The 250,843-nt window shown below is 45.1% G+C and overlaps 7 protein-coding genes across 16 annotated transcripts in view; 5 read left to right on the top strand and 2 right to left on the bottom strand.

The window, feature by feature from the left end:
• The window catches only part of LOC144608283 (guanine nucleotide exchange factor VAV2-like), a 152,802-nt gene extending 152,418 nt beyond the window's left edge, over positions 1–384 (top strand). The window contains 1 exon segment of the mRNA XM_078425899.1: positions 307–384. Coding sequence (XP_078282025.1) covers positions 307–384 — 78 coding nt within the window.
• Positions 385–1,988: 1,604 nt separating this feature from the next.
• sardh (sarcosine dehydrogenase) lies at positions 1,989–55,413 on the top strand. The gene is given in 25 exon segments (XM_078425900.1): positions 1,989–2,069; positions 12,751–13,075; positions 16,849–17,027; positions 22,527–22,706; positions 27,559–27,628; positions 27,631–27,681; positions 29,264–29,371; positions 30,279–30,378; positions 30,532–30,541; positions 31,387–31,441; positions 31,444–31,512; positions 35,725–35,823; positions 37,884–37,965; positions 39,585–39,726; positions 41,408–41,490; positions 42,238–42,352; positions 43,507–43,564; positions 43,567–43,644; positions 44,424–44,537; positions 46,500–46,647; positions 48,878–48,971; positions 50,418–50,580; positions 51,023–51,191; positions 54,034–54,169; positions 54,988–55,413. Coding segments are annotated over 24 exon segments (2,751 nt in total). The 5' UTR covers positions 1,989–2,069; positions 12,751–12,756; the 3' UTR covers positions 55,117–55,413.
• Positions 55,414–59,582: 4,169 nt separating this feature from the next.
• dbh (dopamine beta-hydroxylase (dopamine beta-monooxygenase)) lies at positions 59,583–81,058 on the bottom strand. The gene is given in 13 exon segments (XM_078426012.1): positions 59,583–59,723; positions 60,836–60,995; positions 61,850–62,008; positions 65,243–65,284; positions 66,502–66,533; positions 68,111–68,254; positions 69,073–69,120; positions 69,122–69,243; positions 71,031–71,133; positions 73,537–73,713; positions 76,788–77,045; positions 78,380–78,526; positions 80,729–81,058. Coding segments are annotated over 13 exon segments (1,863 nt in total).
• Positions 81,059–88,614: 7,556 nt separating this feature from the next.
• Positions 88,615–109,705, top strand: LOC144608330 (protein FAM163B-like). Of its 10 annotated transcripts, none has more exons than XM_078425979.1 (5): positions 88,621–88,825; positions 100,043–100,209; positions 101,520–101,627; positions 104,108–104,223; positions 108,716–109,705. In XM_078425979.1, exons 4-5 carry the CDS (start codon positions 104,131–104,133, stop codon positions 109,070–109,072), a joined length of 450 nt encoding a protein of 149 aa, XP_078282105.1. In that variant the 5' UTR covers positions 88,621–88,825; positions 100,043–100,209; positions 101,520–101,627; positions 104,108–104,130; the 3' UTR covers positions 109,073–109,705. The 10 variants fall into 10 exon arrangements, with proteins under 10 accessions (XP_078282112.1, XP_078282108.1, XP_078282110.1 ...); XM_078425978.1 differs by having other exon boundaries at positions 100,053–100,209; XM_078425980.1 differs by having other exon boundaries at positions 88,626–88,744.
• A 3,102-nt stretch (positions 109,706–112,807) lies between these two features.
• LOC144608316 (ADAMTS-like protein 2) lies at positions 112,808–161,847 on the bottom strand. Its single transcript, XM_078425950.1, has 19 exons — positions 161,728–161,847; positions 156,792–156,909; positions 152,948–153,090; positions 152,001–152,079; positions 148,353–148,455; positions 145,501–145,646; positions 145,285–145,408; positions 141,447–141,527; positions 140,000–140,175; positions 136,110–136,434; positions 135,488–135,866; positions 132,658–132,761; positions 129,683–129,809; positions 125,082–125,295; positions 122,502–122,657; positions 120,699–120,869; positions 118,153–118,329; positions 115,993–116,137; positions 112,808–114,671 (listed from the first exon to the last, which is right to left on the bottom strand). The coding sequence occupies exons 2-19, from the start codon at positions 156,906–156,908 to the stop codon at positions 114,553–114,555; spliced, it is 2,886 nt and encodes a 961-aa protein (XP_078282076.1). The 5' UTR covers position 156,909; positions 161,728–161,847; the 3' UTR covers positions 112,808–114,552.
• An 8,022-nt stretch (positions 161,848–169,869) lies between these two features.
• On the top strand, positions 169,870–179,141 carry mymk (myomaker, myoblast fusion factor). The gene is made up of 5 exons (XM_078426144.1): positions 169,870–170,004; positions 170,294–170,408; positions 173,505–173,653; positions 176,640–176,756; positions 178,998–179,141. Exons 1-5 carry the CDS (start codon positions 169,870–169,872, stop codon positions 179,139–179,141), a joined length of 660 nt encoding a protein of 219 aa, XP_078282270.1.
• Positions 179,142–242,829: 63,688 nt separating this feature from the next.
• Positions 242,830–248,964, top strand: mrps2 (mitochondrial ribosomal protein S2). The gene is made up of 4 exons (XM_078426021.1): positions 242,830–242,922; positions 244,945–245,064; positions 247,428–247,554; positions 248,345–248,964. Exons 1-4 carry the CDS (start codon positions 242,898–242,900, stop codon positions 248,883–248,885), a joined length of 813 nt encoding a protein of 270 aa, XP_078282147.1. The 5' UTR covers positions 242,830–242,897; the 3' UTR covers positions 248,886–248,964.
• The last annotated feature ends 1,879 nt before the right edge of the window (positions 248,965–250,843 follow it).

Consider the following 250,843-nt stretch of genomic DNA (forward strand, 5'->3'; position numbering starts at 1 on the left):
TTCAAAGTGACAGAAAAGTTACAGCAGGAAAGGAGGCCATTCTGCCCGTCGAGGCCTCTCTGGTTCTGCTTCAGAACAACCAACATTTTCCTCAGACCTAGAAATACCTTTCAAGTATTGATAAATCGAGTACCCAGTCTGAAGAAGGGTTTCGACACGAAGCGTCACACATTCCTTCTCTCCAGAGATGCTGCCTGTCCCGCTGAGTTACTCCAGCATTTTTGTGTCTGTCTTAGATTTAAACCAGCATCTGCAGTTCCTTTCTGCACTCATGAATCTACAGTTGAATCCGCCTCTTGTCGGAAGGGACTGCAGAGGCTGGTTTACACCGAGGTTCTCAGGATGCGACCTCTGGTCCTAGACTCTCCCACAAGTGCCGCGTGACACAAGAGACCATTCGTGCTATCGTGTTGATGCTAGCTATACAGGATCGGGGCACCACTCAAGATGTAGCTGCAAAGAGGCTCACATGTTACAGGCAGCATGCAGGAAGACACTTCAATACTCATCAAGTCAGAGTGATATAGTGCGGAAACTCCCAACTTGCCCACACCGGCCAACATATCCCAGCTACATTAGTCCCACCTGCCCGCATTTGGTCCATATCCCTCCAAACCTGTCCTGTCCATGTACCTGTCTGTTTCTTAAATGTTGGGATAGTCCCAGCCTCAACTACCTCCTCTGGCAGCTTGTTCCATACACCCACCACCCTTTTTGTGAAAAAGTTACCCCTCAAGATTCCTATTAAATCTTTTCCCCTTCTCCTTAAACCTACCTATGTGCTCTGGTCCTTGATTCACCTACTCTGGGCAAGAGATTCTATGGATGTACCTGATCTATTCTTCTCATGTTGAGAGACAAAGCTTGGAAACAGGCCCTTTGGCCCACCGAGTCCACGCCAGCCCATCGATCACCCATTCACACTAGGGTCTTGACCTGAAATGTCAGCCATTCCTTTTCTCTAGAGATGCTGCCTGTCCCGCTGAGTTACTCCAGCATTTTGTGTCTATCCTTGGTTTAAACCAGCTCCTGCAGTTCCTTCCTACTCACCTGTTCACTCTAGGTCTATGCTATCCCACTTTCTCATCCACTCCCTGCACGTTGGGGGCAATTCACAAGGGGTGGAGATGGGAAAATCTCCGGCTAGTGGAGATGGTGGAAATTTTGGAGGATTATGTATTGTATGCGATGGCTGATGGGGTGGAAGGTAAGTCAAGTCAAGTCAAGTCAAGTCAATTTTATTTGTATAGCACATTTAAAAACAACCCACGTTGACCAAAGTGCTGTACATCTGATTAGGTACTAAGGAAAAAATGAAACATACAGTGGCACGCAAACACAACAGCACATACAAAACAGTTCACAGCGCCTCCTCAATGAGTCTCAAACGCTAGGGAGTAGAAATAGGGCTAGGGGGACTCTGTCTCTGTTGCGACTCAGGGGAGGGGGAGCAAAGGCAGAGCTGTGGGGTACCAAGGAGACACAAGTGAGGGCCTCATCTACAATGGGAGAGGAAACACCATTCACTGAAGAATGAGGACATCTCGGAAGTTCTAGTATGGAACACCTCATCGTGGGTGCAGATACGGCGTAGATGGAGGAATTGGGAGTAGGGGTAGAGTCTTTGCAGGAAGCAGGGTGGGAAGAAGTGTAGTCGAGATAGTTGTGGGAGTCAGTGGGTTTGTAATAGACGTCAGTCAATAGTCTACTTCTTGTGATGGGGAATGTGAGATCAAGATAGGGGAGGGAGGGAGGTGTCGGAGATGGTCCAAGTAAATTTGAGTGCAGGATGAAAATTGGTGGTGAAGTTGATGAAGTCACGCACCTCATCTACTATATCCGTTGTTCAAGATGTGGACTCTTATACATCGGCGAGACCAAACGCAGATTGGGCGATCGTAGACTCAGCCCACCTGAACCAACCTGATCTCCTGGTTGCTGGACACTTTAATTCTCCTTCCCATTCCTACACAGACCTTTCTGTCCTTGGTCTCCTCCATTGTCAGAAAATTGGAGCAAATTGGAGGAACAGCATCTCATATTTTGCTCGGGCAGCTTCCAGCCCAGTGGTATGAATATTGATTTCTCTCACTTCAGGTAGCCCCCGGCATTCCCTCTCTCTCCATCCCTCCCCCACCCAAGTCGCACCAGCTTCTCATTTTTCAAGATTTTTTTTTTAGATTTAGAGATACAGCGCAGAAACAGGCCCTTCGGTCCACCGGTTCCGCACTGCCCAGCGATCCCCGCACACTAACACTATCCTACACCCACTAGGGACAATTTTTACATTTGCCCAGCCAATTAACCTACATACCTGTACGTCTTTGGAGTGTAGGTGGAAACCGAAGATCTCGGAGAAAACCCACGCAGGTCACGGGGAGAACGTACAAACTCCGTACAGACGGCGCACGTAGTCAGGATCGAACCTGAGTCTCCGGCGCTGCATTCGCTGTAAGGCAGCAACTCTACCGCTGCGCCACCGTGCCGCCACCATTTTCACCCTACAAACATGTAACCTTTACCATTGTTACATTTTTGCATATCTTTCATTCTTTGTTCTTTATCTCTTCACATCACCGTCTATATCTCTCGTTTCCCTTATCCCTAACCAGTCTGAAGAAGGGTCTCGACCCGAAACATCACCCATTCCTTCTCTCCAGAGAGGCTGCCTGTCCCGCTGAGTTACTCCAGCTCTTTGTGTCTATATCCATTGGTGGGTCGGCAGTGGAGAGAGTAAGCAGCTTCAAATTCCAGGGCGATAACCTCTCGGATGACTGTCCTGGGCCCAGCACTGGCATCACAAGAAAGGCACAACGACTCTGCTTTCTTAGACTTGAGTTCAACTTTCCCATAGACACAAAATGCTGGAGTAACTCAGTGAGACAGGCGGCATCTCTGGAAGGCTGATAAATCCCCAGGGCCTGATGGTCTGCATCCCAGGGTATTTAAGGAGGTGGCTCTACAAATAGTGGAAGCATTGGAGATCATTTTTCAATGTTCTATAGATTCAGGATCAGTTCCTGTGGATTGGAGGATAGCAAATGTTATCCCACTTTTTAAGAAAGGAGGGAGAGAGAAAACGGGTAATTATAGACCAGTTAGTCTGACATCAGTGGTGGGGAAGATGCTGGAGTCAATTATAAAAGACGAAATTGCTGAGCATTTGGATAGCAGTAACAGGATCATTCCGAGTCAGCATGGATTTACGAAGGGGAAATCATGCTTGACAAATCTACTGGAATTTTTTGAGGATGTAACTAGGAAAATTGACAGGGGAGAGTCAGTGGATGTGGTGTACCTCGACTTTCAGAAAGCCTTCGACAAGGTCCCACATAGGAGATTAGTGGGCAAAATTAGAGCACATGGTATTGGGGGTAGGGTACTGACATGGATAGAAAATTTGTTGACAGACAGAAAGCAAAGAGTGGGGATAAATGGGTCCCTTTCGGAATGGCAGGCAGTGACCAGTGGGGTACCGCAAGGTTCGGTGCTGGAACCCCAGCTATTTACGATATACATTAATGACTTAGATGAAGGGATTAAAAGTACCATTAGCAAATTTGCAGATGATACTAAGTTGGGGGGTAGTGTGAATTGTGTGGAAGATGCAATAAGGCTGCAGGGTGACTTGGACAGGTTGTGTGAGTGGGCGGATACATGGCAGATGCAGTTTAATGTAGATAAGTGTGAGGTTATTCACTTTGGAAGTAAGAATAGAAAGGCAGATTATTATCTGAATGGTGTCAAGTTAGGAAGAGGGGATGTTCAACGAGATCTGGGTGTCCTAGAGCATCAGTCACTGAAAGGAAGCATGCAGGTACAGCAGGCAGTGAAGAAAGCCAATGGAATGTTGGCCTTCGTAACAAGAGGAGTTGAGTATAGGAGCAAAGATGTACTGTTGTACCGGGCCCTGGTGAGACCGCACCTGGAGTACTGTGTGCAGTTTTGGTCTCCAAATTTGAGGAAGGATATTCTTGCTATTGAGGGCGTGCTGCGTAGGTTCACTAGGTTAATTCCCGGAATGGCGGGACTGTCGTATGTTGAAAGGGTGGAGCAATTACGCTTGTATACACTGGGATTTAGAAGGATGAGGGGGGGATCTTATTGAAACATATAAGATAATTAGGGGATTGGACACATTAGAGGCAGGAAACATGTTCCCAATGTTGGGGGAGTCCAGAACAAGGGGCCACAGTTTAAGAATAAGGGGTAGGCCATTTAGAACGGAGATGAGGAAGAACTTTTTCAGTCAGAGAGTGGTGAAGGTGTGGAATTCTCTGCCTCAGAAGGCAGTGAAGGCCAGTTCGTTGGATGCTTTCAAGAGAGAGCTGGATAGAGCTCTTAAGGATAGCGGAGTGAGGGGGTATGGGGAGAAGGCAGGAACGGGGTACTGATTGAGAGTGATCAGCCATGATCGCATTGAATGGCAGTGCTGGCTCGAAGGGCTGAATGGCCTCCTCCTGCACCTATTGTCTATTGTCTATTTACCCTTCCTCAGACTGAGAGTCGGGTGAGGGGAACGAGAGATATGGAAGGGTTAGGTGTGGAAATGAGAGATCAAAGGGACGAAGTTCAAGAAAAATGTGGAATGGATCATTGTTTGCTCGGGGAAGGTGTTAACGAGACACACAAAAGTAATATTAATCCTCCCGCTCTTCACCTTTCCCACACTGCTGTAGAGTCTTAAAGCCATACAGCGTAGAGGCAGACCATTCGGCCCAACGTTCCTGCTGGCCATAATACTCTAAATGTCCCACCTTAAGGAACAAGTTCCCCTTTCACAGAAAACCATGATTTTGTCCTTGAGTCGGAAAAATACACAAAAATCACCCGATTATGATCTCCACTGCATTATAACGAATGACATCAAAAGCACAAAAGCAAGACTAATGTACAGGGATTGCTGGTTGGTGTGGACTGGATGGGCTGAATAGTCAGTCTCCATGCTGTATCTCTAAACTATCTCCAAACTAAGCTAAACTAACCCCATTAGAATGATAAGAAAGAACACTGAGAAGGGAGTAAGCTAACTGAAGAAGGGTCTCAACCCGAAACGTCAACCATTCCTTTTCTCCAGGGATGCTGCCTGTACCGCTGAGTTACTCCAGCTTTTTGTGTCTGTCTTCGGTTTAAACCAGCATCTGCAGTTCCTTCTTACATGGTAAACTAACTTTGCTGTTTGAAACAAAAACACACGGATCTCTGAATTTAATACTACTATGGAGGCATGCATATATGGGTGGTCATATTTTGAGGTGTTCATAATAGAAACATAGAAAATAGGTGCAGGAGGAGACCATTTGGCCTTTCGAGCCAGCACCACCATTCATTGTGATCATGGCTGATCATCCACAATCAAATGCAGGAACACCCTGTACTGCACAAAGAATAATCGCTCATTAGTGATAGGAGCAGAAATAGGCCATTCAGCCCATCAAGCCTACTCTGCCATTCAATCATGGTCGATCTATCTCTCCCTCCTAACCCCATTCTCCTGCCTTGTCCCCATAACCCCTGATAATCGTGATTCCTATTCCGCCGTTGGTCCTGCATGCTTTTGTTTTACAACCGACTCAACCAACTATTATTTTGAGCTGTAACCCTGCACGGTTCTTGTAACGGCACGGTAGCGCAGCGGTAGAGTTGCTGCTTTACAGCGAATGCACCGCCGGAGACTCAGGTTCGATCCTGACTACGGGTGCTGTACTGTAAGGAGTTTGTACGTTCTCCCCGTGACCTGCGTGGGTTTTCTCCGAGATCTTCGGTTTCCTCCCACACTCCAAAGACGTACAGGTATGTAGGTTAATTGACTGGGTAAATGTAAAAATTGTCCCTAGTGTGTGTAGGATAGTGTTAATGTACGGGGATCACTGGGCGGTGCGGACTTGGTGGGCCGAAAAGGCCTGTTTCCGCGCTGTATCTGAAAAAAAATTAAAATATGAACACTGTTCTTGGGGCGGGTACGGTGGTACAGTGGCAGAGTTGCTGCCTTGCAGCGCTAGAGACCCAGGTTTGATCCTGACCATGAGTGCTTGTCTGTACGGAGTTTGTACATTCTCCCCGTGACCTGCGTGGGTTTTCCCTGGGCTCTCCGGTTTCCTCCCACACTCCAAAGACGTACAGGTTTGTACGTTAATTGGCTTCTGTAACATTATAAATTGTCCCGAGTGTGTGTAGGATATTGTTAGTGTGCGGGGATCGCTGGTCGGCGCGGACTCGGTGGGCCGAAGGGCCTGTTTCCGCGCTGTATCTCTAAAGTAACAAAATTAGACTAAACCCTTTCAGAATTTCTCGTTTGTGTTTTTCACTCCTCGGTTTTGAAAGGCTTTCTGTTCTCTCAGGATTATCAAAACCATCTCCCGTCAATGGATATATTTAAGGCAGAGATGGATAAATTCTTGATTAGTACGGGTGTCCGAGTTTATGGGGAGAAGGCAGGAGAATGGGGTTGGGAGGGAGAGATAGATCGGACATGATTGAATGGTGGGGTAGACTTGATGGGCTGAATGTCCTAATTCTGCTCCTATCACTCATGAACTTATGAACTTATCTCTTCCCACTCCATTATCACTCAGTCCTCCGGTTCCCAGATCATTCCACAGTCTGCAACTTTGCCCCACTCTTTCCTCCATTTCCAGAGTTTCCCCTTTTAGTTCCCTTTCCCTTGAGGCCGAAAGAAAGGATCTCGACCCGAAACGTCTCCCATTCCTTCTCTCCAGAGACGCTGCCTGTCCCGCTGAGTTACTCCAGCGTTTTGTTGTGACCACCTTCGATTTAAACCAGCATCTGCAGTTCCTCCTTGCACATTTTCCCTTTTAGTCAAGTCAAGTCAAGTCAAATTTATTTGTCACATACACATACACGATGTGCAGTGAAATGAAAGTGGCAATGCCTGCGGGTTGTGCACAAAAAGAATTACAGTTACAGCATATAAATAAGGTTAATAAGTTACTATTATTGTCGACAAAAATTTAGTCTCTGGGGTTATAAAAGTTGACAGTCCTGATGGCCTGTGGGAAGAAGCTCCGTCTCATCCTCTCCGTTTTCACAGCGTGACAGCGGAGGCGTTTGCCTGATCGTAGCATCTGGAACAGTCCGTTACTGGGGTGGCAGGGGTCCCTCATGATCTTGCTTGCTCTGGATCTGCACCTCCTGATGTATAGGTCCTGCAGGGGGACGAGTGTAGTTCCCATGGTGCGTTCTGCCGAACGCACTACTCTCTGCAGGGCTATCCTGTCCTGGGCAGAGCTGTTCCCAAACCAGACTGTAATGTTGCCGGACAGGATGCTCTCTACAGCCCCAGAGTAGAAGCAATGAAGGATCCTCTGAGACACTCTGAATTTCCTCAGTTGTCTAAGGTGGTAAAGGCGCTGCTTAGCCTTACCCACCAATGCGGCAATGTGCGTTGCCCACGTCAGATCCACTGCGATGCGGACTCCCAAGTATTTGAAACTGCTCACCCTATCCACAATAGACCCATTCATCTCCAGTGGCGTGTACGTCCTTGGATGTTTAGCCCTTCTGAAGTCCACAATCAGCTCCTTTGTTTTAGTGACATTCAAGAGGAGGCTATTGTCCTGACACCAGAGTGCCAGATCAGCCACCTCCTCCCGGTAGGCCTTCTCATCGTTGTTGGAGATCCGGCCCACCACCACAGTGTCATCAGCAAACTTGATGATGGAGTTTGAGCTGAATCTGGCCCCACAGTCATGTGTGTACAGGGAGTACAGTAGGGGGCTAAGGACGCAGTCCTGGGGGGATCCTATGTTCAGGGTGAGGGAGCTAGATGTGTGTTCCCCCATCCTGACCACTTGGGGCCTGGCAGTGAGAAAGTCCAGGACCCAGGCATACAGAGGGGTGCTAAGCCCCAGTTCCAGCAGCTTCTCAACCATTCTGCTGGGGACTATTGTGTTGAATGCTGAACTAAAGTCAATGAACAGCATCCTCACATAGCCCCCCTGGCTGTCCAGATGAGAGAGAGCGGTGTGTAGAACCTGGGAGACCGCATCATCCGTGGACCTGTTCGGACGGTATGCGAACTGTAGTGGGTCCATGTTGCGAGGAAGGAGGGCGCAAAAGAACAGTCTTTGGTGTCTTTGGTGAACAGTGCCACTTTATTCCCACCCCATTCACTCTGAACACATTGTAGCCAGAATATCAAGTTCCCACACTTGTTCTTGCTCGAGCCTGTTTAGTCGCCGCCTTCCAAATTTACCAGCAGGTCTGGTCCCAGCTCAGCAGATGTTATATTTTAAACTCGTAATTCAATCCATTTATATTTGGCAAGTAATCCTCAAAGCCTCTCGCCCCACGATCTGGGAGATTAACACCCTTTACGCGAGTGTAACAATTTAACAAACCGTTCTGCTCCTTGACTGTAGCCATGCAGACTCTGCGTGTGAATTTGAGAGGATGCCATTCTCTGACAGTGCTGTGAAACAGTGTCTTTGGTGAACAGTGCCACTTTATTCCCACCCCATTCACTCTGAACACATTGTAGCCAGAATATCAAGTTCCCACACTTGTTCTTGCTCGAGCCTGTTTTTTTAAAAAAAACCCCGAAATAATAAAAATGTGCAGATGCTGGAGATTTGAGATAAAAAAGAAACTGCAGATGGCATCTGAGGAAAGAGAAAGGGCCAACTTTTCACTGCATTAACAGCAGCTGCATGAACTGCAGAGAGTTTCCAGCTTGTCAATAGTCAATTTTATTTATTCACAAAATGCTGGAGTAACTCAGCAGGTCAGGCAGCATCTCGGGAGAGAAGGAATGGGTGACGTTTCGTGTCGAGACCCTTCTTCAGACTGAAGAAGGGTCTCGACCCGAAACGTCACCCATTCCTTCTCTCCAGAGATGCTGCCTGACCTGCTGAGTTACTCCAGCATTTTGTGAATAAATCGATTTGTACCAGCATCTGCAGTTATTTTCTTATACTAGTCCATTTTATTTGTCACATACACATAAATGAAAGATTACCCACAGTCCAACAATCAGACCATTAAAAATAAGCAATAACACACACAATCATAAACCAACACCAAACAAAAGGAAACATCCATCACAGTGAGTCTCCTCCAGTCACCTCCTCACTGTGATGGGAGGCCAGAATGTATTTTCTCTTCCCCTGCCGTCTTCTCCCGCGGTCAGGCTGTTGAAGTTGCCACGTTTCTTGTTTCAGGTTTCTATTATTGCTGCAACATCTGAATGCAATATCAGTCTGGAGAAGGGTCTCGACCCAAAATGTCACCCCATTCCTTCTCTCCAGAGATGCTGCCTGTCCCGCTGAGTTACTCCAGCGTTTTGTGTCTACCTTGGATAGCATTCAAGAGAGAGCTAGATAGAGCTCTTAAGGATAGCGGAGTCAGGGGGTATGGGGAGACATGCCCTTTCCCAGCCTCGGGCAAGAGAGGAGAGAGAATGTTTCAGAACTGATGATAGGCCATTGACCTGAAACATGAACTGTAATGGTCTCCAAACAGAGGCTGTCCGGATATCTCCAGCACGGTTTGTTTTTATTGGAGAATTCCCACACCTGCAAATGTTCACAAAGTCACAAAGAAGGTGCATTTACATTCTTAGAAGTTTAAAGAGATTCGGCATGTCAACAAATATTCCTACAATCTTCCTGCAGATGTACAGTAGCAAATATCTTGACTTGTGGCGTAATGGCTTTGTGCAGCAAACTTCTTGCGTATGGCGTGCACAGCCTAAACAATAGATAATAGACAATAGGTGCAGGAGGAGGCCATTCGGCCCTTCGAGCCAGCACTGCCATTCAATGTGATCATGGCTGATCATTCTCAATCAGTACCCCATTCCTGCCTTCTCCCCATACCCCCTGACTCCGCTATCCTTAAGAGCTCTATCTAGCTCTCTCTTGAATGCATTCAGAGAATTGGCCTCCACTGCCTTCTGAGGCAGAGAATTCCACAGATTCACAACTCTCTGACTGAAAAAGTTTTTCCTCATCTCAGTTCTAAATGGCCTACCCCTTATTCTTAAACTGTGGCCCCTGGTTCTGGACTCCCCCAACATTGGGAACATGTTTCCTGCCTCTAACGTGTCCAACCCCTTAATAATCTTATGCGTTTCGATAAGATCTCCCCTCATCCTTCTAAATTCCTAATTGACCTAAATTGATCTAGACATCCAGGCCAGGTCAGCTTCAGTTGCTGGATGCATGGCCTTGATGCCACCAGGGAAAAGCCCCAGTGAGCAGCAAAGATAATAGAGCAGAGCAAGATAGACCACTCGGCCCTAAAAACCGTAGTTTGTCCTGGCGCCATTTTAGTAGGCAGAACATTTTCAAAGAAAAATACCAAAAATCTGTGAATTGATAGATGAGATATATTCTGCATTTTTATGGTATCATCAACACATACTGTTCCCCCAAAACACTGGTTACGAGAGGCATAGCGAACAGCGGGTTTTGCTTACTAAAATGGCGGACGTTACGCTCCTTTGCGTACTGCACTTCAGTATAGGCGATTTCGACGGAGTGGTTGATCTTGCTCCTCTAGTATCTTTGGTGAGCAGTCATTCACGATGTGTGGGATGGTCTGGTCTGGATATCCGCAGTCGCAAGCAGGGCAATTACAATGCACGACAATGCAAGAGGCAAATGCAACGCAATTCGAATGGTGGACTCAGCCCCGTCCGTTGCGCGCACAGCCCCCCATCCATCTAAGGCATCGACATGAGACGTTGCCTCAGGACGGTGGCATCCATTGTCAGCAATCCGCACCTCCTGCCCTCTTCTTGCTGCTACCATCGGGCAGCGGGTACAGAAGCCTGAAGTCCCACACCACCAGCTTCAGGAACAACCACTCCGCTAAGACTATCAGGTTCTTGAACCAACCATCACAACGCTAATCCTTCCCCAGCAACGGGACACTACCATCCACTCCTTTTGTACCACCATGGACTTGTTCTTCTTATTTTTGTGTCTTTGCACTGACGCCTTTTAATTTTGCAGTCTTATGTGTAATTTCTGCATCATTTAGGCTTTCGTGTGTTGTCTGTTGTCTACGTGTCTGCAGTGCTGCTGCAAGCAAGACTTGTATTGTACCTCTATCTCCACCTCACCCTTACATGTGCTTATGGACTTGACTTGTTTTCTGAATGTTACCGTGATCAAGCCAATGATGATTAATTTAGCAGCTTGCAAGTCAGTCCTTGGAAGCTTTTAGATGGTTGAAGTCTTCAGACGAGTGACATTCCTTTATCAGTGTTGACATTGCAACCAGCACTTGCCTAACCTGCAGCGGTTTTAGCAACACCCATAATACCTGCCATCTGCTTGAAAGGACAGGCGGGGTTCGACTGTTCCATGAGTGTAAGACAGAGACAAGTGAAGTGACATGTTTGACATCATCGGAGTTGTAAATAATGCAGGGACTTCGCTGCTGACTGAAAACTTGACATAGTGAAATTTGACTTACTCAAATTCTCCCGTTGACGCTTGGTTAGCCTGTCAAACAGTATTCACGTTCAGTCAAGTTGAGCAGGAAAGAACTGCAGATGCTGGTTTAAATCAAAGACAGACACAAAATGCTGGAGACCCTTCTTCACACTGAGTCAAGTCGAGTTGACCTTGTCACATGCACGAGGAGGGTCGGGTACAGACAATGAAAATCTTGCTTGTCTCAGCATTACTGGCACAGAGACTCTGACAATGCACAAATCGTAAATTATACATCAATTATACAAGGCAGTGAAAAGAAAGAGAGCGTGCAAAAAAAAGAGCAAGATATTAGTGCAAACACAATTAGAAAATAGTAGTGCAAGACCTGGTCCCTGAGTTTAGATACAAGGAATTGCAGATCCTGCAATTCCTCTTTTTTCACAAAAAAAAAGACACAAAATGCTGGATTAACTCAGCGGGTCAAGTAGCAACTCTTGAGAACATAGATAGGTGCCATTTTGGGTCAGGACCCTTCCTCAGACTGATTGTCGTGGGGAGTGAGGCGGTCACGGTGGCGCAGCGGTAGAGTTGATGCCTGACAGCGAATGCAGCGCCGGAGACCCGGGTTGGATCCCGACTACGGGCGCCGTCTGTACGGAGTTTGTACGTTCTCCCCACGACCCGCGTGAGGTTTCCTCCCACACTCCAAAGACGTGCAGGTTTGTAGGTTAATTGAGGGATCTGGAAACATGGCGGCACGGTGGCGCAGCGGTAGAGTTGCTGCCTTGCAGCGCCAGAGACCCGTGTTCAATCCAGACCACGGGTGCTGTCTGTATGGAGTTTTCCATTCTCCCCGTGACTACGTGGGTTTTGTCCGGGTGCTCCGGTTTCCTCCCACACTCCAAAGACGTGCAGGTTTGTAGGTTAGTTGAGTAAGTTAGACAATAGACAATAGACAATAGGTGCAGGAGGAGGCCATTTGGCCCTTCGAGCCAGCACCGCCATTCAATGTGATCATGGCTGATCATTCTCAATCAGTACCCTGTTCCTGCCTTCTCCCCATACCCCCTGACTCCGCTATCCTTAAGAGCTCTATCCAGCCAGCTCCCCTTTGTTATCCCCTTTGTGTCGGATAGAACTAGTGTATGGGATGATCGATGGTCGGCGTGGACTTGGTGGGCCTGTTTCCCTCTCTCCAGAGGTGCTGCCTGTCCCGCTGAGTTACTCCGGCATTTTGTGTCGACCTGTTTCCAAGCAGTATCTCTAAACTCAACTCAACTGAATGGATGAGGATTCTGATCTGCCCCAGGAGTCACCAACCTGGTTTTATTTCTTTGCTTTGCAGGCGACCATGAGCTCCACGGCGTCTACTCTCCGGATCGCCACCTTCTGCAGGACTTCCCGCAATCTCCTGCCAAAATCCGGCCTGCGCTACTTCAGCTCGGCTGGCCAGAACTCGACGCCAGATCCCTACAGTAAAACCCTCAAACAGGAGAGGCCGGGCAGCAAAGGTCCGACCAAACCTCTGCCCAAATGCGCCGACGTGGTGGTGATAGGTGGCGGCAGCATGGGATGCCAAACCCTCTACCATCTGGCCAAAGCGGGCATCACCAACGTGGTCCTGTTGGAACGGGACCAGCTGACGGCTGGGACCACGTGGCACACGGCCGGTAAGGACGAGCGAGGGTGGGGAAAGGCAGCGAGAAAAATAGATAGATGCAGGGAAAAACGCTCCCGATGTTGGGGGAGTCCAGAACCAGGGGCCACACAGTCTAAGAATAAAGGGGAGGCCATTTAAAACTGAGATGTGAAAGAACCTTTTCACCAAATTCAGTTGTGAATTTGTGGAATTATCTGCCACAGAAGGCAGCAGAGGCCAATTCACTGGATGGATTTAAAAGAGAGTTAGATAGAGCTCTAGGTGCTAGTGGAATCAAGGGGTATGGGGAGAAGGCAGGCACGGGTTACTGATTGTGGATGATCAGCAATGATCAAAATGATTGGCGGTGCTGGCTCGAAGGGCCAAATGGCCTCCACTTGCACCTGTTTTCTATTTTTTGTATGTTTCTATAAATCCCTGGAGAAATATTTAAGACTATTGGTGTGATCAAAAGGATGTTGTTGGAGAGCTTCAACCAGCCTGGTGGCCACCTGTAGTATATCATTCCATTCAGAAACCTGGCTAACGGCTAGAATTTTATTATTAGTGGGGAAAGGCATGGGGAAATGAAAGGCCGGAGTGACGGTGCGGCACGGTGGCGCAGCGATAGAGTTGTTGCCTCACAGCGCCAGAGACCCGGGTTCGATCCTGACTACGGGTGCTGTCTGTACGGAGTTTGTACGCTCTTCCCGTGACCTGCGTGGGTTTTCTCCGGGTGCTCTGGGTGTGTTTCCTCCCACACTCCACAGATGTACAGGCTTGTAGCTTGTGTAGGAAGGAACTGCAGATGCTGGTTTAAACCGAAGATGGTCCCAAAATGTTGGAGTAACTCAGCGGGTCAGGCAGCATCTCGGGGGGAGAAGGAGTGGGTGACGTTTCGGGTCGAGACCCTTCTTCAGACTGATGTCAGGGGAAGGGGCGGGACAAAGATAGGATGTAGTCGGAAACAGGAAGACTAGTGGGAGAACTGGGAAGGGGGAGGGGATGGAGAGGGAAAGCAGGGACTATCTGAAGTTAGAAAAGTCAATGTTCATACCGCTGGGGTGTAAACTACCCAAGCGAAATATAAGGTGCTGTTCCTCCAATTTGCGCTGGGCCTCACTCTGACAATGGAGGAGGCCCAGGGGACAGAGAAAGGTCAGATTGGGAATGGGAGGGGGAGTTGAAATGCTGAGCCACCGGGAGATCAGGTAGGTTGAGACGGACTGAGCGGAGTTGTTAAGCGAAACGATCGCCGAGCCTGCGCTTGGGCTCGCCGATGTCGAGAAGTTGACACCTGGAACAGCGGATACAGTAGATGAGGTTGGAGGAGGTGCAGGTGAACCTCTGCCTCACCTGGAAAGACTGTTTGGGTCCTTGGGTAGAGTGGAATCTTTGTCCCGCCCCCCCTCCCCTGACATCAGTCTGAAAAAGGTTCTCGACCTGAAATGTCACCCATTCCTTCTCTCCTGTTAAACTTTTTTTTTTTCTTCTGGAATGCTGGAGGTTGCGGGTAGGCTTGACAGATGAATATTAAATTATGAGAGGGACAGGGTAGGCAGTCAGAACCTTTTCCCCCGGGATGGAAATAGTAAATGCTAGAGGGCAGAGTTGTAAGATGAGAGGGGCAGAATTTAAAGGTGAAACTCGCTGAGCGAGTTTTTTTTATACAGAGGGTGGTGAGTTTATACATTGCTGGAGGTGGTGGTGAAGGCAAATATGAGAATGGTATTTCAGGGACTTTTGCGTAGGTACATGAATATGCAGGGAATTGAAAGATATGGATTATGTGCAAGTAGTCTATAGATGATCTTGGCATCATGTTCGCACAGACATATGCTGTAATATTGAATGTATGTTCCACTCATTTTTAATATACAGCCTTAGAAATAAAACTTTTAAGAAAGGGGTGGCACGGTGGCGCAGCGGTAGAGTTGCTGCCTCACAGCGCCAGAGGCCCGGGTCCGATCTCGACCACGGGTGCTTGTCTGTACGGAGTTTGTACGTTCTCCCCGTGACCTGCGTGGGAAAGACTGGAGCGACTAGGCTTGTATACACTGGAATTTAGAAGGATGAGAGGAGATCTTATCGAAACGTATAAGATTATTAAGGGGTTGGACACGTTAGAGGCAGGAAACATGTTCCCAATGTTGGGGGAGTCCAGAACAAGGGGCCACAGTTTAAGAATAAGGGGTAGGCCATTTAGAACTGAGATGAGGAAAAACTTTTTCAGTCAGAGAGTTGTGAATCTGTGGAATTCTCTGCCTCAGAAGGCAGTGGAGGCCAATTCTCTGAATGCATTCATGAGAGAGCTAGATAGAGCTCTTAAGGATAGCGGAGTCAGGGGGTATGGGGAGAAGGCAGGAACGGGGTACTGATTGAGAATGATCAGCCATTGAATGGCGGTGCTGGCTCGAAGGGCCGCGATGGGTTTCCTCTGGTTTCCCCCACCTCCTGGTAATGTAGAGGATGGCCGGTCGATGGGCTGCTGTGAATTGTCCCGAGTGTATGAAGAAGAGTTATAGAATCTGTACAACTATTGTACGTCTTTGGAATGTGGGAGGAAACCCTCGCAGGTCGCAGGGAGAACGCACAAACTCCGCACAGACAGCACTCTGTAATCAGGATGGAACCCGGGTCTCTGGTGCTGTAAGGCAGCGTCTCGACCACCGCACCACCGTGCCGGCCTGTTGTAAATTGCCAGTGATTAGAATGTCAGGAGAATTAAACGGGCATGGGATTGATTGTTGGGGCTTGGTGGCTAGCATGGACTCGGTGGGATGAAGGGCCTGTCCCTCATGATTGTGATGTCTCATTTGATGACCTGAATGAGACTTTACCGTACAGTTATAGAGTTTCATTTTTGTGGCATTGCACCTTGTCTATGTGGCTTGCTCTTGAACCTTTAACCCTTGATTGTCTGAATCCTGCCAATGTCCATTCTCCAACACTAGTGTATCATGTTGAGACCCTTCTTCAGACTAAGAGTCAGGGGAAGAGGGAACAAGAGATATAGATGGTGATGTTGAGCAGCTTACAACCTAGCTCTATGAATATTGATTGTTCTCACTTCAAGTAACCCTTGCATCCCCTCTCTCTCCATCCCTCCCCACCCGTCGTACTACCTTCAAAGTCGTCTTGTTCTCATTGTCTGTATCTTGTTTTCACCGAGCCTACAGCTAAAAATGGCCCGTTTCCTTTATCATCGTTACCTTTTTTGAATATCTTTCATTCATTTGTTGTACATCTCTCTACATCACGTAGTGGAAGAAAATAACTGCAGATGCTGGTACAAATCGAAGGTATTTATTCACAAAATGCTGGAGTAACTCAGCAGGTCAGGCAGCATCTCAGGAGAGAAGGAATGGGCGACGTTTCGGGTCGAGACCCTTCTTCAGTCTGAAGAAGGAATGGCCGACGTTTCGGGTTGAGACCCTTCTTCAGTCTGAAGAAGGGTCTCGACCCGAAACGTCACCCATTCCTTCTCTCCTGAGATGCTGCCTGACCTGCTGAGTTACTCCAGCATTTTGTGAATAAATACCTTCTCTCTACATCACCGTCTATATCTCTGGTTTCCCTCTCCCCTGACACTAAGTCTGAAGATGGGTCTCGGCCCGAAAACATCACCCATTCCTTTTCTCCAGAGCTGCTGCCTGTCCCTCCAGAGCCGAGTTACTTCGGCTTGTTGTGCCTTAACTTTGGTTGAAGGCCACGTCTGCAGATCAATCCTGCACTCGTATATCATGGATGCTTCTGTGGTGACCTTCCCCCAGTTCAAGCCCATCTCTCTCTCGCTCTCCGCAGGACTCCTGTGGCAGCTAAGGCCCAGTGACATTGAGGTGGAGCTCCTGGGACACACGCGGAAGGTCGTCAGCAAAGACCTAGAGCAGGAGACCGGGCTACACACCGGCTGGATCGAGAACGGCGGCCTCCTCATCGCCTCGAACAAGCAGAGGCTGGACGAGTACAAACGCCTCATGTCAGTAAGTTCCTCGCGGACTTCACGTGTTCAGAAGTGATTTTAGATTAGTTTAGTTGAGAGATTAGTTTAGTTGAGAGTAAACAGGCCCTTCGGCCCACCGAGTCCGTGCCGACCGGCGATCCCCGCACACTAACGCTATCCTACACACACCGGGGACAATTTTATATACATACCAAGCCAATTAGCCTACAAACCTGTACGTCTTTGAAGTGTTGGAGTGTTTCAAGAGAGAGTTATATTTAGCTTTAAGGGATGTGGGGAAAAAGCCAGAACGGGGTACTGATTTTTGGATGATCAGCCATGATCATATAGAATGGCGATGCTGGCTCGAAGGGCCTAATGGCCTACTCCTGCACCTACTTTCTATGGTTCTATGTTTCTATGTTGGAGGAAACTGAAGATCTCAGAGAAAACCCACCTTGGTCACGGGGAGAACGTACAAACTCTGCACAGACAGCACCCGTAGTTGGGATCGAACCTGGGTCGCTGGCACTGTAAGTGCTACAAGGCAGCAACTCTACCGCTGCGCCACTGTGCTGACAGGCCATTTGGCCCATCGAGTCTACCCCGCCTTTCAATCCTGGCAGATTTATCTGTCCAAAGCTTTTGCTGAATATATTCGGCACCCAAAGACGATTTTTTCAAAGATCTCTGGAGAGACCCCAGAAATGTCACCCATTCCCCTCTCTCCAGAGGTGCTGCCTGCCCCGCTGAGCGACTCCAGCACTTTGATCCTATGAAATAAAATAATGGTGATGCACTTGGGTGAGAAGCAACTCACTCAAGATGGAACTTTTAACACTCAACACTAGAGACTGCATGAAGACAGGGTGGGGGCAACATACTGTGGTGAGAGGGAGAGATTGGTGGCTTGTGGAGGAGAGAGGGGAGTGTCAGCTGTTCCAGAGAGTTAAGAGGAGGCAAATAGCCTCGGTCTGCATGGCGCCATTTTCTGATTCTACCTCAATCCCTCTATCTGTTACCTTGCATATATTGAACACGTTGCAAACCCACCATGTGTGACTGCTGACGTCAATAGACTCAGGCCAGCGAGTCTCCTTTAAGGACATTATGTAGGTTAATTGGCTGGGTAAATGTAAAAATTGTCCCTAGTGGGTGTAGGATAGTGTTAGTGTACGGGGATCGCTGGGCGGCACGGACTTGGTGGGCCGAAAAGGCCTGTTTCCGGCTGTATATATATATGATATGATTATGAATTTTTTTCATGTGACTTCGAGGTGACTTTTATCCAAATTTCTAAACAAATGTGCATTCATAGTGTCAAACTCTCCATCTTTTTGCCTGGATCATGAAAACAGTAACAGAGATGTGCAAAATTACCACCCCCCCAAAAAAAACAACTCTTCAGGACAATTGGTGTAGGATAGTGCTAACTTGTGGGGATCGCTGGTCGGCACGGACCCGGTGGGCCGAAGGGCCTGCTTTCCGTGCTGTATCTCTAAACTAAACCAAACTAAACTCTAAACTAAACTAAACATTGGCAGTGAAAACGTTCAAATTTGAGAGAGGGAGTCTTAACTGAGGAGAGAAGCAAATATCCTCACATAAAACAGGGAATGTCTAAAGGGTGGGGATGGGACAGAGAGAAAATTAGGCAAATTGGAATATGTCTCAGTACCTGTTGTTACCATGAGGGCAATGCAAGGCGTGCAGATGGTAGAAGTACATGGATAAAGTTTAATTTGGTTTAGTTTATTGTCACGTGTGTCGAGGTACAGTGAAAAGAATCTTTGTTTTGTGCTATCTAGTCAGTGGAAAGATTGTACATGATTGCAATCAAGCCGTCCAGAGTGTGCAGGTACAGGATAAAGTGAATAACGTTTAGTGCAATATCTTCAACATTTTGTGTCTAATCGGTTTAAACCAGCATCTGCAGTCTGACGAAGGGTCTCGACCCGAAACGTCACCCATTCCTTCTCGTTTGAGATGCTGCCTGACCCGCTGAGTTACTCCAGCATTTTGTGTCTACCTTTGAATTAAACCAGCATCTGCAGTTTTTTTTCTCCCTACGCATCTGCAGTTCCACCCGACACATTTTATTTCATACTTTGCTTATGAAGGTTTTGAGTTATTGTACACGAGGGCAGGCGAGCGCAGTACGTTAGTCCTGGCCACATAGTAGCTGAAAGTAATAATTAATCACTTTTCATATTTGCAGGAGTGCTGACGTCAGCCAGTGTTTAAATCAATGGCTAAATAAACTCTTGCACAAGCTGCAAGGTCAATGCAACCAAACAACATCCACGAACCCTGGGTGTTGTGCCTCTAATGGTGTGAGGATTAGGGAGCGCGAGTGAGAGAGTGTGAGGCCCGGGGTGGGCTTTCCAAGTGCTGACTGTGTGGAAACACAAGCTTCAAAGGGTTTTCATTACAGGATGGCAAGTAGTCCTTGCGTCTCCTCTCTCCCCCCCCCCCCCCCCCCCCCACCCGAGTCGTCCTACTAGTTTCGTTGTTGTCCCCTTGAATTTCAGTGTCCGTGTATCTCGTTATCACCAAGCCCAACAGCCAACAATGGACCATTGTGGGCTCCACCTTTCAGTGATCATCATTACTTTTTGCAAATGTTCCATTCACTGGATCAATATCTCTCGATATGGCCGTCTATATCTCTCGTTTTCCCTTTTCTCTGACTTTCAGTCTGAAGAAGGGTCTCGCCTGGAAAATGTCACCTCTTCCATTTTCTCCATGGATGCTGCCTGACCCGCTGGGTTACTCCAGCTCTTTGCGTCTGTCTTTGCTTTAAACCAGCATCTGCGGCTCCTTCCTGCACCTTTTTAAAGTTTCTATGTTTCTGTTTCTGATCATGATCAGCCATGATCACATTGAATGGCGGTGCTGGCTCGAAGGGCCGAATGGCCTCCTCCTGCACCTATTGTCTATTGTCTATTGGTGCGGGGGAAGAAACACAGAGGCAGGTACCTGGCTGTTTAATGTTCTAAATCATTCCCTTTTCTCGCCGGTCTTGCATCGGTTTGTATTACTTTTGGGGGAACTCAGTCAGAAAAGGGCAACTCCCAGAAAAACCCCAGCATGATTCACACCGTAAGCAGGTTTCTGCTCAAAAACTGGGAGGGCAACACACCTATGTTTTGAAGCACGTGCTATTTTACGGCTATTGGATTCGCCAGAAAGACTGATCTCTCTCACCTTGAAAATATTGTCGACGTATCCAAAGTATTGTTGATGACAAATTAGATGAAGTGTAAAGCAAAGACATAGCGTTTTGTTCCCAACAGAACCATCTTTTAGGTTAGTTCAGCGACGCAGAGCGGAAACAGTCCCGCACACTTACACGACCCTGCACGCTGGGGACACCTTACAATTCAACCAAAGCCGATTAGCCTGAAAACCTGCACCTCTTTGGAGCGCGGGAAGAGACCGACCGGAGCTCCCGGAGAAAACCCACGCAGGTCGCAGGGCGAATGTACAAACTCCGTACAGACATGCACTCGTAGTCAGGATCTCTGGCGCTGTGAGGCAGTAACTCTACCGCTACGCCACCATGTCGTGATTGAAATTCAGCATGGCCCACATCGACTATCGATCACCCATTCACCTCATGACACCATCTTGTAGTCTCTGCCGCGTCTGCTCCTCAGATGAGGTGTTCCGTACGAGGACATCCGAGATGTCCTCGTTCTTTAGGGAATGGGGTTTTCCCACTCCCATCATAGATGAGGCCCTCACTGGCGTTTCCTCGGTACCCCGGACTCCTGCTCTTGCTCCCCCCTCCCCCCAAAGTATTGGATTAGCCAGAAAGACTGGACCTTCTGCACCTTGAAATTATTACAGATGTTCCTGTCTTCCCAACTGTACAGAATCACCTCTATGAGATAAACAATATTCCTCAGTCTGAAGACTAAATCGTCTCCTGGCCATTCCCTCCACAGAGGCTGCCTGAACTGCTGAGTTGCTCCAGTACTTTATGCTCTGCTCAGGATTCCAGCATCTGCTGTTTCTTGTATCTCCACAATGTCCTTATACCTCTCCCTTTCTCATGTTTAGTTTTTTTCTTGTGTGGAGGACTGTACACGTACCTCAGTGAGGGTCTGTGTGTGTGTGTGTGTGGGGGGTCCTGTACCCCAGTGAGGGTCTGTGTGTGTGTGTGTGTGTGTGTGTGTGTGTGTGTGTGTGTGTGTGTGTGTGTGTGTGTGTGTGTGTGTGTGTGTGTGTGCGCGCGCGTGCGTGCGTGCGTGCGTGCGTGCGTGTCCTCTCTCTCCTCTCTTCCCCCCCCCCCCCCCCCCCCCCACCACTGAACATAGAACAGTGCAGATAGACATAAAATGCTGGAGTAACTCAGTGGGTCAGGCAGCATCTCTGGAGAGAAGGAATGGGTGACGTTTCGGGCTGAGACCCTTCTTCAGACTGAAGGGTCTCGACCCAAAAATTCACCCACTCCTTCTCTCCAGAGATGCTGACTGTCCCACTGAGTTACTCCAGTATTTTGTGTCTATCTTTGATTTAAACCAGCAACTGCAGTTCCTTCCTACACATAGAACAGCACAGGAACAGGGCCCTTAACCTGCAATGTCTGTGCTGAACATGATGCCCAAGACAAACTAATCTCCTCTGCCTGCACATGGCCCATATCCCTCCATTCTCTGCATATCCATGTGCCTATCAAAAAGCCCTTTAAACACCACTGTCCCATAGGCCTCCACCCCCACCCCTGGCAACATGTCCCAGGCACCCACCACCCGCTGTGAAATAAAGATTGCCCCGCACTTTAAACTCTCCCTCTCTCAGCTTAAGTTATGACCTCTAGTCTTTCACATTTCTAACCGGCAAAGCTTTCCCATTTCACCGAACACTAGCTCCAGGGCATGCTGGATCTCTCTGTTGCTAACCGTTTCTTCTCCTCGGATTCCCATGCTGACCTTTCTGTCCTGGTCTCCTCCATTGCCACAGTGAAGACGTGCGCAAACGGGAGAAACAGCACCTCGTAGAAACATAGAAAATGCGGCACGGTGGCGCAGCGGTAGAGTTGCTGCCTTACAGCAAATGCAGCGCCGGAGACTCAGGTTCGATCCTGACTACGGGCACCGTCTGTACGGAGTTTGTACTTTCTCCCCGTGACCTGCGTGGGTTTTCTCCGAGATCTTCGGTTTCCTCCCACACTCCAAAGACGTACAGGTATGTAGGTTAATTGACTGGGTAAATGTAAAAATTGTCCCTAGTGTGTGTAGGATAGTGTTAATGTGTGCGGGGATCGTTGGGCGGCGTGGACTCGGTGGGCCGAAGGGCCTGTTTCCGCGCTGTATCTCTAAATCTAAAAATCTAAAAAAAATAGGTGCAGGAGGAGGCCATTTGGCCCTTCGAGCCAGCAATCAGTAACTTGTGCCTGCCTGCCCTCTCTCCATATCCCTTGATTCTGAGCGCCCCTAGAGCTCTATCCAACTCATAATTTTAGGTAAGAACAGGTAAGTTATTTTTCTTAACCAATGCATCTTTTTTTTTTCTCTCTCTCCCTCTCATTTAGTTGGGGAAAGCCTATGGGATTGAGTCCCATGTGTTGTCCCCTTCGGAGACAAAGGATCTTTACCCTCTGATGAACGTGACTGACCTGTATGGCACCCTCTACGTCCCCACTGATGGCACCATGGACCCAGCAGGGACCTGCAGCACCCTGGCGCGGGCGGCAACCATGCGTGGGGCAATGGTAGGTCACCCACTCCTCCCTGCCATCAACCATCCTGGGGCTCAACGCCAGAGATCCAGGTTCGATCCCCACCTCGGTTGCTCTGTGTGTGTGTGTGTGTATGTGTGTGTGTGTGTGTGTGTGCGTGTGTGTGCGTGTGTGTGCGTGTGTGTGTGTGTATGTGTGCGTGTGTGTGCGTGTGTGTGCGTGTGTGTGCGTGTGTGCGTGTGTGTGTGCGTGTGTGGAGTTTGCACATCCTCCCTCTAATCACGCGGGTTTCCTCCCACATCACAAAGACTTAAGGGGCCCGTAGGTTAATTGTCCCCTGGAAATTATCCCCAAGTGTGGCAGGGAGTAGATGCGAGAGTGAGATCACATACGACTCACATCGACTTTATTTCGAGTACATGGACAGGACTGGTTTGGAGGGATATGGGCCAAACGCAGGCAGGTGGGACCGGTGTAGCTGGGACATGTTGGCTGGTGTGGGTAGGGGTGGCAACTATCTCACTGCCGGGGGACAAGGTGATGGCACCGTCGCTCGCCCCACGTGTCCTCACCCAGCCAGCGGCCACGTGCTCCCGCTCCACTAATGGCGGCTGCCCGGGCCGGGAGGCGGGTTGCTATGCAGCCTCCATTAGGCGGCGCCCGGGCCTCCGGGCCTACAGTGTCCGGGCCTACGATGTCAGGGCCTACAGTGTCCAGGCCTACAATGTTCCGGGCCTACAATGTTCCGGGCCTACAGTGTCCGGGCCTACGGTGTATGAAGACAGATGCGGGGAGCACGGTGGCGCAGCGGTAGAGTTGCTGCCTTACAGCGAATGCAGTGCCGGAGACCTTGGTTCGATCCTGACTACGGGTGCTGTACTGTACGGAGTTTGTACGTTCTCCCCGTGACCTGCGTGGGTTTTCTCCGAGATCTTCGGTCTCCTCCCACACTCCAAAGACGTACAGGTTTGTAGGTTAATCGGCTTGGTAAATGTAAAAGTTGCCCCTAGTGGATATAGGATAGTGTTAGTGTGTGTGGATCGCTGGTCGGCGCGGACCCGGTGGGCCGAAAGGGCCTGTTTCCGCGCTGTATCTCCAAGCAAAGAGAGATGGGTCTATGATGGTACGGCTGTAACTTGTAATCTGGGCCATGTGAACTAGGGGTTGATTGAACGAATTCAGAGTAAATCAAGGAGACATCTCCCATCTGGTCCCATCTGTACCCCTGCCCCGTACCCATTGCACTTCATACTCCTTGTTCTTTTTACCCTGTTTGCAAGAACGTGCCCAGAAATCACTTGAACTCGTTCAGCTTCACTTGACCCCCTAAATGGTGATTGTGTGCAGGTAAACATCGGTTTTGCTTGCTGCAACCCTTAAGATCTCAACAGCTAATGTCATGGCAATCAACTTGCATTAATGCGGCTGCCTTAATGTGGATTGAAGGCCGGGGGTTAAGGCACTGAAGCGTAAGGACTCTGAGGAGTACGTTTCTGTTTCAGTGCACCTGTCTCTGAAGGCATTCACTGAGTTGTCTCATCGAACAGCTTGTTAAAATTGCTCGGGCGTTTTAGCCGACAAGGAAACGTGGCAGCTTCTGCGGAAAGTTGGTTAATGGACGAGTGTTCCTTGGGCCGTGGAAAGGGGTCAAAGCTGGCTCTGTCTGTACTTTCCCATCTGTGGAACTTTGGGGAGCAGGAAGGTGGGCTGGGGGAGTTCAGAGTCTAACCAAGGTCTCTTAACATGACGGTAGACACACAATGCTGGAGTAACTCAGCGGGTCAGGCAGCATCTCAGGAGAGAGGGAGTGGGTGACGTTTCGGGTCGAGACCTTCCTTCAGACTGATGTCTGGGAGGGGGCGGGACAAAGATAGGATGCAGACGGAGACAGGAAAACTAGTGGGAGAACTGGGATGGGGGAGAGGATAGAGAGGGAAAGCAGGGACTATCTGAAGTTAGAGAAGTCAATGTTCAAACCGCTGGGGTGGAAACTCTTAACACGATGAAGGGATTCAACATGGTCACTTAGAGTCATGCAGCGCGGAAACAGGCCCTTCGGCCCAGCTTGCGCATGCTGACCAAAGTGCCCCATCTAAACTAATCCCACCTGCCTCAGTTTAGCCCATATCCCTCTAAACCTGTCCTATCCATGTACCTGTAAAAGTGTCGTTTCAATGTTCCTGTAGTACCTGTTTCAACTACCTGCTCTGGCAGTCCGGTCCATAAACCCACCATGGAATTTAGAAAAAGTTGGCTCTCAGGTTCCAAGTTGGCTCTCAGGTTCCTATTAAATGTTTCCCCTCGCCTTTAACCTATGTCCTCTGGTTCTTGATTCCCTCACTCCGAGCAAAAGACTCTGGGCATTCACCGTCTCTATTCCCCTCATGATGTTTTACACCTCAATAAGATCACCCCTCATCCTCCTGCGATCCAAAGAATAAAGTCCCAGCCTGTCCAATCTCTCACTTAAGCAAAACTATTTCCTCGAACAGGGAAATAAAGTGGTCTGAGGAAGAGATTTTTTCTGAATAAGATTGTTGAGGGGTATCAGGCAAGAAGCAGTAATTGGAAATGGGCGCAGCGGTAGAGTTGCTGCTTTGCAGCGAATGCAGCGCTGGAGACCCGGGTTCTATCCCGACTATGGGTGCTGTCTGTACGGAGTTTGTACGTTCTCCCCGTGACCTGCGTGGGTTTTCTCCGAGATCTTCGGTTTCCTCCCACACTCCTAAGACGTACGGGTATGTAGGTTAATTGGATCGGTAAATGTAAAAAAAATTGTTCCTCGTGGGTATAGGATAGTGTTAATGTGCGGGGATCGCTGGTCGGCGCGGACCCGGTGAGCCAAAAAGGCCTGTTTCCGCGCTGTAGCTCAAAGCTGAACGGCCTCTTTCTATGCCATGAAGCTTCATAGTTCTGATGGGGTCATGGTCAGGAGAGTGCCCCTCAGCCCAACTTAAGATGATCAGCAAATGCCCATTTTAATTGTTGCCAGCTTCCCATCAGCTTCAGATTGGACCATTGATCCACACACGAGGGGCTGTTTACAAGGGCCAACTAACCTGCTGGTCAGCAAGTCTGGGACGTGGAAGGAAACTGGTGTTGCTGGAGGAAAGGACGGAGGCAGGAAACATGTTCCCAATGTTGGGGGAGTCCAGAACCAGGGGCCACAGTTTAAGAATAAGGGGTAGGCCATTTAGAACGGAGATGAGGAAAAACCTTTTCAGTCAGAGAGTTGTGAATCTGTGGAATTCTCTGCCTCAGAAGGCAGTGGAGGCAATTCTCTGAATGCATTCAAGAGAGAGCTAGATAGAGCTCTTAAGGATAGCGGAGTCAGGGGGTATGGGGAGAAGGCAGGAACGGGGTACTGATTGAGATGATCAGCCATGATCACATTGAATGGTGGTGCTGGTTCGAAGGGCCGAATGGCCTACTCCTGCACCTATTGTCTATTGTCTATTGAAAGGCCTGGATAGGGTGGATGTGGAGAGGATGTTTCCACTAGTGGGAGGAGTCTCGGACCAGAGGCTGCAGCCTCAGAATTAAAGGACATAACTTTAGAAAGGAGACGAGGAGGGAATGTCTTTAGACTGTCGTGAATCTGTGGAATTCATTGCCACTGACGGCTGTGGACGATGTCACCGGATGTTATTAAGGTGGCGATTGACAGACTCTCGATTAGTACAGCTGTTAGGGGTTATGGGGAGAAGGCTGGAGAATGGGGTTAAGAGGGAAAGATAGATCAGCCATGATTGAATGGCGGTGTAGAGTTGATGGGTCGAATGGGCTAATTCTGTTCCTGATTGTTGGAAATGCTTTAGAACAGGTAAGCACACTAAATAGATAGCATGGGATGCAATGGGCTGAAGAATGAATGAATTATACTTTATTGTCAATGTCAGAGAGCAGTCTGACTGTTACCAGTGATGTTACCAGTCCCCTTCTGACTGAATAAAAGCTTTTGTTAGTTTATTTTGTGAGACACAGCGCAGAAACAGGCCATTCGGCCCACCGAGTCCGCGCCGACTAGTACTATCCTACACACACGAGGGACAATTTTACAACTTTTTTAACCAAAGCCAATTAACCAACAAACCTGTAGGGCTTTGGACTGTGGGAGGAAACCGGAGCACCCCTGAAAAATCTACGTAGGTCACGGTGAGAACGTACAAACTCCGTGCAGACAGCACCCGTAGTCAGGATCGAACCGGGTCTCTGGCGCTGTGAGGCAGCAACTCTACCGCTGCGCCACCGCGCTGCCCTACAGATTTGTGATGTCGAATCTTGGGTCAGGGTTCTTGGTGCAGGGATAAGTGTTGCACTCTGTGACATCTTTGTGCTTGCTTCATATCTCTCTCTCTCTCTTTCTCTCGCTCTCGCTCTCTCTCTATCTCCATTTCCATCTCCATCTCCATCTCCATCTCCATCTCTCTCTATCTCTCGCTCTCTCTATCTCTCTCTCTCTCTCTCTCTCTCTCTCTCTCTCTCTCTCTCTCTCTCTCTCTCTCTCTCTCTCTCTCTCTCTCTCTCTCTCTCTCTCTCTCTCTCTCTATCTCTATCTATATCTATATCTCTATCTCTATTATCTCTCCCTCTCCATCTTTCATCTCCCTCTCTCCCTCTCTCCCTCTCTCTCTCCCTCCCTCCCTCCCCCTCTCCCCTCTCTCCCCTCTCTCTCTCTCTCTCTCTCTCTCTCTCTCTCTCTCTCTCTCTCTCTCTCTCTCTCTTCTCTCTCTCTCTCTCTCTCTCTCTCTCTCTCTCTCTCTCTCTCTCCTCTCTCTCTCCTCTCTCTCTCTCTCTCTCTCTCTCTCTCTCTCTCTCTCTCTCTCTCTCTCTCTCTCTCTCTCTCCCTCTCTATCTCTCTCTCTCCATCTCTCTCTCTCTCAAGGTGATCGAGAACTGTCCAGTGACAGGGATCCAGGTGAAGGTGGATGATTTTGGGATTCGGCGAGTCGCTGGTGTGAGACAGACTATGGGACGATCCAGACCTCATGTGCGATTAACAGTGCAGGTGAGACGCTGAGCGAGGCAGGGAGGCTGCTGGCTTCACTCACCGCGGTGCAGGATGGCCTTTATATTGTTGTATGACCCTTGCTACATTTCTCTCTCCTTCTGCCCCCATTGTTCTCTTTAGCTGCACCAAGCCACTGGTTCACCTCGTAGATCAGGAACAATGGTTGTATCTGCAGTGGTGCAGTGTGGCCAGCAGAGGCAGGGCTGAAACAGCTGGGCACCGCTGCCATTGAGTCCTTGCAGCCTTCGGCCCAACTTGCCCACACTGGCCAACGTCTCATCTACACTAGCCCCACCCTCCTGCATTTGGCCCACATCCCACTAAACCTGTCCTATTCCCTTACATTTCCAAACAATCAGGAACAGAATTAGCCCATTCGACCCATCAACTCTACACCGCCATTCAATCATAGCTGATCTATCTTTCCCTCTTAACCCCAAGAAGTTGCTTCTTAAACGTTGAGATCGTCCTGCCCTCAGCTACCTCCTCCGGCAGCTCGTTCCATACACCCACCACCCTTTGTGTGAAAAGGTTTCCCCTTCAGACTCCTGTAAAATCTTTCCCCCCTCACCTTAAACCTCTGCCCCTCTGCCCTCTGGTACATCTACCAGATCTATTCCTCTCACAAAAATGCTGAGTAACTCAGCAGGTCCAGGCAGCATCTCAGGAGAGAAGGAATGGGTGACGATGGAAGACTGAAGTCTGAAGAAGGGTCTCAACCCGAAACGTCACCCATTCCTTCTCTCCTGAGATGCTGCCTGACCTGCTGAGTTACTCCAGCATTTTGTGAAATAAATACCTCCGATTTGTACCAGCATCTGCAGTTATTTTCGTACACAGATCTATTCTCTCATCGTTTTATACACAAATCAAATACCTCTCTCCATCCCTCCCCCCACCCTAGTTGTCTGCCAGTGCCACTGTGTGCATCCATGTATCCCATCATTGTCACCTCTTCCACAGCCAACATTGGACCATTCTGGGCTCCACCTTTCCTTGGGTCGTCGGTAGGTTGGTGCGTAGCGGTAGAGTTGCTGCCTTACAGCGCCAGAGACCCAGGGTTCGGTCCTGACTACGGGTGCTGTCTGTACGGAGTTTGTACGTTCTCCCCGTGACCTGCGTGGGTTTTCTCAGAGATTTTTTTCCGCCCACACTCCAAAGACGTACAGGTTTGTAGGTTAGTTGGCGTGGTTTAAATGTAAACTTGTCCTAGTGTGCGGAGGATAGTGTTAATGTGCGGGGATCGCTAGTCCGTGCGGACTTGGTGGGCCGAAGGGGCTGTTTCAATAGACAATAGAAAATAGGTGCAGGAGGAGGCCATTCAGCCCTTCGAGCCAGCACCGCCATTCAATGTGATCATGGCTGATCATTCTCAATTTCTGCACTGTATCTCTAAACTAAACTAATCGGTGCTGGCTCTGATTTGTTCTGCACATTTTCATATGTCTAGTTTTCCGCTCCCCCTGACTCTCTCAGTCTGAATAAGAGTCCCGACCCGAAACGTCACCTGTTCCTATTCTCCAGAGATGCTGCCTGACCCGCTGAGTTACTCGGCATTTTGTGCTCTGTTTGGTGACAGGTGTGTGGGCTCGGAAGCTGGGGGCCATGGCAGGGGTTAATGTTCCCCTCCTTATTGCCATGCGGCATGCCTACGTGGTGACCGAGCGGATCGAAGGAATCCAGGTACATTCACAAGATCATAAGTGATAGGAGCTGAATCAGGCCATTCGGCCCATCAAGTCTACTGTGCCATTCAATCACGGCATCTATCTTTCCTCTCAACTCCATTCTTCTGCCTTCTCCCCATAATTCCTAACACTCGTACGAATCAACAAATCTATCTAAAGGGCCTGTCCCACGTAAGCGATTTTAAGGCGACTGCTGGCGACTAGACTGTCGCCGAACGTTTGCCGGGGTTGTCGCGGGCATGATCGTGAGGAGTCTTCAAAGAATCGTAGCGGATCTCGCTGAGAAATTTTCCGGATAGAAATTTCTCGACGACAGCTGGCTTGTCGCCAGGTATCGTAGCTTATTGCTCACCACCCTTTGTGTGAAAAAGTTACCCCTCAGATTCCTATTCTGTGTGGAGATGACTTGTGTTCCAAGCCCACTTTTTGTTTGTGAGGCCCAGCGCAAATTGGAGGAACAGCACCTCATATTTCGCTTGGGCAGCTTACACCCCAGCGGTATGAACATTGACTTCTCGAACTTCAAGTAACTCCTCTACCTCCATCCCCTCCCCCTTCCAAATTATCCGACCTGTCTCACTGTCTCCGACTACATTTTTATCTCTGTTTGCTGTTGTTACCTTCTCCGAATTAACAAATAATCTATTCTGCAGTTTCTTGATCTCCATTCCCTTTGCCTTGTTTTCACACCGTACACTTCCTTATCTATCTATCTCCCACTCCCCTGACATCAGTCTGAAGAAGGGTCTCGCTCGACCTGAAACATCGCCCATTCTTTCTCTCCAGAGATGCTGCCTGTCCGCTGAGTTACTCCAGCATTTTGTGTCAATCTTCGATTTAGGCCAGCATCTGCAGTTCCTTCCCACCCACTCTGTTTGTGTGTGTGTTGTCTCCGTTCCCCAGAACATGCGAATGTTCGGGATCACGACGCCTCGGTGTATCTCCGTCTCCAAGGCGATGCCCTGTCGGTGGGTGGATACGAACCAAATCCAAACTTCTGGAAGAGGTAAGAATCGTCCGCCTGTAATGTCAAAGCTGGACCAGTGTGAGGAAGGAACAAGAGGTCCAAAGTGGGTGGGGAGAGGGGGAGGTGAAATGGAGCAGGAGGACCATAGATCTGGGATATTACAGTGATTAAAAAATGGTCTGTTCCAAACAGTAAATACCTTGTAACGTGGGAGGGCCGAGCTTGGGATAGTAGGGGAGGAGATGACTCATAACCAGGGTACATCAGTCACAAAGTAAGCATGCAGGTACAGCAGGCAGTGAAGAAAGCAAATAGCATGTTGGCCTTCACAGCGAGTTTAGGAGCAAGGAGGTCCTTCTGCAGTTGTACGGGGCCCTGGTGAGACCGCACTTGGAGTATTGTGTGCAGTTTTGGTCTCTTAATTTGAGGAAGGACATTCTTGCAATTGAGGTAATGCAGCGTAGGTTCACCAGGTTAATTCCCGGTTGCCGGGACTGTCATATGGTGAAACAATGGAGCAACTGGGCTTGTATTCACTGGAATTTAGCATGAGAGGGGATCTTATAGAAACATATAAAATTATTAAGGGATTGTGCAGGCTAGATGCAGGAAACATGTTCCCGATGTTGGGGGAGTCCAGAACCGGGGGCCACAGTTTAAGAATAAGGGGTAGGCCATTTAGAACTGAGATGAGGAAAAGCTTTTTCACCCAGAGAGTTGTGAATTTGTGGAATTCTCTGCCTCAGAAGGCAGTGGAGGCCGATTCACTGGATGCATTCAAAAGAGAGTTAGATAGAGCTCTTAGGGCTAATGGAATCAAGGGATATTGGGGAGAAGGCAGGAACAGGGTACTGATTGTGGATGATCAGCCATAATCACATTGAATGGCGGTGCTGGTTCGAAGGGCCGAGTGGCCTCCTCCTGCACTATTGTCTGTGTACCTATAATTAAATGGGTGAGGAGCTGGGACATGAAGTGTCAATGAGAGTCAGCGTACAACAGCATTGCTGCTTTGGACCTGCTGAGTGTTTCCATTTCTTGATGCAGGTCCTGGATAAGTTTGCCTTCAGCCTCTTTGACCTGGATTGGGATGTCTTCACTCAATGATTGAGGGGGCCATTAATCGTATTCCTGTACTGGAGACAACTGGGGTGAAGTCAACTGTGTGTGGGCCCAGGTATGAAGCCGGGCAGGGAGTGGACTGGGCAGGGAGCGGACTGGGCAGGGAGCGGACTGGGGCAGGGCAGTGGACTGGGCAGGGAGCGGACTGGGCAGGGAGCGGACTGGGCAGGGAGCGGACTGGGCAGGGAGCGGACTGGGCAGGGAGCGGACTGGCAGGGAGCGGACTGGGCAGGACAGTGGTCTGGGCAGGGAGTGGACTGGGCAGAGAGTGGACTGGGCAGGACAGTGGTCTGGGCAGGGAGTGGACCTGGGCAGGGAGCGGACTGGGCAGGACAGTGGTCTGGCAGGGAGCGGACTGGGCAGGGAGCGGACTGGGCAGGGAGCGGACTGGGCAGGACAGTGGACTGGGCAGGACAGTGGTCTGGGCAGGGAGTGGACTGGGCAGGGAGTGGACTGGGCAGGACAGTGGTCTGGGCAGGGAGTGGACTGGGCAGGGAGCGGACTGGGCAGGACAGTGGATTGGGCAGGGAGCGGACTGGGCAGGGAGTGGACTGGGCAGGACAATGGTCTCGACCTTTGAGCTTCATCCTCGAGTGCCGACTTATCAACGACAGTGCTTGCTGAGCTTAATTTCCTCTTTTCCATGGGCAATAATAACCCAATCTAATCATTGGCCAAGAGCAGTTAACATAAAATCATAAGATCATAAGTGATTGGAGTCTAATTAGGCCATTTCGGCCCATCAAGTCTACTCCGCCATCCAATCATGGCTGATCTATCCCTCCCTCCTAACCCCATTCTCCTGCCTTCTTCCCATAACCTCTGACACCCACACACTAATCAAGAATCCATCTATATCTGCCTTAAATATATCCACTGACTTGGCCTCCGTGGAGGTTTGGCACATGTATAGATTCACAGGGTAACATAGAACCAGTGCACAATCGATCGTTGGTCAATGCGGACTTAGTGCGTCTGCTACGCCTCTAAACACTCTCTCTAATCTATATAATGCTCTATCTCTAAACACTATCTTTTTATCTACAAAAGGCTATAATTCTAAAAGTTATATTTTTTAGCTTAGTTTAAAGACACGTCATGAAAACAGGCCATTCGGCCCACCAAGTCCGCGCCAAACAGCAATCTGTGCACTAACACTCTCCTACACACACACACACACACACACACAGAGGGACAATTTTACAATTTGTACCAAAGCCAATTCACCTACAAACCTGTACATCTTTGGAGTGTGGGAGGAAACCGGAGCACCCGGAGAAAACCCACGCAGATCACGGTGGATGGAACATACAAACTCCGTACAGACAAGCACCCGTAGTCAGGATTGAGCTCGGATCTTTGGTGCTGTAAGCCAGGAACTCTACCGTTAGGTAACACTACATCTCGAAACACTATCTCTATATCCATGTAACACGGTATCTCTAAATGCTATATCTAAGTGGGTCTTCTATAGCTCTAAACGCTACCTTTCTGTATAACGGTATATTTAGATTTTTTAGATTTTTAGAGATACAGCGCGGAAACAGGCCCTTTGGCCCACCGGGTCCGTGCCGCCCAGCGATCCCCGCACATTAACACTATCCTACACCCACTAGGGACAATTTTTACATTTTATCCAGTCAATTAACCTACATACCTGTACGTCTTTGGAGTGTGGGAGGAAACCGAAAATCTTGGAGAAAACCCACGCAGGTCACGGAGTGAACGTACAAACTCCGTACAGACGGCGCCCGTAGTCAGGATCGAACCTGAGTCTCCGGCGCTGCATTCGCTGTAAGGCAGCAACTCTACCGCTGCGACACCGTGCCGTCCCATATCTCTAAACCAAACTAGAGACACTGGAAGTTGCAGATGCTGGAATGTATCGCAAAACACAAAGTGCTGGAGGAACTCACTGGGTCAGGCAGCATCCATGGAGGGAATTGATAATCGATTTTTCTGGAAGGGACCCTTCTTCAGAGTGTCTGACAAAGAATCCCGACCCCAAACATTGTTTGTCCGTTCCCTTCCACAGATGCTGCCTGACCTGCCGAGTTCCTCCAGCACTTTTTGTATTGCAGCAGATTTCTGATTTCTTTTTCTAGACTGTTGGCACAGCGAGGAGTGGGAGCAAATACGTGGCCTGCTTATCCAGTCTTCATGGGGGGGGGTTTCGCTGGCCTTGTTTACAAGTCAAGTCAAGTTTATTTGTCACATACACATACAAGATGTGCAGTGAAATGAAAGGTCGCCCACAGTCCAGCAGTAGAGCAATAAAAATAAACAATTTCACACACGATCACAACCAACACAAAACAAAAAAAACATCCATCACAGCGAGTCTCCTCCAGTCACCTCCTCGCTGTGATGGAAGGTTAGAATGTCTTTTCTCTTCCCCTGCCGACTTCTCCCGCGGTCAGTTGCCACGTTCCAGCCGCGCCGGACGGTGAAAGGTCCGCAGCGGGCCGACCCAAGCCCCGCGATCCGGGGCGGGACATTATACAGTTTATTATTGTCGTTTATCTCGGCCCATTCCTTCTCTCCAGAGATGCTGCCCGACCCGCTGAGTTACTCTTGGGCCTGTCTTTGGGATTCGAGAAATCATTTCTCTTGCTCTGCAGCGGCTGGCCAGGAGGTGGAGCTATTTCATGACGTTGAGATGAGGAGCAAACATTTAGGATATTTATTCCGAGGTTTCCTCTCCCAACTCTAATTCTCTGTGTGGCCCAACCTCGGTGGCGTTGAATCCTGCCGTCAGGACTGAGGAGCTGTGGAGGTTGAGGACATGAAAACACCGTTAAATATGTGAACAATGGACGGAAATAAAGGCACAAAGTGATGGAGTAACACAGCGGTCAGACAGCATCCCTGGAGAACATGCATAGGTGATAGACAATAGACAATAGGTGCAAGAGTAGGCCATTCGGCCTTCGAGCCAGCACCACCATTCAATGTGATCATGGCTGATCATTCTCAATCTGCCTTCTCCCCATACCCCCTGTTGTTTTGGGTCAGGACCCTACAATGGTTACACTAAGGACTCTGGGCATTTTTGCATGAGCATTGGGATTTTTTTTTTAGTTCATTATATGTTTAGACTTGAAACTTCAGAGATGCAGCATGGAATCAGGCCCTTCGTCCCACCGAATCCATGCTGACCAGTGATCACCCCTACACTGTATGTTTCTTTTTTTCCTAGTCAGATGTGCAGCACTTTGGTCAACGTGGGTTGTTTTTAAATGTGCTATACAAATAAATTGACTTGACTTGACTTGACACTAACACAATCCTGCACACTAGGGGCATTTCACAATTTTATCAAAGCCAATTAACCTGACACACCCATGAGTTATATACGAGTATTGTGTTTACAGGCCGATTTGTTGCAGCATGTGAGAATTTTGTTGTTCCATTGTTGGTACACATGACAATCAAACACTCCAGACTCTCGCGTAGGAAACACATCTTCATCTACTGTCTCCGCTGTTCCAGGTGTCAACTTCTCTACATCGGCGAGACCAAGTGCTGGCTCGGCCATCGTTTCGCTGAACACCTCCGCTCAGTCCGCCTTAACCTACCTGATCTCCCGGTGGCTCAGCATTTCAACTCCCCCTCCCATTCCCAATCTGACCTTTCTGTCCTGGGCCTCCTCCATTGTCAGAGTGAGGCCAGCGCAAATTAGAGGAACAGCACCTCATATTTCGCTTGGGTAGTTTACACCCCAGCGGTATGAACATTGACTTCTCTAACTTCAGATAGTCCCTGCTTCCTCTCTCTCCATCCCCTCCCCCTTCCCAGTTCTCCCACTAGTCTTCCTGTCTCCGACAACATCCTATCTTTGTCCCGCCCCCTCCCCTGACATCAGTCTGAAGAAGGGTCTCGACCCGAAATGTCACCCATTTCTTCTCTCCAGAGATGCTGCCTGACCTGCTGAGTTACTCCAGCATTTTGTGTCTACTCCAGACTCTTGATTCTGTTGCAGTTCCGATGTGTTCTGCATCTCTTGCCCATATACAGGCCTGATGGTGGTGCTAAAGATGGACACAAAATGCTGGAGTTACTCAGCGGGCCAGGCAGCATCTCTGGAGAAAATGGAAAAGTGATGATTCAGGATGGGACCGACCTGGAATGTAACCTACCCATTGTCTCCAGAGTTACTACCGCTGTCCCGCTGAGTTACTCCAGCACTTTGTGTTTATCTTTGGTATAACCCAGCATCTGCAGTTCCTTCTTCTCACTGACGGCGATGCTTTTTGTTGTGTTCAGAATCTTTCAACTGCGACCACAAGCCGCTGATGGGGGAAACTCCGGAGCTCAGAGGCTTCTACCTGGGGTGTGGATTCAACAGCGCTGGTGAGATGTCAAGCCATTCCCCCCGACTCCTTTAGTTTAGTTTAGTTTCGAAACACAGCGCGGAAGCAGGTCCTTCGGCCCACCGAGTCTGTGCCGACCAGCGATCCCTGTGCACTATCACCGGGACAAGTTACAGTTTACCAACGGCAATTAACCCACAAACCCGCAGGGTCTTTGAGAGTGTGGGAGGAAACTGGGGCACCTGGAGAAACCCACACGGGTCACAGGGGGGAGCGTACAGACAGCCACCCGCGGTCAGGATGGAACCCGGGTGTCTGGCGCTGTGAGGCCGGGCACTCTGCCGCTATGCCACCGTGACGCCCACAACGCGCCACCGTGACGCCCACACACGCCACCAGTGACGCCCACACACGCCACCATTCCCCCCCCACCTGCGCATACCGCCCACACGCGCCACCGTACCGCCCACACGCGCCACCGTACCGCCCACACATGCCACCGTGACGCCCACACACGCCACCGTGACGCCCACACACGCCACCATTCCCCCCCCACCTGCGCATACCGCCCACACGCGCCACCGTACCGCCCACACGCGCCACCGTACCGCCCACACACGCCACCGTGACGCCCACACACACCACCGTGACGCCCACACACGCCACCATTCCCCCCCCCCCACCTGTCACAGCCAGGGCTTCAGTGTCGGGCTTCCTGACTGGCTGAGCCCCGGCTTTCTATCCAGCTGCTGGACCAATGGGCCGAGCAGTTGTTCGCAGGTTGACTCCCCCTTCCCGTGCGGACAGGACCCCTGCACTGAGCTAAACCGCCGTGTGTCGGCTGTGAGCTGAGGTGCCACTGTCATGGCAGGTGGAGCCTTCCACAGTGCGGCACTCCCCCAGTACTGCCCCTCTGTGACAGTGTGGCACTGTCTCAGTACTGCCCCCCTCTGTGACAGTGCGGCACTGCGTCAGTACTGCCCCCCTCTGTGACAGTGTGGCACTCCCCCAGTACTGCCCCCCTCTGTGACAGTGCTGCACTCCCCCAGTACTGCCCCTCTGTGACAGTGTGGCACTGTCTCAGTACTGCCCCCCTCTGTGACAGTGCGGCACTGCCTCAGTACTGCCCCCCTCTGTGACAGTGTGGCACTCCCTCAGTACTGCCCCCCTCTGTGACAGTGTGGCACTCCCTCAGTACTGCCCCCCTCTGTGACAGTGTGGCACTGCCTCAGTACTGCCCCCCTCTGTGACAGTGCTGCACTCCCCCAGTACTGCCCCTCTGTGACAGTGTGGCACTGCCTCAGTACTGCCCCTCTGTGACAGTGCGGCACTGCCTCAGTACTGCCCCCCTCTGTGACAGTGTGGCACTGCGTCAGTACTGCCCCCCTCTGTGACAGTGTGGCACTGCGTCAGTACTGCCCCCCTCTGTGACAGTGCGGCACTGCCTCAGTACTTATAACACCCACAGAAAAGCACTGTCTCCGTACTGCTCTTCATTGGGGGGCTCCTGGTCCAGGCGAGGCGCTGGGTTGCCTCTGCTACGTTGGATGGGTTTAAGGCTGGGACCGGCCCGTGATCTTTTGGTTCAGTTCTCTTTGAACCGCACCTTGAGCTGAAAGCCTGCGGCTTCCCCTTTTCCCCAGTGATAGTTCAGCGTGGCTGTGTTGAAGCACACACACACACGCACACACACATACACACACATGCACACACACACATGCACACACACGCACACACACACGCACACACACGCACACACACGCATGTACACACACGCACACACACGCATGCACGCACGCACACATGCACACACACACATGCACACACACATGCACACACACACATGCACACACACACATGCACACACATGCACACACATGCACACACATGCACACACACACATACACACACATGCACACACACACATGCACACACATGCACACACACACGCATGTACACACACGCACACACACACGCATGCACGCACGCACACATGCACACACACACGCGCGCACACACACACACACACGCACACATGATACCAAGGCACATGCTCTGTGGAGTAGCTCGGTAGCGAGGGCAGCTAACTGAACCTCTTGGTTTCTCTGCGCGGGGGTGGCTGTGGGAAGGAGCTCGCTCACTGGGTCATTCATGGCCGACCAGAGATGGACATGTATGGGTATGACATCCGGTGAGTGGAGAGTGGACCATCTGCAGTTGCTGCACCAGCACAAGAGATCATAGGTGATGGGAGCAGAATTAGGCCATTCGGCCCGTCAAGCCTAGACCGCCATTCAATCATGGCTGATCTATCGCTCCCCTCCTCACCCCATTCTCCTGCCTTCTCCCCATAAGCTCTGACTCCTGTTCTGATCCAGCATGTATCCCCACAGTCCTCTCCACCCCAGTAAAAGCCCCTCCATTTCCCATCTCCAAAACTACTTCCCCATCAATTATTCAGCTCCATCATTCAATCAGCTTGGAGTGCATTGAACCCCTACCCCAGTGAGGGTCAGTGTGTGTGGGGCCCATATCCCAGTGAGGGTCAGTGTGTGTGGGGCCCGTACACCATTAAGGGTCAGTGTGTGTGGGGCCCGTACACCATTAAGGCTCAGTGTGTGTGGGGCCCATATCCCAGTGGCCCATATCCCAGTGAGGGGTCAGTGTGTGTGGGGCCCGTACACCATTAAGGCTCAGTGTGTGTGGGGCCCGTACACCATTAAGGTTCAGTGTGTGTGGGGCCCATATCCCAGTGGCCCATATCCCAGTGAGGGTCAGTGTGTGTGGGGCCCGTACACCATTAAGGCTCAGTGTGTGTGGGGCCCATATCCCAGTGAGGGTCAGTGTGGGTGTTGTTGACCCATTCTCCTCTCTGTAACCTCTGACGCCATACTGATCAAGAATCTGTCGTTCCGAGTCAGCATGGATTTACGAAGGGGAAATCATGCTTGACTAATCTTCTGGATAGGGGGTATGGGGAGAAGGCAGGAACGGGGTACTGATTGAGAATGATCAGCCATGATCACATTGAATGGCGGTGCTGGCTCGAAGGGCCGAATGGCCTCCTCCTGCACCTATTGTCTATTGTCAATCTCTGCCTTAAAAATATCCATTGACTTGGCCTCCACAGCCATCTGTAATCCTCCACTCCTGCTTCATCCCCGCATGTTCACTCTCTCTTACCTGTGCTCCAGGTATGTACATAGTGGGGTTGCCAACTATAGCACTCCCAAATACGGGACAAGGTGACGTCACCGCCCCACGCCCCACGTGACCTCACCCAGCCAGCGGCCACGTGCTCCTGCTCCACCGAGGGGCGGCCGCCCTGGCCGGGAGGCGGGTTGCTATGCAACCTCCATTAGGCTGCGCCCGGGCCTACACTGTCCCAACCTCCGGAAGGTGGGCATAGATTTTAACCAGCATCTGTAGTATTTTTCCTACCTACACTGTCCGAGCCTGCAGCGTCCGGGCCTACAGCATCCGGGCCTACAGCATCCGGGCCTACAGCATCCGGGCCTACAGCATCCAGGCCTACAGCGTCCGGGCCTACAGCGTCCGGGCCTACAGCGTCCCGGCCTACAGTGTCCGGGCCGACAGCCACCCCCCCCCCGGGCCTAATACGGGACAAGGGCGGACCCGTACGGGACAAGCCAATTTAGCTCAAAATACGGGATGTCCCAGCTAACACGGGACAGTTGGCAACCCTGGTACGCAGTGTGCGTTTCTTCAAGGGCAGAAGGTGCCTTTGGCTGGAGGGGTCTCCTTAGGATGGAGAAGTGCCAACGCCTCTTTCCTTGGCCGTTTCCACAGGCGTTTCCATCACTCAATGACCAATGACAATCGCTGGATCCGGGAGCGAAGCCACGAATCCTACGCCAAGAACTACTCGGTGGTCTTCCCACACGACGAGCCCCTCGCCGGGAGGAACATGAGGCAGGACCCTCTGTACCAGGTCAGTGTGGTGGCCATCACGGGAATGACGTACATGTGGAGAGGCTGGGTGGCAAGGGTGTGCTCATAGAGTCATAGAGTGATACTGCGTGGAAACAGGCCCTTCAGCCCAACTTGCCCATGCTGACCAAGATGCCCCATCTACATTGTGTTCACCAGCCCGCATTGCAAAGATGATATTTCCAGTGCCTTACAAATGAATAGTTGGCCTTGCGTGACGGAGATGTGGTGAAATATCTTGGCAAGAGGGCAGTAAACATAGAAACATAGAAAATAGGTGCAGGAGTAGGCCTTTTAGCCCTTTGAGCCATCACCGCCATTGAATATGATCATGGCTGATCATCCAAATTCAGTACCCCCGTTCCTGCTTTCCCCCCACATCCCTTGATTCCGTTTGGAATTCACTCACCAAGAGAGCTGTGGAAGTTCAGTTGTTGAGCGAGCTCACTACGGTTGTGAATATTGAGGGATATGGGTTAGAAACATAGAAAACAGAAACGTAGAAAATAGGTGCAGGAGGAGGCCATATGACCCTTCGAGCCAGCACCGCCATTCATTGTGATCATAGCTGATCAACTACAATCAGTAACCCATGCCTGCCTTCTCCCCTTATCCCTGGATTCCACTGGCCCCTGGAGCTCTATCGAACTCTCTTTTAAATTCATCCAGTGAATTGGCCTCCACTGCCCTCTGTGGCAGAGAATTCCACAAATTCACAATGCTCTGAGTGAAAAAGTTTCTTCTCACCTCAGTTTTAAATGGCCTCCCCCTTTATTCTTAGACTGTGTGGCCCCTGGTTCTGGACTCCCCCAACATTGGGAACATTTTTCCTGCATCTAGCTTGTCCAGTCCTTTTATAATTTTACGCGTGGGTATTTGGTGCCGAGGTGGAAGATCAGCCGTGATTTAATGCAGAGCCATGGTTTTGTGGATAAGTGTGAGGTTACCCACTTTGGTGGTAAGAATAGGAAGGCAGATTATTATCTGAATGGTGTCAAGTTAGGAAAAGGGGACGTACAACAAGATCTGGGTGTCTTAGTGCATCAGTCACTGAAAGTAAGCATGCAGGTACAGCAGGCAGTGAAGAAAGCCAATGGAATGTTGGCCTTCATAACAAGAGGAGTTGAGTATAGGAGCAAAGAGGTCCTTCTGCAGTTGTACAGGGCCCTGGTGAGACCGCATCTGGAGTACTGTGCGCAGTTTTGGTCTCCAAATTTGAGGAAGGATATTATTGCTATTGAGGGCGTGCAGCATAGGTTTACTAGGTTAATTCCCGGAATGGCGGGACTGTCGTATGTTGAAAGATTGGAGCGACTAGGCTTGCATACACTGGAATTTAGAAGGATGAGAGGGGATCTTATCGAAACGTATAAGATTATTAAGGGGTTGGACACGTTAGAGGCAGGAAACATGTTCCCAATGTTGGGGGAATCCAGAACAAGGGGCCACAGTTTAAGAATAAGGGGTAGGCATTCAAGAGAGAGCTAGATAGAGCTCTTAAGGATAGCGGAGTCAGGGGGTATGGGGAGAAGGCAGGAACGGGGTACTGATTGAGAATGATCAGCCATGATCACATTGAATGGCGGTGCTGGCTCGAAGGGCCGAATGGCCTCCTCCTGCACCTATTGTCTATTGTCTATTTCCCCATTGCAACTTGGTGCTGACCATTGGTCCGTTGGCAGGAACTCCTCCAGCAAGGCTGCGTGTTCCAGGAGAGGCACGGGTGGGAGCGGCCAGGCTGGTTCAACCGGACGGGACCGGCCCCCGGTGAGTACCTCCTGCCCCACGGGGTCGTGGCCAACGTCCGTTGCAGATAACTGGACGAGGAGCAAGAGGGGGGGGGGGACAGAGTGGGGACCGGACTTTGTGTGAACATTTACCACCGAACGGTACAGTACAGGAACAGGCCCTTCGGCCCACAATGACCAACGTGATGTGCAGGGAGGACATTGGATTTATTAGGATGTTGGTTCACACTGAAGATAGACACTAAAATGCTGGAGTAACTCAGCGAGTCAGGCGGTATCTTTAGTTTAGAGATACAGCGTGGAAACAGGCTCTTCGGCCCACCGAGTCCGTGCCGCCCAGCGATCCCCGCTCACTAACACTACCCTGCACACACTAGGGTCAATTTTACATTTATACCAAGCCAATTAACTACAAACATGTACGCCTCTGGACTGCGGGAGGAAACCGAAGATCTTGGAGAAAACCCGCCGGGGGAGAACGTACAAACTCAGTGCAGACAGCACCCGTAGTCGGGATCGAACCCGAGTCTCTGGCGCTGTAAGCGCTCTAAGGCAGCAACTCTACCGCTGCGCCACCGTGCTGCACGAGGAATGATGCTAAGGTACAGGGGGACAGTACTGATCGACCCATTGGTGATCGCTCTATTCCTAACATACACCGGCAGTCTCCGTCCATCTCGACCTTCACCAGCACCAGCTGAAGCGATCTTGCTCGGTGCCATCACTTATCTCCCGGCCTTCTCGTCACTTTTCTCTTTCCTCCAGGTTCTGGATTATGATTATTACGGCATGTACGATAACAAGCAGCATGAAGATTACAGGTACAATCAGCTACTGCGGGAGGATTACACCTTCGATTTTCCTTCGCACCACGATCAGGTAGGAACCTGCTTCCTCTTCACCTACGCCCACTCCCAGAGACGGTTGCTATTTTTACAGCAGCAGAAATGTGTGCCCACAGTCAGCAGCTAAATGAACAGAGGCTGCAGAATCAGCTATCGATCACAGCCTCCTGTGCAGTGATTGCCAAAGAATAAATGTCTATTCACCAGAGAGAGAGAGAGAATGTGTGCATTCACACATGTCTGTGAATGTGTGTTTGCATGCACAAGTATGTGTGTGCATGCACATGTGTGTGTGTATGCACGTGTGTGTGCATGCACATGTGTGTTTGTATGCACATGTGTGTGCGTGCACATGTGGGGTTTTATGTGCATGCACATGTGTGTGTGTACATGCATAAATGTGTATCTGCACACACGGGTGTGTGCACAAGTGTGTGTCTGCACAACTGCATGGCTGCACATGCACAAGGGTCTGCTTGTACACAACTGTGTTTGCACATGTGTGTATGTGTGCACAAGCGAGTGTATGCACAAGCGAGTGTATGCACAAGTGTGTAAGTGTGTGCACAAGTGTGTGTGAGTGCACAATGCTGTGTGCGTGTGTGTGCGCGTGTGCGCGTGTGTGTGTGTGTGTCTGTGCGCGTGTGTATGTGTGTGAGCAGGTGTGTTCATTTCAGGAGGTATCGTCACAGCGGGGGGTTTTGGAGCAGCCTGCGGCATGAGGGAGGGGGTGGAGAAGACCCACTCCGCTGTAAGCCATTCACATGTCCCCCTCACCACACGTTGATGCATAATGTTCTGTGGTGCATCCAGTACATGTTTGCTCGGTGCCTGCTGGTCACCTGTGCAGCATCGAAGGTGCTAACATCTTCACAAAATGGTGATCATTCCAGGGAATCGTCACATCCTCCCCAACATCACTAGGGAATGTCGGCTGCAGCAGAGCAATTTGGAGATGGGTAAATCTCACCGTCAGTGCGGGTGTCAGGGGTTACGGGGAGAGGGCAGGAGAATGGGGGTTGGGAGGGAAAGATAGCTCAGCCATGATTGAACGGCGGAGTGGACCTGATGGGCTGAATGGCCTCATTCTGCTCCTCTAACATAGGAACCGCTGAGCAGCAAGCATGGGGAGTGGTCTGGGTGGTTGTACATCAGAGGTTGGCTGATAATCGTTCTGTGTTGGTGCAGATTAAGGCGGAGTGCCTGACTTGCCGGAATGCTGCCGCCGCATTTGACATGTCCTACTTTGCAAGTTTTACCTGGTGGGTCCAGACGCTAAAGAGGCAGCAGATTGGTTGTTTACTGCTGATGTCAGCAAATCGATAGGTAATGACAGCACACTGTCTTCTTTACATTGTTTAATCTCATCGCGCCTTCTCCCGTGCGCGCGCGCGCTCGCGCTCTCTCTCTCTCTCTCTCTCTCTCTCTCTCTCTCTCTCTCTCTCTCTCTCTCTCTCTCTCTCTCTCTCTCTCTCTCTCTCTCTCTCTCTCTCTCTCTCTCTCTCTCTCTCTCTCTCTCTCTCTCTCTCTCTCTCTCTCTCTCTCTCTCTCTCTCTCTCTCTCTCTCTCTCTCTCTCTCTCTCTCTCTCTCTCTCTCTCTCTCTCTCTCTCTCTCTCTCTCTCTATCTCTCTCTATCTCTCTCTATCTCTCTCTATCTCTCTCTCTCTCTATCTCTCTCTGTCGTAGAGCGATACAGCATGGAAACAGGCCCAACCTGCCCACACCGGCCAACATGTCCCAGCTACACTAGTCCCCACCTGCCCATATCCCTCCAAACCTGTCCGATGTACCTGCCTAACTGTTTCTTACTCGTTGGGATAGTCCCCAGCCTCAACTACCTCCTCTGGCAGCTCGTTCCATACACCCACCACCTTTTGGGTGGAAAATGTTACCCCTCAGAATCCTGTTAAATCTTTCCCCCCCCTTCACTTTAAACCTATGTCCTCTGGTCATCGATTCCCCTACTCTGGGCAAGAGACTCCAGCCCATCCTCCAGCCTTCTCTCCATAACCCCTGTCACACGCTGGTCTGGAGCTCCTCTGACAATGTTTTGTCCCTGGCTTGTTGAGGTGTTTCTGACGGCGAGGTGCTGGTGTATTTCCAGGTAAGACGGTCTACACCTGTATGCTGAACAGTCGGGGCGGGGCCGAGAGTGACCTCACTGTGAGTCGCATCGAGTCCTCCTCACACGGATCATCTCTCACTCCGACCTTCGAAGGTAATCAGCTGAAGCCCATCAAGCCAGCCAGAATAAAGTGTAGCTTCGTTCAGTTCGGAGTCAGGAGAAGGAAGCACCATTGACGGGTGGCGCAAGGATACAGCAAGGTAGTTCTGCTGCCACAGGAGTCCAAAGACAGGGTCAACACTGATTTCAGGCGTCACAAAATGCTGGAGTAACTCAGCGGGGTCAGGCAGCATCTCTGGAGAGAAGGAATGGGTGACGTTTCGGGTCGAGACCCTTTAGACTGATGTGGCACATCAGTTAAGAGCTCTATCTAGCTCTCTCTTGAATGCATTCAGAGAATTGGCCTCCACTGCCTTCTGAGGCAGAGAATTCCACAGATTCACAACTCTCTGACTGAAAAAGTTTTTCCTCATCTCCGTTCTAAATGGCCTACCCCTTATTCTTAAACTGTGGCCCCTGGTTCTGGACTCCCCCAACATTTGGGAACATGTTTCCAGCCTCTAACGTGTCCAACCCCTTAATAATCTTATACGTTTCGATAAGATCTCAAGCGATATGCAGAGTAAAGCTTCCTGTACCAAACCTTTGTGGGGCAGTGCTCGGGTAGATGGGGTACGGACTGTACGAGTTAGTTATTACCCCACAAGGCTGATGTAGGATTCTGGTCCCAGACACGGCCTGGGGCCTGGTCATTAATATTGAGTCAATGAGACTGTGTCCTGCAGATCAGACAATTGTACAAATGATATTTTCTCGTCTTGGCGCATCTGGTTCATCAGTGGAATTAAATTTTCTTTCACGGTGAGTAGTCTGTTTGCGCTGTGCTAACTCAATTTCCTGGTTGCAGCCTCGAGGGCTGCACCTTTCCTTGTGCACCTCGTGATATTTTAACTTTTTTAAAGAGCCGGCAGCGAGAGTAATTCGATTGCAGTGACATTGCAGTTGAAGTGTGTTGAATCTGAGCACCGGCGTAATTCGATTGCAGCACAGTCTGGCTGCGGGCCTTGTCTCAGCCGGAGTGCCGATCACCGCCTGCTTTCTGCCTACACTGGGCAATGGGTGACAGACGCACGATGCTGCCGTAACTCAGCGGCTCAGGCAGTGTCTCTGGAGAAAAGGAGTGGGTGACGTTTAGAGTCGAGAGCCTCCGTCTTCAGACTGAAGAAGGGGCTCGACCCGAAGCGTCACCCATTCCTTCTCTCCCAGAAATGCTGGAGTTACTCAGAGCTCTTAATGAAAGCGGAGTCAGAGGGTACGGGGAGAGGGCAGGAACGGGGTACTGATTGTGGATGATCAGCCTTGATCCAGATCAAGGGGCCACAGTTAAAGAATAAGGGGTAGGCCATTTAGAACTGAGATGAGGAAAAACTTTTTCTGTCAGAGAGTTGTGAATCTGTGGAATTCTCTGCCTGAGAAGGCAGTGGAGGCCAATTCTCTGAATGCATTCAAGGGAGAGCTGGATAGAGCTCTTAAGGATAGCGGAGTCAGGGGGGTATGGGGAGAAGGCAGGAACGGGGTCCTGATTGAGAATGATCAGCCATGATCACATTGAATGGCGGTGCTGGCTCGAAGGGCCGAATGGCCTCCTCCTGCACCTATTGTCTATTGTCCGCTGCAGCTTTTTGCGTCTATCTTTGGTTTAAACCAGCATCTGCAGTTTGTTCCTTCCTACACAGTGCCCTGACCCTATTCCTTTATTCATGACAAGGAAACATTTCATTCCAGAATTTCACGCAGAAGATCCAGATCCTGGGGGATTTTCTTCCCAGCTGCTACCAGGCAACTGGAGTCCTGCCACAACTAGAGAGCGGTCCTGAGCTACAACCTTCCTCACTGGGGACTCTCAGACTATCTTTAATCGGACTTTATCTTGCACTATGTAGGGTGGTGAATCTGTGGAATTCGTTGCCATGGACGATTGTGGAGGCCAGTTCCTCCTGCACTGGGCGTAGGGTGGGTGGCTGGGTTGGTGACCACTGCCTTGTTCCACTGCAGGTGATGGGTACTACCTGGCGGTCGGAGGAGGGGTGGCACAGCACAACCTGTCCCACATCACCTCCGTGCTCCAGGACCGCCGGCTCAACTGCCGGCTGCTCGACTGCTCGGCGGAGCTGGGGATGATCAGCGTGCAGGGACCGCTGAGGTGAGGGCCTCTCCACGCTGGGCCGCCGTCGGGGGGCGGGGCAGGGTGGCGCGGGTGGCGGGCAGAGGGCAGACGCTGGGTGAGTGCAGGACGCGGGGAAAGAGCTGTGCGAGGTTGAGAGGGTGAGCAGAGTCCAGGATCATCTGAACCCAGAGACCCCAGAGACGAGACACAAAGGCAAGGGGGCACTTGGTAGGACATAGCATATAGGACATAGAACATAGGACATAGGATATAGGACATAGAACATAGGACATAGGACATAGGATATAGGACATAGAACATAGGACATAGGATATAGGACATAGGACATAGGATATAGGACATAGAACATAGGACATAGGACATAGGACATAGGATATAGGACATAGAACATAGGACATAGGATATAGGATATAGAACATAGGATATAGGATATAGGACATAGGACATAGGATATAGGACATAGAACATAGGACATAGGATATAGGATATAGAACATAGGATATAGGATATAGGACATAGGATATAGGACATAGAACATAGGACATAGGACATAGGACATAGAACATAGGACATAGGATATAGGATATAGAACATAGGATATAGGACATAGGATATAGGACATAGGGATTAGAACATAGGACATAGGACATAGAACATAGGACATAAAACATAGGACATAGGATATAGGATATAGAACATAGGATATAGGACATAGGACATAGAACATAGAACATAGGATATAGGACATAGAACATAGGATATAGGATATAGAACATAGGATATAGAACATAGGATATAGAACATAGGATATAGAACATAGGACATAGGGATTAGGACATAGGACATAGAACATAGGATATAGAACATAGGATATAGAACATAGGATATAGAACATAGGACATAGGGATTGGGACATAGGACATAGAACATAGGATATAGAACATAGGATATAGAACATAGGATATAGGACATAGGACATAGGGATTAGGACATAGGATATAGAACATAGGATATAGGACATAGGATATAGAACATAGGACATAGGGATTGGGACATAGGACATAGAACATAGGATATAGAACATAGGATATAGAACATAGGATATAGAACATAGGACATAGGGATTGGGACATAGGACATAGAACATAGGATATAGAACATAGGATATAGAACATAGGATATAGGACATAGGACATAGGGATTAGGACATAGGATATAGAACATAGGATATAGGACATTGAACAGGACAGCACAGGGACGAACCTTTCAGCCCACTATATTGGTGCTGCCCACTTTGCCACGTTAAACTGCCTATTTAAAAGCCTCAAACACCACTATCATATTTGCCACCACCACCACTGCATTGACAGCAATGCGTTCCAGACCCCCACCACTCGCTATGTCAAAAAGATTGCCCCGGCACTTCTCCATGGCATTTCATGCCCTCATTGAGCATTTCCACCCAGTCAACTGTTGGGGTTGGTAGAGAGGTAGCTAGAGTGGAAGGGAGGAGGGGGGGGGGGGGGGTAGTTCAGGGAAGTGCAGTGCAAGGGTCTGGAATTTGTAGTTAATGGGAGGTCACGTGGGGAAAGTGGGGGACTGGCTGGGACCTCCAGGAGGACAACAGTTGCGATGATGAACAAGGTCTTGTTGGAAGAGTGGGCGGGGGGGGGGTGGACGTAGAGTGGGCGGGGGGGGTGGACGTAGAGTGGGCGGGGGGGGGGTGGACGTAGAGTGGGCCGGGGGGGGTGGACGTAGAGTGGGCGGGGGTTTGGTGGACGTAGAGTGGGCGGGGGGGGGGTGGACGTAGAGTGGGCGGGGGGGGGTGGACGTAGAGTGGGCAGGGGGGGGGGTGGACGTAGAGTGGGCGGGGGTGTGGACGTAGAGTGGGCGGGGGGGGTGGACGTAGAGTGTGCGGGGGGGGGGTGGACGTAGAGTGGGCGGGGGGGTGGACGTAGAGTGGGCGGGGGGGGGGTGGACGTAGAGTGGGCGGGGGGGGTGGACGTAGAGTGGGCGGGGGGGGGTGGACGTAGAGTGGGCGGGGGGGGGTGGACGTAGAGTGGGCGGGGGGGCTGGTGCACGTAGAGTGGGTGGGCGGGACGTGCTGGGGGTTTCCACCCTGTCTACTTGCTTGGGGTGGCGGGTGAATGGGAGGACAGGTGTTGGGGCGGGAGGTGAGTCTGGGTTGGAGATGGTCTCTCTCTGCGTCAGGCCGTGCCGTGACCTTTCCACCGTTGCTCCACAGTCGTGCGGTGCTGCAGGACGTTCTTGACGTGGACCTGAGTAATGAGGCTTTCCCCTTCTCCACCCACCAGGTGGTGAAGGCCGCTGGACATTTGGTAAGTCACCCCTGTACTAGTGGGGTAGGGGCAGTAACATTCCTATCATAGACCATGCAGTGCGCAAAGAGCCACCTTGTCCATGCCGACCAACGTGCATCTACATTAGTCCAATGTATTTATTCACAAAATGCTGGAGTAACTCAGCAGGTCAGGCAGCATCTCGGGAGAGAAGGAATGGGTGACGTTTCGGGTCGAGACCCTTCTTCAGACTGATGTCAGGTGGGCGGGACAAAGGAAGGATATAGGTGGAGACAGGTAGAGGGAGATCTGGGAAGGAGGAGGGGAAGAGAGGGACAGAGGAGCTATCTAAAGTTGGAGAAGTCGATGTTCATACCACTGGGCTGCAAACTGCCCAGGTGAAATATGAGGTGCTGTTCCTCCAATTTCCGGTGGGTGGGCCTCACTATGGCACTGGAAGAGGCCCATGACAGAAAGGTCAGACTGGGAATGGGAGGGGGAGTTGAAGTGCTCGGCCACCTGATCAGTTTGGTCAATGCGGACCGAGCGCAGGTGTTCAGCGAAGCGATCGCCGAGCCTGCGCTTGGTTTCGCCGATGTAAATAAGTTGACATCCAGAGCAGCGGATGCAATAGATGAGGTTGTAGGAGGTGCAGGTGAACCTTTGTCTCACCTGGAAAGACTGTTTGGGTCCTTGGATGGAGTTGAGGCCCACCTGCCCGCGTCTAGCTCATATCCCTCCAAACCCCTTGTATCCATGTACGTGTGCAAAGGTCTCTTAAACATTATGATAGTTATAGAGTCATCCACCATGGAAACAGGCCCTTCGGCCCAACTTTCCCATGCCAACCATCATGCCCCATCAACACTAGTCCCACCTGCCTGTGTTTGGCCCAAATCCTTTAAACCTGTCCTCTGCATGTACCTGTCCAAATGTTTTTTAAACATTGTGATGATACCTGCTTCAACTACCTCCTCCGGCAGCTCGTTCCATACACCCACAATCCCTCTGTGTGATAAAGTTGCTCCTTAGGTTCCTATTATATCTTTCCTCCCTCACCTTAAAGTGCGGAAACAGGCCCTTTTGCCCACCGGGTCCACGCCAACCAGCGAGCCCATTTACATTTGTTCTGTCCGACACACTGGGGACAATTTACAGAACCCAATTAACGTACAGACCTGCATGTCTTTGCAAATTCGAGAAAAATGGAGCACCTGGAGAACACCCACGCGGTTACAGGGAGAACGTGCAAACTCCACACAGGCAGCACCTGCAGTCAGGATGGAACCGGGGCCTCTGGCAGCTGCTCTGCCTCCACGCCACCCCGAGATCACACAGGTTGAATTCCTCTCTTTCAAAGGGCTGACGCGGGCGTTGACACCAAATGTCCGTGAGGACCCATCAATCCATCAACCTCCTGCTAACCCTTTATTCAGCCGGGCGCTGCCCAGAATGCCTATTGATGCAACCCCCCTGTTTTGGAAGGTGCGGGCGATGAGACTGTCGTTTGTCGGCGAGATGGGCTGGGAGCTGCACGTGCCGAGGGAAGCCTGTGTGCCCGTCCACCGTGCCGTCATGCGGTCTGGCGCCAAGTATGGAATCGTCAACGCTGGTTACAGGGCCATCGATTCGCTCAGCATCGAGAAAGGTAAAAGCATGGGGGCGGTGTGATGCAGTCCTCACTAGGCCAGCCACATCTAGTTTAGCTTAAAGATACAGCGCAGAAACAGGCCCTTCGGCCCACTGCCGGCCGACCAGCGACCTGTGGAGGCCAAGTCAATGGGTATCTTAAAGGCGGAGATTGACAGATTCTTGATTAGTCCGGGTGTCAGGGGTTATGGGAGAAGGCAGGAGAATGGGGTTGAGAGGGAAAGATAGACCAGCCATGACTGAATGGCAGAGTAGACTTGATGGGCTGAATGGCCTAATTCTGCTCCGATAACCAATGAGCTTATGAGGAGGAGTGAGTAGCGTTTCTGGTTTAGGGGGAACATTAGATGTGGTCTGTTACGATGGTTACTTTCCCCCTCCCAAGGTGTTGGAGTGTGATATGCAGCCAGTTGAAGCTGTTTGTCGTGTTCCTGTTGCAGGGTACAGACACTGGCACGCTGACCTGCGGTCCGACGACACCCCTCTGGAGGCCGGCCTCGCCTTCACTTGCAAACTCAAGTCCAAGATCCCGTTCCTTGGCCGAGAGGCTCTGGAAGTGCAGAAGGCACAGGGACTGTTCAAACGCCTGATGTGCTTCACCATCGACCAGTGAGTGTCTGATTCATTGTTGACCCACACGTAGAAACTGAGCTAAAGCACAGAGTGCTGGAGTAACTCAGCGGGTCAGGCAGCATCTCTGGAGAACGTGGATCGGCGAGAGAAGATGGAGAGGTGATAGAAGGTGTATCTGTGATAGAACGTGAATAGGTGATGGAGATGGAACATGAATAGGTGATGGAGATGGAACATGGATAGGCAATAGAAGATGGAGAGGTGATAGAAGGTGTATAGAAAATAGGTGCAGGAGGAGGCCATTTGGCCCTTCGAGCCAGTATCCGTGACAGAACATGAATAGGTGATGGAGATAGAACATGGATAGGTGATGGAGATAGAACATAAATAGGTGATAGAAGTTGGATAGCGTGTGTTTCTGGTCCTTGCCCCATGTCTTCCCCAGTAACAACTCCTACACCAGTCCCTGTTCTTCTGTACTCACCTCTTATTAGCCGAATCCCTGCCACTGGCCTCCACTTTGAATTGGTCATTTTGGGCTGGGGCTGGACCTTAAGGGTGACCCAGAGGTGCTGGAACAACCACAGCTGGCCAGGTAGCATCTGTGGAAACATAGACACATAGAAAATAGGTGCAGGAGTAGGCCATTTGGCCCTTCGAGCCTGCACCGCCATTCAATATGATCATGGCTGATCATCCAACTCAGTATCCCGTACCTGCCTTCTCTCCATACCCCCTGATTCCTTTAGCCACAAGGGCCACATCTAACTCCCTCTTAAATATAGCCAATGAACTGGCCTCAACTACCTTCTGTGGCAGAGAATTCCACAGATTCACCACTCTCTGTGTGAAAAAAAACTTTCTCATCTCGGTCCTAAAAGACTTCCCCCTTATCCTTAAACTGTGACCCCTTGTTCTGGACTTCCCCAACATCAGGAACAATCTTCCTGCATCTAGCCTGTCCAACCCCTTAAGAATTTTGTAAGTTTCTATAAGATCCCCCCTCAATCTTCTAAATTCCAGCGAGTACAAGCCGAGTCTATCCAGTCTTTCTTCATATGAAAGTCCTGCCACCCCAGGGATCAATCTGGTGAACCTTCTCTGTACTCCCTCTATGGCAAGAATGTCTTTCCTCAGATTAGGAGACCAAAACTGTACGCAATACTCCAGGTGTGGTCTCACCAATGCCCTGTACAACTGCAGCATTGGACAGGTGTCCAATACTCCAGGTGTGGTCTCACCAATGCCCTGTACAACTGCAGCATTGGACAGGTGTCCAATACTCCAGGTGTGGTCTCACCAATGCCCTGTACAACTGCAGCATTGGACAGGTGTCCAATACTCCAGGTGTGGTCTCACCAATGCCCTGTACAACTGCAGCATTGGACAGGTGTCCAATACTCCAGGTGTGGTCTCACCAATGCCCTGTACAACTGCAGCATTGGACAGGTGTCCAATACTCCAGGTGTGGTCTCACCAATGCCCTGTACAACTGCAGCATTGGACAGGTGGGTTTCAGGTTGGGACGCATCTTCGGACTAGTCTGAAGAATGGTCGCAAACCAACACATCGCCTAACATCTGAAGGAAGGTCCCGATCCGAAACGTCATCCGTCCAATCCCTCCCGAGATCCTGCCTGACCTGCTGAGGTACTCCAGCACTTTGTGTTTTGCTCAAGATCCCAGCATCTGCACTTCTTTGCGTCTCAACCTGGATTTAATGTTTATAGTGTCTACAGCAAGCTGTGATGAATAGGTGATGGAGATAGAACATCTCTAAGATGAGAGGCAGATTTCTGCTGGTGCCCAGGTGATATTCCCGGCATGTTAATGGGTGTATAACACAGGATGTTTTTCTTTATGCAATTTCTGACGATTGGAGTTTCTTTTAGGAAGGAGATGAGGAGGAATTTCTTCAGTCAGAGGGTGGTGAATCTGTGGCATTCTTTGCCACGCAAGGCTGTAGAGGCCAAGTCAGTGAATATTTTTACGGCAGAGATAGGTGTTGTTGTTGTTGTTCGTCCGTCGGGTTCGGAGATGACCACGACTTCACTTTCAATCTTATTATTTCGGCCGCTGATTGGGATCGCTGCCAGCCGCGGTGTGCACGCTGGCCGAGGTTGAAGTCACGACTTGCGCTTGACTTGGATTTAAGTGAGGGGGAGTTGCGCAGATGGCCGGCCTCGCTCTCTCGTCCCCGCCTATCGGGTTCCAGCAGCAAGACATAGTGGGGACAGCTGGGGACAGGTCAGGATGCAGTGGATGGTCAGAAGTGCTCTACGTATCTCACTCTGCCCTGTTTGCGCTCCACCGCGCTTTGCTGGGGTCGTCTTTCTGCCCGTTGAACCTTCTGGTGGTTTCCCCCGCGCAATCCGCCGAACCCAGGCTTCGCGTTCTAGGTAGACAAGGCCCAAGCCGCTGGAACCAACGACTTGCCGACTGTACATGTGGCATGCACACAAGACAGTGGAGGCTTCGTGGGGGTGGGGGTAGGCCTGTGGCTGATCCCACGGCTTGGGGGGACGGTCGAGACCGGGGTAGTTCTGTCCGGGCGGTGGTTGGCAGCCCCACGGGCGGGGAGAGCCGTCCGCCGGCTGCTGTTGCTCCTCAGGCCCCAGGCCCCAGGCCGAGTCTCCCCGGGGCGCCGGTGAGGCTTCTGTCCCGGCCTCCAGTCGCCTCCAACCCGACCTTGCTGCCCCCCCAGGAGATAGATAGACTCTTGATTACTACGGGTGTCAGAGGTTATGGAGAGAAGGCAGGAGAACGGGGTTAGGAGGGAGAGACAGATCAGCCATGATTGAATGGCGGAGTAGACTTGATGGGCCGAAAGGCCTAATTCTGCTCCTATCACTTCTGATCTTATGATTGTTGCCCATCAGGAAGGTGCCCTTGTTTGGCCTGGAAGCTATCTGGAGGAACGGCAAGGTGGTCGGACTGGTCCGGAGGGCAGATTTTGCGTTCACGCTCAATAAGTCCATGGCTTATGGTTACATCAGGGACCCAGAAGGGGCAGTGGTGAGTACAAGTAAAATGGACTCCTGACCATAGTCAACGGGGCTGTGGTGTGGGCCGGTTTGAAAGGGGACCCTTCTCCTAAACTTTGTGCACATTTTAATTTCCATAGAACAAAATAATTTGTCTTATCTTTCCAGTGTTGGACTCTTTAAAAAAAACTTTTCAATTAGATTAATTGGACATTCCAAATAGCCCTGGTAATTTTTGAGCAGTATTTATTCAATTCCCTTTGTCTTTCTTTCCCATTGCTCTCTCTGGGAACCGTCCCTCCTGGTTTATTGCCACTCTGCCTCCCTTAACGTCAACCCCCGATGACTAATATTGGATTAGCAGATCTTCCCACAGTATTATAGTCTCACACCACTGACTTCAATGCTGGCTAGAAAACATAGGTGCAGGAGGAGGCCATTTGGCCCTTCGAGCCAACACTGCCACATATTGTCAACTTTAGTTTAGTTTAGAGATACAGCGCGGATACAGGCCTTTCGGCCCACCGAGTCCGCGCCGACCAGCGATCCCCGCACATGGACACTATCCCACACACACTGGGGACAATTTACACACGCACCAAGCCAATTAACCTACAAAACCTGTACGTCTTTGGAGTGTGGGAGGAAACCGAAGATCTCGGAGAAAACCAACCCACGCAGGTCACGGGGAGAACGTACAAACTCCATTCAGACAAGCGCCCGTAGTCGGGATCAAATCCGGCGCTGCATTCGCTGGAAGGCAGCAACTCTACCGCTGCGCCACCGTGCCGCTCGGTTCATGGTTTCCCCACAAGGTTCCCGAATCTCCGTGTCTCTCTCTCTCTCTAGGTGACCACGGACTTTGTGAAGCAGGGTGAGTACTCGCTGGAGAGGATGGGTGTCTCCTACCCGGCCAAGGTCCACCTCAAATCACCCTTCGATCCGAGCAACAAGCGAGTGAAGGGGATCTACGAGTGAAGATCTGGGAAAACAGAAGCTGCAATGAAAGATCCCAGTGCCTGGGAAAGGTGCCACCAGGGATATGCTGGAATTCCCATTGACTTTCAATCGAGGGTCATTCCATGCAACTCTGCAATATTTAGTGAAGAATTCAAATCCCGTGTTTACAGGTTCCAGAGTTGCCTGGTGCTTTTAATATTTTATTAAATCAAGGGAGATTTTACAGCCTTTATAACCAGGTTTTAAAAGATTTAAATTTTGCACAAATACAGAAAATGTTGTATAACCTTAGCCAGCATGCAATGATGTTTTGGGGAGGGGGTGGGGGGGGGGGGGGTGAATGGGGAAGGAGAGGGGGATTTATGAGGCATTTGATAGGGGTTGGAAATAAGCCGTAGAGCATCTAGTACGGAAACAGGCCCTTCGGCCCAACTCGTCTGTGCTGACCAAGCTAGTCCCATAGGCCAGCCTGTTGGCCCCACACAGATCCTCCTCCAGATAGACACCAAGTGCTGGAGTAACTCAGCGGGTCAGGCAGCGTCTCTGGAGCGAAAGGATGGGTGACGTTTCAGGTCGGGTGGCGCAGCGGTAGAGTTGCTGCCCTGCAGCGCCAGAGACCCGGGCTCGGACCTGACTACGGGTGCTGTCTGTACGGAGTTTGTACCTTCTCTTCGTGATCAGGATCTCCGGCTTCCTCTCACACTCCGAACACATACAGGCATGTAGGTTAATTGGCAATCGGCTTGCTATTATTGTAAATTGTCCCTGGTGTGGAGTGTGGAAGGATACCAAAGATCTTGGAGAAAACCCACGCGGGTCACGGGGAGAACGTACAAACTCCGTGCGGACAAGCGCCCCTGTCGGGATCGAACCCGGGTCCCTGGGGCTGCAGGCGCTGTAAGGCAGCAACTCTACCGCTGCGCCACCGTGGCAGGCAGGCACATGAACCTGCAGGTGATGGAGGGTTATAGACTGTGTGCATGCAGATGGTATTGGATTAAATTGGCCTCCATGGCTAGCACAGACGTGGTGGGCCGAAGGGGCTGTTCGTGCACTGTCCTGCTCTGTGTTCTATTGTGGCCGTGTTGATCAGTGATGCTAAATCAATCTGCCTGTGAATGGAAGGAGCTTATTCCTCCCGTGATCGTGTTCAAGGGGGCAACATGCAACGATCGACGTTCCTTTTCAGACTCCCAGAGGGCGTGACTCATGCCCGTTTACGTCTACCGGTTCAGCATAACCAGTGTCCCCAGTGTTGTGACAAAGTCGTTCTAAATTCAGCACCAGATAATTACCTGTGCGTGTACAACCATGAATAATGGATTAACAGATAAAACCCCTGTGTTCTTTAACAAGTAATAAATGGAGAAATGGAAACCAGGAACTGGATTGCAGGCTTGATATCACACGAGCACCAACTTTATTGGTAGAACAGAGGCTCGGCGATTATGCCTTTCCTTGTTTTCGGTCGCTTCCACGGCCATAGGTTGTGATCGTGCATCGGGAATGGAAGTCTGGTATTTGAACCCCACAACATGGTCCAAGGCAAGAACTAGAAGGCGGATCTTTACCTGAACGGTGTCCGATTAGGAAAAGGGGAGGTGCAACGAGACCTGGGTGTCCTTGCACATCAGACACAAAGTAAGCATGCAGGTACAGCAGGCAGTGAAAAAAGCAGATGGCATGTTGGCCTTCATAAAATCCGGCACGCTGGCACAGCGGTAGAGTTGCTGCCTTACAGCGAATGCAGCGCCGGAGACTCAGGTTCGATCCTGACTACGGGCGCCGTCTGTACGGAGTTTGTACGTTCTCCCCGTGACCTGCGTGGGTTGGTTTTCTCCGAGGTCTTCGGTTTCCTCCCACACTCCAAAGACGTACAGGTATGTAGGTTAATTGGCTGGGCAAATGTTAAAAAAAAAAAAAACTGTCCCTAGAGGGTGTAGGATAGTGTAGTGTGTGGGGATCGCTGGGCGGCGTGGACCCGGTGGGCCGAAGGGCCTGTTTCTGTGCAGTATCTCTAAATCTAAAAAATCATAACGAAATGATTTGAGTTCAGGAGCAAGGAAGTCCTACTGCAGTTGTACAGGGCCCTGTACAGGACCGCACCTGGAGTACTGTGTGCAGTTTTGGTCTCCTAATTTGAGGAAGGACATTCTTGCTATTGAGGGAGTGCAGCGTAGGTTCACCAGGTTAATTCCCGGGATGGCGGGACTGACATATGATGAAAGAGTGGATCGACTGGGCTTATATTCACTGGAATTTAGAAGGATGAAAGGGGATTTTATAGAAACATATAAAAGTGTTAAGGGATTGGACAGGCTAGATGCAGGAAAAATGTTCCTGATGTTGGGGGAGTCCAAAACCTGGGGTCACAGTTCAAGAACAAGGGGTAGGCCATTTAGGACTGAGGTGAGGAAAGACTTTTCACCCAGAGAGTTGTGAATCTGTGGAACTTTTTGCCACAGAAGTCAGTGGAGGCCAATTCACTGGAGTTAGATACAGCTCTTGGGGCTAATTGAATCAAGGGATATGGGGAGAAAGCAAATACGGGGTACTTATTTAGGATGATCAGCCATGATCACATTGAATGGCGGTGATGGCTCAAGGGGCCGAATGGCCTCCTCCTGCACCTATTTTCTATGTTTCTATGTCCTGCCTAACATTCACACTGAGGTACTTACTGTAGGAGTGCCGCACTGTCACAGAGGGGCAGTGCTGAGGGAGTGCCGCACTGCCAGAGGGGGGCAGTGCTGAGGGAGTGCCGCACTGTAACAGAGGGGCAGTACTGAGGGAGTGCCGCACTGCCAGAGGAGGGCAGTACTGAGGCAGTGCCGCACTGTCACAGAGGGGCAGTAGTGAGGCAGTGCCGCACTGTCACAGAGGGGCAGTAGTGAGGCAGTGCTGCACTGTCACAGAGGGGCTGTACTGATCTTCGGTTTCCTCACACACTCCAAAGACGTACCATTGGCCTGGTAAAAATAGTAAAATTGTCCCTGGTGTGTGTAGGATAGTTTTAGTGTACGTGGATCACTGGTCGGTGCCGACTCGATGGGCCGAAGGGCTTGTATCCGCGCTGTATTTCTAAAACGAAAAAACTAAATACTATTTCCTAGCGATGGGGATTGTTACATGCTGCTTAAAACTGGACTGCAACTGTTGGCTTCAGGATATTTGCAGTCTCCTTCACCGTGAAGACTGATGTAGAGCTTTGCTTTAACTGCCCTGCTAACTCCTCCTTTCCTGTGATTCATCCCCCAGTTTCATCCTCTGAAGATCCAACACTCACCTTAGCTTCCTTCTTCTTATATATCCATGGAGGTCTTGCTGTCTGTTTTAACATTACTCGGGGCGGCACAGTGGCGCAGCGGCTGCTGCCTTACAGCGCCAGAGACCCAGGTTCAATCCTGACTACGGGTGCTGTCCGTACGGAGTTTGTACGTTCTCCCCGTGACCGCCTAGGTTTTCCGTGGGCGCTCCGGTTTCCTCCCACATCCCAAAGACGTACAGGTTTGTAGGTTAATGGAGGTTGGATTGGTTTGGAGATCTTACGGACGTACACAAAAACATGAGAGGAATAGATCGAGTAGATGCACAGAGTCTCTTGCCCAGAGTAGGGGAATCGAGAACCAGAGGACATGGGTTTAAGGTGAGGGGGGAAAGATTTAATAGGAAACTGAGGGGTATCTTCTTCACGCAATGGATGCTGGGTGTATGGAATAAGCTACCGGAGGACGTAGTTGAGGCAGGGGCTATCGCAACGTTTAAGAAGCAATTAGATGTGTACATGGATATGACAGAGAAAGAGGGATATCAGAGGTTTCAGAGGCTATGGGGAGAAGGCAGGAGAATGGGGTTAGAAGGGAGAGATAGATCAGCCATGATTGGATGACGGAGTGGACTTGATGCGCCGAATGGCCTAATCCTGCTCCAGTCTCTTATGATCTTGTGGGACTATCGGTGGGAGATGTTGGTCGGCACGGGCAAGTTGGGTCGAAGGGCTTGTTTCCACACTGACTATGACTCCAAGAAGGGGAAGGGGGGGTGGAGGTTGGTTATTTAAAGGTGAGTGGGTAACCTACAGAGATGTTTCTGTGTGGACTCTGAGCTGGACGATGTGAATGAATGAATGAATGATACTTTATTATCACATGTGACAAGCCACAGTGATAGTTTTTGCTTCGCATAAAAGGTATGCAAAGAGTCGCCACATAAAGGGCGCCGACAAAGCGATCTAATCCGTCATCAGGCACAGACACCAATGCTGATTGAAAAGACGTTACAGTTTAATTGGAAGTGAATGATGATCTGGTTCAGCCAACAGCCGGCGTACAGTGGTGATGGGGGACGGTTACATACGAGCCCCTTGCAGGTGAGACACGAGGGGAGGAATTCTCAGCGTAGTGTTGCCGTGCCAGCCCCTCGGGTTCTGACACCAGGCCCGGATACGAGGGCCGGGCTGGGCTGGGCCTGGCCGTGTCCTCCAGTCACTGCTTCGGCACTTTGCTGGCGGAGAAGTCAACAATGGTCGGTGCTCCTGGTTCCGGACGACTCACTCCCTCACAACGATCTGGGGGCTCCCTCAGCACTCTGCTCACTTGCGGGAGAGGCTGCTTGTCCCAGTTACCCTGCGGTTAGAAAGCATCTCTGGTGAAGAAGCCATCGCTCAAACTGTCCCCCAAACCCCAATGTGGAGCAGTCCCGATGGGCCGAACGGCCTAATTCTGCTCCTATGTCTTATGAACCCTTCGGTGACTGATAAACCTCCATATCACACACTATCCTGCGTTGTAACTATAATCACTCCTCTGTGCCGGTACACATGAAACTCTCTAACCCAGCCTTACTGTAGAAATAACTTTGGGCGGCACAGTGGTAGAGTTGATGCCTTACAGCACTTACAGCGCCAGAGACCCGGCTTCGATCAGGGTTCACTACGGGTGCTGTCTGTACGGAGTTTGTACGCTATATTTAAGAGGGAGTTAGATGTGGCCCTTGTGGCTAAAGGGATCAGGGGGTATGGAGAGAAGGCAGGTACGGGATACTGAGTTGGATGATCAGCCATGATCACATTGAATGGCGGTGCAGGCTCGAAGGGCCGAATGGCCTACTCCTACACCTATTTTCTATGTTTCTATGTTCTCCCTATAACAGCATAAATTTTCTCCAAATTCTACGGTTTCCTCCCACACTCCAAAGATGTACAGGTTTGTAGGTTAATTGGCTTGGTATAAGTGTAAACCGTCCCTCGCGTGTGTAGGGTAGTGTTTGTGTGCGGGGATCGCTGGTCGGTGTGGACTCAGTGGGCCGAAGGGCCTGTTTCCGCGCTGTGTCTCTAAACTGATCTTTGCCTGAAAGACTACAATGGTTCACGTTTGTGACTTTGCCAGCGACAAGCATAAATGTCAGCATAGTTTAACAGTACCTAGGGACATAGTCCAGCACTGTAACTGGAAGTGTGTACGATGGAACTGCAGACGCTGGTTTACACTGAAGATAGACACAAAATGCTGGAGTAACTCAGCGGGACAGGCAGCGTCTCCGGAGGGAAGGAATGGGTGACTGAAAAAGGGTCTCGACCCGCAATGCCACCCTTTCCTTCTCTCCGGAGATGCTGCCTGCCCCGCTGAGTTACTCCGGTGTTTTGCGACTCATCTCAGAAGCACAGTCGTGCAGGCATTTGGAACGTTTGATCCCTCACCCGGTCAGAACTCAGCCCTGCCGTCGTCTCTCTACTCACCGGGACTCTCACACCAGAAGAGTCAGTGCAGTGCATTGAGATGGGAGCAGAATCATACAAAGCCCTCAGGACTCGGCGACTCAGGGGGTCCCAGGTGACAGCGTTGTACTGTTGTGTCACGGGCACCTGGGGACAGGTGCAGATACTGCCATCGTCCACACTTGAAGGAAAACAAAAATCAGCAGTCAGATCTCACTGGTCGTTTGCCCTGGGTAGAGTGGACGTGGAGAGGACGTTTCCACTGGTGGGAGAGTCTAGGACCAGAGGTCACAGCCTCAGAACTAAAGGACGTTCCTTTCGGACGGAGACGAGGAGGAATTTCTTTAGTCAGAGGGTGGTGAATCTGTGGAATTCATTTCCACAGAAGGCTGTGGAGGCCAAGTCGATGGATATTTTGTAAGGCAGACATAGATAGATTCTTGTAGTGGAAGAAAATAACTGCAGATGCTGGTACAAATCGAAGGTATTTATTCGCAAAATGCTGGAGTAACTCAGCAGGTCAGGCAGCATCTCAGGAGAGAAGGAATGGGCGACGTTTCGGGTCGAGACCATTCCTTCTCTCCTGAGATGCTGCCTGACCTGCTGAGTTACTCCAGCATTTTGTGAATAGATAGATTCTTGATTAGTACGGGTGTCAGGGATTTTGGGGAGAATGGGGTTAGGAGGGAGAGATAGATCAGCCATGATTGAATGGCGGAGTAGACTTGATGGGCCGAATGGCCTAATTCTGCTTCTATCACTTATTTACATGAACTGTACACAATATTCCAGCTGTGACCTAAGCAATATTTTCTAAATCCGTACTGGTCTCTCATCCAAAAAAGTACGACATGCTTGGTCTCCTGAAAAAGTATGGGCCACCTCTCGTTGTGTTGAGGATGGGTTACGTCTCGCCATATTTCTCCTAATATTTTTTTGCTGACTGTCAGGTTTGGTCAGGTTCTGATCCCGGACCATGTGCTTCGAAGATTCTGCTAAAAGCAACCATTCGGTGAGAACGAGGATTACTGTTACCTGTTGACGAAGGCGAAATACTTCTGCAGGTAACCGAGGTCCATTGTGCTCTTGCACAACTCCAGTTGTGTCAGGGGGTAGTAGTGCACGTAGTTCACGCACATTTCATCGCTGATCTGGAGTCCTCCCTGTGTGCACAGAATCCGGTCACGGTCAAGTCTTTAATGAAGAGCAGCCGACTCTTAATCCAACACACCATACCTGAGAAAGGACGTGCTGGCTCTGGAGAGAGTCCAGAAGAGGTAGGCAATAGACAATAGACAATAGGTGCAGGAGTAGGCCATTCGGCCCTTCAAGCCAGCACCGCCATTCAATGTGATCATGGCTGATCATTCTCAATCAGTACCCCTTTTCTGCCTTCTCCCCATACCCCCTGACTCCACTATCATTAAGAGCTCTATCTAGCTCTCTCTTGAATGTATTCAGAGAATTGGCCTCCACTGCCTTCTGAGGCAAAGAATTCCACAGATTCACAACTGAAAAGGTTTTTCCTCATCTCCGTTCTAAATGGCCTACCCCTTATTCTTAAACTGGGGCCCCTGGTGGACTCCCCCAACATTGGGAACATGTTTCCTGCCTCTAACGTGTCCAACCCCTTAATAATCTTATACGTTTCGATATGATCTCCTCTCATCCTTCTAAATTCCAGTGTATACAAGCCTAGTCGCTCCAGCTTTTCAACATATGACAGTCCCACCATTCCGGGAATTAACCTAGTAAACCTACGCTGCACGCCCTCAATAGCAAGAATATGCTTCCTCAAATTTGGAGACCAAAACTGCACACAGTACTCCAGGTGCGGTCTCACTAGGGGCCTGTACAACTGCAGAAGGACCTCTTTGCTCCTATACTCAACTCCTCTTGTTATGAAGGCCAACATTCCATTGGCTTTCTGTCGGGACTGTCGTGGGGCTGGGGAGAGAAGGGTAAGGTTGGCTTGTGCAAAACAACACTCAGAAAGAAAGTATTTTGGTTAAAAAAAATCTTCAGTCTGAAGAAGCATTCAGTGCGGGGCCCTCGAGAATGTGGGGCCCGTAGCAGACGCTACTTTTGCTGCGAGGTTAATCCGGCACTGTCGCCGAGCCTGCGCTTGGTCTATATCTTGTTTAGTAAAACTGAGGGGTTGCTAGCAACATGGAACAAATAAATGAAAATTGGGACAAGCTAGGGAGAGGGAGTCACCTATGCCAGATATTTATTCTGGATTATTGAGAAGGAATAGATGGAGTAGACGCACAGAGTCTTTTACCCAAATTAGGGAATTGAGAACCACAGGACATAGGTTTACGGTGAGGGGGGGGAAGATTTAATAGGAACCTGAAGGGTAACCTTTTCACACAAAGGGTGGTGGGGGCAAGGAACGAGCTGCTGGAGGAGGTAGTTGGGGCAGGTACTATCACAACGTTTAGAGGGATTTGGGCCAAAAGCAGGCAGGCGGGACTAGGGTTGCCAACTGTCCCGTATTAGCTGGGACATCCCATATTTTAGGCTAAATTGGGTTGTCCCATACGGGACCGCCCTTGTCCCGTATTAGGCCCGGGGGCCGCTGTAGGCCTGGATGCTGTAGGCCTGGATGCTGCAGGCCCGGACGCTGTAGGCCCAGATGCTGTAGGGCCAGATGCTGTAGGCCCAGACGCTGTAGGCCCAGACGCTGTTAGCCCAGACGCTGTAGGTCTGGACATTGTAGGTGCGGACACTGTAGGCACGGAGCCCCAGGAGCCGCCTAACGGAGGTTGCGTAGCAACCCGCCTCCCGGCCCGGGCGGCTGCCATTGGTGGAGAGGGAGCATGTGGCCGCTAGCTGGGTGAGGTCACATAGGTCGCGGGGTGGTGATGTCACATTGTCCCGTACTTGGAAGTGAGATTGTTGGCGCCCCTAGGTGGGACCTATGCAGATGGGACATGTAGGTCGGTGTGGGCAAGTTGGGTCGAAGGGCCTGTTTCCACACTGTATCACTCTCTGACTCTATGATTAACGAGAGTGAGGAGTGGGAATGGAGAAGGGAATTTACATTAAAGATTCGTAAAACAGATGGAGGAAGTCTGGTGTTGGGGACAGGTTGGCAAAGAAATGTGGATCAGGATATGGCCAGCAAGTGATCTTGATCTTGTGTTAGTTACAAATCCCCCAATCACTGAGTACAACTGGCAGCACGGTGGCGCAGCGGTAGAGTTGCTGCCTTACAGCGAATGCAGCGCCGTCAGAGACTCAGGTTCGATCCTGACTACGGGCGCCGTCTGTACGGAGTTTGTACGTTCTCCCCGTGACCTGCGTGGGTGTTCTCCGAGATCTTCGGTTTCCTCCCACACTCCTAAGACGTGCAGGTATGTAGGTTAATTGACTGGGTAAATGTAAAAATTGTCCCTAGTGTGTGTAGGATAGTGTTAATGTGCGGGGATCGCTGGGCGGCGCGGACTCAGTGGGCCGAAGGTGGGCCTGTTTCCGCGCTGTATCTCTAAATCTAAATCTAAACTGTGGTTTCACAACAGATTGCCAATATCAGGGGCAGAAGGGGTTGATCTCAGTATTCATTCATCTGTGACATAGCTTGACTTTCAAGGAATGAGGCACAGGAGGTGGTTATTCCACCCTTGGTGCCCATGGTGTTTCATTCAAGGCATTTTCTTTCCTCAGCCCTTTATCCATTTTATCATTTAATTATCCTATCAAAGCCCCCTGAGATGTTGAACACTTCCATTAAATGTCTCCACCCTTCCGTGCTGTCAGAAGAATGTTTCTGGCTTCTCCATATAGCTGCACTCCCTTGTTCTATTATTCATCTCTGTATAGTTTTATGGGGCTGCAAATGCAAGATATAAGAAGCACTGAGCGTGCAGTCAGTTCAGCAAGACTTACCATCTTGTGGCTTGGAAGGAAGCAGCAGATGCTGGTTAAATCGAAGAGAAGACACAAAATGCTGGAGTAACTCAGCGTCAGGCGTCAAAATGCTGGAGTCACTCCCCCCAACACACCAACACAAAAACACACACCCTGCCTGTCCCCTCCAGCTACCTCCCAGCCTACCATTTATGTTCTTGGACTCAAGTACCTACCACAGTTGCATAGCCGCACCACACCAAAACAATCAACCCCCTTCAAAATAAAACACACGGAATGAGTCAATTTTGTAAACAAAAGACAGTCGTAGTTAGTTTCGTTTGGGAGAAACAGGCCCTTCGGCCCATCGGTCTGCGCCAACCAGCGATCCCCGATTACTGACGCCACCCAACACACTACAGGGACAATTTAATTTTTTGTACCAAAGCCAATTAACCCTACAAACCCGTACATCTTTGGAGTGTGGGAGAAAACCCGGCCCCCCCCCCCCCCCCCGAGCCCCCCCCCCCCCCCCCCCCCCCCCCCCCCCCCGCTGTCCGGTAGTGGAATATAAACTCCGTACAGACAGCGCTCGTAGTCAGGATCGAACCCGGGTCTCTGACACTGTGAGGTGGCAGCTGAGCCACCGTGCTGTGCTGAAGTCCAAAGTTTAGTCAAAACTAAACATTAGTTGACTAAAATTATTAGTCAAAGGAATTCTTTGAAATGTTAGACTGGGAGAGGCTTGTGTTTGTGTGAAGCGCTATGCTTAGTTTAGTTAATCATTGTCACGTGTACTGAGGTACAGTGAAAAGCTTTTTTTTACATGCTATCCAGTCAGGGGAAAGACTACGTGATTACAATCAAGCTGTCCACAGTGTACAGACACAGAATAATGTTTAGTGCAATATAAAGTCCAGTGAAGTCCGATTAAAGGTAGTTTGAGGGTCTCCAATAAGGAGATGATAGGTCAGGACAGCTCCCTAGTTGGTGCCAGGATGGTTCAGTGGCCTGGTAACAGCTGGGGAGAAACTGTCCACGAATCTGGAGGTGTGTGCTTTCAAACTTCTGTACCTCTTGCCTGCTGGGAGAGGGGAGAAGAGGGAGTGACCGGAGTGAGAATCGTCCTTGGTTTTGCTGCTGGCCTTGCCCGAGCAATGTGAAGTGTAGATGGATCGATGGTTGGTGTGTAAAGGACGGGTTTGCTGATGGTGAACTCACTAAGCCAGTGTGTGAAGCTCGGCTGATGGTCACGTAAAGTACAAGACTGGTGTTTGTTAAAGAGCAGGTTCGTGACGGCATGAAATAAAGAGGAGGCTTGTTCTGTCCACTGTAAATGGCTCGATTTTAATCATGTACAGATGCCTTACGATGCTTCGACTTACGATATTTCGACTTTGCGATGGTGTGAACGGCAGCGGCCCTTCGCCAGCCGCAGCTCGCTTCCGGCCACGTCATCACGTGTATTCCATGCATTTCGACGTACGATATTGTCGGTTTGTGATGGGTTTCTCGGAACGGAACCCCATCGTAAGTTGAGGAGCACCTGCATTGCCTTTCCGATGACTGGTTAGCACGTGACAAAAGCTTTTCACTGTACCTCAGTACACGTGAGAATAAACTAAACTAAACTAAACTAATCTAAACTAAACTAGACTAAACTAGACTAAACTAAGGACAGCACAGGAACAGGCCCTTCGGCCCAATGTCTGTGCCAAACATCTTGGCGGGTTAGACTAACAACCTGCATGTGATCTATACCCCTCCAGTCTCTGCACTAAACACTAGGCTCCCACACTGTAGCCCACACACTCGATGGGATACTCACAGGTAACACAGTGACCTCCTTCTGCAACATACGGATTTCCTATAAAAAGCAAAAAAAAACACCTCAATATTTGTTCTTTTCGTGATGTGAGAAATGTCGCAGGAATTACTACATTTACATGAATGCATCACCCGAAGATAGACACAAAATGCTGGAGTAACTCAGCGGGACAGGCAGCATCTCCGGAGAGAAGGAATGGGTAACGTTTCGGGTCGAGGCCCTTCTTCAGACTGGACAGAGTTACTCCAGCATTTTGTGTCTATCTTTGGTGTAAACCAGCGTCTGCAGTTCCTTCCCCACACAATACATTACCAGAGGTGAGTATTTGAGTGCCACACTCTGTACCCCAATTGTCTTTCTGATTCATGTGGGGGTGCATGTCAAGGTGGGTCTGGGCGGATTAACTTGTTTTATTTACGTTGTAGCCGTGGACAATAACAAACGTGTCCTTTCTCCAGTTCCTACTGACCTGGGGACCTGTTTAAACAAAGTCCGTGACAGACAACAGGATAACCTATCCCGCCATTTTCCAAGCTAGGACGTATTCGATATGGTTCTTTAGTTGTTTATAAACCGGCACGTCTTTGGAGTGCGGGAGGAAACCGGAGCTCCTGGAGAAATCCCACGTGTCCCAGGGAGAGAGAACTATTGATCGATGGTTGGCATGGACTGGCTGAAGGACCTGTCTCCACGCCAGCCATCGATCACCAGTTCACACAAGTTCTATGTTATTCCACTTTCTCATCCACTCCCTGCACACTGGTGGCAACGTTGTTTTAACACAAGCCAATTAACCTACAAACCCGCACGTCTTTGGGATGTGGGAGGAAGCAGAGAGAACCAGCAAACTCCACACAGACAGCAGCCGAGGTCAGCATCGAACTTGGGTCTCTGGCGCTGTGAGGCAGCAGCTCTACCAGCTGCATCGCTGTGGCCGCACAGACTGAAGAAGGGTCTCGACCCGAGACGTCGTCTACCCATGTTCTCCAGAGATGCTGCCTGACCCGTTGAGTTACTCCAGCACTTTGTTTCTATTTTTATGGTATTAACCAGCGTCTGCAGTTCCTTTTTATTACATTTGATTTTTAAAAAAATTGGTTAGGGAGGGTATTAAAGGTTATGAGAATAAAAGATCTTGAGATTGGAAATGATTTCATTGAAGAAAAGAGAGGGAGGGGAGAGGGGGAGGGAGAGGGGGAGGGAGAGGGGGAGGGGAGAGGGGGAGGGGAAAGGGGGAGGGGAGAGGGGGGGGGAAAGGGGGAGAGGGGGAGGGGAGAGGGGGAGGAGGGGGAGGGGAGAGGGGAGGGGGGAGGAGAGGGAAGGGGAGAGGAGAGGAGAGGAGAGGAGAGGAGAGGGGAGAGGGGAGGGGAGGGGAGAGGGGAGGGGAGAGGGGGGGGAGAGGGGAGGGGGAGAGGGGAGGGGAAAGGGGGAGAGGGGGGAGGGGAGAGGGGAGAGGGGGAGGGGAGAGGGGGAGGGGAGAGGGAGATTTGATTGAAGAAAAGAGAGATTCAATGGGATGAATGGCCTCCTATTGGCTTTGTGTTCAGTCGGTAAAGAAGTAAGATTGATGTGAGGTTGTTTGTGAGAATGGGTTCCGGCTGAACAGCAAACAGTACCTGAAAGTGAGTGCTGAAATGTTCATCAGCATTGACCATGGTCACCTCCACCCCATCCTTGACAAGGACAGTCTTCACCTTCAGGCCTGCAAGGTGAGTGTGGAGCTGTGAGGCAAAGATCTTGATCCCAGACCGAGGCAGCATCTAGAATCAAACACAGCGCTGAGACCCCCCACTCATTCCTCACCCATGTACAGTCTACCAACACCTTACAGCACAAAAACAGGCCATTCGGCCCGCAATGTCCCGGGTCCCAACATGATGCCAAGACCTTCACTTATCTACTGGCGCATATTCCATATCATAGAGTCATAGAGTCTTACAGCGTGGAAACAGGTCCTTCGGCACATCTTTCCCATGCCGGTCAACATGTCCCACCTGCCGCGTTTGGCCCATATCCCTCCATTCCTTGCGTGTCCATACACTTATCCAAAGGTTTTTAAATGCCACTAATGTATATTGCAGCATCTTCTCCCCCCCCCCCCTATCTTCCCCCCTCTTCCCCCCTCCATTTTCCCAAACCTCTTGCCCTTCCTGCCCTGCTACGTACCCTGGTCCTTTATGAATGATACTTCATTGTCACACGTGACAAGTCTCAGTGACATTCTTTGCTTTGTACACCCAAGGTGTGCAAATAGTCTCCATGTAAAGTGCGCTGACAAACGTTTCAAGTATCCCATTTTAACACAGACCCTTTTTCATGAACACATTCCATTTGTGCTCCCCCTTAGTTCTCAGCGGCCCCCCCCCCCCCCCCCCCCCCCCCCACGCCAGGTCCTCCTTTGTTCTCCCTCTCGGCGGTCCCCCCCCATGCCCGACTTACAGCATCTTCCCTGCAACCCCTTCTTGCCCCTCCATTCCCCCACCATTCCTCTACCCCTTGCTCGCTCCCCTCGTCCTCCAGGGCCTGGCGGCATGCATCTGTCTTGGACCGGTTTCTTTTTGCCAGTGCGTTTGCTCACGTGCTGGGTACACTTTGCTGTGCAATATCCGGTGAGCACGAAGCCTGGGCTCGGCCGGTGGGATGGCCATGATGGGAGTGTACACCAGACCCAACTCCATGATGCCTGCATTGAATTCTTCCTTAAGGTGGGTGTGGTACAACATACGAATCCCTGAGTGATCCAAGTGTCCTGCAGATGGGAAAAGCTTGAGTTAACAACAGCATGACGTCCACATTATATTACACTGGACTTAAACCAGATAACACTGCAGCTAAAGGAGCTTTAGTAAGGTAAGTAGGGTTGTGCTTGGACTAAATCAGCCTCCATAGGGTTATGTGTAGGAAGAAACTACACACACACAAGAGAGAACTAGATAGAGCTCTTAAGATAGCGGAGTCAGGGGGTATGGGGGGAAGGCAGGAACGGGGTACTGATGGAGAATGATCAGCCATGATCACATTGAATGGTGGTGCTGGCTTGAAGGGCCGAATGGCCTACTCCTGCACCTATTGTCTAAACTGTACATGCTGGTTTATAGCGAAGATAGGCACAAAATGTTGGAGTAACTCAGTGGGTCAGGCAGCACCTCTGGAGAAAAAGAATAGATGATTCCTATTCCTTTTCTCCAGAGATGCTGCCTGACCCACTGAGTTACTCCAGCATTTTGTGTCTACCCACAGAGTTGTACTGTACAGGATACAGTTAGATAGAGCTTTTGGGACCTAGTGGAATCAAGGGATATGGGGAGACGGGTTACTGATTGTGGATGATCAGCCATGATCATATTGAATGGCGGTGCTGGCTCGAAGGGCCAAATGGCCTCCTCCTGCACCTATTTTCTATGTTTTCTATGATTATACTGATCTTGTAACTGACTGGACAGAATTACACTTAGACTATACCAGATTATACATGATTTTGATTAGCCTAGTTAAGCTCTACCATGTTACATTTGGTTTAACCCATGCCATTGAGGTTTACACTGGTGTTCAATCAGATTGTACGCGGTAGGACTGTAGGTTCATGGGCATCCAGGTTGATCTCCAAGATGGCCGACAACACCGAGTCATCTACAAAATCCGATGATCTGCAAAACTGCGACCATCCGTACTGGAGGCCATCCTTCCCACCCTGCGCTACAATGGAGCATCTCCGTTGGCTTCTGTGCTCACAGAACAAGGCACGATCCCACTAACAGTGTTGCCTGTCGAGACCCCAAACGGGTTGCCTCCTGTAAGTCATTATTTAACTGTGGTAGTGAGCTGGGTTCGTGAGGTTGAGTGAGTTTGTGACCCTTCTCTTGCTGGTTCCCTCTGGCTGAATGTGCTCCATGGGAAATGGCAAATCACACTTGGGACCTGTCCAACCCAATGAATCATTGGTCCACAATTATCTCCGTTAATATGGCACTTCAAATATCATGACTTTAAGATGTTGTTTATCCGTTTATTTTAAAGGCTGGTAAACTCCATGAATTATTGCTGCTGTGTCTCAAAAATGCTCACTCATAATTACACTCCACACACACACGCACGCACACGCAAACACATACACGCAAACACATACACACAGCCATATGTGTTTGCACGGTGGCGCAGCGGTAGACTATTGCCTAGCAGCGCAAGAGACCCGGGTTCAATCCTAACCACAGGTGCTCTGTCTGTACGGAGTTTGTACGTTCTCCCCGTGACCTGAGTGGGTTTTCTCCGAGATATTTGGTTTCCTCCCACACTCCAAAGACGTGCAGGTTTGCAGGTTAATAGGCTTTGTGTGAATGTAAAATTGTTCCGAGTGTGTGTAGGGCGGTGTTAATGCGCGGGGATCGCTGGTCGGTGCGGACCCGATGGGCCGAAGGGCCTGTTTCCGCGCTGTATCTCTAAACACATTTGCACACCCACACATACAGAATGGTACCCATGCTCGGATTCACTGGTGTGACTTGTGAGGTACGGTTAGTTGATGACTTCAAAACGCACCAGAGAGTTTCATTGGATTATGATAATGCACTTCCAGCCGCAAGTATTCTGAGGAATTTGCTCCACCGATTAGAATTCCTGCATCTTTTGGATAATAAAATGCCTGTAATGACAGAGACCTGGTTGTCACAGCTTGAAAGATCATCCCATTTCTAAAATTGCTAAAATAACCTAAAACACTCAGCTTTGTACTGAACATCTCTGAACCAGGGCGGCACGGTGGCGCAGCGGTAGAGTTGCTGCCTTACAGCGAATGCAGCGCCGGAGACTCAGGTTCGATCCTGACTACGGGCGCCGTCTGTACGGAGTTTGTACGTTCTCCCCGTGACCTGCGTGGGTTTTCTCCGAGATCTTCGGTTTCCTCCCGCACTCCAAAGACGTTCAGGTATGTAGGTTAATTGGCTGGGCAAATGTAAAAATTGTCCCTAGTGGGGTGTAGGATAGTGTTACGGGGATCGCTGGGCGGCGCGGACCTGGTGGGCCGAAGGGCCTGTTTCTGCGCTGTATCTCTAAATCTAAATCTAAAAACAACAGATCAGTCTGAGGAAGGGTCTCGACCCGAAACATCACCCATTCCTTCTCTCCAGAGATGCTGCCTGTCCCGCTGAGTTACTCCAGCATTTTGTGTCTAGCTTCGATTTAAACCAACATTCTTTCCTACTTAATCTTTGAACAACATCTCTCAGCACTTCAATGATTTATTTATTGGAGGCACAAGAGGCAGAAACTTTGCAGTTATAGGGTATTGAGACGTTCTAGATTCTGAGAAGTGTTTACCTCTGCTTGTGTAGTTTAGAACAAGCACATGTCCCCCCTCTAGCCTACATTTTTCACGATCCCTCTAACAACAAGAAATCTATCAGTCCCAGTTTTGAATGCAATTAATATCTGAGCCTCCACACCCTTCTGTGGTAGAGAATACGAAAGACTCCCTACCCTCAGAGGAAAGAAAAACTTCTCTCTCTCATCTTAGAAGTAAATACCTATGTGGGGGTACCGCAGTAGCGTGGCGGTAGAGCTGCTGCCTTACGAAGGCAGAGACACAGGTTCGATCCTGACCTCGGCTGCTGTCTGTACGGAGTTTGTATGTTCTCCCCGTGTCCACGTGGGTTTTCTCCGGGTGCTCTGGTTTCCACCCACACTCCAAAGATGTACAGGTTTGTAGGTTAATTGGCTTCAGTAAAAAATCGTACACTGTCCCTAGTGTTAGTGTGTGGGGTTCGCTGGTCTGCGCGGACTCGCTAGGCCGAAGGGGCCTGCTTCCAGGCTGTATCTCTAAACTAAACTAAACTCAAGGCTCCTGCAAGTAGATGTTTGATCCTTGGAGAGGTTAAATGTAGGGTGTGGGAGTGAACGAGGTGGGCCTGTTTCCATGCAGTATGACTCAATAACTCTATTGCCCCCACAACATGGTTCACATCCCATTCCCTCTCACGTTCTCAGCCACACTGTGCACCTTCCCTCACTCAATACTCTAACGTCCACACAGCGACAGGACTCCAACTCAATGCCACGCTGTGTATGGATTTGAGTACAGGAGTAAAGAGGTCCTTTTGCAGTTGTACAGGGCCCTGGTGAGACCACATCTGGAGTACTGTGTGCCGTTTTGGTCTCCTAATTTGAGGAAGGACGTCCTTGCTATTGAGGCAGTGCAGAGTAGGTTCACCAGGTTAATCCCCGGGATGGCGGGACTGTCATATGAGGAAAGATTGGAAAGACTAGGCTTGTATTCACTGGAGTTTAGAAGGATGAGAGAGGATCTTACAGAAACATATAAAATTATAAAAGGGCTGGACAAGCTTGATGCAGGAAACATGTTCCCAATGTTGGGGGAGTCCAGAACCAGGGGGCCACAGTCTAAGAATAAAGGGGAGACCATTTTAAAACTGAGATGAGGAAAAACTTTTTCACCCAGAGAGTTGTGAATTTGCGGAATTCTCTGCCACAGAAGGCAGTGGAGGCCAATTCACTGGATGAATTTAGAAAATAGGTGCAGGAGGAGGCCATTCGGCCCTTTGAGCCAGCACCGCCACTTTAAAAGAGAGTTAGATAGAGCTCTAGGGGCTAGTGGAATCAAGGGGTATGGGGAGAAGGCAGGCATGGGTTACTGATTGTGAATGATCAGCCATGATCACAATGTGTAAGAAAATAACTGCAGATGCTGGTACAAATCGAAGGTCTGAAGAAGGGTCTCGACCCGAAACGTCGCCCATTCCTTCCCTCCTGAAATGCTGCCTGACCTGCTGAGTTACTCCAGTATTTTGTGAATAAATAGCCATGATCACAATGAATGGCGGTGCTGGCTCGAAGGGTCAAAATGGCCTCCTCCTGCACCTATTTTCTATGTCTATGTTTCTATTTGTGGGACCCTCATTTCTTCCACTCCAAACCTGTGGCACATGAGAACCATTTTCCCCTCTCTGTACAGGAGCCTCATTCATCTCCCCGGCTCCCCGACCCCCTCTCCCCCATCCCCCCCCCCACTCCGTGTTGGACACCCACTCACCTGAGCGCCCATCGCCCACGCCGCCAGTACATGTCTGCAGTTATTCAGCTTTGCAGGTTTCATCTTGGAGTCGCATGGACCGTTGTAAGCCGGGATGCGGCCAAACTGTGCTGCACACTGGAACACCTCCATGTGGTGTACAATGGCTTCATTCCCCTTTGTAATCACTGGCTCGTACTGATCAGGGACGAAGATTAAAACATTGGTTATGTAGGAGCCATTTGTGTTTGTGCTCGCCATTTAGCATATTATATTATTTTGTACATTGCTGTATCGTTTTTGGACACTTGGGGCTTGTCGTAAGATGAATACATATATGGGCATTATGGACTGGGAGGAGCCGGGACAAGGTGCTATAATAATAATAATAATAATAATAATGCATTACATTTATATAACGCTTTTCATATACTCAAAGACGCTTTACAGAGATTTAGAGAACATAGGGAAATGAATAAATAGATAAATAAGTAAATAAGTAAATGAACAGAGAAAGGAGACAGAAGGTGAGGTGACCTTCAGTGGTTGAAGGCAGTACTGAACAGGTGAGACTTCAGCGATGTTTTGAATGTGGTGAGTGTGGAGGAGTCTCTAACGTTTTTGGGGTAGTGAGTTCCATAGGGTGGGAGCAGCGATGGAGAAAGCCCTGTCCCCCCAGGATCTGAGTTTGGTCCGGATGTGGGGGGATAGGAGATTGGCAGCAGAGATGCAGAGATGGGAGGGGGAAGACACGGAGGAGCTTGGTGAGATATCGTTCTTACCAGACCTGCAGTGAGAGAAAGATTTGGAGAGATACAGATCGGTTTGTATTACTACTTCAATAAACGACTAATTAAACTGAAAGGTTTTGAAGATCTCTCTGTTGGGGCTCTGCGTCAAGATCGATCACTCCACTCCCTGTGAAGTAAGGCAATCGGAAAGGACTTTATTGGAAAAGGACTGAAGTTGCCATTACAGGTTATTTAGATTTCAAGAACCCAAGGGCCTGAGCTATGGGGAGAGGCTGGGACTCTATTCCTTGGAGCGCAGGAGGATGAGGGGTGATCTCATCGAGGTGCGCAAAATCACGAGAGGAATAGACCGGGAAGACGCACAGAGTCTCTTGCCCAGGGTAGAGGAACCAAGATCCTGAGGATTAGAGGGGGTTTAATGCGAAGGGGGAAAGATTTAATAGGACCTATTGTTTTTCACACAAAGGGCGGTGGGTGTATGGAACGCGCTGCTGGAGGAGATGGTTGAGACAAGTGTTATCACAATGTTTAAGAAACACTTAGACAGGCACATGGACAGGACGGGTTCAGAGGGATATGGGCCAAATGAAGGCAGGTGGGACTAGTAGATGGGGCATGTTGGTTGGCATGGCTAGGCTGTTCCATCCTTGTCCTTTTGCTTTCTGGTCTCAGCAACAGCCCTGGCCACGTTTTGTGCATGTCCTTATGTTTACTTTCTCCCCCCTATAACTCCTTCGTTAACTTATAAACCAGACAGATCTGTAAGCAATGGAAACAACTTGGCTAACTGCCCTCTCCCTATCTACCCTATGACTGTGTATAAATTGCACTGTCGTTTGCATCTGTACATGAGTGAGCATAAGCCTTTCTAACCCGAGACATTAAGTCTAACTGCGAAGCAGGTGCCCAGCGACTGTACATGTCCACTTTGTTCTATACACCCCCACCCTCTGGCCTCTCTGCTCATTAAAACTACCTTGTTTTCTCACTGAAACACCCCTTTACACCTTTACATGTCAAGGTGTGTAGGAAAATAACTGCAGATGCTGGTTCAAATCGAATGTATCACAAAATGCTGGAGTAAGTCAGCGGGTCAGGCAGCATCTCAGGAGAGAAGGAATGGGTGACGTTTCGGGTCTATACACTTCCTTATCTATCTATCTCCCACTCCCCTGACATCAGTCTGAAGAAGGGTCTCGACCCGAAATGTCACCCATTCCTTCTCTCCTGAGATGCTGCCTGAACCGCTGAGTTACTCCAGAATTTTGTGATACCTTCCATTTACATTCAATGTGTTTGACTCAAGCTTCCTCTGCAGTGGCAACATGTTTCAGTTCAACAAGGAATGGAAGTAGAAGTCAGATATATTGCCTAAGTTAAAGCAATAAGACCATTGTGTGGCTAGAGTTTCTGCAGCCTAGGTCATCTGCCAACTCATCAGACTACTGTTCAATTGGAATTTAGGTCAGTACAACACAGGAACAGGCCCTTCGGCCCACAATGTCTGTGTCATACATTAATCCAAGTTCAACTAATCTGTTCTGTTCTGCTCCCACCATTCATTGCATAACCATGTGCCTTTCTAAAAGCCTCTTAACCACCACTAACAAATCTGCCTCCACCACCACCCCAGGTAATGCCAAAGGGTTAAACGGAGGTACAGGTTCCATCAAGCAACTTTTAAATTTCATTTTCATCAATCCGACTTTTTCCAAATTTCATCAACCCGACTTTTAAATTTAATTTACCGTCATTCTGTTCCTGCACATTATGCGGCTTTATTTACTATCCCTCGGTTAGTTTAACCAACCTTCCACCATTAACCCAGACCACTTTCACCCCCTTGCTAGATATTATTCAACTCTTGCTCCATGCACCAACCCTCAGGCCCAGTGGTAGAGCTGCTGCCTCACAGCACCAGAGACCCGGGTTCCATCCTGACTACGGGCGCTGTCTGTACGGAGTTTGTACGTTCTCCCCGTGACGTGTGCGGGTTTTCTCCGAGATCTTCGGTTTCCTCCCACACTCCAAAGACGTACAGGTTTGTAGGGCGATTGGCTTGGTGTAATGTAAATGGTCCTTGTGTAGGAAGGAACTGCAGATGCTGGTTTTACACCGAAGATTGGCACAAAATGCAGGAGTAACTCAATAGGACAGGCAGCATCTCTGGACAGATATCTCAGGTCAAGACACTTCTTCCGTCCCTAATGTGTGTCGATAGTGTGAATTTAGTTTAGTTTAGTTTAGTTTAATTTATTGTCACGTGTACCGAGGTACAGTGAAAAGCTTTTGTTGCTTGCTGGCTAGTCGGCAGTAAGACAATACGTGATTACAATCGAGCCGTTTACAGTGTGCAGATGCGTGATAAGGGAAAAACATTTAGTGCAAGGTGAAGCCAGTAATGTGCGATCAAGGATAGTCCTTGTGAATGTATAGGGATCGCTGGTCGGCACGGACTCGGTGGGATGAAGGGCCTGTTTCCGTGCTGTATCTCAAAACTAAACTAAACACAGTACCTACCATGACAATGTGATGGGGCGGAAGGTTGCGGGGCAGATGGCTGATGTAGCACCAGTAGGTTGTTTCTTGGTCAGGGATCGTCACGTTGGGGGCAAGGATTTCCAGCACTTTGACATCTGGGGGCAGCGTAGGCGGGTGAAGGTCGGGCTTCAGGAGCTGCACCCTCTGGACGCCCCTTGGCACCGACCGCAGGTCAATGGCCTCCACCGATGCCGCTGGTCGCTCCAGGAACCCGTACAGGAGGTGAACTGTTCCACTCTAGAAGCAAGAGAGGATGATCGAAGATAGGCACAAAATGCCGGAGTAACTCAGCGGGACAGGCAGCATCTCCGGAGAAAAGGTACAGGTGACGTTATGCATCGAAACCCTTCTTTAGACTGAGAGTCGGGAGGGTGGGGGGGGGGGGGGGGGGGGGTGGGGGGAGGATGGAGGGGGGGGAGGAAAACTAGAGATAAAGTAAAGGTTTAGAACAATTCAGAGCCGGCAACGATGACCAAGGGAAGGTGGAGCTCACAATGCTCCATTGTTGGCTGTGGAAGAGTTGATAAGGAAAGGATGCCAACAGTAGAACTGGCAGGATGACCAGGGTGGGGGAGGGATGGAGAGAGAAGGGATGCAGGGGTTACTTGAAATTAGAGAAATCAATATTCATACTGTACTCATGGTTGTAAGCTGCCCAAGCGAAATATGAGGTGCTGTTCCTGCAATTTGCGTGTGGCCTCTCTCTGTCAGTGGAGGAGGCCCAGGACAGAAAGGTCAGTGTGGGACAGTGTAGACTGGACACGTGTATACACAGTGTTCACAACTACATCAGGTGTACATATACAAAGGGCACTCTCTCAAATGATTGTTTGAAGAGGGGACATATTTCTGTGTTGATTTCTTCCCAGTGTGTTACACGACCAGGGGGGGGCAGTGTAGTCGGAGTTCAGCGGAGGGCCACTCCGACACCTCTGTAAATAAAACCCCAAAATAAACAGCGGGGAATTTGAACCAGCGGGGAATTTAACAGCGGCCGCTCTGGCACAAGTGACAGCTCCGGCACCTAAAACATTAGCGCTGCAACACGGTGCATGACCTCTTTGCAAAGCACGTTGGGATCACTTGAGGTGGCACGGTGGCGCAGTGGTGGAGTTGCAGCCTCACAGCGCCAAAGACCCGGGTTCGATCCCGACTACGGGCGCCGTCTGCACGGAGTTTGTACGTTCTCCCCGTGACCTGCGTGGGTTTTCTCCGAGTGCTCTGGTTTCCTCCCACATGCCAAAGACGTACAGGTTTGTTGGCTTCTTGCCTTCTATACATTATCCCCAGTGGGCCGGACAGAACTAGTGTACGGACCAGTGATTGCTGGTCAGTGCGGACCCGGCGGGCCGAAGGGCCTGATTCCACACTGTGTCAATAAACTAAGCTAAACTAAACTAAAAGCACATCATCCAACTTACTCAGGGGGTATGGGGAGAAGGCAGGAACGGGGTACTGGTTGAGAATGATCAGCCATGATCACATTGAATGGCGGTGCTGGCTCGAAGGGCCGAATGGCCTCCTCCTGCACCTATTGTCTATTGTCAGCTGAGACCAAAGGCCCCACTTACATCAATGACGTAGTCCCTTTTGTCACAAGTGTTGAAGAGCCTCTTGAAGGTGAGGTGAAATCCTTGCTTAGATTGGTGAGCATCGAGCAGCTGGTAATCCTGCTGTGTGTCTAAGTGGACCTGTGCATGCTGATCAGTCCAGGCGTCCTGATGAAACAGAAACAAAATGAAGATCAAACAAGTAACACAGCCACACCTTCCCACAAAGGGACCTGCCACAGAAGGATACCTTGCCTTGACTCCCATCTATTTTGATAGAATCCAGTTTGTAATGAAGTGTGACTGATCTCTCCATTAAACCTCTCCTCTCCCTATCTGATATAGGACTGTAGACAGTAACACACACAGCACAAAACATAGAAAATAGGTGCAGGAGTAGGCCATTCGGCCCTTCGAGCCTGTACGCACTGCCATTCAATATGATCATGGCTGATCATCCAACTCAATATCCCGTACCTGCCTTCTCTCCATACCCCCTGATCCCTTTAGCCACAAGGGCCACATCTAACTCCCTCTTAAATATAGCCAATGAACTGGCCTCAACTATCTTCTGTGGCAGAGAATTCCACAGATTCACCACTCTCTGTGTGAAAAAAAACTTTCTCATCTCGGTCCTAAAAGACTTCCCCCTTATCCTTAAACTGTGACCCTTTGTTCTGGACTTCCCCAACATCGGGAACAATCTTCCTGCATCTAGCCTGTCCAACCCCCTAAGAATTTGTAAGTTTCTATAAGATCCCCCCTCAATCTTCTCAATTCCAGCGAGTACAAGCCGAGTCTATCCAGTCTTTCTTCATATGAAAGTCCTGCCATTCCACCTCTGTTTGCATGGCTTAGGTGCACTGGATATTTGTGCATAGAGTCATAGAGTCATAGAGTCACACAATAGGAAAACAGGCCCTTTGGCCCAACTTGCCCATGCCGACCAAGGTGCCCCACCTACACTAATCCCACCTACCTGCATTTGGCCCATTTCCCTCCAAACCTTTCCTATCCATGTACCCGCCCAAATGTCTTTTAAATGGTGTGACAGTTTCTGCCCCAACTACCTCCGCTGGCAGCTCATTCCAAAAATCCACCACCCTCTGTGTGGAAAAAGGTGCCCTTCAGATTCCTATTAAATCTTTCCCCTCTCACCTTAAACCTGTGTCCTCTGGTTCTCGATTCCCCTACTCTGGGCAAGAGACGCTGCACGTTTACCCGATCTATTCCTTCTCATAATCTATAATAAATATCTGGCAGAGGTGAATCCCTCTCTCTAGTCTGTGCCAACTTCCATTTATTTGTTCCATGATTCTGCCAACCCCTCAGTGTTCACCCCTCACCTAAAACAATTGTCCTCTGGTTCTTGATTCCCCTACTCTGGCTAAAAGTCTGGTCATCTATTCCAATTATATGTGCACTTTTATGTGTAGGAAGGAACTGCAGATGCTGGTTTACACGGAAGATAGACACAAAGTGCTGGAGTAACTCAGCGGGACAGGCAGCATTCAGACTCAGTCTGAAGAAGGGTGTTGACCCGAAACGTCACCCATTCCTTCTTTCCAGAGATGCTGCCTGTCCCGTTGAGTTACTCCAGCGTTTTGTGTCTATCTGCACTGTCTTATGCATTTATACATGAATGAGTGTAAACCTTTCTAACCAGAGACTGTTTCTTAGTTTAGAGACACAGCGCGGAAACAGGCCCTTCGGCCCACCGGGTCCGCGCCGACCAGCGATCCCCGCACATTAACACTATCCTACACACACTAGGGACATTTTTTTTGTTTACATTTTACCAAGCCAATTAACCTACAAACCTGTACGTCTTTGGAGTGTGGGAGGAAACCGAAGATCTCAGAGAAAACCCACGCAGGTCACGGGAAGAACGTACAAACTCCGTACAGACAGCGCCCGTAGTCAGGATCGAACCCGGGTCTCCAGGGGCTGCATTCACTGTAAGGCAGCAACTCTAGCGCTGCGCCACCGTGCCTCCCAAACGGTGACATTCTAACTGTGAAGCTAGTGACCAGGTGCTGGTGTGAACACAGATATCAAGTGTAGGAAAATAACTACAGATGCTGGTACAAATCGAAGGTATCACAAAATGCTGGAGTAACTCAGCAGGTCAGGCAGCATCTAGGAGAGAGGGAATGGGTGACGTTTCGGGATGAGACATTTCTTCAGTCTGAAGAACGGTCTCGACCCGAAACGTCACCCATTCCCTCTCTCCTAGATGCTGCCTGACCTGCTGAGTTACTCCAGCATTTTGTGATACCACAGATATCGTGGCTCTCTTGAATGTGTGTAAGTGCGATGCGTTAGAGTTGCAGAGGCTGCTGGTTTAGAAGAGGCTCATCTCTGACTTACCCCGAAGTAGGAGTTGCGGCCGTCACTCCACAGAATGGCTAGGTCGGCGTTCTTCACGTCCCCCCGGTCGGACATCCCGAACAACACCCCGAACTTCAGCTCCGTGACCGTCAGGCGGAAGTACACGGCTTCCTGGGAGTAGCTGACGTTCCAGCTGAGCGTGGCCAGCCCCTGGGGGTCCAGGGGCACGTGGTAGGGGAAGGGGCTCGGCCCGGGGGCGACGGGGCTGAAGCACAACACCAGCATCACCACGACGATCAGCAGGGTGGTCATGTAGATGGAGACCATCTCCCGTAGCCTCATGCTGCGACAACACTCTGCCTCTCCCATGGCCCGGCCCATCTCGACTGAAGCAGGGAACCAGGATGGCTGTCGGCTTTAAGGAACATGGCCAGAGTTCAGGGTTCTGATCAAATTATTCCTCAGCCTCTGGGCAAACACATTTGAGCATCGCGTAATCCCATTACATGCGCTCATCATCAGTAAAGCGAAGGAGACGAGCTGCCCTTTGTTTATTTTAACTTTTCATTTATTTGGTTAAGAAGACCAAATGCCCATTCAATGCCCCCACCTGTCATTTCCAAATTAGCTTCAGTGAAATTATTCAATGACGTTGATTCCTTGCTCCTGTTGCATTCCTCCCCTGTCCAAACTCCGTTGTCTCGTTCTCTGCTTTCTTTCCTAATTTTTCATCTCAATCCTTGTACGATTGTGGGACCCATTGTCAACTACTTAAAATTCTTAAGGGATTGGCCAGGCGAGGTGCAGGATAAATGTTCCCCATGTTGGGGGAGTCCAGAACCAGGATTCACAGTTTAACTCCCAGTCCTGATCGCCTTGCAGCCATGTTTCTGTAATGGCCACAATATCATACCTATACATGCTTAATTGTACCGTCAATTCATCTATCTTATTAGGAATACTACGTGCATTCAAATAAAGCACTTTCATGTGTGCTTTACTACACTTAGTTCCTGTTTTTGCCCCTTTTACTACTATACCTTTATCTTCATACATTCTGTGTGATAGTGAACACCTTCTGTGTCCTCCTAGCACACTATGATTTTCAGATGCCCCACTGAAACCCTGCTCTATTTCCTTCTCCCCTGACGTTAACATCTCTCTTGAAACCTCCCCACCGCTACTTAGTTTAAAGACCTCTCTATTGCCCTAGTTATCCGATTCGCCAGGACTCTAGATCCAGCCCTGTTCAGGTGGAGTCCGTCCCCACAGAACAGCTGCCCCCTGTCCCCGTACTGATGCTAGTGTCCCAAGAAACCAAACCTATTTCTCCCACACCAGTCTTTGAGCCACGCATTCAGCTCTCTAATTTTATTTACCCTCGCCAATTTAGCCCGTGGCTCAGGTAGTAATCCTGAGATTATTACCCTTGAGGTTCTGTTTTTTAACCTAATCCCCCTAATAATACTATCCCCTACCACTACAACATTTCCTCTAACTCCTCTCTCCTGAACGACCCCCTGTTCCATTGTGCTGTGGCCAGGTTGCTCATCCGCCCCACAGCCCACGTTCCCTTCCTCACAGTGAGTAAGAACCTTGAACTTGTTTGATAAGTGCAAGGGCCGTGGCTCCTGCAGCACCTCCTCCAGGATCCCCATACCTGCCTCACTCATAGACACACCTTCCTGTCCTTGCTCCCTATCTACTATACTATTTAAACTAGTTGGTGTGTCCATCCCCTGGGTCATAATATCCAGGTACCTCTCCCCCTCCCTGATGTGTCTCAGCGTATGAATCCGGACCTCCAGCTCCTCTATATGGAGCAAGAGTTCCTGTATCCTCAAACACTTAGATTTAGATTTTTTAGATTTAGAGATACAGCACGGAAACAGGCCCTTCGGCCCACCGAGTCAGCGCCGCCCAGCGATCCCCGCATATTAACACTATCCTACACACACTGGGGACAATTTTAAAAAAAACATTTTACCCAGTCAATTAACCTACATACCTGTACGTCTTTAGAGTGTGGAAGATCTCGGAGAAAACCCACGCAGGTCACGGGGAGAACGTACAAACTCCGTACAGACAGCGCCCGTAGTCAGGATCGAACCTGAGTCTCAGGCACTGCATTTGCTGTAAGGCAGCAACTCTACCGCTGCGCCACCGTGCCGCCCACTTACTACATGTGTGGGAATCGTTAACATCAATGGTGTCCACGAATTCCCACATCTCGCAGTATTGGCACATCATTTGCTCACCCATCCTAGTTGGATATTTAATTATTGAAATGACTTTACGTTGAAAAATCGCACAAGGACAGGGCCCTGGAAGTCGTGGCGGCGGCAGCAGAGGTAGCAGCAATCAGCAGCAGCAACAGCAATCAGCAGCAATCAGCAGCAGCAATCAACCAGCAGCAGCAATCAGCAGCAGCAATCAGCAGCAGCCAACACCTACAGGCTGAAGAAGGGACCCAGCCCAAACCGTCACCTATCCACGTTCTCCAAAGATGATGCCTGCCCCGCTGAGTTACTCCAGCACTTGTGTCTTTCTTATGGTTGTGTAGGTTGGTTGAGGAACCTTATCAGAAAGTCACAGTCACACAGTGTGGAAATAGGCCCTTTGGCCCAACTTACCCACATCAACCAACACGCCCCAGCTACACTATCCCCACACGCCTGCGTTTGGCTCATATCTCGCGAAACCTGTTCTGTCCACGTACCTGTATGGCGAGTCTGGAGGCTTGTACTTTGTTAAAGAAGTTTATTGCGGCAGCAATATTCAATTACAAAGGATAACAAACGAGATAACAGACAACCATTAACTCAAACTGTTCACATCGAAGTTCTCTTCCCACTGACTGGTTTTGGGCTCCAAAACCACTACTGGCCAATCAGCGGGTTCGACTCTCAGGACCAATCCCTATGGTCGCACCACCATGTGACCTTGCTGGCCAATCCGAGGGTTCGACTCTCAGGACCAATCCCTATGGTCGCTACATGACCCCCCCCCCCCCCCCCAGAACCCGAGGTACGGAACGTAGCAGGGAGCCGGATTTTGCGACCAGAACGAGTAAGGAGAGAGGCTGCAGGAACCACAGGAGCAGGGGGTCCCGGATCAGGTGGAATTGCAGGAGGACGGCTGACCAGGACAGGGCGGTCCTGATCCAAGTGTGCAGGTTTGAGCCCGGACACAGAGACGAGCTCACTCCTGCCCCCAACATCCAAGGTGAAGGTGACTGTCCCTTAACGCAACACGCGGAACGGTCCTTCATAGACCCTCTGCAATGGGGAACGATGGGCATCTCCACGCAGAAACACAAATTCACAGTCCTTCAAGGCAGGCGGTTCGTGCACCATGGGACACCCGTGACGTGAAGTAGGAACCGGAGCCAGGGAACCCACTCGCGCCCGGAGGGATGCTAAAACCGACGGAACCGAGGGCTGCTGACCAGAGGACTCCGGAAGGAAATCTCCGGGCACTGTGAGTGGCGAGCCATATACCAGTTCCACGGACGAAGTTCCGAGATCCTGCTTAGGAGCAGTACGGATGCCCAAAAGGACCTAGGGGAGCTAGTCTACCCAGTCAGGGCCGTCCAGCCACGCACTGAGGGCCGCCTTAAGGTGCCTGTGAAACCTCTCCACGAGCCCATTAGCCTGTGGGTGGTACGCCGTGGTCTGCTGCAACCAGGAACCGTACAGCTCCACAAGCGTAGCCCAAAGGGCAGAGGTGAACTGGGACTCCCGGTCGGTGGTAATGACGGACGGAACACCGAAACGAGCAACCCAATGGAGGGCCAGGGCCCGGGCACAAGAGGCGGCGGAGGTGTCGGACAATGGGAAAGCCTCCGGCCAACGGGTAAATCGGTCAACCACCGTGAGTAGGTGAGTGTAGCCCCTGGAGGAAGGCAAGGGCCCAACTAAATCAACGTGAATATGGAAAAAACGGACCGCAGGGACTGCAAACTCCTGCACCGGAGGTTGGACATGCTGGTGAACTTTAGCGGTCTGGCAGGGAACACAGGAACGGGCCCAAGTGGCTACTTGTTTCCGCAGGCCATGCCACACAAACCGAGCGGCCACTAAGGCAGAGGTGGAGCGGGTGCGCCAGCCCATGAATGGCATCAAACACCCGGCGCTGAAGGGCGGCCGGCACCACCGGCCTAGGGCGGGGAAGGGAAACATCACACCAGACTTTTGTACCCGCAGGCCCGCAAGCCACTTGGCCCAACTTCAACCCCGAAGCGGTGGACTGGTATGCTGAGGCAGTGTCTGCCAGGCGCTGTGCCTCCGCAAGCTCCTGGAAATCCACCTCGCATTCCACCGCTGAAATTGGGGAAATGGCTGGCCGGGACTGGGCATCAGCAACGGCATTAAGCTTACCCGCGACAGGGCGGCACGGTAGCGCAGCGATAGAGTTGCTGCTTTACAGCGAATGCAGCGCCGGAGACTCAGGTTCGATCCTGACTACGGGTGCTGCACTGTAAGGAGTTTGTACGTTCTCCCCGTGACCTGCATGGGTTTTCTCCGAGATCTTCGGTTTCCTCCTACACTCCAAAGACGTACAGGTATGTAGGTTAATTGGCTGGGTAAATGTAAAAATTGTCCCTAGTGGGTGTAGGATAGTGTTAATGTACGGGGATCACTGGGCGGCACGGACTTGGAGGGCCGAAAAGGCCTGTTTCCGGCTGTATATATATGATATATGATATGATATGATATGTGTCGGACATCGGTAGTAAACTCTGAGATGGCAGTCAGGTGCTGCTGCTGGCGGGCCGACCATGGGTCGGACACTTTCGAAAAAGCAAAAGTCAATGGTTTGTGGTCCGTAAAGGCCACAAATGGGCGGCCTTCTAGAAAATACCTAAAGTGGCGGACAGCTAAATAGAGAGCCAGAAGCTCTCGGTCAAAGGCGCTATACTTCAGCTCAGCCGGATTAAGCTGTCGGCTGAAAAACGCCCAGGGCTGCCAACTGCCACCCACCTGCTGTTCCAAAACCCCTCCCACCGCCACGTTCGACGCATCGACCGTCAGGGCCGTGGGGGCGGAGGCGCTTGGGTGGACGAGCATGGTGGCATCTGCCAGAGCCACTTTAGCTGCCTCAAAGGCCGTCTCAGCGGCCGCGGACCACTCCAACTCGACAGGTTTGCCCGCGAGATACTGGAAGAGCGGACGCATGACCCGTGCCGCTGCCGGTACGAACCTATGGTAGAAATTCACCATGCCTACGAACTCCTGCAACCCCTTTACTGTGGTGGGTCGCGGGAAGGCACGGACAGCCTCCACTTTTTCGGGCAAAGGAGTGGCGCCGGCAGAGGTGATCCGGTGTCCTAAGAAATCAATAGAGGGGAGGCCAAATTGACACTTGGAGGGTTGGATGATGAGCCCGTGGTCTTGAAGCCGCCGGAACACGGTCCGCAAATGGACCAGGTGTTCCTGCTCCAAGCGACTGGCGACCAGGATATCATCCAAATAAATGAAAACAAAAGACAAATCCCGACCAACATGGTCCATAAGCCGCTAGAAAGCCTGTGCCGCGTTCTTCAAACCGAAAGGCATACGCAACCATTCGAACAACCCGAACGGAGTGATCGTGGCAGTCTTTGGTATGTCTTCCGGACGCACAGGAATCTGGTGGTAGCCCCGCACCAAATCAATTTTGGAGAATACCATGGCACCTTCCAGCCCAGACGAGAAGTCCTGGATGTGCGGTATGGGGTAGCGGTCTGCCGTGGTGATGGCGTTAAGGCGTCGGTAATCTCCACATGGTCTCCACCCCCCAGATGCTTTGGAGACCATATGCAACGGAGAGACCCACGGGCTGTCGGACCGACGGACAATGCCCATTCGTTCCATCTTCTGGAATTCTGCACGCACCACCACCAGTTTGTCCGGTGGCAACCTCCGGGCCCGAGCGAAAACGGGGGGCCCCTCGGTGGGAATGTGATGGACAACGCCGTGCCGGGCAGAAGGGGCGTCGAAACGCTGAACGAGCAGCTCCGGAAACTCAGCCAGGACCGCAGCATACGGGTCGGAGGCCGCGACAACGGCCTGGACAGTCGGGCTGGGCGGGGTGGCCGGCGGTGGAACAGCGGGCTCATCACTGCTAGCGGAGGGACGAAGGCCTTAACCTCGGACATCGGGAACTAGCGAGGAAATCTGCGCCCAGGATCGCCTGACCGACTTCCGCGACGATAAACGACCATTCGTACGTGCGGGTGCCTAAAGCCAGAGACATTGCCCGCGTACCATACGTGCGGATGGGGCTACCGTTAACCGCGATGAGGGTAGGCCCTCTCTTACCCGATCGGGTTTCGAGGTCGGTCGGCGGTACGATGCTGACTATGGCTCTCGTGTCGACCAAGAATTCTGTGTCCGTGAATCGATCTTGGACGTAGAGGCGTCGGTTCTGGCCAATCGCAACTGCCTCTATGTACGATCGGCCGAGGCATTTCCCGAGAAGGTGCAAGGTGAGCGGCAGTTGCGGGCTTTTCCACCCCATTGCAGATGATAATAACACCAGCCGCGCTTGTGCGGATCTTTTTGGCGGGGTCTTGAAGAAATGGCGGGAGTCGCGGCGCCATCTTGGTGCCGCTGCGGGCTGCCTAATGGTGCCGAGACCCTGTTGATCGAACTGTGTTTTTTCGATTTGGACGCCATGAGCGCATCGGCTTTTTCCGCATATGCCACGGGGTCCTTAAAAGAACAATCCGTGAGCATAAGCCTAACATCATCTGGAAGTTGCTCTCGGAATGCCTGCTCGAACATGAGGCAATCCTTGTGCTCACCTGCCAGCGCCAACATTTCGGCCATGAGGGCGGACGGCAGCCGATCTCCGAGATCCGGCAGGTGCATAAGCCTCTCAGCTCGATCATGCCTACTGAATCCGAAGGTTCGAAGCATGAGTACCTTCAGCGCCTCGTACTTGCCGTCTGCAGGAGGGGAGGTGATGAACTGCATCACCCGCGCGGACGTCTCAGGCGGTAGAGCGCTGACCAGGTAATAATACTTTGTCTCGTCCACCGAGATGTTTCTCAGGTGGAACTGAGCTTCAGCATGGGCAAACGAAAGGTGTGGCTGATGCGCCCAAAACGGAGGAAGATGAACGCTGACCGCATTTAGCTGCGGTACGCCGGGCGTTAGAACCAAAGAAGGGGTGTCTTGTTCCTCCATGGTAGATGATCGGCTAGATCACGTCGGGGTCACCAATATGGCGGGTCTGGAGGCTTGTACTTTGTTAAAGTTTATTGTGGCAGCAATATTCAACTACAAAGGATAACAAACGAGATTACAGACAACCATTAACTCAAACTGTTCACATCGAAGTTCTCTTCCCACTGACTGGTTTTGGGCTCCAAAACCACCACGTGACCTTGCTGGCCAATCAGCGGGTTCGACTCTCAGGACCAATCCCTATGGTCGTACCACCATGTGACCTTGCTGGCCAATCCGAGGGTTCGACTCTCAGGACCAATCCCTATGGTCGCTACACCTGTCTAATTGCTTCTTAAGCATTGCGGTAGTCCCTCTGCCTCTACTACCTCCTCCGGCAGCTCGTTCATTACGCCCACCACCCGTTGTGCGAAAAAGTTACCCCTCAGATTCCTACTAAATCTTTCCCCCTTCACCTTAAACCTATACGCCCTCTGGTTCTCGATTCCCTTACCCTGGGCAAGAGACTGTACGCGTCTACATGATCTATCCCTGTAGTTGCAGGAAAGCAGTTGTCCCTAAACCACTGCCAGTTGGTGAAGCTTGGCTTATTAGCAGACAATGAGACTTGCTCCCATTCATAGATGGTGAGACAGGACCCACAGCAAACCAGTGGGAAGATTGTCACTGCCAGATTGTAGGATTTGACTCATTGCTCGACATGAAGCGAGCTCTAATACGAGGCCAGTATGGAGGGACAAAAGTCTGAGTCTCTGAGCCATCAGATTGAGTCTTTTTAGCATTTCACAAACACCCACCTTATCCCCATCACCTAGCAACAGAAGCCTGATCCTCAATCAAACCGAATTATATACAATCCAAGAAGATCAGAGCTGCCGCGGTGGTGAGCCCATCAAAAACTGGCCAAAACATTCTGTATGTGTGTTAATGAATGTTTAACGTGTAAAATATGTGGATTCAAACGGTAATCTATACAAAATATGTGCGCGATCTCTAATGTTTATGTCAGCTTCATGTCAGCTTACTTTGTAACGTATGTAGGTTTAATCTCCACGGTAACCATGGGTTAATGCATATTATGAGTGCAATGTATATGATGCGAGTATGTTTGCTGTGTAATGTATACATTTTTTCCGTGTAAGTATTGTGAGTTAACAATGTGTAATGTTTGTATGTGGTGTATGTGTTTTATCCACGCTATGCGTTCTTGAGACATGTAATGCGAGTATATATAAAGTATGTTTAATGGTTATATATATATCCACTTTACTGACTGGGAGAGAGAGAAAAATGATCCAGCTTGTTATAAACCAGTTAGTCCAGCCTGATGGGAACAAACTTTTCGAGTCCATCATCTGATTTACATTAATTGAATCATTTAATCAAGGCTGAGATCAAATTTACTAAAGGCAGGCTATATTTGACAAGTTTAATAGAGCTTATTGAAGATGTGACTTGTTTGGCTATTCTGAGATTTTACTGCAAGTCATGCACAGAGTGGCTAGTCCAGTCCGGACCAATTACTGCCTTAAGGCACTCCCTTGATCGCATATCCATTAGGTCTTTCCGGTCCCACGTAAATGCTGTCTATATTTAATTAGGAGACACGTCGGACAAATGATTAATGTGTGGTCTTTATTCACAAAATGCTGGAGTAACTCAGCAGGTCAGGCAGCATCTCTGGAGAGAAGGAATGGGTGACGTTTCGGGTCGAGACCCTTCTTCAGACTGATGTCACGGGGGTGGGACAAAGGAAGGATATAGGTGGAAACAGGAAGATAGAGGGAGATCTGGTAAGGGGGAGGGGAAGAGAGGGACAGAGGAACTATCTAAAGTTGGAGAAGTCGATGTTCATACCACTGGGCTGCAAGCTGCCCAGGCGAAATATGAGGTGCTGTTCCTTCAATTTCCGGTGGGCCTCACTATGGCACTGGAGGAGGCCCATGACAGAAAGGTCAGACTGGGAATGGGAGGGGGAGTTGAAGTGCTCGGCCACCGGGAGATCAGTTTGGCCAATGCGGACCGAGCGCAGGTGTTGAGTGAAGCGATCGCCGAGCCTGCGCTTGGTTTCGCTGATGTAAATGTGTGGTCTAATGACATTGGAGCAAGAAATCGCATTATCTTAGTAAATGTATAAAATTGAAAGGAAGGGAACAATCTCATATTATTCGCCCACCCCCTCCACCCACCTCCCACCACCCTCAATCATTTTCTCCATGCCCAATAGACCAATAATTTCCTTGGAGAGGCAAAAAATCTTTGTTAGACGCTCCGTCCATCTCACCCTGTTGATGGAAACCAATGGGTGTGATCATCAGGACTGGGTGTGGTCTACACCTACTGTTAGGACATATCTTTTTTCTTCAGGATGTTCAGAGTCCAGTGGTGAGTTCAAAGATTCTTTCTTTTGGGGCGGCACGCACGGTGGCGCCAGAGACCCGGGTTCGATCCTGATCACGGGCGCTACCTGGACGGAGATTGTACGTTGTTCTCCCCGCGACCACGCGGGTTTTCTCCGGGTGCTCCGGTTTCCTCCCACGTTCCGAAGACGTACAGGTTTGTAGGTTAATTGGCTTCGGTGAAATTGTAAATTGTCCCTCCTGTGTGGGATGGTGTTAGTGTACGGGGAACGCTGGTCGGTGCGGACTCGGTGGGCTGAAGAACCTGTTTCCGTGCTGTATCTCTAAACTAAACAAACCTAAACTATACCAGAATTTAACTATCTCTGCTGAATCCCTCTTTTACTGACCTGAGTCACTAACCTGAGTCATGTCCCTTTCTCATTGGTCCTGTTCGAAGGAAGCCAATTGGCATTGCCTCATTACCTTTGCTCCAATAATCACCTTAGTATCTCAATACCTTTGTTTACAGCTCTGACTTAGTTTTTGCCAATTCTAACTGGTTCATGCTACTGGATGGACTTGGGATCTTGGCCTTGGGCTCAGGTTACTTCAGTTTAGTTTAGTTTAGATGTACAGTACAGAAACAGGCCCTTCAGCCCACCAAGTCCGTGCCGACCAGCGATTCCCACACATTAACATTATCCTACACACACTTGGGACAATTTACAATTTTACCGAAGCCAAAAGTGTCCAAACCTATACGTCTTTAGAATGTGGGAGGAAACCGGAGATCCCGGAGCAAACTCATGCAGAGCACAGGGAGAAGGTAAAACTCCGTACAGACAGCGCCCGTAGTCAGGATCGAACCTGGGTCTCTGGCGTTGTAAAGCAGCAACTCTACCGCTGCGCCACCGTGCCGCCCAGTTGATAGACTATTCCTTTCAAGGAGTCGGCAGCTTCTAACAAACTCACTCCAGCAATTCTCTGCCAACTCTACACCTTCCCATACGATGCAGTCTCTGTCTCGGCAGCTCGGTCCTGAAGTTCGCTTCGAGCATTAAGAATTGATCTCAGTTTTCTTGCGAAATTAAGATCAAACTTTTTCAGTCAGAGAGTGGTGAAGGTGTGGAATTCTCTGCCTCAGAAGGCAGTGGAGGCCAGTTCGTTGGATGCTTTCAAGAGAGAGCTGGATAGAGCTCTTAAGGATAGCGGAGTGAGGGGGTATGGGGAGAAGGCAGGAACGGGGTACTGATTGAGAGTGATCAGCCATGATCGCATTGAATGGCGGTGCTGGCTCGAAGGGCTGAATGGCCTACTCCTGCACCTATTGTCTATTGTCTATTGTCTATTGTCTATCACATTGAATGGCTGTGTTGGCTCAAAGGGCCGAATGGCCTCCTCCTGCACCTATTGTCTATTGTCTATTGTTATGGGGAAATAGCAGGAGAATGGGGTTAGGAGGGATATATAGATCAGCCATGATTGAATGGCGGAGTAGACTTGATGGGCCAAATAGCGTAATTCTACTCCTATCACTTATGAACCAATACCCATCCATTAATCTTATGCTATTTCAGGTCTTTCCCTGTCCGTTACTTGAGTAATCTCTCACTGGTAGAACCATCGGACAGAGTGCGTGATCCTCCCTCCCCTCTACTTTCAGTCTGAAGAAGGGTCTTCACCCGAAACGTCACCCATCCTTTTTCTCCAGAGAAGCTGCCTGACCCGCTGAGTTACTCCAGGACTTTGTGTCTACCTTCGGTATAAATCAGCACCTGCAGTTCCTTTCTACACATGCATGATTTTAAATTTGAGGCTGCAGTATATGACATTTACACACTACCTCTTGTTACAATAGACAATAGGTGCGGGAGGAGGCCATTCGGCCTTTCGAGCCAGCACCGCCATTCAATGTGATCATGGCTGATCATTCTCAATCAGTACCCCGTTCCTGCCTTCTCCCCATACCCCCTGACTCCACTATCCTTAAGAGCTCTATCTAGCTCTCTCTTGAATGCATTCAGAGAATTGGCCTCCACTGCCTTCTGAGGCAGAGAATTCCACAGATTCATAACTCTCTGACTGAAATTCTTTTTCCTCATCTCAGTTCTAAATGGCCTACCCCTTATTCTTAAACTGTGGCCCCTTGTTCTGGACTCCCCCAACATTGGGAACATGTTTCCTGCCTCTAACGTGTCCAACCCCTTAATAATCTTATACGTTTCGATAAGATCTCTTCTCATCCTTCTAAATTCCAGTGTATACAAGCCTAGTCGCTCCAGTCTTTCAACATATGACAGTCCCGCCATTCCGGGAATTAACCTAGTAAACCCACGCTGCATGCCCTCAATAGCAAGAATATCCTTCCTCAAATTTGGAGACCAAAACTGCACACAGTACTCCAGGTGCAGTCTCACTAGGGGCCTGTTACTCCCTGGACTTCAAACCCTGGAGCCTAACTTGGGGTTGACTCCAATACCCTGAAGATGTGGGGAGGAAGAACATTTGTCTGAAGAAGGGTCTCGACCCGAAACGTCACCCATTCCTTCTCTCCTGAGATGCTGTCTGACCCACTGAGTTACTCCAGCATTTTGTGTCTACCTTCGATTTAAACCAGCCTCAGCAGGTTTTTTTATCCTGCCAGATTGTCACAACAGGTGGTATTGGAATTGGAGAGAATAAGAACTACAGATGCTGGCTAATACACAGAAGGACACAAAGTGCTGGAGAAATTCAGCAGGCCAGGTGGCCTCCCTGCAGAACAAGGATAGGTGACGTGTCCGGTCGAGACCCTTCTTCTATTGGAATTGATGTTGGTTTATTGTACCCACGTACGCAGAGATACAGTTATAAACTTTGTAGCAAATGGATACCCATCCATTTCAACCCCTCTTCAACATCATTATTGCCAAAAGGAATATTGTTTCCCCAGTTTCTCGAGGAAAGAATTTATCTGTTGATGCAGAGATAAGTGAAGTATTATAATAATGGAACATTAAGACAAACTCTAATAGGCAATTTATATTTTCACATCATACGCATTATTTGAATTTGACTGTAAAGTAATGATGTAAGTTTAATGATGAGGCAGAGAAGGTTTGGCTGATGATTAAATTGCTGCTGTTACACTGACTAAGTGTCACAGACATGACCTGATTCTCACCTTCTCTGTTCTGTAGAGTAGGATTCAAGATACCATTGAAAACTGAGAGCTTTATCCTCCACTTGCATCAAATCACACCAGGATCTAATATATCACAGTCTCACTCAGCACGGAACCCAATCACTTGTTAACAGTCCCTCCGCATCCTCCCAGTTCATTCAATGTTCTGCAACTCCCCCAGTAATTTGATTTCCTTCCCTATTCCACTTATTCGTTTTTGATAATTTAATCTATCTCAGACGGCTGGTTATTATAGGAGACGTTTCAACATACAGATAATGGGCTCGGAGATCAGGTGAAACCATGCAGCTTTTATGAAAACAGGGAATAGAAATCGGGAGTCGGTAGAAGGAGGCTCCATTGAAGGGTGGCGCAGTGGTGCAGCAGATAGTTCTGCTGCCACAGGGGTCCAAAGACTGGGTTCAATACTGAGACTGGGATCTTCAGTTTCCTCCCACACTCCAAAGGCGTACAGGTTTGTAGGTTAATTGGCTTGGTATAAATTGTAAATTGTCCCCCGTGTGTGTAAGGGAGTGTTAATGTGCAGGGATCGCTGGTTGGTACGGACTCGGTGGGCCGAAGGGCCTGTTTCTGCACTGTATCTCTAAACTAAACTAAACTAAACAACGGACATTGATGTTTCTGGTTCAAATTTAAATTAAATGCAATTTGTACAGAGGTGGATGTACTGAAGGAGTAAAGCAAATTGTGTATAGGAGCAGGATAGGATCATGACAAAGAGGACATAGGAACATTTAGCCTTTTGAACCAGTTGATCGTTGACACACTGATAAACAACAAACAGAAATGCCATTACCTATGCTCTCAGCGGCCCAGGACACTCGCTACAAGCGAGCTATCCCTGGGATCGGGAGCCCATTACTCTAATGGGGTTTTTTTTAGCATTGAATACATTTTTAATGAGTTTCGAAGGATGAGGGGGATCTCTGAAACCTACCGAATAATGAAAGGCATAGATAGAGTGGATGTGGAGAGGATGTTTCCACCAGTGGGAGAGGCCAGGACCAGAGGGTGGTGTTTGCTTGTAATTCTCTAACCTTGAGAACTGGGGATGCTCCATGTATCCAGTCTTAAACGTCCTGATAGATTTTGTAGTTTCCAATGATATTTCTCTTCATTCTTCTAAACTCTATGCAACTATCTCTCCTCAAATGGCAAACCCACCATCGCTGGAAATAGATGAATGAACCTTTGCTACACTCCACCTCTAGACAGGACAGACCTTGGTCTGACCTGAAATGACAGTGTGGCAAAGACTGGAATTAGATGGAGATAGATATAGACCTGTGGCAAAAGCCATTTTCAATCTGGTGTCTTTGGTGCTGCGGGATTAAGAGTTAAATGTTGTTCTGCAATATTAGTATGGTAAGGAAACTATTTTCCACCGAGGTCACAAGGAATAGGAGTAGAATTGGATCATTCAGCCCATCGTCCACACCGCCATTCAATCATGGCTGATCTATCTCTCCCTCCGAACCCCATCCTCCTGCCTTCACCCCATAACCCCTGACATCCGTACTAATCAAGAATCTATCTATCTCTGCCTTAAAAATATCCACTGACTTGGCCTCCACAATCCTCCGTGGCAAAGAACTCCACAGATTCACCACCCTCTGACTAGTTCGTATTGTAAACCAGTAAGCAACCTGAGACATAAGCAGTCCAGCTGAAAGTATATTTTCCAATGTTATGTGAGTTGAGGGTGAGCTGCAAATTATTTTTGTGCGGTTGCCATGGAAATTGTTGTCATGCACCCTCCTTGGTGTACAGTGCGTCACTGGTGGAGGAAGTGTGAACAATCGTGTTAACATAGTCTGTTTGGTACTTATTCCTCTTGCAAGAATTAATGGGAAGCACCGTCCCATTTTCTGCAAATGCCCGCGTAATGAGCCAGTGATATCCATAAAGTGCTGGAATCCTTGTTTTAAAAGAAGAGTGGATGTGGAGAGGATGTTTCCACTGGTGAGAGAGTCTAGGACCAGAGGCTGCAGCCTCAGAATAAAAGGACGTACCTTTAGAAAGGAGATGGGGAGGAATTTCTTTCGTCAGACGGTAATGAATCCGCGGAATTCATTACCACAGACGGCTGTGGAGGCCAAGTCATTGTGTGTTTTTAAGGCACAGTTTGACTGATTCTTGATTAGTAAGGATGTCAGGGGTCATGTGGAGAATGGGGTTGAGAGGCCAAGGCAGATCAGCCACGATTGAATGGCGGGGTAGACATGAAGGGCCGAATGGCCTAATTTTACTCCGATAACTTATGAGCTTGTAAAAGCCCAAAGAGACCCATATTGAGCAGAATATTAGCTATGACATCACAGCACTTCCTGCCGCCATGTTTCAAGGGGAGTGGAGATGGTGGTGGGTGGGTTTAGATTTTGGTTTGGTATTACCACATGTACCAAGATACATTGAAAAGCTTTGTTTTATATGCTATCCAAACAGATCAGATATCATGATACGACAGATTGTTGGGAATATTAACGCCAAGGCACTTGAAACTCTCACCCATTTCCACATCTGCACCAACGATGTACTCCACCGCGCTTCCTGAAGTCAACAACGAGCTCCCTCATCTTCTTGGCATTGAAGACAACGTTAATGTCTGGACACCATGTCACTACATTCTCTATCTCCTTGCTGTACTCCATCTAGGGATGCCAACTGTCCCGTATTAGCCGGACTAGATAGAGCTCTTAAGGATAGCGGAGTCAGGGGGTATGGGGAGGGGGCAGGAACGGAGTACTGATTGAGAATGATCAGCCATGATCACATTGAATGGCGGTGCTGGCTCGAAGGGCCGAATGGCCTCCTCCCGCACCTATTGTCTATTGTAACAAGAGGTAGTGTGTAAATGTCATATACTGCAGCCTCAAATTTAAAATCATGCATGTGTAGAAAGGAACTGCAGGTGCTGATTTATACCGCAGGTAGACACAAAGTCCTGGAGTAACTCAGCGGGTCAGGCAGCTTCTCTGGAGAAAAAGGATGGGTGACGTTTCGGGTGAAGACCCTTCTTCAGACTGAAAGTAGAGGGGAGGGAGGATCACGCACTCTGTCCGATGGTTCTAACAGTGAAAGATTACTCAAGCAACAGAAAGGGAAAGACCTGAAATAGCATAAGATTAATGGATGGGTATTGGTTCGATCTTAATTTCGCAAGAAAACTGAGATCAATTTTTAATGCTCGAAGCGAACTTCAGGACCGAGCTGCCGAGATAGAGACTGCATCGTACGGGAAGGTGTAGAGTTGGCAGAGAATTGCTGGAGTGAGAGGGCAGGAACGGGGTACTGATTGAGAATGATCAGCCATGATCACATTGAATGGTGGTGCTGGCTCGAAGAGCCGAATGGCCCACTCCTGCACCTATTGTCTGTTGTCTATTGACATCCCGGATTTTGGGCTAAATTAGTTTGTCCCGTACGGGGCCGCCCCCATCCCGTATCAGTAGGGTTGCCAACTTCCTCACTCCCAAATAAGGGATAAAGGGTAACGTCACCGGCCCGCGCCCCACGTGACGTCACCCAGCCAGCGGCCACGCGCTCCCGCTCCACCAATGGCGGCCGCCATTGGTGGAGTGGGAGCACGTGGCCGCTGGCTGGGTGAGGTCACGTGGGCGCGCGGGATGGTGACGTCATCTTGTCCCATATTTGGGAGTGAGGAAGCTGACAACTCTAACTCCGTCTCATCACTGCTCGTGATTCAGCGCTCCAAAGGATTCCATCTGCAAACTTGTAGATGGAATAAGTCACATTTGGACGTACATTTGTGAGTGTATGGGGACTATAGTCGGGGACAGGGACACATCCTTGCGGAGCACCGGTGTTGAGAGGCCTGTGGGTCAGAAAATCGAGGATCCAGAGGTGGGGGGGGGGGGGGGGGGGGGGGGGGGGGAGGGTGGGGGGGGGAGGGTGGGGGGGGGGGGAGCTGGTTCCTAGGTCCCAGCGTTTGAAGATGTTTGAAAGGGATTATGGTGTTGAATGCAGAGGTATAATTGACAAATAGGAGTCTAATGTAGGAGTCCCTGTTGTTGTTGTTGTCTGTGTATTCTAGAGATGAGTTTAGTGCCAGGGAAATAGTGTCTGCAGTCGATCGGTTGTGATGGTAAGCAATCTGCAGTAGATTAAGGTTGGCTGGGAGGCTCGAGTTAATGTGTGGCATCAATAGACAATAGGTGCAGGAGGAGGCCATTCGGCCCTTCGAGCCAGCACCACCATTCAATGTGATCATGGCTGATCGTTCTCAATCAGTACTCCGTTCCTGCCTTCTCCCCATACCCCCTGACTCCGCTATCCTTAAGAGCTCTATCCAGCTCTCTCTTGAATGCATTCAGAGAATTGGCCTCCACTGCCTTCTGAGGCAGAGAATTCCATAGATTCACAACTCTGTGACTGAAAAAGTTTTTCCTCATCTCAGTTCTAAATGGCCTACCCCTTATTCTTAAACTGTGGCCCCTTGTTCTGGACTCCCCCAACATGTTTCCTGCCTCTAACGTGTCCAACCCGTTAATAATCTTATACGTTTCGATAAGATTTCCTCTCATCCTTCTAAATTCCAGTGTATACATCACCAGTCTCTCGAAGCACTTCATGATGATGGATATCAGAGCCACTAAACAGTAGTCATTGAGGCAGGTTACCTTACTTTTCTGCAGCACCGGGAAGATAGTGGTCTTTTTGAAGCAGGTGGGGACCTCAGAATGGAGTAGTGAGTGGCTAAGGATGTTTAGTTTAGTTTAGTTTAGAAATACAGCGCGGGAACAGCCCCATCGGCCCACCAGTTTGCAACGACCAGCGATCCCCGCACACTATCACCACCCTACACACACTGGGGACAATTTACATTTATACCAAGCCAATTCGCCAACAACCTTGTACCTCTTTGGAGTGTGGGAGGAAACCGAAGATCTCGGAGAAAACCCCTCGCAGGTCACGGGGAGAAGGTACAAGCTCCGTACAGTCAAACACCCGTAGTCGGGATCGAACCTGGGTCTCTGGCGCTGTAAGGAAGCAGCTCGACCGCTACTCCTCCCCTGCCAGTTGATCTGCACAGGTCCTGAGGATGTGACCAGAGACTCCATCCAGACCAGTTGCTTTCCTCAGATTCACTCTCAGTGAATGGCATATACGGGATAGATTATAGTGTACAGAGATCTGATTCTCAAGTCAAGTTTATTTGTCACATACATATACAAGATGTGCAGTGAAATGAAAGTGGCAATGCCTGCGGATTGTGCTAAACTACAAAACAGAATAGGAAAAAAAAAAAATTTTAACACAAAAAATAAATTAATACAGTAGATTAAATTAGTCCCTGGTGATATGAGAGTTACCAGTCCTGATGGCCTGTGGGAAGAAACTCCGTCTCATCCTCTCTGTTTTCACAGCGTGACAGCGGAGGCGTTTGCCTGACCCTAGCAGCTGGAACAGACCGTTGCTGGGGTGGTAGGGGTCCCCCATAATGTTGCTGGCTCTGGATCTGCACTTCTTGATGTATAGGTCCTGCAGGGGGGCGAGTGTAGTTCCCATAGTGCATTCAGCCGAACGCACTACTCTCCGCAGAGCCTTCCTGTCCTGGGCAGAGCTGTTCCCAAACCAGATTCTTTGGCTTCAACAGAAGTCCCACTTTTCCCCTGTGGAACAATTGACTCTGTGGGTGAATAATTGGAAAATCAGAGTGAATGGCGTTTTGCAATTGTAAATTGTGAAATGTAGGGTTGGGGGAATCTGACCAAAACAATTGTATTAAAGTTGAAGGTAGAAAGGAACCTCACGTGCTGGTTTATACTTGTGAGATGCAAATGTGAGTGCTCACAATCACGATGCTCGAGACAAATCTAGAGAAACAGGTATATTTTATTTGCAAGTCTGTAGAGTTGGGTGCCTCCCCTATCGAGACACACCGAGGTCGGGAAAATCCCTTCTTTTTATTCACATCAATTTACAATTGTTACACCTTTAATTCCTCCCCTTTCAAGATTCAAGATTCAATATTCAAGATTCAAGATATCTTTATTTGTCATCCTTTTGGACGAAATTTAGTCACCCAGTCCAATAATAAAAGCAATAAAACAAACAAATGACACAACCCCACCCAACGCACAAAAAAAGAAACATCCATCAGTGAGTCTCCTCCAGTCCCCTCCTCACTGTGATGGAAGGCCAGAATGTCTTTTCTCTTCCCCTGCCGTCTTCTCCCGCGGTCAGGCTGGTGTCGTTGCCACGTTCCAGGCCGCGCTGGCCGGATGAAGGTCCGCAGCGGGCCGACCCAAGCCCCGCTTGGGCTCCTTCCAATCGGAGCACTGAGGTGCACAATCTAACCGGCACCGCCCCTGTTACCTCCCACATCATACATCGCATGTGCATTTAAATGAGACATCTTAATGGAGATGCATTTATTCGAGGCAACAACGTGTTGTACATCAACACACTGAAGAGAAGACTTTAGATTGATTTTTGATTTGAAAGGCATAATTTTTTTTAATGTAACAACTTTTCTTTAACTCCTTTGAAAATTTAGTTTTCTACACTATATAACTGGTGGTTTCTCAATAAAGAATGATTGGTTTACCAACCAATCTAAGTTTGGTTTACCAGATAATGGCTGTGATGTATGTGTCAAACGTGATGTCTTATTCTGACTGGTACTGGCCAGGGTGGCGCAGCGGTAGAGTTGCTGCCTTACAGCGAATGCAGCGCCGGAGACTCGGGTTCGATCCTGACTACAGGCGGCATCTGTACGGAGATTGTACGTTCTCCCCGTGACCTGTGTGGGTTTTCTCCGAGATCTTCAGTTTCCTCCCACACTCCAAAGACGTACAGGTATGTAGGTTAATTGACTGGGTAAATGTAAAAATTGTCCCTAGTGTGTGTAGGATAGTTTTAATGTGCGGGGATCGCTGGGCGGCGCGGACTCGGTGGGCCGAAGGGCCTGTTTCCGCGCTGTATCTCTAAATCTAAAAAAATCTAAAAAATCTTGTCATGCTGGGCGTTTTTGTAATATTCATTTATCTTATTAGGCAGGCGCAGTACAGAGTAGTTCATGCCCTTTCCCCTATTTCTGTGGTTATCTTCTAACACTTATCCTTGGAAAGTCACCATTTGTTCTTGCGGTTCTTATCTAGCCGAGCACGGTCGGGTCAGCTATTTCTCAGGGTCCTTAGTCTAAATCAATTATCCCTTTTTACCCCTTCCTCGCAATACTGAAGATAGATGCAAAATACTGGGGTAACTCAGCGGATCAGGCAGCTTCTCTGGAGAAAAAGGAAGGGTGACGTTTTGGGTCGGGACCCAAAATGCTACCCCTCCTTTTTCTCCAGAGATGCTGCCTAACCCGCTGACTTACTCCAGCATTTTGTGACTACCTTCTGCATTAAAGTTGTTGTCTGGATTTAACAAGGCCACTGGGTTTAATTTGAATACTTTGAGGATCTGCTCCCACCTGATCATACAAGAAGGTTAAGACAGCAGATCAATGGCCCAAAATCAGCCATGATCGCATTGAATGGCGGTGCTGGCTCGAAGGGCTGAATGGCCTACTCCTGCACCTATTGTCTATTGTCTATAAAATATCAGCCAGCCACCTGGATGTTGCCAGACAGGGTTAAATCTGAGGGAGAAGCAAGGAATTACAGATGTTGCTTTACACAAAAGGACATAAAATGATGGGGTATCTCAGAGGGTCAGGCAGCATCTCTGGAGAACATGGATAGGTGACATTTTGGGTCGGGACCATCCTTCAGACTGACAGGTAGACTGACCTGATGCGTCACCTGTGCATGTTCCGCAGAGACGCTGCCTGACCCTTCAAGTTACTCCAGCACTTTGTGTCCTTCGGGGTTAAACTAGAGGCTGTATTCTAAAACCGGCTTCTTGACTGTGGGTGGCATCCCAACCACAATGAATCATGCTGTTCAGGAACAAATGTGTGTTGGGGTTTTTGGTTGTGAGAGGATTGCTGCATCACTGTTGTCACGGCAACTGGGGATGCAGAGCCTCCTTCCATAACCAGGGAGACGGGGACGGATTGGCGATTGGACGAAATTGCCATGACAGCGCGGTTGCAATGCGCGGGTAGCCCAGCAGGTGGTGATCTACTCTGTGCTCCATCATGTGCTGTTTATATTTTGCAGACTGTTGATACAGGAATATTTGTGATTTGTGAGCATTTTGTGATGTGACAGGGATTTCTGGAGCCAGTGTGGGGAAACCTGGCCCGAATCTTACCCTGAAAGTGGCAGGTAATTTGCTGTGTTGCTGTCTGTGGTCTGGCCTCACTATGTTTATGGTGTTTGCTGTCCTTTACTTGTCATCTAAGTCATGCACTATGTGTTTATGTCGAGGAGGCTGATGATCTAAGCTCTCTGTCATTCCACCATGATGCCAGTTAGCTTTAAATCGATCATTGCACAAACAAGACCCGTGCAGAAACTGTGAGCAACACACAAAACTTAAAAGCCGCAGAGAGCTCAAGTGAAAGGAAGGTGGAACTGCTTCCACATGGAAGACTATTAGCTTAGTTACGCTTCATGAGGGTGGCTGGCAAGAGATGAGAGATTCATGAGAGATGATAACATTAAAAGGGAATCTGACTGATGGAGGAAATATGTTTAATGTTAGAACTAAGATGGAGATTTACAGATCTACACCACACAGCTTATCGTAGCCAGAGCGCAGTAAGATTGTTTGAAAGTAAAAGAGTATGATGCACATAACAAGCTGAGTTATAATTAGTAAATCCTCCCATACCGCTGCCAGCTCGGATTATAGCTGGTTTATAAAACTTGTCCTTTTATTATCTGATCAGCAACTGACATGGAAAATCTTACCTGGTGATTTGTGCAGGGCACAACACATCAGACAGCGAATAAAGAAACACACCCCTCTTATCAGCTCACCCCAACTTCACCCTTTCCCACCATAGTAACGGATAACCTGAACACCATGAGAGATGCAGCAATATCCAAATGCTTATCCCTCAATGCACTGACTATGCCTGGGAATTAAATCTAAGACTGCAGCTGAGAATCACCTCTGGTGTTGTGGGGACTGTGGATAGGCACAAAATGCTGGAGTAACTCGGCGGGTCAGGCAGCATCTCTGGAGAGAAGGAATGGGTGAAGTTTCGGGTTGAAACCTGTCTTCGGACCCTGGGACTGGGACTGGGGGGATCAGACTGATTGATTATGGATGAGAATGCGATTGATTATGGATGGGAATGCTAATCTAGGCTGGCAAAGGGTGAACTGTGGCTGTTCTTGTGATTGCTTGCAGTAGGAAGTAGAATTAATTAAACACAGTTGGGAGTGGGATTATGTTTGGGAATGGAACGACTAAGACTGTACATGAAATCAACTGAGTTGGCAAGGGGCTCGATTAATGGTGGGCCTAAACTGGACTAGCACTGGGAATGGCAATGGCCTTGCCGAGGATTGACTGATTGTCTACGGCTCGGAATGGGACTGACCATGGCCGGGAATGGGACTGACCATGGCTGGGAATGGGACTGACCATGGGTGGGAATGGGACTGACCATGGGTGGGAATGGGATTGACCATGGGTGGGAATGGGACTGACCATGGCTGGGAATGGGACTGACCATGGGTGGGAATGGGACTGACCATGGGTGGGAATGGGACTGACCATGGGTGGGAATGGGACTGACCATGGCTGGGAATGGTGTGATTGATTATGGCTTTAAATAGGATTTCACACAGCTGAGAATTGGATCAATTATAGCTGTGAATTAAACTGGCTGATTTTGGCTGGAATTAGGACTGAGAATGCTGGAAATAGAATGATTGATCATGATTTTGAATAGGATTGACCATGGCTGGGAAAATAATGTTGGACAGTATCGGGGATTGGGATATTTTGATCATGTATGGCAGTGGGAATTAGCATGGCAGGGATGAGATGATTGACCAAGGAATCTAAGGGGTTGCTTATGGTTTGAAATCGGCCATTGTCTTTGAATGACTGATGGCTCCTGTCTATAGAAACAGTCAAACATTGTTCACACTTAACAATGCACAGTAGTGCAGCTGGTAAAGCTGCTGCCTCGCGGTGCCAGAGACCTGGGTTCAATCCTAACCTCGGGTGCTGTCTGTGTGGAGTTTGCATGTTCTTCCTTTTACCGTGTGGGTTTCCTCCAAGTGTTCCGGTTTCTTCCCACATCCCAAAGATACGCAGGTGTGTAAGTTCACTAGCCTCTGTAAATCACCCCTCGTGTGTAAGGGGTAGAAGAGAAAGTGGGATAATGTAAAACTGGTATGAACGGATGCACGATGGTTGGTGTAGATTCAGTGGGCAAAGGGCCGGCTTCCATGCTGTGTCTCTAAACGAAGCTAAAGTAAACTAAACTAAACTTAACTAAAGAACAAACAATATGTGTAGGAAGGAACTGGTTTATACCAAAGATAGACACAAAATGCTGAAGTAACTTTGCGTGTCAGGCAGCATCTCTAGAGAAGAGGAATCGGAGACGTTTACAGGTCGGAACCCTTCTTCAGATTCAAGAAACTAAAAAAGGGTTCCGTACCGAAGCAACACCTATTCCACTTCTCCAGAGATGCTGCATGACCCGCTGAGTTACTCCAGCATATTGTGTCTATTAACTGAAGAACAGACGGTTTTAGTCTAATATTCTTTGATATCTCTTATGACTAAAGGTCTCCCAATCTCACTTTGGTTCCTGTATTTCCTGCTCATTCCTTTCCAGGTTGTTAATGGAGAGCTGGTCGAATGACAGCCGGGACTGTAGTCATCACTGGAGGAATATTGGCTACGATTATCCTTCTTTGTATAATAATCGTGTTGTGTTATTGCCGCCTGCAGGTCAGTGTCAGAATAACTCGCTGAGCCAAAGTACAACCATTTTAAAGGTGTTGTTCGATTCAGGGTAGATGTCATTTGAGGGTTACACTCCGATAGATGCAGAGTCTGTGCAACTGAAGCACACAGGAGAATCTGAAACTGTATTTTAAAATTATGGTGATGGAAGTAATGCAGCTTGGAAACAGGCCCTGCGGCCCAACTTGCCCACGCTGACTAACATGCTCCATCTACATTAATCCCACCAGCCTGCGTTTGGCCCAACTTGTAGTGCTTCAGGCAACCTTTGTGAACAACACCCTGCACTCATATAGCACCTACAGTATGGTAAAACATCCCAAGGTGATTCACAGCAACGTTGAAAAATAACAGAACTGGATTGCAGCTCACAAAGACATTATCAGGATGAATGACCAAATGTTTGATTGAAGAGATAAGTTCTAAAGACAGTCTTAAAAGCGGGAGGGAAGAAGGGATTACTAAGGGGTGGAGAGAGGGCATTCCAGATCTTTTGTTTAAACAAATACTTCATTCCAAAACAAAACCAAACATACAAAGTAGTAACGCGATCAAGTCAAAAGCTGCCTGTATTGGCAGTTTACAAACAAAACAATTATCAAATTAAAATTCAACCACTTTTGTCAATAATACATTCGACTTCCCGCGGCGACCAGCGTTCACGGAAGGCCTCCAGTGACCCCGTGGACACCGCGTGCTCCCTCTCCAGGGACACGCGGGCACGGACGTAAGCCCAGAAAAGGGGCGGGCAGCCGACCGCTGTGCGGCTGTCGACTACCCGCTGCCTGGACCCGCAAATGGCCATCTTGGCCAGGCCCAGGAGCAGACCGACAGGGAGACCCCCTCCTCCCTCCCGACCCTCCCCCCTCTGTACCGGGTGCCCAAAAATCAGGAGCGGGGAGTCGGTTATTGAGCAGCAAGGCTGTTAAATCAAAGTGTACGCAACAGCCAGGAATCCAGCCATCTCAAAGGCTTGTAGTCAGTGGGGGCTCCAGAAGAAGGGAAGGCCAGTGCCATTACTGGATTTATTGAAAGAGTCATTGGTTTCAGAGTAGGTAATTGAGAACCGAAATGATGTGCCGCCAGAACAATGCAGATTGGGAGCAAAGGTTTGGATAAGATCGGGCTTGAAAAACAGTTGCCACAGTCTGAATGGCAGGAATGAGACTTTCAACAATGATTGAGATGGGGTGGGAGCGGGCATTACTTGTTACTGAGTAGATATTGATTCAGACGCTCACGGTGGAGTTGAAAATAACCACAAGGCAGTATGGTTTAGTTCAAAATTGGGTTATGGCCACTGAGCAGCAAGGGAACATAGTTTGAGAATTAAAATATAGGCACAGATTTTTGAAAGAGGTCAATTTTACATTGAATGGAAACACAGGTAACTGAGCAAGAGAGCTTTAGGAACGAAGGCACGATTTGGGCTTTTGTCTGAAGAGGGATTGTGGCAGGAATGGCAATTTTCCAGATGTGGATGTAGGCAATCTTTATGAAGGGCAGATGTTGTAATGTCATAGAGTGCCGCAGCATGGAAAGAGGCCCTTTGGCCTAACTTGGCCATCTAAGCTCGTTTGCCCACATTTCACCGAGATCCCTCGAAACCTTTCCTATCTATGTACCTGTCCCAAGAGCTGCCCGAGGAGGTAGTTTAGTTTCGTTTAGTTTAGAGACACAGCGTGGAAACAGGCCCTTCAGCTCACCGAGTCCGCACCGACCAGCGATCCCCGCACATCAACACTACCCTACACACACTAGGGACAATTTACATTTATACCAAACCAATTAACCGACAAACCTGTACGTCTTTGGAGTTTGGGAGGAAACCAAAGATCTCGGCAAATACCCACGTGTTCACTGGGTACAAACTCCATACCGACAGCACCCATAGTCAGGAATGAAACCGGATCTCTGGCGCCGCAAGCGCTGTAAAGCAGTAACTCTACCACTGAACGACCGTGCCACCCAGTTGAAGCAGATACCGTCACAATTTTAAAAGACATTTGGACAGGTACATGGATAGGAGTGGTTAAGAGGGATATGGGCCAAACACAGGCAGATGGGATTAGTGTCGATGGGGCACGATGGTCGACATGGGCAAGTTGGGCCGAAGGGCCTGTTTCCATGCTGATGACTCTATGACTAAATGCTATTATATTATCTGCTTCAACTACTTCCTCTGGCAGCTTGTACCATGTACCCAACATTGTCTGAAAATGTTGCCCCTCAGGTTGATATTAAATCTTGCCCTTCTCACCTTAAACATCTGTCCTCTTGTTTTTGATTCCCCTACCCTGGGTAAAAGACTGTGCGTTCACCCTATCCACTGCAAATCAGAGGAAGCAGAAGGGGCGAGAGTGGCTGTGGTGAGATGGAACTGTGCCTGGTTCTATTTCTTTGGATAATTCTGCTGATGTTATATGTTAAATGCTATAATTCTAAGTGCACCATGTAATGTTTGACCTTTTTTTCCACTCATGCCCTTGTGGAGAATTGCAAAATATAGGGCAGACATGCCCATTGGGTGCCAACTCATTGATGCCTAGTTGTGATGTGATTATCAAGAAGGTTTAACGGATGATTAGTGCTTTCCTGTTTGTTTATTTCATGTTTGTAACAGGTTATTTGAACAATAAAACACCGCCCAACATGTTGAAGGGCATTCTTGCAGGCTTGAGTGTAGTGTATGCTCTCGCTTCACATTTAAAGCTGAGATATATTACAACTTAGAACTCGCTGGAATTTAGAAGATTGAGGGGGGATCTTATAGAAACTTACAAAATTCTTAAGGGGCTGGACAGGAAGATTGTTCCCGATGTTGGGGAAGTCCAGAACAAGGGGTCACAGTTTAAGGATAAGGGGGAAGTCTTTTAGGACCGAGATGAGAAAGTTTTTTTTCACACAGAGAGTGGTGAATCTGTGGAATTCTCTGCCACAGAAGGTAGTTGAGGCCAGTTCATTGGCTATATTTAAGAGGGAGTTAAATATGGCCCTTGTGGCTAAATGGATCATGGGGTATGGAGAGAAGGCAGGTACAGGATACTGAGTTGGATGATCAGCCATGATCATATTGAATGGCGGTGCAGGCTCGAAGGGCCGAATGGTCTACTCCTGCACCTATTTTCTATGTTTCTATATCAAAGTACCGTACAGGAACAGGCCCTTTGGCCCACAATATCTATGCCAAATATGATGTCAAGATAAACTGATCTCATCTGCCTGCACATGATCCATATCCTTCCATTCCGTGGATTTCCATGTGCCTATCTAAAAGCCTTGGGTTTCCAACAGCAAACAATAATCATACTTCAAAGACACCGCAGAGGAACAAGCCCTTTTGTTCGTCATGTTTGCATCTACAATTATACCATTCGAATACCAATCCCTGCCTGTAATGGTCTGTGGCCCTCTATTTTATGTTAGGACGGAACTGTAGATGCTGGTTTAATCCGAAGATAGACACAAAAAGCTGGAGTAACTGCTGGTCAGACAGCATCTCTGGAGAAAAGGAATAGGTGCCGTTTCGGGTCGAGACCAATCTTCAGACTGTCAGGGGAAAAGGAATAGCGATATATAGAACAAATAAATGAAAGATATGCAACAAAAAAAAACAATGATAAAGGAAACAGGCCATTGTTAGCTGTGGGCTAGGTGAAAACGAGTTACAGACAACGACACTCAACAAGACAACTTTGAAGCTAGGGTGAGGGAGGGATGGAAAGAGAGGGGATGAAAGGGTTGTTTGAAGTTAGAGAAATCAATAATCATACCACTGTTGTAAGCTGCCCAAGCGAAATAAGAGGTGCTGTTCTGTTTGTTTATGCCTCTTGAACATTATTATTGTATTGTTTTTACCACCTTCTCTGACAGCACATCCCAGGAATTTACTATTCCCAGAATAAACATGCCTCGCAAATCTCCTTTAAACTTACCCCACCTCATCTTAAAACAATGTCCTCTAGTATTTGACACTTTCACTGGGGGAAAGGCTCTGCCTCTCAACCATCCTGTCCACAAATTCCCACTTTCAATCAGCTATGGAATTCCTCCATCAGAGAATTGTGGCTGATCTTCCCATCAAGTCCCCTCAATGATCCAAAGCCCCCCCCCCCCCCCCCTCCCCCATTCACTGTATACTTTCCTCTTGCATTTGACTTCCTCCTCCTTTACTGCTTAGCCAGAAGGTAGGGAAAATTTAAGATAGACACAAAAAGCTGGAGTAACTCAGCATCACAGGTCAGACAGCATCTCTGGAGAAAAGGATAGGTGACTTTTCGGGTCGAGAACCTTCTTCAGACTCTGGGGAAAGGGAAACGAGAGATATAGATGGTGATAAAGAGTGACAGAACAAATGAATGAAAGATATGCAAAAAAAGTAATGATGATAAAGGAAACACTTGTTTTCTTAGCTGCATCCTGTCTTTTGTAATTGCTGTTCTGTAAGTTTAATATTTTGTTGTGTTTTCCCATGCAGTATTATTGCTGTAAGCGAGAGGAATGGGATGGAGATGAGGAGGAGCCGGACTTTGCAGTGCACTCCCGTCTACCGCCTGCTTACTACAACCACAATGCCGGAAATGGACTTCACTTTAATTCTGTAGCCTATCCCCAGGATCACGTCCAGTCCCGAACTCTCTGCTCCAACTGCAAGCCACTCTTCTATGTGCACCAGATAGAAGAAATTCGAAATGGGGGCGGAAAGATGAGCTGCAACTCTGTGAGGGAGGAGGATTTCGAAATGCTGGCTAATCCTCAGGAACTGCCCCTGGGCAGGGCCAGGTTAGCCAGAGACATTTTTAGCAGAAGTCGAAGTATCAGCACTGACGTGTGAAGAGGTTTGTTACGAATGGTTTTCTACCACAGCTGCTTTATCATAACAAAAATTAGACCATTAGTTTACACATTTCGTGGAAAGAGTGGATGGAATGATTGAATGCAATTTCTAAAGCATCATTAAAATTCTTGCAAACCCAAACTACGAAACAATTACTCTTACTATAAAAGGAGTGGCCTGAATATAGGAAACTGTATTTTAAACAAATAGTTATTGATGTATTTATATATTAATTTATCTTCTAATGGATGAGATCTGTTTGATTAAATGAACGTTTTATAACTGCTGCTTTAAATGGGTCAGATACATTCTAGTAATTTTTCTTTGTATAATAATGGCTGCTAATATTGTTTATATGTTCTTTAGTACGTCTGATCTAATTTTGCAAAAGGAGTTAGTACATGGCTGGTGATGTATTCTGTGGCAGTGATGTTGTTCAGGAACATTATTGTTCAACTCACATGAATAAACCAGAGAAATTTATGAATCAAAAATAAATTACCGCTCATCACTTTATCCGCCAGCTACAGATTCACAAAAGCATCTGTGTTTTCTTACTTTATGATCTCTGTGCAAAAGGTTAAATGGAAATCCATGGGGGAATCTGGAAAAATGGGCTGGAATAATAAGAAGGGATAGTGCAACATTAAAAAATTGCCGACTATTGATCTCTAAATTGATCTGAAAGACGTGTACAAAATCATGAGGAATAGATCGCGTAGACACAGAGTCGCTTGCCCAGAATCGAGAAGCAGAGGACATAGGTTTAAGGTGAGGGGGGAGAGATTTAATAGAAACCTGAGGGGCAACGTCTTCACATAGAGGGTTTCAGTTTAGTTTATTGTCATATGTGCCGAGGTACAGTGAAAAGCCTTTGTGTGCTTTCCATGGCGGTGGGTGTGTGAAACGAGCAGCCAGAGGAGATGGTTGAGGCAGGTATTATCGCAACATTTAAGAAACATTTAGACAGGTAGATAGGGCAGGCTTCGAGGGATATGGACCAAAAGTAGCCAGGTGGGACTAGTGCAGATGGGACAAGTTGGTTGGTGTGGGTAAGTGGGGCTGCAGGGCCTGTTTCCACACGGTATAACTCTATGAGTAGTTCAAATATAACTAGTCAAACTAATTATTTTTACTTTTACTTATTTACCTGTGCACATGGAACTATTTGCCCACTCAGAGTCCCTCTACACAAGTGCAAGAAGCTTATGGCCATTCAGCTACCTCTACAAAAGATCTAAGCTTCAGGGTCAGAAGAGGGTACATCCATTGATGATGAGTGTTTCTGCTCCTGCTACAATGGAAGTTGAGATATTGGCAGTCACTGCAACGCGGTGTGTAAAAGCTGGTACTTCTAAGAATGTGCTCCAAGCCAAGCCAAGTAGGAACTGTGCTTCAGGATATTTTATGCAGCATTTTGATGGGCTTGTGAGTGCTGGCCAAGTATCTTGCGAGTGCTGATCACCCCCTCATCTCAGTTTTCAAGCTGAAATCCAGAGTGACACTGGAACTAATACTAGGAACAAAGAGTCATACAGCGTGGAAACAGGCCCTTTGACCCAATTTGCCCATACCGGCCAACATGTCCCAGCTACACGTCCCACCTGCCCGTGTTTGGCCCATATCCCTCTAAAACCTGTACTATCCATGTGCATGTCTAATTGTTTCTTAAACATTGGGATGGTCCCTGCCTCAACTACCTCCTCTGGCAGTTTGTTCCATGCGCCCACCATCTTTTGTGTGAAAAAGTTATCCCTCAGATTCCTATTAAATTTTTTCCCCTTCACCTTAAACCTATGTCCTCTGGTCCTCGATTCACCTACTCTGGGTAAGAAACTCTGTGCATCTTCCCGATCTATTCCTCTCATGATTTTATGGGTGTGGGTATGAGGCTTGTAATGGTATTACAATCATTAAGATCAATTATCTTACCATCTGCAAGCAGGTCCTAATTATGTAGGAAATTCTGACCTGCGCACTCTGGCAATCTCTGCAATGCTACATTTGGGTATATGTAACTTTAGATGATCATAATTGCAAAGTAATTTTAAAATACTTATTTTTTTAGCTTAACAAATTGAACCATTACAAGAAGGATTCATACACAGATCCCCAGAAAATAAAATCTTAGTAATTTACAACAAATAGGGAATAGGAAAGATTGTGGAATTACTAAGTTATGGATTTTAGAAGAGAATTCTAAACATAGGACTGATCTCGATGCATGGCAGATAAATAAACTAATGGGAGCAAGGTTGGTCGTGGTGAATGTACATATAAAAATCAAACCCATGTCATAAAGAAAATTAAACTTACATTTGGTACATTTTATTGCAATCTCAGGGATTCCCAAAAGTACTTGAAAGAGTGTGGTTACTTCAGAAATCAGCTTCAACTCCACTGAATTTTCCCATTAAATTAAAGGTTTTGTATTTTGAACAGACTGTTTCAAAGCTCACAGCAAAGTTTAGTTTGCATGTTCACTTTTCTAGTTTTAATGAAGGACCACACACGAGCAGCAGTAGTTGCTGCCCTACAGCACTAGAGACACGGGTTCGATCTTGACTACGGGTGCTGTCTGTATGGAGTTTATATGTTCTCCCCATGTCTGCATGGGTTTTCCCCGAGTGCTTCTGTTTCCTCCCACATTTCAAAGCCGTGTAGATTTGTAGGTTAATTGGCTTTGGTGAAGATTGTAAATTGTCCCCAGTGTGGAGGATAGTGCTGGTCGATGCGGTCTAGGTAGGTCAAAGGACCTGTTTCTGCGCTGTATCTCTAAACTAAACCTGAAATGTTAACCTTTTCTTGCTTCACAGGCAGTGTCTGATTTACTGAGCAGTTCCAGCATATGCATTTTTTACGCTTTTCAACGAAAGATGCAGTTTTCTGGTTTGATATTCAGAGAATTCTGCACTCACAAAGTTTGTAACGGGCAGAGGTGCAGAGATTGAATGAGGGTCATGTAAACTGACCAGGATGTCTTTATTTTTTTGATGCTGTGCTGCAGGATTTACTGATAAAATCAATTTGGAACCAATGATGGTGGAAAAACAAGTTTGGTGTTGGAGTTTTGTCTGGCTGAATTTGAACTTAACTTCCATCCAAAATGTGTGCCGACCAAAGCCTCATTCCAACTTAACTGTATCCGTTTATCAATTCATTACCCAATTTTCTGAATTCTAGGGAGTTTTAACTCCATTTGAGGGTCATTAGAAGGACAGAAGACTTTCAGTGAGATATTATCATATCATATCATATCATATATATACAGCCGGAAACAGGCCTTTTCGGCCCACCAAGTCCGTGCCGCCCAGCGATCCCCGCACATTAACACTATCCTACACCCACTAGGGACAATTTTTACATTTACCCAGCCAATTAACCTACATACCTGTACGTCTTTGGAGTGTGGGAGGAAACCGAAGATCTCGGAGAAAACCCACGCAGGTCACGGGGAGAACGTACAAACTCCTTACAGTGCAGCACCCGTAGTCAGGATCGAACCTGAGTCTCCGGCGCTGCATTCGCTGTAAAGCAGCAACTCTACCGCTGCGCTACCGTGCCAATTATGGATACCATTACTCAGTTAAAAACAGAGTGATACCTGCAATACTGAAATATGAATTATTGTATGAAATTAACTGCAAAAACACTGGCTTGTGGACAACAAAAATGTTTATTATTTTTTTTCATAATGTAATGGTTTAAAATATATACAAACTGTACATAGAATATTCCAATTTTCTTTTTTTCCCTTTTCCCTAACTCCAAGCAGCCAGGGTAAATACTCTGGACTGAGTTAAAACATAAGACTTCAACAGTATATCTGATTCATAAAATGCCTCTGGGAAAAAACGGAAATCACTTCATCATTAATAATAGAATTATAAAATTACAGGTTACGTTATTAAATATCATAATAAAACATGATTGCCTCAGTCAGCCTGGGTTTTTTTCGCACTTGCTTACATGATTGACAACAGAAAAAGAACAATATTTTCTTTATAAAATCACATCTGCATATTATCATTAACGATCGGAAAAATGAAACAACTGGGATTATCTGTAACAACCGGTAACATTCCAATGATAAATCAGGAATTTAAAGATATTTGTTGCCAATATTCACGAGGAGGAAGAGGATATCATGGAATAATTATTTTCACATGCACTTTGTCAGCAAAATTAAGGGTCTGGTTGGTGTCTTGAGCGCTGCTCGGTCAAATGTTGTATCAAATTTAACATAAATACTGGCAGGTACAGTACAACTAAAATACTGGGAGGTCAAGTTGTTTTCAGGTAGATCAGATGATTCCAATTTCAATACTTAAGCATGATATATGTTAGAATCTGAAATGGGTAAAGTCATTACCAAAGAAAAATCAAAATTCTTTGACTTTGATGTAATAGCCGAATTTATTAATATTTTTTTACGAGGTGAAGCTCTTCACTGTTACAATCTCTGACTGTTATACTATACCTCACAACAGACTCACTGGCTGTTATACGGTGTCCTTTCTAAAGAGAAATTGTAGGGTTTAGAACATTTTATCCGTGGAAAGTAAGAGGAACTAAATATGATTCCTAATGCTCATAAAACAGGTTGATTGCTGGACAAACTCATTTCCTATCCATACTATTTTTTGATGGAGAGTTATGGAAATCACATCTGAGAATACTGTGAAAAGCATCAGCAGTTTCACCAGTTGCTGCCACAATGTAGATATTTACTGTATTGCTTTGAAGGTAAAATTCACTGATAACATAGGACCTAACAAGGTTCAGGAATGTGTCAGAAACCTAAACACGGAACTAACATTAACCCCAAAGGCTTAATGGGTCTCAAGTGCAGACATACAGGTAGCACCAGGACAGACAGATAAAGCGGAGGGACTGGACTGACTGAGGATACGAGTACTTTAGTATGCGGCACCTTTGATACTTGATGCCTTGTCCATCCTTATGGGAGCCAATCACTATGTGAAAAATAGTTGCGTATTAGACGCAAATATGGTATGTAAAACCAAGGTTAAAACATCACCTAATCTATCATTTAGCTTGTAATAAAGAATCACATTAAATTAAGAGGGGAGTAACATTGTGGTAGCCCATTTTGCATGATAGTTTGAGAACTAGTGACCATAGTTCCAAAATGTTCAGTAGCATTAGTTGGAATAGCTTTGTACTGAAATAATTTATCAGCTACTGTGACTGGAGTATGCTAGCTTTACCATATTACTGATAGGTAGATATATATGGTGCCATTTACTGGTGGGAGGGATTAATTGTGCTGAGTATCCAGGGAACCTGACAGCCTCTCAGAATAGGATAATCTTGATGCAGCTTGAATGCATTGTTAAAATCAGGTAAGGTATTCTGACAAAAGAAACCATTAAATCCTTGCAGTAAAACTAATTCCACCACACATTGTTCTTTTGTTCACTTATGGAGAGATACAATTATTCTGCCAGTCTGTACTATGAATTAGCAGCTCTACAAGATCTGCAGCATGCCTTACTGTAATACCAGTGAGAGCATAGATTGACTTTTATTGCCAGCACACAGTTAGTCCCAAGTTGATCTTGACAACTGTCATCTGTGGAACAATAATTGTGATAGTCAGTATCTTAAGAAGCTGTCAACTTGGCTTACGAAAAATAAAAAGCATAGTTTAAATCCTTGTCGTGTTGTCTTGAAATCCAATCTTTTGGTCATCAACCTGAAGATCAAATTCAGAGCCCTGTTCTGAGACTAAGATTGCACAAACTGGCAGTGAAGACGTTGATGGATTCACAATACTGAACAGAAATAAAATAGGAATAGAGGAAACAGCAAGATCACTGAACATGCTCTATCCCAAATATTTTGGAGGCATGCAACAATTCAAAATTATTTTGATGACACGAACCTCTCCCAAACCTTCAAGTATGAGAAGTGCAAGAGCACTGTTACTTTAAAATTCCCCTTTTAGTAACAATGCGTAGTAACTCAGACATGTTTCACTATACCGTAGATAGACACAAGATGCTGGAGCAACTCAGCAGGTCAGGCAGCATCTTTGGAGAAAATGGATAGGTGATGTTTTGGCTCGGGACCTTTCGAAGGGTCCCGACCCGAAACGTCACCTATCCATTTTCTCCAAAGATGCTGCCTGACCTGCTGAGTTATTCCAGCACCTTGTGTTTATCTTTGGTATAAATCAGCATCTGTAGTTCTGTTTTATTACAATTTCACTATACCTTGATCTATTGGATTAATTTCAAACAGTCTACATAACATCAATGAAGAACTATTTTTAAAATCAAGAACAACAGGGCAATCTGCCATCAGCTTCTTGGATGCTAAGGATGTACAATTGAAATGGCCTTACTAATATTTCCTAGAACTTGCAAATAAATTTGGAAAAAGATCAGTTGTGTGGCTGGGAGCACTGCATTGTGATTGTCAATCTGATTTCTGCCATCAGCTGCCCACGTCCTGGTCTGCTGCTGAGGGAAAGCTGCATAACAGTGACATGTATGGGTGGATGAAGAACTTAATCAAGAGGTCCACAGCAGTCCCCACTATGATGCAGAATGCTTGGAATATCACCCTAAAAAATTTCAGAATGTTTCTCAGTACAATGCTGTATCTTACCTTCAACAGACTTTCCACTGGAATGGAGTTAACTTACAGGACAAATAGGGAACTGTTCGACCCATGTCACCTCCACTCCTGAATTAGAGTCGCCCCAATTTTGGTTATTGGCTGCAGTACTCAGACAATGCTCATATGTGCACATGTTCAAAGGCTGACTTTGAAGACTGGGTTCAAATTAAAATGTGTGGAAATACAATAGAAACTAATCTGCAAAAACCAGCTCTCTATGACAAGTGTAAGAAGCACAGCACACTGGAATTTAATGTACACATTATTACCTGGGGGCTGCGTCGGGCAGGCCTGGAGATCACAGGTTTGCTTTGCAACAGGTTTCAAGAGTGGATCACACCCTCGGACAATTTCTTTTCCCTGATAACATTTCACATCTCGCATTCTTATTCCAACACCACAGGTTTTAGTGCACTATATAAAAGCGACAAAAGAATATGTTGTTAAATTGAGTTCAAGAACAAGAAATCAAAACACAATTTAGAATGAGATTGAGAATCTCATAACCTGATGCTAAGACAACAACATTTTCCTCAATGTTAGCAAGCCAAAGGAGATTGTGATCGGCTTCAGGAAGTGAAGCAGTATATATACCCCAGAATATATAGGCGATGCTGAAGTACAGATGGTTGAATACTGCAAGTTAAGAGGAGTAAATATCGCCAACAACTTGCCCTGGAACAGCCATATTGAAGCAATAGCCAAGGCAGCACACCAACAGTTTAGAAGGCTTAGGAAGTTCGGCATGTCCCAAAAAACCCTCACCAACTTCTACAGATGTGCTGTAGAAGCATTTTATTGAGGCGCATCACAGCATGGTTTGGGAAGAGCTCTATCCAAGACCGCTAGAAATTGCAGAGAGCTGCGGATGTAGCCCAGATTATCACAAAAACTAACCTCCTTTCCATTACCTCGGCAAGGCCTCCAGCATAATCAAAGACAAGTCTCATCTCGGTCACTCCCTCTTCTCCCCTCTCCCATCAGGCAAGAGGTACAGAGGTTTGAAAACACATACCTCCAGATTCGGGGACAGTTTCTTCCCAGTTGTTATCAGACAACTAAATCATCCTATCACCAACTAGAGAGTGGTCCTGACCTACCATCTCCTTATTGGAGACCTTTGGATTATCTTTAATCGGACTTTACTGGATTTATCTAAACTTTATTTTCTTTATCCTGCATCTGTATACTGTGGATGGCTTGATTGTAATCACGTATAGTATTTCCGCTGACTAGATTGGATGCAACAAAAAAGCTTTTCACTATACCTCAGTACACTTGACAATAAACTAAACTAAAGGATACCTACATACGTTTAAGTAGCAAGTTATTAAGATTCCCAACATAATTTCCTGTGGCCAGTTTGCTCCAGTGGTTGTCTAAAGCTGAACCTTCATTGTTTCTTATAGAACTGAACATGTACCGCATTCTGTCTCTATTGTCTGTGCTGTTTAGTGGACCTCAGATTGAATGACAAGAAAGCATTTAAATTATCCATTAATGTCTAGTCTCTGATCACTATCCATCATTGGAAAATCCACAGGGCAGATGGTTGGATTAAGATAGATCAGGCTCATCTGTGAGGTCCTAATGGTTACATAATTTGTAAATACACAGTTACTCAAACATAAAGCATTCTCATTTGGACAGGACATCATGCAGCAACAGCCATGGGGCAAGGGAATAAAATTATCACAACAACTAATGAAAATAACATTGTTTTAACATGAAAATACATCATGTAAACTAGTTCCCAAACTTTGTTGGACCAACTTGGCTCCATAAACTCATGCCCAGTGCTCCCTACCCTATAGTATAAAAAGCATTACTCAGTATAGTGGTTTACATGTCCACTAAGGAAGGTAATAACACAATAAAATTCAGAAGAGTAACAGTTAATTACATATTTATTCAAAATCCAATTACAACTTTTTAATTTAATTAATTTAACAAAATTGATGAACTTGACCCAATGATACCAACTTTTCAAAGTCTGAAGTCGTTTAGAAAGTCTTAGATACATTTAGTAACTACTTCACTGTTCAGTAAATTCTCAGTGGGATGGATGGGCTTGATGAAGTGAAACCAGTTCCCCAAATTTGAAAAGTTCCAAGAAATACTATTTTGCGCCCTTTCAGAGAGGTCAGAGGAGCGCACGGCAGAACAACCTAAGTTAAGTGCGTACTGACACCTCTTGCCCATTGCCCCCCCCCCCCCTCCTGTCACCTCCTTGTTTCTTAGTGTCCCCCCTAGGTAATCCCACAGCCCCCCAGAGGTCAATACTGCTCATTTTAGAAACCATTGATATAAACCACTGGCTCCACAACTATTTTGCCAAACATTGTTATTGGTTTGATTATAGCCGATACCTGTTAAAACCTTACGGTAATGCTTTGCTTGTATCAGTTTCTAAGGTTTGCACTAATTACCTCAGACCATGAAGTAGTAAACCATTTGAAACATGGGCGCTCGAAGCACGTTGTTTCTTCAATTAACTTTTGAGCTGGATCACATTCCTCAGAATTGAAAATGTTAACTTTTCCATTTACAATTCCCACACACAAAACAACTCTTTCTTTTGTCCCTCGGCCGCACGTTGTATTACACTGTGGAAGTAGATCAGATTGAAATTTTCAAGTTAATGTTATGAGTAGAATCTTGAATTTAATGCACCTGGCATTTCATTATTATTACCACACAGAGTTACTTTAGCAATATTCTAGACTGATCTCTAGTTAGGGAATCTCCAACAAGGACCACAAACAGAAACATCACTTTCTCAGTTTGATTGGGATTCCAAACAATTCAGTTATGGACCCTTTTCCCCACATTGTCCATGCTGATCCGTTTGCCCAACTACACTTAAATCTATTTGCCCCTATTAGGTTTACATTCTTCAACGCCTTGCCTGTTTGAGTGCCTGTCTAAATGCCTTTGAAAAAATAGTGTTGTATCTGACCATCACTTTCTCAAGCAGCTTATCTAAATATCAAACACTGTGAAGATCTATCGAGCCATCGTGCTATAGAGAAGAGAAACAGGCCCTCCAGCCCAGCTTGTGCACCCCCACCAAGTTGGCATACTGCATTTGGCCTATAGTTCTCTAAACCCTTCCTATTCATAAACCTGATGGTAAAATATTCATAGATCACTTGATTTAGGGAATATATAAACAAATTTTCCCCTCAAATCCCCTATAATAGTCCTTTCTCTTACCTTAAAACTACACCCTCTTATTTTTCAAGAAAAAGGTTCTGATTACCTACCCATTCTATCCCTTCTGCCTCCTTCGCTCAAGAAAATATAAATTAGCCTATCCAATCTCTCGAACTAGTGTTTAGTAAAGTTGCAACATAATGTCCCAACTCTTATATTCTACTGGACCAAGTGGACCCGTTGGACCCAAACCTCTCCTGCATTGGTGCAGCACCCTCCTCCCCCCTCCCCTCCTTCCCCTCCCACCACTCCATCCCTCAACCTCTCTTATGCTCCCTCCTCCCCCCTCCCCCTAGGAGATAGATTTAAACTTTAAAATGTGAATAACTCTAAAAATAACACCTATTTCAATGAAACTTCTTCCATTAGCACCAAAGGGACGACGGTGAGTAAGGTGGGCCTAAAATTGTTGCGCTATCGTGTACCGTTTTGGCTGTAGTTCAGGAACAAACAAACAAACAAACAGAGAGTTTTCGTATATAGATGCTCCAACCTATGAAGTCAGAATGCCACATGCTTTCTTTAAAATCTTATCTATTTGGGTTACCAACTTCAGGGAACAATGGACTTGAACCTCAAGGTCCCTCTTTTAATCTCCTTGCACACTACAATTTACTGCGTATGTTCTATTCTATTTGACCACTTAATGCATCATTTCACACTAGTTGGGATTAAATTCCATCGGCCAAAGTTATTCCCAAATTTCCATCTGATCGATATCCTGCTGTGGCCTTAGATAACCTTTCCTTACTAGCCACAATACTACTAACTTTCAGGTGATAAGTAAATGTCCTAGTCATTCTCCTACATTCACTGCCATGTTGTTAGTATATATCACAAACAACCTGTCCCAGCACTAAACCCTGCTACACATAGAATTACAATCAGAAAAACATCCTTCCAACACTGCCCCTGGGCCTATCATCAAGAAATGTTGGATCTAATTGGCCAGCTTCCCTTGGATCCCATGTACCTTAAACTTCTGGACCAGCCTACCATGCGAGCTCTGCTTTCATCAGTCTTCTTAGTCACCTCTTCAAAAAGTTTAATCAAATTTGTGAAGCAGGATTTTCTCTTGACCTGATCAAGTCTTGCCTTTCCAAACGTACATAAATCCTACCCTCTTGGATTTTCTCCAATAATTTCCCTACCACTGGTATAAGGCTCACCAGCCTGCAGTTTTCCCTGCTGCCCTTCTTAAGTAAAGAGACAAACATTAACCCATTCCTTCTAGCAAGAGATGCTGCCAGACTAAGAGGAATGAGCCTCGAGCATGGGGAAGTCTAACTAAGCTTTAGAATCAGTTTTAACCTGTCACTCAATTTTAACAAGATCAACAATAGTACACAACCGTCTAATAACAACATCAACAAATAATCCCTCTAACCCAGTAACGTTCACAAGTTATAGGAGTAGAATTAGGCCATTTGGCCAATCGAGTCTCCTCCGCCATTCAATCATGGCTGATCTCTACTTCCTAATCCAATTTTCCTGCCTTTGCCCCATAACCCATTCTAATCAAGAATTTGCCTATCTCTGCCATAAAAATATCTGCTGACGGCCTCCACAGCCCTCTGTGGCAATGAGTTCCACAGATTAACTACCCTCTGACTAAAGAAGGTAGTATGAGAAGGTAACATAAGAAGGCTTTGTAGCATGAAGTGAAGATTATATATATTTAAACTATGACACTTATTTATAAGTAAAACACAATGATAGCTTGCACCTAACAAAATGCAATGACAATTTCTTTGCTCACCCGATCCCAATCCTGGGCCAGCCAATGGGGAGAGCAATCTTTGGCTCCACAGGGATGTATTCCATGGGGTTTCGATTGTGGACTGCACTGTGATTCGGGCATTACCCTGCCTTCTGAGTTTCTGCAATATACGTGTCTAATCATTCTTCCCTGCCCACAAGGACCTGAACACTGATTGCAGAGGAAATAAATGATCAAATTAGCATCAACGTACAGACTACAAAAGATAAGAATTACTTCAAAACGAATACAACGGTACTGCTTATAGATTGCTATTCCACAGGGAAGACTAAGTATGGGTACTGAATCAGAAACCCATTAATATACCATTGTTAACAGTAAAGTATCCGGAGACTTTACGTAATTAAATTAAATTGGTAAATAGGCTTAAAGACACGATGGGAGAGATACTGAAGCCTGAACCTGAAAGTTAGTTTGGATGTGTTTACTACAGGGATGCATGTTTGAAAGTAATCTTTTATCCAGAGTGGAACACGATTGTGACAAGTTTCATGTTGAATTGCACCATTCCAGGAATTTGATCAGGTTCAACACTTTATGAATCTGCTGCAATTTCTATGTCAAATGATCGCCATCTCCTATGCAATTCCTGTTTTGGACAACTGCCAGCAAAACCACGTCCCCTTTATCGTCCATCATCGACTCTCCAGGGATAAACGTGCCTTCATAGTTTTGGACTGAGACCCTATCCAGTTGACTCCCATTACTTACCTTTTCTCTTTAAGAACCTGCTGACAAAAATTAATTGAGAAACAAGATATAAATCTTTCTGTTCCCTCTCATAATCCCTAATACTTCCCTATAACTAATTTTCCTAAGTATTTCAAATGAGAAATAAATCATGGCCTCTATGCTGCCTCAAGGGAGCACATGAAAAGAACCAAGGGTACTATTTTGAACACGAGCAGAGAATTCTCTCCATCATCCTGGTTAACATTTATCCTTCAAAATAAGATGCTGTGCTTATTAACATATTGTTGTTTGTGGGAATTTGCAATGCTTAAATTAGCTGCTGTGTTTCTTAGTTTATAAAAAGTCACTACACCTAGTACTTAAATGGCTTTAAAGCATTAATGCATCCCCTGAGGTTGTGAGGTTGTACTAATGCCTTAAATTTTCATTATAATTCTTCACAACAGATGGCAATTTAACGGCTCAAGAAGAAAAGTATAATTACACTACAATTATATCTCTTTATGACAGGAAAATCAAGCTCACTGAAAGATCTGGAAATTTTTGAAGGAAATTGAAAACCCATTTATGAACTTATTTGAGAATTAAAATGGGTTGCTTTAATATGCACATGATATATGAAAATATATAATTGAAATGCAATCTTTAAAATTGAACATTTTAATTCCAACGCACATTAATAAAACTTTTAACACTAACGGAGAAATAGATCATGCTATGTATGTAAAAGTCCTTACAGCAAAATAGCTGCCAACATGAACTTGATTATTACGCTTGTCATCGTTAGGATGATGTAGCCAGTAATGTAGCAGGTACAATGAGTGAACTGTTTTCTGCAGGCATTAAAATGGCAAGTGGAGTCAGTGAGCTGGAGGTCCAGGAGAACTGAATTTGTTTGTTATTTAAAATAAATGGTGCTGCTTAATTATTTGTTTTCCTTTAACAGTCTGAACTATTAATTTCGGCCAGTGAACAGATCATTTATATAAAAAGGTGAAATAAGGAAGTTCTAAGTTGAAAGGAGACAATTCAAAGCTTTTGGATAGAAAGTAAACACTATTGTTCAAAGGGTCCTACAGTTGGACTTACTGGTCCCCAATCTGAAAAAGTCCACTGTCGATCACAAGGGGGTCCAACACAACCTTTCTGAGATGGTGGCTTTGTTTTTTCATCACACATCCATTCTTCATTTGAACATCTCACTTCCCTGATCACAGCAATCCGTTCTGCACACTTTGCTGTACACTGAAAAAGAAATAATATTAGTTGTTTCTACTGAGGATCTACTGAGTTCCTCCAGCAGTTTTTTTTGTAACATATCAAACCTTGGCTGTTTTCATTTGTGTTGCCTTTGAAAATCGAATACCACAATTGGACAGGATTCCATTTGCTGATACCCTTTAGATGAGTTGTATGAAAGCTATCAAATTGATATATTTCCCGCCGGGCTGTGCGGCAGAAGGCTTCCAGCTGGGCCGCGGCTACGGACTTGGAATGCAGCCAGAGACCTTTATCGAGGCGCAGCAGTCTCGATGCCTCCCAGATGGTCGTGGAGAAGCCCAGATCACAGCCTGGCTGGGGCCTCGCGGGTCAGAGGAGCCTCGTCTCGCGTGTCAGAGCGGCTGGGGCCCGGGTCGGCATCACGGAGGCCTCAGGAGAGGACCTGGTAGCGATGTGGAGATGTCAATGCGATGGCCGATGATGGCGCCGACTGTGATGGACATGTGAAGTGGGGCATCGGCAGCAGTGAAGCCTCGCCGCGGCGGCAATGCCTCGCTGGTGGACAAGAGCGTGAGGGGAGGTGGAAGGACAATGGAGGATCCGGCGAGGGGGGACTGCCGTGAAGGGGGGGGGAGAGGAAGAACAATGGAGAGGGAGGGATAACAAAGGATAATGGGGACTCGGCGTGGGGGGAGGAGAACAAAGGAGGAGCCGGCATACTTTGTCTTCACCATAGGTGGCCGCTATTTGTATACATTGGAAATTACACTGTAAATTGTCACATGTGGCAATAAAGTATTCCATTCCATATTTCTCAGCTTATCAAAGCGAGCTAGCCACAGTAAACTTATGCAGCCACAAAGTTATGTTGTGCACACCATAAACAACTGGAGTTTATGATTTTGATTGATAGCAAGTGGCCGTCAAAGAACATGTTCAGCACAAGGCTTGTACTGACAATATACTGCCGAGCCATAAATGGAATATATGCAGTCGTACTCGTTGATCATGAATTGATCTCACATTACACGAAAGAGTAGATGAATGAGATCTGTTGTGACAAAGGCTCAGTTTAATCAGTCAGTGTGAGCATCGTCAACTCTTTCTATCACAGCACTGCAACAGATTTTGCTTATACGTCCAAAGATTTTCATTCTATTCATAAAGGATTAATTTGGTTTTTTTAAAAACCTTTTTTAATACATTATATGATGAGGTATTGTGTTGTCTGCTATATGCATTCAAAAGGCATATTGTCGTCATTTCTGCACCTGAAAAAAAGAACTAAATATCCTCATGGATCAAAAAGATACTGCTGAAAGCACTTAGCAGGTCTGGCACCATCTGTAGAAGGAAGGGTCCGACCCGAACATCACGTCCATTTCTCTCTACGAATGCTGGTTGACCCCACTGAGTTCCTTCAGCAATTAGTTTTTTTGCTCAAGTTTCCAACATCGGTAATCTCTTGTGTCTCCATTGCCTTATGGATGATTCCTTGCCAGTTTATCCTCATAGCAATGGAGGCAGACGTATGCACCCCTGGAACTGTACAACTGGAATTTCTCTAAATTTTCTTATTGAACCTAGCTTGGAATATTCATCAGAATAAATGAGGTGCTCCATTTGTAACTAATTAAATTTTTGACTCCATTCATATTTTAGGGTACTTATTTTACTGCACTTTGATGGCACTAAAACAACAATAAGTCTCATATTAACAGCCCCATCAACAGTGCAATCTTCCATTATGAACTTCCCAGATCTATGTTGTCAGGCTTCCTGTGTGTACTGCTGATTTTATCTATTGAAGGATTTTGCAGCAGCCAGCACTTAGCTGTGAAATCAGCAGCCAGCCCTCAGAGAAACACATCACAACATTAGCAGTAATCTCAGTAATCTTTCAGTTACTATAACATTGTGCCCCTCAATAAATGAATGCTCAAAGGAGACTGGGAATGGGTGTAAGATACTAATACAAAATCCTGCTGAAACGCCAGGAGCCATGTTTCCCAAGGAAACTGGTTCAACCTCTACCTATTTTCACTGACCAGCAGTTTCTTTATTGCAATTGTATTCCTTTTTTTCAAGGCTTTTGTACAAAATTCCTGATGTATTTTGTATCAGAACTCATTCTAGTCCTCTAAAAGGGTTTCTAAATTCTGCCGAAAACACCCGTCTACACCAGTAGTGATGTGACTGCAATGAGGTGAAAATAAATTTGTAGAGAAACTTGCACAAACAAAAAAATAAAAATAACTTGCACTTAGGGTCAACAATATGTGTGCTAAGACTTCTAGAGATCTGCTTTGGTATAAAATTAAAACCTGGATAACTACACAAGGCATTTATGTGCCCATTATCTTTCATGTACGTATGGTAAGTGGAACTTATCAAATAGATAAATTAAGACTGGATAAATTATATGTAAACACTCGAAAATAAACCTACCTCTGACCAATCTGACATCTCCCACTGTGGGCCACAGGCTGGATTTTTGCAGATTTTACGCTCTGAAGGCCTGAAGAGATCAGCAGATTCACACATTTCATTGTACACTGAGCTGTCAAATCCTGCAGAAATAATTTTCCAGCAACGGACTATTCGAAATTGGTATCCTTCTCCACAAGTCCGTGAACATTCACTCCAACTACTTGTCTCCCATCTGCAATGAAAGAGGACAAACCAGATAAATAATCATTCCCAGCCATCTACTCCAGAATAAAAAGGAGCTAAATAAGGGGAACATTTTGTAGTTTTGAGGACTTTAAAAGCTTAGCCATGAAAAACTTTGGATGCCATCACAATCTATGGACAGGGAGGTCAGAATAAGAATAATAAGATGGAATGAAAATCAATAAGTCCGCCATAATTTTTGGAATACTTAGGATTACTCAAGAAAGACAAGCAAGGGCAATAATGTTAATAATTCTAAGACAACTGGACAGACATTTAGATAAGTCCATTGAAAGACAAATGTTTTTTTAAAAATTTGGGCATTGATCAGACTATTCAAAAGGATCCTAAACTTGGACCTCCTGCTTTTACCGCTCACTAGTAACTTTCTGTAATGAAAAAGGCCAATAAACTGAATGTGGCTTTTCATTGATTATTTATGAATTTTCTGCTAAAATCAAAAGATTCTCTTTCTTCCTTCACTAGATATGCCAGCCTAAATGGAATTTTCTTCTCAGGTAAACTGCTTTATTTTTATTAATTCATAATTCTTGTGGTTTCTCGCGTTACATTAGGTCCATGGCCATAAATAGGCCCAGGCACATTTCTACTCTAATGACGTCAATTTTTAAATATAATTGTTGAAACAACAACAAAGGTGGCAATATTTTCCATTATACATGCTGAATTGGATTATGGCGGGGGTCAACTTTACACAGGCTGCCAAAGTGAATTTGAGGCATCAATCATCTTCCATACTAGTTCTTGTTTTAGTGTTCTATCTTAGTGGTAATTTCCACTAGCCCAGTCCCCTCATTGTAATCAACTTCATGTAATCAACTCATGTAATCAACTCTTTCCTGCAATCATTGCCCAACTGACCTTCACTTCTGCAGATGCTGGTTTACAAAAAAAGGCAAACTTGGTGTAACTCAGTCTGAAGAACCGACCACGAACATCGCCAATCCATGTTCTCCAGAGATGCTGCCAGACCCACTGAGATGCTCCAGCACTTTTAATATATTTTTCCACTTCTGAATGGTAGGTGCAATTGAGCGATAAATCTTTGTGAAGTTCAGCATGCAACGATTTTTTTTGTCATGAACAACACTTAAGGCATTGTGCACAATAAAATATTGCTGCCAGAGGACTTAGTGCTTAAATTAGCCCAAGTCCTTCACACAACCCCGCTTTAATCAGGTCACAGCACATTATTATCTCTAAAGTAACTAACTATCTTACTTTAATTTTTTCGCTTTTCTCCCATATTCTAATATAAAATCCTTTTTCTAATCATTGGCATGGGCTTTCCTACTTCAGATCCTCTGCCTACTTTCTCATGAACCTACCTACTTCAACTATGGAAGGCTAGTCTTGTTGGTTGAGGTGGTCCTGGAGCCAAGTGGCAATAGGTACCAACTGACAATCATGTATTATGGGCAGGCCAAAAGTAGTTTCTCATGAAACTCCTCTAGAAAAGTTAGAAGGAAACTCGTCTGGAAAAATTAGACAGCAAAACCATGCCCTCAGATTGTGTTTTTTCCCCAGTAATTCTGGATTTAGGGGTATTCAAAAATCATTGTAAAGTACATAAATTAATTTTTAATAAAAATAAAATCAAACATAAAACCTTAAATGATTAAAGATATTAAACCAAACACCAATAATTAAACATAATATAACTTACCTTATTCATAAGGCCATCATTCAAATGGATGTGCTTGATGAGTCTATGCCAGGTGTAACTGGCGGAGAATCTGAAAGCAGATTCTCCAGGGTAAGTGCTGGAGAATCTCAGCAAGCTCCTGCCACTGGACTTTGTGAAGTTTAGCAGCTGAGCGCAGTTGGGAAATTGCCAATAGAGCTCGATCAAATAATTTCAGGACTTCTGCATTTGCTCAGGCTTTCTGAAATTTGCCAGCACTGAGAAATGCCAGGCAATACTGCCAGCAACAGAAAAAAACAGGGAATAATTGAATCTCTCCATTACTTGCTGAAGCATTTCATGGCCTGTTAAACATCTTGGAGCCAACACTTCTCATTTTCCTTCAGCAAGATTCAGTGCTATCTTCTCTATATCCAAATCAGTTATAAAAGCATCTGGAAAACTGAAAGATTCTAACAAAGACCTCTAAATGGAGGAAATATCCAAGTCTTATCAATCTAAAAACCAATTAGTCTTTTTTGTCTTCCTGCTAACTGCCAATTTACTATATTCTCTTTAATTATAGTGCCACAGCTCTGGATTATGTGAGGTGCAGTGTCCAGCCAGAGGGCCTCAGACCCAGTATTGTGAGTAACATAACACTCAGTGTTAGCTCCAGCAGGATAATATATAATCGATTGAAGGTAAAAACAGATCTAGGACACAAAGCACAGCACAAAGTGCTGGAGAAACCCAGGGGGTCAGGCAGCATCTGCTGACGGAATGGACAGACGACAATTTGGGTCGGGACCCTTCTTTAGATGGCTGAGGAAAAATTGGCAGATGGTGCCAGTGAATGTTTGAATTGAATTGAATCCATTTTATTAGCCAAGTATGTATACATACAAGGAATTTGCCTTGGTGCTTTACTCGCAATGATAACAACAGGATATACAGTAGACAATTAAAAATAAAACATTATAATTTAAACGTGAAGAATAAAATAAAATACCAGAGCAAAAGGAGGCTACAGACTTTTGGCTGTTGAGTAGAGCTACTGCTCGTGGAAAAAAAGCTGTTTTTATGTCTGGCTGTGGCGGCTTTGACAGTCCGGAGTTACCTCCCTGAGGGAAATACTTCAAAGAGTTTGTGGCCAGGGTGAGAGGGGATCAGAGATGATCTTACCCGCTTGCTTCCTGGCCCTTGCAGTGTACAGTTCATCAATGGGGGGAAGGTTGCAGCTAACAACCTTCTCGGCTGATCGAACGATGCGCTGCAGCCTCCTGATGTCATGCTTGGTGGCTGAGCCAAACTAGACCAGGATGGAGAAGGTGATGACAGATTCCATGATGGCAGAAATAAATGGACCATCATTGCCTGTGGCAGATTGTGTATTCTCAGCTGCCGCAGGAAGTACATCCTCTGTTGGGCCTTTTTGAACATGGTGTCGGTGACCTCACATTTAAGGTTCCTAGAGATGATGGTTCCAAGGAACTGAAATGACTACATAGATGTGACTGTAGTGTTGTTGATGGTGAGTGAGGGAGGGGAGGGGGAACTCTCCTAACGTCTACAATCAATTCACTGTCCTAAGAGCATTGAGCTCCAGGTTGTTGCGATGGCACAAGGACGCCAGCAATGTCACTTCCTGCCTGTAGGCAGATTTCTCCCCATCCTGAATTAGTCCTATTAGGGCTGTGTTGTCAGAGGTGTCTGTGGAGGTGCAGTCGTTGGTGTAGAGAGAGTAAAGGAGAGGGAAGAGTACACAGCCTTGCAGTGCTCCTATGCTGAGGGTCAGCAGGTCTGAGATGTACTTTTTCAGCCTCACATGCAATGTGTAGTAAGTGTGTAAGAAGCAACAGCAGATGCTGGTTTAAACCGAAGATAGGCACAAAAAGCTGGAGTAACTCAACGGGACTGGCAGCATCTCTGGAGAGAAGGAGGGTCTCGACCCAAAACGTCACCCGTTCCTTCTCTCCAGAGATGCTGCCTGTCCCACCGAGTTACTCCAGCTTTTTGTGTCTATCTTAGGTTTGAAACAAGGACTGTTCGATGACATTTGAAATAAGGACTATTCTTTATAACTAACAAAAAAGATCAGCTAGGGCCAATGCGAGTGCCTGTGGCTACATATTTGACTTGAAGAAAGCGAGAGGAGTCAAAGAGGCGTTTTAGGTGACATAACATTAGCTGCCAGAGGAGGTAGTTGTGGCAGTTACAATAACAAAATTCAAAAGACATTTGGACAAATACATGGATAAGAAAGGTTTAGAAGAATATTGAGCCATAGAGGAACGTGGGCAAATAGGAGTAGGAAAGAACTGCAGATGCTGGTTTAAATCGAAGTTAGACACAAAATGCTGGAGTAACTCAGCGGGACAGGCAGCATCTCTGGAGAGAAGGAATGGGTGACGTTTCGGGTCGAGATGGGTCTGAAGAAGGGGCTCAACATGAAACATCACCCATTCCTTCTCTCCAGAGATGCTGCCTGTCCTGCTGAGTTACTCCAGCATTTTGTGTCTTCCGTGGGCAAATAGGACTAGCTTAGATGGGGCATCTTGGTCAGCAGTTGAGCCGAAAAGCCTGTTTCCGTGGCTATACGATTCTATTTATGCTGTTAATTTTTGCAAGGCAGCAATATGTGATGCCGTTCGGTTCTAGCCACATTTTGAAAAATATTTCCTTCAATAATACTAGGAGGAATAATATAAAAAGAGAACAGAGTGCTTACCTTGGTTGACATTCTCTTCCTACACAAAACTCGTGAATTGGCTCTGGTCGAGTTGCAGAATCACAATACGAATCTTCAACTTCAATGCCATCATAACGAATACACACTGCAAATGAAGTGGCTACCCCTGCACACAATAAACAGTGTGTAAAGAAAAGAACACGATACACATTTTATTACTGCTCCATGGATAAGTACAGGAGCTAATATTTGCTCTTGAAAATTTATTGTGACGTAATCTCAGTACATTACAATCTGACTGCAAGGTAGTTTTACTTCATCATGTTTAAGCTATTTCTTAGTGCAGAATTAAACAAAGCTAACATTATAAAACTATCCAAAAATGGAGGCTAACAGATACTGTCACATGGCTTCTCCATGTAGCTTGTCTCTGAATGGCACAGGATTAAATATGCTTTCTTAACCCTGCTCTCCCATCTTGAAATAATTAGCTACCAAGAGTCCAAATCTCAGCAGCCTGTGGGAAGTAATTCAACGCTGACAGAAAATCAGTCCAGCAGAAAAACTGAGAAGACAATGGTCAGAAAACTTAGTCTCCAACAAAAAAATTGTTGTTCTGATAACTTCTCTCATTGTCGGTTGTGGGTTGCCATCATGAGGCGATCATTGGTACACCTAACCATCTTGCATTAAAATAAGGAAAATGGTGGATAATCTGAAATGTGAATGCGATGCAAGAAGTTCTGACAATCTACCATACTGTGCACGATTGCTCTTTCTACTGAAAAAAAAGATAAAGTTCTGGGTCAGGCAGCATTTCTGGAGAACATGGATACGGGCAGGCAGCCCGTGGGTCAGGCAGCATTTCTGGAGAACATGGATACGTAATGTCATGGGTTGGGACCCTTCTTTAGATTGATTGTAGGGGGAAAGAAATGTTGTTTCTACTAGTATACATTAATTACTCCAAGATTTGATGAAGTAGCATCAGAAGCATTGAAATGGCTCCCATTATTAAAAAAAAAGAAAATTTTGCTTAATATTAAGAATGGAGAGAACCAAAATACTATCAAAACCAGTTGAGTGTAGGTATACAATACAATGATTCTTTCATATGGCACTGAGAGGTTAGTTCCAAATATTGATTGGGTAAGAATATTATCCAGTCCACAAATTACCCAATTGCTTAACTAACCAACCAGCATACAAACATAAATGCCTACATTGATTTCCAAGTCAAATTTGTCAAAGTTGGGGTCATCTTGGTCTTTGAAATCTTGCCGTGGTATTCCTGCCTACATATTTCTGGTGATATGTGCCAAACATAACACTTTGCTACTTGATGCTGCGGTACAGAAGCCAAAAGAATGTCAACTGTCAAATGTTTAGCATTCACATGTGGAGTGAATATCTGAGGGCATGACAAGGCACCTCAAAGTGCAGGTGTTCATAGGAGCACTTATATCCGCATAGAAAACTTCTTAAATTACTCTGTTTTTAACAAATTTTCTACGCGGATATAAGTGCTCCTATGAATCATTTTTGATCTTATAGACCTAGCTTCTGATCAGTGAACATATTAACACTTAGCTTATTGTAGGATTTCTTCTGCCATTTCTTAATTTTCAAAGGGAGCTTGTAGAAAACATCTCAGCGTCTGCTACCAGACATTCAAGTTTGAGTCAGTATATTTGAGATTTGTTTGATGGAGGGTTGTGTAATGCTCTGCCTTGCCAAGAGTTAATGGCACCTGCCATGATTCATACTAATGCTGTTGAACATCTCTCACCAGAAGTGAATTATGGGCTCTGGACAAATGATGATGTCTCAATCTGAAAACCAGGTAGACACCATTTGGGTACACAGAATTATTACACTACGAAGTATGAACTTTCATAATGATTGATGCTCTCTTACAGAAATATGAATGAATATGATTTTATATGTTCAATAGCACTTTTTTTCTTTGCCAGTATGTCAGAAATTCTAGTTGCAAGCTGATCATAAATATGTGTGCAGTAATTTTGCTGAGAGGCAGTTAATAAATGACAAAAAAGCAGCATTCATGTAAAAATTTAAAATACTTTGGATATACATAATGTGAACTTTGCTTTAGGCGTGTAATGTATATGAAAGCAACTATAATCTGTATAAGCACATAATAATCATGCAGGAGTTTCAGTTCATCCAATATCACAATGACCATGGATGCACAGGTCAGACTAATCCTATTACTTATAAACACATTTTCACTGCAGAGTAAACTTATGCAGAGATTAGTCTTGACAAATCTAAAAAATCCCTTTGATTACAACCCACTGTGAAAACATTTCTTTCATTCTGAAATGGATAGAAGGCAAATATACTGATCAAGCTGTTTGGGAAGTGTATATTGCCACTGTGAAGGAGATGTATTGGAATTTCTTTATTTAGGGTTTCAATGGTTAGATTTCACTGTTTCACCAAAACATCCAAAATCTATGAAACTTTGGTCCATACAAAGAAAATGAATAAAGTCTTCTATTTATTTGGTGTCTATCATGACCTCAGAATATTTCAACCAATTCCCAGCTGCAAATTCCCCGAGGGCTTTTTTGAACCGCCATTGCTATTTTGGTAGAACTCCCACTTATATAATCAACTTTCCTCTGCTCCACTGGGAAAATCTACTGATTCCCAACTATTAATTGTGTTCTGAAATGGGAAATGAACCACGACCACCTGACTTAAGCTAAACATCCCTTGCCAAGCCTGACACCAAGTAGTGAAATGCTGAGAAATGCTTGTGAACAAAAGTCAATGCTCCATATAAGTAAATTATTATACTTTAGCTGCAGGGACTTAAGTAAAAGGGCTAGTCTCGTATACCAGATATATTAATTACAAATTATTTATAATTGTATTATTAAATAATACTAATATATTATATAAATATACAAGGTATACTATATATTTCAATTATACAGTAAGTTGTGGTTCTGAAGCACAACTTTTTTAAAAAGTCTACAGGTTACCTGTTGTGCAAGTAGAACTGCAAGGTTCATGAGACGACAGTTTCCATCGATACATGTCTGCAGGACTCACTCCCAGGCCCTTTCTCAGCAGCTTGAGTCTGTTCCTGAAAGAAAGCAATGGAGAAAGAAATTAGACCTGAAGCAATGTAAAGCGAAGGAAGCACTGCACAAACATGTGAGTTACAAACCTACCTGTCTTGCTGTTCAAGAAGAACTCCAAGACCCGTTACAAGCAGAGCTTCAGCTGGCTAGAAACAGAGAGAATGTAATAAAAATACCCAGCTTTAAAAAAAACAAAAGACCATTTAAATATCAGACAGAGGCACTTTTTTAAATATCATGTGTTATGACTGATATTCCAATATCAATATACCGGCCCAACAGATGACTGATTTAATGGAGATACTTTCACTGTTGAAATTGTTTCTGACTGTAATACTGAAACTTTCAAATTACAATATTTTGGTTAAATATCATATTGCACCTATGATTAAATATGCCTTTACAGATTTCTGCTTCAATTTGATATAGCTGTAAAAGATTTAACTATGTGCATAATATTTAGGCAAATTTGTTACTGCACATATCTCCATATACAATCTCTAGACAGCAGAAGCTCTGATATGAACGACAAACAAGGAAAAGCACTGATTCCAGGAACATCATCACTGATGCACAGCAGCTTGAAATTCACGTCCTCAGGAATGGCTCACTATCTATGCACAGAGCTTCTTGTACAAACTTCTGTGGGCATTGCTCTTATTGAGATTTGTAAAACACTGCGATGTGAAGTTTGGTGCAAGAATAAGAAACGTTCCTGACGTTCTAACTTTGGTCATGCCTTCCCATTACCTTGCTGTGAGCATAACACTGCTGGTAGGCTCTGACAAGACTTTCAATAGAGTGTACAAATCTGACTTCCCTAGATTTAGGGCTACATAAAATTGAATTCACATCAAATTTACATTTAGTCCTTCGCAGGCTTCAGTCAAGTTCGCAACTATTTAAACGATGGAAAACTGCTAATAAAGGCCATGTGAATTGGTTCTTTTAGAATTTGGATTCTCCGTGTTTATTTAGTTAAATTTGCTGGAGACACTGTTTGAAGCAGTGTTAATCTGACGATTTACTATTTTAGTTAAAGGTGGCACTGAATGTGCTTGCAGTAAGTGTCAATATTAGGTTTTGTTAAGACTGCATAATGAAAGTACTAAAAATCTCCATCTATTCAGATTTGGATTCCAAGCAGAGAGCTGCAGATTTTCTGGCAAATCTATATGACAGTGTATCTTCGAAGTTGCACGGGCAGCATCCAGGTGTGCTTAGCTGAAGGGTGGAATATTTTTGGCAGTGACCTCAAACAACATATAATATTTTGCAGGCATATATCTTTGTATAAGGGTAGGAAGGAACTGCAGACAGACACAAAATGCTGGAGTAACTCAGCGTGCAGGCAGCATCTCTGGAGAGAAGGACGTTTCGGGTTGAGACCCTTCCAAAGAACTGCAGATGCTGGTTGACAAAATGTGCAGGAAGGAACTGTAGAGAAGGAATGCCTTCATTCAGTCCGCCTTGGCCTACGTGATCGCCCAGTTGCCAAACACTTTAACTCCCCTTCTCATTTCCATACTGATCTTTCTATCCTGGGCCTCCTCCATTGCCAGGGTGAGGCCAAACGCAAATTGGAGGACCAGCACCTCATAATTTGCTTGAGCAGCTTGCAACCCAGCAGTATGATTTATCTAACTTTAAGTAGCCCTGGCATTCCCTCTCTCTGTTCCTCCACCATCCGAGTCATCATACTAGTTTCACTGTTGTCCTGTTGAGTTTCACTGCCTGTATAACTTGTTATCACCTCGCCCATAGCCAACAGTGGACCATTGTGGGCTCCACCTTTACTTGTTCATCGTTACTTTTTGCATATCTTTCATTCATTTGTTCTATATCTCTCTATATCGCAGTCGATATCTCTTGTTTCCCTTTCCCCTGACTCTGTCTGAGGAAGGGTCTCAACCCGAAACGTCACCTGTTCCTTTTCTCCAGAGATGCTGCCTGATCTGCTGAGTTACTCCAGCTTTTTGTTTCTATCCTTTTATAGGGAATCTAAAAAAGATGGTATTCTTAGGGAATCTACCAATCATCTATCAGTCACTTGGCATGCACCAGCCTTTCTTCAACATTTTCAAAAATATACCCCATCGAGTCCTGCTGGCAGCACTTCCCAGGCAAAGGTAGCAAGAAAATGCTACTAAATGATCTAATATTGCCACTGGTGAGGATACAATAAGGAAATATAAATTTCCAGGATCAATATTTCCAGAGCTTCTTGATTCCCTGTGTGCCCCTTGTTTTGTGGAATTTCACTCATCTATTAATGTACTCACTATCAATGTCATATTTAGCTCCTTGGTTCAATAAAAGACTGAATCTCTCAAGATTTTACAAGTAGGGTTGTTACACCATTTACCAAATAGAGCTTGCTTTTCCAGCTTTTTGATATTGCTGAATGATACCTGACTGCATGACTCAAGCACAAGAGCCCAAGCATTGTAAAGCATTGTACAGTTGTAGGTCAGATACAATTTAGAGCTGACAGCTTTTCACACCATTTCTTGGCAAGAGAGCAGTAATGCAGGTTTCTATTTGATTACTTGAATGTCACTGAACAATAGCAGCCAAAGGATATTTGTGGCCTTCAACAGGAACTAATGCATGTAACATTTGGCAAGAAATGGTGCAATTCTCAATAGATTTTTTTGATAATAAAATTTCAGAGCATCAAGAGATTAAACAATGTAAAATCACAACTCTGTCAATTATTTTAACTTACCGTAATTTGTGTGTTCGGTTTGCATGTTGAATAATGTGCATAATTGTTTCATTGGAGATGAGAATCTCTGCAGATGTGTTAAAAGCTTTGCCAAAAGTCAGTTCCAAAAATGTGTCATTAATTCTGTAGCTCCCCAACTTTTCGTTTCCGTCATAATACATCGGGAAACTAGCAGCAGTGGACTCCGCATTATGAGTCACATTTACACCAAATTCAGTTTGTTCCTTTATATTTGAAGAACGTCCATTAGCATGTGTGTCTGTCAAATGATTCTCCGAGGTAAATATATATTCTTGTGTGGTCAACTTTGAATCTGTGTAATCTATTGCTGTGTAATCATTGTCTTCAACACTGTTAAGTTGGGTGTTATTTTTAATGTCTGTAGCAAAATAGGAAAATAGATTAGGCCAAGTAAATATTATCACCCAAGATTATTTACATAATCTGTCATGAAGCTCCTCACACAGGAAATGTTGCACAATATGGAAGAAGACACTCAGAGATAATTAAAAAAAGCAAGAGAAAAAACAAGTGGGAGAATTAAAAGATTTTTCATATCACACATGAAATGTTCCCTCAAATTTTCTGGAACCCAGTCCTTTGTTTTGATGCAAAATCTCACCTTCTGATTCAGGCTCTGGACCTTCCCCATTATAGATTGTGTTGGTCACATCATAATCAGCCAGATTTTGCTCTGGTCTCAACATCTGGTTTTCCTTTCTTGTAATTCCTTTTAACAGTTTCTCACTATAACTTGCATTGGTATAAACAACACCCGTACTCTCATCTCTGTCTAAGTCGGTCCGTTCATCATTTTCTTTGCCTTCAACATCTGATCCAGGCGTAAGATACGAATCAATTGAAGGTCGAAGTCGTTTGAAGTGTAGAATCCGTGGCATTGTGTACTCGAAGGAAATATAAGGATTCTTGCCACTTTGAATTAACAACTGTGAATGTAATAAAATCTATTAGAATATGGCGAGCACAGAGGGAGCATTGTGGCGGGAACGCGAAGGAGTCCCGCCAAAAACTAATCGGACACGAGTTGCGTGCACTAGACGTGTTTATTCTCTCCAATACAGCTCCCTACTCCACGCCTAGTCACGGCCCCAGTGGATAGGACAATAAATGGTTGTGCAAGATATAACGGACATTTATAAGACATGACCTTAGAGGAAATCAAATATAAATGGAGACATACAAGATAACAAGAGGAGATAATTGTTAAACTGATTAAACTTGGAGAGGATAAAACAGTATGTGCTCTGGATGAAGTGTCGATATTAAAAGAAGCTAAAGAGGCAGCAACATCCTATTGTATGAATGTAGAACCTCATAAAAACACTGGATAGTGAAAATGACTGAAAAATAACAAATGCTGTCCCTGTATCATAAAAAGACTGACCAATTCCAACTGGTAAAAAAGATTCTTTAGGTGAAAGCCCGCTAGAAACTTAAAATGAAGAACAATCAACAAAGTTTTCAGAAAGGAAGAATATTCTTGACCAATCTTTCTCATTATAGGATAATGCTGCAGAAGTAATATAGCTAATTGAGCTGCAACTTCATATCTCAAACGATGTCTACGTGAAATATATACTTTTTCTCTGTGAACACGTGAGTTTCTTCTGGGTGCTTGGGTTTCCTCCCACATGTGTGAGCTGGTAGGTTAATTGGCCATTATCAATTGACCCCAGTAGATAAGTGCTTAATAGAATTTAGAGGCAGTTGAGAGGAAACATTGGGAGAAAAAGGATTAGTCTAAATGAGTCCTTGATGTTAGCACATTCTCAGTGAGCTGATGGACCTGCTTTCATACAGAATGAATTTATGCCTCCTGTTAATACAAAGGATCAACAAAAACCTTTGAAGGCTGAGAGTGTGGTGACCTCCTTTCTGCAAAATGCGCCCAAGCCAAGCAACTCTACGTGCTGGTCCCAGAAGTGGATCTGCAATCATTCATTACAATCGCTCCACTCTTTTAAACCTCTACTCCAATCTATACAATAATTAGTCCAAACTAAATACAAAAACAAGGGAACAGATAGGGACACTATCAGAATTGGGCAGCAGATTAGTAAGGCAATAAAATAGCAAATTAAGCAATGGGGGTCCAATTCTACAGGAATATAATTGAAAAACCACGCTAAAATGAATGCTGATTTGATCATTGAGTTGACAATGCACTGTTCTGCCATCCATATTATGAAAACAGTAGATTGCCATCAGGAAAGAATAAAAAAACATATTACAACCATATTTATAACCATCAGGAAGGGACGAACAGCCTGGGATAAGGAGGAAGAATGATCTTTTTAGGTAAGTAAATTAATTGATGGATTTGAAGATATTTTCACTTGTGGAGGAGACCAAAAGGAAAGACCATAAATACAAGACAGTCACAAGTAAATACAGTAAGGAATTTAGGATTAATGCCTTTTGTCAAAGTGAACTAGAGAAGGCGGCCTTGGCTAATGGACAAGGCAAATAACAAGACAAGGAGATGCTGATAATGTAAGATGAAAAGAACATCTGCTGTTTGTGTGGAACACAAATGCTGGCATTGAAATATTCAGTCAAAGGGTTTAATTCTATGCTGTAGATGAAACATTATAAATTTGCATAATAAACTATTTGCACTTCCGGGATTACGAAGTACAACACACTAATCTGCACAGAAGTTCTCAAAGAATACAATCAATGTGAGAATGTGGCCTACTGAGTTTCTACCTATTCTCCATTTCATGCTAATTGAGACTAGTTTTCAACACATTGGACATTATATCTGGGTCTTAACTCTTAGTGGCCATTGGTCTCAGCCATGCAGTTCGATAGTCATAAATTATAGTATTAAAGTTTTCATGAAACGGTGACATTTATTCTTGACGATACCATCTTATTAAAGTTACCACACCCTTCTATTCATTTGTCTATTAAAATAGTAAAGTCTGAGGCAAATATTGGGCTTCAGTTTTATGTTTTACTGTGAAGCACATTAACAGAGTGATTATTATGACAATGAAAATTTGCATCAGTCGTGTAACTGGGTCAGAATTTGACCAAGTCAGTGGGAACATGCAATGTGGACCAAGGACAATGCAATGCAGGGTTGGGATTAGAGAGCCAAGATCATGGAAGCTGATTAAGTTTGAAAATCCTGTAGGTAAGATAGGGAGGATCAGGGATAAAGAGGACCTAAAGGATTTATTCATAGGCAAGTTACTTATTTTCTTTGTTATGGGTGATCCCCAAGGCTGACTTTCTTAAGTGTTGACAGTTTAGTTATTAGCTATTATATGGGGCAATCCACCACTGGAGAGTATCCGATGCACTTCAGTAAGTTAGGATATAGATGTTAATTCAAGCACAAATCTCATCCCTGGATGGCCAATGCAATGGGCATTTCTGATTTGACCATCCAGATCCTGGCCTGGGAAATTAGGTACGTAGTTTTTCTGGGTTATTCTTAAATATCATTAAACACATGCTTATTAACTGTTTGACAGGAGGTGAATAGGAGTGGTTGAATGGATTTTCATATTTTATGCTCTGCCTAAATATGGCTTGTTTGTTCGGGGGGGGGTGCACATAAAACCAGAAAACAAATAGGATAGTGTGCACGTAAAACCAGAAAACAAATCCTGAAGTATCTGCCATTTTGATTGACGACAATCAGTATAACCAGAAACAATACTTCAGCTATTTCAGAAGGGAAAGAACTAGTTAACATTTTACAAATTACAGCACCACTATTTTGATAGATGTTCACTAAATAATTTGTTACTTAAAATTTGTGACTTTTTATTTGAAACTAGACGGGAGTCAACTAGTTGGGTCCAAATCTCTCCGGCGGGCGCGGCAACCCCCGTTGGGTGCAAACCTCTCCTGCGGGCCCGACAACCCTCCCCCAACTGATCCAAAACTCTCCTGTGGGCCTTGTAACCCTCCGTGCAAACCTGTCCTGCGGGTGCGGCAACCCCCGTTGGGTGCAAGCCTCTCCTGCGGGCCCGGCAACCCTCTCCCAACTGACGTTCCGTGGACCCATTGGCGGCCGGGGAGTGTCCCCCGGGGCCATGGGCGGGCGAAGGAGGACAGGGAGCCACTCACCTTGGCCCTGGGCGGCCACTGCGTTGGCCAGAGCGAGCCGTGGACCCGTTGGGTGGAAAACTCTCCTGCAGCGGCAGCTCGGTGGCCATGGCCATCTTGTTTGACCCTCTGCCGCCGCACTGCACCACGGGAGGAAGGTCAGGCGCGGGGCATGCCGGGACGGGCGCCGGTCCTCCCGGCGGGGAGGGGGGAGTGCATTTATTAAAGTTTATTAAGTTAATTGTTTTTTAAATGTAACGAAACTTGGTATTTGCACGCCCCAGGACAATGGTGACTAAGGTGGGCCTAAATGTTTCGCGCTATCGTGTACCGTTTTGGCTGTATCTCGCGTACAAACCAACAAATATGTATATAAATATACAAGAGGAGAGTTTTAGTAATAGATATAGATTATTGAAGTTATACCAGTATATTAAGTCCCAGATTTGTAGGTCCTTGAGCCACAATATATTCAAGACCAGTTTCAAATATGTCCATTGGCCTTCTATATTTAAAAATTGTGCCAGCAAGTAGGATGTTTCTTGGGCCTTCTACCTTCAGATCACCATTCACAAAGAAGTTTCCAAACTCATCAGCAATAGCTGCACCAAAAATAAAAGCACAGGTAAAACTCATTTTTTCCTGCAGCATGTACCAATTTTGGCTTTCACAGCAAGAGAGAAAAAACAAAAGTTGGAAATAACACTGGACTGCGCACTGTTCCAGGTAGATTTAGATTTAGAGATACAGCGCGGAAACAGGCCCTTCGGCCCACCGAGTCCGTGCCGCCCAGCGATCCCCGCACATTAACACTATCCTACACATACACTAGGGACAATTTTTACATTTACCCAGTCAATTAACCTACATACCTGTACGTCTTTGGGGTGTGGGAGGAAACCGAAGATCACGGAGAAAACCCACGCAGGTCACGGGGAGAACGTACAAACTCCGTACAGACGGCGCCCTTAGTCAGGATCGAACCTGAGTCTCCGGCGCTGCATTCGCTGTAAGGCAGCAACTCTACCGCTGCGCCACCGTGCGATGAATTAGGCCAGACTTCAGAAGGTTTTGATGAACAGTCAGTGACCTTAAACATCACTTCTGTTTCTGTCTATGGAAACCATCTTGCCTGCTAAGCATTTCCAGCATTTTTTGTATTTACATTACGAGTGACAGTTAACTGCACAAGCTTGCAAACCAAATTAATATTGGCGTTGATGTAAGAAGATGGGCTTCCACTGTTTCCTATATTCTACTTTTAAGGTTAAGGAGGAAGCAATAAAGATGACACAAAAAGATTTTTTTCAGTGTTTCTCTCATATGGGAGAAAATGAAAAAAAAATCAAACACAGGTTTCAATAGTGCCTGAAAATTGTGAACTAAATCTCACTATTTTGACTGACTACTTCTGGTTGCTATTCACCCTTGCTGACCTGATATCATGTCTGCAGCTACTGCACGCAGCATGAAATCATAACTTATGCAAAGTTCGTTTGAGCTTGACATCACCTACCCCACCACTGTGAAAAGCTTAACGTGGAACAAAATAATGCTTCATAAGTAATCGATGAAACAGTTAAGTACTTACCTTTTATCAACCAGTCTCGATTGCGAAAATACAAGTATTTCCACATTCCCTATAACTCTTCTCTTTATATATGCATGCTTATTTTCCAAGTTGGAATTATAATACTTAACAAAACATTTCAGATTTAATAAGGAATACATTAGGATTGTCGAAATTAGACTGGTTGATCTTAGCAACGATGAACCGCATAATAAGCAAACTAAAATGAGCCAGTGTTAGCAGACAACTCTAGCATACAATACACTGAAAGAATATAACAAGCACAGCTGTTTCTATACATACCCAGAACATCATCTGATTGTTTTCTTTCAATTATCTGTATATCTGTTGCACCAACTGGGATATGTGTTATGAGGGAATAACCTAGGAAATTTGACACACTTTGAGTTCAAAGTCTATGATAAACTAATCTAGAAATATTTTAAGAAAATATAAACTTATTAAAATGCCCGAGAATAAAATATGATACAAGATATTCAGGGGCTAAGAGTGCAATAATAGGTATCTGATGATCTGCTTCTCCAGATCAAAGTGCATGGAAAGATCTTATATAGGAATATAGAAGCTTGTGCAGATTGAATGCAGTCAATTAATGCACACAAATTACACCACGTTATTAAATATCCTCCACCAAACACCGTAATTGAAGTGGTATAAATGGGAAGGCTTTATAGAAAAAAGCTTTCTTTTTTTGTGGTTTTGAATTCAGTTTGCCCTGCTTTTCCTCACTTCCCCTTCAATTCAACAAGTTTTCAACTTAATTGTCAACTTAATCTGAACATTACCACTAGAACATCAAAAAACAATGTTGATTAGTAGAACGTATTATTAGATAAAATAGTGCATTACACATAAGAGGTAGGAACCAAGAGAGCAGGCTGTCATAGAGTTACAGAGCAGAGAAAACAAAGTGCGAGAACCAAGGTGATCAAGAAAGTCGCACAAATGTACGAATAAGGTTAAAAGAACACATTTGCTGGAAATAAACAGCATATTTTTGTAACATGCACATGTAACTATCTGACAATTTAAATAAAGTTAGTAAGTATTTCACTGGATGTTTGATTAAACTAAAATATGCATATTCATAAGATCTTTCCATTTAAAAACTTGTTGGTTATAATGAACAGAGACCATTTGGTCAGCTATGTTGTGTTTAACACCCACTGCTCCATTCTCATCCTGTAGCCTGCTTTTATCTTGGGTTCAAACATTCATTAAAATTTTGTGTTAGAGGTGCATTCATTTCTTCTGGCAGTCAGTACCCAAGCAAATTTTGAATACATTTCTCCCAATCTCACTCCTCAACTAGTGGTAGTAATTTTAAATTGACGATGCTCCTTGTTACTAATACCAATTTTAAAAATATATAGTTTATGGGGTATGAACATCCCTTGCAAGGACAGCATTTACTGCCCATCCTTAATGACCCATGTAAAGGTGGTTGTGAGCTGCTGCCTTGACCCACTGTAAATACTGCTGGCAGAGCTGTTAGATAAGATCATGGATTACTTCCACATCAGGAAGATATGCACGTTAGAGAAAAGTGGCAAGTGGAACCTAATGCAGATAAGTATGAGGCAATGTATTTAGGGAGGTGCTATGAGGTGAGGGAATGCACAACAAAATGCATGATATTGACTGGTATGAACAGAAGCTTTAGGTGCTTGTCAACAGATCTTTAAGAGTAGCAGGAGTTGAAAAGGCATACAAGAGGTTTCTCTTTCTAAATAGAGACATGGAATACAGGAGCTCAAGTGATGTGTTTAATTATAGTTCATAGTAAAAATGTGATTGTATTAGAGAAGGGTGACATGAGATTTACAAGGATGTTGTCAGGATTGGAACATTTTAGTTCAAGACTGGAAAGATGGGATTGCTTTCTTTGAAAAAGAGGTGGCTGAGGAGAGACTTAATTGGTTATATTATATTATGAGCAGCCTAGATAAACAGGAAGGATTTTTTTCCCTTGGCGCGTTGGTAAAACCCGGGACATAAATTTACAATATTTGGTGGATGAAGGGAAATGAGGAAAATCCTTTTCCTCTTGTAGGTCGTTGACGATTGTAATGGTGATAGATATAAAAACCTATCAACAGCTTGCATATGTATTTGAAGGCCAATTGCTGGAACGTTCAATTTAATTGGGCTCTTTTATGAGTAGAAAGTAATAAATGCCTTCTTTCTGTGCTGTATATTTTAAAAATTGTCTAATTTAATAAACTCTTCTAACAGCAACAACATATTTCTTGTCAATGACCATCAGAAATCCACCAGTCAGGTAAATGTATTATATTCATAAGACTGCCGTGATAGATTATGAGACAGTCATCCATTCCCAAGATCTGAGCCCTAACACAATTTTCATGGCTGATTAAAGAGTGACAAGGGATACTTTCCATTAGCATGACTTCTGAAAACCACTGTTAAACCACTAGATAACAATTCATCCAGTAGAATGTTTCTGACTGCACCACATAACCATGGGCTATGGGTCACCATATGGTGTTTGGGATAAAGGGAGGAGGAAGGGCTGGTGGGGACCACAAAAGCTGGCTTCTGGCAATCTTTTCTTGCTAATGATTGCCAATGCACTCCCTTAGAAATATGGCTGAGCGTACTCATTCTTCTTTTGAGAAATGGACCCAAGAGCATCGAGACACTTAACAAATTCCTTTCAGCTGAGGAGCCAAAAATCAGCATGATATCTGCATATGCTTCAGCTGGAGCAGTTTCCCATTCCATGAAAGCTGCAATAATTTGAATATAAAGTGTTGTTTTTAGCCATCAGACACCACAAGATCCCATAGATTGCTGGCTAGAATTTACAAATTTCTGCACATTTGAGAAGATGGGCTCCAGGTAGAAGGTGGATTTTATCTCTCCCTATAATAATTTCTCTCCTACCAATAATTTTCCTCGGGCTATTGTGTCAAATATTTGACTTGTCACGCCTATTGTCTTTTTCTCACTCATTTAATTCTTATGCAGCAATGCCAATATGTGACTTTGTAATGCCTGCTGTGATCTTTTGCCATGCGTGGCTGCTGCCCCCTGGTGTCCCATTGTGAGGTACTTTCATCTAACTTGCAGCTCATACCCGAATCTTGTCTCTCGGCTGATTCCTGATGTGGTACTACGGTTGCGATGCACTTTTAAATTTTTCCTCTCCTCTTTGGGGGTGAGGTGTCTGTCTTGAAACTGAACTTGCTACAGTGTGCGGGAAGGTTTGAAGAATGTGAGAGAGATGGAGCTTACTCCTAACAGCTTGCGATGTTAAATTTGTAAAAGTTAGGGGTAGGACACGTAGCTAACACACAAATGTCTGTGTGATGAAACTACCAGAAGCTTAGAAATTAGGATAGGTTTCAACGATTCATGAGACAAGAACAGTTAAGCATCTGTGGTGAAACCGCAGATAACATATATCTTACATGTTCCTTGCTCTGTTTCTGACCAAAGATCCTTCCCTTCCCCTCTCAGTCAAGAGGTCGGCGAGTAATAACGGGAAGAATTATTATTCTACTGTGTACCATGTAAAATAAATAAATTAAATATATATTTGAGTATTAATTGCAATAACATCCAATTGTCTGGAAAAAAATTGCAACTCCAACATTCCCAAAATCCTGAAGGTGTGAGATTAATGTAATTTTACTATATACTTAGACAATGGATGAAGCTTGTTGATGTTGTAATGTTGTCGTTCGCAGTGCAGTTATTGGGAATCTGAGTTAGATTCAACCAAGTTCCTCTTAATCTTTAATTTATTAATGCACCGTGCACTTGAAATTGCACAGGTGAGGGAACATGATCAACCTTTGATGTTATGTTTTTTGTGGTAGTTGTTGTAACAGTACGTTGTCACATGATGAACAGAACGATCACACAGCAAAAGACCTCACGTAAGACTAACGAAGAAAGCAAAATGGAGGAAAAATACATTTTTAAATCACCGTCACTGGATCAGTAAGAGTAGTCTCTATCCTTTGCAGTGCATCAAGTTTAAACTCTTGTCACATAGCTAAACGGCACCTTTGCTATTGGTTATATCCAAAATGTCATAATTCCAATAAATTAACTTTGATCAAGAATAGCACATTTGCAGCTGAGCTCTTACCCGTTTGAGCCGCTCTTTTCCTATAGTTTCCAGTAACTCGTATACAACTGCTTCCATTGCCCTGACAAATACCACATTTGTCTAAGGTCAGGGTGGAAAAAAGAACTCCATCACATCCTATGGGCTGCAGAATACAAAGTGGTTTTGAAAAATTGAGTCACAAAGGTTATAACTTTCTGAATTCTAACATTTATCGCTTCATGTTACATTAACAACCTCACACCCTCCAGCTACACAGACTCCTCTGTATTCCCCGTATTTACAAGATGTTCCATCCCGTGCTGGGACCATCAGCTGTCTCTGTCCATCTGTTGTAGTACACTGAAGATCACAAGGCTTGCTTGAGATGTGCACATAATCATCTACAAGAAATGAATAAGAACAATTTATTACATGTCTCATATTACATGAAGCACATAACAAAAATAAATCACTACCGCCCCCTCCCCTGACATCAGTCTGAAGAAGGGGCTCGACCCAAAACGTCACCTCCCGCGACCCCTGCCCTGACATCAGTCTGAAGAAGGGGCTCGACCCAAAACGTCACCTCCCGCGACCCCTCCCCTGACATCAGTCTGAAGAAGGGTCTTGACCCGAAAAGTCACCCTTTCCTTCTCTCCTGAGATGCTGCCTATCCCGCTGAGTTACTCCAGCATTTTGTGTCTACAAAAATAAATCAATTGGAAATGCAGTCACAATTTTGTATGCAAGGTATGGCTCAGAAGGTTAAGGACACCTGCAGAACAGAGCTATGCGATTTTGAATGCCACATGAAATAGTGAACTTAGCATGTTAGTTAAACATCTCAACGAGTAGAAATCCTGAATAAAGTCATGGATATCTTAACCTATCCTTGGATATATTATACAGATATAAACCTAGAAAAATTCTTAATTAATTCAATTTAATTGGAAGATGAAACTTAGGCCTTTGTAAATATACAAAATAACAATGTGAACTGTTGTAAGAGTTGCAGACCTCTTGTAAGATTTTTTTTTTAGGACCAAGTAAAGGTCCAAACATCCACCTGCTCTGTCACAGTACTTTACCGACAGCTTGGGTTGAAAAGGAGCAGCCCTCCCCCCACCCCTTCCGTCTGTACACTCATCATTTTCATCCACTTTTATCACATTTTCTGTCAAACCATATTAATTAGCACTGCCTCACATTTCAGCTTGCACTATTAAGGGGCGTTTCCATGGTGTGACTGAAAAGTTATTGTTTAATTGTTTATTTATTTGTTTTGTTGTTGCATTAATATTGTGCTTGTAAACCTTTAACAAGTAAGAATGTCATTGTTGCATTCCTGACATGTAACAATTAAAAACTCTTACTGGTCTGTGGAAACTAGACAGCTACAAATAAAAGGAATAATTTTCAAATGATTACAATAAAACATCTTCTCCCTGAATTTTCCAGGAACTTCTCAGCAATAAAAAATTAAAGAGGTCATGAAAAGAAAAACTGATAACAAAAGGCAACTCTTTCAAACAAGCATCAATAGACACACGAAGATGGACACAAAATGCTGGAGTAACACAGCGGGACAGGCAGCATCACTGGATAGAAGGAATGCGTGACGTTTGGAAGGGTCTTGACCCGAAGCATCACCCATTCCTTCCATCCAGAGATGTTGCCTGTCCCACTGAGTTACTCTCCATCTTCAGTGTGAACCAGCATATGCAGTTCCTTCCTCCACACATCAATAGACACACAATGCTGCCTTTTTTTTAAACTGCAATTCTATCTAAAAATTAGGCAGTACAGTGGCAAAGAATAGTATTTTGTTGACCCATATTTTCTTGAAACCCATTTTCCAAATGCAAATGCTGGCAACAATGATTTTCAGCTTTCTGTATCATTTTCCTCTTGTCCGGTCCCTTTATCACAACCCCTGGAACCCCACAGAGAGAGATGATGGCAGATTTAGGACATTGAGGACAAAGCCCAAGGAAGTCCACTTCTCCTTACAACAAATGAAATGGGCCCCTACTTTAGAAATCCTCAGGTTGTGTTAACATTTTAAATGATGTTGAATGTATTTTCCAGAATCTAAATCGGAAACCCTGCCATTCCAAATGTCAGACAAATCATGCTATGCGGCTGAAGGTATAAGTTGGACTAAAAGTAATCTAAGAGCAGCCCAAACATAGACTGTAGAGAAGACCAGATAAAAGATGCACATTTACCTATGTGTTTGAATTGATTTCCAGTATCAAGGATTGTTTTTAAATTGTCAGATGTGTAAACAGAAAAAAAATCCCATACTGCATACTGAGAGAGTGCAGCATAGGTTCACGAGGTTAATCCCCGGGATGGCGGGACTGTCATATGAGGAAAGATTGGGTTTGAGTTCACTGGAATTTAGAAGGATGAGAGGGGATCTTATAGAAACGTATAAAATTATAAAAGGACTGGGCAAGCCAGATGCAGGGAAAAATGTTCCCATTGTTGGGGGAGTCCAGACCATGGGGCACAGTCTAAGAATAAAGGGGAGGCCATTTGAAACTGAGATGAGAAAAAACTTTTTCACCCAGAGAGTTTTTAATTTGTTGAATTATCTGCCACAGAAGGCAGTGGAGGCCAATTCACTGGATGAATTTAAAAGAGAGTTAGAAAGAGCTCTTGGGGCTAGCGGAAGCAAGGGGTATGGGGAGAAGGCAGGCACAGGTTACTGATTGTGGATGATCAGCCGTGATCACAATGAATGACGGTGCTGGCTCGAAGGGCCGAATGGCTTCTTCCTGCACCTATTTTCTATGTTTCTACACATTGTTATAGTTATTAGAATGGGAGGTGACAAAACAGATTTGCAAATTGTTTCCCCGATATGTATGCAAAGCATTATTTATTGAGCACAGGCGGCAGAGAAATAAATTTGCATTGGTACATTTTTTTTCTTTAAAGTTTCCAACCATTTTAATTATATTATAAATAATATAGTAATAAATTTACATTTTTCAACTAAAGTTAATTTGCTTGAAGCAGATCACAAGTACATTCTCCTGTTCATTATTGTTTAAACAAAGGGGCTGATTAAACAAAATAAGTGTAACAAGCTTTCTCACCAGGGTACAGTGGTTTCCATTTGTAAGTCCTTCCACTATAAGTACGAGAGTTAAAAGATGAACATTGCTCATCGCGGAAGCTCCACCCATTAGCTGCGCAATCCTGCAACAGTTAATGAAATGCTTGCTTAAAGTACACATCTGAATAATCATGTTAAATCTGTTTTACGTAGTTAAATCACCAATTCATGTTGGTGTGGTTCAGACACAGCATTTGATAGGAATTGGTGTGAAAATGTCAAAGTGATTTTTAATTGCTATCTTTAAACTCAATGCATAGAATTTGATCACAATCGCTTCAATACTCCCAGGTGAACTGACTTTGGAGCACCAGTTTCAAAGGGCACTCTCCATTACGCTGCAGGCTAAGCCAATTTGAAAAGGCTAACATAGTTGCAAGGGAGGCTCTGCATGAGAAGGAATGTGCTGCTTACTGTACAAATTATGACCCAAGCACCTTGGTTGATGAGGCAATTCTCAGAGGAGAGATTGTCTACGCCAAGACTTCCAGGCTGACACCATGAACTGGAATGACTCGTATTGAACATTAATGGCATTCTGTGTATAAGCTGTATGTTCTAACGTGCTTGGCTAAGTGCCTTTTGAATACAATTGTACCTGCCTCTCCCACTTTCTATGACAGCTCGTTCCATGTGCACAACACCCTATGTATGAAAATGTTGTCCATCGGATCCCTTTTAAATCCTTCCCTTCTAATCTTAAACCCATGCTCCCAATTTTTAGTCTCCTGCACTCTGGGGAAAAGGCTGTGGCTATTCATCTTATCTATGCCCTTCATGATTTCATATACCTTTATGTCATCCCTCAGTCTCCTACAGTCCTAGCTAATCCAGTCTCTCCTTATAACCCAATCCATTGACAATAGGTGCAGGAGTAGGCCATTCAGCCCTTCGAGCCAGCACCGCCATTCAATGCGATCATGGCTGATCACTCTCAATCAGTACCCCGTTCCTGCCTTCTCCCCATACCCCCTCACTCCGCTATCCTTAAGAGCTCTATCCAGCTCTCTCTTGAAAGCATCCAACGAACTGGCCTCCACTGCCTTCTGAGGCAGAGAATTCCACACCTTCACCACTCTCTGACTGAAAAAGTTCTTCCTCATCTCCGTTCTAAATGGCCTACCCCTTATTCTTAAACTGTGGCCCCTTGTTCTGGACTCCCCCAACATTGGGAACATGTTTCCTGCCTCTAATGTGTCCAATACCCTAATTATCTTATATGTTTCAATAAGATCCCCCCTCATCCTTCTAAATTCCAGTGTATACAAGCCCAATCGCTCCAGCCTTTCAACATACGACAGTCCCGCCATTCCGGGAATTAACCTAGTGAACCTACGCTGCACGCCCTCCATAGCAAGAATATCCTTCCTCAAATTTGGAGACCAAAACTGCACACAGTACTCCAGGTGCGGTCTCACCAGGGCCCAGTACAACTGTAGAAGGACCTCTTTGCTCCTATACTCAACTCCTCTTGTTATGAAGGCCAACATTCCATTGGCTTTCTTCACTGCCTGCTGTACCTGCATGCTTCCTTTCATTGACTGATGCACTAGGACACCCAGATCTCGTTGAACTCCCCCTCCTCCTAACTTGACACCATTCAGATAATAATCTGCCTTTCTATTCTTACTTCCAAAGTGAATAACCTCACACTTATCTACATTAAACTGCATCTGCCATGTATTCGCCCACTCACACAACCTGTCCAAGTCACCCTGCAGCCTTATTGCATCTTCCTCACAATTCACACTACCCCCAGAAACATTCTCAGAATTTTTTCCCCACCATTTTCATTTTAATGACATCCTTCTTGTGGCAGGGTAAACAGAAATGCACATAATACTCCAAATGTAACCTTATCAACTTCTCGAACAGTTGCCACATGATAACCCAATTCCTGCATTCAATACCGTGACCAACGAAAGCAAGCATCCCAAATGAATTCCTCACCATGCTGTCTACCCATATTGCCACCCTCAAGGAAGTAAATACCTTACCTCCTTGGTCTTTCTTCTATAGCATTCCCCAGGGCCCGATCATTTATTGTGCAAGTCCTGCCCTGCTTACTAAAATGCAACACCTCGCAATTATCAGAATTAAACTCATCTGCCATTTCTCAGCCCATTGACTCATTTGATCAAGATCCCATTGTAATGTTAGAAATACTTCCTCACTGCCTATTGTAGCATCAATTTTATTGTACCAGACGTACAATGTTATACCCATCAGGGAAGGGTGAATGGACTACTTCCTTCAGTCCTAAAAGGAAAAACTAAGTATTTAAAATTCTGAGAGCTTTGGATGGACTAGGCACAAAAATCATGTTACCACTTAAGGGCAAGAATAATGCCAGTGGCTAAATAAAATGAGAGATCTTCAAGAAATCAAATAAGTAAAATGGAATCTTCAACCAATCCTCTAACAATGCAGACAACGATCATAAACTTGATGAAGCAAATAGTACAAAGGTATAAAAAAAATTAAAATTATGCAAGAGAGAAGTGGATTACTACTTGCACCTTCTCTAACCCAGTTTATTGCATTCCGCTGCCAGAGTGGAACCACACACAAACGAGTAGGAAAAAAACTGCAGATGCTGGTTAAAATCGAAGGTAGACACAAAATACTGGAGTAACTCAGCGGGTCAGGCAGCATCTCGGGAGGGAAGGAATGGGTGACGTTTAGGGTCGAGACCCTTCTTCAGTCCATGTGCACAACACCCTATGTATGAAAATGTTGCCCATCGGGTCCCTTTTAAATCCTTCCCTTCTAATCTTAAACCCATGCTCCCAATTTTTAGTCTCCTATACTCTGGAGAAAAGGCTGTGGCTATTCATCTTATCTATGCCCTTCGTGATTTCATATACCTTTATGTCATCCCTCAGTGTCCTACAGTCCTAGCTAATCCAGTCTCTCCTTATAACCCAATCCATTGAGTCCCAGAAACACTCTCAGAATTTTTTCCCCACCATTTTCATTTTAATGACATCCTTCTTGTGGCAGGGTAAACAGAAATGCACACAATACTCCAAATGTAACCTTATCAACTTCTCGGACAGTATACAACCCAATGGCATGAGCATTGAATTTTACAATTTCAGGTAAATCCACCCCCTTATCTATTCAGTTTCTCGCTCTAGCCCATGCGAGGTTAAGGGAAACTCCTTGTTCTATTTAGAGAGTAGAATAGCAGGAAATGAAGGAGACACGGACGAGAGCTTCATCTATAACTGCGGGGACGGGGAGAACCACGTTTACTAAAGAGGGCATCTCAGATGTCCTGAGGTGGAAAGCCTCACCTTGAGAGCAGATACCGCAGAGACGGAGAAACCACGAGAAAGGGATAGTGTCTCGAGTCTTTAATTGATATTCAGTTTTCCTGAATGCAGAGAATGCACATCAGCAAGAGTGTAATGGACAATGTATTTAATACTGCCAAGATAAATTTTTACTCCTTTCTGTACGTTGCTCTGTGCCACATACTCAAAAATAGTCAGTCCCTTGAGCAGCATATTCCCAGCTCTCAGCTGTTTTCCATGTACTGCATTTCTGTTCAGGAAGTATTTTCCACATATTTTAACTTTATCCTAATTCCGAAGTTTTATTACAAGTGATTGATTCTGCTGACCTGTAAGTTGCATAGCTGATATCTTTTGGAAGTGCCTGTACAGGTCTGGTTATCAGTTGCCATCACTGCTATCCTTCTGCTTAATAAATCAGAGAAATATTTATTATACATTTTGTAGACAAAATGTAATTGTATATTTTGTTGATTTCAGAATATCTATCCAAATAAACTGTAAGAATATACAAATATAAATACAGGTAATTTGCTCTTATACAAAATCATTTGCACAGAAGTTACTGCATTACATGGAATGTATAGCAAAGAACAAGGCCAATCTGCCCAACATTTAAATTTCACTGGAGTCTATAACTAAAGTTTCTCATTCCATTCTCCCTTCTATCCTGATCCTGAAATGCATCTAAACTATAGGCACAGCTCCTTTTTGACCTGTATCAATGATACTGGGGCATAATTTGGGGGAAAGGAAAAGCAATGGGTGCAAAGCATGGATGTGCAGGAAGGAACTGCAGATGCTGGTTTAAACCGAAGATAGACACAAAAAGCTGGAGTAATTCAGCGGGTCAGATAGCATCTCTGGAGAAAAGGAATAGATGACGTTTCGGGTTGAGACCCTTCTTCAGACTATGGATGTGTTTGATATTACAATGTTGCTTGAAAAGCTCTTGTGAAATAGTTAAACTTTCAGTAAGAGGTATAAAGCAAAGGTAATAATTAGTGATTAAGCGACTCTCGAGTACCCTTTTATTTCATTTAGGGGTCAGTTGAATATGGGAGTTGATCACTGAACTACCAATGAGTTGCTGTGGGAGAACTAGCAATAAATCTGAAGTACAGATCAAACAGAAAATCAGATCATTTCTGGGAATTGGTTATAATATTATTGTATGATTTTTTTTGCCGATGCTTATTTCCATTGGGTTATAATAGTAATTGAGCAGCAATACATACTTTACTGAAAAGAAAACACTACACATATGTTTTTTCACCTTTGCTTCAAACAGTGTCTTTCTTTTGTTTTGATGCCTCCTCCACATGTCCGAGTGCATCCTGTCCATTTGGCCCATTCACCCCACCAATATGCAGTATTATCCAGTCCTTCTTCTAAACTATTGTACGTCTGAGCTACTTGCTAGAAGGAAGAAGATAAAATTTATTTATTTTGATAACGTTTTGTTTATGAGAGTTTATCTTAATCATTTGATCCGCAACAAAAGGAGTTTGAAGATTCATATTACTAACTAAATGCTGATAATTTCCACACAGGCAGAATTGTGAGAAAATGAAGATTGGGTTTCCCATGTCAGATTGAATCACATACACCTCTCACAGGGAGCAAGAGAAATCAAATGTGCCCATTTATATAATTACAAACACTGAATAACATTCCTTTTATAATTGCTTTGCCTTCTAACTTTACCGTACCTATCAACAACATGCATGCCCCTTTTCCAGTTTGAAAACCCAGGGTCTAAAGAAAGTCAGAAAAGCCAAAAAAATTGACATGTACCTTACAAAACATTCAAACTTACCTATCAATTAAATATGGTTCTACTTCAGAGAGTGCTTTGTGCCAGGGCCTGATAAATACAACTAATTAAAATGACCAAGAGGAAAAGCAAAAAATGTATCAAAAGTAAATGAACTATTTTTTAACGTAAGAAACCCCCCAAATTAAATTTCCAATTTGCAGAAATCAACACTGTTACGACGTATTTTCTATCTTATAAAATTTGTTTACAATCCAGTAAAACCTGATATAAACAGCTGCGACAAGCTATTTCTTTCCCCACTCGTGTTGGGTTGGTATACGATGACAATGTACTGATTTTTTTTCCATGCAATTACATTTTTATCACAAACTGAAAAAGAAGATAGCTTTTCATCTAGTCATAAAACCTAGTTATTTGTTTGCTAGGCACCCTGAATCACTTGGCCAAAATGTTATTAATTTGCAACGATATATTTTACATCAAAGCTGTTTTCTGATTTTAGTTACAGTGGATGACACTCCACTAAAATATTAGGACCAACCTCTTTACTTTTGGACAAAAATCTTTCAGAATTATTATCAACTCCTTCTACTTTGAGTTCAACTCCAAAACCTAGCCCCTTTATATTTTTCTTCAAGAAACATTTTACACTAAGATTGTTCTTACTTCACTCAGTTCTTACTTCTTCAGAAATACTCTTGATCCAAACAGCCAGGTTGTTTAATTGTGTTTTTTTTGTACTTCATGTAACTCTTTTGGAGAAAAACATTCTTGAAATAATTTCACAACTTTTACCTTAGTGAGAATAGTTACTACAGATGTTTTTGAAAAATGCTTTTGTCACCTGTTTGCCACATTATTTAGCAGACCATACGTGTGAGGATCTGTTTTTTTCTCACTTACAGCAGGAGCTTTTCAGGAATTATCAATGTAACCGCTCTCCATCCTAATTACTGGACCAGGAAGAATTCATACATTATAATTATAGGATATTTAGCATTTTTGGGATATTAATATTTTCAAGCTGATCAGATGAATATTCTGAAAAATACTCTTCCATCATTTCTTCATTCAGCTTTCCCTTTAATATTCATATACGAATGACATTACTGTGGTGTACAAAAACATAATAAATTCATTCACAAAGGTCACCAAGATTACTTGTCTAGACGACTGTGTCTGAATTGCATTAAAATAACTAGTAAAAATTGTTTAAACATTAGCTTGCACAGATCAACAGAAACATCAGTATGCCCTGCCCTGCAAGGCACAGCAGGGTTTAGGCAATTTGCCCAGAGTGGATGTAAAATTGTTTTAATGCCAACAGACATGCAAGTATTTCTTTCTTTCTAATTGTATACAACCCCTAAACAAATGTTTAGTTTAAACCTATTGTTAAAAGTTAATTTACGGGAATTTGTAAAAAGCCTAAAATAGTAACCTGCTGTGACCCTCACAAGCAGAAAGTTAGAGGATCTTGGCAGGTAAGATGTAATATTCTGTCTCCGGGGGACGTGTTCTGGCACTAACGATGCAGCACTCACATCTTCAAAGCTTGTACAAGGGTAACAGAACAATGCTGCACATTCTAAACAGCTACCGTTGAAAATATATGCATATCAATTCCTATATTATTTGTATTTCAAAATACATGGATAGCTTCTTGCTTCCCATAAAGCCTCATATGTCCCAAATCCTAAATTCAAGCAATACTGTTGAAAGAGCTACCTCAGGAATGTGAACACTGGACAGGAAACATTGCTATCCCATTTTAACAACAGTAAAGCAACTACATATTGTTTCAAGGAAAAATAATCAGCATATTACAATTTTAACACATCAGCATATATACTATTGCTGGAGTCAGGAAGTCATGGTGCAGCCTAACAAGGGTTTACTAAGGCCATATTCTAGTACTGTGTGAAGTCCTGGTCTCCTCATTACAGGAGGGACGTGGAGGCTTTAGAAGGGGTTCAGAAACAGCTTACCAGAATGCTGCCACCATTAGAGGATATGTTCCACCGGGTGGCACCACAATGGCAGCCTCGCCTGCAGTCCGTCTGTCTTTCTCGTCATTTTTTTGTTATTTTTAGTGTGTTTTAAAAGTATGTGTTAATGTTCTCTGGTTTGTTTTATGTGGGGGGTGGGCGGGGGAAACATTTTTCAATCTCCTACCTTGCCGGAGATGCGATTGTTTTCCGGATCGTATCTCCGGTCGCTCTGCGGCCTAACATCATGGAGCTGGAGGTCTTGCTCGGGACTGACTTTGAGCCCCATCGTGGGGCCGTGGACTTACCATCGGAGCCTGCGATCCCTTTCCTGGGATCGACGCTCCAACTGCGGCCTGTGGACTTCAACATCGAGGAGTTCGCAGCCTCGGGTAGAGACCGGGAAACGATATTACAAACGACGCAGAAGGTTCGATCAGCTCTGACCCAGGGTCGATCACTCGGCGCGGGGGGAACTATTATTCCCCTCCCGATGCAGGAGCTTGATCGCACCGATGAGGAAGGCCCAACCGCCGGCTACGGGAGTCAAGATCATCCCGTCAAGGGAAGGCTCGAGGCCCCCGACCGCGGGAGGATAAATTAGGGAAGAGATTGAACTTTTTTTCCGCCTTCCATCAGTGAGGAATGTGGAGGAGTCACTGTGGTGGATGTTCATGTTAAAATGTATTTTGTGTGTTCTGTTGCTTTTTATTGGTATGACTGTATGGCAAATGAAATTCCTCGTATGTTGCAAAACATACTTGCCTAATAAAGTATGATTATGATTATAGCTATAAGGAGAGGTTGGACACACTAGGATTGTTTTCCCTAAAATGCCAGAGGTAGAGAGGAAATCTGATTGATAGATATAAAATTATGAAAGGCATAGATAAGACATTCAGAATCTTTTTCCCACAATAGAATTGTCAAAGAGAGGGCATGACTTTAAAGTGCAAGGGGCAAGTTTTTTTTTACACAGTGGGTAGTGTGGCAGGGGTGGTGATAGAGGCAGACATGGTAGTGGGGCTTGAGGTTTTTAGATAGGCACATGGATACATAGGGAACGAAAGGGTATGGTTCATGTGCTGCAGATGAGGTTAATTTATCTTGGCATTATGTTTGGCACAGACATTGTGGGCTTGCTCCTGTGTTGTACTTTTCTAAGTTCTGTGCTACACACTGTAGCCAACAGAAATGCTGGCAACAGCACTGATCACCGATTAGCTGTACTAACTATTTTCAATGAATAACGACTATGAAGTTGGTCACATTAAACAATTTTGCAAGAATTAAAAGGAATCACTTAAACAATAGTGATGATGTAAAGGATGAAAAAATAGATTGATACTCACGTGTAATGCTAAAGTAGCAACATTTTCAATAAATAATGTGGCACCGATCAGGCAGTGCAAAGAGAAAGCTGCATTCCAGCCAGAAGTACGTTTGGAAATACATTTTATGAAGTTCATACTGCAAGAAAGTCGAAATATAGGAATTTTAATTGGATAATTATTTTAAAATTTAATGATTGGCTAACAAGGTGATGGGAAATAGCAAATATTACACAAAAAAACTATAGATATTAGAAGTCATAAAACAAAAGAGAAAATGCTGGAAATAATCAGCTAGCCAGAAAGCATGTGTGGAGACCGGAATAGGGTTAGCATTACAGGTTATCAATACGATGGAAGACCTGAAACTTTAAGTCTGTTTCTTTCTCACCATATGCTGCCTGGCCTACTGAGAATTTCCAGCCATTTCTGTTTTTATAGCAGATATTAGTCAAACATAAATACTTTATAATTATTGATGGCAATTAAATTTGAAACATTCAGTTCAAAGGTGGGATGATAAAAGGCAGTTTCATTCCTCCTGCAAGAAAGAAAGCAACGGAATACCTAGACTGCACCTGACCATTCAAAAGCAGCAATGGAAACTTGAATGGGGAATAGACAGCTCCATAATTCTCATGATTGATGTATGAGTCCACATGATTAATAAATCTATAAAAGGGAGACTGGCATACATACTCCTGGCCTCAATTGTTGCAATCATTTGGTCGAGGTTCAACCTGGTTCATGAGATTATTTCAGGTTAAAAGGGTGCCTGTTCCTGGAAAGGGAGCTTGTGATGTCCATTACTAACAGAGTAGCAGAGGTGGGAGGGATGGGTGAAACTATTGGGACGTGACAGCCATAATCAAGGGTTATAGAGTAGTCATTAATAAAAACAAGAGTCACATCAAGAATGTTTCAATTCAAGAGTCAAGAACGAGCCTCCAAACCATTTTTAAATGTAATGCATAAGCCGTAATCAGTTTTTCATTCGGAAGGACAGCTGCATGAATAAACACTGCTGTATGTCAAGACGGTCGGCTACTACTCATATTTATGGGGAGGATACAAAAAGATTTGGGAAAAATATCATAACATGAGTATGCAATGACCAAATGTACAGACAACAGGGCTGTGTTAATTGGAGTTCAGCAGCAGTTAACATTGATTAAGCTTCTTTGTCATTGGAGAATTCAATGTTCATGCAAATGGGTTGTACGCTACCCAAGTAGAATGACGTGTTGTTCAAGTTTGCGTGTGATCTTGCTTTGACAGTGGCGGAAGCTGACCATGTGAATGGCAAGGAGAATTAAATTGGTAACAATCCAGAGCTCCAACAGACAGTGTGCAAGTGTTCGGCAAAATGATCGCCTAGTCCATGCTTGGTCTGGTTGATGTAGAGGAGGCAACATCGAGAGCACCAAATGAATAAATGAGGTTGTGGGAGGTGCAGTTGCATTCAGATCTTACAATGTAGTCTACTCTGCTTTGGAGAAATTAAATACTGATTGGATGATTGCTTTACAGAGCACTTGTGTTCAATCCCCAGGAGTGACCCTGAGTTTCTAATTACTTGACACTGTAATGCTTTAATTTATCATCCCACTCTCACTCAAACCCCACTCCACATTCAGGACTTTCAATAGAGAATTCGCCAACTTTAGATAAAACTTCCCCTCCACCGATTACACAGAAAAAAGGTAGCTTATTCTGATCTTGGAGGCTACTTAATAGATATTCATTCCCCATTTCTTCCCATCGTTTCTGCTACTGAAAACTTATTTTTTCTCTTTCCTAGTGCTAATGCAGGCTCCCAGATCTAAAACATTGACTGCTTCTCTTCACATAAGTTGGCTCATCTGCTGAGTCTCTCCACTATTTTGAATTTTGTTAGATATTCAAAATCTGCATTTATATCATATCATATCATATATATACAGCCGGAAACAGGCCTTTTCGGCCCACCAAGTCCGTGCCGCCCAGTGATCCCCGTACATTAACACTATCCTACACCCACTAGGGACAATTTTTACATTTACCCAGCCAATTAACCTACATACCTGTACGTCTTTGGAGTGTGGGAGGAAACCGAAGATCTCGGAGAAAACCCACGCAGGTCACGGGGAGAACGTACAAACTCCTTACAGTGCAGTACCCGTAGTCAGGATCGAACCTGAGTCTCCGGCGCTGCATTCGCTGTAAAGCAGCAACTCTACCGCTGCGCTACCGTGCCGCCCAATAAGTCTATATTTAATATACTGAGCTGCTTTTGTGATATAATGTCCTCTTATACTGAGGAGAACAAATAAAGAAGAGGTGACTGCATTGAAGGCGACACCCATTTAGTCCATACACCTAACCTGAGTTTTTGCTCTCTGAGCTCTAATTCTACATTCCACTCCCATAATGACCTTTCTGCCCTTGGCCTTACATACTATTCCAATGAACTAGTTAAGCTCAAGAGATAGCAGTTTTTTTCCAATCACACAACCTTTTCAACTTAACATTCATTTCAGATTTTAGATCAAGGCTTATCAGCATTTTTTGATTTTATTTCCGTTTTCCAAAACTCACAGTATTTTCCTCAAGTACAGATGATTCTGCAGTTTTATAAAACAACCAGACTTTTGTTCTAGTTCCATTCGATTTGCTTTTTGTCATTTAATCTCTGCTGCCTTTCACACTTTCCTTTTTAGTCCTCCTGTGATTATCAACATTTCAGTTTTTGCTTAATTCTTTTCAAATTATCAATCTTGAATGTACCCCCTTTCTCTCTCTACCTTGCCTAACCTCGTGTCTCCAACGTTTTCTGTTTACATTCATCTACAACGTTTACCTGCAATTTTCTTGCATTGTTATGGTCGACCTAAGTGTCATGATTCTATGCATATTAAAAACATATAAAGAATTACTATAGTGCTAATCTGGTTTATTTCACTGCACCACCTCTATACTAATACAAAAGGGTAACTTGTTTGTTCTACATTAATGAATATTACAGCTGATCTTATAACAGTTCTTCAGTTCCAATGGATTAAATGTAATATATTTTACTATACAATTCCATCCTGATGTATCATGATCAATAGATTTTATTACACCATCTCTGTTCTAATGTATTAATGTAATACATCCACCAAGGACATAACTCTATGGAACAATTTTGACATATTGGCACTCAATAGCAGGTGAATGAATGCTACATGATCATCTGGCATTTATTAAATTCGTACATTCTCAGAACAAAATAAAACATAATATCGTCTATAAACTGAATCAAAGACTGCTGTCCAAAATTACTTTATTCTTCAGAAGATTATTTCCAGGGTGTTGAGTACTGCAATTGATGGAGAAATGATCAATGTATAAATACAATGTATAAAGTTTCCAGAACACTTAAAATGAACTAAATAATAGCATGATTGAAAATCATAACGAATCTCAATGTTTTCATTGCATCCTCAATGTGTAATATGTTTTTTTAAAGACATGTTTGAGAAATGTCACTTTCCTGTATTGTGCTCAAATACAATCCCAAATCAAATGCAACTGATATTAAATTCAAAGTAAAACAGAAAATGTTACAATTACTCATCATGTCAGGCATCTGTGGAAGGAGAAAAATAATTAACATTTCAGGTCAATGATCTGTCCATCCGTGCAGAAATAAACGGGGGTGTTTCAGGAACATGAAAGATCACTGATTTGAAATACTGTTTCTCCACAAAATCTGTCTGGTCTGCAAAGTACATCTTGCACAAAGCAAAACATAAAGGAACTCAGCAGGCAGCAACTTGTGGAAGTGAACGGACGTTTCGGGTCGGGATCATTCTTCAGACCCTGTTAATTTCGCTCCACGGATGCTGCCTGGCCCGCTATGTTCATCCAGTACTAAAGTGGAGACACAAGTTACTGCAGATGTTGGAATCTTGAACAAATCACAAAGCGCGGGAGTAACTCGGCGGGTCAGGCAGCATCTCTGGAGGGAATGGATAAGCGAAGTTTCGGTCGGGGCGTTTACCTATCCATTACCCCCAGATAAGCTGTCCGACCCGCTGAGTTACTCCAGCACTTCTGAATTCCTCCAGCACTTTAGTTTTGCGAGTTCCACCGACGGGGTTTTAAAAAAAACATTTGCTCCAGCATCTACGGTCTCGCGTCCCTCCTGCTTCCTGCACTTTATGTTTTACACTAACTCACATCGAAGCTGAACTAAATGCAGCAATTAAGGGGAAAAAATCATTTTGAAGATAGTGTACCATCAGATCACATACACATCGGTCAATCTATGCAACTACTGAGGGTTATCAGTAGTTGCATTGATTGACCGTTGTGTTATGTCCGAATCAATGATGGTAACGCAAGTGTAAAATTACAATTGTGCTGCCATAGCACAATTCATAATGATTATGCCCCATCCCTGCCCTATATTTGTATGGTGCCCTGCACCCGTTTAATTCCCTATTCCCGCGCACTCTCCTCAATGCTCTCCCCAGAGATGCTGCCTGCCTTTAGTTACTCCAGCATTGTTGTGTCTATCTTCGATGTAAACCAGCATCTGCAGTTCCTTCTTACAAACACACACATTCTTTATATGTAGAGACACAGACACCCAGTTGTCTGTGGCCGGTCCCCAATGTCAGTGCCCCGGGAACTGACCGCGCTGCCCCCTGCTCTGTCCTCAGTACTGGTGCCACGCTACCTGTGGCTGGTCCCGATGTCAGTGCCCCATGACTGAGGTAACCGCTCTGCCCCCTGCTCTGCCCTCAGTACTGGGTCCACGGTACCTGTGGCCGCTCCCCGCGATGTCAGTGGCACTGACAGTGCCCCATGAAGTAACCGCGCTGCCCCCTGCTCTGCCCCAGTACTGGCTCCACGCTACCTGTGGCCGTTCCCCGATGTCAGTGCCCCCTGAAGTAACCGCGCTGCCCCCTTTCAACTAGGTCCACGGTACCTGTGCTGTGCCTGTGGACGCTCTCCTGCGCTGCCACCGCGCTCGGCTTCTCCTCACACCGCGTCGACGATCTCGCTGCCTGACAACTTCGCCCGGGCGTTGCCTTCGGCACCGAGACAGACTCACTCCTCTGTTTGCGATAGTTTCCACCGTACATTTGACAGGCTGTTTTATACCTGGCGCAGCGGGCGCACACTCGCATCCTCCTCCCACCCCCATCTTCCTCCCCCAACTCCCTTCCCCTCAACCCGCCTCCCGCCCGACTGTGCCGGGCCCGTCCCCGCCCTCTCTGCGGCTGCGCGGGCCCGTCCCCGCCCTCTCTGCGGCTGCGCGGGCCGGCCGGCAGGCGGGCGGGGGCGCCACGCGCGCGCGTTGCCCTGGCGACTCGCGCTCTTTCCGCGCCGCGTGACGGCCGCGAGGCGCCTCTTTGAACACCAACCGTCGACAAGTGGGCTGACCGTCGACGCAACGCCTTTACATCAGGGACCTGGGGTGGAGGGCACTTTACATCAAAAACCTGGGGTGGAGGGCACTTTACATCAGGGACCTGGGGTGGAGGGCACTTTACATCGGGGACCTGGGGTGGAGGGCACTTTACATCAAAAACCTGGGGTGGAGGGCACTTTACATCAAAGACGTGGGGTGGAGGGCACTTTACATCAGGGACCTGGGTGGAGGGCACTTTATATCGAAGACCTGGGGTGGAGGGCACTTTATACGTGGACCTGGGGTGGAGGGTACTTTATACGTGGACCTGGGGTGGAGGGTACTTAACATCGGGCACCTGGGGTTTAGGGCACTTTACATCAGGGACCTGGGGTGGAGAGCACTTTACATCGGGCACCTGGGGTGGAGGGCACTTTACATCGGGCACCTGGGGTGGAGGGCACTTTACATCGTGGACCTGGGGCGGAGGGCACTTAACATCAAAGACGTGGGGCGGAAGGCACTTTATATCGAAGACCTGGGGTGGAGGGCACTACGCCCAGTAGTCCCCGGCGATTTGGTATCAATGTCAGGTCGAGGGAAAAGAGGGAAGGGGCTGGGCAAGGGTGGTGCAAAGCGGCATCGCAAAGTTCTTTGTGACAACATCCAAAAGGCATCACCAAACCTGCCATACGTCGTTTGGCCTGCCGAGGTGGCGTCAAGCGGATATCTGGCCTAATCTATGAGGAAGTGCGTGGAGTTTTGAAGGTTTTCCTTGAGAATGTCATCCGGGATTCATCCGTGTCATCCTACACGGAGCATGCAAAATGCAAGACAGTGACAGCTGTGGACGTGGTGTATGCACTGAAACGCCAGGCTTCTGAAACGCACATTGTATGGGTTCGGGAGCTGAACGATAAACGATAAATTATTAGGAGTCCCATACAACCTGTATCTGTCTTGGTTCACAGACTCGCCAGCCGCCTGCCACTTTTTTGCAGGCTGGACGAGTCTGTGTTCCACGTGTATATATATTATATATATATATATATATGTGTGTGTCTGAGGTTGCAGCCCCTCTTCCAATATCTGAAGGGGCTGCTCCTTGCCTTCTGGCTCCTTGTCTCGTGGACGCCCAGGAGCGAAGAAGACTGCAAAAAGTGGTGAACAATTCCCCCGTTCATCATGGATTCTGACCTCCCCACCATCATTTACAGGAGTCGCTGTTTCCAAAAGGCGGCCAGCATCATCAGAGACCCAGAAGCTTTATGGAGTTTTGTTGGAATCGTGTTGGACAGCAAATCTAAGAGATCCATTGGATATTTAATTAAAGTGGCAGCCAATTCGAAGCTCACGGTCATACTTGCAAACAGAACAGGTGTATTCTGCAAAATTGCCCCAATCTGTGATTTTATTTCTTCAATGTAGAAGAGACAATTTTGTGAGTATTGAGTGCAGTGCACAGCTTCATTTGAAAGTACAGTAAACCCTCATTATAACAGAGCAAAGGGGGGAGGGGGGGGGGGGGGAGGGGAAGGGGAAGGGGAAGGGGGGAATGGTGTCCGTTATTGCCATTTGTCCGCTATAACCAAGTAAGAGATTACCGAGTAAGAGGGCATCATTGTATAAGTAGTAGAAACAAAGAACTGCAGATGCTGGTTAATACATAGAAGGATACAAAATGCTGGAGTAATTCAGCAGGTCAGGCAGCATCTCTGGAGAACATGGACGAGACCCTTCTGCAGACTTGGTCTGGAACCCAGGTGAGTTGAGACAAGGATTTGCGGAGTCATTGGTGTGGCCCATGGGCGGCTGGAGTGCAGGCAAGGGCCATTGGCAGAGGAAGGCACAGCCCAGAGTCGTGGGCTGGCGGTGGAGGCAGAAGGTCAAGCCTGGAAGCATCCGAGAAGGCGGTGCGGACCAGGTGTGGCGTTGGCAGCTCAGCCTGGAAGCGGCCGGTGAGGATGTTTGGGCAAGGTGTGGCATTGGCAGCCTGGCCTGGCGGTGAATGTCGATAGGTCCCATCCGCTATAACCAAAATCCATTTATTTCTCCATCAACGCTGCCTAGTTTGCAGAATACTTCTGGATTTCTTGTTTCTGTTTCAGTTAACTAGCATCTGCAGATTTTTGCTTAAGCGAATGCTCTGGTGTTGACTTTGCACTGGTGTTTTATTCTCTGCCATCATTGATGATGTAGACGTTCTCAGAGCCTCCTCTCTTTATCTGCTTTGTTGTCCACCACCATTTATGACAATGTGGCTAGACTCTAATGCTTTGATATGATCTATTGTGGGATTGTCTGCTAATATCAATAACATGCTCCCTCTGCACTTTAGCACACATATACGGTAGTCCAGTATTGTAGCTTCTCTTGGTTATGATTGATAATGTTAGTATTTGAGCAGGTAGCTTTAGAAAAGCTGCAATGGAATATATAACATCATGATAGATAATAGAGGAATGGTTAATATTGAAGTGGATGCAGCGTTCATGCCGCAGTGGAGTGAAATGACAGGCAATGCAGTGGTTGAAATTTGAAGGGTTAGTTTAGGTTAGTAGTACAAGAATTGGCCTCCAGGTGTGAAAGAGTTTATAGTTCCCACTTTGGCCTCTTTGGCCATCTCAGAAAACACCAAACTGGACAAAGAACCAGGTCATCTTTGATTCCCAAGGATTGTCTAAGAAGCGGTGGTACCACGATGGCAGCCTCGCCCAAAGATACTAGAGGAGCAAGATGAACCACTCCATCAAAATCACGTATACTGAAGTGTAGTACGCAAAGGAGCGGAACGTCTGCCATTTTAGTAGACAAAACCCACCATTCGCTATGCCTCTCGCAGTGTAATCAGTGTTGTGGGCGAACAGTATGTGTGATGATACCATTAAAATGCAGAATATATCTCATCTATCAACTCACATTTTTTTGTTATTTTTACTTTTAAATGTTATCCCCCTGCTTAATTTCTCTGATTTTATTATTTCTTACTGTTTCTGCCCATTTCCCTCCCATCCTTCCTCCCCAGCCTCCTCATTTGTGCAGTTTCCCTTGTATTGCTCAAACACACACTCTGCACAAATGTAACTTATTATATATATAAATATACAAGGGAAACTGCACAAATTTGAGCATATATATATGATATATATATGAGAGTGTGTTTGTGTGTGTGTTTGTGTGTGTTTGTGTGTGAGAGGCAAGATAGAGATAAATATATCAAAGTTCCTTCTCATGGATCAAGCAGCTTTGATTTGAAGCAACGCTCTATTTCTCTCTTCATCTTATTTTTCACATGATGTACAGATGTACATAAACCATAAAGGCGATTCGACCTTTATGATTTTATGTACATGCATATATATATATAGTTTCTTTCGTGTGATTTCTCTCTCTCTCTCTCTCTCATCCCTCTCTCTCTCTCTCCTCACTCTCTCTCTCTCTCTCTCTCTCTCTCTCCTCTCTCTCTCTCGCTCCCTCCACGCCGACCCTCTCCCTCTCCCCCCTCCCCCCTCCCCCCCTCCCTCCCTCCCTCCCCCCCTCCCTCCTCCCTCCCTCCCTCCCTCCCTCCCTCCCTCCCTCCCGTCCTCCTCCCTCCCTCTCTCCCTCTCTCCCTCTTCTCTCTCTCTCTCTCTCTCCTCTCTCTCTCTCTCTCTCTCTTCTCTCTCTCTCTCTCTCTCTCTCTCTCTCTCTCTCTCTCTCTCTCTCTCTCTCTCTCTCTCTCTCTCTCTCTCTCTCTCTCTCTCTCTCTCTCCTCTCTCTCTCCTCTCTCTCTCTCTCTCTCTCTCTCTCTCTCTCTCTCTCTTATATATTGTAGCGACCATAGGGATTGGTTCTGAGAGTCCAACCCTCGGATTGGGCAGCAAGGGGAGGTGGTGGTTTTGGCGCACAAAACCAGTCAGTGGGAAGAGAACTTCGAAGCAAACAGTTTGAGGTAATGGTTGTCTGTAATCTCCTTTGTTATACTTTGTAATTGAATATTGCTACCCGCAATAAACTTCTTTAACAAAGAACAAGCCTCCAGGCTCGCCATATTGCAGCCCCTCTCCTTACTCGTTCTGGTCGCGAAGTCCGGCTCCCTGCTAGATTCCGTACCTCGGGTTCTGGGGGGGGGGTCATGTAGCGACCATAGGGATTGGTCCTGAGAGTCGAACCCTCGGATTGGCCAGCAAGGTCAGGTGGTGGTTTTGGCGCCCAATACCAGTCAGTGGGAAGAGAACTTCGAAGCGAACAGTTTGAGTTAATGGTTGTCTGTAATCTCGTTTGTTATACTTTGTAATTGAATATTGCTACCCGCAATAAACTTTTTAACAAAGAACAAGCTCCAGACTCGCCATAATATATATATATATATATATATATATATATATATATATATATATATATATATATATAAAATCAGTCATGCACCCACTTCTCAGCACATGGTTCCCCCTATCATGATCATTGTTCTCTCACATACATTTCATTAGGGTCTACCCATACACATTCGCAATCAGTGACATCAAACTTATTTCCAGAAATCCTAATATTGTGAATAAAATAACTATGAACACATGTCAAGATATTTTTTTAATTCTCTTCATTCTATATTAGTGTAATAAAATGTAATGCATACATACCTACAACTGATACAGAAGTGCTAGCTTTAGATGTGAATAATGTACATTACTACCATAGTATAGTTTTGAATTTAACATATAATTGAGGGGTCTGTGCAATATAGTGCTAACCCTCACCTTTGTGAAAAATGAGTTACATGCATTAACCACGATCCTTACCCACTACCCTACAACCTTCAAAAATGTCATATTTAAATTCAACTGATAAGTTGGTCAAATAACATAGGCACCTCTTGTTTTTTTTGTGATTCATGGATTTTTCAAATGTGAATATCTCATAACGACACATTTGTGGGTTAGCAGTATATTGCACCAACCCCCCTTCAATTTTAAATCATTCAAAAATGAACTTCATAAACAGGGATAACACTTTTTATTTCTGTCATTCATGGTAAGATTGACATCATTTTATGTGCGAGATATACAGGGTTGCACTGTTTCGCATATCAGCTAACCAATGAAAAGATCAGGTCCTGATTTATACCAGCTCTTCACCTCCCCCCCCCCCCCCCCCTTATCTGAAGAAGGGTCCCAACCTGAAACATCACCCATCCTTTTTCTTCAGAGATGCTGTCTGACCCGGTGATTTACCCGGTGATTTACTCCACCACTATGTCTGTTTGAATTGGATTCATGCTTCTGTGCCACGTCAGGCAGCATTGGTCATTTTAGTGGCTGTCAAGGGTTTTCAGCTAATCAATTCACCAATTCAAATTTTCTTGACTCTAAGTATAAAGTTAAATGTCTTTTCAATTATATTGTGGATACAGTTGGGTTCTATTGTTTACAAATGCCTAATCTCTGCTTCCATGACTTAAAAAAATAAAACAAAAAGAGATACAGCTCGTGGAGGTGAAATTAAAATTAACTGAGAAAGCAAAGAAGAACAGTTCATTAAATATGATCAATTGTCCTGATACAGACAGAGTGGATCTCTAGTGCAAATATTCAATCAGTAACATCCAAAGTTTAAAGATCACGAAGCAGCAACTCTTCAAGAAATAGTTATAAATGTCAACTATCAACTTATCCAAGAAGTTGAACAAAAATAATTGTTTGCAAACATTTTATATACGAAGAAATCGCAGAAAGTTGTGAACACTGCCCAGTCTAGCACACAGAGTCTGCTTACTAAAAAGGCGCTGAAATGTACCCAAGACCTACTACGGTTTTTAGAGTCGAGTGGTCTATCTTGCTCCTCTAGTATCTTTGGCCTCGCCGTGGAGCGTGGACTTACCATCGGAGCCTGCGATCCCTTGCCTGGGATCGACGCTCTGACCGCGGCCTGCGGACTTTAACATCAAGGAGTCTTGGGTTGATACCAAAGTTGGGAAGCTCTAAAGCCGCACGAGGTTCGATAGCCATGACGCAGGGTAGATTGCCCGGCGCGGGGGAGCTGAGATTCCCCCCCGATGCAGGAGCTTGATCGCCCAGATGAGGAAGGCCCGCCACCGGCTACGGGAGTCAAGATCGTCCTGTCAATGGAAGGTTAGAAGCCCCCGACCGCTGGAGGACAAAGAAGGGAGAGATTGAACTTTTTTTCGCCTTCCATCACAGTGAGGAATGCGGAGGAGTCACTATGGTGGATGTTCATGTTAAAATGTATTTCGTGTGTTCTGTTGCTTTTTATTGGTATAGCTGTATCGCAAATGAAATTCCTCGTATGTTGCAAAACATACTTAGCTAATAAATTATGATTATGATGATTATGATTATGAGACATGGTGGCGCAGCAGAAGAGTTGTTACCTTACAGCATCAGAGACCCGGGTTCGAACCTGACTACAGGTGCTGTCTATATGGAGATTGTACGTTCTTCCCGTGATCTGCGTGTGTTTTTTTCCGGGATCTCCGGTTTTCTCCCACGCTCCAAAGGTATAGGTTTGTAGGTTAATTGCTTGGTTTAATTGTAAAATTGTCCCTAAAGTGTGTAGGATAGTGTTAATGTGGGGGGGATCGCTGATCGGTGTGGACTCAGTGGGCAAAGGGCCTGTTTCCACACTGTGTCTCTAAACTAAACTAAACTAAACTAAACTAAACTAAACTAAACTAAACTAAACTAAACTAAAGATAATTGGAATAATCAATGTTGGAATTCTGCTGGGTAGGAACTGCTATATGAGTATTTGGGGTAGGAAAGTTTAATTTCATTTTTTTAATTGAAAAAGAATAAGGAAAAAAGCCCTGTACATTAAGGAAAATTGAAATAAAACCAGAAAATACCAGAAATACTCAGCAGGATAGACCATATTTGTGGAGAGAGAAACAGAGTTAATATCTTAGATCTTTAATTTTTGAGAAATCTGTACTGTGGTGCTTGGTGTAGAAGCAGTTGGTATGATGAAAGCTTGGGATTGCATTTGGTGGTGTGAGAGTCACTCTAGCTCTTTTTCGTGTGAACTGCTGCTGGATTTGAGTACCAAACAACTGCAACCAGCTGCTCTTCCAGACATATGCTATTCTGAAATACATTGTGTGATCACAGCTCATACCAGCTCTTTTTAATGTGTTACATTATTCTTGATTCTTGTAGAAGTAACCACATCCATGTTAACCTTTAGTGCTAGCTTATTTTCAATATATTTCTACACAAATTGGAAATCTTAGACAAATTTAAGGAATAATTTTTGATATTAAAACAACTTCTAGTCTGCAATCCTGTTTGGAAAGAGGAAGAATTGATTTAATTGTACATTTAATCTAAAACGTCGTTCTTATTATTATCGAAATGTATTGTACTTTAAAAACCATGTTACCATGAAAAACTGTGTTAGCACTGTGTGAGGGACTGAATCTTAATGTAGCAGATGCTAAGTAGGATTAGAAACAATGACAAATGTTCTGATATTTTCCAATAAACAAGCCATTGGTTTTCTGGTCCATTTATGGACTTGGTGAGCACAGCTGCTAGGATCCAATGACGTGTTAGAGTGAACTGCGTGTTGGACTTTTAAACTTTAAAGGTCCCTTGGCAGCTGTGTTATAACATTCAGCAATCAACACGGTAGAGTTCGTCTCAACCTATTTGTGCTCAAGAGACAAGAAACCTTTAATGATGCATACTTGTTTTTAATTCTTGTTCCTCTGTGGATGTTCAGATGGGGGCTGCGATTGCCAAACTTCTCCTTCCAACTATCAGCAGCCTGGTCTTCCTCCCCATCATCACAATTGCAGCGAAGAGGCGATTCCACATGGAGGCAATGGTTTACTTCTTCACAATGTTTTTTATTGCGGTGAGCAGATTTTGTACATTTTTGTTATTTACCCATCAGGCTATATGCTAAGTGCTGAAGTCCTGTTGCCACCATAGGCCACATGGCAACAGTGGACCTTTCTCTGTTTTCTTAATACTGAGCCATGAAGGTGTGACTAAACCACAGTTCACGGCTATTTGAAGTGCAGATGCATCTCTTGAGTGGCATGTGTTTAATTTTGATCTATTCTATTCATGGATTAAATTTTGCTCCTTTCTTTTTTTAAATGCTTGCTATATATTAAATCTGCATTTCTTTCACTGCACAGTTTTTCCATGCTTGCGAAGGTCCTGGCTTGACAATTTTGTGTATCATGCGGCATGATGTTCTGCAGTATTTCAGCATTTATGGCACTGCTCTATCCATGTGGGTCACTTTATTAGGTAAGTGGTGGCCTGATTCACAAACTCCAGAATAAAATAAATGGCTCTTAAGAGAGCACCAGCACACAATGTGGCATTGCATTGCAAATAGAAAGACAGAATTAACTTTACCTTTTCCTGCATCTCAATACTTACCAGACTCTGATAAAAAAAAATCTTAATTTTGCATAATCAGAAATATATCATTTATGTAACATTGCAGAACTGTTTAAGAAAATATGTCACTATATTGATGTCTAAAGATGTCTGTGAATGGAGTTTGTATACACATGTGAATATTCCAGAAGTGAACATTTATGCGGTTATGCTATATGTTCCTGAAGTAGATATAATGCAGGCATTCTACAGGTAGACATAAGTGTAAGAAAATAACTGCAGATGCTGGTTCAAATCGAAGGTATTTATTCACAAAATGCTGGAGTAACTCAGCAGGTCAGGCAGCATCTCAGGAGAGAAGGAAAGGGTGACGTTTTGGGTCGAGACCCTTCCCTCAGTCTGAAGAAGGGTCTCGACCTGAAACGTCACCCATTCCTTCTCTCTTGAGATGCTGCCTAACTTGCTGAATTACTCCAGCATTTTGTGAATAAATAGCTACAGGTAGACATGGTAAATGTGTTTTTGAATGAGTCTATGCGTAGACATTAAAATGTTTAAGAGGGAGTCTTGAGTGTATATTGTGAACTTATTTCTGAAGGAAATTGGTGTCTTGATGTAAATGTATTTCTGAAAGGAGTGTGTGAATAGAAGTATTGAAGTGGGTTTGTGAGGAAGTTTGGCTGTTCATATGAACATTTCTTTTAGAAGGGAGTCCTTGAGTAGAAAGGGTGAAGGTTTGTAGGTAGATAAACTAGGCTTGTTTCTTCATGGAGCATTTACTGATGTAGTAAATGTGCTTTTGAAGAGTGTGTGTAGACATGGTGAATGTATTTTTAGAGGAGTTTATATGTAAATTTAATGGTATCTGAAGAAAATTTGGTGTAGATGGTTATAATTCTTGGTTCAGTTGAATACATATGAAATAGATCCATTGTCACTATACATAATCCCTAGCAAGTTTGAAAATGAATTTAGTTTTTATCCCAATGACCAGATATATTTGCAATCAAGGGCATCTACACATGATGATGTTGCACTGCATTCTTATTAAAACTGATTGGCAATATATAGTTGATTAATTGTCAAAATTGTTACCCATAGGACAGTCCAAATGTGCAGCTATCATGTTGCTTGTGGCACCTATTGTTATTGTGTATGGCTGAGGGGGGAATGTTTTACTTAATGCTCAGTATTTTCTAGCATATTTATATTGCAGTTTTGCCTCTATATGGTAAATAGATCATGCTTTTAAAAATAATTGTTTGAGCTTCAAATTCAGGTTAATCACAATCCCCATCCTTTCCTATACCATTTGTTGGATAAAACTGATCCAAAGCATAAAGACTATCTTACAAATCTAAGTTCAATCTCCATTTTAAGTTTAGGTTTAGTATTGCCATGTGTACTGAGGTACAGTGAAAAGCTTTGTTTTGCATTCTGTCCAATCACATCAGATAATACTATATATATATAGAATTAGGTCAAATTCAAGTACAATAGGCAGAGCAAAGTGGAAAATACGGATTGCAGAATATAGTTCTCTGCACTGTAGCACATTACTTCCATAGGCAAAGTCCAATGTACGCAACTTATGGAAGGACCATTCAGGAACCTGATAACAGAGCGGAAGAAGCTATTCCTGACTCTGGGGACTGTCACTGCACTTTTAATGCAGGTTTGGCTCATGCCAATTGGCCTAATTTTTTTAGCATGGAAAGCAAACACTTTGCTTAATCCTAATAATGAACACTGCCCCCCCCCCCCCCCCCCCCCCCAAACTGGAAAATGTGTGTGACTGATTTTAATAGGTTTGAACTCCAAATCAATAGACTATAGACAATAAGTTCAGGAGTAGGCCATTCGGCCCTTTGAGCCAGCGCTCACTGTGATCATGGCTGATCATCCACAATCAGTACTCCGTTCCTGCCTTCTCCCCATATCCCTTGACTCCGCTATCTTTAAGAGCTCTATCTAACTCTCTCTTGAAAGCATCCAGAGACTGCGTCAATAATAATCTCACATGAAGAAAGGTTACCATAAAGCATGAAACAATGCAATTCATGGGCTCATCAAGGTACAGATCAGGACGAATCAATGCATTTCAGAAAAGAATTATAAAATTATAAATTGGAGTGAAAAGCTGTATTTTCTGTATTTGAAAATATCCACGTGGCTTAACCAGAAAAATAGTTAACACAAATACAATGATGCAATGCAACTTCATACTTAGGGATTTGGCAGGTATTTGAGTAGGAAAGAAGTCATGAATATGGACCCAATGCAGGCAAATGGGATTAGGATAGATAGCCATCACGGTTGGCAGGGTCAAGGTATGTTGAAGGGCTCTTTTCTGTGTTGGTTTTATACAGCTCTAGGACTCTGTGACTTTTTTACTTAAGTTTCCAGTATGCGACTGAATACCTGGGTAAGGTATTTACTGAGGTAAGGGCCTTACCAAAAATGGAAGTGATGAATTTGCTGAGGGTGTAGTATTTGTGGAGAAATCTAATGCTGAAATCTTTAACAAAAAACAAACCGAAGGAGGAATTTGGCAAGATAAGCAGCATCTGTAGGAGGAAAGAAATTGCGAGCATTTTTGGTCAAGTTCCTGCATCAGACAGCATTTGTATATTTTGTTCAGTATTCATTTCTAGGTATGGATTCTTCATGGACGGACAGGAAAGGTTTAGAGGACATGGACCAAATGTGGATAAACGGGATTAGCTTAAATTGGGTATCTTGGTTGGTGTAGGCGAGTTGGGCCAAAGGGCTGTATGACTCTATGACTGTATATATAAGGATTAAAATTTCAACAGTGCACAAGATATTTCTCACAAAATTGATCTATCAAAGAGTTACCAAGAGATATGGAGATTACCTAAAGTGTTATTTTTAAAAATTGCGCTGTGCATAATTACCATTGCATCTTCCTACTTAACTGTAATTTGTGAACCAATATGTATTCATAAAAATGTAAATATTGCTTTCTTTGCTATTTAGCATTGGCTGAATTTGAGGAACCAAAAAGGTCTACCTTGATTATATTTGGAGTGCTGACAATGACTGTGCGCATTTATCAAGATCGATGGGGCTACGGAGTCTACTCTGGACCAATTGGAACAGCTGTCTTCATAATAACTGTCAAATTTGTATGTAGAATCGCCATTACCCATTTACTTTGTACAAATTTCTAGAGCTGTTTCTATAGCTGGAAGTGTGAGGTGTTACAAGTAGTAAGTCAGGAGAGAGAACGGAGAGAGAAAAATGGAAGGGCGGTGCAGTGACGCAGCGGTAGTTGCTGCCTTACAGCGCTTTCAGCGCCAGAGACGCAGGTTCGATCCCGACTACAGGTGCTGTCTGTATGGAGTTTGTACGTTCTCCCCATGACCACGTGGGTTTTCTTCGAGATCTTCGGTTTCCTCCCATACTCCAAAGGTTTGTAGGTTAATTGGCTTGGTATAAATGTAAAATTGACCCTAGTGTATATAGGATAGTGTTAATGTGCAAGGATCGCTGGTCGGTGTGGACTGAGCCGAAGGGCCTGTTTCCACGCTGTATTTCTAAACTAAACTGAATTAAAGAAGAAAACAAGCCAATATCACAAATGTATGACTTAAAATTGTATTTCTTTAAAATATAGACACTGAAAACAATTTATCGGAAGTGTAGATTTCTGTGAGTTTAGAAGTCTGCAACGTGTGCAAATGGTGGATGAGATACTTTTCCTCAAGCTTGTTATAACAGTGCAGGAGGCCACAGAGTTGGATGGAGAATTCAAGTAATAGGCACAGGAAGCTTAGGGTTCCTGTTGTCTGTCACTTTTGATTTTCAAATAAAATGAGACATTCAGCAGAAATTCTTTAACTTTTTCTACTTATGCATAGTACGATTAAATATTATTTTCTCCATGCTCCGTTATTACAGAGAATTTTAGTTCCCTTACAATTTTTAGTTAGTGAATTAATTATGTTTCCTGAGCTTCTGCTAATGCCACTATGGAACTTCATGTTTGAAAGTGAGATTGCATTGAATTACACTTTTACCTTCTATGTGGGTTAAATTGCTAAAGAGACCCCTTAGGAAGCTCAGTACCGAACAGAAACTCACTTTATCAGGAAATATTCAAAGAATCACTTCCACTTGGTGGCGTGTTAATATTTTTCGTGCTTTGAATCCGTAGCTTATAAAATGGAGTTAGAGAAAAATTTAACTGTGGACGACTGATACTTATAAAATGCTACAAACTTTATATTTTTATTGAGTGATCTCTGTCACATTGCAAACATCATAAGTATTTATTTTGTTCTAGTAATTTGATAACAATGTGATTAAAAAAGATAGATTGTACCTTGCTTGGAAAAAGGGATTCTAAATGTGTATAGGTACAAATACACAAATCACTAAAATTGCTTGCATAAAAGGAAAGCAAACCATGTGCGAAAGGGAGACTGGAGTGTAGAGCTAAACTTGTATCACCCCTTCAACCCTTAATTACATCATATTTGGAGCAATCTGTCCAGGCCTTATTGGCCATATAATAAAATGGATATAGAGATTACAGACTTAAGACACCAGAGCTACTAGGTTATAGTTATCAGTAAGGTACAAGTTAAGTCTCGTTTTCATTTCGGAAGGAAAAGGGTGATCTAATTGCGGTGTGGCTGAAACATTAGGGATCCCAGCTCCTCCCCCAAACATACTCCCAGCTAACATTCAATTACTTGAGACCAAGTTTGAAGAGCTGCTGCGTTCTTTGTTTTACAAAAGCATAGCTCATCCCGACTCACCTGACCCTACTATACTACCTGAAAGGTTCTCTATTTGTCCTATCGACTGTATCCAATCCTCAGGCAAAGGGAAAGGCAGTGACGTATGGTTTATGATCAATGTTTCATGTTGCACTGATGTGATGGCCTTTACACAATTCTGCTTCTATGACCTAGAATACCGTTCATAACATTCCGTTCCTTTTATCAGTTGAGGGAATTCACCTCAGTGGTACATATCACCCCCAATAAGGCACAAAGATTACATTGGATGAATTATATTGAGTTGTCGATTCTCTTGCGAAAGCAAACCCTGATGCCCTGTTTATTGCTGGTGACCTTAAGCAAGATAACCTCACCAATGTACTCTTCAAATACCATCAACATGTCTTGTACCCCATGTGGGGTGTTAATAACCTTGACCACTGCTACAACACCATCAAATATGCATAACGCCTCATCGCCTCATTTCAGTCTGATTATATATTGGTGCTATTCCTGCAGGCACTGCACCTGTCTGTTTACAGCCAAAGACGGCAACATTAGGCACCAATGGAAAGAGTAATCGAGTAGTGGTCTGAGGAGGCCAAAGTCTACTGCAGGACTGCCTTAAGTTGGTGGACTGGAACATGTTTCACACCAATCGGATTTGCACTAGAATGTTGCACAATTCCACCACTCGTGTTTATTGTTATATTTATCATTACTATTTGTATACTGTTTACTCTGTGAGCTTCAGGTGGAATAGGAATTTATTGCACCCTGATGTATGTGGCAATAAACCAATCTGAAAACACATGCAATGAAAGAATTAGATAAAGTCGACATTGTAATTCTACCTGTTGAAGAACAATAGGAAACGCCATCCAATTGAAAAGTTAAAATGAAAAAAAAGATGAATTCTGTAAATATTTTTAATCAGAGTAATGTGGATGCCACTTCCACAGGATCTAGTTTGGACAAATTGTAAACATGTATTTTAGCAGAACCTAGATATGAATGTAAGGGTGTATATATATAATGTGTAAATATAATGTGTATAAACTGTATATAGAATGTAAGGTGAATATACATATAAAGTAATAAAGAAATATCAGAAAGCTGAATGGCTCAAATGGTATGTTTCTATGCTGCATATTCTATGTCATTCTAGTTCATTCTTATTTGCAGATATTCCCTAACCACTTAGAGAGTGAGCCAGAATCTGTTGTAATCACAATTTCAAAAGTGGGGATGGTGGCCGTGAAATGATCATGCTAAGCAAAAAATAATTTGAAGGGAGGATGACGTATTTTACTAAAAATGTTTAATTTAAAGGACATACTCAAGTGTGAGTTAGATGCTGAATGACTACTGTGTTTAATTTCAGTTGAAAAAGATGAAAGACAAAAAAGGCCTTTACCCAGATAAGAGCATCTACACACAACAAATCGGCCCTGGCTTCTGCTTTGGAGCTCTTGCTTTGATGCTTCGATTCTTCTTTGAGGTATGTTTGAGGATTCATTTTCATTTTTTCAAGGGAAGATTTTTGTTGGTTGCCTGCTGGTTTTGATGTGCTGGTTGGTCAAATATGTTGAGATATGTTATTCAAAAATGCATTGAATTTAAAAAATAAATACAACTGTAGAGTATAGGACCAGACTTAGCACCAGTGACTCCATCTACACTTCGTGCCTCAGAAAAACAGCCAAGAGAATCAAAGACTTGTCCCATCCCGGTCATTCCTTCTTCTCCTTATTCCCACCTGGCAGCAGGTACAGAAGCTTGAAAGTGCCTACCATCAGACTCAAGAATAGTTTCTTGCCCTCCATTATCAGGCTTCTGAGTGGTCCTTCCATAAACAAGGGTACAGTTCGATTCACCTCTACCTCATTGAGGACTGTATAGAATGACAGGATCCTTAAGAACTTTGATGTACAGACGGATTTGGGGTGGTGCAAGACCATAGCTCCCTGAAAATGGCAACGCAGGTAAATATGGTGGTAAAGGAGGCAGATACCATTAGAGCTATACATCATAGAAATAGTCCCTTTGACTTAACTCCTCCCTGCCGACCAATTTGCCTACCTAAACTAGTCCCTTTTGCCTGTGTTTGGCCCATATCCCTTAAAACCTTCCCTATCCATGTACCTATCTTCTTGCCTTCATTGGCAAGGTAATGAGTATAAAAATTGGAAGTCATGCTCCTGATGTATAAAACTTTGGTTTGGGGCCACATTTGGAGCATCGCATGCAGTTCCGGTCACCATGTTACAGGAAGGAAGTGGATGCTATGGAGAGGATGTAGAAGAAGTTCACCAAGATATTGCCACAGTTGGAGTGTATTAGATGTCAGGAGAGGTTGGACAAATGGATGCAACAAATTTGAGTCTGACGTGAGATCTGTTGGAAATATATAAAATTATAAGTGGTATAAAGAGGTAGATATTCAGAGTCGTTTGCCCAGGGTGGAAAAGTTAAATACTTGAGGGCATGGCTTTAAGTTGGAAGGAAGAAAGTTTAAATGAGATTTACGAGGCAAAGTTTTTACAGAACTTGGTTGGTGCCTAGAACACCAGCAATCCTTGTGTAAAAGCAGATACAAGAGCAACATTTAAGAGCGATTTAGACAAACAAATAAATGAAAATATATAAACCATGTGCAGGCTGATGGGATCGGTTTAAAGTGGTGTCATTATTGGCACAGAACTCATGGGCCATACCTGTGCTGTACTATGTTCAACACTCTTCTGATTGATTTCAGGTTTGCCGTTTGTTCATTTTATAGCTGAATTCTTTCCCAGAATTTACTGTTAGCTTCCTAATGAATCAATCAGATAAATTCTCATATGGATAGCTTTCCATCAATAAAATAATCATGCAAAATATTTTTCTTCTTTGACTATCTCTTTCCCATACTATCCAATATCTCACATCTGAAAGGGCAATTAGGTTGATGCTATGTTTGAAATATTTAATAATGATGCACAATGTTTAAAAGTGAATTCTGAAATGTATAAAATTTAGAGGAATTATATTTTAAAATATTTTATCAGTTAGATGAAATAAAGATAAATTCCATAGTTGAAGGGATTCTTGCCAGAATCCAGCATCTATTACTTGAGAAAGAAATTCCTCAAAATATTAGCAAGTTTGAAGCTATTGTCCTTGGTCTCTTCCAGAAACACATGCTCCTTAGCCAACCCTGTTTCTCTCCCCGGTAATAGTCTAAACCTGAACCAGCATTTTTGCATCCTCGGTATTATATTTGATCTCAAAATGAACTCTGAGCCACTTGTATTCCGCATCATTAAGATTGACATCTTTAAACTTTGGAGTGTCATGTCTTTTGATCCTGTCTCATCCCATTTGCTGAACCCCTTAATTACACCTTCATATTAACTTTCAACGTGTTTATACTAACACATCTGGCTGGGCTCCCAGCTTGCATCTGGCATAAATGAAGTCACCTAAAATTGTATTGCAAGGGTAATAGAAACAGGGCAATTGTGAAAGGTCAGAAGGATAGAACTAATTAGAGCTTTATCAAAGAGCCAGCATATGTATAATGTGCTAAATGTTAACTTTATGTATTGAATAATTAAAGTAATTGACAGGCACTACATAAATGCAACTTGTTCTGATACATAGAGCAAATTAGTTATTAATTTAAAATGGTTAGTTTTGTATAACATTAGGAAGCAGGTCTCAGAATAATTGATGCAGGCTTGCTCTCTTCTCATCATAGGAATGGGATTATAGTTACGTACACAGCTTCTACCATTGCAGCCTGGCTGCCTCCTTTATCTTACTTCTTCCGAAGATGAACTCACAAGCAGGAAGTGGTGGAAATCCAATAAAACTAAGTTGCTGTACACTCTGCTGCGTTTGAAAATGGTAAAAATCCTGTCTTCCATTATAACATTATATTTCTGCAATCCATTCCTTTTTAAATGACACTGTATATGCACGCAATGATACGACATTAGAGTTCTGTATCATACCTCCAAACTGATTTGAAGTGTTCAAAATATATCATGAAATCTTACTGTTATATCACATTATCAACTATGAGTTTGTTATTCTAAACAAATGATTGATTGTAAATGTAGAGACTTAAAAAATAGTGAGTGTTACAAAGATAAAGAAAGGAAAGCAATAGGCGCTTTAAAGGGTGAGTTGTGTTACTGTGAGCATATTCCAAGACATTCCTAAGAAGCTTTCAATATGTTCAATGGGTAATTGCACCATTTGATATAGCACATATACATTAAAAAAAATATCTGTTCTTTGCCAAATAGAAGTAAGAGTTAAGGGAAGCTGATACAGAATTGGTTATTATGCTTAAATTATTTATCTGTTGATGCACTGCTGAAGGTGTATGTAGATGTTAACATTAATACAATTTGCTCAATACTATTGGATGAAGGGAAACATCACCATCATTACTATACGGTGATCTATGGATGTTGGGTGAATTCAGGATTGGGCTTGATTTAAGTGGTTGGAATGAAATAGTCTGCTAAGAGTCGCTGACTACATATATTGATAGCTACTTGGAAAATAAACACTTTCAATAAGCGATGATATGCAGAATTTTCTGTGCAGAAACAGGCCGTTCAGTCAAGTGATCTATGCAGGATTTATGCTCCAGATGAGCCTTCTGCCACCAATTATATCTGATCCTATCAGCTTTTTCTTTTCTCTTTTACTCGTTTAATTCCTTTTAATCTGTGTATCAGGTAAAAAGGAAATATTAGATGGGTTAACAGTTAAATTCCATTAGATAGAATAAATCTTACTTAGATTAGAATAGAGTTGCAGGTCTAGATATAACAAGGTTAAAAGTAAAACTACTGGCAACCACTTAGCAGTTTTTTAGTTTAGTTTAGAGATACTGCATGGAAATCGGAGCACCTGGAGGAAATCCATGCGGTCACAGGGAGAACATGCAAACTCCATAAAGACAGCACCAAAGATCAGGATTGAATTCATTTTTTTAAAATGTTGTGATAAGTGTTAATATTTCAGTCTTGTATGCAATAAAGTAGAGATACGTTAAATTGATACTTTTACCTATTTCTCGACTTTTAAACATGATCCTCAAATCATGGATTTATTTGTACTTGCAAATGAATATAAGAATGTTTTATGTCTCTGCATGACTTAAAATTAATTCCATAACTCAGGAGATCGAAAATAAAAGCTAATTAGGAAAACTACTTTCTCGTTGAGCACATCTTTTGGACAATCACATCCTTCGATGGACATCAGATTCGTTGTGAAGCCCCTCCAGCCGATTCTGTGATGCAACTCTCATTGATCACCATTTGAGCACTCACATTGTGTGGACACTCATGTTGAGCTTGTCTTTGACAATATCTGTGTCAAGTGGGCACTTATGTTGAACCTGAAGATGGGCATCCTTATCATTCATTTATATAGGTTCATTCAAACATCAGCCATTAATTTGGCAGAAAATTAGCAAAGCACAGAGTAAAGGGCCGGAACATTTATTGAAGTCACTACAATGTCAGCAGAATGTCACAAGAGCTTGTATGGGTTTTTTTCCAGCACAGAATCTAACCTGTAGGATCTGCATTGTAATATTTTATGAATATATTGTTCAGTGTCATCTTTATTTTGTGATTGGTCAAGATTATTCAGTTTAATATTATTCCAGATCTCTTTTAACCTCTGACCTAACTTTACTCTTAAATCTTTCCATTTTATCAATACATAACTATTTGCACTTAATGATGCTTTAATTTCATTTGCCAAATTTCCATCCATTTACAGAAATCTATCATCGCTGACATAAATGGAACAAATTAGATGATAAAATACAAGCATATTCTAAAGAGCTCCTTTCTGCCTGTATGGTACTGTTGTACATAAATATTCAATTTGCTGTACTGAGGTGCAGCTGCAGTAGCTCTTGTACAGTTGGCATAAACATGCAGTCAGTCATAATCCAGAGAGATCGTACAGCCAGATCCTGATGCTGGAGAGGGAGAACTCTGGCATTGAACATCTCATTCTCACCCAGTCCAGGTCTGCATGGATTGCGCAATACTGAGACCTAGGAAAGGTGATGAGCTGTTTCTGTTCCCTGTCAAACTTCACTACCAAGAGATACTTCTGTGCAACAAAACAAATCCTGACAATAGGATTAAGTTTTGAGAATTTGTATTTTCTCCCCAGTACTTCATACCACTTCTGTATCCAGCATTGATCAAATATGATTATTAAACTGCTCAGTTGAATAATTTTGTTCCATGCAATCAGGAAAATATGAGGTCTAAACCATCCAAGAGTTTAGACATATATCACAATCACTACAAGAACTATTGTGCAAAGAAATGGCGTTGAAGATGCCATTTAAAGTTTTAAAGTATAATCACTTAATCCATATAACATTTTAAAGAGCAGTCCCAAGACATAACAGAGGACACGTGCATGTAGAATCCATTCATAGAAACATGGTTTGATGTGAGGGAACAGATTGGTACGTAGAGATGAAAATTGATTGGTATGGAAAAAGAACAGTAATTCAGTGAAAAAATACTGGATTAAGGAAGTCAGCATAGGAGCATAAACTGCTCCCTATAAAAGTAGAAAAATATTGGACATTTGCTACAAATATGTGCATTTTGAGGAGAATGACACAAAGTCCGAATTGTTGAAATTTGTTGCTCTGAAGTAAACATTCAGGCAGATAATTTCCTGATGATGGTAGTGCTTGTGTTTTTTTAAAATAATGTAATGTCTCTGCAAGAACTATTACTTGGTGGGGTTGTGGTGCCACTAAGCTCACCAATGCTTTGTATGTCTCTGATTAGCACTAGCAGCTATATTTTCCCTTCCTTCCATATTATCATGCTTTCATCAACATACCTTATTTTGTGGCCTCCCTCTGGACTTCAACAATGTTATTCACTTTACAGAAAAACTCCATTTGGTCCACACACAGGGCGAATGGTTCTGTCTGTTCATATTTCTCAAAGTTCTTCACATTTTCACCATATGTGCTCCTTCTTAGACAACTTGTTTCTATAGATTCACCACACTGGAGCTCCCTCTCCTATTACTTCAGACAGCAATATCTCATTGTCATTTCCAGTGTGATGCCTGTGGGTTTCTTTAGCATTGCTGCAGGCAGAAGCATTCAGACTAGGCAGAGTCAACAGTAGAATTTCTCACCTTACTGCTCACCTTAGATATTCCAGCCATAGCTAAAACTTTCTTACTATCCATCATCTCATAATTTTGCATAATTCTATCAGATACCCCTCAGCCTCTTGAGCTTTAAGGAAAACAAACTCAGCCAATCCAGTCTCTCCTCATGACTGAAACGTTCCTTCTGGTGAATCTCCTCTGCATTCTCTCCAGTGCAATCACATCTTTCTCGTATTGTGGCAACCATAACTGTACCCAATATTTCAGTAGTGGCCTAACCAATGTTTAGTATCTAAGGTATTCAGACCTTCCTGCTATTATATTCTGTGCCTCGGCTAATGTAAGCAAGCATCCTGAATGTGTTCTGGACCTGTCTGTCTGCACTGCCACCTTCAAGGAGCTTTGGAATTGAATACTGTAGTTCCACTGTTCCTCAATACTGCCTAGGAATCTACTGTTCATTGTGTGTGCCCTACCCTTTTTAGAACACCAAAATGCAGCACCGCACACATTAGGATTAAATTAATTCTACCATTGCTCTGCCCATTTTACCAACTGATCATTATCACTCTGTAACCTGAGACGGTTCTCTTTTAACTATAAACAACACCAACAATATTCATACCATCTGCAAGTTTACTAATCACCCCTTCTATATTACATTGCACATAACAAACAACAAGGGTCTCAGCACTGATCCCTGTGGCATATCATTAATCACAGGCTACTATTCACAAAAGTAATAAACCACCGTTATCCTATGTCTCCTATATCAAACCCCCTTTGGATCCAATTTGGATCCTGGATCTAATTGGGTTTAACCTTTTGGACCAACATTCCACATGGGACCTCATCAAAGGCCTACTGAAGTCAGCACACACACAGTAGTAATAGCAAGTATCTTGAAGTTATGTAGTATGTGGATGATTAGTTTTAATTTAGTTTACTGTTGTGCCGTGTACTGAGGTACATTGAAAAGCTTATTGATTTCTTGCTATCCAGTCAGTGAAAAGATAATACATGATTACAATCAAGCTGTCCGCAGCGTACAGCTACAGGATAAGGGTATAACGTTTAGTGAGAAATGCTGCTGTTGAAATAAAGATTTAAAAGAATGGAGTGATTGTAATGTATGATAGCAGATCCACTTCTGGGACCAACATACAAAGGGTCACCTGGCTTCAGCGTCATCTTGGTTTTGGAGGTGAGCTTCAGTCCAATTGAAAACCTCAGTCACTTTGCTATGTTTGTGTAGCTTATTGAAAACCCATCTGGGTAATCCATTTCAGTTGATACTTGGATTTCTCAGCTTCTAAAGTTTCATAGCTTCTGATTTTTTCCCCTATGTGACACCACAAGTTTGGCAAGAGCATTAACATGTTTAATGTTGAACTCAACAACTGCTTTTAAAAAAAACATATGACTGAAAAATCAATGGAATGCTTTATCATTAAATAGACATGCCAAATTGTCCGACCTAAGTGTGATGAATAATAACTTTCTTTATTTAATGTTCTTTATAAAATAATTGGAGCTGATATATACATTTGACAATAATGCACAACTATTGAATGGAAGACTCCAGAGCTGAGCAGCATAAGTGATGGGATCTGAATATTTATGGTAATTGTCCAGATAATTTGCACATGAATATAAAAACGTAAAGACATAAGAATGTTAAGAATCATGGGGGCAGAAAAGCAATTGCAGAAAAAAACATTAACCAAATGAATATGAAATGATATGAACAGAAAATAAAGTAAATGTGGGAATTCTGATGAAAAAATAATGGAAAATATCTCAGCATGTCAAAATGTGACAGTGAATAAGCAAAATAGGGGCTAGGATGAAATAAAAGATTGTTTAAAAATGGTAATCAACAGAAAAACAAAGCTGAATGTATAAAAGTCCCAAAGACATGAGGTAATGCATCGCAGATATTAAAAGAGCAAGAAAGCTGTCGATTCTCTAAAACTCACCATACAGGAATTGAAAGCCCAGTCTTCAATATTGAGGTGCTGTTGTTCCAAGATGGTATCACATCTCTTTTCTTCCCTTTCATTATTTAAATAGGAAAATAATAACCTAACCAACCGAGCTTAACATTGACAATGCCTTTGCATGTCTGATTAATATTGATGACATGGTTCAATGGTTTATTATCACATGTACAGACCTACAGTGAATGAACATCTAGTAGCAATTTTGCTCCCTAACTTCATTGTCGCAGCCTGTCATCTAGGATATTCACTGCAGCACGTAATATAGTATGTCATTTGAGAGTCAAACAGCAAAGGAAAATTCACCACTCGGGTAATTTGAAAAAAGTTCAACATCAGGATAGCTATAATCCATGCGAGAGTGAATCGTTTATGGAGCAAATTATCATCAGAATATATGCACAACTCGCATGGGTGAAATATCTTGTAAAGGTGGCAAATGAAGTAGAACAAGATAATGTGGAAGAATTATTGAAATTTCATGTTGAAGTACTGAGCCTAAAAAGGAAAAAGAAGCCACTGACATAGCACCACACCATCAAAATAGCTCACTGAAGAGTCTTTTGGAGGTATGAGAAAGCAATAGCCATCATCAAATACATCAATCCCAATTTGGTACAGGTAGATGTAGCTGACTGACAGTATGCACTGTGCTTTGTTATCAGATGAAAAAGACAGCAGTCCAAATTTCCACTGCTGCTTTCATTCTTTGTTCACTCTGTTCATCAGTCAGGAGAAGAATTGTCGCCATCGATGTCACAAATTCCAGTACACTCAGGTTCATCAGCATGACTTAATCCAAGCACCGGTGACAACTCCACCTCTCACTTCTTTCACTGTTAACATGAACTGCTGTAGACATGTAGGCATGAATTAGTCCTCTTGGTTCCTAGAATCAGTTCTGCCATTCAATAAGATCATGGCTGATTCATTCGATAACTCAGCTCAGCATTCCTGCCAGCTCGTGACATCTATTCATCCCTTGCTTATCAATAATCTGATAAACAAGGGCTGAATATTCTGCTTTTGTTGGCCTTTGAGGAAGATAATTCTGAAGACTCTCAAACCTCTGAGAAAAAACTTGCCTCTATTTTTGCCATAAATGGGCAAATCCTTACTTTGACGCCGTGACCTTTCGACTACAAGAGAATGTCAAGATCGCTTGATGCGTTCATGAAAAGATACCTTATGTTTTTATTATCTTAATTTAGATTTAATTGTTTAAAAAAATCATAAGTTATTATTTCAGATACTTGTGTTGACATATTTCTAAGTTTTTAAATTGTTTTTTTCTAAGGCTCTTGAGCTCTGGAATGCAACTGGAAATTTACATTGGAACTAATGGAAAGCATCTATTCTATTATGAATTTTTGCCTAACAAAACAATCTGCTGGAACACAACCCTTCAGTAAAATTAAGGAATACCTGTTCTGAAATATTCATAATGCATTTTCACCACCTTTCCTATTATGAAATTCTGCCTAACAAAACATTCTGCTGGAACACAGCCGTTCAGTAAAATCAAGGGATACCTTTTCTGAAATACTCATAATGCATTTTCAACAACCTTTTTGATTTATGAAGTTTCACTTAAAACATTTTCCAGGACTGCATCTCTTCCATATATCAAGGAATTATGCACAGATTAGGTGCATGACCCCTGTCGAAACACGCTGCTACTTTTTTAATTCTTTGTTCCAGAATTTCACCCCAAACAGATGTTTAGACTAATGAGTCTTTAATTTCTTAATTTCTCACTGTCTCTTTCTTAACCAATGGAGTCACCTTCTTAATTTTCGATTCAAAGGGTAATTCCTGAATCAAGAGTGTTTTGGAGGATTATGACTAAATCATGTGCTATTTTCTCACCCACTTGCTTTAAAATGTTGATTTTACCGTCGATATTTTTCCGAATATTGCTTTCAAGCTTACTTCAGCCTCAGTGAGTTTTTATATTTTGCTGTGTAAACGTGCTTGGGCACAGCTCCTATTCTAACCTGAGCTTAGGTGCTTGATTCAGGCAGATGCCCGTTCCACTGTTGCTGACAGCTTGAGGTGTGTGGTTTGCATTACTTCAGATCATGAATTTCGATGGCAAGCCCTGGAACCTTGATTCGATATTTCCCCACGCCAACTGTTTGGCAGATTTCTGTCCATTCTGCAAACACCATTGCAAATTTTCAAGAATATTTAATTCTGTTGCCATGTGTCATTACAAACAGTTCCTTCAAATACTTTGTGAGGTGACTCAATTAAGATATCCAGGTCAAATTGTTCTAGAAAATATAATACAGCATACAAATTATTTGGTCTTGTAATCGTTAGGAGCTATTTTAAATAGTGTCTTTATTAAATAAAAACAAATTGCGGGCTGTGTCAACAGAACTTGATTTCATGGTTTAATGACAGTTTTACCCAGACTATGACAGATTCTAATACACAGGCGGAACAGCACAAGACATTCCTCAGACAGGAGGCTGCCCAGGTTATTGTTGAAGTATCACGTAGCACCTAAACATCTGGAAGAAATTTGAAGCTCAGCTTCTTCCAATGTGTTGTAGACATTCTAACTGTGGAATTTGCTAAATAATAAACCTTTAAACAAACTAGAAGCAGCGGCCAAGTGCTCCTTTAGTGAACTGTGAGCAATATAATCTCTCGATCAATGGCCAAATACAGGATTTAGAACTAATGGTTTTTGTGTAGCCAGCTCAAGTTCACTATGCAACCTCCACAATATTCTCCATTAATGAATTGCAACCGATTTTGCTGAGGGTCATTGCAAGCCTTGCCATCAAACTACATGATCCATATCAACAGATTGATGTTGCAGCTTGCTGAGGAATTCAGACCATTTCTGGGAAAGGTGGTACGCCTGCAAGATGGGTTGTAGCTGAATATGAATGAGAATGTGGGTGTTGCTTGAGCTGTTGGGGAAGTATAAACTGGCTTGGCAGTGGGGTTGGAGTCTAAAGGTAGAATAGAAGGTAAAATAGATAGTGGTTCAGGTTAAGGGGCATTTAGCAAGGTAAAGAGAAAAGAGAAGGCCATAGTGCAAGGCAATGTTAGGAGTAATGATAAACAGTGCATCAGGAAGGGGTGAAATAAAAAAAATAGGTTTAATTAAAGGTTGTCTGGATGCATGCAGCATTTGTATAAAATAGATGAGGTGAACCAGATAAGTGATGACAGAAGTGCTGCTGCCTCCCAGCTCCAGCAGCATAGGTACAAATGCTCCTTTGTACCACAATAATTTGTATATCACACTAGTTAAATAATAATTTGTTCTATCATTCTTTGTTATAAAGTGGATAACCTTTAGTTATCATCTAGTACTCTCCCTGCCAGATCCTAACCCGTTCGCTTAATCTATCCATCTTTGCATGCTCCTTGTGACTTCCTCAGAACCTGTTAACCCAACCATCCTTGTATCATCAGGAAACCCGGCTGCAGTAAACTCCATCTCTTCATCTAAGTTGTTAATTAGAAATATTTGAGGCCCAAGTACTAATTCCTGCGGCACTCCATGAAATGCTGATTGATAACCTGAAAATCACACTTTGATAACCTGAAAATCTGTTTTCTGCTCCCTCTTTTGAATAATGGCTTCAAAATAGTGCTTCTATGTTCTCTCCCAAATCACGAATATTTGGGTAGAATGCTGACAAATGCAACCTCTATATCTGCCACCTCTCCCTTTATGAGCCTGGGTAAGTAGGTAGCTACATATCTTACTGCTTCTTCGATTTTACTCTGACCTACTTCATACCTAGTCCCATCTCTTCCTAGTTCTTCCCCATCTTTGCTGACATTGAATAACTTATCCACAACAAGGATCTTGTGTTTACCCACTGCCTCCATCTCAGCAAGTCACAAGCTTGATATGACATTGATCTCTTCTGAGGCCATCTGGATTCATGATTCTTTTTTCTTGATGAGGAAGGTTTCTAGGAATTTAATCATTTTTCAAACCCCAATGTTTCTGGACTGACCTCTTTAATGGTGGATGAAATTTAATCCAGCCAAGTGTGAGGTGTTGCATTTTGGGTGGTCAAGTGCAAGAGATAAATATACAGAGAATAGTAGGATTTTTAGGTGCATTGGTGTTCTGGGGATTTTGGAGTACAGATGGCTCATTGAAAGTGATAACATGTGGTTGGGGTGATGAAGTCATATGGCATATTTGCCTTCATTGACCGGGACATTGAGTATAAAAGTTGCAAAGCCTCTATAGGATGATGGTTAAGCCACACTTGGAGTGTTTTGTGAGGTTCTGGCCGCCACACTATAGGAAGCTGAGAGGTTGGATAAACTTGGATTGTTTTCAGTGGCATGCTAGTGATCTGATAGAAGTATATAAAATACTGAGAATCATAGAAAGGGAAAATAGTCCGTCTTTTTCCCAGGGTCATATAATTTTAAGGTGATGGAAGGTACGTTTAAAGTTTAGAATGTGTCATCAGGGAAGGTGATAGAGAAAAATATGATTGCATTTGAGAAGCATTTAGACAGACACATGAACAGGCAGGTATAGATTGATACGGACTGTGCGGGCAGATGGGATTCATTTAGATTGACATCATGCTCGGCACAAAGATAATAATCCAAAGATAGACACAAAATGCTGGAGTAACTCAGTGGGACAGGCAGCATCTCTGGAGAGAAGGAATTGGTGACGTTTCGGATCGGGACTCTTCTTCAGACTAGTCAAGGGAAAGGAAAACAAGAGACATAGACAGTGATGTAGAGTGATATAGAACAAATGAATGAAAGATATGCAAAAATGTAACGATGATAAAGGAAACAGGCGATTGTTAGCTGTTTGCTAGGTGAAAACGGGAACCTGGTGCAACTTGGGAGGGAGAGGAATGGAGCGAGAGGGAGTGCAGGGGTTACTTGAAGTTAGAGAAATCAATATTCATTCCACTGGTTGTAAACTGTCCAAGCGAAATATGAGATGCTGTTCCTCTAATTTGCAATTAGCCTCACTCTGACAATGGAGGAGGCTTAGGACAGAAAAGTCAGTGTGGGAATGGGAAGAGGAATTAAAGTGTTTGGCAACCGGGAGACCAGGTAGGTCCAGGCGAATTGAGTGAAGGTGTTCAGTGAAATGATCGCCCAGTCTGCCTTTAGTCTCGCCGATGTTTTACAGCCAAAGAGACTGTTCTGGCACTGTTCTATATTCTGTGTTTTATTCATCAGATTAATCTTGATTAGTTAAATGTTCAGTTCCCTCCTGATACAGTTTCTACTTTGCCATTAACAAACAATAGCTAGCTGTGTCGGAACACCAACCAGATAAATCCTCCTCTTAACCACTCTGAGCCAACAACAGACTACTGAAAACTAAATGATCATTTCCCAGTTACTGAATTTGTAACTTCGATAAATTTTCATCATCTGCCTCCAGCTTTAAGATCATCTTTCCAGACTTGAACTGTTCTCCAAATTCCACTCTTCCTTATCCCGGCACAGCAAGGAAACCTCTAGTATATTTCTATTCAAAGACAAAGATGGCGGAGGCTCAAAACAATGTACGCACCTGCTCCTTTTCAGACAGGGCATCTCAAATTCTTGGTTCCACTTATTCAAAGCATCTTATTCTAAACTACTGGCAAAGGAATCTGGATGCAGATGCCCATTTGTTAGGGCAGGACAACTGCTGTCAGCAGGGATCAGTACACGTGCAGTATTACCAAACACAACCAAAACTTATCTGCATCAAAAATATAGTCTACAATAATTACAAACAATCTAGTCCATGTCATTCTGCATTTTCCAAAATGAAACAATAATTAAAGTCATAACTATGTCTAATCTGAAAATATGTCAAAATTCTGCTCATTTCATTTGTTAAATTAAATTAACTTTTTAAAGGCCTATGGATATTCCTTTTACTCGAAGATCGAACGTTTATAAAACACTCTTATTGTTTGAGGAGCAAATATAAAGAGGCAAATCACCGATGATCTTGACATATCTTCCATGTAAAGATTCAGAGGTATGTGAAGGTGCAGAAAATGTTCCAAACACTCAATGCATTCCACAATTGTTAAAAAGTCAAATATAGTACTCAATGCAGATGTGTAAAAATGTTCTTTGAATGTTCCATTTTGCCACCTTTTAAAAAAATGATCAAATCACAATATTTCCCATTTGTTGTCAATCACATGACATTTGGGTTAAGTGAGTTAAATTATAAGTTCTTTAGGCATTTCATGTGATATACACATTAGTATGTTTAAGTATTGTGTCAACAGCTCATATCTTCCTCTAGATCACTGCAAAAGAATTAACATGTTTGATTGAGATTTAGATTTAGATTTAGAGATACAGCGCAGAAACAGGCCCTTCGGCCCACCGGGTCCGCGCCGCCCAACGATCCCCACACATTAACACTATCCTACACCCACTAGGGACAATTTTTACATTTGCCCAGCCAATTAACCTACAAACCTGTACGTCTTTGGAGTGTGGGAGGAAACCGAAGATCTCGGAGAAAACCCATGCAGGTCACGGGGAGAACGTACAAACTTTGTACAGACGGCTCCCGTAGTCAGGATCGAACCTGACTCTCCGGCGCTGCATTCGCTGTAAGGCAGCAACTCTACCGCTGCGCCACCGTGCCCTAAGGTTTTATCTAAGGTTTTCTCAAGATCATTAACTAAGTGTAAAGGAGCAAAGATATGAGGAGAATAAAATGTAAAATGCATTCATGATTCATCATTGGAAGTGACAAGCCGAGGCCTGTAGAAGTAATATAATCTGGCATGAGAATTTTCGGGGGTCTGTATTACATTTATAATAATAATAATAATAAAAATAAACATTTATTTTATATAGCGCTTTTCCAAGTGCTCAAAGACGCTTTACAAAAACAGTCATAACATAAAAACAAACAGACGAACTGTCCTGACGGAGAAGCGGCGAACAAATAGCGCCAGCGTCCTCTCACGTCAGGGTCCGGCAGTAGACAATAAAGAACACAAGACACACAATTACAATTTTAACACAAACAGCCATCACAGTGATTGCTCCAGGCACACCCTCACTGTGATGGAAGGCAAAGAAAAGTCTTATCTCCTCCTCATTCTTCTCCCGTGGTGCCACGAGGCGATCGAGGCTCCCGATTTTTGAAGCCCCCACCAGGGGATGGAAAGTCCCAGGGCCGAGCCGAGCAGGCTGATTAATGTTCTGCGCCCCCACCGGGCGATGGAAAGTGCCGCGGCCGAGCCACGCAGGGCGATGAAGGGCCTGCGAGCGGGTCGATCAAACCTCGCGCTTCGGGGCGGTTGAAGCTGCTAAGGCTGGAGCTCCCGAAACCCGGTCGCCAGCCAGGGACCTGCGAGCTCCCGATGTTGCGGTCTGCAGGGCCCACGGCCGAAGCCTCCGAGATGGTAAGTCCAGGCCCTGTGACCGGAGTCTTCAAGGTCGAACCCAGCTGGAGGCCACCGACTCCACGGTGTTAGGCCGTAGCGCAAACGGAGATACGACACGGTAAAGGACGCATCTCCGTTGAGGAGGAGATTGGAAAAAAAGGTTTCCCCCACCCCCCCACCACTCCCCACATATACAGAGTTAAAAATAGATCAAAACGTACATTTAAACGATGACAATAGACAAAAACAAAAAAAAGACAGAGAGACTGCCGGTGAGCCACAGCTGCAGAACACAGCCACGCCCCCACTCATTTATGATGAGTTGTCTTACAACTGGACAGACTTTAATGCAATACTTCTCTTCCTTCAAATGCTTGTTATTTAAAAGTAAAAATGTGTCAATTCACACATAGTGTGTTTCAGCTGTGGTTACACGCTTCTGTAGCGACCATAGAGAATGGTCCGGGTCGTCGAACCCTCAGATTGACCAGCAAGGTCACGTGTGAGCGCGACCGTAGGGATTGGTCCAGGGAGCGACATCGCTGATTGGACAGCGTTGTCATGTGCGCTTTTGGCGCCCGAAATGTTCAGTTCAGAGAAGTCTTCGAAGAAGACAGTGAGTTTTTGATGGTTGTCCTTTACCTTGTTGTTTAACCTTTGTATTCGAATATTGCTGCCGCAATAAACTTCTTCTACAACCAACAAGTTTCCGGACTCGCCATACTTCATTACTTAGGACCTGTGGCAGATTTGATGGCAACCATTGTGAAAAACAAGATGTGCATGTAGTGGTCACTATTGGGATCAAGATCATCTTCCAAAGTAAACACAAGCAGCACTTTGAGTCAACAGTGTAGCATTTATCAACGATTCATCGCAAAAAAAGACATATTGGCTTTCAGTTGTGAAATACCAGGCTTATTTGTCCCTATACTCTATCTGCCTTCCTTTATGCATTAATTCATTGCCTTAATATGGATTTACCTTCTACTTTTGTGCTAGGAAATATCAAGTGTTCAACATAAATTATTGTCATGGTTAAATAAGAGAAACAGCTGTCAGGGTGGGTTTTGCCGACTCAGAAATGCTTGGCTAAATTCAGTATTTTGGCTGAAAATGGCCACTGTAACCTGTAACTGGGGATGTAACTAAAACTGACAATAAAGCAAAACATCAGAGGGAATGTGCTCCAGGGAAGAGCTCACATGTCTGTGTTTATGTCTATGCACTGAATTCCTCAAAAAATGGACGATTGAGAAAATGCCGGGATTGTTTTAAACTTTGAGACCCACCCTGACACATTTATTCACTTTAATAGAATTCCATACCTTTTGCTAGTTTGTTAAAACTGTTTTCCAGTAGTCAGTGAGCCTTGATAAGCATAGTAGATTGTAAAACAAAAGTTAAAAAACTCCAATTGGCAGGTACATTTTGATTTTTTGTTATGTCATCCAATTGATAATATTTCCTACGAACCGCATTGACATTGATTTTACTCCATTCTCTATAGGTGTCCAGTGAATTTTGGTAACAAGGACTAAATACGGGTTGATTTAAGATTTAGTGAGTTACAGGCTGATATGTTAATTTTTCATAGTTTGTATTTCCTAATGACATAGAAGGAAGTCTATGCTAGCTGACAAAGCCATCTTATCGTCCCATTAATTTCCACTGTAAACTATTCTCTCCATATTTCCATAAAATCTACTACCCCTCTAAAGCAGATTCAGTTAATTTACCAACCTGCATGCCTTTAGAATATCATATCATATCATATCATATATAACAGGCCTTTTCGGCCCTCCAAGTCCGTGCCAAGTGAGAGAAAAGCAAAGCATCTGGAGAAAACCCATGCAATGACAAGAAGAATGTACAAGTCCACATAGACGTCATCAGAGATCAGGATCAAACCTGGGTCGCTGGACTGCCACATTCCCAACCCTATCTGGCATGGAGACCATGATGAACATATTAATCCCATCAAAAGATGCAAATGATTTCCACTGGGAGCTCAATTTATTTACCATGAGTACAGAATTAAAATATAGGACATCAGAAATGCCCTCCTTTTTCAGGACAGATGGCTCCCTTTTCTACTGTGGTTAATGAAGGCCTCTCCTGCATTTCCTCTATTTCTTCTTTACTCTCACCCCATCCCTTACAGATATCAGAACAATCTCCTGTGTCTCCATTAAAATATGTGTTTAAAGCATTCACTGTAAGTGTGAAAGGTGTATTAATACATGTAGGTATCATGCCTGCATCTTCCATCTACTTCCAACTCACAGCTTGTACAAGCATAAGAATTCTTCTGATAATCTGTTTTGTCTTTTGTTAACCAGATAACATGTTTTGGTATGTTGAAAATTGGATTTTCTCTTTCCAGGGATGTTGACTTTAGCTTGTGTGAACTGAATATTGTTCAAATAAAATAAGTGCTATTGTGGAACCCTTAGGGTTGTAAGTCCATGAACTTTGCAGTACAGCTTCTTGGAACTAAAATTTTTGCTCCCAGTAGTATTGGCACCAGGAGTCATGTCACAATCACAAGGGCCAAGGGTCATGAGTGTTTTATTGTCATATGTCCCAAAACGGAACAATGAAATTCTTACTTGCAGCAGCACAACAGATATGTAAACATAGTACTCTTAAAAACCCATGACAAACAACAAAAAATGTTCAGTATATTATATTCAATATTATATTCAATATATTAAAATAACAAACAGATAAATAAAATAATAATAGTGCAAAGTTACAAGTAATGCCCCGAGACTATATAGTTTGGAGCCTATTTAGAGGTTATAGTATTTATTAGCCTGATGGTTGTAGAGATGAGGCTGCTCCTGAACCTGGACGTTACAGTTTTCAGGCTCCTACACCTTCTTCCCATTGGCAAGAGTGAAATGAGAGCATGGCCTGAGTGCTGTGGGTCTCTCTCTGGTGGTGTTGGCTGCCTTTTAGAGGCAGCAACTCTTGTAGATCTCTTCGATGGTGGGGAGGTCAGTACCTGTGATGGACTGGGCAATGTTCATCACTTTTTGGAATCTTCATCATTCCTGGGCATTCAGGTTGCTGAACCAGGCTGTGATGCAACCAGCCAACTTGCTCTCTACTGCACACCTTTAGAAATTTAAGAGAGTATCCATGGACATACCGAATCTCCCCAATTTTCTAGGGAAATAGAGGTGTTGATGGATTTTCTTTATGATTGCATCAATGTGTTGGGTCCAAGACAGATTTTCAAAGGTATGCATGCCCAGGAATTTGAAGCTTTTGACTCTACCATTGTCCCATCGAAGAAGACAGGTTTATGGATTTTTTCCTTCTCTCCTGAGATGCTGCCTGACCCGCTGAGTTACTCCAGCATTTTGTGATACCTTCGATTTGAACCAGCATCTGCAGTTATTTTCCTACACAGGTTTATGGATCCTCAACCTCCCTCTTCCAAAGTTCTCAATCAGTTCCTTGGTGTTACGTTGAGAACAAGGTTGTTGTTCCGGCACCTTTTGATCAGTTGATCGATCTCCCTATTATATTCGGACTCATCGTCATCTGTAGTTTGTTCAACAATGGTGGTGACATCGGGGAACTTGAAAATGGAGTTCGAACTGTGTCCAACTACATAGTTGTGGGTATAGAGTGAGTAGAACAGGGGGCTGAGCATGTAGCCTTGAGGTGCTTCCGTGTTGATGGTTTTCTAGAATAAAATGTTGCTGCCAATCCGTACAGATTGTGGTCTGTTGAGGATGTTGGAGATCCAGTTGCAGAGGGATGCACAGAGATCCAGTTCCGTGAGCTTGGAAACCAGCTTGGTGGGGATGATGGTGTTAAACACTGAGTGTATTCTATGAACAACAGCTTGACATATGTTTTTTTATTGTCCATGTGGTCCAGTGCAGAGTGAAGAGTCAGTGAGATCACATCCTCTGTTGATCTGTTGGGGCAATAAGCAAATTTTAGCGTGTCCAGGTTCTTGTTGAGGTAGGAGTTGTCACACAGCATAACCAATCTCTCAAAGCGCTTCACAATGGACGTTAGTGCCACTGGTCAGTAGTCATTAAGGCACGTCACCTTACTCTTCTTGGGCACTGGTAATATTGGATCCCTTTTAAACCAGGTGGGAACCTCAGACCTCATTAATGAGAGGTTGAAGATGTCATCAAAAATTACAGCCAGTTGGTCTGCACAGATTTTAAGAACACGACCAAGTATACCATCAGGACCAGATGCTTTCCACGGGTTCACCCACCCTGAAGGATCTTCTTACGTCGGCCTCTGTAACTGAGATTGGGAAGGCACATCAGTGTTCTCCCTATCAAAAGCATACATAGAACTTCAGTGTGAAGACAAACCTTCTTACTTCATTATTACAATGTGTAACATTGCAGGTAAATATCAGGGCTCTGATCAGTTTTTTTTAATTCAGGAGTCTCCGCCTACTTGGGCAAGAAACAGCCATGGAGCAGCAAGCATTTTCTTTGGTTATAACTAATCACACCATTTGAGAGCATTGCTCAATGAACTACTTGCTGGCAGATTGTTTTTGGCTTGACAGATGAAGTCAGAAGAAAGTTAAAGTGAGACGCTTAAAGTTTCACGAGGGAGCGGAATATGAAGATGTTACAAGTTTAAGACCTCCACAAATATTCTCTTACCTTCAGCAATGTCAATCTTTTCTGTAATAATGAGAATAGATAAAATAAGATATTTACCAGGAGGTTGAGAAAGATACAAAGCACTGCACTTTATTACAGCAGGTCAGACATGTGGACAACGTGACCTGGAAGAAGATGTATGGAATGATGAATTGCACACCATTGATGTCACAGAGACCTGGTGGAAAGATTCCAGTCAGTGGGATGCTGTCAGAAAGAATATAAGATGTTTAGCAGAGATTGCTCCAGGAGAAAAGGGGGTTGTGTAATTGTATATTGACACAGGGAGAGAGGTTATAAAAAGGAAAGGTCATATATTAACCCCTTGTGATTAGGGTGTCTGGCAGTGTTGGGGTATATATGTGGGATAATGAGCTAGATAGAGCTCTTAAGGATAGCGGAGTCACGGGGTATGTGGAGAAGGCAGGAATGGGGTACTGACTGAGAATGATCAGCCATCATCACATTGAATGGCGGTGCTGGCTCGAAGGGCCGAATGGCCTCTTCCTGCACCTATTGTCTATTGCCTATTGATAAATGAAATATTGAGGAATAGGAACCCAAGATTTCTCTGCAAACACAATTGATGCCAGTGGGTTGCATGGCTTATGAATGTCCCAATATGGAGAAACAATGCAGATAATTAGCATTATTAAATTTAACTTCCATTGCATTTAAAATTACCAGTCCCTGTGTTCCAATGAAGAGGGATTATGAGAAGTTGGCTTCATATTATAGATGGTCTTTCCAGCATCATTTGTGGGCCAGAAGGAACAGCAGAGATCCCTGGACCCTCAAGGAAATCTTTGGCTCCCTTTCTACCCTTCACTGCACCTCGGTTGTCATTCTGCCCACTATCCTGTTGAATCTAGCGACACTCACCATTGACCTCGGTGACCATTCCCAAGCTGACTTGCTATCAGCAGCTCCCTGCTGGTTTTCCTGTCCAGCGGCCAGACGATGCAACTGTTAAAGTGACGAACATCTCTGTGAACCTGCACTTTTTGGTTTCCATGTACGTATCTGGACAAATATCATTTTATGGATTGCTGTAGAAGATTGCCAGGTTTTAAGTGGACCAACGTCATGCGATCTGTTCAAATACATTTGTTAATGGTCAGAAAGGAGAGAACAGGCATTAAAACATATTCTGTTTGGCGTTAATAGGATGCTACTAGTTGATTTTACTACTAATGGGATAGTAATGGGAGAGTTCTGAGAAAGGTTGACAAGGAGATGCCTTTCTGGAAGAGTGTGGATGGAGCAGTATAAATATCTAAATTGAATTGCCTTCTGTAAGGGTTTGGTAGGACAGTGCCTTGTGATGTTACTCAGTATCTGAGGAAGCTTTAGTCTGCAACAAACCTGTGTTATATCTGCCCTGGGTAAAATGCAATGTTTGAGATGTTTGATGAAGAAATGAAAATTTATTCAAACCTGTGTCCATGACTGTGGATGGTGTATCGGCCAACACAACCATGCTCTTTTCTCAGCCACATTCCAACACTTGTTATTGACATTATTCCTTTGACAAATTCTGGGTGAAGAGTTATAGAAACCTAACAGCATGATAGTCTGCCACACTGCAATATAACCACTAATCTGAGTAAAATATCAAATACCTTATTTTTTATGCGAGTTCTTATTTTACAGTTTTTAATAATGAATAAAATGCAGTTGGCTGAACATAGATCAGATTAATTTTCTAACATCAGATTCCGAATGTTTCTTGGAACAAGATTTATCATCGATACACTGTTTAACTTCTAACAACTTCATCACCAACTTCTGTATAGTGTTGTTCAATATTTTTATCTATTTACATTCACTTTCAAAATATATTGCACCTTGAGCAACAACATTTAATTATACAGCGTCAACTGAAGGAAGTAGTATAGATGGGGAAGCCTCTCAACTCACTGTTAGTGCTTGGGGGAGTTCATTTGGTTTGCTGTCCATCAGTTTGCTGCCTGTAAATATTACAGATTACATTCAACCTGTGGACCACTGGTGTGGGAGCCCATAGTGGAGTGGTTTTACATCAACGGAGCTGTGACATATATCCATGCAGTAATGTTGACTATTGTTGTTGTGGATGCTTTGAACTAATATGTCAAGTGGAACAATTACAGTAGTTAAAAATATGAAATTTTAAAGGGTACACAAGAATGAAATGTTAGATGATAACAAAAGAGCATGTAGAGGACAATAGACAATAGACGCAGGAGTAGGCCATTCGGCCCTTCGAGCCAGCATTCAATGTGATCATGGCAGATCATTCACAATCAGTACCCCGTTCCTGCCCTCTCCCCATAACCCCCTGACTCCGCTATCATTAAGAGCTCTATCTAACTCTCTCTTGAAAGCATCCAGAGAATTGGCCTCCACTGCCTTCTGAGGCAGAGAATTCCACAGATTTACAACTCTCTGAGTGAATTTTCTTTTCCTCATCTCCATTCTAAATGGCCTACCCCTTATTCTTAAACTGTGGCCCCTGGTTCTGGGCTCCCCCAACATTGGGAACATGTTTCCTGCCTCTAGTGTGTCCAATCCCTTAATAATCTTATATGTTTCAATAAGATCCTCTCTCATCCTTCTAAGTTCCAGTGTGTACAAGCCGAGTCGCGCCAGTCTTTCAACATACGACAGCCCCGCCATTCCAGCAGAGAAAGATGGCACCAGAATAAAGAATAGTTGAGAAACAGGAAGGATGAGTTGAACAAATGTATGTACATAGAGCTTGGTAAATAAGTTTGACGAAGTCTGTCTAAGACTCCATATGAGATTATCATCTAATGGTAATAAGAGAGATGAAGGGGGCGAAGTGGAATTTAACCTTCCTGGCTTCAATGTATTCTGGAATGCTAGAAAATAGAAGAGAGAACAGACAGCAGTATTGATTGAATATACAATTATAACAGTGAAGAGGATTATTGTAAGCATGTTCCAAAAGTAGAGTTTATTTGGTTCATATTAAGGTATAATAAAATACCAATACACTATGCGTATACAATAAAACTACTAAACGATGACAAGGGGAAAGATGCAAGAACTGTAGTGGAAGGGTAGTGGTACTCTTCAATGATCATAATCTCGGCTGAGATAATCATTCTACAGAATGCAGAGAAATATGCTGAATTATCTTGAACATTGTGTTACCAACCAACATAGAAATACACAATACCTGATCCAGCTTTGGGGAATGACTAGGGTGAGTGGGGCACGTTTCACTTGCGTTTTTTCTCCAGCAGTGAATACCACAACTAGAGAAATAGTACAAGTACATTTAAAAATAGAATAATTATAAAGAACAACATGAAGGCTTCAGTCAAGAGGGAGATTATATTGGGTTGAAAGAACTTCTGGAGAAGGTGGGCTGGAGTCAAAATACTGGAGTAACTCAGCGGCTCAGCCAGCATCCCTGCAGAACATGGATAGATGATGTTTCTGGTTGGGACCCTTCTCAAGACTGACTGAAGAAGAGTCCCAATCCGAAACATCACCTATCCATGTTTTCCAGGGATGCTGTCTGACCCACTGAGTTACTCCAGCATTCATGCTTTTCCTTGATAAATCAGCATTTGCAGTTCCTTATTTCTTTAAAATATTGATAGGAACTCTTGGGAAGCATTGGTAAAGAGGCAATGGTGTGAGCATAAGGTAGACTGAAATGATTAAAGGTACAGGATATAATGAACTGTAGGAAAAATGCTCAGAACTATTGCAAGGTTCATCACAAGCAATAAAGTTGACAAGAAGGACCGAGCTAATGGTGGAAAGGGGAGATGAGATCTTAGGAAAACTGATTCAGAGAAGGAAAGGAATTAGTAAACTAAAAGATTCACTGTTAACTAAAAAGGTAACCACGATCTCTGTAATAAACCAATACAGTGAAAAGATAGTCGAAGGAAATGTGAGACTGATAACGGAAAAATATATGAGATGTTCCTATGCAGGCAGCGTATCCTTAAGTAGTAAATGTGTCATTTGCATCTGTCTACAGCAGAGAATAGAATGTTGGCAAGGTATCAACAAGAGGAGGCAGCAGTGAAATTGGAGAATATAATAATAGAGGTAGAATTTAAAAGGCTGGCAATCCTTAAAGTAAAAATGTCACCTCATCCGGAGAGGATGTATTCTGGTTTACTCGGAAATAGCGGGTGGAAACTGCAGAGGGTTTGGAACAGTTATCCCATCTTTCCTGAACGTTAGAAAGTGCCAGATTATTGGGGGATTGCTAATTATTTTCCTTTTTTCAACAAAATTGATAAAACAAAATCTTCGTAACGGCAGACGCTTTAGCCTAGACTTTAGAGCCAATAATCTGAGATAAAATTAATTAGAATTTTAAAAAACGGGAGGCTAATATATCAAAACTCATGCAGATATATCAAAGCCAAATAATGGTTAATGACCTTGACTGATTTGTTCATGAAGTAGCAGAAATATGGTGCACATAAGATCATGTCCAATAAAAACATTTAACAAAGTAACATGCAATGGGGTCTTGGCAACATTGAAACCCCTTAGATTAATGTGGGTTTAGCAGTCCGAGTATGAATTAGCCGGGGGACAGAAGGAGACACATGAAAGGGTTTTTAGAATAGGTGGAAGGTATAGAGCTACTGTGTTCATCATTGTGGAAATTAAATGTGATGTTGCCATGAGTGAAGCATGGTAAAACCTATGAAGGAGTCTGAAGAAGGGGCTTGACCGGAAATATCACCAATCCATGTTCTCCAGAGATGCTTCCTGACCCTCTGAGTTACTCCAGCACTTTGTGTCTTATTTTGTAAACCAGCATCTGAAGTTCTTTTCATCAACAAAATGCAGTTGGCTGAACATAGATCAGATTAATTTTCTAACATCAGATTCCGAATGTTTCTTGGAACAAGATTTATCATCGATACACTGTTTAACTTCTAACAACTTCATCACCAATTTCTGTATAGTGTTGTTCAGTATTTTTATCTATTTACATTCACTTTCAACAAAATCAGAGTGGTTTTGCTTCACTCACAAAACCTCGAGTGGGCATGTCCAGTTCTGATCATCCTTGGGTTCCCTTGACTTCCAGAGTGGATTAATTCACAACAATTCTTTAGGAAAATTGCCAGGGAACTAGGATCATCTTTGGTTGCCATCATTGAACGTTGGGGCAATGTGGTCATACTTGTAAGGGGTTTCTGCGCCGAGCTTTCGCCCGACCTAAGGTCCCCGTGCCTTGCTCTGATACCTTGACCAGGCCGCGCACACTGGTTCCCCGTGAGTGGTTCGACCCACTCACCCCTTATGGTTCTAGACACTGGACGTAGATGCAGGAGCGTTTATAGTGCAGAAAAATTCAACCAGACCAGATTTGAAGACCAGGGTTTAAATGGAAAAGGCTTTTATTGAACGCTTGGGACTATTGTCCATGAATACTTATACAGTTCTATAAGACATATCTATAAGACACATACCGAATTACATGAATACTTTTGACTATGAATCATAAAACACACAGTTCTACAAGACATATACATGAATACCTTTTACTCTGAATTCTAAAACGCACAGTTCTACAAGACATATACACGATTGTAAGATGGGGAACGTACGACACATCGCAAAATTTACCAACACATATTCCTTTACACACCCACGTTTATTCAAACCACCCTCCCCTCTACACTAAACTATGTCCAGGATATGCAGGATTTGGGTACATGCTCACCATGGGGCTATTACTGGGGTTACTGGCTGTTCGTGCTGCTTCTCCGCTGCTTTCCGTGAGGGTCGTGCTTGTCCCCTGAGTTTCTTCCTTCCGTTTCTTGCGTTCCTTGCAGGTTTTTTTGCAGTATTTCTTCTCGAGTTGCGTGCCGGTTCCTCTCTCTTGCACTTCGCTTCTTCTTGCCTGCCTTTTCTTCCTCCTGCATCCGTTTGACTTCTTTCTTGCATCCGTTTGACTTTCTTCCTTGCATGAGTTTAAAACCCAAAAGTCGTGGCCAGTTATACTAATTCTGGCCTGTCCTATCTCCCGCCAGATCTTGGGATCTCTTTGTTTAAAAGATATGTATGAGTTTTCTCTCTGATCTGCGCTTATGTCCGGGGGTACCGGGGATGGCCAGACGGTGTTAATTGGTATTTCGTTGCGAGGTGATGGGTTTAACTGGTTTCCCATCACCTACCAGGTAGTTTTCTATGGGCTATTGTGCCCCCTTAACGAGATTAACTGTGTAGGTCGGCTTGGGGCATTGTGAGTATGCTGATGTCAGCGCCCCAGTGTCTGGACTTCGACCTGGTTTCGCAGGTTTCTGCATGGCCAACACCCATCCATTGTTGTAGCCGTGGCTTTGCAGAAACCTAGAGACTGGGCTGTAAGGTTTTTGCTCTTGTGGCTGGTCACGAGGTCCTGCGGCCATTTTAGGACCCACAGATTGTGACATCCCTTGGTAAACTGACCGCAGCCTTTCTCCGCTATCAGCCCCAGTCTCCCGTTTAAAATGTCCAAACTGCAGCTCTTTGGTTTTTGGTGTTGCTTTCAGAATGAGGGAAAACTTCTCAAATCTTACATACTCCAGCAGCATCAACCTGGGAAACTGTGGAGCAAATAAATTATGTACCAATACCCTTAGGCACCCCATCTCATTCCCGGCAGTGCAATGATTCCATGATCTTCAACATGCCCACAACTCCCAGATTCTGTGGTTCCCCCAAGCAGATGCTTCCCTCTCTTCTGATCCTCAACAGAGATCCTAGTTTCTTCTCCCCTACCCTTGATCACCATCTGGGGTGCCTTCCTTGATCTTTGATTTCCCAAGCAGGATTGTGGTCCTTCCCCATTTCCTACTCCCTCACCCCCCAATTTCACTTCTCCCTGCTCGAGGAAGGTTGAAGGAGTCTAGGTAGCACATTTTTGCCCATCAAAATGTGCAGTGCTTAATCCCTTGAGACTCAGTTGCAACTGAATTTAGATGCAGTACGCTAACAACAAAACAGTTGCTGTGCCATTGCGTTTGTGCCATTTAGGGTATACTAAAATTTCTCGGCATTGATTTTTTTGTTTGACCACAGTGAAATAGATCACTGCACATTGTCTTACTGAACGGGTGCACAGCTCCTACCTGTTGTATTGCCATTGGCAGCAACAATACATCTCCAAAAAAGTTCAATGGCTCACAATCCTTGGACAAGTGCAGGGTCTGTGAACACCTACGAAACATGAGGCAAGTGAAATTTCAGTGACAGGCAATTTCATGAAGGAATTCACCTATTATTTGAACAATATATGTGTGCAAGTACATGCGGCATGTTTGTGCAAATTTATATCTATGTTTGTGCGTGTATATATATACAGACGCGTGTCTGTGAGAGTGTTTTTTTGGGTGCTCTGCAGCCAAATTGCGTCTACATACTTTTTGGAATTGCTTTGAATTACTAGGTATTCCTTTCTCTTTTTCTTTAAACATCGTTATTTTTTCCAAAGAATGACAGGGGCACTTTGACAGAAATTTCGTACATACTCCATATGAATCCGTCTCTAGAAATGTTTAAAAAATAATAATAATTTAAAAGAATGACATTTTCCATTGGCAATACTACACATTTCTTTAATAAAAGCTGAATGAATTTGACAAGAGTGCAGTGCTCTGATGGACACCAATTCTTCTGAGAAATACACACTGCAGGTGCATAAAGCTGTCCTCAGCAGCTGTGCTGAATGTTTTATTGCTCACTGATAACTGATAGCTCTGAAGGGACACTCTGAACACACATTTATCACAACAATAATGGAAGCACGGTTGATATTGATGTAATAGTGAAAGAAATTGCATGCAATCCAAGACGAACTTACACATACAGCTGTCTGGTATTGGACAGCTCACGTCTCAACATTAATTCCTGTTTATAGAGTGTAAAATGGAACATTAGGAGAATGAAATCTCTGCAAAAGCAATTCATGTAAATGTTAATTCATTCTAAAAGAAGCAAAATGGTTGAGGTTAATTGAGGGTGATGTAAGGCTTAGCAGTATTCAGCGCAAGTCAGTTAAAGTAGGCTCTTAAGGTAGGCTTGTTTCCAACTGTGAATGTAAATGTCGGGACATTTTGAAATGCATCATTCTCCACTTTCTGAATGGTCACACTTTCTGAGCTGGAACTGTACACGAGTAGGAACCTATTAACTTGAGATTGTCCAAGTTGAAAGAATGTATCCTTTGGAATTGTTTCCTTTATAGAGGGAATTGTCCGGTGTCCATAAGGTGCCCCTCTCCATGCACCATCTTGACTGGTACCCTTTTTGACCAATTCTTAAATATTGTCCCCCATGACATTGTGGGAACTACCTTAACTATGTGAACTGCCCTCAATCAAGAAGGCAGCTGATTACTACCTACTTAAGTAAGGATAAGTGGGTTTGGATACCAAGCAACCTTGACCCACTGCAGTTTGCCAACTGCCACAACAGATCCATGGCTAATGCCATCTCCCTGGCCCTACTCTCATCTCTGGAACACCTGGATAAGAGAGATACCTGCGACAGACCTATTCATAGAATAGGCCTTTCAATACCATCATCCCATCCAAGCTCATTTCCAAACTCGTGGAACTTGGAGTTAGCACTCACCTCTGCAGGTGGATCCTCAACTTCCTGACCAATGGACCAAAATCAGTGAAAATAGGTGACAAATCATCTACTGGGATAATCCTCAACACCTGTGCCCCGCAAGGATGCGTTCTCAGCCCCATTTTGACTCCATATACACCCACGGCTGTGCGGCCAAATACAAATCCAATCAATTTACAAATTCACAGATGACACAAGCAGTGGGCCGGATATCAAATAACAATGAGACGAAGTACAGGAAGGAGATTGAGAACCTCCTAACCTGGTGCCAAGACAACAACCTTTCCCTCAGTGTCAGCAAGACAAAGGTGATACCTGTTACCCCAGTAAACACTGGCCGAAGTAGAGATGGCTTCAAATTCCTAGGAGTAAATATCACCATCAACTTGGCCTGGACCAGCCATATTGAAGCGATGGCCAAGAAAGCACACCAGCACCTCTACTTTCATAGAAGGCTTTGGAAGTTCAGCATGCCCCCAACTTCTACAGATGTGCCGTTGAAAGCATTTTATCGGGATGTATCACAGCATGTTGAGGGAACAACTCCGTCCTAGACGACGAGAAATTGCAGAAGATTGTGGACACAGTCTAGACCATCACGCAAACCAACCTCCCTTCCATTGACTCCATCTACACATCATGCTGCCTTGCAGAGACCGCCAGCACAATCAAGGACGAGTCTCACCCCAGACACTCATGTCTAACTATGAATTTATGCAGAGAATGTATATGTTGTATATGATAAAGAAGTTTATTGGTACAATATTTCTACATAGTGCAGTTTTACATACTCCGCAAAGGATTCCATGAAGAACTTATTTCCTGGTGAGTTGGTCTCATTGTCATAGGGAAAGAAAAGGGAAGTGAGAAATTGAGTCAGATAAAAAAATCAAGGGGAAGGATAAAGCTTGCCAGCACTCAGAGTTGAAAAGGCAATTGGCCTGTAAAGGATACAAATTAAATTGCTGAAGGAGGTTAGGGTGGAAAATGCAAAGCTCTATAGTGTTCCAGTCTGTTTAGATGTGAAGATAGTACCAGAGGCTGGAAGGTTACATCGCTGAACAAAAAAAAGGAGTGGAATAAGCCCAGTAAATCCATTTTAGACAGTGGAGAAAACGTTAGAGACGGCAGGCTGGGGCAAAATTATTTCCACATGGAACAATATATATGCACATGCACTCTATTTATCTCAAATCCGTAACAATCCATGCTTACCCTGTTGCTCTTACAAACTAGGGTTGCCAACTTCCTCACTGCCAAATACGGGACAAAGTGACGTCACCGCCCCACGCCCGGGCGGCTGCCATAGGTGGAGCGGGAGCACATGGCCATTGGCTGGGTGAGGTCACGTGGGGCGCGGGGCGGTGATGCCACCTTGTTCATTCTTTGGGAGTGAGGAAGTTGGCAACCCTACTAATACGGGACAAGGGCGGTCCCGTACGGGACAAACCCAAAATACGGGATGTCCCGGCTAATACGGGACAGTTGGCAACCCTATTGCAAAGTCACATTTTGTCCATTATATACAACAACCTCGCTCATGCCAACGACTAGTTAGTGTAGTGCTGAAGACTGAAAAAAGTTGGGATAAGAACTTCTTCTCTACTCTCAGATTGTTATATAGCACACAGGGGTGGGAGCTGCTTTACGTTCTCGTCGTCCACCCTGGGTAGTTCGACGGAACTGGCAACATTTGCAGCAAAGCGTCAACTATGGTACTCTGAAGCACCAATTTCCACTTTTGATTGTTGTAGTTGACATACGAAAGAAGATGTCGCACACAGTTCCTGGGCTGAGAAAACAACTTTTACCCTTCCCGAGAGAGGTTTATCAATACTTTTTGTACTGTTGCTAAATAATTGAATTGACTAATGCAACAATTTGCAGAAGTTCAAACAAATTCAACTTTTACAATCTGCTCAGCTTCGTACATGGACTGAGCGAGGGAGTTAACCACACACCAGGCGCACAGCACTCGAAAATGTCCCACACATCAGCTGTTTGCATGGCGCTACGATCTAAAACCTTTGTTTGGGGTGAGGAAATGTTCTTGGGCAACAGCTGCCATGACTTTGGGTGGTTGTCATTGCTCTTTAATCGCACACTGTACTCTCTGTCCCCTTCAGCTGCACTTAAAAGACAAATGGGTGAAGCCCGAAGGTCAAAATTAAGGACTTTACCGCAGCACAGAGAGATTTGGAACAGCCTCCTTTGAAAGTTGATTCCAAATATGATCATTGACTTCAATGTGCATTATTGGTTGCTATTTAAAAAAATACAAATTGCTATTTCATTGAAAATTGACAGTTCTTGTCAATGGGTGGCCCAGGGTGCTGGACAAAGGGGTTGCTGTGTCAGTGTGAAGAGCTAAATTACTATCAATATAGATATTGTCCATAACTAGGATGTGATAGATGGATTATTACAATACAGTGTAAAACAGTCGGAGTACATCATTCGAGACATAGTCAGTGGCACAAGATGTTGAGCCAAGGGATTACAGAGTGAGAGTGAAATAAAACTGGATTAATATCAGTACAGGCACAACTAGTGATACAGTGTCCCAGGGTAAGAGTTATTGAGAAATAGTATGAGGGAACAGGACTAACATAAGGTATGGGGAGTGTCCAAAAGAGGGTAAAAGAGCTAGATTGTTGTGTAGGAAGGAACTGCAGATGCTTGTTTAAACCAAAGATACTAGAGGAGCAAGATGGGCCACTCCGTCATAATCGCCTTTATTGAAGTGTAGTACGCAAAGGAGCGGAACATCCGCCATTTTAGTAGGCAAAACCTGCCGTTCGCTCTGCCTCTCGCAGTGTAATCAGTGTTTTGGGGGAACAGTATGTGTGATGATACCATTAAAATGCAGAATATATCTCATCTATCAATTCACAGATTTTTGTTATTTTTCTTTAAAAATGTTTCTGCAAGTTTCTGCCTACTAAAATGGCGCCATGACATACTACGATTTTTAGGGTCGAGTGGTCCATCTTGTTCCTCTAGTATCTTTGTTTTAAACCGAAGATAGGCACAAAATGCTAGAGTAACTCAGCGGGACAGGCAGCATCTCTGGTGAGAAGGAATGGGTGACATTTCGGGTCGAGACCCTTCTTCGGTTTGTTGGCAGGGATACAATCTGCAGCACAGTGTACCGGGAGGAGAGATCGGCAATAATCATTTTAAAAGCTGGAATAACACCAGTGACACGGGGTGCTGGGGAAAAGGTTGCTGTGTTAGTGAAAGAGTCGAACGGTCAGCAGACACATGGGCTGTGTATGCTGGCCATGGAGTTACTGAGCGACATTATGAGGAACCTGTATTAGTGTCAGAAGATAAACGGGGGTAGCTATTGGACACACTTATCGATTCTGCCCCATTTTTCACCCAAAATGGTGCCCTTTCTGTAAAGTGACATTCCCCTATGTTTGTACTCACATGTGTTTGCTCATCTCTGTGTACAAAATCTTCCATGAAGCATAACTTGTTGGTCAATGAGGTATAGGGTTACTGAATGACAGTAAATGCATATCTAGTCAGCTGCTCTAAAAATTGTATTAATATTTTAAAGAAAATAATTGATAGTAACAGCAGTAGAAAGTGTATTAGTGCATGTGGACAAAATAGGAAGAACAAATTAATAGCTAACCTGAGAATGACAATTGAGGCTGAAGATGAACAAAGCGATTTAAACATTCACATTGTTTCCAACAATATAAGTTGGTTTAGAAATTGCAATTTCCACAAACGTTAACTAGTTTCTCAAGCCTTTGTAATATTGTTTACTTGCACTCGTTTAGAAGAAACAGGAAATACATAAAATGTCGGGATGTTCAATATACAAATATTGCTCTGTGCTATGTGACCTGTTAAATAGGGAGTAGTAGTGGAAAGCACCATTGAAATAGATTCAATTGTGATTTGTTAAGATCTGCACAAGTCTGTAAAGTTTGATCTGCCAGCCAAATTGGTGTTTCTGAATTGATTGTCATCAACAACTTAGCTGGGCAAGGGATGGCATAAACGAACAAATTCGGTGGAACTGTTTATAAACCATCTTCATAATATAATAAATGAAAGTATACAGCAACATTGCTCGAAAAATGCACAAAGAGGAAATCAAACTCGCTTTGTGTGTGCCTGTGTGCCACAGACAAGGGAGAAATTAAACTTAAATATCTGCTAGTCTCCTGGCTGTTTCAAGCACACTCCAAGCTGCTTGAGGCTGACAGGCAGTAACAGGCGTCTGGCTTGGAACATGTGCTGAGGTCCACAGACAGTCAGTCAGACCAAAACAAAAGGGGGTTTGTAATTACCATTCCTGCTAAATTACTCCAGAGAGCTGAAGCTGTCTGGAAGCTGGATTGCACAAACTGTTCTTAATGCAGTCTCGCCGCAGACACCCTCTCATCCAGTGCCGTGCAAACATTCTTCATGTCACAGGCAATGCTTAGTCCTCAGCTGCTAACATTTATTGGACCTGATTACTGAATGTAAGTTTGCATTGTCACTCTATACCCCTGCTCTATACACTATCTCCATAATGTGTGGTCAGTCTTCCATTAGATGCAGGAATTTGGTGTTTATGTTTGGAATTGTGTCTACATTGTTTCTGTGCCTACTTGTCAGCAAAGATGTAAAAGTCTGTTTTTGATTAAGTCAAGCAGACTGTTAGTACCTAAACCATTAAAGTGTCGAGACAGGTACTCAGCTCCTATTTTTAAAAATTGGAAAAAAATGAGTTCTGTGCAGACCAAACTTCCGAAAAATATTATAGGACCAATGTGAAAATATTGGACAGGAGAATATTTGTGGCCTGGACACTGCTCCATTTCTGCTTAATAAGACATAGCCAGGCTTCCTCTGGAATAATTCTAAACCGCATTAGGTATATTAAAAATGACACAGCCTCTTGGATTGTTGTACCCTGATGTAAAGAGAATTTGTGGGAAATCTTATTGCTGATATATTGAGAACCACAAGCTTTAATTTCCTGGGTTAATGAATGATACGTATCAGTATCTTGATACGTGTATCTTGGAGGGACAGGCAGCATCTCTGGAGAGAAGAAATGGGTGACATTTCGGGTCCAGACCCTTCTTCAGTCTATCCAGAGATGCCGCCTGTCCCGCTGAGTTACTTCCAACACAGTTGGTGCATCTTACCAGCATATTGATAGAATAGTGCAACACAGTGATGGAATTACACAAACCACAACATATTATGATGAATGCTCAACAATCTCCTCTGTGTCCTTGGACAAGAAAGGAGAAAATCAGCCAGGAATCCTGCTCTTGATCACCAGCCAGCGACCCCTGCTGGTAAATGTGTGTGGGTAGGTGTCAGGTACTCAGGACCCACTGACAAATATCCTGCTCACACACACTGTCTAAATTCACACAATAAAGATCAGTTTGAACAAGCAATTGGAGTGTGCCCAACAAACTTCAGCGCATTCAGAGTAGGGCTGCAAACCGATGTGAGATAAAGAAATAAAATGAATTGAAATGATCATTAAAGCCATTTCAGAATTGGGGGTTATGAGAGAACGAAGATGGTGAGAATTTACTTCCAATGAATTTACAATACAATATATCTTTATTGTCATTGTACAGGGGTACAACGAGATTGGGAATGCGACTTCCATTCGATGCAATAAATTAATTAGCTAATCAGTATTAATTTAAACAACCCAATGAAACAAATTAGAACAGTTTTAAAACAGAATAAAGTGCAAGTAGATCTGTGCCGGTTCACTGTGCGATGTGACCATCCGGCTCATCCGGTTCATAGCAGCTATGGCCCTGGGGATGAATCTGTTCCTGAGTCTGGAGGTGCGGGCGTAGAAGGCCTTGTAGCGTCTGCCCGATGGTAGAAGTTCGAACAGACTGTTGCAGGGGTGTGAAGAGACTTCGTGGATGCTGGTGGCTTTTCTGAGGCATCGTGTGTTGTAGATGCCCTCCAAGGCTGGTAGCTGTGTTCCGATAGCTGTGTTACTTCTATCATGCTGCAGGGAGAATTGTCACCTGACGTGGCGTGATTCGGTGTGACACGTGTCACAATTCTTCAGCACTGGCTAAATTAATGGTAACTTCTCCCAAATATTTGTCTGGTGTTTACATGCTGGAAGCCAATGTATTTTGAGCACCCAGTGTCAAGGACAGGAGTCAAAGATCATAATGCTCCAGAGATGGATGTCAGGAACTATTAGGTAATTGCTGAAAATATCTCTATTTAAAAAAAAAGTCGGATGCAAAAATGTTTTTTAATGTTTGGAGGGCAGTGTGAGGTCAGCAGTATAGTCTTGTCAAGCAGAAATATCCATCTATGGCTTTCCCTGTGGTGCCTACTGCAAACAATACTAACACATTTGCCTCAGCGTTTAATATGGAAAATGATTTTCCCAAAGCAATGATAAATATGTCAGACAAAAAGTGAAAATTATACAGATAAAATTGTCTTGAAAGGTTGACGGTATATAAAACGGATGGGCTACTGGTTGAGATTGGATGTTTTTAAGTTTGCTGGACAAAAGAAAGGTAGAAATTGTAGTGCTTCCAATTCTCTTCTAATGTAAGGGTTATTTCACAGAACAAGGGCACTTGATTTTTGTTCAAATAGAGTGGAGAAGTATAAATCAGATAATCAACAAATCATCAGGCCATCAGGTAATTGGTAATTAGGCAATGACCAAATGCATGAGTTTTTGGGTAGCTGTTTCTTTTCGTTTGAGGCATGATCGAGTTTCTAGTCCAAGAATGACTGATTTCCTGATGGTTAGTTCCTTAATTAACTCATCAAATTATCTTTGGTGTTTTCCGTCAGAAAAGGCAAGAGTCCCTTAATAGGATTTAACAGTGGTTGGCACCAGGGGATTCCAGACACTGTGGACAATTTGTAGCTTCTGTTGGTAGTGGTCAACGAATTTCCGGTGAGCTGTTATCCGAGAAAAGCTTCCATCTCAGGGTTTTTGAGATCTTTAACATTTTTTTTTTAACAACAGTGTTTCTGTTCCTTCGTTTGTTTTAGGCTGATGAAGATAACAGAGTGCATATGACTGTCAATCGAACAGTCATCAGCACCTCTCATGGTGCAGTTAATGAGGACATTCTTGTTAACTCTCACTCAGAAAATAGTGTAATCGTACAAGTGCCAGCCCCTTCATTAAAGGTGTGGCTATGGGGTCTTGATGTTGTTAATGATAAGTCCTTGTTCCATGCAATTGTCAGAAGCCCACATGTCAAAAAGGTCGATGTCATGTTTCTCAACAAGGTCTTGGAGGCAGACATCATCCCTGCAGAAGTTCCAGAACTTAGCAGAGAGGAACTTAAGGCGCAAATATACAGCCCCACCTCCCACATCTGGGAGGCAACTGAGAGACGTCATAGAGTCTGAAGAATGGTTCCGACCCAAAACGTCACCTGTTCCTTTTCTCCAGAGATGCTGACTGACCCGCTGAGGTACTCCAGCATTTTGTGTCCATCTAGATCAGCTTCAGGAAAGGAGAGAAAGTGAAATCCAATTACTCTCCAGTGATCCAGAAACTAAAGAAAAGTCTGTGTGACACGGGGAAAACCCATTGTAACCGTCCTCCACAACTGCCTTCCCCCAGTTCCTCTCTGAAGAGTTCCTCTCTGAATCAAAATGTGGATTCCACATGACATGCAAAAAATATTGAGGAAACAGTGTGAGCAACTATACATGGCTATCATGAAAAAGCACTAAGAGTAGAAAGAAACTGCAGATGCTGGTATACCTGTATACTGAAGATAGACACAATATGATGGAGTAACTCAGCAGGTCAGGCATGATCTCTGGGGAAAAAGGATGGGTGACGTTTTGGGTCGGGGTCCTTCTTCAGACCGGAAGTGTCTTATCTTCAATAAAAAACACTAACTCTGTCAATTGAGAGGGCATGGGGAGCATCCTTTTCGAATTTGGATACCTACAGAAATGTATATCTAGCCTGTGTAGGAAGGAACTGCAGAAGCTGGTTTAAACCGAAGACAGACACAAAAAGCTGGAGTAACAGAGCGGGACAGGCAGCATCTCTGGAGAGAAGGAATGGGTGAGGTTTCAGGTCGAGACCTTCTTCAGACTGAAGAAGCGTCACCCATTCCTTCTCTCCAGAGATGCTGCCTGTCCCGCTGAGTTACTCCAACTTTTTGTGTATCTCTAGCCTGATATATATGACATCCCAAGTGAAAGGTGCACATAGAAACATAGAAAATAGGTGCAGGAGTAGGCCATTCGGCCCTTCAAGCCTGCACCGCCATTCAATATGATCATGGCTGATCATCCAGCTCAGTAACCTGTACCTGCCTTCTCTCCATACTCCCTGATCCCTTTAGCCACAAGGGCCACATCTAACTCCCTCTTAAATATAGCCAATGAACTGGCCTCAACTACCTTCTGTGACAGAGAATTCCACAGATTCACCACTCTCTGTGTGAAAAAAAACTTTCTCATCTCGGTCCTAAAAGACTTCCTCCTTATCCTTAAACTGTGACCCTTTGTTCTGGTCTTCGCCAACATCGGGAACAATCTTACTGCATCTAGATATTAGAATCTAAGGGAGTTGATGGGAATGTCAGGGGATTAAAAACTGGAATGAGTATAGGATTATTACAAAGGATGCTTGATAGTTGCCATGGGCGGCTCAATGGGCCAAAGGGTCAGTGCCTGTGATGGGGGTGCCTCCAAGCCTCCAAGAATGAGATTCCAGATGTCGTAACATTTTCCGCATTGGAGAGTTCGCTTGGCAGTCATTTTTTCCTGAGCTTATAATTATTGCGTAAATGCAGACATTTCACATTGTTCAATGTGGGGTGGGGAGGCAAATGGCAAGATGCAGTTTTGGTTTTGTTTCTGACGAGTGGGTCATCGTGAGGAGAAACTAATGGTTCACTGCATTCAGCTGCAATCCTGCTATTTACCTGCAGTGCCTTTGACACATTAAAAAAAACCTTGGCATCACAGTTATTTTGACATTAAAATCAAGCTATAATGTATCATAATCCTGAAATTGGAAGAATATTCTCATCATAGTATTGTGGTATTTTCAATACCAGTGCCTCAGTAGTTTGGTAGCAGTCAGTATTGAATAAGGAATGTTGTGAGATTCTGGTGTGAGTTATGACTGACAACCAGCTGTTACTGTCTGGTTCACATCTGGATCATCATCCAATCAGTCCATTTCCTCTAGTTTATCAGATTTTCTGTTTTCTTCTTAACCAACATTAAAAAGAAAAGTTTGACTTTTCAATGAAAGTATATCAAATATTTCTAACCGTTAATGGCGCATTCCTCTCAAAATTCCCAACGTTTCATTGTTCATCTTGAAGTTGTCCTAAATTAGATCTTAAAACCTCCATTGGATACTGGCTTTGTTTCCATTCTTCAATCCAGTCCTTTCTAGATTAATTTGCAAACCGTGCTTTAGCTGTTGTGAAGAAACCCCTCTCTCCAGTTTACTGCTGGGTGTCTTCCAGGATGTCTCGTATTGCTACATTATGCATCATTATCTCCAGCCCTAACCAGCCTCCTGGGATTATAGCTGTCTCTCGCAGTCTTCACCACTATAAATTTTTCCATACCATAGTTACATAACAGCATCAGGTGCAAAACTTAAAGATTGTCCAGCTGGTCTGTCCTGAATCTTTCATCTCGCGATTTATTGACTGCTACAAAACATTCTTCCACCATCTTCAGCTTTTTATTCTCATTTTAAGGTTTAGAATTTGGAAAAACGTTCAATGCGAAAACACTGACTTGACTGAGAGGCAAAAAAGCAGATGCTTGTCTGGACATCGGAAACTCTCCAATATCAGTGTCCAGTCTGATTGGGAGAAATTAATGAACTGCGAACATCTATCTCGATATTAGCAATTCCCCGTTATAGGTGGCTGTCTGGACATTAGCAGCTTCTCAGCGACAGATAGTTTTATGGACAATTTTAGCAAATCTCATTGACAGATACTAGCCTGGACATTCGCAGGTCCCCATACACGATCCCTTGACTGGTCACTAGAAACTGACAGATACTGTAACTGTCTGGACATTAGCAATTTCCCAATGAAATACACCATTCTGGACATTAGCAGTTCCCCACACAGGTAGCTGCCTACATACACATCCATAATTCCATCCCCTCCAAGTAGGTGCTTCACTTGACATGAGTAACATCAGGCCCTTTGTATAAAGGAACAAGGAACTGCAGATGCTGGTTTACAAAAGAAAATGACACAACTTGATCTGATATTTATTAAATTAATATTTGATAAACTTTAAAAATAAAGTTTGACTTTTCAATAAAGGTTGGTTAAGAATAAAACAGATATACTAGAGGAAATGGGCTGATTGGATGATGATCCAGATGTGAACCAGACAGTAACATCTGGGTGTCAGTCATAACTCACACCAGAAGCTCATAAAACAACATTCCTTATACAATACTGACTGCTACTAAACTACTGGGGCACTGGTATTGGAAATACCACAATACTATGATGAGAATATTCTTCCAATATTCCAATGTTCCCCAGGTTTGCTGCCTGACCCGCTGAGTTACACCAGCTCTTTGTGTTTTTTTCCATTGTAAAAATGCCCTGTGAGCACAGTCGGGTCATGTCATTTTTATATCAGTGTTTTATTTATTCCTTGTGATATTTTCTTTGTACTCTGTACTTAATTGTTCTTCAAACACAAACTGGTTAGTCTTATTGTTGGTCATTTGGCGCTGCTGCTGCTTAGGGTCATAGAGTTATAGAGTCATACAGCGTGGAAACAGGCCCTTCAGCAGATTTGGTTCTGTTGTTCTTACATGGGATGTGCGAGTCAATAGTGTCAATAGTGTTTTATTTATCACTTATGTAACTGCACAATGAAATTCTTTTTGCATCCATGACACATGCAGGCGCCACCATTTTTTGCGCCATTATTTAAAGTCCAATGTCCTGTCTGGCCTTCTTTGTGTCTCCAGTGCCTCCTGCAGCCGACCTTGAAGGCACTGGAGACATTATCTCGGTTCACCCTCCAACCGGCCCTTGCTTCTCACATTTGACGTCTCCAGCTCCCTCCCGGTTACGCCGTCCAATGTTCTTTTGGGCGGGTTCCCGGTCCCGCCGACAAAAGAGCCATGAGGCATGCCCCGACGAGCCTCAGAGTCATAAAGTCATACAGCACAGAAACAAACCCTTCGGCCCAATTTGGCCATGCTGACCAAGATGCCCCAACTAGTCCCACCTACCTATGTTTAGCCCATATCCCTCTAAACCTATCCTATTGATGTCCCTGTCTAAATGTTTTTTAATGCTTCTCGTCACAAACACAGATACATCACATACTGTTGGAGGTGATGTTGCAGAAACCAAATTGTATTATTGAGGAGAAAACTCGCAAAATCATAGAAAGAACTGCTGGAAAAACTCAGGAGGCCAGCAACATCTATGGAGGCAGACGGATGGTTGGCATTTTCCGTCTTGATCCTGTAGTTTAATTTTTGCTGCCATGATCACGATGAATGGCGGTGCTGAATGGGGGCTGAATGGCCTCCTCCTGCACCTATTTTCTATGTTTCTATGTTTCTATGACACTGTCTCTTATACTGATTTCTAAGCTCCCTTGCAAAATGTCAGCACATAACCCACCACAAGGCCCATAGTTCAGGTCAGGGTTATTCCAATCAAGTTGTTTGATTAAAAGAAAAATCGCGACAAGTGCAAAAAAAAAGTTTTCGCACTGAGGAGGTCAGAAAACGGGAGGGACAACAGAATTAGACATCGCTAATATAGGTGAGCAAACTAGATTTCTATTTCATGATTTTAACTTCTATTCATTATTAAGTATTTCAATGGAAAGCTTAACCACAAAATATAAACAATTAAAAAGAAACAATAAATATAAAAACGGTTTTAAATCACACATTTCACACGTGACCAAAGAGGCACTGCTTCTCACGTTTTGCTGCAAAAACCTTACGCGTCAAAAAACCATCAAATCAGGTGATAAATGATAAAAATCATAAACGTAATCAGAATTTGGCTTATATCGAGTTATTTAATTGCAAAATTAATGTGATCTTTCTGGTATAAATTAGCCTAAGGATTTGATGAAATCCTGCTTGAAAAATGGCACAAGAAAAGGCAAGAAAACACCGGGACATACATATCTGATATTTTTCTTTGTAAAAACAGATTTATTTATTTTTGCTTCATCTCATTATGTCGGCTAGACACCATGATCTATACTACTTAAAATACAGAATATGAAACAATGGGATTATTACATTAAAAAACAGGAAAATTACCTGGAGGTTTGGAGATCTTCAGTTTCACTACTGAGTGCTGTATTTATGGAAACACCCATGTATGAGTGATTGTGGGTCAGCATGGACTTAGTGGACCAAAGGGCTTGTTTCCACACTGTATTTCTAAACCAAACGAAACTGTTATTATTTTAATTGGCCCCAGCAACTCTTAACTTTTCTTAAAGCTTTACCTCCACAGAAAAGGTGCAATGGAGCAAGATTGGTCTGAAGAAGGATTCCAATACAAAATGTTGTCTGATCATGTTCCTTAACAGAAGAGGCCTGACCCACTGAGTTTCTTCAGCACTTTATTATTTGCCTTTAGATCAGGCCAGTAGATTTGATTCAGGAAGTGCTGGAAAAGCCAGCATTTGATTAAGTGCTGAACTAAATGGTCACAGTTGGTTCTATTTGGCTAAAAGATCACGAGTTTTTCCTAACCAACTTAGATAGACTTGACAGATGTACACAGACTCTCCCTGCAACACATCCGATGAGCAGATGAAGAAGAAATTTGCTCATTCCCAAAAAGTTGCCAAGGCACTTGCTCACAATTTGCTTTAACATGCAAATGATCTCTGCACTATATGACTGACAAAATGTGACAGAGAAGGTGGCTTAGGGTGCAAAATGTTGATGGATGTGCAGCAGGCAGAGCACCGGTTAAGGGCTTACAGATTGAACCATCTGGACCCAATCTACAGCAACATGCATCCAGATTGAAATGCCCAATCTGTGTGGAAAAACCAAAATGCTGGAGGAACTCAGCGGGTCAGGCAGCATCTGTGGAGGGAACAGACAGATAACGTTTTGGGTCAGGACCCTTCAGACTTTGCTCAAGACTCCAGCATCTCCATTTTACTGCTCCATTGCAAAGTTTCCTCAAAGAACGCCTACTTTGAACGCCTCCTTCTCTCCTGAGATGCTGCCTGACCGGCTGAGTTACTCCAGCATTTTGTGAATAAATACCTTCGGTTTGTACCAGCATCTGCAGTTATTTTCTTACCCTACTTTGAAGAAGTACTCCTTTCTCTGACAGGAGTTCTGTGAGACACTTACTGCCACTCTACTGATTCCTGTTGCTTTCTTGCTCGTCAACCAACCTTATCTAAACAACCGCCATGTGGCTTTACTGAGCACTTGCCTTCTCTGCCATTTTGTTCCACGTGGCTTCCAGTCAGAAGAAGGGGCCCAATTCAAGATGTCATTTGTTCTTTCCCTCTGCAGATGCTACCTGATCTGCTGAGTTCTTCCAGCACTTCGTTTTTTGTTCAAGATTCCAGCATTCGCTGTTTCTTATGTCTCTATGTTTTATAGAAATATGTTCTACTTTAGAACATCAAACTAACGTTCAGACCAATTGGCTAACGTATAGGTCATTTGAAGAATTTTTGATGAAGTAATATCAAATCTTATCATACCTTCTGAAAACTTAAGTAGAATTATGTTTACTTACTTTCATCAATAGTTCCCTTCTGCAAAGAATAGCTTTCAGTTTATGGGCACGATCTCCTCTTTCTGAGTCCAGTCCGATATTTGTCTAAGCTTCTGTCTTATCAATAGTATTGCTGTCACCCAATAACTTCACAATCAAGCCCCTCTCTCACTTTATATCCTGTTTTGATCAAATAATTGAAAACAATTATCACTGCAGCATCAAAACAAGAATTGCAAGAACATATTTAAAAACATCAACTTAGAGACCATAGAGTTAAGTTTGGGAACATCTGCTTAACTGCAACTGGAAGCATGAGATGCTGAGGCAGCCAATGCCTTTCCTGAGAAAGTGTTATTTAACTCACAGATTCAGAGCAGGTGCTTCACGTTTTATTGTTTCAGAGAAGCATTACATATTTACAAAGGAAATTCAGAAACTGGCAATGCAGTGAGGCACAAGGAAACAGGTGGAGATCTGTCTGAGAGAAGCCACAGTTATTCACCATGAGTTGGACTGAATTATATCGTTACTTCATAACCCTTACAATACAAACACGTAGACCAGACCAAGCACTTACTAAATATTGTGAGCGACAAAATCATGAGAGGAAAAGATCGGGCATACACACAGAATCTCTTGCCCAGAGTAAGGGAATCGAGAATCAGAGGACATGGGTTTAAGGTGAGGGGGAAAGATTTAATAGAAACTTGAGGGATAACTTTTTCACACGAAGCGTGGTGGGTGTATGGAACGAGCTGCCAGAGGAGGTAGTTAAGGCAGGTGCTATCACAATGTTTAAGAAACAGTTAGACAGGTACATGGATAGGACCAGTTTAGAGGGATATGGGGCAAATGCAGGCAAGGGGGACTAGTGTAGATGGGACATGTTGGTTGGTGTGGGCAAGTTGGGCCAAAGGGCCTTTTTCTATGATTCTATGACTCTATACAAAAAAGTTAAAAAAGGATTTGCAATCCTAGAGAACTTGATTTTAAGCATGATTTTAAGTGTAGGAAGGAACTGCAGATGCTAGTTTACACCGAACATAGACACAAAATGTTGAAGTAACTCAGCGGGACAGGCAGCATCGCTCGATAGAAGGAATGGTTGACGTTTCGGGTCGAGACCCTTCTGCAGACCGAGAGTCAGGGGAGAGGGAGACACAGAAATAATGTGTCCGAGTGAGGCCGAGTGAGGCCGAGTGAGGCCCAGTGCAAATTGGAGGAACAGCACCTCATATTTCGCTTGGGCAGCTTACACTCCAGTGGTTTGAATATTGACTTCTCTAACTTTGTAACCCTTGCTTTCCCACTCTCTCCATCCCTCCCCCTTCATAATTCCCAGACCAGTTTGACAGTCCCCCTGATCAAATGTTATCACTGTATGATGTATCATTTTCACACCTTACACCTTCCCACCTTACCCTTCCTTACCTCTGTGTCTCCCTCTCAATTGTTCTTGATGAGTTTGGTTAAGGGATAAATATTGGCCAGAATGTTGGGGAGAACACCACAGCTCTTCTTTAAATACTGCCATGGATCATTGTTTATAAAGATCGTAAGGGTCGTCAAGTCTGACAAGATTAGGGTGATTGGAAGGATTGTCAATATATCAATAGTATTGCTGCCATGTGGCCTTGATTTGACATCCATATACTAAAACTCTCGTTTGTTTGTTTGTTTGTTCCTGAACTACAGCCAAAACGGTACACGATAGCACGACAATTTTAGGCCCACCTTACTCACTGTTGTCCCTTTGGTGCGAATGGAAGAAGTTTCATTGAAATCGGTGTTATATTTTTAAGGTTATTCACATTTTAAAGTTTAAATCTATCTCCAAGGGAGGGAAGGGGGATAAGGGGGGTTGAGGGGGATAGAGTGGGGGGGAAGGGGAGGGTGGGAGGAGGGGGAGGGGGGAAGGGGGAAGGGGAGGGGGGAAGGGGAGGGTGGGAGGAGGGGGAGGTGGGGGGGAGGGGGGGGGAGAGGGTGCTGCACCAATGCAGGAGAGGTTTGGGCCCAACGAGTCCACTTGGTCTACTTTGAACGAAAAGGTGGCACCTCCAACAATGCAGGACCCCTCAGTATTGATCCTCTAACAGTCCACTCTCTCCTCACTACTAACTCAGAAAGAAAGATTTGGAAATATAAAGCCATTTTGCAAAACCAGATTGTCTCAGAATTACTTTGTGACCACTGATGTAGGTGTGCGTCCGAGGCAATTGCAGGAAATGCATCAGTTGACTTGCACCCACAAACTGCCCTCCAACGATAATGTGGGATCGTCAGCTGAGATTTTGAATTTGTGTCCCTGAATTGTTGCTTGGATTTATGACCATCCTGTGGATTGCAATGGTTGTTCGGTTGGTGAGTTTATCTAAAAGGTTAGAACCGCTCTCAAAATTGCTATCCAGTAATCTAGATCATAAATGCTAAGTTACTGACTGACTGCATTTATGGACATTTCCTCAGGGTGGTATCTTCATTGAGCCTATTCTGATTGCACCTCTGCAATCACAGTATTGTCAATGACTTCCAATTGGCCCATACACATCATCTCAACGATTGACCACAACAGCAGAAATGGCAGAGCAGGAGTTTGCCATCTGGTCCTTCAAGCCTGCTCTGCCATTCCAAATGATTATGCCAATGCACACCAGGTCTCAACTGCTCCTTTATATCAGCTAGCCAATTCCACGGTCTTTATCTAAGAAAATGTATCTACTTTGTCCAGTGATATAGTGATACCTCCAGTGATACAACTTCCACAAATCTTTGGGGTGGAGAATTTAAGAGATTCAACAAATTTCTCATCAAAATGTGATCTTGAGCCACAGAATGAGATGGTAGGACATGTGGTCAGGAGCAAGGTCAGGAAAGTAGGTTTTAACATCCTGAATGTAGTGCCTGTTCATCTGAAAGGCACTGCTGGAAATTTGTACGGCGCAAGAGATCGGTATTGGAAGTTAGAGAGATGGCGAGGATTATAGGATTGAAGAGATTATAGAGGGAGGGAAAGTTGGATAGCAGGAAGACGTTACGGACTTAGGGAAGCTTATGGAGCTGGAAGAGATAGTGCATGGGTAGTTTTAAGGCCAAAGGGAGTTACAAAAATAAGCAGCATTGTAGGGCTGGAGGTGTTTATAAAGATCGTAAGGGTCGTCAAATCTGACAAGATTAGGGTGATTGGAAGGATTGTAGGACTAAAGGGTTATAGAGTGAGAGAAAGTCACAGGTTTCAGTCAAATGCCCGAAACCACAAACTACTAAATTGGCCAAGGTTTCTGTGCACAGTGAGAGAAAGTGTAGACAATAGAGGGAATAGAGAAGAGGGGCCCACCCAGGAATGTGTCAGTCTTGATGTGCACGTCTTTCACAACTTAAGTTTGGTCCCAATTCACGTCGTATTTCAGTGCTTAAACAGGGAGGAAACGACTGACAGTAACAGACAGAAGACAGGTATCAGGCTGGAAATAAATTCCCTGTTTCTTGTTGGCAAATCATGCTGAACTTGGCGTGGGTCTTGACACTGCTGACATCTGTCAGGGCTTTTATTACATCACCGCAATTATTCATGCGTACAAGTGCACTCTTTCTAGGTACCACACTACTCTGTTCCAACTTTATCTGAAAGCAACAAAAAAAAAGAAAAAGATTTTGCTTCGTTTTCTCAATGCACACCAACCTTTTGGCTCTGGAAGCTGGATCACACCTTTCAATGACTGGCTTTACTTCTCGTGTTGAATATTACCTGGCTGCAGTAGGTAGTAATTTTGAACAATTTGCACAAGTTGGCAAGTTCAACTTTTCCGCAGATAAATCACCTCTATCACAGATTCCATTACCGCAGCTAATTCCAGTTTGGGAACAGGACAACACGCAACAAAAGCTTTTCACTGTACCTCGGTACACGGGACAATTAACTAAACTGAACTGAGGACATTGCTTCTCACTTATCTTTACCATCTATATACTAAAACTCTCGTTTGTTTGTTTGTTTGTTCCTGAACTACAGCCAAAACGGTACACGATAGCGCGACAATTTTAAGCCCACCTTACTCACCGTCGTCCCTTTGGTGCTAATAGAAGTTTCATTGAAATCGGTGTTATATTTTTTAAGTTATCCACATTTTAAAGTTTAAATCTACCTCCAAGGGAGGGAGGGGGGAGGGAGGGGTGGAAGGAGGGGGGGGGGAGGGAGGAAGGGAGGGGGAGGATAAGGGGGGTTGAGAGGGATGGAGTGGGGGGAGGAGGGAGGGAGGGAGGGGGAGGGAGAGGGAGAGGAGGCAGGGTGGGGGGAGGGGAGGTGGGAGGGGAGGGGAGGAAGGGGGAGGGGAGGGGGAGGGATAAGGGGGGTTGAGGGGGATGGAGTGGGGGGAGGGGGGAAGGTGGAGGGAGGGGGGAGAGGGGAAAGGGGTGGGGAGGAGAGGGTGCTGCACCAATGCAGGAGAGGTTTGGGCCCAACGGGTCCACTTGGTCTATTTTAAGCATAAAGTCTTCAGGGTGTTCCAAACAAAATCGGGCAGAGATTTATTATTTTCCCTTTACAGGTGTGGCAAACCCTAGCATTTAATGCCCTTCCTGCTTTATCTTTGAGAAGGTGGGGGAGAGCCGATCATTTCTGCTGGTGGAGGAGCTTCACCTGTAGGGAGTTCCAGGATTGAGACACCGTGACTGTGAAGGACTAGTAATATTTCCAAGGGAGGATGGTGATGGTGTTACCATGTCCTTTGACTTTGCCCTTCAGTGTTGTTGAGGTCACAGAGTTGAGACATGGTTGGTGTGGTTGAGGCAAACAGCTGCTGTGCATTTTGGAGATGGCATGCGTTGCTGCTGCGGTGGTGGGTGGATTGTGGATCGTTTACAGGATGCCAGTCAAGTATCCCAATGGCATGTGCCTTGAAGGCGGAGACAAGATTCTGGAGAGTAAGAGAAGTTATTCACTGCCAGAGTTGGGGCGGCACATTGGCAGGTGGAGAGGCTGCCTTACTGTGCCTGAGATCCTGACCATGGGTGCAGTCTGTACGGAGTTTGCACGTTGTCCCTGTGACCGCATGTGTTTTCTCCAGGTGCTCCGGTTTCCTCCCACACTCCAAAAACATGCAGGTTTGTTGGTTAATTGGCTATTGTATAAATTGCCCCTAGTGTGTACCATAGTATTAGTGTGTGGGGATCGCTGGTCGGAGCGGTCTCGGTGGGCTGAAGGGCCTGCTTCCACGCTGTAATCACTAAAAATCTAAACAAATCTACAAAACCTAGTTTTGAGTTTGTCTTGTAGCTATAGTATTTATGTGGCTGGCCCAGTAACATTTCTGATTAATGGTGAATTTTGAGATGTTAATTGTGAGGCTCTCTACAAAGCTAATGCCATTGCCTACAAAGAGTGGTGGCTTGGCTCTCTATTGTTGGAGTATTGCCTGGCACGTGTGGAGCTGATAGTATTTGATACTGATCAGCCATGCCTGAATGTCGTCTGCCCTTGTGAATGTGGGCAGTGGAGTGAAGAATCATAAATGGGATGCAACACTGTGCAACCATTAGCAAACATCTCACTTTGGATCATAAGAGGGAGAGAAGGTGATTGCTGTGTTTACCAGAATGCCTTAACCTGTATAGTAAAACAAACATTGGGTACAATTACAGAGCCTCTCTCAGAGTTCGCCTTAACTAAAGGTGTTTATCCATGTTTAATAATTAGACTACTTAATGTGGCATTCAGATAAATGATTAAACCCAGTACCATTCATTACTGATGCAATGGAATGAATAAATGAGATAATTGGTAATGAACATTCTTAGAATCTATGACAGAAAACAGATATTTGGTCTATTTATGCTTCAAACAAGCCTCACCTACCTACCACACCCCTTTCCATATAATTATCTGTCTTTTCCGTTGTGTGTTACACAGAAGAAGACCAATTGGCCCATTGGGTCTCAAGCACCAGAACGTGTTCTTTCTCAAATGCCTATCAACTTCCCTTTGATTCTTCTGCCTCTTACTTGTACTCAGGAGCCAATTGACCTCTCAGCATTTCTTTGGAATGTGTTTGGAAACTGGAACACCCAGACGAAGCCTACATGATCACTGGGGAGAACATGCTAACATCATGTAGAAAACACCCAAAGTCAGGAGCAAACCTGGGTTCCTGGAGCTGTGAGGTAGCGGCACCAAGTGCTGCACCACCTATCCAACCTCCTGCTGATCTGTGGAGCCACTCAGGAAAAAAACCCAGAGATTGCCACCATTGCAATCAAATTCAAATACCAGTCCATGAAGTAATTTCAGAAATACCCAGCAGGTCAAGCAGTCCTCACGGAGAGAGGAACAGATTGACAAGTTCTCCTTGGAACAGATTTTCAGCATCTGTTTTTCAAGATTAAACACATGCTTCTGTAGTTTGAAGTGGAATTGCTTATAAAGGTAGAATGTGCACAAATCTAGAACCACTGGTAACGAGCTAATTAATGCCTGTGACCTAAATCTAGTTTTGCTTGTTGACCTATTTTTTAAAAAATATGATCGTGCGCACAGAGTATTGCAGTCTTGTGTGCTTTTTTTCTGGAAATGAGCTAAATTTATATCTTCAAAATGCTGGAGTAACTCAGCAAGTCAGGCAGCATCTCAGGAGAGAAGGAAGGGATGGGCGACGTTTCAGGTCGAGACCCTTCTTCAGACCCGAAACGTCGCCCATTCCTTCCTACTCTCCTGAGATGCTGCCTGACTTGCTGAGTTAGTTACTCCAGCATTTTGTGAATAAATACCTTTGATTTGTACCGGCATCTGCAGTTATTTTCTTACACTAAATTTATATCTTTATTAACTTATCTATCAGTTTCACCAAAAAGAGATACTCAGGAGGTCAGGCAGCATCTCTGTAGAACATGGATAAATAAGGTGATGTTTCATGTTGGGACCCTTCCTCAATCTTCCCGAGTCTGATAAAGGTTCCTGACCTGAATTGCCTCCTATCCATGTCCTCCAGTGATGTGGCCTGACCTGCTGAGTTACTCCAGCACTTTGTCTTTTTTTATAAACAACAATTTGCAATTCCTTGTTTCTACATTGTAATTTTCGCCACACTGCCTGAACATTTCTATCTGCACCTTTCAAATATAAAATCTTACCCACAGAAAGAAGCCATCATCTCTGAAAGAACTGACTGTCTAGTCCTAAAGGATCAGTCTGAAGAAGGGTCTCGACCCGAAACGTCACCCATTTCTTCTCTCCTGAGATGCTGCCTGACCTGCTGAGTTACTCCAGCATTTTGTGAATAAATACCTTCGATTTGTACCAGCATCTGCAGTTATTTTCTTACACAGTCCTATTCACCTGCTCTTTTCTGCCTTACAGTATTTCCCCATATCAAGTCTTTTTTTAAAGTTGCCATTGAATCTGCTCTCACGGCCTTTCAACTAAGACTTTGTGGATCCCGTTAATTTCTCCATTGGATCATTCCCTTTGTTATCTTTGTTGAAGAAAAATTGGATAAAAAGGACTTGAATCCATGATGTGGGGACTTGCAGACACAAAAAGCTGGAGTAACTCAGCGGGACAGACAGCATTTCTGGAGAAAAGGAATAGGTGATGTTTCGGGTCAAGACCCTTCTTCAGTCTTAGAGTCGGGGGCAAGGATAATGAGAGTTATGGACACAGACATAGAGGTATGTAGAACTTGTCTCTGGTTGACCATACAAAGGACAGGTGCGCCCTCTGATGGACGTTTCCAGGAAGAACACCAGGTTGATTCATTTTCTTGTGTAGGTCCTCTCACACATCAAATCCAGCATCCCTGACTCACTGGACCCACATCAATTTGCATACAGGGCAAATAGATCCACAGAGGACGCCATCTCTCTGGCTCTTCACACTGTCCTGACTCACCTAGAGAGACAGGGCACGTACGTGAGGATGCTATTCATAGACTATAGCTCCGCCTTCAACACGGTCATCCCCACCAAGCTCATCACCAAACTCCACCAGCTAGGCCTCAGCTCGTCATTATGTGACTGGATCCTGGACTTCCTGCTGGAACGACCGCAGGCAGTGAGAATGGGCCCGCACCTGTCCTCCACTATCACCCTGAGTACCGGCACACCACAGGGCTGTGTTCTGAGCCCCATGCTCTACTCCCTCTTCACACACGACTGTGTTCCTGCATTCGACACCAACACCATTGTCAAGTTTGCAGACGACACAACGGTGATCGGGCTTATCACCAACGGGGATGAAACAAACTATAGAGCGGAGGTGCAGAACCTGGCGGACTGGTGCTCGGATAACAACCTGTCCCTAAATACCACCAAGACCAAGGAGCTGATCATCAACTTCCGTAGGTCACATAACGGGGAATATGCCCCGATCTCTATCAACGGGGACAGTGTGGAGAGAGTGTCCAGCTTCAAGTTTCTGGACACTCACATTTCGGAGGACCTAACATGGTCCAATAACACTGCTGCGCTGGTCAAGAAGGCACAACAAAGACTGTTCTACTTAAGAACACTGAAAAAGTCTGGTCTACCCCAACAGCTGCTGACGACCTTCTACCGCTACACCATAGAGAGCATCCTAACGCATGGCATCCCTGTGTGGTACCTCAGCTGCACGGAGGCAGAAAGGAAAGCTCTACAGCGGGTAGTCCATAGAGCTCAGAGGGCCATCGGAACACAGCTACCAGACTTGGAGGGCATCTACAACACACGATGCCTCAGAAAAGCCACCAGCATCCACAAAGACTCTTCACACCCCTGCAACAGTCTGTTTGAACTCCTTCCATCGGGCAGACGATACAAGGCCTTCTACGCCCGCACCTCCAGACTCAGGAACAGCTTCATCCCCAGGGCCATAGCTGCTATGAACCGGTCCTGCTGAGCCGGATGGCCACAATGCATAGATCAACTTGCACTTTACCCTGTCTAAAAACTGTTACAATTGTTTCGTTTCGTTGGGTTGCTGTTAATTACTTAAATTATTGCATCGTATGGGAGGCGCATTCCCAATCTCGTTGTACCCCTGGGTACAATGACAATAAAGATATATTGTATTGTATTGTATTGTATTGTATGCAGGTTTAAACTGAAGATAGACACAAAAAGCTAGAGTAACTCAGCGGGACAGGCAGCATCTCTGGAGAGAAGGAATGGGTGAGGTTTCCGGGTTGACACCATATTTCAGGTGTCTGAAGGAAGGTCTCGACCCAAAATGTCACCCATTCCTTCTCTCCAGAGATGCTGCCTGTCCAGCTTTTTGTGTCTATCTTCTGATTCATTTTCTTCCTCGACAGCAGGTCGGTTGACCATGGTCCGTAAAGGGAGATAGTCAGTGGAATATTAACTGCACACTCCCACAGTGCTGAATGAAGAGGGTGCCTGCATTCTACCATGTTATTGAACTAACTTAACCAATTCTGACACTTAATTTCTCAGATGACAAATGCGCTAATATTTATTTACTATCAATAAAACTTATACTTGTCTTTGCTTACTTCACTACTTACAGTACTTTCCCTCAAGTTTTTCCATGTAAGAAAACAGGTCTGCCAAACAGGCACTCAGCAATCTCCTGGTGATGCAAACTGCTATGATTATGACCAGATAATCTCCTGGTGATGAGTGTCCATTAAGTAGAACATTTACAAGAAGGCACAGATCTTTCAGACTAATATGGTTATCTAGTAATATGGTTGTTAATATACTGTATATTTGATTATTATTTATTATCTCTTGTTGCGTTAATGGGTCTGAAAGATGCAGCTTGTAAGAAATGTGGGTGGCACGGTGGCGCAGCGGTGGAGTTGCTGCTGCCTTACAGCGCCAGAGACCCAGGTTTGATCCTGATTACAGGTGCTGAATATATATATATGTGTTTGTGTGCGTATTTCCCTTTCTTTTTGAGTTAGCTGGTCTTATTTAACACTCAATCTTGTATTTCAATATTCCCCTCATGGTTTTGGCCATGAGTTTTGCGAAACAAAAATACAAAAACAAAACTCTGATAACATTTCAGGAATATCTCTTGTCAAACCAGTTCTGTTCGCTGGCTTTATTCCAACAAATGTAAGTTTTCTTTAAACAGCAGCCACAGGCAACAGGGAAGCTGTCAAACACTTTCTGCTGCAAAAAAAAAACAAACAGCAGAAAGAACCTCTGAAGACTCAGACTGAAGAAGGGTCCTGACCCAAAATGTCACCTGACCATTTCCCTCAACAGATGCTGCCTGACCTGCTGAGTTCCTTTGTTTTTTTGCTCTTGGTTCCAGCATCTTCAGTCAGTTCTGTCTCCCCTCACATTCTAGTCACGGTACTGCTTCACGTTGTTATATTTTTGGCTGCAGGATGCAACAGACATGCATCAGTGTCATTCCCCGCCCCCACTTGATGAGTAGGTCTATTGTATATGCCACAGAATAAATAACAAATGTAGCTGTTCCTTGTAGTGGGATTTATTCTTCTCAGAGAAATGAAATCTAATATATTTCATTCCAATCACCCGATAAAGCATATGTGGAATTTCATTTGTCACAAATCTGGGATCAGATTTCTCGGAGTAAATCTTCTGGCACATGTATGCTGGTGTGGGCGAGACAAGTCTCAGGAAGATGATTACCATGGGAGGAAATATAAAGATTTGCATTTATAAATCTCCTTTTCCATCCATCATGGAAATCCCCACACACTTTTGCAGCTCTTTTAAAATGTTATCAATGTTGTAATTACTATAAATAAATAATTATAAATTAATTTGCTATAATTAAGTTAATTGAATTGATTGATAATTAGAAAATGTTATAAATTATATTTTACATTATATAAATGATTACTGTTATCAATGTTGTAATTTATTTTAAATAAATAATTATAAATAATCACATTTATTAATAATCATAAATTGCTATAAATTGTATTACTTTATACATTATTTAAATGATGTTAGTATAATCAATGTTGTAATTTATTTAAAATAAATAATTATAAATGATTACATTTATTAATAATTATAAATTGCTATAAATTATATTATATTTTTCCATTACATAAACAATTATAAATTAAATTATAACATTATAAATAATTTAATAATAATAATAATAAACAAATAATTATAAATATAAATAACACAATGGCTATTTTTGCAGTCAGTCTTTCAAAATCATTAATGAATGGATAAGTTGTAGAAGAATGCTGATCAAGACATGCATTTGGACAGGACAAAGGTATTGACTGCCCTTCTCTGCTTCAAAATGGAGCCATGGGACCTTTCATGTCACCTGACCAGCCAGACGCTGTCTCGTCTGAAAGACGGCACTTTCAACGACGTGTGCTCTTGGGCAGATTGATGGTGCAGCAGCTTAGCACAGCAACCTCATCATTCTCGGTTCACTCCTAACTTCAGGTGGTGAGGGAGCGAGGTGTGGGTTTCTACCAGATGCTACCAGTTTCTTTTCTGCATCCCAAAGGTTAATGTTGTAAATTATGCTCCAGTGTAAGTCAGTGGCACAGAGAACAAATGGGGAGCTTGAGAGCATAAATTGCAGGACGAGAGAGGAAGGGGAAATGAGGCTTAAAGGGATTATCTGCCAAAATCTGGCATGATCTCAATAGGTTGAATTATTTCCTTAAGTAATTCTGGAGCCTCTTGCCTTGGTTTTGGTGTTCAAATTTCTGGCGTTTGAACCCCCTACCTTCTGACCCACTTGTTCACTGGATCATGGAGTCATAATCATGGAGAGATACAGCATGGGAACATGCCCTTTGGTCCACTCAGTATGTTCTGACCATCGACCGCCTAATTACGCTCACATTACCTTAATCTCACATTCTTATCAACTCCCCAAAGAGTTCCACCACTCACCTACACTGAGGGGCAATTTCCAGTGGCCAATTAATCTACCAATCCCCGTGCCTACAGATTGACAGAGGAATTGAAGGAAATTTAAGGTGAGTGCAAACACCTTGAAGGTCTCGGAGAACAGAAAGTACTGAGCAGGTGATAAGACACAAAATGCTGGAGTAACTCAGCAGGACAGGCAGCATCTCTGGAGAGAATCAATGGGTTTACAATTCGGGTCGAGGACCTTCTTCAGTCTGAGAGCCAGGGGAGAGGGGACCGAGAGATATAGACCTAGACAGTATCACCATTCATCATAGATTCATAAAGAAGGCGTGTGTGTGGAAAGCAGGTGGGAAACAATGGGGGCTGGAGAGGAACAGAGAGAGACAGGGTTCTGAGACTGACATAGATATCAGCTCAGAGAAATTGGAAGCGACTCCTGGCTAGTTTTGATTTCTACCCTGGAGAGTGAGATTGGATTCAAGATGAAGTTGTGATGTGTATGTGTGTGTGTGTGTGCGTGTGCACGTGTGTGTGTGTATGTGTGTGTGCAAGTGCGTGTGTACGCGCACGTGTGTGTGTGTGTGCGTGTGCACATGTGTAAGTGTGTGTGTCTGTGTGTGTGCACGTGTGTGTGTGTGCATGTGCGTGTGTACTCACACGTGTGTGTGTACACCAAACTTGTTTTTTTCCTCCTTTATTACATTGTTTACAGTGTACCATGTTTACATATTCTGTTGTGCTGCTGCAAGTAAGAATGTCATTGTTCTCTGTGGGACATGCAACAATAAAACACTCTTCAGACCGTGATCATTCTTGGGTACCAAGAACCTCAGGGCATCGTTTGGAGAGTTAAAAGCAGTTACATGACATCGAGCAGCAGAAAGGAGATTGTCATTGTTGTGGCAGCTTCAGCAATGGCAAGGTAGCGCCCACGTCTGGTCAGAACAATCATTGCGGCTGAGACGGTGAAGGAGGGATTATGCCCAAATGATCTGATGACAGAAGGTAACCACTGTATGTGAGGAGCTGTGAAATGTTGAAGATGTTTTGTTGATGTCAGCACAAAAGCTTTGACGAGAAACGATTTCTACAATTTAATTTTAATATCAATTTCAAAAATACATATGTTCTGATATAAAATTTATATAAAAAATCACTGTTTAGAGAAAATATACATTTATTTCCCTGGGACTGACAGCTATTTTATTTGATGATACAAAAGTTTAGATTTATTATTGTCACATGAATATTGGCACATTATTATTGGCACAGTGAAAATCTTTGTTTTGCATGCTATTCAATCAAATCAGATAACACTATACTTAATACATTCAAATCAAACTCAATTAGACAATAGACAATAGGTGCAGGAGTTGGCCATTTGGCCCTTCAAGCCAGCACCGCCATTCAATGTGATCATGGCTGATCATCCAAGTACAATAGGTAGAGCAGAGTGGAAGATACTGAGTGCAGAATATAGTTCTCAGCATTGTACCACTTCAGTTCCATAGATGGTCTAATGTTTGCAATGGGGTAGTGGTGAATCAGGCAGCACCCTAAGGACCATTCAGAAGTCTGACAACAGAAGGGAACAAGCTGTTTCTGAGCCTGGTGGCGCGTGCTTTCAAGCTTCTGCACCTTTCTGCTAGATGGGAGCAGGTAGAAGAAGTTGGAAGAATAACTTCTTCAAGAAGTTGGGATGGGACAAGTCTTTGATTATTTGTCGGCTGGTTTCCTGAGGTGGCGTGAATTGTGGACGGGGACAATGGTGGGGCATCTGGTCTGCCTGATGGGCTGGGCTACCTGTACAATTCTGCCATTTATTTTGGGCAGAGCTGTTCCCGAACCAAGCTGTGATGCCACCTGGCAGTGTAAGGGGGGAAGGGGAGCAATCCCCTTATTCTTGTATGTTTCGGTGCCAACAGCATAAGTAGAAAAAAGGGATGAATTTCTGCACAGCGAATGCAGGACGTTAGGCAAAAAAGTTAAAAGGAATACGAGGTCAAGCTGATGAATGTGTGGGAGGAGAGCTGGTGGAGGGAGCAGGGATTCTGGCTTTTAGATGCCAATGGGGCAGAGGTGACAGGAACAGGGAGAAGGAACAACTTGGGGGGAGAAAATCTTTGATTATAGGTAGACACAAAATGCTGGAGTAACTCAGCGGCTCAGGCAGCATCGCGGGAGAGAAGGAATGGGTGACGTTTTGGGTGGTGACCCGAAACGTCACCCATTCCTTCTCTCCCACGATGCTGCCTGAGCCGCTGAGTTACTCCAGCATTTTGTGTCTACCATCGATTTAAACCAGCACCTGCAGTTTTTTTCCTATAATATAAATCTTTGATTATGTTGGCTGCCTTTCCGAGGCAGCATGAAGTGTAGATGTAGTCAGTGGCTAGGATGTCTGGTTTGTGTGATGGACTGGGCTGCATCTCCTATTTGCAATTTCTCACTGGGAACTGTTACATGTGTTTTGGCCTTGAATCCACACTCTGAGTGCGTCTGCAAGAGATGGACAGGGAGAGGGTAGGGGTGGAGGAGGTTGCCAATGGGGGACCATTGGATAGCATCGACTTAACGATATGTGCTGGAATTGACACTTACTGATAATGTTCTTTAGATTGAAATGTGTTTTTTTTTTACTATCGTTTGACTTAGATTCATTTCAAATTGGTAACATACTACAATACAAATCTTAAAATGATTTACATGGAGCACAGACATCCTTCAGTTCAAGGTCGGTATGAATCACACACTCAGTTAACTTATCAAACGGCAGCGAATGTCAACATTACATCCAACATTAATCTAAGTGCTGCCCTCTCAGCCACCATTTGAGGCATAGATCGGGTAGACAGTCAGAAAATCTTTTTCCCAGGGTGGGAAAATCAAAATAGTCAGGGCACAGCTTTAAGGTGAGAAGGGGCAAAGCTGAAAGGAGATGGTTGGGACCAGTTTTTTTCACACAGAGAGTGGTGGGTGTCTGGAACACACTGCCAAGGGTTTTGTCCGAGGCTTTTGGATAGGCACATGGATATGCAGAGAATGGAGGGATATGGACCATGTGTGGGCAGGTGAGATTAGTTTAGCTTGCCGTCATGTTTGGCACAGACTTGTTGGCCGAAGGGCTTGTTCTTGAGCTGTACTTTTCCACGTGATCCTCTGTTCACAGTGCTGTTCCTCAAACGTTATCTACACATTTGCTTGTCGACCGTTACCAACATTCACATTTTGTTCTCGTCACAAACTGCCTTTACCTTACTTTTCTTTCCTGTGTTCTTTGCCGAATAAAGTCAAGGCGAAACTGGCCATCAAGATGACCAGACTCAGCAGAGAAAGCCACTCTCCAAGTGGTCCTCTGGGTTCACTACCACGACAGCAGTGTTTGGGATGTCTGCATTAACGGGGACTGTTCGGTTGAGATGACGCAAAACCTTGGCCATAATTCTCAGTGTGAGATTAGAAGGGAAAACCTCCTGCTTGTCCTCTGCTTGAATAGACGCCACTGAGACGTGGGTTGTTGGTGAATCTCTTGGCTCAGTGACTAGATGTCGGCTCAGGGTTACAGTACAGGTGAGGTTCTTCACAATTTCTGCAATTACAACGTTGGAAGTGCCCGGTCTGGGAGAGGGACCACCTTGTGACCAGAGAACCTGGCTGTAATCCCACATTTTACCCACTCCATCTGGGCCCAGGTCACTGTCACCAACTAGCAATAAACTCGCAATAGTCTTGGAGAGGCAAAGCATGGTGTTCCACGAATCTCCGTTCCCAACTCCAACCAACCGAACTTGGAACCTCTGACCAGGGTCAGTGGGAAGCTGATTGAAAATCTTCTCCAGCGCTGCCCAGAAACTGTCTGACTGTCTTGGGAAAAACAACCTCAGTTTATGACGCTTTTGATCCAGCGAGCGCTGCTGAATTAACTTTGGTGAGGCGGGGTGGACGAGAAGTGGCTGGCTCTGCTTGGACCAAACCAACAAGACCGTGACGGCAACAAAGATGAAAGCTAAAACCGCGGCAAGTTTCATCGAAACAAAGAAGTCCGATTCGAGAGAGACCGGGCCAGTCGTCGGCTGCCCTGGTTCCATTTCACGACCACAGGAATTTTTGTGTTCATCCCCAGGGGAGCGACGCCGTTGAGCTGCCTCAGCAATAACCATCAGTTCATCGGACACGTCCCTGATCGTCCTCGCATCTGCGACAAACGACGAAAAAAGTGTTTCATTTAGAGATGTAGAAACAAGGAACTGCAGATGCTGAGGGGGGATCTTATAGAAACTTACAAAATTCTTAAGGGGTTGGACAGGCTAGATGCAGGAAGATTGTTCCCGATGTTGGGGAAGTCCAGAACAAGGGGTCACAGTTTAAGGATAAGGGGGAAGTCTTTTAGGACCGAGATGAGAAAGTTCTTTTTCACACAGAGTGGTGAATCTGTGGAATTCTCTGCCACAGAAGGTAGTTGAGGCCAGTTCATTGGCTATATTTAAGAGGGAGTTAGATGTGGCCCTTGTGGCTAAAGGGATCAGGGGGTATGGAGAGAAGGCAGGTACAGGTTACTGAGCTGGATGATCAGCCATGATCATATTGAATGGCGGTGCAGGCTCGAAGGGCCGAATGGCCTACTCCTACACCTATTTTCTATGTTTCTATGTTATTTACAGCAAAAGGACACAAGGTGCTGGAGTAACTCAACGGGTCAGGCAGCACCTCTGGAGAACACAGTATGGATGATGTTTCGGGTCGGAACCCTTCTTGAACCTGATGTTTCGAGTTTTACTCCAGCATTTTGCGTCCTTTTTAAGGTGTTTAATATACTCCGCACTTCATTTTTGACAAGATTTTTAGTTTAGTTGAGAGATACAGCGTGGTAACAATACAATACAATACAATATATCTTCATTGTCATTGTACAGGGGTATGACGAGATTGGGAATGTGCCTCCTCACCGACCAGCGATCCCCACGCACTAACACTATCCTACACACACTAGGGACAATTTACATTGAAACCAAGCCAATTAACCTACAAACCTGTACGCCTTTGGAGTGTGGGAGGAAAGCGAAGATCTCGTTGAAAACCCACACAAGTCACGGGGAGAAAGTACAAACTCCACATATACAAACACCCGAAGTCAGGATCGAACCTGGGCCTCTGGCGCTGTCAGGCAGTAGCTCTACCGCTGCGCCACTGTGTCATCCGTCTCAAGGCACTTAACATAAAATCTATATACTAAAACTCTCGTTTGTTTGTTTGTTTGTTCCTGAACTACAGCCATAATGGTACACGATAGTGCGACAATTCTAGGCCCACCTTACTCACCGTCGTCCCTTTGGTGCTAATGGAAGCAGTTTCATTGAAATCGGTGTTATATTTTAAAAGTTATTCACATTTTAAAGTTTAAATCTATCTCCTAGGGAGGGAGGGAGGGGGGAGGATAAGAGGGGTTGAGGGGGATGGAGTGGGGGAGGGGAATGGGGAGGGGAGGAGGAAGGGAGGGAGGGGGGGTGGAGGGAGGGAGGGGGAGGAATGTGGAGGGGGAGGGGGGAAAGGGGGGTTGAGGGGGATGTAGTGGGGAGGAGGGGAGGGGGTGGAGGGAGGGGGAGGGGAGAGGGGAAGGGGGGAGGGGGAGGGGGAGTGGAGGGGGAGGTGGGGAGGAGAGGGTGCTGCACCAATGCAGGAGAGGATTGGGCCAACTTGGTCTAGTAAGTATTAAAATTCAAAATGAAGTAACAGATACATAGGGAGGGTTTAATTAAAGACATCGTGCAGACCCTTTTAGTTTAGTGTAGAGATACAGCATGGGAAACAGGCCTTTCGGCCCACCGAGTCCACACCCACCACATTCAAACAATTCAAACTAAACCAGCTGGTTGGGGCCATAATTGGCCAAGATCTTGATTTGGATCAGCCACTTGTATTCATCACTCCAAGCAGGACATTAAATGAGTGCCTGAGATTATTCTCATGCACCAGGAGTGCGTATGGAAGAGGTTGGTGATTGTTGTTGAGGTTTAAGAGGGAGATACCGTAGGTTCCAGAAATCTGAACCAAAGATCGGAGGAGATTCTGGAAGTTCCCAGATCAGCCAACACTTAGAGGCAGAAACTGAGTAGATATTTCAGCAAGTGTAGGAAGGAACAGCAGATGCTGGTTTATACCAAAGATAAACACAAAATGCTGGAGTAACTCAGCGGGTCAGGCAGCAGCTCTGGAGAAAAAGAGTAGGTGACGTTTCAGGTCAGAACACTTCTTCAGACTCTTGCCAGCATTTTCCATGATTATGATCAAGGTCCAAGAGTGGGAACACAGGAGCATAAATGAAGTGCTGGAGGAATTCAGAGAGTCAGGCAGCGTCCCTGGAGGAGAATAGGCAGTTTGTTAACCAGGAAGGACACAATAGACAATAGACAATAGGTGCAGGAGGAGGCCATTCAGCCCTTCGAGCCAGCACCGCCATTCAATGTGATCATGGCTGATCATTCTCAATCAGTACCCCGTTCCTGCCTTCTCCCCATACCCCCTGACTCCGCTATCCTTAAGAGCTCTATCCAGCTCTCTCTTGAATGCATTCAGAGAATTGGCCTCCACTGCCTTCTGAGGCAGAGAATTCCACAGATTCACAACTCTCTGACTGAAAAAGTTTTTCCTCATCTCAGTTCTAAATGGCCTACCCCTTATTCTTAAACTGTGGCCCCTTGTTCTGGACTCCCCCAACATTGGGAACATGTTTCCTGCTTCTAACGTGTCCAACCCCTTAATAATCCTATACGTTTCGATAAGATCTCCTCTCAAAGCCTTCAGACCAACATGGTTTGGTTTAGTTTAGTTTAGATTAGTTTATTGTCACGTGAACTGAGGTACAGTGAAAGGTTTTTGTTACGGACTGTTTAGTGCAAGAGTGATAGGTCTCTAACCATTCAGCAGAAAGCCAATACATGATTACAATCAAGCCATCCACATTGTACAGATATAGGATAAAGGGAATAACATGAATAACTGAAGAAGGGTCTCGACCCGAAACGTCACCCATTCCTTCTCTCCCGAGATGCTGCCTGACCTGCTGAGTTACTCCAGCATTTTGTGAATAACATGAATAATGTTTAATTTCAGTTTAGTTTATTGTCATGTGTACTGAGGTACAGTGAAAAGCCTTTGTTCCGTACTGTTCAGTGCAAGAGTGATAGTTCTCTCTCTATCCATATTCTCCACAGTTGCTGCCTGACCAGGACTTTGTGTCCTTTTGTCCAGTTGCAGTTCCTGGTTTCTACTTGCTCACTGTAACATAGTTTAGTGTTCAGGAGCTTCGCCACTGGGATCAACTAACAGGTGCACAGTATATAATACAAGGATATTGATGCTAGAATCTTGAGCAAAACACAAAGTGCTGGCGTAACTCAGCAGGTCAGGCAGCATCTGTGCAGGGATTGGAGGGGCGAGGTTTCGCCTCGGGACCGTTCTTCAGACTGAGTGTAGAAATACAAGGTCAGCTCCTGCCTCCACACCTGCTGAGTTCTTCCAGCAGGTTGGGGGTTTTACTTGGCTGCAGATGTTCCAGCAGCCGCAGTCTTCGGTGTCTCCACACTACAGAAACTTCGCCAAAAAGTGAAAGCAAAACTGTGGTGGCGGTTAGACGCAAAAATGCTGGAGTAACTCGGCGTGTCAGGCAGGCAGCATCTCTGGGGAGAAGGAATGGGTCGAGACCCTTCTTCAGACTGAGAGTCAGGGGGGGAAGAAAGGGAAACGAGAGATAAAGACGGCGATGTAGAGAGAGATATAGAGCAAATAAATGAAAGATGTGCACCAAAAAACAGTAACGATGATCAAGGGAAGCAGTCCATTGCGTGAGAACCAGTTGTACAGACGATGAAACTCACCAGGGAAACGACTAGACTGGGGGAAGGACGGAGAGAGAGGGAAGCAAGAGTTATTTGATGTTAGAGAGGTCAGTATTCATCCCGCTGGGTTGGAAGCTGCCCAGGGGAAATGTGAGGTGGCGTTCTCTGTGGAGCCGGGAGTGCAGTGGGCAAAACAACCCCTCATTCCCAGCCAGCAGACACTGGTCAAGTGGTGCACCCATCCTCAGCCTTTCCTGGTCCACGCTTCGCCCAGCCTCACCTGGCTCAGCTGCAGCCGGAGCCCCCGGGCTGTGGCCGGGTGGTCGGGTCAAGGCTCCAGGCTCGGCCACTTCCCCACCACTCCACCCGCGGCCCCGGACCAAGCTTCCCCACTCGCCTTCGCTCTCCTCCTCCTCCATGGCTGGTTGGAGCGAAACCGGTCGGTCCGGTTCCAGAGAGGGAGGGAGGGAGGGAGGGACCAAGAGGCAGTCCCAAATGCCAGGGTGATCCAGGCTACGTGCCTTTTGCAGGGAATGGGGCCGGGGCCGGGGCCAGGGGAAATGGAGGGGCCGGGGACAGAGAGACAGAGAGAGAGGGCTGGGCTGGTGGTGGTGGTGGTGGGAGCCCGGCCGGGGGGGACAAGAGCTGGAGAACCAGACACCTTGAAGGTAGACACAAAGTGCTGGAGTAACTCAGCGGGTGTTGGCATTCATAGCGAGGGGATTTGAATATAGGAGCAGGGAGGTTCTGCTGCAGTTGTACAGGGCATTGGTGAGACCACACCTGGAGTATTGCGTACAGTTTTGGTCTCCTAATCTGAGGAAAGACATTCTTGCCATAGAGGGAGTACAGAGAAGGTTCACCAGATTGATTCCTGGGATGGCAGGACTTTCATATGAAGAAAGACTGGATAGACTCAGCTTGTACTCGCTGGAATTTAGAAGATTGAGGGGGGATCTTATAGAAACTTACAAAATTCTTAAAGGGTTGGACAGGCTAGATGCGGGAAGATTGTTCCCGATGTTGGGGAAGTCTAGAACAAGGGGTCACAGTTTAAGGATAAGGGGGAAGTCTTTTAGGACCGAGATGAGAAAGTTTTTTTTCACACAGAGAGTGGTGAATCTGTGGAATTCTCTGCCATAGAAGGTAGTTGAGGCCAGTTCATTGGCTATATTTAAGAGGGAGTTAGATATGGCCCTTGTGGCTAAAGGGATCAGGGGGTATGGAGAGAAGGCAGGTACGGGATACTGAATTGGATGATCAGCCATGATCATATTGAATGGCGGTGCAGGCTCGAAGGGCCGAATGGCCTACTCCTGCACCTATTTTCTATGTTTCTATGTCAGGCAGCATCTCAGGAGAGAAGGAATGGGTGACGTTTCGGTCTAGGCTTAAGCTCAGGGGTGACCGCGCTTTTGCGGTTGCAGCTCCTATACTATGGAACAGCATCCCTCTCCCCATCAGAACTGCCCCCTCCATCGACTCCTTTAAGTCCAGGCTCAAAACCTATTTCTACTCCCTAGCGTTTGAGGCCCTCTGAGGGGGGGCTGTGAACTGTTTATGTATGTGCTGTTATGTTTGTGTGCCATTGTATGTTTGTTCTTAGTACCTGAACTGATGTGCAGCACTTTGGTCAACGTGGGTTGTTTTTAAATGAGCTGTACAAATAAAATTGACATGACTTCAGTCTGAGGAAGGGTCTTGACCCGAAACGTCACCCATTCCTTCTCTCCTGAGATGCTGCCTGTCCCGCTGAGTTACTCCAGCACTTTGTGTTTACCTTCGATTTGAACTAGCATCCGCAGTCATTTTCCTGGACAAACACCTTGAGGTCTAGTGCCTGGAGGTCGGTGCTTCAGCGGGGCCAACTGCTGCAGATAGAAAGAACCTGCAGTTGTTGAAGACATCATCCGGACTGGTGTGTAAGAAGGATCTGCAAATGATACTTTACACCAAAGGTAGACGCAAGTGCTGGAGTAACTCAGTTACTGGAACAATGGTCTATTGTGGGCCCCACATTTCCTTGGTTATCTTTGCTTTTTGCCTGTCTTCCATTTATTTCTCCTAAGTACCGTCTGTATCTCTCGTTCCCCTTTCTTGCTTATTGTTTTCCAATGAATGCCAAACCTTCACACAACTAATATAATATACTTTCAGTCTGATGAAAGGTCTCAACCCGAAACGTCACCCATTCATTCTCTCCAGAGATGCTGCCTGTCCCGCTGAGTTAGTCCAGCATTTTGTGTCTATAAATCGGCTTTGGCAAGTTAGGCTGAACGGCCTGTTTCCAGGCTGTATCTCTAAAGTCCTTTTAATAGACAATAGACAATAGGTGCAGGAGTAGGCCATTCAGCCCTTCGAGCCAGCACCGCCATTCAATGCGATCATGGCTGATCACTCTCAATCAGTACCCCATTCCTGCCTTCTCCCCATACCCCTCACTCCGCTATCCTTAAGAGCTCTATCCAGCTCTCTCTTGAAAGCATCCAACAAACTGGCCTCCACTGCCTTCTGAGGCAGAGAATTCCACACCTTCACCACTCTCTGACTGAAAAAGTTCTTCCTCATCTCCGTTCTAAATGGCCTACCCCTTATTCTTAAACTGTGGCCCCTTGTTCTGGACTCCCCCAACATTGGGAACATGTTTCCTGCCTCTAATGTGTCCAACCCTTTTCTCTGCTTCAAAGCCAGGGCAACGCATTGTCTTGAAGGGAAGTTCAACCGAGTATGAAGCTTAATCAGGAGGCGCCTTGTTGAAGGCTTAAGAGAGAATAGGCCACAATAGGCACTATGTGCCCTTTTCTGTACACCAGCTTCTGTAACTCCTTGTGTCTAAGGGGTTGTGGGCTTGAGAGTTACTTCAGCTCTTTGTGTCTATCTTCAGTTAAAACCAACATATGCAGTTCCTTCCTACACATTTCATCTACTCCAACACTGCACTGAGTCTCTTGCCCAGAGTAGGTGAATCAAGGACCAGAGGACTTAGGTTTAAGGTGAAGGGGAAAAGATTTAATAGGAATCTGAGGGGTAACTTTTTCACACACATGGTGGTGGGTGTATGGAACAAGCTTCCAGAGGAGGTAGTTGAGGCAGGAAATATCCCAACGTTTAAGAAACAGACAGGTACATGGATATAAGAAAATAACTGCAGATGCTGGTACAAATCGATTTATTCACAAAATGCTGGAGTAACTCAGCAGGTCAGGCAGCATCTCGGGAGAGAAGGAATGGGTGACGTTTCGGGTCGAGACCCTTCTTCAGACTGATGTCAGGGGGGCGGGACAAAGGAAGGATATAGGTGGAGACAGGATATGACAGGTTTGGAAGGATATGGACCAAACGCGGGCAGATGGGAGTAGTGTAATTGGAACCTGTTGGCCGGTGTGAGCAAGTTGGGGCGAGGGGGTGTTTTCACGCTGTATCACTCTTTGTGTCCTTTTCTGTACACCAGCTTCTGTAGCTCCTTGGGTCTATATTGAGACTTTGAGAGAGTTGCTCCAAAACCATGTGTCCTTTACTGTGCACCAGGTTATGTAGCTCCTTGAGTCGACATGTTGAGGGATTGAGAGTTACTTCAGCACTAAGTGTTTCAGCCTCCCTGGACATCAGTTTTTGCAGCTCCTTGTGGCTACATGTTGAGGGCTTGCATGTGAGCCGCCTGATGTTGAGGGCTTGCATGTGAGCCGCCTGATGTTGAGGGCTTGCATGTGAGCCGCCTGATGTTGAGGGCTTGCATGTGAGCCGCCTGATGTTGAGGGCTTGAGAGAGTTACTCCATCTGTCTGAAAAAAGGACTCGACCCGAAACGTCACCCATTCCTTCTCTCCCGAGATGCTGCCTGACCCGCTGAGTTACTCCAGCATTTTGTGTCTACTTTCGATTTAAACCAACACCTGCAGTTTTCTTTCCACTGTGACCCCTTTCTGTCCAAACAGCCTCTGTCGCTCCCTGAGTCTTCACATTGAAGGGGTGCATGTGGTGAGGGCTTGAAAGTGTGGCGCCATGTTGGTGAGGTCTGGGCGTAAGGTCGGCGCCATGTTGGTGAGGTCTGTGCGTAAGGTCGGCGCCATGTTGGTGAGGTCTGGACGTGAGGACGGCGCCATGTTAGTTAAGTCTGGGCATGAGATCGGCGCCATGTTGGTGAGGTCCTGATGCGCCCCGGGGGGAGGGGGTATATATAAGAAAGTAACTGCAGATGCCGGTACAAATCGAAGGTATTTATTCACAAAATGCTGGAGTAACTCAGCAGGTCAGGCAGCATCTCAGGAGCGAAGGAATGGGCGCCATGTTGGAGAGGTCTGACAGGTCAGCGCCATGTTGGTGAGGGCGGCTCGGCGCTCACTGTCTGAGCGCAGCGGAAGGCGCCGCGGGTTTTCTGCTCCTGTTCATAAAGTTTGTTGAGAACAAGAACAGGAGCTGAATGGCGGCGGGGTTTGTGCGGAGCGGTGAGTGGAGCCGCGGGGGCGCGGCCGTGGCCGTCTGGTGGCCGCTCAACGCCGGGGAATGTGGGTGGGGGGTGTGTGGGGGGGGGTGGGGGGTGTGTGTGGGGTGGGTGGGGGGTGTGGGGGGGGGTGGGGGGTGTGTGTGGGGGGGGGGGTGTGTGTGGGGGGGGGGGTGGGGGGGGGTGGGGGGTGTGTGTGGGGGGGGGTGGGGGGTGTGTGTGGGGGGGGGTGGGGGGTGTGTGTGGGGGGGGTGGGGGGTGTGTGTGGGGGGGGGTGGGGGGTGTGTGTGGGGTGGGTGGGGGGTGTGGGTGGGGGGTGTGTGTGGGGTGGGTGGGGGGTGGGTGGGGGGTGTGGGTGGGGGGGGGTGGGGGGTGTGTGTGGGGGGGGGTGGGGGGTGTGTGTGGGGGGGGGTGGGGGGTGTGTGTGGGGTGGGTGGGGGGTGTGGGTGGGGGGTGTGTGTGGGGTGGGTGGGGGGTGTGGGTGGGGGGTGTGTGTGGGGGGGTTGTGTGTGAGGGTATGTGGGGTGGGGGGGTGGGGTGTGTGTGTGGGGGGTGTGTGTGTGGGGGGTGTGTGTGTGAGGGGTGTGTGTGTGAGGGGGTTGTGTGTGAGGGTATGTGGGGTGTGCGTGGGGTGTGTATGTGGGGTGGGGGGGTGTGTGTGGGGGGTGTGTGTGTGAGGGTATGTGGGGTGGGGGTGTGTGTGTGGGGTGTGTATGTCGGGTGGGGGGTGTGTGTGTGTGGGGGGGGGGTGTGTGTGTGGTGTGTGTATGTGGGGTGGGGGGGGTGTGGGGTGTGTGTGTGTGGGGGGGGGTGTATGTGGGGTGGGGGTGGGGGGGGGGTGTGGGTGGTGTGTGTGTATGTGGGGGGGTTGTGTGTGTGTAGGTGTGGGGGGAGGGTGGATGTGGGGGTAGGGAAACACAACGTCCTCCAGCCGCGGCCTCGTCCTGGGTCACCAGGTCATGAGGGATAGGAGCGGAATTAGGCCATTCGACCCATCAAGTCCACTCCGCCATTTCACATGGCTGATCTATCTCTCCCTCCTAACACCATTCTCCTGCCTTCTCCCCATGACCCCAGACACCCGCACTACTCAAAAACCCACTTTCTGCCTTACAGACATCCACTGATTTGGCCTCCACAGCCTTTTGTGGCAAAGAATTCCGCAGATTCACCACCCTCTGACTAAGGAGATTCCTCCTCATCCCTTTCCTAAAGGAACGTCCTTTAATTCTGAGGCTGTGACCTCTAGTCCTAGACTCTCCCACCAGTGGAAACATCCTCTCCACATCTACTCTATCCAAGCCTTTCACTATTCTAATCCTGAAGGAGGGTTTCGACCCAAAACGTCGCACCCATTCCCTTTCTCCAGAGATGTTGCCCGTCCCGCTGAGTTACTCCGGAGTCCCGCCTTCGTGTCTTCCTTCCATTAAAAGGATTTAAAGTTAATCAACTTTAATAAACCTAGATTCCTCAAAGGAAAGAAATGTACATAGCATCTATCATCAGGATCCCCACCAGGTAAGGCCGTCTTCTTGTTGCTGCCATCAGGCAGGTTCAGAAGCCTAAAGACCCACACCTCCAGATTCAGGAACAGTGGCCGTGTGCTGTCAGCTTAAGGTGAAGTCTGTGTAGGAAGGAAGTGCAGATACTGGTTTAAACTAAAGATAGACACAATGAGAAGGAATGGGTGACATCGCCCATTCCTTTTCTCCAGAGATGCTACTGAGTTACCCCAGCATTTTGTGCCTACCTTCGATTTTAACCACATCTGCAGTTTTCTTCCTACACATTTGTAGTTCTTTCCTACACAAGCTCCCCTCTAATATACATCACCCTTAAACATGAACTAATTCTCCCCACAGATGTTGCTCACTGGCTCAGTATCTCAGCACTTCCTTTCCTTTTAAATTTCAGATCTCCAGCATCTGTGTTACATTTTGCTTTTTGTTCCACCCTTCTGCAATTTTAGCCGATTGTGTTTGGTTTCGCCTTGTGATCTACAATGTTTTCTCTCTGATTCTTTCAGTTCTGCCTCGATTGGGCTTCGTAACCCGGTGTGTCCTTGCTTCCAGCCACCAGCTGAAAGGCCGACTGTATGGGCACGCTGCGGGTATTCGGCCGGTCGTACAGCAACCGCCAACAACAGGTCAGTGATGAGTTTAACTCTGGACAACATTTGGGCACGTGGGCATTTGGACCTGCTTTCAAATTGAGAAGAAGGTATTGTGCGGAAGATGAGCTTGAATATTAGAGAGAGCAAAGACAAATTGCTGCAATTTTACAGCCTGGACAGGAAAGAAATGGAGTTTGTGCATTCTCGCTGTGACCGCGTGGGTTTCAGAGTGATACAGTGTGGAAACAGGTCCTTCAGCTCGACTTGCCCACACCGGCCAACATGTCCCAGCTACACTAGTCCCACCTGCCCATGTTTGGCCCATATTAAGTATAGGAGCAGGGAGGTTCTGCTGCAGTTGTACAAGGCCTTGGTGAGACCGCACTTGGAGTATTGTGTACAGTTTTGGTCTCCTAATCTGAGGAAAGACATTCTAGCCTTAGAGGGAGTACAGAGAAGGTTCATCAGATTGATCCCTGGGATGGCAGGACTTTCATATGAAGAAAGACTGGATAGACTAGGCTTATACTCGCTGGAATTTAGAAGACTGAGGGGGGATCTTATTGAAACATATAAAATTCTTAAGGGGTTGGAGAGGCTAGATGCGGGAGGCTAGATTGTAGGAACAGCACCTCATATTTCGCCTGGGCAGTTTGCAGCCCGGTGGTATGAACGTCGACTTCTCCAACTTTAGATAGCTCCTCTGTCCCTCCCTTCCCCTCCTCCTTCCCAGATCTCCCTCTATCTTCCTGTCTCCACCAATATCCTTCCTTTGTCCCGCCCCCCTGACATCAGTCTGAAGAAGGGTCTCGACCCGAAACGTCACCCATTCCTTCTCTCCCGAGATGCTGCCCGACCTGCTGAGTTACTCCAGCATTTTGTGAATAAATAGATTTGTACCAGCATCTGCAGTTATTTTCTTATACTAGATGCGGGAAGATTGTTCCCGATGTTGGGGAAGTCCAGAACCAGGGGTCACAGCTTAAGGATAAGGGGGAAGTCTTTTAGGACCGAGATGAGAAAACATTTCTTCACACAGAGAGTGGTGAGTCTGTGGAATTCTCTGCCACAGAAGGTAGTTGAGGCCAGTTCATTGGCTATATTTAAGAGGGAGTTAGATGTGGCCCTTGTGGCTAAAGGGATCAGGGGGTATGGAGAGAAGGCAGGTACAGGTTACTGAGCTGGATGATCAGCCATGATCATATTGAATGGCGGTGCAGGCTCAAAGGGCCGAATGGCCTACTCCTGCACCTATTTTCTATGTTTCTATATCCCTCCAAACCTGTTCTATCCATGTACCTGTCTAACCATTTCTTAAATGTTGGGATAGGTGCTCTGGTTTCTTCTGGCATCGCAAGAAGTAGGTTGCTAAACTAGTTTGGGTCCTTGGATGGAGTTGAGGGGGGAGGTAAAGGGACAGGTGTTGCATCTCGTGCGGTTGCAGGTTTGGGTCCTTTGATGGAGGTTAATCGGCCTCTGTAAAATGCCGCTAGTGTATGGGCAGTGGGTGCTGACATGGGATAACATTCAGGCAGTGTGAGTGGGTGATCGATGGTCGACGTGGACACCGTTGGCTGAAGGGCTTTTTTTCCATGCTCTATCAATCAAATTCACGCAATCATTCAAATTTCAGAAGCAGCTCAATTTAGCCATCTAGAGAAATGCAGGGAAGCTGTAAAGAAGGTGAGTCTGATGTTGGTCACCAAATGCGTGAACTCTTTAAACTTTGTGAAACCCAGCTGCCTGTATCCAAATTTGCATCGTATTTTTCACACAAAACCCTTGTTCTCCATAATCTATATTGGTTTTTGGTTATTACCTGTTTTTTTAAGTAATGATTTTTGAATCCATCACTAGTTTCTCTTCTCTATCTCTGTAGTTTCTAACCTTGCACAGGACATGGTATCATAATGTTTAGTTACTGAACTGGTATCTTGGACTTGAGCTTGAATTCCCTTCAGGCAGCTCAGGATTTAAAGTTAATCAACTTTAATAAATCTAGATTCCTCAAAGGAAAGAAATGTACATAGCATCTATCATCAGGATCCCCACCAGGTAAGGCCGTCTTCTTGTTGCTGCCATCAGGCAGGTTCAGAAGCCTAAAGACCCACACCACCAGGTTCAGGAAGTGGCCTTGTGCTGTCAGTTTAAGGTAAAGTCTGGGTAGGAAGGAAGTGCGGATACTGGTTTAAACTAAAGATAGACATAATGAGCTGGAGTAACTCAGCGGGACAGGCAGCATCTCTGGAGAGAAGAAATGGGTGACATCGCCCATTCCTTCTCTCCAGAGATGCTACTTGTCCCGCTGAGTTACTCCAGCTTTTTGTGTCCATCTAAGGTAAAGTCTGAACTGTGAGCATGCTGAACACTAACCGTCTGCTGTGTAACTATTCTAGAGGAAGACAGAGTGCTGAGCGACCCCCTGAAACACCCTGATTTCTTCCACCTTAGTGAGCTCTACACTCTGAAAGACCTCTTTGATGCCAGGGTGCACCATGGTCACAAGAGAGGCTGTCGGCACAGGTAGGTGTTCGCTGTGCGTGGGCTTGGCGTGGGTAAACCAATGGGTTGGCAAAACTGAGCTTGCTGAGTTGGGGATTGGTGGCAGCTTGGGATAGTGGTGGAGGATGGTATGAGCGGGATGGGGGGGCCAATGTGAGGAAGAAATTGGGGGACTAAGATCAGCAACAAAATATCACATCACAGCAACAAAATGCTTGAGTCATAGAGTCATAGAATATAGGTGCCATTTGGCCCTTTGAGCCAGCACCACCATTCATTGTGATCAAGGCTGATCATCCACAATCAGCAACCTGTGCCTGCCTTCTCCTCATATCCCTTGATTCCACTAGCCCCTGGAGCTCCATCAAACACTCTTTTCAATTCATTCAGTGAATTGGCCTCCACTGCCTTCTGCGGCAGAGAATTCCACAATTCACAACTCTCTGGGTGAAAAAGTTGCCTCTCACCTCTGTTTTAAATGGCCTCCCCTTTATTCTTAGACGGTGGCCCCTGGTTCTGGACTCCCCCAACATTGGGAACATTTTTCCTGCATCTAGGTTGTCCAGTCCTTTAAAAACAGTCCAGTCCAGCTTAAAAACTAGCCTTTCAGCCCAACTCGTCCATGATGACTAAGGTGCCCTATCTAAACTGTGGCGCTGCGCTAGAGTTTCTGCCTTACAGCATTAGAGACCCGGGTTAGTGTACGGGGTGGATCACTGCTTGGCGCGGACTCAGAAGGCCGAAGCGCCTGTTTCCGCACTGTATCTCTGATGTCTAAAGTAAAGTCTAATGGAGATACTTCTCTCTTTAGGCTGATGGAACCATATCTTTTTGGCTGCCGATTGGAACAGGACATTATTGACTTGGATCAGACTGTTCTTCACCTTCAGAAGGCACTGAACTTCACTGCCCACTGTGCGTATCGGAAAGGAATCATCCTGTTTATCAGCCGAGCCCGTCAGTTTTCCCACCTGATAGAGATGACAGCACAGGAGAGTGGAGAGTACGCGCACACCAGGTACTGGCAGGGTGGGCTGCTGACCAATGCACACGTCCAGTACGGCACAGGGGTCCGCCTGCCTGACCTCATCGTCTTTGTCAACACCTTAAACAACGTGTTTGAACAGCATATTGTCGTGCGGGACGGTGCCAAGATGAATATTCCGACAGTGGGGATAGTGGACAGTAACTGTAATCCAAGTCTCATCACTTATCCCATTCCGGGGAACGATGACTCTCCATCTGCTGTGAAACTTTATTGTAAACTTTTCAAAATGACCATTCTCCGGGCAAAGGACAAAAGACGCCAAATGGAGCTTCTGCATGGACGCCAGAAAGAGTCGAGTACTTAATGTGCCGCGACATTCCTCTGCCTGATGGCAGCTCTTCTGTAAAACCTGGAGGATGTGTCCATTGTAAACAAAAAATAAAACTACATTAAATTAGTCTTCGTTTAGAAGCCCATAATCTTCCAGAAGGTTTCTTCCCACTATAGAACAGAGGCATAAGAGAAGAGGTTCATGGAAAAATGGAAGGAAACTTTACATGGGCAAGTGCAGATGCTGGTTTAAACCAAAAATAGACACAAAAAGCCGGTTACTTTTTTTGCATATCTTTCATTCATTTGTTCTATTTTGTAAGGGGTTTCTGCGCCGAGCTTTCGCCCGACCTAAGGTCCCCGTGCCTTGCTCTGATCCCTTGACCAGGCCGTGCACACTGGTTCCCCGTGAGTGGTTCGACCCACTCACCCCTTACGGTTCTAGACACTGGGCTTAGATGCAGGAGCTCTTATAGTGCGGAAAAAATTCAACCAGACCAGATTTCAAAACCAGGGTTTAAATGAAAAGGCTTTTATTCAGCACTTGGGACTATTGTCCATGAATACTTATACAGTTCTATAATACATGTCTATAAAACACATACCGAATCACACGAATACTTATAACTATGAATCATAAAACACACGCAGTTCTATAAGACATATACACGACTGTAAGATGGGGAACGTACGACACATCGCAAAATTGACCAACACACACTCTTTTACACACCCACGTTTATTCAAACCACCCTCCCCTCTACACTAAACTATGTCCAGGATATGTAGGATGTGGAGTGCATGCTCACCATGGGGCTATTACTGGGGTTACTGGCTGTTCGTTTTGCAGTATTTCTTCTCGAGTTGCGTGCCTGTTCCTCTCTCTTGCATCCGTTCTTCTTTCCGACTTTCTTCTTGACTTCAGTTGACTTCGAACCCGGTTTTCTCTGCGCTTCTTGACTGTGTCCGTCTTGACTTGCCTGCTTGCGTTCCCTGCAGGTTTTCTTCTCGAGTTGACTTAACTTTTTCACCCAAAAGTAGTGGCCAGTTATACTGTTTCTGACCCGTCCTATCTCCCGCCAGATCTTGGAATCTCTTTGTTCAAAAAGATATGTATGAGGTTTTCTTCTGATCTGCGCTTATGTTCGGGGATACCGGGGATGGCCAGACGGTGTAAATTGGGATTTCATTGTGAGGTGATGGGTGTTAACTGGTTTCCCATCTCCTACCAGGTAGTTTTCTATGGGCTATTGTGCCCCCTCACTGAGATGAACTGTTTAGGTCGGCTTGGGGCATTGTGAGTATGCTGATGTCAGTGCCCCAGTGTCTGGACTCCGACCTGGTTTCGTAGGTTTCTGCATGGCCAATACCCATCCTTTGTTCTGGCCATGGCTTTGCAGAAAACCTAGAGACTGGGATGTAAGGTTTTTACCTTTTGTGGCTGGTCACGAGGTCCTGCGGCCATTTTAGGACCCACGGATTGTGACATCCTTTGTTAATCTGACCGCAGCCTTTCTCCGCTATCAGCCCCAGTCTCACGTTTAAAATGTCCAAACTGCAGCTCTTTGGTATTGTGTTGCTTTCCAAATGAGGGAAAACTTCTCAAATCTTACAGTCCCTCCTGTTGATTTGCATAACCCCAGCTTATCGAATCAATTAAATAATGTGGTTGAGCAATGTTTTCCCGATTCTCCATATCCAGACCCCTGAGGTTTTAACTAAACTAGTGTTTCATTGCGAACGTACAGTCCCCATCTTAGGCTGACCTTTACTGCCCGTGTCCCGGGCAAAACTATATTACAAGTATGTACATTTTCATGTCAGACACATACACCTACACCTTGTCCCGGGCCGATGCCTCCGCCATCCTCCTACTGGTGTCAGCTGTAATGTAGGACATGAAAACAATACAACAGTAAAACGATACATTTTTTTACATTCCTTCACAATCACTCTTGATACAAATTCGAATACAAAAACCTAGTTTATACA

Source organism: Rhinoraja longicauda, chromosome 31 (assembly GCF_053455715.1).
Source record: "Rhinoraja longicauda isolate Sanriku21f chromosome 31, sRhiLon1.1, whole genome shotgun sequence".
NCBI classification, from domain to species: domain Eukaryota; kingdom Metazoa; phylum Chordata; class Chondrichthyes; order Rajiformes; family Arhynchobatidae; genus Rhinoraja; species Rhinoraja longicauda.

Coding starts and splice junctions, on each gene's coding strand:
- LOC144608330 (XM_078425986.1), top strand. CDS start 104,131: ATGACAGCCGGGACTGTAGTCATCACTGGAGGAATATTGGCTACGATT. Junction 104,224..108,715: donor TGTGTTATTGCCGCCTGCAG/GTCAGTGTCAGA, acceptor TTTCCCATGCAG/TATTATTGCTGTAAGCGAGA.
- LOC144608316 (XM_078425950.1), bottom strand. CDS start 156,908: ATGAACTTCATAAAATGTATTTCCAAACGTACTTCTGGCTGGAATGCA. Junction 141,528..145,284: donor GAAAAGAGCGGCTCAAACGG/GTAAGAGCTCAG, acceptor CAAATTTCCTAG/GTTATTCCCTCATAACACAT. Junction 129,810..132,657: donor CAGTTCTACTTGCACAACAG/GTAACCTGTAGA, acceptor TATTGTGTGCAG/GGGTAGCCACTTCATTTGCA.
- mymk (XM_078426144.1), top strand. CDS start 169,870: ATGGGGGCTGCGATTGCCAAACTTCTCCTTCCAACTATCAGCAGCCTG. Junction 170,005..170,293: donor TCACAATGTTTTTTATTGCG/GTGAGCAGATTT, acceptor TTCACTGCACAG/TTTTTCCATGCTTGCGAAGG. Junction 176,757..178,997: donor TGCTTCGATTCTTCTTTGAG/GTATGTTTGAGG, acceptor TTCTCATCATAG/GAATGGGATTATAGTTACGT.
- mrps2 (XM_078426021.1), top strand. CDS start 242,898: ATGGCGGCGGGGTTTGTGCGGAGCG. Junction 245,065..247,427: donor ACAGCAACCGCCAACAACAG/GTCAGTGATGAG, acceptor TAACTATTCTAG/AGGAAGACAGAGTGCTGAGC. Junction 247,555..248,344: donor AAGAGAGGCTGTCGGCACAG/GTAGGTGTTCGC, acceptor TTCTCTCTTTAG/GCTGATGGAACCATATCTTT.